The sequence below is a fragment of the Heptranchias perlo genome, chromosome 6 (assembly GCF_035084215.1).
Source record: "Heptranchias perlo isolate sHepPer1 chromosome 6, sHepPer1.hap1, whole genome shotgun sequence".
Classification (NCBI taxonomy): domain Eukaryota; kingdom Metazoa; phylum Chordata; class Chondrichthyes; order Hexanchiformes; family Hexanchidae; genus Heptranchias; species Heptranchias perlo.
This window is the reverse complement of record NC_090330.1, coordinates 66,148,339-66,436,696: the sequence shown is the minus strand read 5'-3', so window position 1 is coordinate 66,436,696 and position 288,358 is coordinate 66,148,339. Positions and strand designations below refer to the sequence as shown.

The window sequence follows — 288,358 nt, the reverse complement described above, 5'->3', positions numbered from 1 at the left end:
TTAGACCTGGATCACACTCTCCTCCCCCCATTAGACCTGGATCACACTCTCCTCCCCGCCATTAGACCAGGATCACACTCTCCTCCCCCCCCATTAGACCTGGATCACACTCTCCTCCCCTCATTAGACCTGGATCACACTCTCCTCCCCCCCGTTAGACCAGGATCACACTCTCCTCCCCCGCCATTAGACCAGGATCACACTCTCCTCCCCCCCCATTAGACCAGGATCACACTCTCCTCCCCCCATTAGACCTGGATCACACGCTCCTCCCCCCCATTAGACCTAGATCACACTCTCCTCCCCCCATTAGACCTGGATCACACTCTCCTCCCCCCATTAGACCTGGATCACACTCTCCTCCCCCCCATTAGACCTGGATCACACTCTCCTCACCCCATTAGACCTGGATCACACTCTCCTCCCCCCATTAGACCAGGATCACACTCTCCTCCCCCCATTAGACCTGGATCACACTCTCCTCCCCCCATTAGACCTGGATCACACTCTCCTCCCCCCATTAGACCTGGATCGCACTGTCCTCCCCCCATTAGACCTGGATCACACTCCTCCCCCCCATTAGACCTGGATCACACTCTCCTCCCCCCATTAGACCTGGATCACACTCTCCTCCCCCCGTTAGACCAGGATCACACTCTCCTCCCCACCGTTAGACCAGGATCACACTCTCCTCCCCACCGTTAGACCAGGATCACACTCTCCTCCCCACCGTTAGACCAGGATCACACTCTCTTCCCCCCGTTAGACCAGGATCACACTCTCCTCCCCCCGTTAGACCCGGATCACACTCTCCTCCCCCCGTTAGACCTGGATCACACTCTCCTCCCCCCGTTAGACCTGGATCACTCTCTCCCGCCCCGTTAGACCAGGATCACACTCTCCTCCCCACCGTTGGACCTGGATCACACTCTCCTCCCCCCATTAGACCTGAATCACACTCTCCTCCCCCCCGTTAGACCAGGATCACACTCTCCTCCCCCCATTAGACCAGGATCACACTCTCCTCCCCCCGATAGACCTGGATCACACTCTCCTCCCCCCCGTTAGACCTGGATCACACTCTCCTCCCCCCCGTTAGACCTGGATCACACTCTCCTCCCCCCCCCTTAGACCTGGATCACACTCTCCTCCCCCCCCCATTAGACCAGGATAACACTCTCCTCCCCTCATTAGACCTGGATCACACTCTCCTCCCCCCGTTACACCTGGATCACACTCTCCTCCCCCCATTAGACCTGGATCACTCTCTCATCCCCCCATTAGACCTGGATCACACTCTCCTCCCCCCATTAGACCTGGATCACACTCTCCTCCCCCCCATTAGACCAGGATCACACTCTCCTCCCCCCCCATTAGACCTGGATCACACTCTCCTCCCCTCATTAGACCTGGATCACACTCTCCTCCCCCCCGTTAGACCAGGATCACACTCTCCTCCCCCCCTTTAGACCAGGATCATACTCTCCTCCCCCCCCCATTAGACCAGGATCACACTCTCCTCCCCTCATTAGACCTGGATCACACTCTCCTCCCCCCGTTAGACCTGGATCACACTCTCCTCCCCCCATTAGACCAGGATCACACTCTCCTCCCCCCGTTAGACCTGGATCACACTCTCCTCCCCCCATTAGACCTGGATCACACTCTCCTCCCCCCATTAGACCTGGATCACACTCTCCTCCCCACCGTTAGACCAGGATCACACTCTCCTCCCCACCGTTAGACCAGGATCACACTCTCCTCCCCCTCGTTAGACCAGGATCACACTCTCCTCCCCCCATTAGACCTGGATCACACTCTCCTCCCCCCATTAGACCTGGATCACACTCTCCTCCCCCCATTAGACCTGGATCACACTCTCCTCCCCCCATTAGACCTGGATCACACTCTCCTCCCCCCATTAGACCTGGATCACACTCTCCTCCCCCTCGTTAGACCAGGATCACACTCTCCTCCCCCCCATTAGACCTGGATCACACTCTCCTCCCCCCATTAGACCTGGATCACACTCTCCTCCCCCCATTAGACCTGGATCACACTCTCCTCCCCCCATTAGACCTGGATCACACTCTCCTCCCCACCGTTAGACCAGGATCACACTCTCCTCCCCCCCGTTAGACCAGGATCACTCTCTCCTCCCCCCGTTAGACCTGGATCACACTCTCCTCCCCCCATTAGACCTGGATCACTCTCTCCTCCCCCTGGATCACAGTCTTGAGCATGAACTGCGGTGAGTTGATTTATCGGAAAGACCGGCACATGCACGGCAAGTGACGTCATTGGACGCCGTGTCACTATTCACTTTGTAGTGTAAAAGGTGACCCTGCCACCCCAATCCCACCCCCTCTTTCTACCCAAGAAACCTGAAAACAATCCATGGCCCACACACAATGCCCCATCAGTCACCACAGCTTTCTCCCAGTGTTTCGTTGACAGAGTGATTAGTGATAGTGTGGATACTATCGGTTTTCGATTGACCCGGGACTCCTCCTGTGCATGCGCAGGGCCACCCGATGACATCACTCTCAGCGCATGCTAAAAAGCCACGGCTCCACTCGTGATGTCACTTCCAATGACGTCACCCTCACCTGTCCTCGTTGAATGAAATGCGTCTCACTAAACCAAGCTTGCAGCTGAAATTATATAAAATATTCAGTGCTGTGGATTTGTCAAACTCAGCCACGCAGAGAAATGGCTACAGCCCCCATCCCCCTGCCCCGCATGATCTTGCAGTGTCCATTCATGGGGGTCACATATTTGAAGGGGCCCACAAGTCAATTGCTGGGTTGACCTGGCATGCAGTGTTATCAGAGTCAAAGCGAGGTGGGAGACTGCCCGATGTGGAGGCCTCAATCCTCCAGCAGACAGGAGGGTTTGGTTGGAATTTTTATAAGATCGTGCTGATAGCATTCGACATGGTTCCACACTGTTAACAAAAACGAGAGCACATGGAATTAAAGGCAACCTATTGGCTTGCCCTCCACACCTGTCTCCGAATCTGGACATCAGTCCGTCGATGTTCCAAGCAGACTCCACCCTCATTACGTCAACTTTATCCCTCCACGGGACCTCTGACTTTAACTTTGGACTCCCTCCTATTGTCTCCTCCCTATTCTCTGTTTATTACCAGAATATATCTCTCCTAATCTTATTATGTAACCACGCCTATGTAATTTGAGTTTCCCTGTGTCCATTCGTGTGTGTTTTGGACGCTACTCCAGACCCGAGCCCATCGCTTCTATTTCCCCTTTTTTCTTCTTTTTCTTTACCCCTCCAAGGTCCCTCTTTCCTGTCCTCATGCCTCCTTTCATTTTACCCCTCTCGAGTACACTGCCCCCCCAAATCCCTACCCCACCCCTACAGCATTCCTCGACCTTTCTACTCTCCTGCCGCAGTTCCAGGCTTGACCCCCTTAGATAAGCCTACAGCTTCCTTCTGTGCCTCTCTTGGCATCCTCCGAAGGGCCCATCGAGGCACTTGTCACTGCCTCCTTACGAGCAGCAACCTCAACTGCCCGATTCTATTCTCTCACCGGCTTTCCTGCCCACTGCACCCGATGGGGACTAATCTTGCCAATCTCCTTTTCCTCCCACTCACCCTCCCAGCACTGACCCTGTGGAGTCTGCCACCGCCCCTCTCCGCATCTCTCTCCAGAATGTCTGTTCACTTGTGAACAAGGCCCTGGGCAACCATGAGCTTATTGTGGATGATTGCATCAATATCATGGCCTTGGCAGAAACCTGGCTGACAGGTTATGACAGCTTCTCCCTTAATGAAGCCTTCCCGCCTGGCTATATCTTCCACCACTTGCCCCGCCCTGACCGCCGCGGTGGCGGTGTGGCCCTTATCACTAAATCATACCTTGGTCTGTCCCCCTATTCCTCTGGCATCTTTTCCTCCTTTGAGCATCACACCTTGCTCCAGCCCTCTCCTTTCTCCTTTAAATTCCTCGTTCTCTACCACCCACCCAAGTACCACACCAAGATATCGTCACTGCTTTCCTCCCTCAGCCTCTGCACCGAGTGACTTCTCATCCTCGGTGACTTCAAACTCCATCTCAACTCATCGTGCTCTCTCTCCTCTGAGTTCACTGCCTTTCTATCCTCCCTTCATCTCTCCCTCCATATAAACTCCTCTACCCCTATTCACAGCTACCTCCTCGACCTTGCCATCTCAGGCGGCCTCTCTACACCCATCATGCCAATTGTGGATAAGGCCATCTCTGATCACTTCTTTGAATCCCTCTCCACCCACATCTCTCAACCCCCTCCCAACCCCACTTCCTTCTGTGTTCGCCCCTGGGAAAATTCTCCCCCAAGTCACTTATAACGGCACTTTCAAATTACCAACTGTCTCACCTTTGGTCCTCCATTCACCACAACATTTCTGCAGCTACCGATCTGCACAATCACATTATTAAAACATTACGCTCTCTCACCCTGGTCGTTCCCCCTGGTACGGCCCTCATCTCCGCTCCTTTAAGTTCCAGGGATGCAGACTTGAACGTTTATGGTAGACAACGAGTTTAGCCATTCATCGCCAGATCTGGCTGCACCACATAAAGCACTATTGGGTCCTGCTCTCCTCTGCCAAAATTGCTCAATATTCCATCATCCTATAATGTAAAGATAACCCCTGATTTCTCTCCACTACAAACCGTCTTCTTAACCCCCTCTCCCCTGCCTCATCCACCTCAACTTCAACAACAAATGTGAGGAGCTCATGGACTACTTTGTCACTAAGATTGAGACCATCCATTCAGCTGCCTTTGCCGCTTCCCTCCCTTCCCCTAGCCCACCAAACCAAACTTCCTCTAAGGCTCCACCCTGCCCTAGTCCTGAACTTGCACCTTTCTCTAGTTTCTCTCCTATCTCTCCTCATGCCCTCTCCAAGCTCATCTTGACCATGATACCCACCTCCTGCTCCCTCGACTCTATTCCCACCAAACTGCTGACCACCCAACTTCCCTTCCTGGCTCTCATGTTAGCTGATATTGTTTAAGGTTCCTTCTTCTCAGATGCTATCACTCTCCCCTTTAAATCTACCATCTTCAGCCCCCTCCTCAAAAAACCCACCCTTGACCCCTCTGCCCTAGCAAACTACCGCCCCATCTCCAACCTCTCTTTCCTCTCCAAAGTCCTTGAATGTGTTGCCGCCTCCCAAATTGGCGCCCATCTTTCCCGCATGTTTGAATCCCTCCAATCATGTTTCCGCCCTGCCACAGTACTGAAATGGCCCTTATCAAAGTCACAAATGGCATCCTATGTGACTGTGACCATGGTAAACTATCCTGTCTCATCTTTCTCGACCTGTCTGCAGCCTTTGACACAGTTGACCACACCATACTCCTCTAGGGCCTCTCTATCGTCCAGCTGGGTCAGACTGCCCTCGCCTAGTTCCATTCTTATCTATCCCGTCGTAGCCAGAGAATTACCTGCAATGGCTTCTCTTCCTGTTACCCCTGGAGTCCCCCAAGGATCTATGCTTGGCCCCCTCCTATTTCTCATCCACGTGTCGCCCTTCGGCAGCATCATCCGAAAACACAACATCAGATTCCACATGTATGCTGACAACACCCTGCACAACCTCACCATCACCTCCCTCGACCCCTCCACTGCCTCTATTTTGTCAAACCACCTGTCCGACTGGATGAGAAAAAATTGCCTCCAACCACAAATTGAGAAGACCGAAGCCACAAACTCCGTTCCCTAGCCACCGACTCCATCCCTCCCCCGGCCACTGTCTGAGGCTGAACCAGGCCGTTCACAACCTTAGTGTCCAAATGACCCTGAGATGAGCTTCTGATCACATATCCACTCCATCACCAAGACCGCCTAATTCTACCTCAGTAACATCTCTGTAACGTCTCCGCCCCTGCCTCAGTTCATCTGCTGCTGAAACCCTCATCCATGTCGTTGTTACCTCTGGACTTGACTATTCCAGTGCTCTCCTGGCCAGCCTCCCATCTTCCACCCTCAATATGCTTGAGCTCATCCAAAACTCTGCTGCACGTATCCTAACTCGCAGCAAATCTTGTTCACCCATTACACCTGTGCTCGCTGATCTACATTGGCTCCTGGTCCACCAACAGCTTGATTTTAAAATTCTCATCCTCATGTTGAAATCCTTCCAAGGCCTCAAACGTTCCAATCTGAACACTGTAATGTCAGCGCTGTGCATTCTCTGAAATCGGTAGTGTCAGCACTGTGCATTCTCTGAACACAGTAGTGTTAGCGCTGTGCGTTCTCTGAAATCGCTAGTGTTAGTCCTGTGCGTTCTCTGAACTCAGTAGTGTCAGCACTGTGCGTGCTCCGAACTGAGTAGTGTCAGTGCTGTGCGTTCTCTGAACTCAGTAGTGTCAGCACTGTGCGGTCTCTGAACTCAGTAGTGTCAGTGCTGTGCGGTCTCTGAACTCAGTAGTGTCAGCACTGTGCGGTCTCTGAACTCAGTAGTGTCAGCACTGTGCGGTCTCTGAACTGAGTAGTGTCAGTGCTGTGCGGTCTCTGAACTCAGTAGTGTCAGTGCTGTGCATTCTATGAACTCAGGAGTGTCAGCACTGTGCGTTCTCCGAACTTAGTAGTGTCAGTGCTGTGCGTTCTCTGAACGCAGTAGTGTTAGCACTGTGCGTTCCCTGAACTCAGTAGTGTTAGTGCTGTGCGTTCTCTGAAATCGGTAGTGTCAGCACTGTGCGTTCTCTGAACTTAGTAGTGTCAGTGCTGTGCGTTCTCTGAACGCAGTAGTGGTAGCGCTGTGCGTTCTCTGAAATCGGTAGTGTCAGCACTGTGCGTTCTCTGAACTCAGTAGTGTTAGTGCTGTGCGTTCCCTGAACTCAGTAGTGTCAGCGCTGTGAGCTCTCTGAAATCGGTATTGTCAGCGCTGTGCGTTCTCTGAAATCAGTAGTGTTAACGCTGTGTGTTCTCTGAAATCAGTAGTGTTAACGCTGTGCATTCTCTGAACTCAGTAGTGTCAGCACTGTGCAATCTCTGAAATCAGTAGTGTTAGCACTGTGCATTCTCTGAAATCGGTTGTGTCAGCGCTGTGCGTTCTCTGAAATCGGTAGTGTTAGCACTATGCATTCTCTGAAATCGGTAGTGTTAGTGCTGTGCATTCTCTGAAATCAGTTGTGTGAGCACTGTGCGTTCTCTGAAATCGGTAGTGTTAGTCCTGTGCGTTCTCTGAAATCGGTAGTGTCAGCACCGTGTGTTCTCTGAACTCAGTAGTGTTAGCACTGTGCATTCTCTGAACTCAGTAGTGTCAGTGCTGTGCGTTCTCTGAACTCAGTAGTGTTAGCACTGTGCATTCTCTGAACTCAGTAGTGTCAGCACTGTGCGTTCTCTGAACTTAGTAGTGTCAGTGCTGTGCGTTCTCTGAACTCAGTAGTGTTAGCACTGTGCGTTCCCTGAACTCAGTAGTGTCAGCGCTGTGCGCTTTCTGAAATCAGTATTGTCAGCACTCTGCGTTCTCTGAAAGTGGTAGTGTTACTGCTGTGCGTTCTCTGAAATCAGTAGTGTCAGCACTGTGCGTTCTCTGAAAGTGGTAGTGTTACTGCTGTGCGTTCTCTGAAATCGGTAGTGTCAGCACTGTGCGTTCTCTGAACTCAGTAGTGTCAGTGCTGTGCGTTCTCTGAAATCGGTAGTGTTAGTGCTGTGCATTCTCTGAAGTCGGTAGTGTTAGTGCTGTGCATTCTCTGAAATCAGTAGCGTCAGCACTGTGCGTTCTCTGAAATCAGTAGTGTCAGCACCGTGCGTTCTCTGAAATCGGTAGTGTCAGCACCGTGCGTTCTCTGAACTCAGTAGTGTTAGCGCTGTGCGTTCTCTGAACTCAGTAGTGTTAGCGCTGTGCGTTCTCTGAAATCAGTAGTGTTATTGCTGTGCATTCTCTGAAATCAGTAGTGTCAGTGCTGTGCGTTGTCTGAAATCAGTAGTGTCAGCACTGTGCATTCTCTGAAATCGGTAGTGTTATTGCTGTGTATTCTCTGAATTCAGTAGTGTTATTGCTGTGCGTTGTCTGAAATCAGTAGTGTCAGTGCTGTGCGTTGTCTGAAATCAGTAGTGTTAGCACCGTGCGTTCTCTGAAATCGGTAGTGTTATTGCTGTGTATTCTCTGAATTCAGTAGTGTCAGTGCTGTGCGTTGTCTGAAATTGGTATTGTCAGCACTGTGCTTGCTCTGAAATCGGTAGTGTTATTGCTGTGTATTCTCTGAATTCAGTAGTGTCAGTGCTGTGCGTTGTCTGAAATCGGTAGTGTTAGTGCTGTGTGTTCTCTGAACTCAGTAGTGTCAGCGCTGTGCGTTCTCTGAACTCAGTAGTGTTAGCACTGTGCGTTCTCTGAACTCAGTAGTGTCAGCGCTGTGCGCTTTCTGAAATCAGTATTGTCAGCGCTGTGCGTTCTCTGAAATCAGTAGTGTTATTGCTGTGCATTCTCTGAATTCAGTAGTGTCAGTGCTGTGCGTTGTCTGAAATCTGTAGTGTCAGTGCTGGGCATTCTCTGAAATCAGTCGTGTCAGTGCTGTGCATTCTCTGAAATCAGTAGTGTCAGAACTGTGCGTTCTCTGAAATCAGTAGTGTTAGTGCTGTGCTTTCTCTGAAATCAGTAGTGTTAGTGCTGTGCGATCTCTGAAATCAGTAGTGTCAGCACTGTGCGTTCTCTGAAATCGGTAGTGTTAGTGCTGATCTTTCTCTGAAATCGGTAGTGTTAGTGCTGATCTTTCTCTGAAATCGGTAGTGTCAGCAATGTGCGTTCTCTGAACTCAGTAGTGTCAGTGCTGTGCGTTCTCTGAAATCGGTAGTGTCAGCACTGTGCGTTCTCTGAACTCAGTAGTGTTAGCGCTGTGCATTCTCTGAAATCGGTAGTGTCAGCACTGTGCGTTCTCTGAACTCAGTAGTGTTAGCGCTGTGCATTCTCTGAAATCAGTAGTGTCAGCGCTGTGCGTTCTCTGAAATCAGTAGTGTTATTGCTGTGCATTCTCTGAATTCAGTAGTGTCAGTGCTGTGCGTTGTCTGAAATCTGTAGTGTCAGTGCTGGGCGTTCTCTGAAATCAGTCGTGTCAGTGCTGTGCATTCTCTGAAATCAGTAGTGTCAGAACTGTGCGTTCTCTGAAATCAGTAGTGTTAGTGCTGTGCTTTCTCTGAAATCAGTAGTGTTAGTGCTGTGCGATCTCTGAAATCAGTAGTGTCAGCACTGTGCGTTCTCTGAAATCGGTAGTGTTAGTGCTGATCTTTCTCTGAAATCGGTAGTGTTAGTGCTGATCTTTCTCTGAAATCGGTAGTGTCAGCAATGTGCGTTCTCTGAACTCAGTAGTGTCAGTGCTGTGCGTTCTCTGAAATCGGTAGTGTCAGCACTGTGCGTTCTCTGAACTCAGTAGTGTTAGCGCTGTGCATTCTCTGAAATCGGTAGTGTCAGCACTGTGCGTTCTCTGAACTCAGTAGTGTTAGCGCTGTGCATTCTCTGAAATCAGTAGTGTCAGCGCTGTGCGTTCTCTGAAATCAGTAGTGTTATTGCTGTGCATTCTCTGAATTCAGTAGTGTCAGTGCTGTGCGTTGTCTGAAATCTGTAGTGTCAGTGCTGGGCGTTCTCTGAAATCAGTCATGTCAGTGCTGTGCATTCTCTGAAATCAGTAGTGTCAGAACTGTGCGTTCTCTGAAATCAGTAGTGTTAGTGCTGTGCTTTCTCTGAAATCAGTAGTGTTAGTGCTGTGCGATCTCTGAAATCAGTAGTGTCAGCACTGTGCGTTCTCTGAACTCAGTAGTGTCAGTGCTGTGCGTTCTCTGAAATCGGTAGTGTTAGTGCTGTGCATTCTCTGAAGTCGGTAGTGTTAGTGCTGTGCATTCTCTGAAGTCGGTAGTGTTAGTGCTGTGCATTCTCTGAAGTCGGTAGTGTGAGCACTGTGCACTCTCTGAAGTCGGTAGTGTTAGTGCTGTGCATTCTCTGAAATCAGTAGCGTCAGCACTGTGCGATCTCTGAAATCAGTAGTGTCAGCACCGTGCGTTCTCTGAAATCGGTAGTGTCAGCACCGTGCGTTCTCTGAACTCAGTAGTGTTAGCGCTGTGCGTTCTCTGAACTCAGTAGTGTTAGCGCTGTGCGTTCTCTGAAATCAGTAGTGTTATAGCTGTGCATTCTCTGAAATCAGTAGTGTCAGTGCTGTGCGTTGTCTGAAATCAGTAGTGTCAGCACTGTGCATTCTCTGAAATCGGTAGTGTTATTGCTGTGTATTCTCTGAATTCAGTAGTGTTATTGCTGTGCGTTGTCTGAAATCAGTAGTGTCAGTGCTGTGCGTTGTCTGAAATCAGTAGTGTTAGCACCGTGCGTTCTCTGAAATCGGTAGTGTTATTGCTGTGTATTCTCTGAATTCAGTAGTGTCAGTGCTGTGCGTTGTCTGAAATCTGTAGTGTCAGTGCTGGGCGTTCTCTGAAATCAGTAGTGTCAGTGCTGTGCGTTGTCTGAAATTGGTATTGTCAGCACTGTGCATTCTCTGAAATCAGCAGTGTTAGTGCTGTGCATTCTCTGAAATCAGTAGTGTTAGCTCTGTGCATTCTCTGAACTCAGTAGTGTCAGCACTGTGCGTTCTCTGAACTTAGTAGTGTCAGTGCTGTGCGTTCTCTGAACTCAGTAGTGTTAGCACTGTGCGTTCCCTGAACTCAGTAGTGTCAGCGCTGTGCGCTTTCTGAAATCAGTATTGTCAGCACTGTGCGTTCTCTGAAAGTGGTAGTGTTACTGCTGTGCGTTCTCTGAAATCAGTAGTGTCAGCACTGTGCGTTCTCTGAAAGTGGTAGTGTTACTGCTGTGCGTTCTCTGAAATCGGTAGTGTCAGCACTGTGCGTTCTCTGAACTCAGTAGTGTCAGTGCTGTGCGTTCTCTGAAATCGGTAGTGTTAGTGCTGTGCATTCTCTGAAGTCGGTAGTGTTAGTGCTGTGCATTCTCTGAAGTCGGTAGTGTTAGTGCTGTGCATTCTCTGAAGTCGGTAGTGTGAGCACTGTGCACTCTCTGAAGTCGGTAGTGTTAGTGCTGTGCATTCTCTGAAATCAGTAGCGTCAGCACTGTGCGATCTCTGAAATCAGTAGTGTCAGCACCGTGCGTTCTCTGAAATCGGTAGTGTCAGCACCGTGCGTTCTCTGAACTCAGTAGTGTTAGCGCTGTGCGTTCTCTGAACTCAGTAGTGTTAGCGCTGTGCGTTCTCTGAAATCAGTAGTGTTATTGCTGTGCATTCTCTGAAATCAGTAGTGTCAGTGCTGTGCGTTGTCTGAAATCAGTAGTGTCAGCACTGTGCATTCTCTGAAATCGGTAGTGTTATTGCTGTGTATTCTCTGAATTCAGTAGTGTTATTGCTGTGCGTTGTCTGAAATCAGTAGTGTCAGTGCTGTGCGTTGTCTGAAATCAGTAGTGTTAGCACCGTGCGTTCTCTGAAATCGGTAGTGTTATTGCTGTGTATTCTCTGAATTCAGTAGTGTCAGTGCTGTGCGTTGTCTGAAATTGGTATTGTCAGCACTGTGCTTGCTCTGAAATCGGTAGTGTTATTGCTGTGTATTCTCTGAATTCAGTAGTGTCAGTACTGTGCGTTGTCTGAAATCGGTAGTGTTAGTGCTGTGTGTTCTCTGAACTCAGTAGTGTCAGCGCTGTGCGTTCTCTGAACTCAGTAGTGTTAGCACTGTGCGTTCTCTGAACTCAGTAGTGTCAGCGCTGTGCGCTTTCTGAAATCAGTATTGTCAGCGCTGTGCGTTCTCTGAAATCAGTAGTGTTATTGCTGTGCATTCTCTGAATTCAGTAGTGTCAGTGCTGTGCGTTGTCTGAAATCTGTAGTGTCAGTGCTGGGCATTCTCTGAAATCAGTCGTGTCAGTGCTGTGCATTCTCTGAAATCAGTAGTGTCAGAACTGTGCGTTCTCTGAAATCAGTAGTGTTAGTGCTGTGCTTTCTCTGAAATCAGTAGTGTTAGTGCTGTGCGATCTCTGAAATCAGTAGTGTCAGCACTGTGCGTTCTCTGAAATCGGTAGTGTTAGTGCTGATCTTTCTCTGAAATCGGTAGTGTTAGTGCTGATCTTTCTCTGAAATCGGTAGTGTCAGCAATGTGCGTTCTCTGAACTCAGTAGTGTCAGTGCTGTGCGTTCTCTGAAATCGGTAGTGTCAGCACTGTGCGTTCTCTGAACTCAGTAGTGTTAGCGCTGTGCATTCTCTGAAATCGGTAGTGTCAGCACTGTGCGTTCTCTGAACTCAGTAGTGTTAGCGCTGTGCATTCTCTGAAATCAGTAGTGTCAGCGCTGTGCGTTCTCTGAAATCAGTAGTGTTATTGCTGTGCATTCTCTGAATTCAGTAGTGTCAGTGCTGTGCGTTGTCTGAAATCTGTAGTGTCAGTGCTGGGCGTTCTCTGAAATCAGTCGTGTCAGTGCTGTGCATTCTCTGAAATCAGTAGTGTCAGAACTGTGCGTTCTCTGAAATCAGTAGTGTTAGTGCTGTGCTTTCTCTGAAATCAGTAGTGTTAGTGCTGTGCGATCTCTGAAATCAGTAGTGTCAGCACTGTGCGTTCTCTGAAATCGGTAGTGTTAGTGCTGATCTTTCTCTGAAATCGGTAGTGTTAGTGCTGATCTTTCTCTGAAATCGGTAGTGTCAGCAATGTGCGTTCTCTGAACTCAGTAGTGTCAGTGCTGTGCGTTCTCTGAAATCGGTAGTGTCAGCACTGTGCGTTCTCTGAACTCAGTAGTGTTAGCGCTGTGCATTCTCTGAAATCGGTAGTGTCAGCACTGTGCGTTCTCTGAACTCAGTAGTGTTAGCGCTGTGCATTCTCTGAAATCAGTAGTGTCAGCGCTGTGCGTTCTCTGAAATCAGTAGTGTTATTGCTGTGCATTCTCTGAATTCAGTAGTGTCAGTGCTGTGCGTTGTCTGAAATCTGTAGTGTCAGTGCTGGGCGTTCTCTGAAATCAGTCGTGTCAGTGCTGTGCATTCTCTGAAATCAGTAGTGTCAGAACTGTGCGTTCTCTGAAATCAGTAGTGTTAGTGCTGTGCTTTCTCTGAAATCAGTAGTGTTAGTGCTGTGCGATCTCTGAAATCAGTAGTGTCAGCACTGTGCGTTCTCTGAAATCGGTAGTGTTAGTGCTGATCTTTCTCTGAAATCGGTAGTGTTAGTGCTGATCTTTCTCTGAAATCGGTAGTGTCAGCAATGTGCGTTCTCTGAACTCAGTAGTGTCAGTGCTGTGCGTTCTCTGAAATCGGTAGTGTCAGCACTGTGCGTTCTCTGAACTCAGTAGTGTTAGCGCTGTGCATTCTCTGAAATCGGTAGTGTCAGCACTGTGCGTTCTCTGAACTCAGTAGTGTTAGCGCTGTGCATTCTCTGAAATCAGTAGTGTCAGCACTGTGCGTTCTCTGAACTCAGTAGTGTTAGCGCTGTGCATTCTCTGAAATCGGTAGTGTCAGCACTGTGCGTTCTCTGAACTCAGTAGTGTTAGCGCTGTGCATTCTCTGAAATCGGTAGTGTCAGCATTGTGCGGTCTCTGAAATCGGTAGTGTCAGTGCTATGCGCTCTCTGAAATCGGTAGTGTCAGCACTGTGCATTCTCTGAACTCAGCAGTGTTAGTCCTGTGCGTTCTCCGAACACAGTAGTGTGTGCACAGTGCATTCTCCGAACTCAATAGTGTTAGTCCTGTGCATTCTCTGAACTCGGTAATGCTAGCGCTGTGCGTTCTCTGAAATTGGTAGTATCAGCACTGTGCCTTCTCTGAACTGAGTAGTGTCAACACTGTGCGTTCTCTGAACTGAGTAGTGTCAACACTGTGCGTTCTCTGAACTCAGTAATGTCAGTGCTGTGCATTCTCTGAACATAAGAACATAAGAACGTAAGAAATAGGAGCAGGAGTAGGCCAATCGGCCCCTCGAGCCTGCTCCGCCATCCAATAAGATCATGGCTGATCTGATCTTAACCTCAAATCTAAATTCATGTCCAATTTCCTGCCCGCTCCCCGTAACCCCTAATTCCCTTTACTTCTAGGAAACTGTCTATTTCTGTTTTAAATTTATTTAATGATGTAGCTTCCACAGCTTCCTGGGGCAGCAAATTCCACAGACCTACTACCCTCTGAGTGAAGAAGTTTCTCCTCATCTCAGTTTTGAAAGAGCAGCCCCTTATTCTAAGATTATGCCCCCTAGTTCTAGTTTCACCCATCCTTGGGAACATCCTTACCGCATCCACCCGATCAAGCCCCTTCACAATCTTATATGTTTCAATAAGATCGCCTCTCATTCTTCTGAACTCCAATGAGTAGAGTCCCAATCTACTCAACCTCTCCTCATATGTCCGCCCCCTCATCCCCAGGATTAGCCGAGTGAACCTTCTTTGTACTGCCTCGAGAGCAAGTATGTCTTTTCTTAAGTATGGACACCAAAACTGTATGCAGTGTTCCAGGTGCTGCCTCACCAATACCTTATATAACTGCAGCAATACCTCCCTGTTTTTATATTCACTGAACTGAGTAGTGTCAGTGCTGTGCGTTCTCTGAACGCAGTAGTGTTAGCACTGTGCATTCTCTGAACTCAGTAGTGTTAGCACTGTGCGTTCTCTGAACTGTGTAGTGTCAGTGCTGTGCGTTCTCTGAACTCAGTAGTGTTAGCACTGTGCTTTCTCTGAAATCGGTAGTGTCAGCACTGTGCGTTCTCTGAAATCAGTAGTGTTAGCGCCGTGCGTTCTCTGAAATCGGCAGTGTCAGCACATTTCCAGCGTGACGTGCGCCGGACGCCATCTTGGTATAGGAGTTAGCGCATGCACAAATACCGAAGGCTGGAAGCATGTAAAGTGATAGACACCATTTTGGACCCTAACACTCAACTCAACGCACAGTCTTAACCCTGACCATCTGAACATGTCTTGCAGTGCCTGGAGGACCCTCCGCCTGCGCTATTTAAAGGGGCATGCAGGTGTTGCAGGTTAGTTGCTGGATTATTGCATCTGGCTGCTGGAGGAGTAGGAAGTGGTTTTTGAAGTTCCTTATTCTTACTGAGAGTTCCTAGACTACTTTTGAAAGTGCTTTGGCAGGTACTGCCTTACGGGTCAGAAAGTTACAACCATGGTTGAACAACATTCCTGCCAACCATGGGCGGTCTGCTCGGGTTCCCGCTGGGCATTGAGCATGACTGGGAGCATGCAGAGAGGCCACACCCAGCAGGTCAAGCTGTGAGGAGACGGAGGGCGAGGTTGCGCAGGGCATTGAGCAGGAGGCCCTATCCAATGAGGGCCTTCAGGGATCAATTCTCTTACCTCAAAATGACTGAGGAGGATTGCATCCGACGGCTGAGGTTCACCAAGGAAGCCATGACCGAGATCTGTCAACTGGTGCGGCCACAACTGCAGCCTCAGAGCAGGGCGAGGACAGCATTGCCTGTGGCTGTGAAGGTCAACGTGGTGCTGAATTTCTGCGGCTCAGGAGCATTTCAGGCCTCTGCTGGTGACCTGCAACATCTCGCAGTACGCAGTGCACTGCTGCATAAGGGAGGTCACAGACGCACTGCACCAGATGAGGAACAGGTTCATCACCTTCCTTCTTGACAGAGACAAGCTGAACGAGCGAGCACGGGGGGTTCACTCGCATTGCTGGCTTCCCCATGGCGCAGGGTGCCATTGACTGCACACACCTTGCCCTGCGTGCCCTGCACATCAATTCAGCGGTCTTCGTCAACCGAAAGGGCTTCCACTCCCTCAACGTGCAGCTGGTGTGCGACCACACGCATCGAATCATGGAGGTCGATGCCCGCTATCCTAGGAGCAGTCACTTAGCCTTCATCATGCGGCAGTCCAACGTGCCAGCTATCTTTCACCCAACTCAGCAAGTCAAAGGCTGGTTACTGGGCGACAAGGGCTATCCCCTCACGCCATGGATCATGACACAGGTCAGGAACCTGCGCACATGTTCACAGCAGGCCTATAATGAGAGCCATGTTGTCACACGCAACATCATCAAGCACACCATGGGCCTCCTCAATCAACGCTTCCGCTGCCTAGACGGTCTGGCGGAGTCCTGCAGTACTCCCTTGAGCGGGTGGGCAGATTCGTGATGGTCTGCTGCATGATGCACAACCTCGCCGTCATGAGGGACCAGCCTTTGCCACCAGTGATTGGAGAAGACCCTGAACCAGAGGCGGAGGAGGAGGAGGCTGAGGAGGAGGAGACAGATGAGGAGGAGGAGGAGGGGGTGGAGATGGAAGAGGAAGTGGAGGAAGACGCAAAGGTGCAACAGGAACCACACGCCTTGTCTGCAAGGGCTCTGCGTGCTCGCCTGATCCGTGCCCGCTCTCAATAATTTGAACTACATCCCCCAACTCACCAACAGTCCTACACCACCCAACTTTCTGTTCCCACAAGACACTCAAATCGCCCTCCATCTGATTACACATTGGTTTCCCTCTCAGCTCATTGCATAAATAAAAACCACCATCAAATGCAAAATCAAAGACTCATTTATCAGTGAATAAATGAAATTATGCAAACATAACAGAACTATTCACCCTTGTGCATTCCCTTAGTGCCTGTTGTTTGTGTGCCTTTACCTATCCTAGTGCTCCTACAAGGTGCTTCCCCAGTGGTTGGAGCATGGTGGAAGGCTGCTGGCCTTCAATGGAGGAGCATGCAGATGGCCTTGGAGGACGACCTCGAGCAGCTCTGGGCCGGGAGGGCCCAGCTTCAGACTGCACCATCTCAGCATGGGCTGCAGCAGTTTGGCCTGGCTGGCCAAGAGGCAATAACAGGGGCACTGTCAGAGTGGCAGGGGTGGGAGCAGGAAGTCTGTTGTCCTGAGAGAGGACAACAGGTCCGACTGCCATGGTGCCACTGCCACTCTTGCGGGGCGGCACCTCAGCAATCTTGGTGATCAGCTGGAGAACGGATTACTGGAGTGCTGTGACACCCTGGAAGCCCCGTTCCACAGTGGTCCCCAGACCCACGATAGCAGCAGTCTGAGCTTCCAAGGCAGCAGTCAGACCTTGGATGGCAGATGTTTGTGCTGCAATGGATGCTGTGACATCAGTCATCAGACGTTACTTCATGATGGGTTCCTCAGATGTGCTGATGGAGGTGACCACCCGTTCCATGTTGGAAAGGATGGGCTCCATGCTCTGCACAAAGCCCTGTGCCAAGTTGGAGCTGGACTCCTCTGTGCCCCTTCTCATTGTCCGCAGGCTTTCTGGCAGGCTTTCCAGTGCCCCATACATTTGTTGGTGTACGCCCAGCAGCCGTCTTCTGTAGCCTGGCCCATTAAAGTCCTCATCTGACTCCTCTGCAGCAGAACTAGTGAGTGACCTCGCCCTCCAGTGTTCTGGCACCTGTGGTATCGTTGCCCGCCGCGGCTCCTGCGCACTTGTGCTCGGTGTCTCACCACGTGCAGATCCCTCCTCTAACCTAGCCTCTGAAGGACGTGCAGTGTCAGTCTCTGAGCTGGTGGAAGCAAGTGTCAGATCGAGTGACGGTATGGCTTCAGTGTTCCCCCCCCCCCCCCACTCCTCCTCCTCCTCCTCCTCGGACGGTGCCACCTCGTGTTCTTGGGTATCTGCAATGACAAAGGGAAACAGGTTGAATTGTGGAGTGGGGAGAGGAGCAGGTAAGATGTGTGTGCTGACAGCATGTGCAGCACGTGAGTCAGAAAAGTTTATGGGAGGAGGGAGATGTGGGAAAGAAGAAGGAGCATTAGCTATGCAGAGACCCCCTTCATCGGGACCTCCAGCGCGGCATGTTGTGACGGCTGCAGCGATGGCCCGCCCAATGATTCTGAGCACTGTCTCGTCTAGGGGGGTGAGGATGTGTAGGCGCCCCCGTCCACCCTCAGGTCCCTCCTGCTGCCGGCTGTTATGCACCACCTTCTCCTGCAAGATGTGCCTGTCTTGGTTGAATAGCTGCCAATTTGTGTGACCTGTGAGTGGTGGTTATGTGGCCTGCAAGTACGGTACTATATGCGGGTGAGATGCAGCATGCCGAGTGCAGCATTGCGTATGTATGGGCAGTTTTGTTGGTGGGTGGGTGACGGGGAGTGTGATGCATAGAGCATTGGTGCAGTCGTGTCAAATCATTGAACTTCTTTCAGCACTGCACCCACTTGCATGGTGCAATGCTCCTGGCGTTGACTTCCTGCGCCATAGCCTGCCAATGCCTGCGGAGCTGCAGTCTGGAGCGTCTCCGGCCATCCTGCAGGTACATGTTGGCCCTCCTTTCGTCCACGCCTTCCACCAGAGCCTCCACAGCATCATCAGAAGAGGGTGGAGCCCTCTCTCACGCCGGTCCTGCTATTCTCGTGGCCCTCTTTCCCTCCTCCAAGTAAGCTGTGTACCTGCCATTTGAAATGTGTACCTGCACCTTTAAGAGGTGCAGGCTGCTGATGACGTGCGCTGTGCACGTCCCATTTCCAACTTCCTCATTCTCCGAGCAGCCTCTCAGCAGTGCGGGTTGCGCTGGCTGCAGGGAGATATCATGGTAAGTAGCAGGCAGCACGAAGTTCACGTGGGAGCAGGAAGTCTGTTGTCCTGAGAGAGGACCCTTATTGAATCTTTCCCCCTGGTCTCCTTACCTAAAGAAGAATATACTTGCCTTGGAGACGGTGCAACAAAGGTTCACTAGATTGATTCTTGGGGATGAGGAGAGATTGAGTAGAATGGGCCTATACTCTCTGGAGTTTAGAAGAATGAGAGGTGATCTCATTGAAACATATAGGATTCTAAGAGGGCTTGACAGGGTAGATCTGAGAGGATGTTTCCCTTGGCTGGAGAGTCTAGAACTAGGGGACATAGTCTCAGGACATATAGGACTGAGGTGAGGAGGAATTCCTTCACTCAGAGGGTGGGAAATCTTTGGAATTCTCTACCCCAGAGGGCTATCAATGCTCAGTCGTTGAGTATATTCAAGACTGAGATTAATAGATTTTTGGATTCTAAGGGAATCAACGGATATGGGGATCGGGTGGGAAAGTGGAGTTGAGGTCGAAGATCAGCCATAATCTTATTGAATGGTGGAGCAGGCTCGAGGGGCCGTATGGCCTACTCATGGTCCTATTTCTTATGTTCTTATGTTCTTTTGTGACTACACTTAAAAAGGATGCCCTGAGGTCTTGAAAGGCGCTATATAAATGCAAGTCTCTCTTTCTTTCAAAGCATCTCCAGGCTACAGGCTGCAAAATAAAGTCTTTCCACCAGAGTCACCTGATGTTGGCAACAGTTAACACCTCTTTTCATCTGTTCTACGTTCCCGTGGTGCACTAGGGGCACAAGTCAACAGGCTTTAGCCATTCCTACGCTGGTCATCCTCATTTACTTATGTTGCAATGATCTCCCAGCAGCATCAGAGTAAGTCCACATGGAAGGTTCCAGACCCGAACGGAAATGCCAGAGCAGCCATAATGGGGTACAAACCTAGCAGAAAAGGACATTGCTCAAAAATACACTTAAAAAAAAATGCTGGTGCACTGTACTTATGTCCCCAAATCACTGTAAAATGCAAGTAAATTCAGAGCTATAATATAATAATAATTTAGCTAGTTCAATCCAATTTCCCTGATAGTGCTTCCAGCATGCTCTTTTCTGTTACTGATGACCAAATTCTGAGAATATAATCAGAATTTTGCTGCAATAATGCACCGTCATTAGTGAAATAATGTAGCGCTCTTTTGGTATCTAATGAGCATTCTGTTCCAGAATGGAAAATGCTAAGCAACAGCACAAAGCATGCTGTACAGATGAAACCCTCAAGACTCCTGTAGCAGCAGTCATAGAGCATCGAGTGGGCATATTCGATATGCTGATCATATAAGAAAACACCCCAGTGAAGACAACAAACCTTGGAGGCGATGGCAGACAGTATCAATGTAGTCCTTATCATGGTGCATTTCTTTTAAGTCAGAGGACCTGTCACAAGTGTTGGAAGTTCACAAAGGCTTAAAGAATTCAATGAAATGAGCAGTCGTAATGCACAATTGTATAATTGCAATCGGAATGTATAATTGCAGTAAGACATCTACAGGAGGTAAAGATGTCTTACTGCAATTATATAGGGGCTTGGTGAGACCGCACCTGGAGTATTGTGTATAGTTTTGGTCTCCTTACCTAAGAAAGGATATACTGGCCATAGAGGGAGTGCAACGAAGGTTCACCAGACTGATTCCTGGGATGGCGGGATTGTCGTGTGAGGATAGATTGAGTGGACTAGGCCTGTATTTTCTAGAATTTAGAAGAATGAGAGGTGATCTCATTGAAAGATACAAAATGCTTACAGGGCTCGACAGGGTAGATGCAGGGAGGAAGTTTCCCTTGGCTGGGGAGTCTAGAACCAGGGGTCACAGTCTCAGAATTAGGAATGGGCCATTTAGGACTGAGATGAGGAGAAATTTCTTCACTCAGAGGGTGGTGACTCTTTGGAATTCTCTACCCCAGAGGGCTGTGGAGGCTCAGTCATTGAGTACATTCAAAACAGAGATCAATAGATTTCTAGATATTAAAGGCATCAAGGGATATGGGGATAGTGCAGGAAAATGGCATTGAGGTAGAAGATCAGCCATGATCTTGTTGAATGGCGGAGCAGGCTCGAGGGGCTGGATGGCCTACTCCTGGTCCTATTTCTTATGTTCTTACAAGTATAATAGCAAGATTTATCATATGTGGCATCAATGGCCAATGCCAACTGCCTGAGGATCATGGGTGATTTCCTAAACTCACAGGTTGATTTTGACTGCCCTCACCTGGCATCAACGGGGCAGGAACAGCCTCAAAATGGGTTCTGACCTTACCGCCCTGATAATGCTTCCAGTTCCATTTTGAAAGGGGCCTACCGCCCAGAGTCCAAAGCACATGCCTGTTTCAGGCAATAGCCCCTTTTAAAAGGGAAATTACAGTCCTATGACGTAAATAGGACCCTGATTGCCATTTTAGGTAGGAACTAGTTGGAGCCTGTGAAGTGCTGGGTCTGACCAGTTCCATGGGCGATGGAACTGAAAGGGCCTGCAAAAGGTATGTCTTGAATTAGCGTTGTGAGCCCCGGAGGAGCAGCAGTGTACCTCCGGGCCCCACAAAAATAATCTGGGCCGCTGCCGCCCCAGGACCCCATCACCCGTGATCGCAAACCCCTCCCCCCAACTTACCTTGCTAGCAGCAGCTCTGGCCCGATTCGGGACGTTTGTAGGCGCCCTGCAGCTCGGCTGCCAAATTTAAATGAGGCCGGGGTCTCAAAATCTTCGCCGCCGGAATTGGCGGCCGACCAATGGCTCCGACAGTCAGTTGCCCAAAAGTCAAAATAGATCCCCGCAGGGAGTATCTATCACAAGAAACTGTTAATGAGCCATAGTCAGGTCAGGGTGTAAAGATCGTTACGTGTCCAGCTGCAGATAGAATGTAAAGGAAACCATTTCCTATGAGACCTACTGGCATGCAGAACCTTTGAAGAAAACTGCAAGCTCCATTGTCCAGGGGAGGGTGTCAAACTGTACGCATGGCTGTCAGAATGCAGAGGATCTACTTAGCAGAGGAAACTGGCCAGGATCTTGGTGCTAATGAGAGTAGCAACATGAGGATAAGCACAGAGCAGCAGCCATGCAAGCACAGGCCCCCTGCCTTCCACACCTGCATTCCCGATATATACTCCCAGTGCAGAGTTTCACCTTGGGAGCTTAAAATCTACCCTCATATTTTGAGAACTATCTCTGAGAGCTGACTTGTTCCATTTAAATTTTGCTTACTGCAAAAATGCAATCTGGCTGATGACACAACAGCACCAGGACACTCACAATGAGTGAAGAAGGCATTAAAGTTTTAATTTTAACACTGTTTACTTGGTTTGTTCTATGGATGGTCCGTTGACTGCAATAGGGTTGTTATAATTAAGCAAAAAATGGATGGGTATCTAATAGGTTTGAGGTGGACTGCAGTCTGATGTGGGGTTTTTGCAAATATCTCCTGTTAGCTGCCTACATAATTCTCAGTCCATGGAATCAGGCAGTTCACTTGGTTGTCATGTTGAAGACAGCTTCTGAGAGGTACAACTTACAAAACCTCCAGTGGGTGACAGCTGTATGACCTGGGCACTGTTGGCATCCTGCTTGGGCCTCAGCTATTTACAATCTATATTAATGACTTGGATGAAGGGACCGAGTGTAATGTATCCAAGTTTGCTGACGATACAAAACTAGGTGGGAAAGTAAGCGGTGAGGAGGATGCAAAGAGTCTGCAAAGGGATATAGACAGGCTAAGTGATTGGGTGAGAAGGTGGCAGATGGAGAATGATGTAGGGCAATGTGAGATTATTCACTTCGGTAGGAAGAATAGAAAAACAGAATATTTTTTCAATGGTGAGAAACTATTAAATGTTGGTGTCCAAAGAGACTTGGGTGTCCTGGTACAAGAAACACAAAAAGTCAACATGCAGGTACACCAAGCAATTAGGAAGGCAAATGGCATGTTGGCCTTTATTGCAAGGGGGTTGGATTGCAAGAGTAAGGAACTCTTACTACAATTGTACAAGGCTTTGGTGAGATCTCACCTGGAGTACTGCGTACAATTTTGGTCTCCTTATCTGAGGAAGGATATACTTGCCTTAGAAGCGGTGCAACAAAGGTTCACTAGATTAATTCCTGGGATGAGAGGGTCTTCCTATGAGGAGAGGTTAAGTAGAATGGGCCTATACTCTCTGGAGTTTAGAAGAATGAGAGGTGATCCCATTGAAACATATAAGATTCTGAGGGAGCTTGACAGGGTAGATGTTGAGAGTTTGTTTCCCCTGGCTGGAGAGTCTAGAACTAGAAGGCATAGTTGCAGGATAAGAGGTCGGCCATTTAAGACTGAGATGAAGAGGCATTTCTTCACTCAGAGGGTTGTGAATCATTGGAATTCTCTACCAGAGGGATGTGGATGCTCAGTTGTTGAGGATATTCAAGGCTGAGAAAGATACATTTTGGGAATCTAGGGGAATCGAGGCATATGGGGATTGGGCAGGAAAGTGGAGTTGAGATAGATCAGCCACGATCTGATTGAATGGTGGAGCAGGCTCGAGGGGTCGTATGGCCTACTCCTGCTCCTATTTCTTATGTTCTTATGCATCTCAGATCTGAACTTCAAAGGATATCAAGAGTATATCTCAGGAAGCATGCTCCCAGTTCAGCTCTTCTTCTGAGACTATTATGATAGGAGCGGGAGACTTGGTGGGTCAGATGAAGCCCCACATATAAGTTATTCTATGGACATTGATCCAGGTTAAATATTACTGGGAGAATTATCAAAGAGTCACATCCTTTGTTATTTTCATATTGAGAAGATGTGGGTAAAGTTTTGTGCTCTACCGTAACCTGTTGTAATGTCTATTGTCTCTCTTTATCTGTTACTTTTAATAAATCTGTCCTGTTGCTTATAGTCTAAACCACAGTCTGATAGAAAGTTTATTCTGCTGCTTTCTGAAGGCTTGGAGATCACAAGAGGGTTCGTGGCAAATCCCGTAAATTAAATGCAGTAACCTATGCTTCCTTTCCACACCTGGACTCGCTAAATACCTAATACTGTACACATGAGGAACATTCCAGTTTGTAGGGAACATGCGCACTCTTAGGGAAATTGACCTTGAGGCTGAGCATGAGAAAAATATCTGAATGAAACCTCAAAACGTAACACTTTCAAAGGGAAAATGTTGTATGCTCATGAACAGCATAGAAGAGCCATCTCTTATAGATGCCCTGCTTGTTAGGTTTTGAGAGAAAGAAAAGAACTTGCATTTATACAGGGCCTTTGATAACCCCCGGTGCTTTACGGCCAATGAAGTACTTTTGAAATGTAGTCACTGTTGTAATGTAGGAAATGAGGCAGCCAATTTACTCACAGCAAACTCTCACAAAAAGCAATGAGATAATGACCAGATAATCTGTTTTAATGAAGTTGATTGAGGGATAAATATTGGCCCCGAAACTTGGGGGGGAACTCAAAAGCAAAATACTGCAGATGCGGGAAATCTGAAATAAAAACAGAAAATGCTGGAAAAGCTCAGCAAATGAGGCAGCATCTGTGGAGAAAGAAACAGAGTTAACGTTTCAGATCGAAGACCTTTCGTCAAAACTGGAAGATGGTAAAAGGGGGGGAGGGGAGGAAAGAACAAAATGGAAGGTCTGTGATAGGGTGGAGGGCACAAATGATTAAATGACAAAGGGGATGATGGTGCAAGGCAAGGAAGGTGGTAATGGGACAAGTTAAGAAACAAAAGATCGGTCTAGAGTAGCTGTAAATGGCAACAGCAGAACCACAACCAGCAGCTGCTGTCCAATAAATTTTAAAAAATTAAAAATGGGAGCAGTGGTTATGATCTGAAGTTATTGAAATCAATGTTGAGTTCAGAAGGTTGTAAAGTGCCTAATCGAAAGATGAGGTGCTGTTCCTCGAGCTTACGTTGAGCTTCTTTGGAACAGTGTAAGAGGCCGAGGACACAGAGGTCTGAGTGGGAGTGGGAAGGGGAATTAAAATGACAAGCGACCGGCAGATCAGGGTCACGTTTGCGGACAGAGTGGAGGTGTAATGCAAAGCGATCACCTAATCTGCATTTGGTCTCCCCAGTGTAGAGGAGACCACATTGAGCAGCGAATACAGTATACTAAATTGAAAGAAGTACAAGTAAACCGCTGTTTCACCTGGAAGAGTTTGAGGACTCCACTGTTCTCCTTCTAAATAATGCCATCGGATCTTTTACGTCCACATGAGAGGGCCCTTGGTTTACTGTCTCATCTAAGTGACAGCACCTCCAACACTCCCTCAATACTGTCAGCCTATATTTTATGCTCAAGTCTCTAAAGTGGGGTTTGAACCCACAATCTTCTAAGTCGGAGGCAAGAATGCAACCACTAATCCACGGCTGACACCTCAGACTGGGAGTCAAAATCCAAGACAGTTAAAGCCAACTGCAGTCAACTAACAGCCAGAGATTCAGAGCCCTTGTGCAAGTGCAGTGTGCTACGCTCCCAATGAACACTGAGTAATATGCAGTCTTGGCCTCGATCAGTGCTGCACACAGGAACAGGCTTCAGCCGAGGCCCTTGCCAGCACCAAGCTCTGCACACGTGACACAGGTTGCTTTTGAAAGCAGCATTCACCCTGGGCGAGCACCACAGGACATTCCTGGCATATCAATTGAGCATTGAGCAACAGAAGTAGATTGAGGTGCCATCAAAATGCCATAGTTATACACAGGACACTGCATGGTTAGCCCATGTACAAATGCCTTTGATTAGAAGGGCACCTAGTAGTGGTTCACGAGGTGGAAGCTAGAGAAGCTAACGTCACAGCGGCCTATGACATTACACATCCCATCAATAGACTCACTATTACTACCAAAAATACCTATTACTTTACTGAATCCTTGCAGTACCTGGTTTAATTAATGCTTATAGGTACAGTACGAATGTCTGCACTGGGAAAAAAAATCTCTGTATTAGAAGATATACAGTCAAAGACAGAACAGTCAATACAAGAATATTGTGGAAGTTGCACTAACTCCAATGATAGTCCACTGGTGAAGCCCTGTGCTGGGTTCCAATGAAAATGTCATCCGTCGGTGCCTGAAGCATCAGTCTTCCTTGGAACTCTACTTGCTGAGCTGCTGGTGGATCAAACTCACTTTCCTCTCCCTCATCTTCTTGTTATTACTGTTCCTAATCGAAATCAAGTGCGATGTCTCTATTCAGGACAATATTGGGGAGCAGACTATGATTATTTTGCCAGCTCTTTCAGAGACATACAGCAGAGCTCCTCCCCAGAATGCTCCACATACTAAAATATTGTTTTAACGCATACAATACTGAGAAATTCCTCGGATCTGCTCCCGCTCTGCCGGCATTACTTTGCTGGAAGTGCGGCGGAAAACCCGGAGAAGTAACACCAGCAGAGTGGGAGCAGCTCCAAGGACTTTATCGACCCAAATATCCACTATTGTTTCTTCTAGTCCCTCACACGTGCTTTGTAGTAGCTGAGTACCTCAGCTGAGAATTGGGGATTGTACAGGAGTGTCAGTAACAAGTACTGTAGAAAATATACCAGATATCCTAGAGGCCACTTTTCTGCCCTTTGTTCTCCCTCTAAGAATCCTGGCAGACATTATTGTGTCAGCCTGATTAAGTCACATGAAACTCCCAGATACTTCCCATTCACTTGCATGGTTCTCATATGAACATCATATACAAGTTTAAAAGTACTAGAAAAGTAAATGAGGGCAATGCAGTTGATGTGGTGTATATGGACTTTCAAAAGTTGTTTGATAAAGTGCCACACAGTAAGTGTATCATCAAGATTGCGGCCAATGGAATAAAGGGGGCAGTAGCAACATGGATACAGAATTAGCTAAGGGACAGGAAACAGAGAGTAGTGGTGAACGGTTGTTTTTTGGACTGGAGGGACATGTACAGTGGTGTTCCCCAGGGATTGGTGTTGTGACCACTGCTTTTCTTGATATATATTAATGATTTTTGACTTGGGTGTACAGGGCACAATTTCAAAATTTGCAGATGGCACAAAACTTGGAAGTGTAGTGAACAGTGAGGAGGATAGTGATAGATTTCAAAAGGATATAGATAGGCTGGTGGCATAGGCGGACACGTGGAAGATGAAATTTAACACAGAAAATGTAAAGTGATACATTTCGGTAGGAAGAACGAGGAGAGGCAATATAAACTAGAGGGCATAATTCTAAAAGGGGTACAGGAACAGAGATCTAGGGGTTTATGTGCATAAATTGTTGAAGGTGGCAGGGCAGGTTGAGAAAGCGGTTAAAAAAGCATACAGGATCCTGGGCTTTATAAATAGAGGCATAGAGTACAAAAGTATGGAAGTCATGATGAATCTTTATAAAACACTGGTTCGGCCACAACTGGAGCATTGTGTCCAGTTCTGGGCACCGCACTTTAGGAAAGACGTGAAGGCCTTAGAGAGGGTGCAGAAGAGATTTACTAGAACGATTCCAGGGATGAGGGACTCTAGTTGCGTGGATAGACTGGAGAAGCTGGGATTGTTCTCCTTGGAACAGAGACGGTTGCGAGGAGATTTGATAGAGGTATTCAAACTCATGAAGAGTCTAGACAGAGTAGATAGAGAGAAACTGTTCCCATTGGCAGAAGGATCAAGCACCAGAGGACATAGATTTAAGGTGATTGGCAAAAGAATCAAAGGTGACATAAGGAAAAACCTTTTTACATAGCAAGTGGTTAGGATCTGGAATGCACTGCCCGAGGGGGTGGTGGAGGCAGATTCAATCTTGGCCTTCAAAAGGGAACTGGACAAGCACTTGAAATGAAAAATGTGCAGGGCTACGGGGATAGGGCGGGGGAGTAGGACCAGCTAGATTGCTCGTGCAAAGAGCCGGCATGGATTCAATGGGCCGAATGGCCTCCTTCCATGCTGTAACCTTTCTATGATTCTATCATTCTATGATTCTGCTCATGTATGCCAGTGTCGTCCACAGGTGCACTGAGAGTTATTCTCCCCCATTGCCTCTCCTCTTGTCCAATTCGGTACAACTGCTGTTGCTTGGTTTCCAATATTACCTATCTGATTGTAGCCAGTACATTACTAGCAATGGCTCCTCTTCCCATCATCGCACTATCCAGAGTTACTCAAAAATCAATTGTTAGGCCTTCGTCTTCCTTATCTCCACGTTGCCCCTTAGCGTCATCATTTACAGACATGGGGTCAGCTTCCACATGTACACTGATGACACCCAGCTCTACCTCCTCACCACTTCCCTCAACTCCTCCTCTGCCGCGGTATTGTCAGACTCCTTGTCTGACATCCAGTCTTGAATGAGCTGCAATTTCCTCCAGCTAAACACTGGGAAAACTGAAGCCATCATCTGGTGAAGCCCTGTGCTCGGTTCCACTGAAAAAGTCATCAATCGGTACCTGACACATCAGTCTTCCTTGGAACACTACCTGCTGAGCTGCTGGTGGATCATGCTCACCAAGCTCCATACCCTTGCATTGACTCCAGCCTTTTCCCCAGCCACTGTCTCAGGCTGAATCCGACTGTTTGCAACCCTGGTATCCTATTTGACCTCAGGCTGAGCTTCTGATCCCATATCCCCTCCATCACAAAGACCACTTACTTCCACCTTCGTAACATTGTATAATATATTGTAGGTTAATATCTACATCACACTTTGTTACGAATGCAAAACAATTGTGAAATGGCGTGCATTTCTGAGCTGGAGCCTGAAATTGACAAACACTTTCCAATTTGTAAAGTGCCTGACCAAACATCAACTAAACTCGGAATAACCTGAGTCTCCGTTTATTTAGTATATGGATGGACATTGCTCCACCTTGACAGCAGAATAATGTATTAAGCATTATATGATGCAACACCCCTGTCCTTCATTGGCTCCCGGTCCACCAACGCCTCAATTTTAAAATTCCCATCCTCGTGTTCAAATCCCTCCATGACCTTGTCCCTCCTAATCTCCATAACCTCCTCCAGCCCTACAATCTTCCGAGAACTCTGCGTTCCTTCAACTCTGGCCTCTTGTACATCCCACATTTCCTTTGCCCGACCATCGGCTGCCGTGCCCTCAGCTGCCTTAAACTCTGGAATTCCCTCCCTAAACCTTTCCGCCTCTCTTTCCTCCTTTAAGACGTTCCTTAAAACCCACCTCTCACCTATTCTAATGTATCCTTCTTTAGGTCGGTGTCAATTTTTGTCTGATTACGCTCCAGTAAAGCGCCTTGGGGCATTTTACTACTTAAAGGCACTATATAAATGTAAATTATTGTTGTTGTTCTGAAAGAGCATATCATCCAACTTACCATAAGCAACTGTAGGGGGGATCTGCAAGTGATGTATTAAAAATGGTGAGTGGGATCTTCCTCTTCGGTGCAGAGTAGTGGCAGGGTATAACTTCCGCTTGCCCTTCCAACTCTGCCCCAACCCCGACCCATTTTTTTGGGTCAGAGGTCATTGATTGTGCTTGGCAGTAGGATTCCCACCAGTAAATGGAAGCCTGACCGCAAAAGCATTGGCAAAATTACCAAAGCCCAGAAACTCACCCATTTTGAACTTCACGAAACCTCCTTTTTTTATTGATATTTGCTTTCCTGAAAAATTGCCCTTTTTGGTCAAAACAGAAGTAGTAAGAGGGTCATAGTCTATCATAGAATCATAGAATCATAGAATCATAGAAGTTTACAACATGGAAACAGGCCCTTCGGCCCAACATGTCCATGTCGCCCAGATTACCACTAAACTAGTCCCAATTGCCTGCACTTGGCCCATATCCCTCTATACCCATCTTACCCATGTAACGGTCCAAATGCTTTTTAAAAGACAAAATTGTACCCGCCTCTACTACTGCCTCTGGCAGCTCGTTCCAGACACTCACCACCCTTTGAGTGAAAAAATTGCCCCTCTGGACCCTTTTGTATCTCTCCCCTCTCACCTTAAATCTATGCCCCCTCGTTATAGACTCCCCTACCTTTGGGAAAAGATTTTGACTATCTACCTTATCTATGCCCCTCATTATTTTATAGACTTCTATAAGATCACCCCTTAACCTCCTACTCTCCAGGGAAAAAAGTCTCAGTCTATCCAGCCTCTCCCTATAAGTCAAACCATCAAGTCCCGGTAGCATCCTAGTAAATCTTTTCTGCACTCTTTCTAGTTTAATAATATCCTTTCTATAATAGGGTGACCAGAACTGTACACAGTATTCCAAGTGTGGCCGAACTAATTATTTTTTTCAGTGTTAATAATAGCTCCACCATAGCCCCCACCAATGGGAGATGTCTGTGTCCACAGCTAAAATAGATTACAGGCTACTGGTGTGTGTACAGTAAAAAATGGCAGTTTTTAAAAAGTAAAGTATAAAATCTACAAGTTGACAGCGTCACAGACCAAGGTTTCTATACACAACTATTAGAGCATCTGTAATCCTGGAATTAGAGGATTAAGGCTGTCATAATATTGGCAGTGTAGTTTCTGACTTTATTGTAAATCCATCAGTCACTAACAACATAAAAGTTAACAAGATGAGGGAGCACTTTAATTACAAGGTTATTATGAGGTTACGTCCTTCCTGGCTTAATAATTCAGAAGTAAATCTTTACCCTGGAGACTATCTCCGATAACTAAAATTCTAAAAGATATTCCATTAGCATCTCCAAAACATTTTATAATTTCTCAGGCAGAAATGCATTGCTGGCATTATGCCTTCCATACCCATATCTCAGCTAGTTAAGGTCTAGCAATCAGCTGCTACCCACAGTGGATTTATCTTCCCTGTATTAATAAATATTCTATTGAATACGTATCCATCTGGCCATGAATGCTTGGGCTAAAAAAAATCCACACGACTTGTAGTCAGGGCTGTATGTTAGGTCTTCCAAATTAGGTTATAAATGAACTATGTATCTGATGCAACTGGGGACTACAAGGTGCACATAAAATCTGTGTATAATTTAGAAAAATGTGATCATTATATTTGTTTGTATTATTAAGCTATAATGACTTATTGCCAAAATTGCATGTAAGCATTTTTCTGCCATTGAATAACTAACAAACTCTAGTCATTAATATTCTCTGAATTAATGGTCAAACTACTGCACAAGATGACATCTGTATTAACAAAAGGCTGCTAACTACAAAAAAACAAGGACAGACAATATAGAAATATAAAATTAAATGCACTAATGTCAAAATCACAAAAGTAAGAAGTCTTGCTGGTGTATTCACCCGAATGCCATTGCAGCAGTAACCAGACAGGTATAATGGCAGTGGTAAAGATTACTGACTTCAAGAAAGTCCAAACGATGGGCTTTATTTTTTTCCTTTCCTAATGTTAGCAGTAATATTGTTTCAAACTCAGGAGCATCATCAGAGCTCGTGCCATGACACAGCTTTGGTATTTTCCCTCTCCGTTTAGCACACATTCCACAACCAACGGATCAGATCAAAGCTCTGCAGTCTTGCCACATCCAGTCGTGAATGGTGGTGGACAATTAAACAACAAACAGGAGGAGGAGGCTCTGTAAACATCCCCATCCTCAATGATGACAGAGTCCAGCACGTGAGTGCAAAAGACAAGGCTGAAGCATTTGCAACCATCTTCAGCCAGAAGTGCCGAGTGGATGATCCATCTTGGCCTCCTCCCGATATCCCCACCCTCTCAGAAGCCAGTCTTCAGCCAATTCGATTCACTCCACGTGATATCAAGAAACGACTGGGTGCACTGGATACAGCAAAGGCTATGGGCCCTGACAACATCCCGGCTGTAGTGCTGAAGGCTTGTGCTCCAGAACTAGCCGCGCCTCTAGCCAAGCTGTTCCAGTACAGCTACAACACTGGCATCTACCTGACAATGTGGAAAATTGGCCAGGTATGTCCTGTCCACAAAAAGCAGGACAAATCCAATCCGGCCAATTACCGCCCCATCAGTCTGCTCTCAATCATCAGCAAAGTGATGGAAGGTGTCGTCGACAGTACTATCAAGCGGCACTTACTCACCAATAACCTGCTCACTGATGCTCAGTTTGGGTTCCGCCAGGACCACTCGGCTCCATACCTCATTACAGCCTTGGTCCAAACATGGACAAAAGAGCTGAATTCCAGAGGTGAGGTGAGAGTGACTGCCCTTGACATCAAGGCAGCATTTGACCGAGTGTGGCACCAAGGAGCCCTAGTAAAATTGAAGTCAATGGGAATTAGGGGGAAATTTCTCCAGTGGCTGGAGTCATACCTAGCAGAAAGGAAGATGGTAGTGGTTGTTGGAGGCCAATCATCTCAGCACCAGGACATTGCTGCAGGAGTTCCTCAGGGCAGTGTCCTAGGCCCAACCATCTTCAGCTGCTTCATCAATGAACTTCCCTCCATCATAAGGTCAGAAATGGGAATGTTTGTTGATGATTGCACAGTGTTCAGTTCCATTCAAAACCCCTCAGATAATGAAGCAATCCGTGCCCGCATGCAGCAAGGCCTGGACAACATCCAGGCTTGGGCTGATAAGTGGCAAGTAACATTTGCGCCAGACAAGTGCCAGGCAATTACCATCTCCAACAAGATAGAGTCTAACCACCTCCCCTTGACATTCAACGGCATTACCATCGCCGAATCCCCCACCATCAATATCCTGGGGGTCACCATTGACCAGAAACTTAACTGGACCAGCCATATAAATACTGTGGCTACGAGAGCAGGTCAGAGGCTGGGTATTCTGCAGCGAGTGACTCACCTCCGGACTCCCCAAAGCCTTTCCACCATCTACAAGGCACAAGACAGGAGTGTGATGGAATACTCTCCACTTGCCTGGATGAGTACAGCTCCAACAACACTTTAGAAGCTCGACACCATCCAGGACAAAGCAGCCCGCTTGATTGCCACCCTATCCACCACCCTAAACATTCACTCCTTTCACCACCAGCGCACAGTGGCTGCAGTGTGTACCATCCACAGGATGCACTGCAACAACTCACCAATGCTTCTTCGACAGCACCTCCCAAACCTGCGACCTCTACCACCTAGAGGGACAAGAGCAGCAGGCACATGGGAACAACACCACCTGCACATTCCCCTCCAAGTCACACACCATCCCGACTTGGAAATATATCGCCGTTCCTTCATCTTCGCTGGGTCAAAATCCTGGAACTCCCCTCCTAACAGCACTGTGGGAGAACCTTCACCACACGGACTGCAGCGGTTCAAGAAGGCGGCTCACCACCACCTTCTCAAGGGCAATTAGGGATGGGCAATAAATGCTGGCCTCGCCAGCGACGCCCACATCCCATGAACGAATTTAAAAAAAATTGGCCCCCAACTTTAACTCCCCTCACCTGGAGTGGGGGTCTTATCCACTCCTTTCCCGTCCGATCTGACCGCCTGCAATTTAAAGTTGCAGACGGCAAGGACACCTGCCCCAAATCAGCGGGGTTCTTTCTAAATATGCGGATCGAGCTCCAATGACGTCATCAAGCTATTTTAACTGGCAGCCTAAGCGTTGGGGCAGTGACAGCTTCCCTGCCAGGCCAAACCTGCCGGAAATTGGATCGTGGGCCAGAAGAGGTCCAGGCAGGTAAGTTATTAAAATTTCTTTAGGTTTCTTTGAGGGCCAGGAGGAGCAAGAGTACTCGTAAAGATCCCGCCCCACAATAAAATTGGGGTCATTGTCCCGGCCGTGTATGTGCACATATACTGCAAACACAATGAAAATCCCTCCCCGTTGTTCAATGAATAAAAGCATTGCTCGCATGTCAGTGATTTTAAACCAGGAAGTTCCCAGCTTTCATTCTATAGTCTGTGCTGAGCTCGCTGGGGGCTGGAATTAGTCTCAGTGCCCAGCCTAGGGAAGGGAGCAATCGACTGGGATTCCTCTACCTGATTATTGTCTTAGAAGGGCTTTGAGAGGACAGGTTGCATAAACTTGGCTTGTATTCCCTTGACTATAGGAGATTGAAGGATGATCTGATCGAGGTGATTAAAATGTTGAAAGGATTCAATAGAGTAGATACAGAGAAACTTTTTCCTCTGATGGGGGAATCAAGAACGAGGAGACATAATCTTAAAATTAGAGCTGGGCCATTTAGGAGGGAAATCAGGAAGCACTTTTTCATACAAAGGGTAGTAGAAATCTGGAATTCTCTCCCCCAAAAGGCTGTGGATGCTGAAACACGAGAAATTTTCAAGACTGAGATCGATAGATTTTTGTTAGGTATGGGTATCAAAGTATATGGATCGAGGGGGATAAATGGGGTTGAGGTACAGATTAGCCATGATCTAATTGAATGGCGTGGTGGGCTCGACAGGTCTGAATGGTCTACTCCTGTTCCTAAGAACCTCTGCTGAAAATGTACATGTGTGAATAATGCATGTGGGTAAATAGCCTACTAACATTAAATTACCAGTGTCAGATATTCGGCATCTGGTGAAGCTATGGGAGCCCATAGACCTGTAATCCACTATCTACCATGACAGTCAGGAGCAAATGGAATAAAGGGAGACAATTGAAAAGAAAATAGAAATAAAAATGAGCCATAAACCGAGGATGAGGAGTAGCTCATAGCAGAGGCTGAGGGAGGAAAGGAGGGAAGATATTTTGGGGAGAAACTCGGGATGGAGCTTGGGGTGGGTAGTGGACAATGAGGATTTTAAAGGTGAGGGTGAGGTGTTTGAAGGAGGAGAAGGTGTCAGAGGAGTAGGGGGTGAGACCAAGGAGTGATTTGGAACTAAAGGCTACACTGCCACCATGAAAATTTGGGTGGAGCAGGTTCTGGAAAGCATAGCCAGGTGGAGAGGCTTCAGTGATGGGTGAGATAGCAACATCCACGAGCCCAGTCAGTCAAAGCCAGGATGTCAATGCAATCATTCTCAATAAAGTTGTGGAACGTGAGGACCTTGATCGTGAGTGAATGGACTTTCTGGAGGGAAATGCAAAGGGTGCCGATATAGTTTATCTGCTGGTGGAGTCCAAGGTGACAGTGGTGGGTGGGGTGACAGGGACAGGAATGGGTTTGGCAAAGTTAGCCCCCAACTGGGCGATGTGGCTGCTGGGATTCCTGCTCATAAGGAAACAGTGATGGGTGCCTCAATGGGCCCTTCGGAGAATGCCGAGAGAGAGTAGCTGTGGGCTTATCCAAGGGGGAGTCAAGCCTGGCACAACAGCAGGAGAGGAGAAAAAGCAGAGGAGTAGTAATAGGTTGGGGTAGGGATTGGAAGGGCAAAGTACCTGACAGGAGAGAAATGAAAAGTGGTGTGGCTGGGTAACAGGAAGGGGAGGAAAAGGCAAACAAGGCCCAAAAGAGGAAAAAAAAGGAATGTAGAAATATTGGGCTTGGGTCCAGAGTGGCAGTCAAAATGTGCTTGCAAATGGGGGTGCTCTTCTTTTTTATTTGTTCATGGGATGTGGGGATCACGGGCAAGGCCGGCATTTATTGCCCATTCCTAATTGCCCTTGAGCTGCCATCTTGAACCGCTGCAGTCCGTGCGGTGAAGGTTCTCCCACAGTGCTGTTAGGAAGGGAGTTCCAGGGTTTTGACTCAGTGACGATGAAGGAACAGCGATATATTTCCAAGTCGGGATGGTGTGTGACTTGGAGGGAAACGTGCAGTTGGTGTTGTTCCCATGTGCCTGCTGCTCTTGTCCTTCCAGGTGGTAGAGGTCACGGTTTTGGGAAGTGCTGTCGAAAAAGCCTTGGTGAGTTGCTGCAGTGCATCTGCAGCTCCGGTGCGCCTGTGGTGAAGGGAGTGAATGTTTAGGGTGGTGGATGGGTGCCATTCATCGGTCTGCTTTATCCTGGATGGTGTCGAGCTTCTTGAGTGTTGTTGGAGCTGCACTCATCCAGGCAAGTGGAGAGTATTCCATCACACTCCTGACGTGTGCCTTGTAAATGGTGGAAAGACTTTGGGGAGTCAGGAGGTGAGTCACTCACCACAGCCTCTGACCTGCTCTTGTAGCCACATTATTTATATGGCTGGTCCTGTTAAGTTTCTGGTCAATGGTGACCCCCAGGATGTTGATGGTGGGGGGATTTGGCGATGGTAATGCCATTGAATGTCAAGGGGAGGTGGTTAGACTTTCTCTTGTTGGAGATGGTAATTGCCTGGCACTTGTCTGGCATGAATGTTACTTGCCACTTATCAACCCAAGCCTGGATGTTGTCCAGGTCTTGCTGCATGCTTCATTATCTGAGGGGTTGCGAATGGAATTGAACACTGTGCAATCATCAGCGAACATCCCCATTTCTGACCTTATGATGGAGGGAAGGTCATTGATGAAGCAGCTGAAGATGTTTAGGCCTAGGACATTGCCCTGAGGAACTCCTGCAGCAATGTCCTGGGACTGAGATGCTTGGCCTCCAACAACCACTACCATTTTCCTTTGTGCTAGATATGACTCCAGTCACTGGAGAATTTTCCCCCTGATTCCCATTGACTTCAATTTTATTAGGGCTCCTTGGTGCCACACTCGGTCAAATGCTGCTTTGATGTCAAGAGCAGTCACTCTGACCTCACCTCTGGAATTCAGCTCTTTTGTCCATGTTTGGACCAAGTCTGTAATGAGGTCTGGAGCTGAGTGGTGCTGGCAGAACCCAAATTGAGCATTGGTGAGCAGGTTATTGGTGAGTAAGTGCCGCTTGATAGCACTGTGGATGAAATCTTCCATCACTTTGCTGATGATTGAGAGTAGACTGATGGAGCGATAATTGGCCGGATTGGATTTGTCCTGCTTTTTGTGAACAGGACATACCTGGGCAATTTTCCACATTGTTGGGTAGATGCCAGTGTTGTAGCTGTACTAAAACAGTTTTGGCTAGAGGCGCGCCTAGTTCTGGAGCACAAGCCTTCAGCACTACAGCCAGGATGTTGTCGGGGCCCATAGCCTTTGCTGTATCCAGTGCACTCAGCTGTTTCTTGATGTCACGTGGAAGGAATTGAATTGGCTGAAGACTGGTTTCTGTGATGGTGGGGATCTCGGGAGGGGGCTGAGATGGATCATCCACTCGGCACCTCTGGCTAAAGATGGTTGCAAATGCTTCAGCCTTGCCTTTTGCACTCACATGCTGGATCCTGCCATCATTGAGGATGGGAATGTTTACAGAGCCTCCTCCTCCCATGAGTTGGTTTATTGTCCACCACCATTCACAACTGGACGTGGCAGGACTGCAAGCTTTGATCTGATCTGTTGATGGTGGAATCACTTAGCTCTGTCGCTAGCATGTGGCTTCTTCTGTTTAGCATGCATGTAGTCCTGTGTTGTAGCTTCACCAGATTGGCACCTCATTTTTAGGTATGCCTGGTGCTGCTCCTGCCATGCTCTTCTACACTCCTCATTGAACCAGGGTTGATCCCCTGGCTTGTTGGTAATGGTAGAGTGAGGAATATGCCGGGCCATGAGGTTACAGATTGTGATGGAATACAAATCTGCTGCTGATGGCCCACAGCGCCTCATGGATGCTCAGTTTTGAGCTGCTAGATCTGTTCTGAATCTATCCCATTTAGCATGGTGGTGGTGCCACACAACACATAGGATGGTGTCCTCAGTGTGAAGATGGGACTTCGTCTCCACGAGGACTGTGCGGTGGTCAATCCTACCAATACTGTCATGGAAAGATGTATCTGCAATAGGTAGATTGGTGAGGATGAGTTCAAGTAGGTTTCTCCCTCATGTTGGTTCCCACACCACCTGTCGAGTCAGGCGCAGATCAGGCAGCTATGTCCTTCAGGACTCGGCCAGCTTGATCAGTAGTGGTGCTACCAAGCCGCTCTTGGTGATGGACATTGAAGTCCCCCACCCAGAAGTACATTCTTTGCTCTTGCTGCCCTCAACATGGAGGAAGACTGATTCATCAGCTGAGGGACGGGCGATAGGTGGTAACCAGCAGAAGGTTTCACTTGCCCATGTTTGACCTGATACCATGAGATTTCATGGGATCCAGAGTCAATGTTGAGGACTCCCAGGGCCACTCCCTCCTGACTGTATACCACTGTACCGCCACCTCTGGTGGGTCTGTCCTGCCAGTGGGACAGGACATACCCAGGGATGGTGATGGAAGAGTCTGGAAAGTTGGATGAAAGGTATGATTCTGTGAGTATGGCTATGTCAGGCTGTTGCTTGACTAGTCTGTGGGACAGCTCTCCCAATTTTGGCACAAGTCCCCAGCTGTTAGTGAGGAGGACCTTTCAGGGTCAACTGGGCTTGGTTTGCCTGTGTCATGTCCTGTGCCTAGTGGTCCATCTGGTTTTATTTTTATTGTGACAAGGCTATTTCAGAGGGCAATTAAGAATCAACCACATTGCTGTGGGTCTGGAGTCACATATAGGCCTAGACCAGGTAAGGACAGCAGGTTTCCTTCCCTGAAGGATATTAGTGAACTAGATGGGTTTTTACGACAATCTGGTTGTTTTATAGCCACCATTACTGAAACTAGTTTTTTTTTAGTGTTCCAGATTTTTATTTAATTAATTGAATTTAACTTCCCCAGCTGCCGTGGCAGGATTTGACATCTTGACTCCAGATTATCAGTCCAGGCCTCTGGATTACTAGTCTAGTAACATAACCATTATGCTACTGTACCCGGTACAGGTCGTCCAATGGAATCAGAGGCTAAGGAAAAGTGGAGTGTCAACCATGAGCCAGAAGATGTTCATCGTAGGGTCCCAAGGTGATACCTGATGGTCTCAGGTTTTAGTAGTGTGCACCAATGGATTTGGTGGACCAGCAGAGGAGCAAGGAGCAATGGGAGTGAAACCCAAGAGCAATGAAGACTAGTGAGCCAGGGGAGGGTGAAGGGTAAATCTGTGGGTGAGGAAGCTGGTTGAAGGAACAGCTTCAAAGCAGAGACTCTTCTCAGAACTTCCTTACAGCAATTCTACTGGAATCTGGAGATCAGTATTGTGAGGGGTCATGGGCAAGATTCCACATCTCACAATCCCATTGAGTAACACATTGGTGCAGATAACCCATAAAGACATCTGCTGGTAGACTAAGTTGGAGCTGTATGTCATCAATCCTCCATAAAGACACTGAAGGGATCATGTCCAGTGCTTCTGTGCCAAGAGCAACATCGTCAGCACCTGAATGTTTAGAATATTAGAATGGTGATCTTCACATTTCACTTCTGCTTTCTATTTCAAAGCCAATTTTCAATCCACCTTTGCTAATTTGCCATTGACCACAAGAGTTTTAATACACTTTATAACCTCACATGTAAAACTTTATCAAATGCTTTATGAAAATCCAAATGGATTATATACATTGGATACCCCATGCCCTCTAATTAATTTGCCCGGATTCCAGGGAATTTATGTGACATTGTCAATTGCTTCTAAAACCACAATGACTGCTCCGTAAAGCCTCTATGTTCTTTAACATTAATAGGATCCTGTAAAATATTCTTGAACATTTTCCACTACCAGTTTTAGACTAATTGGTCTGTGATTGCTTGATTTATGGAGCTCCCAAAATATTAATTTTAATATTGCTTCACTTGTTCAAGAGCAGGGGTTTGGTGAGCATGTCACAGAATTGCTGGGAGACATCAAAACTGAAATGGAGACCATTCAAGTCACCATAAAGGCTGAAATTGAACTTTTGTTGTTTGCCATCTGGACAACTGGCTCGGGCCTAAATCCAGATTGGTTTGGGTGCCAACCACTGAAGCTTGTAGCATCTGTAGTGCTTAATTATGGCTGGGTTCATGGGCCTGAACTAGAGTTGCCAACCCTCCAGGATTGTCCTGGAGTCTCCAGGAATTAAAGATTAATCTCCTGGACACTGCTGCGAGCATCCTTGGAGAAAAATCATTGGGAGTAGTTTTTTTTTTCATTTTCTTTGAACACTTTTGTTTATTAGTTCTAAAAATTTTGGAGATTGGAAGGGTGGGGGGAGGTTGTTTGACAGTCAAGAATCATCCAGTTGGCTCACTAAGAGTCTGTTCACTCTTCAATTGGCATGGAAAGGTGGTGTAACCATGTGGATGGATGTTTTAGGCAACAATGACGGAAGCATGGGGGGGCGGAGCGGTTGGAAGCAGGAGGTCATGCGATGAAACCTCCAGGAATACATCCAACCAGAGCTGGCAACCCTAGTCTCAACAGTTCTGTAGCAGGCTTTCATCGCCATTATGACTAGATCCATACTCTCAAAACCGACAATTTCAAACTTCTCCTGAGAAGAGTACTCAGACTTTCTTGTGGGGGCAGATCTCCTGGGAGACTGTCAGCACATCAGTCTGTATAAACATCGGCTGAATCTCTATACCATCGTCCCTGCCGGCACCAACATTTCTGCTGTTCAGACACCACAAGAAAAACTGCCCGAAGGCAACTCAGGGAAAAAAACAATTGGTGACCATGTAAAATTATACCCATCTTGTTTCTGTCTAGTTTCTTTATTTTGACTGTGAGGTTAGCTCCTTAAGCAGGCCCTAGAAATAATTCTATAAATTGAGCATTTGCAGGATGCAAAAAGCGGGTCCATTTGTGGGAACCAGCTGCTTTTAAGCAAGCTCAAAGAGCAGAGACTGGGAATTGAGGAGAAATGTTGCTCATTAAGATCAGCCCTAATTTTCTTGGCTCTGACACAAGCTTCCACAGCCACATGCAGTTCTGCGGCTTGATTTTGAACGTAAATTAATCTCTTCTTCTCAAGGTCAACCCTGACTTCATAATCAATGGCAGTGTTTTGGATGACACAACAGGGGAATACAGCAGATTTTAAGGACTAAAATTTCTCCAATGATATATATTTTTAAAAATTCTATCCCTCTTTTAGAAGCTTCTTTGCATCATTCTATTTTTGTCTTTGCTGAAAGATCATATTCTCATTTAAAGTGATGCTTTCTTCATTAAAATCAGCAACAATTTGATATAATTGAGCCCAGGGTAGAAGACTGAGTGGGTAAGGGGAAGATAGTTCACATGCTAATAACAATGTGACACTTGATTAATGTATTCTTTGGCTTAAATAAAGCTATTTGTTATGGTCTAATGTTGGTTCAAAATATTAAGAGGTAACTCTGGAACAGAAGCAAACATGATATAAATGCAATGTGTGGCAAATGTCCAAGTTGAACAGTCAAGCTCTGGCACTTTGGCATGGGGAGAATTCCCCTTTCCATTGTGTTCTTCATGCACTTGAAGCCAATAAATTATACTGCTGCCTCCTATCTCCCCGCCCCTGGCCTCCTTATACTTATCTGAGGGCCACTGCGATGCTAGCAGCGGCCCAATCTTTGTTCGCTCATCGCCATCTGATCATGCCACACTGGCTTGGCGTTAATGAGGCCCGAGGCCCAATTTGGGGTGCCTCGGGCCTCACCATTTAGGTGCAGGGATCTTACTCTATGCCCAAAAATGTGTGTTCCTGAATTTCTACCACACCATGACCATTTTTGTGATTTTTTGATACGTGCAGCCAAATAGAAGCTAATAATGCAGTTTGTAGCGCCAGAAGTGCTGCTGCTGCACTTCAGGTAGCAGGGACCCTACATTAATGGAGGCACAGGCCTCAGGCCTAATCTGTGCCCAATTGTACACTGTGCACAGCAATGCAACCCAGAAGTCCTTTGAGCCATTCAGGCCTGCCACATGCTGTGCACAAGGGTCATCAAGGCCCATAATCATATGTTAATTGGGGCAAGTCCCACAATGCACCTGGAGAGCTTCAGCAGCACTCAAAATACTCAGGGCCTGTTTGAAATGTGCACTTCAAGGGAAACCAGGCAATAAAATTGCAAGGTATTAGAAGGGTCTACACCTGAAATGGTAAATTATCTATTCTCTCCACAGAAGCTGACTGACATGCTGAGTGTCTCTGGCATTTTCTGTTTTTTTGTTTCAGATTTCCTGCATCAGCAGTTTTTTTTTGCTTTTCTTGTTTAAAAATAAAATTGAAAGACCGGCTCGCTGGGCCCCTTCCTCTTTATATAGAATCGCTCTTCCTTGCAGGATCTCCTACATCATGATCTCCAAATCCCGATCTGTGAATTGGGCCAACTTCCCAACCCACATTTATTGGAAATAAAATAGGCACAGCTTTAAGCGTTCTCCCAACATCTCCTGCCATGCACCAGGAGCACCATCTAACTATTTAAATTAGTTGATGTCGCATTATTGGGCCCAGGTCAACTTGTAGACAAACTTAAGAGGGAAGTCCACTGTGCCAGGAACATGCAATCTACCCCTTGATTCTTTTGGTAATTCCTCATGGACTGGTGGCGTCAACATGGAATGCCAAACAGCCTTCGGAAATAAAACGTACCTAACAAATATTATATGTTTGCTATTGCTCGCCTCACCAGTTAAAATAAGTGCAATGAGAATTGTTGCTGAATAGTTCACCGTGTAAGAACATTCTGCCAGTTTTAGAAGTTAGCTACAGCACCTGCTGATAACATGCAGCTATTATTGCAACTTAATTAGCCTTTCCGATCCCAAGTCCTGAATGGACTACAGCAAGCTACCTGAGCGTTTTACTTGGGTAAAACAGATGACTTAAAGGAGGCGGCCTGGAGAGTATTTTCAATGCAAAGTATTCCCCCATCTAAATGAGTAACAATAAATAAATGACCCTTAGGCTATTCAGCTCCAAGGGATTCCTCAGGCTCTGAACTGCCTAGTTATTAAAGTTTCCAGTCATGTACTGTGACACAAAAACAAACCCTAATGTTCCAGTAACAAAGATACCAAGGTGGTCGAAAGAACCTCGTTATTGTAATATTAACACTATGTTACGAAAATAATGAATGAATTAACAAAAAAAGGGTCCTGAAAATCTGCAGGCCACAACAAAATAGGCAGTTACACCAGGATCACACCCACCAGTGCCCTCTGTCGCTTACCCTGCCAGAGTTAGCAGGTTCAGTAGGGCAGCACCTAATTTGCACAGAGTAGGTGTGCACCCATGCCAATGCAGGTGCATCTCCGGCGGCCGCTTGTTGCGTGTGGCAGGGAAAATCCGGTGACTGCTTGAAATCCCAGATCCCAGAAATGTCCCCCTCAGCCCCCATGTAAGACGGAATGACAATCATTTCTCTTAATTGCCCATTCTTCAGTAGTCTGAGCCTTTTGCTTTACTTGGACCTCTCCTCCCCTGTAGGGCTCACCTCAAGTCCCCGCCCCCAGCTCCACCCCTCTCTTAGCTATTAATATTTTCCTTGTTATTTGCCCTGTGAGAATAATAAGTTGCATTTATATAGCATCTTTTACAACTTGAGAATGTTCCAAAGTGCTTCACAGCCAATGAAGTACTTTTGAAATGTAGTCACTGTTGTAATGTAGGAAACGCAGCAGCCAAATTGCTCCTAGCAAGATCCCACAAACAGCAATGTGATAATGATCAGATAATCTTATTTAGCGATGTTGATTGAGGGATAAATTTTGGTCTGGCCACCGGGGAGATCTTTTATGTTCACTTTATCAGCTTTTCCGCTAATTTATAGTTTAGTTCAACACCTTCAATGAAGCACTCCAGACACCTTAGGTCAGGCTTTATTTTTAATATGCAGATTCCACAATATTACAACTCATACACGAAATGAGTGCAAATTATTCAAAATATAAGAGATTCTACAAAGCAATACTTATTGTAATATTCATATATTATAGTTATATAGCAAGATTCATAATCTAACAAGCTGTGTCCATAAACCAGCAGACTTAATAATTACCAAGTCTGGGAGCCACTATGAGATATTTTAACCTGGCTATAACTGTCAGCTTTCTTCTTCTGGAGTGCTCTCTAACTTAAGCTGCAAACTGTTCTCTTATATAAAGCCCAAAAAGGTACTTTGTGCCTAAATGTGACTTTGGTTACATCTGTCAATCAAATCATTCAGCAGAAAAGCATTTATTAAACAAAACATTCCATTTGATGGCTGTTTAGGTTTCATCAATGTATCTCTTCTTCTCTAACAGGCATCTTACAGTCACAACAATGTAACAGTTTGCTTCCACTGGTGCACTTAAAGAAAGGAATAGTATTCTTCGGTGCCACTCAGTCTACCCACAGACAGCGTTCCAAACCGTGTCAGTTCTGCTGGCACAAAGTTTGTTTATATAACTAGTACCTGCTCTGTCTGAGGTGACCACAAGTCCACGGTTCATCGGACACAACCCTCCGAAACCAAATATAAATATATATAAAACAAAGCAAAATTCTAAATCTAGTTCACTTTACTCAGAGGGTTGGAATCTTTGGAATTCTCTACCCCAGAGGGCTGTGGATGCTCAGTCGTTGAATATGTTCAAGACTGAGATTGATGGATATTTGGACACTAAGGGAATCAAGGGATATGGCGGGAAAGTGGAGTTGAGGTCGAAGATCAACCATGATCTTGTTGAATGGGGGAGCAGGCTTGAGGGGCTGTATGGCCTACTCCTATTTCGTATGTTTTATAACTACTGTTTCGTATTAAATCTGACCTAACAACCAGGTCAGATGGGGAGGGTAGTCAGATCTGGAAGATAGCACCTCTAGCAGTGCAGCACTCCTTCAGTATTGCCCTGAAGTGTCCACCTAGATTATGTGTTCAAGTCTCTGGAGTGAGTCTTGAACCCATGACCTTCTGACTTAGGCGAGAGTTCTACAGCCTTACTCCTTAGCCTGGAGGTTCTACCCCTCACAAGGCAGGTCAGAAAATCCTGCAAATGATGGAAACCTGGTGCAAGCTGATCCCTGCTGTTTTCCTGCAGGTTATGCTAGTCACCGATTCGGGTTACAGCCGGAGATCGGAGGAACCTCCACTGAAATTCAAGGCCAAAATATGTCATACACTTTACTTGTTCCCTTTTTTCTGCATTGTCTCCCCTTCCTCTTTCTCTCCCATTTTAAATGTTTTAACTTTACATTTATTTTTGTTTGGAATTTTTTTGTCATTTTATAATGGAAATCGGGCTGGAAAGTGGAGTTGAGGTTGAAGATCAGCCATGATCTGATTGAATGGCAGAGCAGGCTCGTGGGGCCATATGTCCTACTCCTGCTCCTATTCCTTATGTTCTATGTTCTTATCATCCAGTGCCTCCAGGACCCCAATGTGCTTTCTTGATGCTGGACCCCACATCGTTCCAAGTTGGCCTCTGGTTGGCTGAAAATCAATCCCAGCGGCCAGTTTTCTAGCCAATTGAGGCTGAGGGCTGAAAGTATTGACAAGGTTAAAACTTCTCATGTGCTTTCTAAAATTCAAAATAAGAACATAAGAAATAGGAGCAGGAGTAGGCCATACGACCCCTCGAGCCTGCTCCGCTATTTAATAAGATCATGGCTGATCTTCGACCTCAACTCCACTTTCCCGCCTGATCCCCATATCCCTTGATTCCCTTAGAGTCCAAAAATCTCAGTCTTGAATATACTCAACGACTGAGCATCCACACCCCTCTGGGATTGAGAATTCCAAAGATTCACTACCCTCTGAGTGAAGAAATTCCTCCTCATCTCAGTCCTAAATCGCCCACCCCTTATCCTGCGACTATACCGCTAGTTCTAGACTATCCAACCAGGGGAAATTGCCTCTCAGCATCTACCCTATAAGAATGTTATACTTTTCAATGAGAACACCTCACATTCTTATAAACTCCAGATGATATAGGCCCATTCTTCTCAATCTTGAAAGGGAAATCATTTTTGACAAACCTATTGGAGTTCTTTGAGGATGTAACTAGTAGAATAGATAAGGGGGAACCAGTAGATGTGGTGTATATGGATTTTCAGAAGGCTTTCAATAAGGTCCCACGCAGGAGGTTGGTGAACAAAGTTAGAGCACATGGAATTGGGGGTAATATACTGGCATGGATTGAGAACTGGTTAACAGGCAGAAAACAGAGAGTAGGAATAAACGGATCTTTTTCAGGTTGGCAGACTGTGACTAGTGGGGTACCGCAGGGATCAGTGCTTTGGCCACAGATATTCACAATCTATATCAATGATTTGGATGAGGAGACCAAATGTAATATTTACAAGTTTGCTGATGACACAAAACTAGGTGGGAATGTGAGTTGTGAGGAGGAGCAAAGAGGCTTCAAGGGGATATAGGCAGGCTAAGTGAGTGGGCAAGAACATGGCAGATGGAATATAATGTGGAAAAATGTGAAGTTATCCACTTTGGTAGGAAAAACAGAAATGCAGAGTATTTTTTAAATGGTGAGAGATTGGGAAATGTTGATGTTTAATGGGACCTGGGTGTCCTTATACATGAGTCACTGAAAGCTAACATGCAGGTGCAGCAAGCAATTAGGAAGGCAAATGGTATGTTAGCCTTTATTACAAGAGGAGTAGATGGCTCCTCGACAGGGTAGATGCAGGGAGGATGTTTCCCTTGGCTGGGAGTCTAGAACCAGGGGTCACAGTCTCAGAATAAGGGGTAGACCATTTAGGACTGAGATGAGGAGAAATTTCTTCACTCAGAGGGTGGTGAATCTTTGGAATTCTCTACCACAGAAAGCTGTGGAGGCTCAGTCATCGAATACATTCAAAACAGAGATCGATAGATATTAAAGGCATCAAGGGATATGGGGATAGTGCAGGGAAATGGCATTGAGTAGAAGATTAGCCATGATCTTGTTGAATGGCGGAGCAGGCTCGAGGGGCCGGATGGCCTACTCCTGATCTTATTTCTTATGTTCTTAAGAGTCGGCACAGGCAACTGTACCTGATATATGATATGATAATATCTCCTTATAGGACAAACGTCTCATGCCAGGAATCAATCCAGTGAAGCTTAATTGCATCGCCTCTAAGACAAGTATATCTTTCCTTAGGTAAGGAGACCAAAACTGTACACAGTACTCCAGGTATGGTCTCACCAAAGCCTTGTACAATTGTAGCAAGATTTCCTTATTCTTGTACTCCAACCCTCTTGTAATAAAGGCTAACATACCAATTGCCTTCCTAATTGCTTGCTGTACCTGCATCTCAACTTTCTATGTTTTATTGGATAAGGACACCCAAATCTCTCTGAACACCAACATTTAATAGTTTCTCACCATTTAAAAAATATTCTGTTTTTCTATTCTTCCAACTAAAGTGAATAACCTCACATTTCCCCACATTATACTCTATCTGCCACTTTCTTGCCCATTCACTTAACCTGCCTATATCCCTTTGCAGACTCTTTGTGTCCTCCTCACAGCTTACTTTCCCACCTAGCTTTGTATCGCCAGCAAACTTGGATACATTACACTCGGTCCCTTCATCAAAGTCATTAATATAGATTGTAAATAGCTGAGGCCCAAGCACTGATCCTTGCGACACCCCACTAGTTACAGGCTGCCAACCTGAAAATGACCTGTTTATTCCTACTCTCTGTTTTCTGTCCGTGAACCAATCCTGTATCCATGCTAATATATTACCCCAAACCCCATGAGCCCTTATCTTGTGTAATAACCTTTTGTGTGGCACCTTATCGAATACCTTTTGAATATCCAAATATACTACATCCAATGGTTCCCTTTTATCTACCCTGCTAGTTACATCCTCAAAAAACTCTAATAGATTTGTCATACACCATTTCCCTTTCATAAAACCAGATTGACTCTGCCTAATCATATTATGATTTTCTAATGCCCTGTTACTTCGAAAATCATAATATGAGCACATGATATTATGATTTTCGAAAGTTGGAATCCATTAAACGCTTCCAAAGTGTCCCAGCTATGGATGCCTAACCATCGTCATCCAGGACTACATTTTAGGATGCATTCATGCTGCAACTTTAGCATCACTGCAAAGCATTTTCCACTTTGCAGTAACACTAACTAAAGTTGTAGTATAAATGCAGAGACAGAGTCCAAAGAGTGAGAAGAGGCTGGAGAGAAATGGTGTGAGACTCCTTGGAGGGGGCAGTCATTCTGGGTTTGACACTGCATGGAGTGCACGTTCAGTACAATGTCAGGGCAGGTTTAAAAAATGCCCGGGGGGATCTCTGAGGAACCAGTTACTAGCCAAAAAAAGTGTCTATGTTATATCCACGCTCTCTCAACTTTTAAATTTTAACTGCTGGGAGAGAAACATGTTATACCTGCTAGAAAGAAAGAAAGAATTTGCATTAATATACGGCTTTCACAATCTCAGGACATCCCAAAGCGCTTTACAGCCAATGAAGTATTTTTGAAGTATAGTCACTGTTATAATGTAGGTGATGTGGTGGCCAATTTGCATACAGCAAGAGCCCACAAACAGCAATGGCCAGATAATGTGTTTTAGTGATGTTAGTTGAGGGATAAATATTGGCCAGAATACCGGGAAGAAGCCCCCAGCTCTTTTTCAAATAGTGCCAAGGGATCTTTTATGTCCACCTGAGAGGGCAGACGAGTCGGTTTAATGTCGCATCCAAAAGACAGCACCTCCAACAGTGCAGCACTCCCTCAGTACTGCACTGGAGTGTCAGCCTGGATATTGTAATCACACGAGGAAACATTTTTTTACGCAGCGAGTTGTTATGATCTGGAATGCACTGCTTGAAAGTGTGGAGGAAACAGTTTTAATAGCAACCTTCAAAAGGGAATTGGATAAATACTTGATGGGAAAACATTTACAAGGCTGTGGAGAAAGAGCATGGGAGTGGAACTAATTGGATAGCTCTTTCAAAGAGCCAGCACAGGCACGATGGGCCAAATGGCCTTCTTTTTGCTGTACCATATTTTATACATGTCGGGGAGGGGGCCAGTCAGCCTAATGTCAGTGGTGGGGAAACTTTTAGAGAGAGTAATCCAGGACAAAATTAATTGGCACTTGGAAAAGTATGGGCTAATAAATAAAAGTCAGCATGGATTTGTTAAAGGAAAATCATGTTTGACTAACTTGATTGAGTTCTTTGATCAAGTAATGGAGAAGGTTGATGAGGGTAGTGCGGTTGATATTGTGAATATGGACTTTCTAAAGGCATTTGTTAAAGTACCACATTACAGACTTTTGCAAAATTAAAGCCCATAGGATTAAAGAGACAGTGGCAGCGTGGATACAAAATTGGCAAAGGACAGAAAGCAGAGAGTAGTGGTGAACGGTTGTTTTTCAAGCTGGAAGTATACCGTGGTGATCCTCAGGGGTCTGTATTCGGACCACTGCTCTTTTTGATATATATTAATGACCTGGACTTGGGTATAGAGGGTATAATTTCAAAGTTTGCACATGACACGAAACTCGATAATGTAGTAAAGAATGTGGAGGATAGTAACAGACTTCAGGAGGACATAGACAGAATGGTGAAATGGGCAGACACATGGCAGATGAAATTTAACACAGAGAAAAGTGTGAAGTGATGCATTTTGGTAGGAAGAATGAGGAGAGGCAATATAAACTAAATGGTACAATTTTAAAGGGGGTGCAGGAATAGAGAGACCTGGGGGCGCACATACACAAATCATTGAAGGCTGTTAAAAAGCATATGGGATCCTGGGCTTTATTAATAGAGACACAGGGGGTTAAATTGGACAGGGCCAATAATTGGGTGTAGGTAGCGTGATCCGCAACTAACCTGCGCTCGGTGATTCCTGTGCAGGCAGCACGTGAAATTCATGCTGCCTGCTAATTAGAATGATTCCTTCGTGCAACCAGCGCTATCCGCGCTGCTGAGAGGCTGTTCAGATAATGAGGAAGGCCGAAATGGGGCGTAGCCAGCACACATCACAGCCTGCATCTCTTAAAGGTGCAGGTGCACATTTTAAATAGTCCACTGGGAGGAGGGAAAGATGGCAGGAAGGATCGTGGGACTGGTGCAAGGGCAGGTCCCACTGATGATGCACCGGAGGCCCTGGTGGAGGGCGTGGACGAAAGGAGGGCCAACCTGTACCCGTAGGGTGGCAGGACACCCTCCAGTCTCCAGTTTCGCAGGCATTGGGAGGCTGTGGCCCAAGAAGTGAATGCCAGGAGCATGGCACCATGCACATGGGTGCAGTGACGAAAGAAGTTCAACGATTTGACACGAGTGGTCAAGCTGAGTGAATGCAAGTCAAGTGGCACATCCAACCAACTGCACCACTGCTCCATGCATGACACCCCCCCATCACCCACTCACCAACAAACGCTGCTCATCCATACGCAATGCTGCACTTGGCATGCTGCATCTCACCCGCACATAGTACCACACTTGCAGGCTAAATAACCACCACTCACAGGTCACACACACTGGCAGCTATTCAATCATGACAGGCACATCACCCAGGCACCTTGCAGGAGACTCACTGACACACTGTCCTCTGTGTTGCAGGAGAAGGTGGCGCATAACAACCTACATATCCGCATCCCCTTGGAGCAGACTGTGCTTTGGATCATTGGGCGGGCTGTCGGTGCAGCCGTGACCACATGCCGCGCTGAAGGTCCCGATGAAGGGGGTCTCTGCATATCTAATGCTCCTTCTCGTTTCCCACATCTTCCTCCTCCCATAATCTTTTCTGACTCACGTGCTGCAGATGCTGTTAGCACACACGTCTTACTTGCTCCTCTCCCCACTCCACAACTCAACCCGTTTCCCTTTGTCATTGCAGATACCCAAGAACACGTGGCGGCACTGTAAGAGGAGGAGGACATTGAAGTCACACTGTCACTCGATCTGACACTCGCTTCCACCAGCTCAGAGACTGACACTGCGCATCCTTTAGAGGCTAGGATACAGGAGGGATCTGCATGTGGTGAGACACTGAGCACAAGTGCGCAGGAGCCGGGGCAGAGGGAACGGATACTACAGGTGCCAGCTCGCCGGAGGGCAAGGTCGTTCACTGGTTCTGCTGCAGAGGAGTCAGATGAGGACTTCGATGGGCCAGGATACAGAAGACAGCTGATGGGCGTACACCACCAAATACTTGGGGCACTGGAAAGCCTGCCAGAAAGCCTGCGCACCATGTCAAGGGGCATGGAGGAGTCCAGCTCCAACTTGGCACAAGGCTTTGCGCAGAGCTTGGAGCCCATCCTTTCTCACATGGAACGGGTGGTCACCTCCATCAGCACACCTGCGGAACCCACCATGATGCAGCGTCTGATGGCCGATGTCGCAGCTTCCATTGCAGCACAAAACCTATGTGATCAAAGGTCTGCAAGCTACGGTTGAAACTCAGACTGCTGCAATGGAAGCTCAGACTGCTGCTTTCGTGGTTCTGGGTATCACTGTGGAACAAGGCTCCCAGGGCATCACAGGACTCCAGCAATCCATTCTCCAGCTTATCACTAGGAGTGCTAAGGCCCCGGGAGAGTGGCAGTGGCACCATGGCATATGGACCTGTTGTCCCCTCTCCAGACGGCAGCATTGTTGCTCCCACCCCTGCCACTCCACCAGTTGTTGCCTTTCAGCCAGCCAGGCCAGATTGCTGTAGCCCAGGCCAAGATACTGCAGTCTGAAGTTGGGCCTTCCCGGCCCAGAGCTGTTTGAGATTGTCCTCCAAGGCCATCTGCACGCTCCTCCATTGAAGGCCAGCAGCCTCCCACCACCCATGCTCCAGCCACTAGGGATGCACCGGGTAGGAGCACTAGGATAGGTAAAGGCAGACAAACAACAGGCACTAAGGGAATGCACAAGGGTGAATAGTCCTGTTTTATTTGCATAATTTAATTTGTCAATTGATAAATTGATAAAATTTGAATTTGCATTTGGTGATGGTTTTTATTTGTGCGATAAGCTGAGGGGGGAAGCAGGACAAAGCAGCCCGCTTGATTGGCACCCCATTCACCACCCTAAACATTCACTCCCTCCACCACCGGCGCACAGTGGCTACATTGTGTACCATCTACAAGATGCACTGCAGCAACTCGCCAAGGCTTCTTCGACAGCACCTCCCACCTAGAAGGGCAAGGACAGCAGGCACATGGGAACAACACCACCACCTGCACGTTCCCCTCTAAGTCACACACCATCCCGACTTGGAAATATATTGCCGTTCCTTCATCGTCACTGGGTCAAAATTCTGGAACTCAGCACTGTGGGAGAACCTTCACCACACGGACTGCATCGGCTCAAGAAGGCAGCTCACCACCACCTTCTCAAGGGCAATTAGGGACGGGCAATAAATGCTGGCCTTGCCAGCGACGCCCACATCCCATGTACGAATAAAAATAAAGCAATGTGTAATCAGATGGAGGGCGATTTGTTGGTCATGTGGGAGCGGACAGGTGGGGAGTGTAGGACTGATGGTGAGTTGGGGGATGTCGTTCACATTATTGATAGCGTCTTCCTCCACTTTCTCCTCCAGCTTCCTCCACTTTCTACTCCGGCTTCACCCCTTCCTCCTCTGCCTCCTTCTCTTCCTCCTCCTCCACCTCTGGCTCAGGATCTTGTCCGATCATCGGTGGCAAGGGCTGGTCCCTCATGGTGGCGAGGTTGTGCAGCATGCAGCATATCACCCTGAGTTTTCCAATCCACTCAGCGGAGTACTGCAGGGCTCCTCCAGAACAGTCCTGGCAGCGGAAGCGTTGCTTCAGGAGGCCTATGGTGTGCTCCACAACGTTGCATGTGGGCAGTATGGCTCTCACTGTAGGCCTGCTCTGCATGTGTGCGTGGGTTCCTGAAAAGAACCTCTCTGTTTAGGGCACAGGGGAGAAGGCTGGCAAAGGGAACAGTGCAAGCACCACAGGAAAGAATTGGCCTTGGCAGGAAGTGCCAACCTCACGAGTATTCAGTGCCACAAGATGTTTAATGATCTTGTCAGGAGTCAGACACACCAATTGCAGCACTAAACATTTTTGCCACTTGCAACCACCTTCACTTCATCATGTTGAAGAGCTTACTATTAATGTCCAGGAGCATCCATGGGACCCTTTACACCCTAGCCTTCACCTACAAGTGCGCCTTCACTCTCAGCCTGACCTGCATATACCCCACTAAAAGCCTCACAAGGTATGCAATCCCTTGCTTCATGCACCTGTCATCACTTCCATTATGGTCTGTTTCCTGACATCTGGGTTAAACTGCTTCTCATGGCAATCAGGTGGCATTTACACCGACCAAATCCATCTTACAGGAGAGGATAGCCCATAGCTCCCCTCCCTGGCCTCGGGCCCATCACTGCCTATGAGGAGGAAGCCTTGGAGACTGTGAGGTGGGGCGGAGGCACACCGAAGAGGAAGGCACCAACATGAAAGACCATACATTTATTTCCGCCTTTCCTTGCATCTAGCAACACTAGACGTCTTTTTTATACAGACGTTAGTTACATCCAAACTCAACGAGGCTCTAATGACAGAAAATGGGATATACAGTGTCATCACCTCATTACTGATGCGTCCACCTGTATTGGGACAGGTACTTCTGATGTCTAGCAAGTGATGTCAGAAAATACAGCAGGTACAGAAATGGGTGAGAATCTGGCTAAATGGGTTCTTATCCAATTTTCCATTCACGACCCCTGGAATTTCTCCCAAGATTGAGTGGTAAAACAGAGAAAAAACTAGGCTTCTAGCTATATTCCCAGCTCACTGGTTGCATGTGTACTCAACTGAAAAGCCAAGTTTCTAGGTGACTTTAACTCTTGGATGCCTCTTAACTGCATATGGTTCCAGAGTGCAAATTCCATGTAAACATGGGAATCAACACTGAGAGTTTAAAAGTATATAACAGACCCTCAAGAAGTGGTTTTATTCTGTACTGAAGCCAGAGTTCTGAAGTTAATCCCTCTCTGAAGACTGTATTCTGGAAATAGTATCATGGTTTGGTTCCCTTCCTATGTGCATGACTGCTGCAGTGTTAACAAGAGGAGCTTGTATCTAAAAGGTACAAAGTATTGCTACTGAAGGAAAGGAGTGCAACGAGTCGTTGAAAGCCCAAACGATGAATTACATCATAAGTTACAGACACAATGCACAATTTTTAATATGATTTAGAAATTAATACATTTATTGCAATCAAAGCAAAAATGTAGTATAATGTGAAACCACCATTTTCGTGCTCGTGTGATTCTTCTCACAGCTGCAACAAATGCATTTCATAATTGTATTAAATACCAGTTTTAATACTGTCCGACAGCTAATTCATGTGGGAACTCTTTACATTAATTTTCATACAACTTATTCAGCTAGTCTTAATCTTACACTTTTGTCCAGATTTGAGTTCAAGCACAACTGGAGCTAGAGAAAAATCATGAAATAGGGCCCGACAGCCCCACATTTGATCATTGAAAGCCATTCCCTCGTGTACCTAGCAGTACCAAATGGCTCATTTCCAAGGTTGGTTTGTTATTTATGCCCAGAAATAACTGACGTACAGAATCTGTTCCCAATGTAAATTGCTTATGTGGTCGTAATCTAGTTATTCAGATCAATCTTTCTATATAATATTTCCAACAGGATATATTCCATTACTGGCCATGAAATTCTGAGCAAGTAGTCACAACAGAGCTGCAACAATGCTCTGTAACTATCTGTTAATCTAATAATGAGGTACTTTACCGGTATTTAAAGCTAGAAATTTAGTTACAATGGCTGAGCGGAGCAATACCTCCCTGCAATGCAAGACTAGGCAACAGCATATATCACACTTCTGTGATGAATGCACTTGTAACCCCACTTATAGAGCACAGAATAGATTTACTCAGGGCATCTGGCAATATAACAGCTGCAGCAAAGATGATATACCTGAAAGGCTGAGACAAAATGAATGTGGTTAGCTGGAACCATTACAACTGGTTGGAAATCAAGGTTCTTTGACTGAAAAATGTATGAAAGCAAGTCATTCGCATCAGTGTAAAGGCGTGAGGTCTATCATAAATAGTATGGGGATTAAATTGGTTAATGCCCAAAAACAAGCGCGGGGATCGCGCTGCATGATGCAGGTAGCATATAGCATTCATGCTGCCGTCTGTTTTACATGATTGCTGTGTGCAGTTAGCATTACCTGCACTGTTGAGTGGCTGCTCGCCAGCAGGGGGCCCAGATATTGTGACTTGCACCACTTAAAGGCAGCCTGCACCTCTTAAAGGGGAGGTGCAGTGTGGCTGCAGGAAGTAGTAGAAGTCAATGGTGAAGTGAATCTGTGCTGCAATATAGTGAAGCATGGTGATGATGGGAACTCTGGAATTTTTAATGAGCAACAACCTGGGTGCTCAAAGTTTGCAGAACTCAAATATTTTCAAAATATAAGATACGGGCCTGAACGGAGATCAGATCAGTAAAACACAGATGCAGATCTCGTCCTTATGTTTACAAATTGTTGAGTTCTTTCAAAACATTGAATAAAGGTTGCTCACAACTACATCCTACAATCTGACGATCTGAGTTTGTACCGGGCCTGCGAGAGAACGTGCACCAAGGCTCTCTGATGATGCGCTAGAGGCCTTGGTGCAAGAGATGGACAGCAGGAGCGGCATCCTATATCCCCAGGGGGGGCAAGAGGCCCTCCAGACATATGCTCCCGAGGCAGTGGGAGGCAGTAGGGGACAAAGTCAATGCCAGGAGCATAGCATCACGGCCATGGATGCAGTGCAGGAAGAAGTTCAATGCTTTGACATGAGTGGTTAAGGTGAGTGAGGTTAACTGTCAAGTGGCATCTCCTACCAACTGCACCACTAGCCACATCCACTGCTCCACACACTACACCCCCCATCACCCATCTACCAACAAACTCTTTCAATCAGTACTCAACTCTTCCAATCAGATGCTTCCTCTCACCCTCACACATTACCACTGTTTCATACTGCACACCCACAACTCACAGGTCACACACAATGGCAGCTATTCAACCATGACAGCCACATCACCCAAACATCTCGCAGGATACTCACCAACCTACTTTCTACTTTCTTGCAGGAGAAGGTGGCATATAACCGGAGGCAGCAAGTGGCAGTGGCTCCATGGAACATGAACCTGTTGTCCTCTCTCAGAATGACAGAATTCTTGTCTCACTCCTGCCACTCTGCCAGTCCCCTTGCCTAGCCAGCCCATTCCCTGGAGAGTATTGAAACTTTATTATAGGAACATAGGAACAGTAGGCCATTTAGCCCCTCGAGCCTGTTCCGCCATTCAATGAGATCATGGCTGATCTGTGACCTAACTCCATATACCCACCGTAGCCCCATATCCCTTAGTACCTTTGGTTAACAAAAATCTATAAATCTCAGATTTAAAATTAAAAATTGAGCTAGCATCAACTGCCGTTTGAGAAAGGGAGTTCCAAACTTCTACCACCCTTTGCGTGTAGAAGTCTTTCCTGACTTCACTCCTGAAAGTTCTGGCTCTGATTTTTAGGCTATGCCTCCTCGTCCTAGTATTCAAATATAGGAGACCTCCAAAAACAGGTACAAATGCATCAGCTGCCAGAAGCAATAATCCAGCAATAAACCTGTAACTCCTGCATAATCCCTTTAAATAGCACTGGTAGGGCCTCCTCAATGCCGTTTAAGACCTGTCCAGCTATGCAAGGTTAAGATCGTGCATTGGCTGGAACGTGGAGTTCCAAAATCGCATCTGTCCCTTTAAATCAGCGTTGAACATAGTTCTACCGCATAACTTCCCTACTTTACATGCTGCCGGCGTTCGTTAAGTGCCCATGCGCAAATGCCTTTACCCACATGGTGTCCTGCACACGTCATGCCGGAAGTGTGCGCTGGCATCTCAGACGCCATTTTCAGTCCTTAGGAGTCCGCATAGCGTCCACACAACAGGCGCTAGACAGCCCAATTTAGCCCCCTATATATTGGAAGGTCTAGTTTTTAGGGGCTTATGAATCAGTTGTTTAGCTCAGTGCAAGTATCCAGCACATGAAACAGTTAAGGAACCGTGGACAGGTCAGGGGTGACTACGGTCACCTGGCTTAGAATGGGTATAATTGATCAAAGTTGCAGGTAATACGAGAAGAAACCATGGTGATAATTTCAGGTGCCTCCGCCCACTTTAAATAGTAGTGGTGTGAAAGTGGCGCCAGGTCACTTTCTACCCCATTTATGTTGGTGGTCCGGCGACTGCCATCTTGGGTAGGGTTCTGAAAAGAGCGGCTGGATTTCAAGGGTCCCCAGTTGTGGCCTCCTGTGGCCAAGTTCCCACTCCAGCCTGTCGGCCAGGTCGTGATTCTGGTCGGGTGTCGGGCAAGAGTCTGGGAAGTTTTATTTAAATGAGGCCCTGACGTTAAGATTGGCAGGGCCTCCATGCCCCCGACCTGGCTGAGTGGGCTGCACGCTTCGGATCTCATGTGCAACCTTCCCACTCTCCCCGGAAAAATCAAGGCCATTGTTTCACTGCATAGAACATGAGGTAGCTACCATGCCACGGAGGCTAATGTCACAATTCACACAATACAGGCATTCACTATTAACCCCTCCATGAAGGGCGGGAGAATGCCAGGGCTGGGATTTAAAAAGTGAAAAGCACGGAATGTGACCACAAACAGCTGAATGCACACCCGCCGCCATTTTTACGGCGGTGGATATCGGAACGTCAGAGTGTCCCACCGTGGACAGGTGGAATGCTTAATTAACATACTTGAATCGGGCCCCCACAGAGCAATTGGGAGTCCAGTTTGAAATTTACTGCTGCTGCACGGATTTCCCTGGGGTCAGGAAACTCGGCTGTGAAATGAAGGCGGGAGCTGCTAGCTCCCCAAGGTAAATGGCTGTTTCAGCACTCCTTGTGGGCCAGGAGGAGCAGGAGTGCTCCCCCCAGGCCCCTCAAGGAATCCTTCGGCCTTCCCCAGGCCTCCCGATCGCCGGTCTCCCCCACCCCCCCAACGCAAGCCCTGATCACAGGCCTCCTTCCAGCCCTCCCGATTACCAGGAACTGTCCCCAAGGGTCCCCAGCTGCGGCCTCCTGCCAGTAGTGTTCCCTCCCACCTACCAGCCAGGCTGTCCATTTGGCTGGCTGTCGGGCGGGAGACGGAGCTGCGTCCCCGGGTTCTTCAGCTGTTTTCGGCCTCACCCACACCCTCCTTGCCTCCTGGTAAATATCAGGGCCAAATACTAATTTCTTTACCAAATCCTTTGTTTTATTTCATGTTGATGTGTACAATGCATGGGGGATAGTCCCTCTGTTAGAAGGTGCCAGGGCAGGAGTAGTAAGTCAGTACAAGATGATTGCAGAAGTTACATTAGTTCTAGTGCTGGTCCACTGGCAGAGGTCTGTGTTAGTCTCCATTGAAAAAGCCATCAATCAGTGCCTGATGCACCGATATCCCCTGGAACAGTGCCTGCTGAGCAGCAAGTGAATTATGCGCTCCCTCCTTCTCTTCATTTTCCTGGTGCTGGTGCTGCTGCTGTAATGATTCTTTCAGTGGCAATATTCAAAAGCATATAGCAAACCGGAATTATTTTACAAACTTCTCCGAGGCCCAGCGTTGAAAATATATTTTAATACAGCAAAAGACCGCTCAGTTGGGTCAATTTTGAGTGGCCTTCGTCTGGTATTAATGGACGATAACAGCCTCAAAATGGGGTCGACATCCTTACTGCCCCATAAACACTGGCGATGCGGCCGGCTCCATTCTGAAAGTAGCCTACTGCTGGGTGTCCTAAGCTTCCGCCTGTTTCAGACAATAGGCCGCTACTACTCCTGCTCCTCCGGGGCCCACAAAAATAATCTGGGCCACTGCTGCCCCGGGACACCCACCCTCTGTGATTGTGACCACCCCCCAAGCAACTTACCCTTCTGGTGGTCACCTCCACCCGATCTTGAGGTCTCAGTCTGGAAAGCTATCTCGGGCTGCCTGTTAAGAACCCCGCAGCTCACCTATCAAACTCAGAATCATGGGAACCTCTTCTCCGCCGGTAACAAGCGGCCAACCAACGCGCTCTGTTGGTTGGTCAGTCGTCCAAATGTCAAAATCGAGCCCAATGAGCCCTGGTTTTTACATGTGATTCGTTGTAGCTTGTCTTGACTGGGATCCGAGGGTCATACAGAGGTCGGAATAGCCACAAGTAAGGCAGATCTCCCAGGATCTCCTCGAAACCTTGGTTCTTCCTGGAAGACATAAGTGTCTCAGCATGATCACGTCGTGTGAAATCCCCAGGAACTTAAAGTGCACAGTTCTCGTGTGAAGATTACATACAATTTGTAAACTATCCCTTTCTGCTCATGTCTGCTACAGAGTGGTCAACAGGTGCACAGAGAGCTACATGGACACAGTCAAATGCACCTTTGGAAATCCACCATTGAGGAAAACATTGCCTTTGCCTTTCTTGTTGTAAGAGGAACTGGAATTAGGTGATCCTGTAATACTGACCTGGGGGAAAAGTGCTGCGGAGTGGCACAGAGGTAAACTCTCCTTGCAAGCACCTCATGCAACATTACTTTCACTTCAGCAGCCATCAAACAGGAGAGGACAGGTACTGGACTGCTCTCTCCCTCGGCTGCAGACTCAAGCCTGCACTTAAGGTTCCCTTTCCCTTCATGTCAGCCTACCACATCTAAATCCCCTACCCATCAACATTGTCTCAGGTCATTGATGAGTTTGGGTGCCTTTCAATGCTCTCCAAAAGCTTACTGAATTTTTGTCTCAGTGTTGTGACATTCCCCTTTAATTTCCCCCGTCCTTTTACATTTCATTTACAAAGTTCCCCTCTCCTATCATTTGTGTCCTCCCTGGACTTGTCTGTGTTTGCACCTGTTGTGAGTAACTATGGCTCAAAATTTCCATGGTGCAGTTCCGGCCTACCGCCATAACTTCAGCGGAAGTGTGGAGCAAAGACTGTTTCCCATAAGGATACTGAAAAAAATTAATGCACTCACCTTTCTGGGCCTCTGCCACTTGCCACCAGGTTGATTTGGCGGGTAAGTCACAACAGATTCGCCGCATAGGTCTCCAGTTAAACTTACAGTCGGCCCCCGACAACGTCATCGGAGCCCGATCTGCCTACTTAAAGAAGAATTCTGCTACCTTCTCGCCTACTAACATTGCAACCCACGGGAAGGCAATGGGATTGGTGCGGATAAATGGTATGGGCCATTTTAACTGCCTGCCAGCCCAATTTCCACCCGGAATCATCCCTCTTGTGCTTGGCATAAGCTTATCTAGACACCAGGGAGGTAAAGACAGACTCTGGACTATAGGAAGTCAGGATTCATCTGTGGGAATGGTCGGAGCCTGAGAACACTATCTAAAAACCCAGAAACAAAGCACTCCTCTTAATCGTCTTTTCACAGACGATTAGCAAGGGAAATAGGGCTTGTAGTGGAACAAAACATTACTTTAGACAAGTACAGGAAAACAACTTCAGCAGTTTCAATAAATTCTCTACAGATGAGCAGACAAAATTTCCTATCATTACTAACTGGTAATGTCTTGTACACAATGACCAAAGTAATCTCCAGGTCCTAGAGTTACAACTTCAGGTTTTTATAAAACCTTTTTGTCCCAATCCTTTTACAGCACTTTCCATTAGCTTTGTCCCCTAGATTCTGATGCTGCACCTTTTCAGTGAGCAGAATTCTGTGACCCCCTTGGATTAATAATGGCCCTATTTGTAGTAATCTGTGTGTAAGTTTAATTATTGTCTTGTTCTACAATACCAAATTGTATATTCTGAAGTAACTAAAAGTTTTTTTTTCAATTTAGTGGAAATATGAAGGACAATCCACAAATACTATTGAACATAAAATACAAAGTGTAGATTTAAGTGTTAGCCTCGGCTCAGTGATAACACTCTTGCCTCTGAGTCAGAAGGTTCCCTGGACTGAGACTTCAGTGCAGTACTGAGGGAGTGCTGTACTGTCGGAGGTGCCGTATTTTGGATGAGCTGTTAAACCGAGGCCTTATCTTCCCTCTCAGGTGGATATAAAAGATCCCACGGCACTATTTGAAGAAGACCAGAAAAGTTCTTACCGGGGTCCTGGCCAACATTTATCCTCAACCAACACCACCAAAAACAGATTATTTGGTCATTTATTTTGTTGTTCTTTGTGGGACCTTGCTGTGCACAAATTAGCTATTGCTTTTCCTACATTACAACAGTGACTAAACTTCAAACAGTACTTCATCGGTTATAAAGCACTTTGGGATGTCCTGAGGTCATGGAAGGTGCTATATAAATGCAAGTTATTTCTTTCTTTACAACACTTAGCATAATAAGAACTTCGGCTGAAGCACATTTCTTAATTATTTCCAACTCATCTGACTGCTCTGCATTAGGCTGCTGTGTTACATGCAATTCACATATTCAAAAACAGGGAAAATGGTACTTGTACAGGTGCTGAAGATGTCAGGGAAAGGATGACTGATTATTTAAGGGTTACTAAAAATACATTAATTCAGATATCTTTGTAATCATCCTGTCTAGATCCTCTGCCCCATTCCATTTTGTTATTAAGATTAATCCCTGAAAAGTGTACACTAGGTAGACTTTAATTTCTTGAAGTATATGGACTTCAACCTTTCTGAAGAAAATAGAGTGTCAATATCAGAGTAAGAATGAACATGCACTCTTGATGACCAGTATGGTCTGTTTATCTAGCATGTGACATATTGGTACCATTAATAAGCGATGCTCAGGGAACTTCTGAATAAAAGAATTAATCATGATGACAAAGAGCCATTCATAGAATCATAGAATCATAGAATAGGTGCAGCACAGAAAGAAGCCATTTGGCCCATCGAGCCCGTGCCAGCTCTTTGTAAGAGCAATCCAGTTAGTCCCATTCCCCCGTTCTTTCCCTGTAGCCTTGCAAATTTTTTCCCTTCAAGTATTTATCCAATTCCTTTTTGAAAGCCACGATTGAATTTGCTTCCACTATCCTTTCAGGCAGAGCATTCTAGATCAACCGTTCACCACTACTTTCTGTTTCCTGTCACTCAGCCAATTTTGTATCCATGCTGCCATTGCCTATTTTATTCCATGGGCTTCAATTTTGCTATTATTTGGCACTTTATCAAACACCTTTTGAAAGTCCATATACATAACATCAACCGCATTGCCCTCATCAACCCTCTCTGTTGCCTCATCAAAAAACTCAATCAAGTTAGTTAAACATGATTTGCCTTTAACAAACCTGTGCTGGCTTTCCTTTATTAATCCACACTTGTCCAAGTGACTATTAATTCTGTCCCAGATTATCATTTCTAAAAGCTTCCCCATCACCGAGCTTAAACTGACTGGCGTAGAGTTGTTGGGTTTATCCTTACACCCTTTTTTGAACAAGGTTGTAACATTTGCAATTCTCCAGTCCTCTGGCACCAAACCCGTATCTAAGGAGGATTGGAAGATTACGGCCAGTACCTCTAAAATTTCCACCCTTACTTCCGTCAGCAACCTAGGATGTATCCCATCCGGACCGGGTGACTTATCTACTTTAAGTACAGCCAGCATTTCTAGTACCTCCTCTTTATCAATTTTTAGTCCATCCAGTATGCCAACTATCTCCTCTTTTACTGTGACTTTGGCAGCATCTTCTTCCTTGGTAAAGACAGATGCAAAGGACTCATTTGGTATCTCAGCCATGCCCTCTGCCTCCATGCATCGATCTCCTTTTTGGTCCCTAATCGGCCCCACCCCTCCTCTTACTACCCATTTACTATTTATATGCCTATAGAAGGCTTTTGGATTCCCTTTTATGTTAGCCGCCAGTCTATTCTCATACTCTCTCTTCCCCGTCTTATTTCCTTTTTCACTTCTCCTCTGTACTTTCTATATTTAGCCTGGTTCTCACTTGTATTATCAACCTGACATCTGTCATACGCCCCCATTTTCTGCTTCATCTTACTCTCTATCTCTTTCATTATCCAGGGAGCTCTGGCTTTGGTTGCCCTACCTTTCCCCTCGTGGGAATGTATCTAGACTGTACCCGAACCATAAGAACATAAGAACATAAGAAATAGAAGCAGGAATAGGCCATCCGGCCCCTTGAGTCTGCTCCTCCATTCAACAAGATCATGGCTGATCTTCTCAATGCCATTTTCCTGCACTATCCCCATATCCCTTGATGCCTTTAATATCGAGAAATCTATCGATCTCTGTTTTGAATGTACTCAATGACTGAGCCTCCACAGCCCTCTGGGGGTAGAGAATTCCAAAGATTCATCACCCTCTGAGTGAAGAAATTTCTCCTCATCAGTCCTAAATGGCCTACTCCTTATTCTGAGATTGTGACCCCTGGTTCTAGACTCCCCAGCCAGGGGAAACGTCCTCCCTGCATCTACCCTGTCGAGCCCAGAAAGAATGTTGTATGTTTCAATGAGATCATCTCTCATTCTTCTAAACTCTAGAGAATACTCAATCTCTCATCATACGACAATCCTGCCATCCCAGGAATCAGTCTGGTGAACCTTCGTTGCACTCCCCCTATGGCAAGTATATCTTTTCTTAGGTAAGGAGACCAAAATTGTACATAATACTTCAGGTGCGGTCTCACCAAGGCCCATAGAATCATAGAATCATAGAAGTTACAACATGGAAACAGGCCCTTCGGCCCAACATGTCCATGTCGCCCAGTTTATACCACTAAGCTAGTCCCAATTGCCTGCACTTGGCCCATATCCCTCGATACCCATCTTACCCATGTAACTGTCCAAATGCTTTTTAAAAGACAAAATTGTACCCGCCTCTACGACTGCCTCTGGCAGCTCGTTCCAGACACTCACCACCCTTTGAGTGAAAAAATTGCCCCTCTGGATCCTTTTGTATCTCTCCCCTCTCACCTTAAATCTGTGCCCCCTCGTTATAGACTCCCCTACCTTTGGGAAAAGATTTTGACTATCGACCTTATCTATGCCCCTCATTATTTTATAGACTTCTATAAGATCACCCCTTAACCTCCTACTCTCCAGGGAAAAAAGTCCCAGTCTGTCTAACCTCTCCCTGTAAGTCAAACCATCAAGTCCCGGTAGCATCCTAGTAAATCTTTTCTGCACTCTTTCTAGTTTAATAATATCCTTTCTATAATAGGGTGACCAGAACTGTACACAGTACTCCAAGTGTGGCCTCACCAATGCCCTGTACAACTTCAACAAGACATCCCAACTCCTGCATTCAATGTTCTGACCAATGAAACCAAGCATGCTGAATGCCTTCTTCACCACCCTATTCACCTGTGACTCCACTTTCAAGGAGCTATGAATCTGTACTCCCAGATCTCTTTGTTCTATAACTCTCCCCAACGCCCTACCATTAACGGAATAGGTCCTGGCCCGATTCGATCTACCAAAATGCATCACCTCACATTTATCTAAATTAAACTCCATCTGCCATTCATCGGCCCACTGGCCCAATTGATCAAGATCCCGTTGCAATCCCAGATAACCTTCTTCACTGTCCACAATGCCACCAATCTTGGTGTCATCTGCAAACTTACTAACCATGCCTCCTAAATTCTCATCCAAATCATTAATATAAATAACAAATAACAGCGGACCCAGCACCGATCCCTGAGGCACACCGCTGGACACAGGCATCCAGTTTGAAAAACAACCCTCTACAACCACCCTCTGTCTTCTGTCGTCAAGCCAATTTTGTATCCAATTGGCTACCTCACCTTGGATCCCATGAGATTTAACCTTATGTAACAACCTACCATGCGGTACCTTGTCAAATGCTTTGCTGAAGTCCATGTAGACCACGTCTACTGCACAGCCCTCATCTATCTTCTTGGTTACCCCTTCAAAAAACTCAATCAAATTCGTGAGACATGATTTTCCTCTCACAAAACCATGCTGACTGTTCCTAATTAGTCCCTGCCTCTCCAAATGCCTGTAGATCCTGTCCCTCAGAATACCCTCTAACAACTTACCCACTACAGATGTCAGGCTCACTGGTCTGTAGTTCCCAGGCTTTTCCCTGCCGGCCTTCTTAAACAAAGGCACAACATTTGCTACCCTCCAATCTTCAGGCACCTCACCTGTAGCGGTGGATGATTCAAATATCTCTGCTAGGGGACCCGCAATTTCCTCCCTAACCTCCCATAACGTCCTGGGATACATTTCATCAGGTCCCGGAGATTTATCTACCTTGATGCGCGTTAAGACTTCCAGCACCTCCCTCTCTGTAATATGTACACTCCTCAAGACATCACTATTTATTTCCCCAAGTTCCCTAACATCCATGCCTTTCTCAACCGTAAATACCGATGTGAAATATTCATTCAGGATCTCACCCATCTCTTGTGGTTCCGCACATAGATGACCTTGTTGATCCTTAAGAGGCCCTACTCTCTCCCTAGTTACCCTTTTGCCCTTTATGTATTTGTAGAAGCTCTTTGGATTCACCTTTGCCTGATCTGCCAAAGCAATCTCATATCCCCTTTTTGCCCTCCTGATTTCTCTCTTAACTCTACTCCGGCAATCTCTATACTCTTCAAGGGATCCACTTGATCCCAGCTGCCTATGCATGTCATATGCCTCCTTCTTCTTTTTGACTAGTGCCTCAATCTCCCGAGTCATCCAAGGTTCCCTACTTCTACCAGCCTTGCCCTTCACTTTATAAGGAATGTGCTTACCCTGAACCCTGGTTAACACACTTTTGAAAGCCTCCCACTTACCAGACGTCCCTTTGCCTGCCAACAGACTCTCCCAATCAACTTCTGAAAGTTCCTGTCTAATACCATCAAAATTGGCCTTTCCCCAATTTAGAATTTTAACTTTTGGGCCAGACCTATCCTTCTCCATAGCTATCTTAAAACTAATGGAATTATGATCACTGGTCCCAAAGTGATCCCTCACTAACACTTCTGTCACCTGCCCTTCCTTATTTCCCAAGAGGAGGTCAAGTTTTGCCCCCTCTCTAGTCGGGCCATCCACATACTGAATGAGAAATTCCTCCTGAATACACTCAACAAATTTCTCTCCATCCAAGCCCCTAATGCTATGGCTATCCCAGTCAATGTTGGGAAAGTTAAAGTCCCCTACTATTACCACCCTATTTTTCTTGCAGCTCCTCTTTAAAGGCCGCCTATTGTTCGATTACAGTTTTGCCTGCCAATCTTTGATTCCAATTTACCCGGGCCAGATCCATTCTCAACCGACTGAAATTGGCCCTCTTCCGATTAAGTATTTTTACTCTAGATTGCTCCTTGTCCTTTTCCATAACTAATCTAAACTTTATGATATTATGATCACTGTTCCCCAAATGTTCCTCCACTGACACTTGCTCCACTTGACCCACTTCATTCTCTAGAACCAGATTCAACAATGCCTCCTTCCTCACTGGGCCAGAAACATACTGATCAAGAAAGTTCTCCTGAACACACTTCAGAAATTCCTCCCCTTCTTTGCCCTTTTCACTATTACTATCCTGGTCTATATTCAGATAGTTGAAGTTCCCCATTATCACTACTCTATAGTTCTTGCACCTCTCTGTAATTTCCATGTAAATTTGCTCCTCTATATCCTTCCCACTAATTGATGGCTATTAGAATACATCCAGTAGTGTAATGGCACCTCTTGGTTCATTGAAGCACACTAATATGATCTCTTATTCATTGAGGAAGTTCTCTTTAATAACTTCACACTTTGTTACCTGGTAATAATCATACTGCTTTTCTTTATACTTGCCAGTTTTGTTCCTTCCCCTCCTGAAGACAGTGGGATAGATCTTGACTTTGTGCGATAGTGTAAAACGGGTGATAGCGAGTCAACAGTCCGTTTTAAATCTCTCTCGATTTTTATTTCCATTGAAGTCAATCATTGACTGTATTGAGTCATGCTCCAATACTGTGAGTGTCAGCAGGCTATTTTACCACAGGAGGCTTCATCGTCGAGTCCGATTCTATCCTTCTGGGCACTTTCAGCAGCGGCCATTGGGTAATAATCGGTAACCTTGGAAACATTTTCCCTTTCCTAATCCAGGAGCATTGAGGCCAACTGTGGTCCCATCACAACAGCTGAGAAAAGCTAAAACAGATCAGACCAGGAATTGTACCTGGTCAGTATGGCTCAGCTACTCCCTAGATAAACTCGCTGAACCATTAGGCAAGCATTGGCTTATTAGGATGAATTCTAACAGGCACTCTTGCCTAATGGGTCAGCGACTTTAATCCAGGGAATAGCTGAGCTATCAGGCAAGCTAGCCTGTTAGAATTCATATAAATAGGCCAATTAATCACTCTCGCAGGAATATCACGCTGTAACACATTGGTCGTGGAGCCCGACGCGATCGCACGTTGATTGTTAGTGGTCAATGTCCTGTCCGGGTTTCGCGCCCGGCAGCTAACCTGATTGACAGGCTGGCTGCCAACAGGAGCTGCAACGCGAGGGAGGGGCGGGGAAGGGAGAGAGCCAGATGACCGGGTGGGGGGAAGAATGGAAGATCCAGCGCTGGACTGGAAGATCGGGGTGGGGGGAAAGGGGAAGATCGGGAGGGAGAGGGGAAGATTGGGGGGGGAGAGGGGAAGATTGGGGGGACATCGGGGGAAGATCGGGGGGAGAGGGGAAGATCGGAGGGGGAGAGGGGAAGATCGGAGGGGGAGAGGGGAAGATTGGGGGGACATCGGGAGAAGATCGGGGAGAGAGGGGAAGATTGGGGGAGAGGGAAAGATTGGGGGGACATCGGGGGAAGATCGGGGGGAGAGGGGAAGATCGGGGGGGAGAGGGGACGATTGGGGGAACATCAGGAGAAGATTGGGGGAAAGGGGAAGATCGGGGGAGAGGGGAAGATTGGGGGGACATCGGGGAAGATCAGGGGGGGAAGGGAAGATCGGGGGGGGAGACGGGAAGATTGGGGGGACATCGGTGGAAGATCGGGAGGGAGAGGGGAAGATCGGGAGAGGGGAAGATCAGGGGGGAGAGGGGAAGGTCGAGGGGAGAGGGGAAGATCGGGAGGGTGAGATTGGGGGGACGTCGGGAGGGTGAAGAGGGGGACATCAGAACGGGAGACATTGGACATCGGAGCAGGTTTCAAAGATAGGTGCATTTAGTGTTTTCACTTCCATGCATGGTTTTTTATTTAATTTATTTAGTTTCTTTTTCCCTGATCCGGCCCTTCACGTCTGGTTTCACCAGGTGTGAATCAGAAGCGGTGGCCAAGCCATCCAGGTAAGTTAAAAATCTTTCTAATCCCTTCATCTGTCACAGGTAAAGTGCCTTAAGTACCTCAATGAGGTACATTTGGCTCTTTAACTGTCATCCCACCGGCTTTAATTGCCGGCGAGACTTCCGTTTTCGGGTCGCCCGCCCGCACACAGGTGGGTCCCTGGGAAACTCGGAAACCGGCGGGTTGGAGCCAGCTTCCAAACCTGAACGGGATTTGCGCGATTTTCAGAGCCCCCCCACCCCCAACGCACCCACATTTGCCTCCTAAAAACACCCACTTTGTCCCAAAAGATCCATGAGGCCATTTATCCTGCTGTTATGTCCAGTAGGTGGCTTTTCTACCTGCTGATCCTCCTCAGCACTGAACCTGCCATGATTCCTGGGGTCAGCTCATTTACATATCCATTAGCTGAGTGCGACTCCCATGTACGCAGGAGTACTGGGCGGGGGGAATGGAAATTTCAGGTACATGCCTTTAAAAAGCTTAAATGGCTGAAGCTTTCTGAAGCAGGCTGGAGGAGCGGCGTGTCAGTAGTGAACAACTATACATATTTGAACAGTGTCAAATATGTATAGTTGAGGGCACATGTGAGATTTTGTGGCATGTCTTCAGGTGGAGGACCTAGTAAAGGCACCCAGAGAAGGGAGCAGGGCATTGGCGAGGAGGCTGAGAAGAAGAGCACACAATTTCAGTGAGATGATCTACAAAGCCTTCCTGGAGAAGATGCGGCAAAGGAGAGAAAGATGGCTGGGTGTCCATGGGAGAAAGCCAAAGAAAGTGTTTCACATGCCATGTGGAAGGAGGTGATAATGGCACTGAGTACTCCCTCCCTCACCCCAGAACTGTAGACCAGTGCTGGAAGAAGTTCAATGATCTGGTGATGGCAGGCAAGGTAATATACTGGCTACAGTGCCTTTTCTTTCTTGAGCACCATGGCCACCAATACAGTAAATCCCTTGCAAAATCAGCTTCACACTGCACTGTAGTTAAGGGTTCACTAATTCTGGATCTAACAATATTATGTGAAACCAACTGAACACAGAGCAGTTTCTTGGATGCAGAACCTTACATTAATTAATGGTGGGAAACATGGAGATGGCAAAAATGCTGAACAAATATTTTGTTTCAGTCTTCACAGTAGAGGACACTAAGAATATCCCAACACTGGACAAACAGGGGACTCTCGGGGGGGAGGAGCTAAATACGATTAAAATCACTCAGGAGATGGTACTCAGTAAAATAATGGGACTCAAGGCGGATAAATCCCCTGGACCTGATGGCTTCCATCCTAGGGTCTTGAGGGAAGTGGCAGTAGGGATTGTGGATGCTTTGGTGATAGTTTTCCAAAATTCCCTGGACTCAGGAGAGGTCCCGGCAGATTGGAAAACTGCTAATGTAACACCGTTATTTAAAAAGGGTAGTAGGCAGAAGGCTGGAAATTATAGGCCAGTTAGCTTAACATCTGTGGTGGGTAAAATTTTGGAGTCTATTATTAAGGAGACAGTAACGGAACATTTAGATAAGCATAATTTAATAGGACAAAGTCAGCATGGCTTTATGAAGGGGAAGTCATGTCTGACAAATTTGCTTGAGTTCTTCGAGGATATAACGTATAGGGTGGATAAAGGGGAACCAGTGGACATAGTGTATTTAGACTTCCAGAAGGCATTCGACAAGGTGCCACATAAAAGATTATTACTTAAGATAAAAAATCACGGGATTGGGGGTAATATTCTGGCATGGGTGGAGGATTGGTTATCGAACAGGAAGCAAAGAGTTGGGATAAATGGTTCATTTTCGGACTGGCAACCAGTAACCAGTGGTGTTCCACAGGGGTCGGTGCTGGGTCCCCAACTCTTTACAATCTATATTAACGATTTGGAGGAGGGGACCGAGTGCAACATATCAAAATTTGCAGATGATACAAAGATGGGAGGGAAAGTAGAGAGTGAGGAGGACATAAAAAACCTGCAAGGGGATATAGACAGGCTGGGTGAGTGGGCGGAGATTTGGCAGATGCAATATAATATTGGAAAATGTGAGGTTATGCACTTTGGCAGGAAAAATCAGAGAGCAAGTTATTTTCTTAATGGTGAGAGACTGGAAAGTACTGCAGTACAAAGGGATCTGGGGGTCCTGGTGCAAGAAAATCAAAAAGTTGGTATGCAGGTGCAGCAGGTGATCAAGAAAGCCAACGGAATGTTGGCTTTTATTGCTAGGGGGATAGAATATAAAAACAAGGAGGTATTGCTGCAGTTATATAAGGTATTGGTGAGACCGCACCTGGAATACTGCATACAGTTTTGGTCTCCATACTTAAGAAAAGACATACTTGCTCTCGAGGCAGTACAAAGAAGGTTCACTCGGTTAATCCCGGGGATGAGGGGGCGGACATATGAGGAAAGGTTGAGTAGATTGGGACTCTACTCATTGGAGTTCAGAAGAATGAGAGGCGATCTTATTGAAACATATAAGATTGTGAAGGGTCTTGATCGGGTGGATGTAGTAAGGATGTTCCCAAAGATGGGTGAAACTAGAACTAGGGGGCATAATCTTAGAATAAGGGGCTGCTCTTTCAAAACTGAGATGAGGAGAAATTTCTTCACTCAGAGGGTGGTAGGTCCGTGGAATTTGCTGCCCCAGGAAGCTGTGGAAGCTACATCATTAGATAAATTTAAAACAGAAATAGACAGTTTCCTTGAAGTAAAGGGAATTAGGGGTTATGGGGAGCGGGCAGGAAATTGGACATGAAGCTGAGTTCGGATCGGTCAATGCCCTGTGGGTGGCGGAGAGGGCCCAGGGGCTATGTGGCCGGGTCCTGCTCCGACTTCTTGTGTTCTTTAGATTTGTGGTTGGGATCAGATCAGCCATGATCTTATTGAATGGCGGAGCAGGCTCGAGGGGCCGATTGGCCTACTCCTGCTCCAATTTCTTATGTTCTTATGTTCTTACATGCCACCATCTGCCCTGCCCAAACCGCTGCAGTGGCGGTGTGGCCCTTATCACCAAATCTCACCTTGGTCTGTCCCCCTTCTCATCTGACACCTTGTTCTTTGAGCACCTCACTTTGTTCCACCCCTCTTGACTCTCCTTCAAAATCCTCATTCTCTACCGCCCACCCAAGTGCCACGCCAAGTTTCTTACCAAGATATTTTCACTGCTTTCCTCCCTCAACCTCTGCACCAAGTGACTTCTCATCCTTGGTGATTTCAACCCCCATCTCAACTCATCATGCTCTCTCTCCTTCGAATTCACTGCCCTCCTGTCCTCCCTTAACCTCTTCCTCCATATAAACTCTCCTACCTATAATCACAGCCACCCTCTCAACCATGCCATTTCACGTGGCCTCTCTATTCCCATTATCTCATTCACAGACAAGGCCATGTCTGATCACTTTCTAGTATCCCTCACCATTCACATCCCCCTTCCGCCTTTCGATTTCACTTTCTTCTGTGTCCAACCCTGGAAAAAACTCTTCACCCAAGCCACTTACAACAGCACTTTCAAATTCCCAACCGTCTAGCCTTTGGTCCTCCATTCATCACTTCTGCAGCTACTGATCCATTCAATCACATCCTCTCCTCCACCTTTGATGCCTTTGTCCTCAGTAACACCCTTACTCTCTCCCACCCTGGTTGTTCCCCCTGGTACGGCCCCCATCTTCGCTCCCTTAAGTCCAAAGGAGGTATACTTGAATGGTTATGGCGCACACCTGGTTTAGCTATTCATCGCCAGATCTGTCTGGACCACATCAAGGAGTCAGGAGCGCACTTTGGGCCCTACTCTCCTCTGCCAAAACTGCTCTCTATTTCAGGATCGTCTTGGAATGCAAAGATAACCCCCAGCTTCATTTCTCTGCTACCAACCATCTCCATAAACCTATCTCTCCTGCCCTCTCCAAATTCACCTCGAACAACAAGTGTAAGGAACTCATGGACTTCTTTGTCAATAAGATTGATACACCTGTTCAGCTGCCTCTGCCTCGTTCCTCCCTTCCTCTTGCCCATCAAGCCAAGCTTCCACCAAGGTTCCCTCCTGCATTAGCCCTGAACTCAACTCTCTCTAGTTTCTCTCCTATCTCCCCATATGCTCTCTCCAAGCTTATCTTGACAATGAGATCCACCTCCTGCTCTCTCAACCCTATTCCCACTAAATTGCTGTCCACCCAACTTCTCTTCCTGGCCCCCATACTAGCTGATAATGTAAATAGTTCCCTCTTCTCAGGTACTGTCCCACTGCCTTTTAAATTACATCCTCTGTGAATGTGACCGAGGTGCACTATCCCTCCTCATCCTTCTCGACCTGTCTGCAACTTTTGACATGGTTGATCAAGCCATCCTCCTCCAATGCTTCTCCTCCATTATCCAGCTGAGTGGGACTGCTCTCATCTGGTTCCGCTCTTCACTATCCAGTCATAGCCAGAGAATCTCCTGCAATAGCTTCTCTTTCTGCCCCCATGCATTACCTCTGGAGTCCCCCTCAGGCCATCAGTGGATTTGGACCCCAGCATTAGGAAGACACCTGTGGAAATTGTAACTCATTGATGGTATCTCATGGGCTGAATAATATTTTCCATGAAATAACCTTCTCGAGGGCAATTAGGGATGGGCAATAAATGCTGGCCTCGCCAGTGATGCCCACATCCCGTGAACGAATAAAAAAAAAACTGCAGTTGATTTTGTTCAACAGTGGTTCTTAGAAACTGTGTATTTCTGCTAATATTGAAAATGTCATTACCCTACACAATTGTGCCTGTCTCCCCTTCCCTGTTCTCCAATGATCCTAAGTCACCCTCCATGTGATTTTACTGACTTATGTTGATTGTACGGTATGACAAGTTTCATTCATAAATTTGGGATTGATTTTTGTGATCATTTAATCAGAATAAATCAGTACTGCCCCTTTGTTCTTCATGTGTGGTCTGATCTTGTCCTTTTCTGACCCTTGCTGCTATCTCTATGGTCTCTGAAATGATGGTTAATTGCATCGTATTGATGTTAGGTTCCTATTATATCCGACACCTGCCTTATGAGCTCATGGATTCTCTTATAATATCCTCCATAAATTCTCTTAGTGAGAGTGACAGAAAGTTGAGACATAAACATCGGGGAATGGTACACTGATTATTTTCAAATATCTACTATATTATCAGTCACTTACTGGTAAAACATTCACACTCAGTGCATGCTCATCACCAAAGACCTGCAAGCTTCGTGATATTTAATCTTGTATCAAATTTCTCTTGATGTATTATAATGTCACATATATGTCACATTTATTCCAAACATTAAATAAGGTGATTTAGCTGAATTTCCATTAGAACTAAAGATTGCTTTGGAAGATGACACCAGAATAGCTCCTGATTTATTAAAGACAAGCAATATATTAAAATCAGCAAAATTATATTTTACATTAAGTGTAAATTAAAGCCATAAATTTAGTGTGAACATAGATAAGATAGGTCTTAGCAAACAATAAGCATTTGGTGTTTAATTTCCCTTTGGTAGATTGTTTCATCATGACCTAGAGAAACATTACAGCTATCCTTAATACCAACAACTGGTTGACATTTTGTTCATTAGGGGCCGGGATTTTTGATTGTCACAACACAAGATAAATTGTTTTATTAAGAGGAAATGATAGCATTGGTTCTTCCATAATTGAATCTGGGAGATGAATCTACTTTTCTTTGGAATGACAGTTTCTGGAAACTACATAATCAACCTTCGGGGAGTGAAATGTGTTCCTTCATACTGCATTTTTCTTTCATGCTAAATCATGTGTTTCCAGAGGAAAAGACTGAACCTTTGTCACAGGAATACCCCATAAATAACTGTATCATAGAGGGTTTAAATGTTCATGGGTACATTACATTTAGAAAAGACAGGCAGAATTGAAAAGGAGGGGGTGTAACCCTAATAATAAAGGATGACATAAGGACAGTAGTGAGAAAGGATCTCGGTTCGGAGGATCAGGAAGTAGAATCAGTATGGGTGGAAATAAGAAATAACAAGGGACAGAAAATATTGGTGGGTGTAGTATATAGGCCCCCTAATAGTAGCTATACCGTTGGACAGAGTATTAATCATGAAATAATAGGACCTTGTAACAAAAGGAATGCTGTAATCATGGGGGACTTTAATCTGCTTATAGACTGAGCAAATCAAATTGGCAAAGGTAGTTTAGAAGACGAGTTCATGGAATGTATTCAAGATGGTTTCCTCGAGCAATACATAATGGAACCAAACAGGGAACAAGATATTTTAGATCTTGTATTGCATAATGAGATTGGGTTAATTAGTAATCTCACAGTAAAAGAACCTCTGGGGAAGAGCGATCATAATATGATAGAATTTCACATTGAGTTTGAAAGTAATGTACTTAAGTCAGAAACTAGTGTCTTAAACTTAAATAAAGCCAATTAAATAGGTATGAGGGGCGAGTTGTCAAAGGTAGATTGGGGAATTAAATTAAAGGGTTTGACAGTTGAAAAGTAATGGCAAGCACTTAAAGAAATATTTCAATATTCTCAACAAATATACATTCCATTGAGAAATAATAATTCCATGGGAAGAATGATCCACCCGTGGCTAACTAAAGAAGTTAAGGAGAGTATTAGATTGAAAGAAGAGGGCTATAATGTTGCCAAGAAGAGTAATAAGCCTGGGGATTGGGAGAAATTAAGAAACCAACAAAGGACGACCAAAAAATTGATTAAAAGGGAGAAAATAGAATATGAAAGTAAACTAGCAAGAAATATAAAAACGGATTGTAAGAGCTTCTACAAGTATGTAAAAAGGAAGAGAGTAGCAAAAGTAAACGTTGGTTCCTTAGAGGCTGAGACAGGAGAAATTATAATGGGGAATCAGGAAATGGCAGATGCATTAAACAAATATTTTGTATCTGTCTTCACAGTAGAAGACACAAAAAGCATACCAGAAATAATGGGGAACCAAGGGGTAAATGACAGTGAGGAACTTAAAACAATTAATATCACTAGAGAAAAAGTACTAGACAAACTAATGGGACTAAAAACCAACAAATCCCCTGGACCTGATGGCCTACACTCAAGGGTTCTAAAAGAGGTGGCTGCAGAGATAGTGGATGCATTGGTTATGATCTTCCAAAATTCTCTAGATTCTGGAACAATCACAGTGGATTGGAAAGTAGCAAATGTAACCCCGCTATTCAAGAAAGGAGGGAGAGAGAAAACAGGGAACTACCAGCCAGTTAGCCTGACATCGGTCATCGGGAAAATGCTGGAATCCATTATTAAGGGAGTGATAACAGGGCACTTAAAAAATCATAATATGATTAGGCAGAATCAACATGGTTTTATGAAAGGGAAATTGTGTTTGACAAATTTATTAGAGTTTTTTGAGGAGGTAACTAGCAGGGTAGATAAAGGAGATCCAGTGGATATAGTATATTTGGATTGTCAGAAAGCATTCAATAAGGTGCCACAGAAAAGGCTGTTACACTAGGTAAGGGCTTATGGGATTGGGTGTAATATATTAGCATGGATAGAGGATTGGTTAATGGACAGAAAACAGAGAGTAGAAGTAAATATGTCTTTCTCAGGTTGGCAGGCTGTAACTAATGGGGTGCCTCAAGGATCAGTGGTAGGGCCTCAGCTACTTACAATCTATAGTAATGACTTAGATGACGGGACCGAGTGTAATGTATCCAAGTTTGCTGACAATACAAAGCTAGATGGGAAAGTAAGCTGTGAGGAGGACAAAAAGAGTCTGCATAGGGATATAGACAGGTTAAGTGAGTGGGCAAGAACATGGCAGATAGGGTATAATGTGGGGAAATGTGAGATTATTCACTTTGGTAGGAAGAATAGAAAAACAGAATATTTTTTAAATGGTGAGAAACTATTAAATGTCGGTGTTCAGAGAGACTTGAATGTCCTCGTAGAAGAAACATAAAAAGTTAGCATGCAGGTACAGCAAGCAATTAGGGAGGCAAATGGCATGTTGGTCTTTATTGCAAGGGGGTTGGAGTACAAGAGTAAGGAAGTCTTACTACAGTTGTACAGGGCATTGGTGAGACCTCACCTGGAGTACTAAGAGATTGTTTCCCCTGGCTAAAGAAACTGGAATTAGGGGGCATAATCCCAGGATACGGGGTCGGCCATTCAGGACTGAAAAGAGGAGGAATTTCATCATGCAGAAGGTTGTGAACCTTTGGAATTCTTTTCCCCAGAAGACTGTGGATGCTGAGTCATTGAATATATTCAAGGCTGAGATGGATAAATTTTTGGACTCTAGGGGAATCAAGGGATATGGGGATCGGGCGGGAAAGTGGAGTTGAGGTTGAAGTTCAGTCTAGATCTGTTTGAATGGTGGAGCAGGCTCGAGGGGCTGTATGGCCTACTCCTGCTCCTATTTCTTATGTTCTTAGCAAACAGAAATTGAAAAGAGAGTTGGAAGTAAGTAATTGGATGGAATACATTTATATAATGTATTATCCATCACAATATTGACCTGAGGTGAACTATTAAGATTAGGAGCAATGTGTTATTAAAATTATTATTGAAGTCAACAAAACTAAACCAAACAGTTGATGAACAAAATTTCTCTTGCCTAATAACAGCTGATATGAAAAGAAAACAATTTAGTTGAAAGGTTCAGCTGTTCATTTTAGTGGTTTGTTCTGTATTCAGTGTAAGTAGACAGACTATGAATTTTGCATGGTGTGACTGGCTAGCCAGTGGGCACTAATCCCCGATAGGGTCCTGCATTCTAAGAGCTCTATTCAATGAATGCTCATTGAATTTGAAAGCAGCACAATGAGCAATCGCGCTGTCTAAAGGGTTACAGCGAAGTCTTCAGCAGGTTCTATTCTGAAATCAGAGGGCTCAACCAGATTGAAACCTGTGGCTATCTTCCGTTGTTTAATTATTTCGCTGTCCCCTGTTCCAGCACAGGAAATAGATAACAACATTTATTGTTCTCTGATAGAATGTGATATAATCATAAAATAAACTCACCACAGGAATGGTGGTCACATAATGCATTACTATTCTGTGTTGTTCCACGCCTATGCAGCATGCTTTTATATCAAATAATTATCAACTGCACGCATTCTGAATACAGCAACCTATCCTACATGGATGACACAATGAAAATACCTTCATGTCAAACCTATTGTTTTCTAGGCATCATCCACTGGAATACTTTAGATAACAAAGAAAAGTAAGAGGCCCATCCTCTGAAAAGGAAGAAAGACTTGCATTTATATAATGCCTTTCATGACCTCAGGATGTCCCAAAACGCTTTACAGTCATTGAAGTACTTTTTGAAGTGTAGTCACTGTTGTGATGATTGAGTAACCCATAATGAACCAAACCTACTGATTTATTACTAAAATTACATAAATAAATCACATCACCAACATCAAAACTAGAATGGATAGCACACAGGCTTTGGACCAGTAAAAAGAAAAACAAAATGGCTGTGATGCCCTTTATAGTCAGGCATCATAACCAAGCTATGTGTAACCACAAGGACTTGGGTCACATTGTCCATCTGCCAGCTCCTGGATTTGTCTGCCCATTGTCACTTTTCTAGTCAAACCTTACATAGTCAAACCATCTCAATTTTGTGTTTTGTCCCAGTCGGGCCTCATTCCATTACCTGCCCAACCACATGCGAAGTTAAAGATCTTCAGCATCATGGTCCACATGCCCTGCTTATTTCAATCCTCTTGCTATTTCCAGCCATTATTTTTGGATTGATTGCTCTGTCCTCCCAGCTAATACCCAACGTTCATTTTCCGCAGCACATTCCAAAATATCCAGGCTTGGATTTTCTGCCTTCATCATTGTCCAACTCTCTGGATCATCCAGAAATGGTAAACAGGACACTAACTTCACAAACTGCCCTTTACACATTTCCTAATATAACTCTCATCCCCAGAGTGGTTTCTAGCAATATATTAAAAGTCTTGCATCAAGCACGCATCCAAGGTTTCACATCTCTCAAAGGGTTAATACTTGAAAGTGTCACACCTCAAAAGCATTGGACATGCATAAGGCAAAGATTCATGATTGGCTCACATGACTAATATCTGTTGTTAATTATGCTGATTGGCTCAAATATCCTAGTGACTAAATGTGAAGCAATCAAAAACGAGTTCCATTCATGAAACAGATAGGAAAGTTTTGAGTGAGCAATGAACAAGCATCATGAAACCACCCAATCAAATTTCTCAATATTTTTTCAAAATTAACAATCTGGAACCAACAACTGCCACAAACCAAATCAATCAAACTTCTCAACTAATTTCTTCACACTGTATTCAGCTGACATTTTCCTTCTTCAATCAGGTCACAGTGTACAAGTAATAGTAACACTCATAACATAACAGACACATAACAAATGACACAGTTGTAAAAAAAATCATTAACCTTACCCATAACATTTGTAATTTGATTTTAGAAATGACTGGAAGAAGTTTTCTCCAACAACGGCCTGCCCTGATATCTGGGATCTGAAACTTCAGTCTGAAATTTCATTTGGGCCTTCAGCTTGGCGATTTATCGCTGCTGGCACAAATTCTTTGGGGTCAAAATTGGTCTTTGATGGTAGGGCAAAATGGGTGATAATACATCTGGTCCGATTTTCCTTTCCATTAACTTCATTGATTTTCTACTGCCCATGGCCAATTTCACCCACTTTGTGTTTTCACCCTACTCCTGCAGAATTACAACACCTCGAGTGCAGCAGGGCAACCCAGGTCACATGACAACCAGGCAGCAAAGGATCAGGGAGTGTGGGAAGGAGGTGCAGTTTCGGGGTTGTTATTTTCCTGCTGAACAACAGCAGTGCACCATGACAACCTGTGTTACAAGGCAACCAGACAGAAAACATTTCAATTAACAGCTGTGATGTTCTAGGGATAGGAAAAATAATCCAAAATAAGAAGGTTTTATTATTTCAGGTTTTTTTAAGCCATTAAAGAAAAATTCTGAGCTAACTGTGTTATTTTGGTATGTGTGTCTTTGAGAAGGACTAAATATGGCCAGAGGAAACCATTTATGAAGTACTTTGATGCTGAAGTACAAATCCACTGCTTCGTATTCCTGGGAAGGTGTTGAATAGTGCTTAATATTTTATATGCTAGTATTTTATGCTATGTTTCTAAATTTATTTTTATGTTTGGCTAGATCTTGTGGTAGCTTGAGTGGCTCACAAAGTATGATGGGATAGTTAGCATATAGTGAGAAGAAGTGAGTACATGCAACAGGCCTGCTGAAAAGGGAGGAAACATCCTCGGGCAAACCAGACAGTAAACAGAAGTAAATGCAGCTGTGGCAGTTTTTGTTTAGCCATAATATAAACCTACAGTAGTAATGAACATTAGAATAGATAAGACTAGTTTTTAGTAATGTAAGAATTAAAACAATTAACAGGAGGTAAGCTAGTTTAGGGTTAATGGAAAAGTACTGAGAAAGAAGAGATGAGCCATTGAATAATGTAAGGAATAGAATGTAACAACCTTGAGGATAGATAAGAGTGGGGTCTCATTGTAATTCACTGGCTTGAATTAAAGTCTGTTAGGAGTTGTTTACTTATGGATATAAATGTGGCAAATCTGGTTGTGCTCTGGCATTTTGGGAGTATGGCTCATTTCATCTTGATTGCTTTACCCAGCTGAGTGTCCCGGATCGTGAGTACGACTTCAGTCTTTATGATCTGTTACGAGGGGGTTGTCTAGCTTTAAGATCTAGTTGTATACGATACTTTACTGTAGCTTATGCGGACTTAATAAAGTTGTACATAAAGCTATTATGCGTTGCGATTCCTTGAGCATGAACCTAGGCCAACAGGAAGTGTTTGAATTCTCTTCAATACGATGCAGGGACACCTAAATGCAACATAGTTGAACAGTCAGTGTAGCTTCAGAAGCAATTGGACGCGCTGCCCAGATTTTCAGAGTGTTACAGAGAACTGAAGAGTGCTGAGGTTAATGAAAAAATTTCTGGGTTTGTTCCGTTAAGCAGGCATATGACTCATTGCTGAGGAATTATAATGAATGCCCTACCTGTCGCGAATTTGAATTTCTTTGCAGAAAGTCTTAGTGGATGGGACTGGGTAATTTGCATTTCCTGATGTAGGTTTAAAATGGTGGTAACATTTTTGTGCCAATGAGTTGAAACCTGTAATTAAGTCAGTTACTGGGTGACAAAAATTAAGCAGTTCTGCCTTGTTTTAGCATTGTAGAGGTCCCTTTAATCCAGTCATTCGTCATTATAAGGTTAAAAAAAATCTAGCTACCATCAGAATCTTGTGCCAAGCTTCACTTGATACAAATGTCTCAAGTTCTGTCAATTGTTTGCAAAGCTACTGCAAAGCAGGAGCCAATCTACTTTCGAACAAACACTGTGATTTGTTCCGCCAAAGTGAATGCGAGTCTGTTGTTTTTAAATGTGACTAATATTTACTCAAATCTAGGAAGTCCCACTACTGTAGTTGTTTGAATCATGGAGGCTCCTTTACCATAGAACTGTAGAACCATAGACGTTTATGGAACAGAAGGAGGTAATTCAGCTCACCTTGTCTGTGCCAGCTTTTTGCTACAGCAATCCAAAACTAGTGCACTGCCCTGCTCTCCCCCCTTAGCCCTGTACCTTCCCCTGCAATTTTCCATTAAAAGTTGCAATGGTCTCTGCCTCAACCATTCCCTGTGGTAAAGCATTCCATGCTCCAACAATTCCTTTTCTCTTAGTGAACATTTTAAATTGATGACCCCCTTGTCACTGACTCCCCAACCAGAGGAAATAGTCATTCCCTATTCACTCTATCAAAAGACTTCATAGTTTTAAAAAGACTTCATCAAATCTCCTCTTAGCCTTCTCTGTTCCAGTGAAAATAGTCCCAGTATCTCAAGAATCTTCTCATAACGATAGTTTTCTATATCTAGCATCATCCTGGTGAATCTACACTGTACGCTGTCTATGGCTTTAATATCCTTTTTATAATAGGGTACCCAAAACGGCATACAGTTTGGAACTGCTAAGAGATATAGGGGTTGATTTTTATATGGAGTGTAAGTTGGGTGGGAAGTGGGCAGGACATCAACAGGAGGTCTGGTCAATTTTCTAGTCAAGCCTTATTTAAATACAACGGGCGAGTTGCCAGCATTAATTGTGCTCCTTATAGGCAACTCACTGACAGGGAGGGCTGAAAATTTGATGGGGTACTGACCACTTAAAGGCAGACTGCAGCACTTAAAGGGGAGGTGCACTTTTCCAAAGTGATCAGTGGGCTATTAAAGCAACAGGCCGCATGGCATTGTTCAGGCCCTCCTGATTCTCTGAAGCTGTGGAGGTTCTCTTTCCCACTGATGAGCGATAGGTGCCCCATTAAATTAGCCAGAGAGAGGTGGTTGAGCAGGTCAATGCCAGCAACATAGTTCCAAGGACATGTCTGTAGTGCGCGAATAAATTTAACGACCTCATCAGGACTGCCAAGATAAAACTCCCCTTCACATCTCATAGTTTCTGTACAACTCTGTACCACCCTACTTTAGACTCAAATTAACTTATTCTGGTTCAGAATTCTCTCCCCATGGCTTTAAAAAACACAGCAGTATTGAATTTGTTCGCTGCAGGGACATTCCAATCAATGCAGGAGGACAAAGGGAGCTTTTTGGGTATTAGGCAAGGCAAGATATTCACCTGCATTCAGACGGTGACTGATGCACCGACCTGAGAAAATGTGGAAATAAACAGCTGGAAAAACAGCTACAATTTAGTGCCGTTGCAGGTTTCCCCAGAGCCTGGGATGTGATTGATTGAATTTAAAGGGAGATTAGAATGGCAACAGTCAATCTGATAACATACATCAATCACAAATACTTCTATTCCCTCACTGCAATGCCCAAAGAAGAATCTTATATATGAATCCCCAATACCCAGGATCGTTAACACATGACTCCTATATCCTCAGCCAGTTGTCTTTGCCTCTGGCATTTGAAAATGATAACTGACTGTAATGATGGTTGTAGAAAAATTTTGACTTCAGCACAAAATGATGGCTCGTGATCTCATTGCACAATTCGCAGATGCTAACAGAACATAGTACAAGGTGATACAATCTACTAAGGAGAAAATATTTGGGCCTAGAAATTTGGATGTGCAGCACCTGTTTTTCAGGCGCTAAGTGGCCGACTAAGGCCCCAATATGACGGGCAGGAAGCTCGCTCATTTCCCGCCGAAAGTGCACAGCCCGCCATATTGGGGAAGGACACAAAATCATCGCAGAATGCTCACTGTGCCCCCTGAAACAGGCATTAGACCATTGGCATGTGTAAATAAGGGGCCTCACATCAGTTTGAGATCCCTGCTGCAAGATTGGTTTGTCCTGAGGCCGCCAGCGTCAGCTGCACTCTGTAAAACCAGACCTTGGGACTGCCTGCTACCAACAAGGTAAATTTTTGAAATATACTTAACTATATTTGGTGCCAGCAGCAGCAGGAGTGCTAATCCCACCCCACATTTAAAGAATGCAGACCACAACCCCCTCCCCCTCCCGCCCCATCCCTGATTATTGCCACTCCCCCCAACCAGGCCTCCAATCATACCCCTCCAGCCTTTCATCTGTCCTGGCTTCTGATTTCTGATCGTCCCGACCTCCAATCCCCCTCACTTACCTGAGGGCCGCTGCATCACTAGAAATGGCCCGATCTTCATTCGCAATTCGTGGGCTCATCATGCTTCGCCATCTTGATGGAAATGATGCCCAATATCAGGTGCACCTTGGGCTTTACTATTCAGGCACAGGGATTCCCTGTACCCACTGTGTGCTTGAACATAGGTGTGCCAGAATTTCTACACCTTGGTGTCCTTTATCTGTGATATTAATGCTACAATTAAGAGGGTGGATTACAGTAAGACGCAGCCGAATTGTGCAGCATGCTGAGGCATGCACTCATGCCAGATGATGAAGGACGAAGAACAGTTTGCCCGATTAAAGCACGGGGTTGAATTCACATGGGAGGTTAGAGACCATCTGATTATCATCCATTTCAGTTAAGGGAATCTCTTGTGCCAAGATGAGAAACTTCATACATCAGTATGGTGATAACAGGTCACACATACTGACTCATTCAAACAACTGCTCGGAAGAAAAATAAGGCAAAGCTATATATAAAAATGCAAGATAAAATAAATTACCTGCCAGAGGATAGGTCGCTTTTCTCCAATTTTGAAACTTACATCCATTCATATTACCTGAGCCTACTGCTGCTTCTATGCCCAATGTGCAAGTAACAGAGAGGAGAAAGGCAAAGATGGTGATTTATCTCATTGCACTGAGTTTGCAGACTGAGTGCTGAATGTGCCACAACATGTGTGTTATTGTTATCCTCATTAAACGCTGTGGCTCTGAATCTATGGAGGTGTTTTCTGTACTGACCTTCCAGTAACAGCATTGCTGGTGGAAGGTGGCTAGCCTAACTGAGGAGTTTCATTTAGTTGTGAGGGATTGTTGGAGGGATTGAGTATCTCTGGCAGCTCCTGATGATGGAGTATGAGGGTGATAAGTGCCCCATAAAAAACAATGAAGGACTCAATGCCTGAGAATGGAGCATATGAAAATATGTCACAAGGACTTCAAGGACAAGCTGCAGGCGTGTTCCAACATCCTACTGCTGAGGAATTCTGCTTAGTCCGTGCTTGATTAACGTCTGATCATGGATACCAGCAATCTGTCTGAGGTCAAGGAAATCATCCTTTATGCTTGAATAGAACCAGTGATGGTAATTTATAAGTGGGCATATTGCATTTGTTGGGCAAGAGTTTCTTTCTAGGGAGGTCTACAGACATGTTCTCCCAAGAAAATATTGATTTTTGACCTGGTGCCTACAATTTATTCTAAGTCCTTAAGAATCTTTGGTTGTCCTGCCCAGTGCTGAACACTACCTTTTCTTTATTTGTCTTCTTGGTATTAATAAGACGTCTTACCAAGTCTTTCTGTTGGTCAAGATAGCATTCTTGATGATTGATATTTATTCCCAGACTTGTTTTCTGGAGTGTGGTTAGGAGGGGTGCCCTCCCTTAACAAAGATTGCTGTCAGCCTTGACAGCACTTTGTCTACAATGAGGGCCACTTCTGCATCAGTATACTGCACCTTTCTTGTTTTCTGTGTCATTAGATTTTAATGTTTTCATCAGCACATCTCAATTATTGCCTGCCTCGTGCCTTATAGGGGTCAAGTCACTCTTTCTTCTGCTGTTAAAGTTGTCAAACATGATTATCACGGCTGAGGACTGATTGGGTGTCTTAATTTATTGAGGACAGTAAACTAAGGCACTAACAAAGCCTAAAGGACCTTTGTGCCTATTCATGTGGAAAATCGCCTCCAGATGTCTAGAGATTGGTAGAAAGATTACCGTACTATTAAAGGTGTGTTCGGGAACAAAGACTTGTGCGAGTGTTGAAGAAAAGATGTCAGAATGGTTCAAAGTGAAGACAGGTGTCCAACAGGGCTGCATCATCTCACTCACCTTCTTCAATACAGTCTATGAACAAATCATGAATTAGAGTGCCAGACAGTGTTAAGAGTATGCTGAGATCTGGTAAAGTAGTTGAAATATTCAGATGATATTGCTAAACTCACTGGACCTTTCAGGGCCAGCATTATGATGACTATGGATACCACAAGTAGCAATGAGATTAAAGACCAATGAATATATTTTTTTCAGTGCAAGCTACTGACGAGGAAAACTCCCTGTTCTTGTTTGAATCGTACCATGGGAGCTTAAACTCCCACCTGAATTGGCAGATTGGGCTTAGGTGTAATATCTCATCCCAAAGGGAGTCATAAGAGTGTCAGCCTAGGTTATATATTTAGATTATGGGGCTTGAACCTATAACCTTCTAAGCTAAAGTCAAGAGTGCTACCAACAGAGCCAAACTAAAATTTAACTATTCTGATGCTGTTTTCTTTGCTGGTCTTGAGTATGAGTTGAAATGTTGATTGTCCTGCAATATTCACAGTCCAATTTCATCAAAACTTTGAAAAGTTAACTTATATATAAATTCTATCATGAAAGTCATTAAGAGGATTTAACTACAGTAACATTTTCTACTTAACTTTACATGCAAACTATTGAACTGCATATTAAATTCACATTTCAATCCATTAACTAGTGATATCATTGCTTCATTATAAGATAGGAATAAATTCTTTTATTATCACATTTGATTTGATTAATTAGTTGTATAGTTTCCTTAAATAAGAACCTATTACTTTTTCAATTAAGTAAAATAATTAACGTGGTTTCCCATTGAAGATGATTTTTTAAAATCTGTTTCCTTATTAGTTGCTTTTGTTATTTGTATTAAATGTGTTCTTTTAGTGCTTCATTATGTTGCTATTTCTTACTGGACTGTGTTTTATGTTGTTAGGCTGTTCCTCTTTACTTCTTCAGTTAAATTCTTGTGATCCTATTTTAATAGCCTAGCAGTTTTCACTTGTTATTCCTTTAATAAAATTTAACCAGTTTATCCTCTATTCTACTTATTTTGTACTCGTTGTCCACTTTTCATCTCTCCCTCTCTACTTACTAAATATATTTTGGACCTTTTTTGTTCAGCCTCTTAACTGTTCCCATGATTCCACTATACCCCCTCTCTTTGTCAGCCTTCAATGATCTTCCCTCAGCTCCTCCAACTGCTGCTTTATATGCCCCTTTTATATTTATTTTAGTCATCAATACTATAAACTACACTTTTTTTCTTCCCTTCAATATTCTGCTTTCCTTTCCTGAGGTGCTAACTAATTCTGCGATAAACAGGAACGTAGGAATTGCTAGACGAAAAAGACCAAAATCCATCCAGTTCGCCTTCTACCATCCTGGTAGTCACACAGATCCAACGATAATCATAGCAATCAACCTCTATCAATTAGTCTACAACAGACCCAGACATGGCACAAAGAAACCCCAGTGGTGGAGAGCTTTGGGAACCATAGGTCCAAAGTCACCTGTTCCTCCCAAGCATGCAACACTTACCACATGTCATGTCTCAAATTACTCATATGCTGTATCCCAAAATGTTATTTTCTGAAAGAAATCTATTTAATTTGTATTTGAATGAATCAATACTAACTGCTTCCACCATCTCCGCAGGGATCCTGTTCCATAGATTGACCACTCCTCACTGAAATATTGGCCCTGATATTTACGGGAAGGTGGGGAAGGTGTGGGGAGGGCGGTAGCGCGGGGAAACCTCGTCAAGGTCGGGGCGCTAAGGTCCTACAGAATTTAACGGGAGGACCACGTTATAACTTTTTCTTCCATTTCCTGCCTGGCAGCTGGCCAAATTGACAGGCTGGCCGGCTACAGGGCAGGAAAACCATCGGTACAAGGCCACAATTGCCGGGGACACTTGGAGACGGTCCCTGGCAATTGTGATTTTGGGACAGGCTGCAAATCGGGAGTTGCGGGGGAGGTCGCCGATTGCGGGGCAGGCTCCAGATCGGGAGTTGCGGGGGAGGTCGCCAATCGCGGGGCAGGCTGCAGATCGGGAGTCGCGGGGGAGGTCGCCGATTGGGGGGCAGGCTGCAGATCGGGAGTTGCGGGGGAGGTCGCCAATCGCGGGGCAGGCTGCAGATCGGGAGTCGCGGAGGAGGTCGCCAATCGCGGCAGGAGCTAGTGAGAGGCAGCGATCGGCAGAAGGAAGGCCGAAGGTTTCCTTGAGAGACCAGGGGGAGCATTTCTGCTCCTCCTGGCCCACAAGGAGTGCTATAAAAAGTACTTACCTTCTGGAGCCGGCTACTCGGGCCTCCCTTTCACTGCCGGGTTTCCCAAGCCCTGGGAAACCCAGCCAGCAGCAGTTAAATTTAAATCAGGCTCCCAATTGCACTGTGGGAGCCTGATTTAAATAAGATAATGAAGCGTCCTGCCTCTCCAAGACGGGACACTTTCACGGATTGAAATCCATCCCCGAAAAACAGCAAAGGGCACATAAGCATCAGGTTGGGGACGCGTTTATTGTTTTTAAGGGATAAATACCCCAACTTCCTCCCACCCGTCGTTGGGGGTGGGGGAGGAGGTTAATATCGAGGCCATTGTTTCCGCAGATTAGTTTTGAATTTACCCTGCTTCCAGTGCAGGCCATGTCCTCTGGTTCTACTGTTCTGGACAAGGTAAACGAGTTTGACCTGTCTACATTCTCTACTTAGAATCTTAAAACCGGCAGTAGAATTCCATGATCACCAGTCACCCTCTCTTATCTCACCCAAGTGACCGTTCTTCGTGTATTAGTCCAGACACTATAAGCCCCAATTTTAACTCGGGGTGAGCGACAAGTGTGGGGTCAATGGGTCAAGTGTCAAGCTCGCCCCGGCTCGTCAATGTGAGGCCCAGCCCGTTTTAACTTACGCGCCTCATTTAAATAAACCTGCCCAAACCCGACATCAATGACATCAGGCCGGTGGGCAGGGGTTCGGAATGAGTGCAGAACCGTCCCCGGCAAGGTGGGTGAAGGGGGTCTCCGGTGACTGTGGGAAGGCCGGGGCAGGGGACGCTCAAGAACACCGAAGAAACCAGTAAAAACACTTTTGGCCCTCTCCTGGGCCTGCTGATCCTCCGTGCCGGGTTTCCCCGGTAAGGCCGGCACCAGGCACGAACCTCGCTATTGCCAGTTAAGATGGCGTCGGGATCTGAATGGCATCATGAGACCACAACTTTTGAATGTCAATGAGATCCTCGCCTACAAATGCACTTCTTAAAATGTTGCGGGACACGTGCAGCGAGGCTGCGGTGAGTGCCATGCTGTTGATATTTTAACCCCACCCCGACGCAGTCTGCGTTTTTGTTGGGCGGGAAGGATTAAAATCAAGGCTTAAGCGCCGTCAACCATTCAACCATGGGGGCAGCTTAGTTGAACCCAATGACGTCCTCACTAAACATCCACACACGTACTTTCCAGCAGGAATTACTGGATATCAATCAAGAATGTGGCCTTAGCTGATTATTTTGCACCATAACCCAGGGGCATTGAAACCAACTGTAGTCTCTATCAGCAGCTTTGCTGAAAACAGCTAACACAGCAAAGTCCAGGAATATACCAGGATACTTAAGTTGTACTCTTTAAATTTGTATTAATGAGCTCCACTATTCCCCCGCTCACAACTGATTTACTTAAGTTTGCATCTTGAAAAGACATAATAACAGCAAACACCACATGATCCTCAGCCATCAGTTGATCATATACCACAGCTCACAGCTGGTTTGTTTATTGGGTAACTTATAAAGACAGCATGAGCAGCCTGGTCGGACGTGTCAAAACTTTTATTTATGGATAATCAATGATTTAAAAGACCAACACAACTTTTATTTATCAGCTGCCATTTTATATTCATTTCGCTTCAACATATCATCTGAATTTTTTACTACCTTCTCTCTGACGATAACTCTTTTCTTTGATTTTAGAGCACGGAATTTTTATCTAATTTACTTTGATTATATTTTATTTATCATTCCATTATATTTTGACAGCTGCCCTCCATTGCTTTGAAAATTTCCTTAATCGACTTCAACTAACCAGAATCAGTTCGACAACATCAACCAATGCTATTCAATACTTTTGTTCAATTCTGCTGCATCTCTATTTTTTATTCAAAGCTGATTAAATTTTTATGATCAATATAGAAAAAATAATATGATATCATAGCAAAATAGTAATAAGATGGACAACAAAATAGTTAGAGGCAATTCAAGAACAAGGAAAGTTACAGATATTGGAGGGCACACGGCAACTGGTAAAAGCTCGATTGAATTTGGTGAAGAAAATTTGCACCTTTTTCCTTTCCACCCTGCGCACCGTGGAGTTAATTTTCACTGCCTTCACCTGGCATTAACCGAGTGGTTACAGCCTCAAAATGGGGTCGATAGACTTACAGCCCCATTGACACTGGGGCCGGCTCCATTTTGAAAGGAGCCTACCGCCGAGTGTTTGCAGCGCCTGCCTGTTTCAGGCGATAGGCCCCTTTTAATATGGAAATCAAGTTTCTATGACATAAATAGGACCCCAATTGCAAATTTAGATCAGAACTGGTCAGAGCCTGCATCGTGCATAATGGAACTAAAATCATCACAATCATAACTTGGATAAAGTCAGGATAGAACTAGGTTCATCGCAACTGGAATTATGCCAATCCCACCCACACTAGAAGCAGTGTAAACATCACACTGAAGATGCCTTTCATCTGTACTATGAAATTGCTACTGCCCCTGGTAGAGTACTACTCACAGCCCACTTGAATGTTGTGGAAATAGTTCAGTGTTGGCTTTGCTGTGAAGAGATTTTCTTCAGTGTTTGAGCTCTGCGATCTTCCATACAAAATTGGTGTCTGCAATTATACCTCATGCACCTGGACCCAAGTGCAAAGTATACGAGGCAGAAATTGTATGGGGGTTTTCCTAAAGACATTTGATGAAATACCACATTTGTAGACTTGTTAGCAAAATTGAAGCCCATGGGATTAAAGGGGCAGTGGCTATGTGGATATGAAATTGGCTAAGGGACAGAAAGCAGAGAGCAATGGTGAACGGCTGTTTTTCAGACTGGAGGGAAGTATACAGTGGTGTCCCCCAGGGGTCAGTGTAGGGACCACTGCTATTTTTGATGTATATTAATGACCTGGATTTGGGTATACAGGGCATAATTTAAAAGTTTGCAGATGACACAAAACTCAAGAATGTAGTAAACAATGTGGAGGATGGTAACAAACTTCAGGGAGACATAGAAAGACTGGTGAAATGGACAGACACATGGCAGATGAAATTGAATGCACAGAAGTGTGAAGTGATTCATTTTGGTAGGAAGATTGAGGAGAGGCAATATAAATTAAATGATACAATTTTAGACGGGGTGCAGGAACAGAGAGACCTGGGGGTGTATGTAAACAAGGTGGCAGGACAAGTTGACAATACTGTTAAAAAGGCATATGGGTACCTTGGATTTATAAATAGAGGCATAGAGTACAAAAGCAAGAAAGTTATGCCAAACCTTTATAAAACACTGGTTAGGCCCCAATTGGAGTATTGTGGCCAATTCTGGGACCACACTTTAGGAAGGATGTCAAGGCCTTAGAGATGCTGCAGAGGAGATTTATTAGAATGGTATCAGGGATGAAAGACTTCAGTTAAGTGGAGAAACTAGAGAAACTGGAATTGTTCTCCTTAGAGCAGAGAAGGTTAAGAGGAAATTTGATAGAGGTATTCAAAATCATTTTGATAGAGTAAATGGGGAGAAACTGTTTCCAGTGGCAGAAGGGTCAGTAACCAGAGGACACAGATTTAAGGTAGTTGGCGAAAGAACCTGCACTGCCTGAATGGGTGGTGGAAGCAGCTTCAATGATAATCTTCAAAAGGAAATTGGATAAATACTTGAAGGGGAAAAAATTGCAGGGCTATGGGGAAAAAGCAGGGGAATGGGACAAATTGGATAGCTCTTTCAAAGAGCCGGCACAAGCACGATGGGCTGAATGGCCTCCTTCTGCGTTGTATCATTCTATGATTCCATGATTCTATAACCGTCCACAGTAGCTTAAGTGGAAAAGCCACAGAGCAGAGTTGGGTAGGTGTGGCTGTGTTCCCTTTATTAACTCAACATAAGCTGGCAGCCCTGACCCGACTCCATACTGATGCCCACTGACAACCCCAACTTGACTTGAACAAGCAGCCATGATCTACCTAACTTCTGCTGATAGCACCGACTCAATTGCCACTTGCAATGCTGACTCAAGCTGGGAATTCCAACGTTACTCCTGGTATTACGTAGAATTGCATATAGACTACAGCACAGAAACAGGCCATTCAGCCCAACTAGTCTATGCCGGCGTTTATGCTCCACGCAAACCTCCTCCCTGCCGCCTTCACCTAAATCTATTAGCATATTGTTCTATTCCTTTCCCCCTCATGTGCTTATCTAGCTTCCCCTTAAATGGTAGTGGTGCCAAGCGAACTCCTGCTGGCGACCCTGTTCCAACCCAACCCACGTGTGTGGCAACTCACACAGACGATTGAATGATCCTACAGCTGACAAGTCAGCCGCAAGTTTATTCATTTTAGTGTATATTTTTTCTAATTTCATTCATAGATTTGAAGAAAATTAACACTTATAATTTCATTATAAATGGCCTACATCTGAGGGTCCTAAAAGAGGTGGCTGCAGAGATACTGGATGTATTGGTTATGATCTTCCAAAATTCCCTCGATTCTAGAACGGTCCCAGTGGATTGGAAGGTAGCAAATGTAACCCTGCTATTCAACAAAGGAGGGAGAGAGAAAATAGGGAACCACGGGCCAGTTGGCCTGACATCAGTAGTCGGGAAAATGGTGGAATCTATTATTAAGGAAGTGGTAGCAGGGCACTTAGAAAATCATAATATGATTAGGCAGAGTCAACATGGTTTTATGAAAGGGAAATAGTGTTTGACAAATTTATTAGAGTTTTTTGAGGCTGTAACAAGCAGGGTAGATAAAGGAGAATCAGTGAATGTAGCACATTTGGATTTTCAAAAGGCATTGGATAAGGTGCCACATAAAAAGTTGTTACGCAAGTTAAGGGCTCATGGGGTTTGGGGTAACATATTAACATGGATAGAGGATCGGTTAATGGACAGAAAACAGACAGTAGGAATAAACGGGACATTTTCAGGTTGGCAGGTTGTAACTAGTGGGGTGCTGCAAGGATCAGTGCTGTGGCCTCAGCTATTTACAATATTTATTAATGACTCGGATGAAGGGACCGAGTGTGGTGTATCCGAGTTTGCTGACGATACAAAGCTAGGTGGGAAAGTAAGCTGTGAGGAGGACACAAAGAGTCTGCAAAGGGATACAGACAGGTTAAGTGAGTGGGCATGACAGTGGCAGATAGAGTATAATGTGGGGAAATGTGAGCTTATTCACTTTGGTAGGAAGAATAGAAAAACAGAATATTTTTTAAATGGTGTGAAACTATTAAATGTTGGTGTCCAGAGAGACTTGGGTATCCTGGTACAAGAAACACACTTGGCACTACTACCAAAAGTTAGCATGCAGGTACAGCAAGTGATTAGGAAGGCAAATGGCATGTTGGCCTTTATTGCAAGGGGGTTGGAGTACAAGAGTAACAAAGTCTTACTACAATTGTACAGGGCTTTGGTGAGACCTCACCTGGAGTACTGTGTACAGTTTTGGTCTCCTTATCTAAGGAAGGGTATACTTGTCTTAGAGGCGGTGCAATGAAGGTTCACTAGATTGATTCCTGGGATCAGAGAGTTGTCCTATGGGGAGAGGCTGAGTAGAATAGATCCATACTCTCTGGAGTTTAGACGAATGAGAGGTGATCTCATTGGAAAATATAAGATTCTGAGGGGGCTTGACAGAGTAGAGGTTGAGAGATTGTTTCACCTGGCTGGAGAGACTAGAACTAGGGGGCATAGTCGCAGGATAGGGAGTTGGCCATTTAAGACTGAGGTGAGGAGGCATTTCTTCACTCAGAGGGTTGTGAATCTTTGGAATTCTCTACCCCAGAGGGCTGAGGATGCTGAGTCATTGAATATATTCAAGGCTGAGATAGATACATTTTTGGACTCTAAGGGAATCAAGGGGTATGGGGATCGGGCAGGAAAGTGGAGTTGAAGTAGAAGATCAGCCATGGTCTGATTGAATGGCACAGCAGGCTCGAGAGGCCACACGGTCTACTCCTTCTCCTATTTCTTATGTTCTTATGTTCTTCATCCTTCTTAAGTGTCCATTCTCTCCATACTGAGATTTGTATCTTTTGAGATTTTTTGGTGATTTGTATATTCTGTGAGACCTGGCAGGTAACACCTGTCTGTCTGCACACTGATTGCCTTGGCAACGGGCAGTTGAAAAAACTGTCTGTACTCACCAAGCATTGTTCTGTGAATTATAAATGCGATTTCATCTCGAGGATTTCATTTTCACATCGTTCACCTGACGAAGGAGGTAGCCTCCGAAAGCTTGTGAATTTAAAATAAAATTGCTGGACTATAACTTGGTGTTGTAAAATTGTTTACATACTGAGATTGGCAGTCTTGCTTTGAACGTGCGGGTATCCAATAGGACAAAGCTCAGGTGGGATTGCCTCTGTGAGACAGGTCAGGTTACAATTGCTGGAAGGATTAGAAGCTGAGCCAGCTCAGGGATGCTGGCGGGAGTCAGGCTAATGAGAGACATCCAGCCCTGTTTCCCTTAAATCTACCACAGCTTGATGCCACCTTATAAATGCTTGTCAGTCAGATCATCAAGCCAAAAAGTTCACAATGCATTTTGATTACACTATCTAATAGGTTCTCTGCATCACAGTCTACGTTGGGCCATTTCAATTAAGTTTGATGCACTCTACAGATACATAAACAAAACATTTGCCACTTGTGCTGGCTAAATGCCATTTATGCGATTAGGAAGTGTGAAAGCAGCATTATTACAGATGGGTTCTGATTTGCCAATTTTCAGTTGTTAACATTAATGGATTGAGACAGAATAGAAACATAATGACACATACCCAACATTTTGATTTGAGTTTGTAATTTTCTACAATACACTGGCAATTAACCCTTTATTCATAAGATGAGCAACACTTACCCCCAGCTCTGTGTTTCAAGTGCTCAATGCAAGAGAAGCCCACTGATTCAGGACTTTGATTTATTTGTTTAGTCCGTTGGTTACATTTCAGTTTGAGGCATCTTGAAGGGCAAAATCTACTAAACAGAAGAAGGATTTTCAACTAGAAATGTTAAGGTCATAGAAATCCATATACTTCAATGACTGTAAGTAAACTAGGCTTGTATTCTCTTGAGTAAAGAAGATTGAGGGGTGATCTGATCAAAGTGTTTAAAATGTTAAAAGGATTTGATAAGGTAGGGACTGAGAAACTATTTCCTCTGGTTGTGGAATCAAGAATGAGGGGACATAATCTTAAAATTAAAGCTAGGCCATTCAGGAGCGAAATCAGGAAGCACTTTTTCACACAAAGGGTACTAGAAATCTGGAATGCTTTTGCCCAAAAGATTGTGGATACTGGGACAATTGGAGCTTTCAAGACTGAGATCGATAGATTTTTGTTAGACAAGAGCATCAAGGAATATGGAGCAAAGGCAGGTAAATGGAGTCAAGGTGCAGATCAGCCATGATCTAATTGAATGGCTCGAGGGGCTGAATGGCCTACTCCTGTTCCTATGTTCCTATACTCTTCTAATACGCAATTCAAATTTCTGTGGATCATTTCCTGCTAACACGCTTCTAAACTGCTATCATTGTGGTCATATTGCTTAAATTCATAACTAGTTCTCAGTCCATGAATTAATCACTACATTCCTACAGAATGATACATTTTATAAACTGCATGCAACCTGAGCACACTTGGTCTTGCAAAAGAATTATTATATGTAGATTTGTGCAGCCAGCTGAGCGTAAAGTATTAACAATAGAACTGGTTGCCTTAAAATTCTGTCTGAAAAAATTCATGTATTTCTAACCAGGCACAGAATGCATTTTGAGAGCTGAAGAAAAATTTATGCATTTAATGCTAAATATAATCGACCTTATTAGCACTATTTGTCAAACAACAATCCATGCATAAAGGATGCTACATGCTCCATCTTTATATTCTTCTCATTCAGTAATTCACATTGGTCAACCTTATGAATTAGAATCATCCAGCGCAGATGGAGGCTATTTGGCCCATTGTGCCTGTGCTGACTCTTTGAAAGAGCTGTCCTATTAATCTCACTCCCCTGCTCTTTCCCCATAGCCCAGCAAATTTTTCCTTTTCAAGCATATATTCAGTTCCCTTTTTAAAGTTATTATTGAATCTGCTTCCACCACCCTTTCAGGCAGTGCATTCCAGATCGTAACAACTCGCTGCATATAAAAAAAAATCTCCTCATCTCCCCTCTGATTCTTTTGACAATTACCTTAAATCCGTATCCTCTGGTTGTCGACCCTCCCACCAGTTTCACCTTATTTACTCTGTCGAAACCCCTCATAATTTTAAATTCCTCTATTAAATCTCCCCTTAACCTTCTCTGCTCGACGGAAAACAATCCCAGCTTCTCCAGTCTCCCCACATAACTAAAGACCCTCATCCCTGGTACCATTCTAGCAAATCTCCTCTGCACCCTCTCCAATAAAAATGATAGTGAATGATGAAACAAGCAGTGCTCAGTTAGTATGTTGAGTTAGATCAGATTTTAGACACTTTCCAGAATTCGTGTTTATAGTAATCTTTGTGTTGGTGAATGGGGTGGGTGTTCATGATATTTGTGAAATGGTTTCTTTAATATTTTATAAGGACGTGGTGATTTTGTTGGTGGTTGCTGAGGAAACAGCCTGAAAGGTTTGTACCTCTAACAATGCTTTAAACCCTGCTGAAAAATTAGAGCTGCAGAAGATTTTTTTTTCTCTGTTGCCATTTGTGTAAAGATTGAAACTGTGTAAATTTATCTAACTACATTACATTAGGGTAAATTTTGAGATTGAATATGGGGGTTCCAAAAACCCAAGAACAGATCTTACACCTGGGATTGAGCAGGCAGGTTTGTTTTTTTCTGACTGCATAATGCCAGGCGATGTTCTTAATGACGTTTGGTCAAGTGGCTTCTTAGTAGTGTATCAGGAAGTGGTGATTTTGTGCACGGTTGTTTGTGCAAGCCCATTAGAGGCTAAATAATTTTGTAGATGAGGATGGGGCTTCCCTACCCCTCATTTCACATGAAGTGATGTTATCGCTCTAAGCGTGCAAATGCCTGGAACATTTTGATCCTTGCTTCCTGGCCTTCAAGAGTGAACTTTCTTAAGGACACATTGACTTGTTTTGTGAGCAACTGGGATTTATGTTTTTGTTTGTTTTTTGGGGTGGGGTTGCTTTTTTGTTGCATTTGATTTTGTTTAATGTAGTTTTTTGTTTGATCTTTTTCATTTCTTTCCTTTTTCACCTCCTCCTGTTGTCGGAAGCTTCAATCTATTTAAGTATCCTGCATTGGCAGGATGGGCTTTCCGCTGGGGACTCTTCTTGCCCTCAGGCAGCTGGAGAACAACATGGTGTCCCATAGAAATATGCAGAGGCAGCACTGCATCCAAGTGAGGCAATTGGGTATAGTAGTTTATTGGTTATGTTACTGGTCTAGTAATCCAGAGGCCTGGATTAGTAATCCAGAGAATGCAAATTCAAATCCCACCATGCCATAGATGCATTTAAGGGGAAGTTAGATAAGTACATGAGGGAGAAAGGAATAGAAGGATATATTGATAGGGTGAGATGAAGTAAATAGAGTGAGAAGAGGCTCGTGTGGAGCATGAACACCAAAAGACAGCACCTCTGACAATGCAGTGCTCCCTCAGTACTGCACTGAAGTGTCAGCCTAGATTTTATGCCAAGTCTCTGGAGTTGGAGTTGAACCCGCAACCTTCTGACGCAGAGATGAGAGTGCTACCATTGAGCCACAGCTAATGCCATTATCAATAGCAAAATTGCACAGCATGTGGTACACCAGTATCATTTGGGGGAGCTGTACAATATTATCTAAACAGCAGAATCTCAGCTTCTGCATTCCTACAGTATTAAATCAATGTGCAGATTGTATGTGATCACATCATGCAGGTGGATACCAGGTACTCTAGAAGCTGCCACAATGCATTAATCCTGCAGGAGTCTAAAGTGCCACCATTATTTAATGGATTATCTAGACTCTACAGATCCTGGGGGGGACCAGGGGCTGCATGAGTCCCAGGTGACATAGGTTTGAACAGTTACAACCTATTCTTAATAGATGTGAAGTCATAGAACATAATAAAAGAGAAAGAACTTGCATTTATATCATTCTTTATCACATCTGCAGGATTTTTACAACCATTGGAATAATTTACTAACATACAAAAATGACAGGTAGGAAAAGACTAGCTGGTCCATCAAGCCTGCCCCACACTCATGCCTGGAACATCATGACTAGCCACTTCCTACCCACCACCCGTGCCCCCCCCCCCCCCACCCGCTGGACTGTCATGAAATCTCCTGGGAGTGGCACAAAACAGGGAAAAACCCACATTCAATAAGAGAAAAAAATACTCTAGAAAATTCCTCTTTGACTCCCACAGGCGATCGAAACCAGTCCAGGACAATGTGTTATCTGTAAAGCCACTTACCTTCTATATGATGTGATCTCTGCCCCAGCTAAGAACCGGTTCAGCACCCTCTTGAAGGCACGCAGGGAGTCAGCACACAATCCAAGCCAACAACACATTCCAGAGGCTCACTACTCTCTGGGAAAAGAAGAAACGCTTAACATCCAGTCTTCTCCTATTCTTGCATGGTGGTCCCCTGGTCCACCCCAGTCTGTTAAACTGGAATAATCTATCAATAGGCACACTATCCAGCCCTTTCATTATTTTATAGACCTCTAATTCACACCACTCTAAAGTAAATAGACTCAGCTCCTTAAGCCTATCCGAGTAGCTAAGATTCTTTAAGCTAGGAATCATTCTCGTAGCTCTCCGCTGGACCTTTTCCAAGGCCACTATATCACTGACCATGTGAGGGGACAAAAACTGGACGCAGTACTCCAGATGCGGTCTAACCAGCGTCCTATATAATGTCAGAATGGTGTCCTTTGATTTATACTGAATGGTTCTATTACTATAACCTAGTACCATGTTAGGTTTAGCTGCAGCTTCTCTGCATTGTTCTACATTCTCTACAAGTGTTAACTAGCTTCATTGCAGTTGCTGTGAGGAAGGCAAATCCACCGAAAACTTTAATTAAGTGCCAAAGTTGTCCCAGCAAAAGCATTGTAAAACATTCATTCCTAATGAACTGGCCCACCAAGCACCATGATCACTCAGGACTATCCTCTGCTTGACTTCAGCCACCATACACGGCCATTCATTTATCTACTGCTGCAGAAATCCGTCCCATTACAAATGACTTCTCTGCACAAAGTGGAAGTTCAGTTAAAATAATTTATTACCCTGACGGTACTTTGTGTGCTTTAAATTAGTGTTTTTTTCCCTGGTGCTTCCCCTTTTTTGACAGCGTATGGTGAGTGTGTCCTAACATAATGCTTCATCTAGGTTGTTGCTCATGTTACATCCAATGATATTGTGACTATTTTAGCCGCCTCTCTCTCTGGCTCAGCATGGATCAATTGTGTGGGACAGTGGGTAGCATAGATGTTAAATCACCCTGAGATACAGTTCCCTCATCCATACCTACTCCTGTCATGCTCCTGCTGCTGGGCACTCCCTCAGCATGTACCGTGATCTACATTGGAGCAGACTACAGGGCTGCAATGAAGCCTTGCCTTAGGATACTGTTGATCTGATTCCACAGAACAAGGACAAACTCAACGACTATACACCCCCAAGGCCTCTAAAGCACGAGTTACAGCATTTCTAAAAGCACCCACCATTGTGCTTAAAACCTTTATTAAAGGGGTTCTGCTGCAGAAGACTGCTGAAGTGGCACGCATTCCCAGTGAACTGCTAAGCAGTCAAACACATTGCACAGATGTAATGAACGAACTCCACCACAGCAGCCAGCATATTAAAAACTGTCAGCCTTGGCTCAGTGGATGCATTCTCGCCTCTGAGTCAGAAGGTTGTGGGTTCAAAGCCCCATTCCAGAGGTTTAAGCACATGATCTAAGCTGACACTTCAGTGCAGTACTGACGGAATGCTACACTGTCGGAGGTGCCGTCTGTCGGATGAGACTTTGAACTGAGATCCCATCTGCCTTCTCAGGTGGATGTAAAGTATCCCACGACACTATTCAAAGAAAAGATTCAAAAGGTGTTCTCCCCAGGGGCCTGGCCAACATTTATTCCTCAACCAACACCACCAAGAGCAGATTATCTGGTCATTTATTTCATTGCTGTTTGTGGGATTTTGCTGTGTTCAAATTGGCTACTGCTTTTCCCACATTACAATAGTGACGACACTTCAATAGTACTTCAATGGCTGTAAAGTGCTTTGGGATGTCCTGAGGTCATGAAAGGTGCTATATAAATGCAAGCTCTTTCTTTCTTTTACTTTGCAAAGTGCTTTGCATGTCCATGAATGACTCCACAAATGGACAACGTTCAGCGAGAAAGATTATTTAGTACACAGTCTCTAAATGGCATCAATCACAGAACTTGGCATCTGAGGGTAACCCTGAACAGGCTCTCCAGCCAGCTCCTGTTTCGTTCCTCCACTTCCAGCTCGACTTGCTCCTCCTGACTCATGCTTTGTGTTTCACTCAGTGCTTCCACCTCCAAATCTAACCCAAATTCCCCTGGATTGGATGTGCGGATGCCTTCCACAGGTGGAGTCCTTTTTTGGTGCACTTACCGTGCAAATGAGTGTGGTCACAGGTTTTCATATAGCAGCTGATACTGCCTCTTTGATGAACATAGGAATTTCTAGGCGAAGGAAAACTAGGTTCCATTGAGTTCAACTTCTACCATTCTGGTAGTCGCATGATACAATTATAATGGAGTTGTTGACTAATTATAGCAATCAATCTCTGTCCATTAGTCTACAACAGACCCTGACATGACGCAAGGAAAACCCCAGAGGCGGAGAGCTTTGGGAACCATAGGTCCAAGATCATCTGTTCCTCCCAAGCATGCTACACTTACCACATGTCATGTCTCCAATTACTCATCTAGGGTGTTCCTAATACATGTCACAGGTCATGTGATGAGCCATGTTGGAGAAGCGTGTTGGAGTACAGTTTGTTGATTGAGCGAAAGTACATGTGAGTAGCTAAGTCGAAATTGAAATGGTGAATTTTTGTGCCTTTAAAGGCTGTAGTAATAGAAGGGATAGAGATAAGGGTAAGTCCTTCCTTCATCTTCCTGCTATTATTATTCATCAAGGGATTGAACCTGAGGAATTGTCAAAGAAGAGACAAGAATCGTGGCTGGCAAGGATCACTAGGTCCAACTTGAAGGTATCTAACCTTCCGTATGTTCGAGTCTGTTCAGATATTTTGTATAAAGTTAGTTTATTGTCAAATATCTTTCTAAGTCATATTCATACTGAATAATTGTATTAACAAAGACAAAAACATCAGTATTTTTATGTTTGCAGTTATGGAACCATTCAAAACTTAAATTGGGGCTGTCGATTTCTTGAACAGTTACATTCGGTAACGAGCATGTGTGGCCCACCATACACAATGCGAAATTTTATGTACACTTTTGGTTATTGTTCAATTTTACTTTTAGGACCCATCTGGTATTTGGTGACTGGCCTATACTATACTGTAATGGACCCGAGCAATTACAAAGGCTGGACGGATTAATCTTCGAAAGGTCGAATAAAATCGGAGATACACATGTGGCTTACTTTATGTTTCTGTGTTTTTTAACAATGTTAAAATTCAAAGATTGCTTTAATTTCAGTGGTCACGTATCATTGCAGCTATGGTCAGGTGCAAGGCTTGCAGATAGCAATTTTTATCACATTGTAATTTGAATTGATGGAATGGAAGTGCTTTTTCTCTCTGATTTGTTTCCTGTCTTATTGTTTTTTTTCTGTTAATGGTTTCAGGCAAGAGTGTAAAGCTTTATGAGTCAACTGACCCAGACTGGGCACCTTCCTTAAAGCTCAGGCACGAGAAGTTGAAGGAAACTTCAGCTGCTGTATCTCACTACAAGAGGAAAGTGAAAAGAAAGAAGAAGCAGGTGGATCTAAAAGCTGCATCAGCACTTTTGACCCTCGGAGAAGACCAGCCAATAGAGGAGGATGGACAACTGTACCAAGCAGGCCCAGGTGATTTGGCATCTCTGACAGAGTAAACTGGAGGCATGATCAGTGGTATGGGATCTGAGGTCAATCTCCTGCTTCAGGATAACTCAAAGTTGAAAGAAAATATATCCAAGTCCACCATAGCTGAGGATTTTTTTCAAATGATGAAAATATAGTAAAGTTTTATACAGGACTTCCGAACTTCATGGTGCTTACAACTGTGTTTAATTTTCTTGAACCTTTCATTAATGAAACTGCTAGAAATTCCCTGACCAAGTTTCAGCAACTAGTAATGACAATGATGAGATTAGACCCCACTTAAGTGTGCAAGACTTGGCTTATCGCTTTGGTGTCTCAAGCGCTACAGTGTCTCGCATCTTTTCAACAGTTACAAATATCATGTATGTAAGGTTACATTTTTTGATAAGATGGCCTGCCAGAGAAGAGCTAATTAAAACCATGCCAATGGTCTTCTGAGTGAATTTTGGAACCAAAGTTGCTGTTCTAATAGACTGTTTTGAGGTTTTCATTGAGAGGCTTTCAAATTTAGTAGCCCGTGCACAAACGTGGTCTAATTACAAGCAGCATAATACAATTACATTTTTGATAGGGATTACTCCACAGGGTGTAATAAGTTTTGTTTCCAAAGCTTGGGGTGGTAGAGTTAGTGATAAACATCTCACAGAAAACTGTGGATTTTTAAAATAATATTCTACCTGGAGATCTGATTCTGGTTGACTTCTTGTGTGATTGAGATCTGAATGTTCTGGCACTCATTGCAAAGTTCATTCCATTCCATTCTGATATACCTTTCATCTCTGAGTTCCTCAATGGCTTGGGGAAATGAGGCTGCACATGTTTAGGTACAAAATCGGCATTGTATGGTTCCATTCTGATGAGAATGGTGTTCTTTGTTCCAGACTGACAAAGATACTCAAAATATCATGCAATATCAACTTCATTCGGTGGTGGGATATTGTGAGTTTGCTGTCTTCTCTGTGCAATTGATATGGTATAATTGGTAGGCAAAGTTGCGTTTGAGCTCTGCATAGCTTTCACTGCAGCATCAAACTTCTTTTTACCTTTGGCAGAAATCAATGTCAGCAACTGGAGAATATATAACCCCTTTCACAGGAGTTGGCGATATGCCTTCTCTTGTGTCACTGTCTTGCTTTCTCGAATTCGGATGGCTGCTTCTACATTAAACAATGAGCCAGACACATGTTTGCAAGTCCCGCCAACATCCACCTTGCAATTTTTTTTATTCGTTCATGGGATGTGGGCGCGTTGGCAAAACCAGCATTTATTGCCCATCCCTAATTGCCCTTGAGAAGGTGGTGGTGAGCCGCCTTCTTGAACTGCTGCAGTCCGTGCGGTGAAGGTTCTCCCACAGTGCTGTTAGGAAGGGAGTTCCAGGATTTTGACCCAGCGACGATGAAGGAACAGCGATATATTTCCAAGCCGGGATGGTGTGTGACTTGGAGGGGAACGTGCAGGTGGTGTTGTTCCCATGTGCCTGCTGCTCTTATCCTTCCAGGTGGTAGAGGTTGTGGGTTTGGGAGGTGCTGTCGAAGAAGCCTTGGCGAGTTGCTGCAGTGCATCCTGTGGATGGTACACACTGCAGCCACAGTGCTCCAGTGGTGAAGGGAATGAATGTTCAGGTTGGTGGATGGGGTGCCAATCAAGCAGGTTGCTTTGTCCTGGATGGTGTTGAGATTCTTGAGTGTTGTTGGAGCTGCACTCATCCAGGCAAGTGGAGAATATTCCATCACACTCCTGACTTGTGCCTTGTAGATGGTGGAAAGGCTTTGGGGAGTCAGGAGGTGAGTCACTCGCCGCTGAATACCCAGCCACTGACCTGCTCTTGTAGCCATAGTATTTATGTGGCCGGTCCAGTTAATCTTCTGGCCAATGGTGACCCTCAGGATGTTGATGGTGGGGATTCGGCAATGGTAATACCGTTGAATGTCAAGGGGAGGTGGTTAGACTCTCTCTTGTTGGAGATGGTCATTGCCTGGCACATGTCTGGCGCGAACGTTACTTGCCACTTATCAGCCCAAGCCTCGATTTTGTCCAGGTCGTGCTGCATGCGGGCACGGACTGCTTCATTATCTGACCTTATGATGGAGGGAAGGTCATTGATGAAGTAGCTGAAGATGGTTGGGCCTAGGACACTGCCCTGAGGAACTCCTGCAGCAATGTCCTGGGACTGAGATGATTGGCCTCCAACAACCACTACCATCTTCCTTTGTGCTAGTTATGACTCCAGCCACTGGAGAGTTTTCCCCCTGATTCCCATTGACTTCAATTTTACGAGGGCTCCTTGGTGCCACATTCGGTCAAATGCTGCCTTGATGTCAAGGACATGCACTCTCACCTCACCTCTGGAATTCAGTTCTCTTGTCCATGTTTGGACCAAGGCTGTAATGAGGTCTGGAGCCGAGTGGTCCTGGCGGAGCCCAAACTGAGCATCGGTGAGCAGGTTATTGGTGAGTAAGTGCACTTGACAGCACTGTCAACGACACCTTCCATTACTTTGCTGATTATTGAGAGCAGACTAATGGGGCGGCAATTGGCCGGATTGGATTTGTCCTGCTTTTTGTGGACAGGACATACCTGGGCAATTTTCCACGTTGTCAGGTGCATGCCACTGTTGTAGCTGTAATAGAACAGTTTGGCTAGAGGCGCGGCTAGATCTGGAGCATAAGTCTTCAGCACTAAAGCCGGGATGTTGTCAGGACCCATAGCCTTTGTTGTATCCACCTGGCTTGGACCACTAGGCACCGGACATGACAAAGGCAAACCCAGCCCAGTCGACCCTGCAAAGTCCTCCGAACTAACATCTGGGGACTTCAGCCAAAATTGGGAGAGCTGTCCCACAGACTAGTCAAGCAACAGCCTGACAGAGCCATACTCACAGAATCATACCTTTCAGCCAACGTCCCAGACTCTTCCATCACCATCCCTGGGTATGTCCTGTCCCACCGGCAGGACAGACCGACCAGAGGTGGCGGTACAGTGATATGCAGTCATGAGGGAGTGGCCCTGGGAGTCCTCAACATTGATTCTGGACCCCATGAAATTTCATGGCATCAGGTCAAACATGGGCAAGGAAACCTCCTGCTGATTACCACCTACCACCCTCCCTCAGCTGATGAATCAGTCCTCCTCCATGTTGAGCACCACTTGGAGGAAGCACTGAGGGTAGCAAGGGCACAGAATGTACTCTGGGTGGGGGACTTCAATGTCCATCACCAAGAGTGGCAGCACCACTACTGACCGAGCTGGCTGAGTCCTGAAGGACATAGCTGCCAGACTGGGCCTGCAGCAGGTGGTGAGCGAACCAACATGAGGGAAAAACTTACTTGACCTCGTCCTCACCAATCTACCTGTCGCAAATGCACCGGTCCATGACAGTATTGGTAGGAGTGACCACCGCACAGTCCTCGTGGAGACGAAGTCCCATCTTCGCACTGAGGACACCATCCAACATGTTGCGTGGCACTACCACCATTCTAAATGGGATAGATTCAGAACAGATCTACCAGCTCAAAACTGGGCATCCATGAGGTGCTGTGGGCCATCAGCAGCAGCAGAATTGTATTCCATCACAATCTGTAACCTCATGGCCCGGCATATTCCTCACTCTACCATTACCAACAAGCCAGGGGATCAACCCTGGTTCAATGAGGAATGTAGGAGAGCATGGCAGGAGCAGCACCAGGTGTACCTAAAAATGAGGTGCAAACCTGGTGAAACTACAACTCAGGACTATATGCATGCTAAACAGCGGAAGCAAGATTCTGTAGACAGAGCTAAGTGATTCCACAACCAACGGATCAGATCAAAGCTCTGCAGTCCTGTCACATCCAATCATGAATGGTGGCTTGGTAGCACCACTACTGATCGAGCTGGCCGAGTCCTGAAAGACATAGCTGCCGGACTGGGCCTGACTCGACAGGTGGTGTGGGAATCAACAAGAGGGAAAAACCTACTTGAACTCGTCCTCACCAATCTACCTATCGCAGATACATCTTTGCATAACAGTATTGGTAGGAGTGACCACTGCACAGTCCTTGTGGAGATGAAGTCCCATCTTCACACTGAGGACACCATCCTATGTGTTGTGTGGCACTACCACCATGCTAAATGGGATAGATTCAGAACAGATCTAGCAGCTCAAAACTGGGCATCTAATGAGGCGCTGTGGACCATCAGCAGCAGCAGATTTGTATTCCAGCACAATCTGTAACCTCATAGCCTGGCATATTCCTCACTCCACCATTACCAACAAGCCAGATCAACCCTGGTTCAAAGAGGAGTGCAGAAGAGCATGCCAGGAGCAGCACCAGGTATACCGAAAAATGAGGTACCAATCTGATGAAGCTACAACACAGGACTACATGCATGCTAAACAGAAGAAGCCACATGCTATCGACAGAGCTAAGCGATTCCACCATCAACAGATCAGATCAAAGTTTGCAGTCCTGCCATGTCCAGTCGTGAATGGTGGTGGACAATTGAACAACTAATGGGAGGAGGAGGCTCTGTAAACATCCCCATCCTCAATGATGGCAGAGCCCAGCACGTGAGTGCAAACGACAAGGCTGAAGCGTTTGCAATCTTCAGCCAGAAGTGCCGAGCGGATGATCCATCTCGGCCTCCTCCTGATATCCCCACCATCACAGAAGCCAGTCTTCAGCCAATTCGATTCACTCCACGTGATAATCAAGAAACGGATGAGTGCACTGGATACAGCAAAGGCTTTGGGCCCCGACAACATCCCGGCTGTAGTGCTGAAGTCTTGTGCTCCAGAACTAGCTGCGCCTCTAGCCAAGCTGTTCCAGTACAGCTACAACACTGGCATCTACCCGACAATGTGGAAAATTGCATAGGTATGTCCTGTCCACAAAAAGCAGGAAAAATCCAATCCGGCCAATTACCGCCCCATCTGCCTACACTCAATCATCAGCAAAGTGATGGAAGGTGTCATTGACAGTGCTATCAAGCGGCACTTACTCACCAATAACCTGCTCACCGATGCTCAGTTTGGGTTCCGCCAGGACCACTCGGCTCCAGACCTCATTACAGCCATGGTCCAAACATGGACAAAAGAGCTGAATTCCAGAGGTGAGGTGAAAGTGACTGCCCTTGACATCAAGGCAACATTTGACCGAGTGTGGCACCAAGGAGCCCTTGTAAAATTGAAGTCAATGGGAATCAGTGGGAAAACTCTGCAGTGGCTGGAGTCATAACTAGCACAAAGGAAGGTGGTAGTGGTTGTTGGAGGCCAATCATCTCAGCCCCAGGACATTGCTGCAGGAGTTCCTCAGGGCAGTGTCCTAGGCCCAACCATCTTCAGCTGCTTCATCAATGACCTTCCCTCCATCATAAGGTCAGAAATGGGGATGTTCGCGATGATTGCACAGTGTTCAGTTCCATTTGCAACCCCTCAGATAATGAAGCAGTCCGAGCCCACATGCAGCACGACCTGGACAACATCCAGGCTTGGGCTGATATGTGGCAAGTAACATTCACGCCAGACAAGTGCCAGGCAATGACCATCTCCAACAAGAGAGAGTCTAACCACCTCCCCTTGACATTCAACGGCATTACCATTGCCGAATCCCCACCATCAATATCCTGGGGGTCACCATTGACCAGAAACTTAACTGGACCAGCCACATAAATACTGTGGCTACAAGAGCAGGTCAGTGGCTGGGTATTCTGCGGCGAGTGACTCACCTCCTGACTCCCCAAAGCCTTTCCACCATCTACAAGGCACAAGTCATGAGTGTGATGGAATACTCTCCACTTGCCTGGATGAGTGCAGCTCCAACAATACTCAAGAAGCTGAACACCATCCAGGACAAAGCAACCTGCTTGATTGGCACCCCATCCACCATCCTAAACATTCATTCCTTTCACCACTGGAGCATTGTGGCTGCAGTGTGTACCATCCACAGGATGCATTGCAGCAACTCGCCAAGGCTTCTTCGACAGCACCTCCTAAACCCACGACCACCTAGAAGGACCACAGCAGCAGGCACATGGGAACAACACCACCTGCACGTTCCTCTCCAAGTCACACACCATCCCAACCTGGAAATATATTGCCGTTCCTTCATTAGGTCCAGGTCAAAATCCTGGAACTCCCTTCCTAACAGCACTGTGGGAGAACCTTCACTGCACTGTCTGCAGTGGTTCAAGAATGTGGCTCACCACCACCTTCTCAAGGGCAATTAGGGATGGGCAATAAATGCTGGCCTCACCAGCGACACCCATATCCCATGAACAAATAAAAAAAAAATCCAGTGCACTCAGCAGTTTCTTGATATCATGTGGAGTGAATCGAATTTGGCTGAATATTGGCTTCTGTGATGGTGGAGATATCGGGAGGAGGCCGAGATGGTCATCTACTCTGCACTTCTGGCTGAAGATGTTTGCAAATGCTTCAGCCTTGTCTTTTGCACTTACGCGCTGGACTCTGCCATCTTTGAGGATGGGAATGTTTACAGAGCCTCCTTCTCTGTTTAATTGTCCACCACCATTCACGACTGGATGTGGCAGGACTGCAGAGCTTTGATCTGATCCGTTGGTTGTGGAATTGCTTAGTTCTGTCTCTAGTATGTTGCTTCTGCTGTTTAGCATGCGTCCTGTATTGTAGCTTCACCAGGTTGGCACCTCATTTTTAGGTACGCCTGGTGCTGCTTCTGGCATGCTCTTCTCCATTCCTCATTGAACCAGGATTGATCCCTTGGCTTGTTGATAATGGTAGAATAATGAATATACCGGGCCGTGGGGTTACAGATTGTGCTAGAATACAGATCTGCTGCTGCTGATGACCCACAGCACCTCATGGATGCCCAGTTTTGAGCTGCTGGATCTGTTCTGAATCTATCCCATTTAGCACACTGGTAGTGCCACACAACACGTTGGATGGTGTCCTCAGTGTGAAGACCGGACTTCGTCTCCACAAATGGTCACTCCTCCCAATACTGTCATGGACAGATGCATGTGCGACAGGTAGATTGATGAGGACGAGGTCAAGTTGGTTTTTCCCTCGTGTTCGTTCGCTCACCACCTGCCGCAGGCCCAGTCTGGCAGCTATGTCCTTCAGAACTCGGCCAGCTCGGTCAGTAGTGGTGCTACTGAGCCACTCTTGGTGATGGACATTGAAGTCCCCCACCCAGAATACATTCTGTGCCCTTGCTACCCTCAATGCTTCCTCCAAATGGTGTTCAACATGGAAGAGGACTGATTCATCAGCTGAGGGAGGGCGGTAGGTGGTAATCAGCAGGAGGTTTCCTTGCCCATGTTTGACCTGATGCCATGAGATTTTACTGGGCCCGGAGTCAATGTTGAGGACTTCAAGGGCCACTACCTCCGGACTGTATATCACTGTACCGCCACCTCTGGTGGTTCTGTCCTTCCGGTGGGACAGGACATACCCAGGGATGGTGATAAAAGAGTCTGGGATGTTGGCTGAAAGTTATGATTCTGTGAGTATGGCTATGTCAGGCAGTTGCTTGACTAGTCTGTGGGACAGCTCTCCCAATTTTGGCACAAGTCCCCAGATGTTAGTGTGGAGGACTTTGCAATTGGCGATTATAATGGTGCCTTTTTTCTTTATGACAACCCACGGCCTTTTGGAAGCCTGACTTAAACTCTGTGAATGAACGACCTGAAAAGAAAAGAAAAGAAAAAAGTATAAAGAAAAATTACATTCCATGTGCAATAATTTGTTTTGGACTCGAGTTTAGAAACCTGCAGATATACCACGGGAATGGGACTGAAAATTTAAAAATATCACAGGACCTGGCAGAAATAGGAATGATTTCTTGGGGATTAAATGGAACAGGGAACAGGGCTGATTTGTCATGTACAAGAGAAAAATATGATTGACATTTATGAATTTACATATGATCTGGAATGGTCGGAACAGGTCTTGGCATAATGGGAAGGGATGGGAATGACATTGTGGAGCCATGCAGGTCTCTATCTTCATATAGCTACCTAGACATTGCTCTTGACTTCATGCAATATATGAGCTTTATCTGGCCTCACAAAGTCATCTGCATTTGTAGTTAGACACATCATATACACTAATATTAATTTTTAAAAAATTTTGTGTAAATTTGCACTAAATTCAGCTAATCGATAGGGCAGGGAATGCCTACTCAGGTCCACATAAACATCTAAAATGCATATGTACCCAACTGGGCCTGTTGAAGTTTTATTCATTTTTAAATATTCATAACAAATACAAGTTATAAAGTAGAGATTGTGAGTGACATGCACACAAAAAAGAAATGGCTGTATGATATACACAACTAAGGTATAAGGAGGCATTATAACGCGGAACTACTTACTCATCCTGCAATCACAGCAATATTTTCTTTGGGATAGGCCACCGCAATGTCTCTCATCCATGCTGAGGTGAATTGGTTATGAGCCTTGAGGCCCTTGTGGGCTCGCATCTTCTCCATTGCGTGCGCTGGATTTGGTGAGAAGACGAAGTAGTTAACCATGTCGAGGTACGGAATTTCAGGCCAAACTGACACATCTCCGCTTAATTCTTTTTTAGAAATCTTGTGGGGGTTCATACTATCAATTACGGACAGTTTCTGTAGATATAATGATCTATCTGCTGGTGATAAATGCTCACAATACTTATCCTTATCTTTGTCGTGGCCATCGCACATTGCTATCCACCTCGCATTTAACGCTTGAAATTCAACATGGCCGCCAGAAGTTATCGAGTGACGTCATTAGGAAAACCCAATACTGTATCCCAAAATGTTATCTTTTAGCGAGGAAACTTTGGGGGAAGCCGCTCCTGTTGCCAAAATGCCTTTAAAACGCACCCCCGTACGGAGTTTCGTTACACTTCTTGAGCCTTCCTGTGATCCATCTGCCGAGTCACCACTGATCTCATTTGCAGATATCAGGGTATAAGCCAGTGGTGTAGCATCTCCGAATTTCCTGGATTTCCACTGATGTTGCACTTAGGATAAGTTGCATTGAGATACATGAGGCTGAGCAACTGCTAGGATCACCCGAACAAGGTGGAAGTGAGGAGTTTGTGATTGCAGTATCTAGAAACTTTATGCAGTGATTTCTGTAACCTGGAAATGTTTTTTGAACTTTCTCTTCTTTCATTTTTTTTACAGAGACCTGCATTTGATTCTAACCACCACTCAGGGTCAACCCACCGGTAGGTTTTTGAACCCCACCTTGGGTAATCTGCAGTCTGAGCATCTCCGGAGCAGGTATGGCTTTCCCTATGGGCATTCCACTCTGTGCCATTATCATGGGGGAGGAAGAGCAGCAAAGGATGGAGATAATGGGAGTCAGGCACCATTAAAGGAGGATGCATCCCATCAAATGTTAGCCTCCCCCAAGAATATACAGGTAGCACAAGTCATACCAGGACCTCCAAGGAGTTCAGCATAAGAAGAGTGTGCTCCACCAATGAGGCAATAAGACTTTTCTGTGTCCTGCTGTGTGAAGGTCTGTGGCAACACTCAACTATCTAGCACTTCTCTCTCAGTGGCTATGGAGATGACATTGCCCTTAACTTTCTATGGCACAGGGTTATTTCAGTCAGCCAAAGGGAATCTTTGCAATATCGGTCAGGGAGAAGTACGGGTGAGCATTTGTCAAGTCATTAGCTCCCTTTACAGCAGAGCAGACTAATTCTTATATTTTAACATCATAGTAAAGCAACAGAGAAATAAGGTCATACAGTTCTCCGGGGTTGTTGTTTTTGGCGGACAATTTTTCGTGCAAGAAGATAGTGAAAGAGGGTAAGACTTGTAGTTGAGGAGTGTGTGGCAAGTGGCATGGGAGAGGGGAAGTAAATGACATGTGGAGGGATGTCTGAGGCTATTAAAGTGGAGGAAGGAGGTTTAAGGGTTGTGCATATAAGTAATTGCTATGGGGGATGCTGGATAGCCACAATACAAGATGCTGAGTTAGAGCCACCCTTAACTAGAGTTCAGTGTGATGGGTTAGTTGTGGAAGTGTTGCTTTAAGAGGGTGAAGAGTTTGGTGGTGCCCAAGGTGGGTGAGGAAGAAAAGGAGAGATTGTCCAGTGTGTTACCGTGCCAGCCCTGGTTCTGCAGTCCTGAGGTGAGAGAATTGGCATAGAATGCCAGTGCCAACTCCCTCCGGACAGCATGAGTGACATTTCTGGGTGACTTGGTGGTACCTACACCCAGGAGTCTGTGCCTCCTGCCTTCAATTTGCTCAAGGAAGGCTTGGAGGTCTGAATGAGTGAAGTTTTGTGTTCTCCTTCTCTGGCTTGGTTCCAGGCCCTACTGCTTTCCGATCCAGATGGTGTCTGCGAAGTCGTAATTCTGTACAAGTGTAATAAAAAATATTGTTAAAACATTAGAGTGAAGTGGAAGAGTCAAGCACTGATCCTCTCTTAACTGCTTGTCCCCCAGTCTGCTGCTGAAGACTGCTGAAAACTGTCTTTTTAAAGGCTGCACAGAAATTTCCAGATAGCTCAGCTGCTTACACCGATTTTACACCATTGATTACACCAATGGCAATGCCAATGAGCAGACCCAGAAAATGTTTGTGCCACTCTCTCTGCAGGTCACCGGTGGGTGCAATTTATTTTTAGAAGGGGCAATAGCAGTGTTACTCACTTCAAGGAAACTCTAGGCTGAAGTGTTTTGATAGAACAAATAGAGAAAGACGATTTTCCCTAGTTGGGGAGAAATCAATTTAAAATTGTCACTTTAGTGAAGAGAAGGGTTAGGAGAAATTTCTTTGTGCTGAAAGTTGCTATAGTGTGTAATGCTTTGTCACAGGGAGTAGTTGAGGCAGAGACCATTGCATCTATTAAGAGAAGAATAGGTAAAGATTTGAAGCAGTGGAATATACTGGACTATGGAAAGCAGGCATTGGGATTTGTTTTTCGATTGCTCTGGCAAATGGCCTCCTGTGCTGTAAACCTTTATGGTTGTAATAGTGAAGGGTCAATTCTATAATCCACATTAGTGAGGCTCCTTGATGGGAACCTCAGCTCAGGAGATTGTCTCTATATAGTATTTGTTTTACATATTGCAGGTTTAGGCTGGTGTAAGCTGATGCCTAGAAGCCAAGGTCATCAGGTACAAGAACCACTAGCTCTAAGGCTCTGGGTGCTGTACAGTTTTTCCAATACAACTGAGTCTTTGTGAAGATTATCCACCATAGAAAATGTTTTGATTTGTGCTTGATCTCAAGATTTTCACCAGACCTGATCTATTTCTGGCACTGTCTTAATTTGTAGATGTGAGGTGTCATCAGAATCTGCTATTAATTGTCTCCCCATTTCAAGGTGCACTTTTCTAAAATGCTGCTTGCTCTGAATTGCAGATCATTTACTAAGCCATTGGATAATTTATTGCAGATTGTTTATTAGCCAATGGGAATTTATTAACAACTAGGGAGAATGTGAACAAAATTGCTTTGCCTCAGGAAGCCATTCAATTATTACATCTGTGAGGTCGTCAGCTGCATTTATTTTTGTTCCTTGGCCTTGTTGTTGTAAGTGTTGCTACTTGGCTTTCAGCAAACTCTTGTTTTGCTGAATTCTGAATGAGTGATTGTAGATGTTGAGCAGACTTTAGCCCCAAGATATCTGTCAATGGATTGCTACAAAGACTTGAAGCTAATTGATTCATATTTCTCTCCTGATAATACTTTTAGATGAGAGTATAAATGCCCTCTTGGTAAGTAAGGAATATTATTTATTTCTAATGAAGAACTCTGACTCAATCACTAACCTATCCTTCTCCGATGTTGATAAACCTGTTTTCCAACATTTTATGCTTTTATTTCAAATTACTGTTTTTTTCTCTTTTGTCTTGTTTCATGCAACGTATATTTTGAGCAAAGTCTACTACTAACTCTCCGTTTGTGTCTTTATTCTCCATGGGTACGGTAATGTAATGGCTCTGTTACTAGACTGGTAACCCAGTGGTCTGGACCAATAATCCAGAGATTGGGAGTTCAAATCCCACCATTGCAGTTTAAGAATTTGAATTCTTCTTTTTTAAAAAAAGCTGGTATCTGTAAACATAGGAATTGCTAGATGAAAAAAGGCCAAGTTCCATCTAGTTCACCTTCTACCATCTTAGTCATCACATGATACAATGATAATGGAGTTACTGTATCCCAAAATGTCACCTTCTGAAAGAAATCTATCTAATTTGCATTTGAATGAATCAATACTAACTGTTTCCATTGTCTTCCGAGGGAATCTGTTCTATAGTTTGATCACTCACTCACTGAAATAAGTAAAAAAATGACCATGAATCTGTTAAATTGTTGTAAAAACCTAACTAATTCACTAATGTCCTTTGGGGAAAGAAACCTGCTGCTTATACGTGACTCCAATCCCACACTTATGTGGTTGACTCTTAGCTGAAAAGAAACTCAGTTGTATCAAACCAGGGCAACTATGCATGGACAATAAATGATGGCCTTTCCAGCAATACACACATCCCGAGAATGAATAATAATTCGAAAAAATGATTTGTGGAAAGTTTTAAATTTCTTGGTCTGCTATCACTGCATGGGCAGATAGACCATGATGTTGTGAAACTAATCTTTAGACAACTGTTTGTGCTGCTGTAAGTGCAGACAATGTCATTACTATTGGTGTGACCACCATACAATGTCATTACTAATGCATAATTAAATCACCACCGATGGTATTAATAGCACCAAGGAGCCCATTGAGTTTATCAATTATGAGGCACTAATTGGTTTTCGACAGCAATGTTAATAAAACCACATTTTCAATAGCACAGCAGATATGTAAAGCTCCTTTGTGCATGGATATAGCAACCTTGGCAACATGGCTGCAAGCTTTGTCCTAACTTGCCACAAGAGACTGAAGAGCAGAAGGACACTGGCCCACTGCATATGTATACGACAGATTAGCTTTCTGAATTTGTCTGACTCAAATGTTGCTGTTGCTTCCATCTTGCCAAATAATTACCCGAGCAATGCAGCAATTTAAAGATGACTGGAATCTGAGGTTCCCAGGAGTCATGCATCAACTAACAGTTTACAGGAAAGGGATGGAGTGCCACTCTGTGATTGGTCAGATGTAAACCAATGGTAGAAGTGGCATCAAGGATCTTTGTGTGAAATTATCTGACTCCTGACATATGTCTTTCACCCTTCCCCAATAATCCTCCACTGAAATCAGTGTTGATTAATAAACATAAATGTAGACATATATGGACTTGCATCCTTCTCATCTAACCAGTGTTGTACGGAATGCAAAACTGCTGATATTTTGCCAATCTCTTGCAGACGAGTAATATTATATGGACTAAGGCTAGTACCTTCAGTGCCAAAGCTGAAGGTTTTCTGCCAAGCAGCAACACAGTGAGGCAATCAAGCAAACCAGATGGTGATTAAATGCACACTTGGCATTATCAAAATGTGATACCATTACACAAATCGCTCAAAAGACTCATTACCATGTTACCCTAAGAGGGTCTGCTGGATCTGACTAGGGTACTGTGTGTTACACAACTATGCAGCCAACCGTGAGATATGAGCAGACCTGTAAATGGGCGACTGTGAGTATGGAGAAGATGGAATGAGAGTCTAATGCCCTTCACTAGTTAATGCTAAAATGGTTGCCACTCTCATTCAGAACTACTTCACATTCCCACTAGGATTTGTGTCTACAGGAAGAGCTGTCACTCATATTTTCCCTTGTGTGTCAATCACTGCCTATCCTATTACTTATAAACAAATTGATGCCTATTTAGAAATGGGAGCAGAGATGTGTCTCAGTTAGACCAGTTCATGCAAGCAGTCACCACCTCCAAACCAGTTTTGTATCCAGAGGGCAATATTTAATGCTTGAGAAGCAATGTATATGTGCACATATACATTACATAGGAATTAGATTAGGAACTTTGAAGTTAAAATAAGAAGTGAAACCTGAATTATTTAATGGTATTATATATATGCATCATGAAAAAGAAAATTGTATATAGCAAGAACACATTTTTTTTAAAATACGTGGGTCCCAGTTAACAATGCAAGTGATAGTGTGTATTTAAATCAGAAGGAATTGCTTTACTTTAAAGGAATCAAAAAGGGTAATGGAATATTGGCCTTTATCTCAAGGGGGCTGAATTACAAAGGGGAGGAAGTTATGCTTTCAGTTGTATAGAGCCTTGGTCAGACCCCATCTGGAGTACTGCATTCATATTTTGGGCACCGCACCTCAGGAAGCATGTATTGGCCTTGGAGGGGTGCAGCACAGATTCACCAGAATGATACCAGTGTTTAGAGGGTTAAATTATGAAGACAGGTTGCATAAACTTGGCTTGTATTCCCTTCAGTATAAAAGGTTGAGGAGTGATGTGATCGAGGTGTTTAAAATGTTACAAGCATTCAATAGGGTAAATACAGAGAAACTATTTTTTCTGGTGGGGGAATCAAAAACGAGGGGACATAATCTTAAAATTAGAGCTAGGACTTTTAAGAGGGAAATCAGGAACCACTTTTTCACAGAAAGGATAGTGGAAACCTAGAATTCTCTCCCCCAAAAGGCTGTGGATGCTGGGACAATTGGAGCTTTCAAAACTGAGATTGATAGATTTTTGTTAGGTAAGGCTGTTAAGGGATAGGAAGCTAAGGCAGGTAAATGAAGTTGAAGTACAGATCAGCCATGATCTAATTGAATGGGTTGAATGGCCTACTCCTGCTCCAAATGTTCCTATGTTCCTATGAATGCAAGTTCTATTTAAATTGGAAGAAATGTATGTCCTGCACAAGTCAGATATCAGTTGTACTACATGCACAAATATTATGTACTATCTGTTGTTATTTTTATCTATTCCCCCCTCCCCCTTCATTGGACTCATGGTTGAACTGAAATGCACAGTTCTTTGTGTACAATGAATAGCCCCAGGAGTATAGCATTATATAACCTTTGTTCGGGGATTAAGATTAGCACATAAATGGCATGTAAATATTCTAAACTCATATCATTATTGGCACTGTATAGCCTTTCTTGATCTGTATTATAAAATCATTCATAGGAAAACCTCACAACCTGTCCATATACCCACATTAGCCGAAAGGCAGACACTGTTGCCAAGGATACAGGTATAATCATTTTTTACAGTAGACAATGATCATGGAGCCAATGACATGAATTTATAATTAGTGTTTATTGTAGAGTTATATAAATTTATTGTTTTAATCTGGAAAATTTGAATAAAGCATTACACAATTTTTAAAAATGCAGATTTTAGTTAATTTGTGGCAGCTGTATTTATGAAGCATGTAGCTATGCCAATATTTATTACATTTTATTTAAATATATTGCAAGAGACTTAAAAAGAGAACAGCAACCTATCTGAAGTACAATGGAACATTTCTGTAGCATATGAGGAAAGGTATGGGAGTCAGACTGGGTGGATCACTCTTTGAGGTATCCGGTAGAGGTGCTGTAGGCTGAATGATTCTGTAAAATATGTCCAAAACATAGACCTGCATAAACAAGAAATATCAGTAGAGAGAAAATAACTTGCCTTCTTTTAGGCCCTTATCACATCCCAAAGTGCCTCACAAACAATTACTTTTGAAGTTCAGTCACTGTTGTGTAGGTAAATGTGGCAGCCATTTTGTGCACATCAAGATCCCACAAACAGCAAATGTGATGAATGACCAGTTAAACTGCTTTTGGGGTGTTTGTTGAAGAAGGAATGTAGGCCAGTACACATCGGCAAGAGGAAAAAGATTAAATCCGCTCTAAAACTTCAGCACATAATTCACTCCTTCGCAATATTAAAGGAGTGCTACCTTGTTGGAGGTGCAAACCTGTTGATGACATGTTAAACCGAGGTCCTATCTGCCAGTTCAGATGAATGTTAAAGATTCCATGGAACTATTGAGCAAAGGCAAAGAGTTCACCTGAAATTCAGTTGTACTACATGCACAAATATTATGTACTATCTGTTGTTATTTTTATCTATTCCCCCCTCCCCCTTCATTGGACTCATGGTTGAACAGTTCTTTGTGTACAATGAATAGCCCCAGGAGTATAGCATTATATAACCTTTGTTCGGGGATTAAGATTAGCACATAAATGACATGTAAATATTCTAAACTCATATCATTATTGGCACTGTATAGCTATGTCCCAGCATCCACAGCCTTTTGGGGAAGAGAATTCTAGGTTTCCACTATCCTTTCTGTGAAAAAGTGGTTCCTGATTTCCCTCTTAAAAGGCCTAGCTCTAATTTTAAGATTATGTCCCCTCGTTTTTGATTCCCCCACCAGAAAAAATAGTTTCTCTGTATTTACCTTATTGAATCCTTGTAACATTTTAAACACCTTGATCACATCACTCCTCAACCTTTTATACTGCAGGGAATACAAGCCAAGTTTATGCAACCTGTCGTCATAATTTAGAGCGGATTTAATATTTTTCCTCTTGCCGATGTGTACTGGCCGACATTCCTTCTTCAACAAACACCCCAAAAGCAGTTTAACTGGTCATTCATCACATTTGCTGTTTGCGGGATCTTGATGTGCACAAAATGGCTGCCACATTTACCTACACAACAGTGACTGAACTTCAAAAGTAATTGTTTTGATGCAGGAACATTTTTGATACAATCAGAGGGAGATAGAGGAGCAAATATGTAGGCAAATTTCTGAGAAGTGCAAAAACAATAGGGCAGTAATAGTAGGGGATTTCAACTATCCTAATATTAACTGGGATACAAACAGTGTGAATGGCATAGAGGGCACAGAATTCTTAAATTGCATACAGGAGAATTTTTTATCCAGAATATAGCAAGCCCAACGAGACGGGGGGCAGTTCTGGATTTAGTTCTAGGAAATGAAGAGGAGCAGGTGGAAGAAGTAGCAGTGGAAGAGCATTTTGGTGGTAGTGAACATATTGGGCCCGATGTTAGCAGGGCTGCGGGTTCTTGGCGGGGGGGCTATCGGGCGCGTGGGTAACGCGCCTGGTGAAATTAGTCAGTTTCCCGCGCGATTGTAGGATCCAATCCACTAATTGGAGCCACTTACCTGTTGTTCTGGGTTCCCCACTGCTGATCTGCGCGTCGGGCGGGCTGCGCATGCGCAGTAAGATCTGTCAGCTGGAGGCGCTCTATTTAAAGGGGCAGTCCTCCACTGACAGATGCTGCAACAAATAGAAAAAATTACAGCATGGAGCAGCCCAGGGGGAAGGCTGCTTCCAGTTTAATGATGCCTCACTCCAGGTATCAATACATGGGGTGAGGAGGAGGGGGAGGACAGAGATCTTCCACCCGGCGGGCGGGAGGAAGCGGCCTGCCTCTGCCACCAGGAAGGCCTGGCTCAAGGTGGCAGAGGAGGTCACCAGCGCCACCAACATATCGCCCACCTGCATACAGTGCAGGAGGCGCTCCAATGACCTCAGTAGGTCAGCCAAAGTGAGTACACATAGTCTTTCCCCTACACTCCGTCTGCCACATCACTGCCCCCACCCCACATCTCCTTCAGCACTGCCAACACAACTCTGTCACATCACCCCTCACACCCACTCAAACCTCATCCTCATCTTACCTGCACTTACTCACCTCGCCAGTACTCATCCCGCCACTACCACTCAACCCAATCCATGAGCCAATCTCATGGCTCTCTCTCATACTCACCCTCTCGTGCATCTCTTTCACGGCCAGCCTCACTCAACCTGCCACTACCTGTGCTGCAGCCACAGGGCATGCATCACATATGTGCAGTAGGCAGCGTAAGGCAAACGTGTCATGAGCATGAAGGGGATGCACAAGGGTGTTTGAGGGTTTGTCATGGGTGTTACTTATATTGAATTTCTGACCAACTCATATTACATATTATATTGACACCACTACTGCCATGTCTTCGCGAATCCTGTCTGGTTTGTGCAATAATGCCCTCTCCTGAGGATCACAATGAAGACCCACAACTGATGCCACCCATTGTGTCACTGCAGAGTGGGTGTAGGTGTATTTGCAGGGCTCTTTTGCGCAGACGACTGAGAGACATCGGCGATGTCCCCGGTTGCACCCTGGAAGGATGCGGAGGAGAAGTTGTTGAGGGCAGTGGTGACTTTGACAGCGACAGGTAAGAGGATGGTGCTCGGGCCAGCCGGGAGCAGCTCGGCATGAAGGAGGCTGCAGATGTCCACGACTACATGTCGAGTGACTCTGAGCCTCCGTGTGCACTGCTGCTCAGAGAGGTCCAGGAAGCTGAGCCTCGGTCTGTGGACCCTGTGGCGAGGGTAGTGCCCTCTGCGACGCATCTCTCTCTGCGGTTGCCCTCCCTCCTGCTGTGCAGGTGGATGTGTCACAGCACTCTGTTGTGGAGCTCCACGTGTCAGAGGTGGACGGCGTGGATGGCGAGGCTGGTGATGCTGTTCGCCCTCCGAGGAGGTCATGACTGCAGCTACGGCGGCCCCCATCCGCAAGATGTACATCTGAGGGGGTCCGCAAGGTAGGTACATGTCTCTGGACCCCGGGGTAAATGTGAAGGTTGGTGACTTTGACTCTCAGGAGGAGGGTGGTGGAGGCCAAACTTTGTCCCAAGTGACAGAGTGGCCTCCTGCAATGGGTGAGGGTCTCCCCCCCCCCCCACCTGTCAAATGGACCTTTGCAGCTGCCACAGGCTGATGGCTGCAATAGGTCCATTTGACCTGGGAGTGTTTCCCCCAGTACAGGAAACAGTCCCACTTTGTTCTAAAATCCCACATAATCCATTAATCAGGTCAGTTAATGACCTGAAATACCTAAATAAATACTGTCAAGTGGCATCCCGCTGGCTTTAATTGCCTGCGGGATTCCCACCAGCGGGGGCTGCGCGCGCACGCCGGCGCGTCAGCGGGGAACCTGGAAGTGCGCGGGTTCGGGGCGGGCTCCGGTACCACGCCGGGATTCTCCGATTTTCGGAGCCCCCCCCACCAGGAACGCACCCAATAGCGGGTGCTAAAATAGAGCCCAATACAGTTAGTTTTAGCACAGTTATGGAAAAGGACAAAGACAGAGCAGGAGTTAAAGTTTTCAACTGGGGAAAAGCCAATTTTACTGAACTGAGAAGTGATTTAGCAGAAGTAAACTGGAAACAGCTACTTGAAGGTAAATCAGTGTCAGAGCAGTGGGAGACATTCAAAGGGGTGATTCAAGGGGTTCAGGGTAATCATGTTCCCACAAAGAAAAAGGGAGGGGCTGCCAAATCTAGAGCCCCCTGGATGTCAAGAAGCATTCAGGGTAAGATAAGGCAGAAAAAGAAAGCCGATGATAGACACCAGGGGCTCGATTTTAGGGTCGTGTTTCCTGCGGGTTTCCAGCGGGGGGGCCCCGAAAATCCCGATATTTGGTCACGTGACCGGATCGCGCCGCGATCCCGACCACTTCCGGGTTCCCCGATGACTTGCGGGGCTGCGTGCGTGGCCCCCGCTGGTGGGAATCCCGCAGGCAATTAAAGCCAGCGGGGTTCCACTTGAGAGTACTTACCTTGCTTGTTGAGGTCAATTGAATGAGCTGAATCAGCTGTCAAAAGAGGAAGTGTGGGATTTTACCTGCATCGCAGTGTGGGGAAACAGTCTCTCTCCAACCAGGCGTGTTGCAGCCAGCAGCCTGTGGCAGGTGACAAGGTGCGCTCCACGGGGGAGAGCCCTCAACCACGCAGGAGGCCACCGCGTCACATAGGGCAACCCCTGCCCCCCACCACCCCCCGCCAAGCCAGAGGACAGACCGACACAAAACCGCAGCCCCAGTCCGGGGAACCACCCACCTACCCTGCACAACCCCTCAGACCAACACCTGCCAGATGGGTGGTGCGTGGACACCCTCGGAGGACGAACAGCATGACCAGCCCCAGCAGCCTCGCAGTCCACGCCGTCCGCCGCAGAGACGTGGAGCCCCCCAACACGATGTTGTTGCACGCCCACCTGCACAGCAGGAGGGAGGGCTACCGCAGAGAGAGAGACGCATCGCAGAGGGCACTACCCTCGCCACAGGGTCCACAGACCGAGGCGCAGCTCCCCGGACCTCTCCGAGCAGCAGTGCACACGGAGGCGCAGATTCGCTCGACATGTAGTCGTGGAGATCTGCAGGCTCTTTCATGCCGAGCTGCTCCTGGCTGGCCCCAGCACCAACTGCCTACCTGTCGCTGTCAAAGTCACCACTGCCCTCCACACCTTCTCCTCCGCATCCTTCCAGGGTGCAGCCGGGTACACCGCCGATGTCTCTCAGTCGTCTGCGCGGATGAGCCCTGCAAATACACCTGCACCTACTCTGCAGTAACACGATGGGTGGCATCAGTGGTGGGTCCTCATAGTGATACCCAGGAGCGGGCATTATTGGACACAACGGACAGGATTCGCGGAGACATGGCAGTGGTGGTGCCAATATAATGTGTGATGTTTGTTGCTCTGAAATTCAATATAAGTAACACCCATGGCAAACCCTCAGACACCCTTGTGCACCCTCTTCATGCTCACGACACGTTTGCCTTACGCTGCCTACTGCACATATGTGATGCATGCCCTGTGGCTGCAGCACAGGTGGTGGCAGGTTGAGTGAGGCTGGCCGTGAGGGAGATGCACGAGAGGGTGAGTATGGGATGGAGCCATGAGATTGTATGAGGATTGGGTTGCGTGTTAGTGGCAGGTTGAGTACTGGCGAGGTGAGTAGGTGGAGGTAAGATGAGGATGGGGTGTGAGTGGGTATGAAGGGTGATGTGACAGAGTAGTGTTGGCGGTGCCGAAGGAGATGTGGGGTGGGGGCAGTGTTGTGGCAGACGGAGTGTAGGGGAAAGACTACGTGTTCTCACTGTGGCTGACCTACTGAGGTCATTGGAGCGCCTCCTGCACTGTATGTAGGTGGGCGATATGTTGGTGGTGCAGGTGACCCCCTCTGCCACCTCGAGCCAGGCCTTCTTGGTGGCAGAGGCAGGCCGCTTCCTCCCGCCCGCCGGGAGGAAGATCTCTGTCCTCCCCCTCCTCCTCACCCCATCTGATGATACCTGGGGTGAGGCATCATTAAACTGGGAGCAGCCTTCCCCCTGGGCTGCTCCATGCTGTAATTTGTTCCATTGGTTGCAGCATCTGTCAGTGGAGGATTGCCCCTTTAACGTTGGGCGGGCTGCGCATGCGCAGTACGATCTGTCAGCTGGAGGCTTTCTAGTTAAAGGGGCAGTCCTCCACTGACAGATGCTGCAACCAATAGAACACATTACAGCATAGAGCAGCCCAGGGGGAAGGCTGCTCCCAGTTTAATGATGCCTCACCCCAGGTATCACCAGATGGGGTGAGGAGGAGGGGGAGGACAGAGCTCTTCCACCTGGCGGGTGGGAGGAAGCGGCCTGCCTCTGCCACCAAGAAGGCCTGGCTCGAGGTGGCAGAGGAGGTCACCTGCACCACCAACATATCGCCCACCTGCATACAGTGCAGGAGGCGCTCCAATGACCGCAGTAGGTCAGCCAAAGTGAGTACACGTAGTCTTTCCCCTACACTCCGTCTGCCACAACACTGCCCCCACCCCACATCTCCTTCGGCACCGCCAACACCACTCTGTCACATCACCCCTCATACCCACTCAAACCCCATCCTCATCTTACCTGCACCTACTCACCTCGCCAGTACTCACCCCGCCACTAACACGCAACCCAATCCTCATACAACCTCATGGCTCTATCCCATACTCACCCTCTCGTGCATCTCCCTCACGGCCAGCCTCACTCAACCTGCCACCACCTGTGCTGCAGCCACAGGGCATGCATCACATATGTGCAGTAGGCAGCGTAAGGCAAACGTGTCGTGAGCATGAAGGGGATGCACAAGGGTGTCTGAGGGTTTGTCATGGGTGTTACCCATATTGAATTTCAGAACAACTCACATCACACATTATATTGGCCCCACTACTGCCATGTCTCCGCGAATCCTGTCTGTTTTGTGCAATAATGCCCGCTCCTGGGTATCACTATGAGGACCCACCACTGATGCCACCCATTGTGTCACTGCAGAGTAGGTGCAGGTGTATTTGCAGGGCTCTTCCGCGCAGACGACTGAGAGACATCGGCGGTGTAGCCGGCTGCACCCTGGAAGGATGCGGAGGAGAAGTTGTGGAGGGCAGTGGTGACTTTGGCAGCGACAGGTAAGCAGATGGTGCTGGGGCCAGCCAGGAGCAGCTCGGCATGAAAGAGGCTGCAGATGTCCACGACTACATGTCGAGTGAATCTGCGCCTCCGTGTGCACTGCTGCTCGGAGAGGTCCGGGGAGCTGCGCCTCGGTCTGTGGACCCTGTGGCGAGGGTAGTGCCCTCTGCGACGCGTCTCTCTCTGCGGTAGCCCTCCCTCCTGCTGTACAGGTGGATGTGTCACAGCACTCTGTTGTGGAGCTCCATGTGTCAGAGGTGGACGGCGTGGATGGCGAGGCTGGTGATGCTGTTCGCCCTCCGAGGGGGTCATGACTGCAGCTACGACGGCCCCCATCCGCAATATGTACATCTGAGGGGGTCCGCAAGGTAGGCACATGTCTCCGGACCCCGGGGTGAGTGTGCAGGTTGGTGACTTTGACCGTCCGGAGTGGGGTGGTGGAGGCCAAACTTTGTCCCAAGTGACAGAGTGGCCTCCTGCAATGGGTGAGGGTCTCCCCCCGCCCCCCACCTGTCAAATGGACCTTTGCAGCTGCCACAGGCTGACAGCTGCAACACGTCCAGTTCAACTGGGAGTGTTTCCCCCAGTGTGTGAAACAGTCCCATGTTTCTCCAAAATCACACACAGTCCCTTAATCAGGTCAGTTAATGACCTGAACAAGCAAAATAAATACACTCAAGTGGCATCCCGCTGGCTTTAATTGCCTGCGGGATTCCCACCAGCGGGGGCTACGCATGCACCCCCGCACGTCATCGGGGAACCCGGAAGTGGGCGGGATCGTGGCGTGATCCGGTCACGTGCCTGGATATCGGGATTTTCGGGGCCCCCCCATTGGAAACGCACACGAAACCCGCCGGTAAAATCGAGCCCCAGGAACTCAATACTATGGAAAGCTTAGAGGAGTATACAAAGTGCAGGGGTGAAGTTAAAAAGGAAATTAGGAAAGCAAAGAGAGGGCATGAAAAAATATTAGCAGGTAAAATCAAAGAAAACCCAAAGATGTTTTATAAATACATTAAGAGCAAGATGATAACTAAGGAAAGAGTAGGGCCTATTAGAGACCAAAAAGGTAAATTATGTGGGTGTGGTTCTTAATGAATACTTTGCATCTGTCTACACAAAGGAGAGGGATGATACAGGGATTGAAGTTAAGGAGGAAGTGTGTTAAATATTGGATGGGATAAACATAGTGAGAGGGGAAATATTAAGGGGATTAGCATCTTTGAAAGTGGATAAATCACCAGGGCCGGATGAAATGTATCCCAGGCTTTTAAAAGAAACCATGGAGGAAATAGCGGAGGCTTTAACAATCATTTTCCAAACTTCACTGGATACAGGCGCAGTGCCGGAGGGTTGGAGGACTGCTAACGTCGTACCTTTGTTTAAAAAGGGAGCGAAGGATAGACCAAGTAATTACAGACCAGTCAGCTAACCTCGGTGATGGGCAAATTATTGGAGTCAATTCTGAGGGGCAGGATAAACTGTCACTTAGAAAGGCACGGACTAATCAAGGACAGTCAGGGGAGGACGTGTCTGACTAACTTGATTGAATTTTTCGAGGAGGTGACAAGGAGGATCGATGAGGGTAGCATAATTGTTGTAGTCTACATGGATTTTAGCAAGGCTTTTGACAAGGTCCCACATGGCAAATTGGTCAAAAAAGTAAAGGCCCATGGAATCCAAGGAAATGTGGCAAATTGGATCCAAAATTGGCTCAGTGGCAGGAAGCAAAGGGTAATGGTTGACGGGTGTTTTGCGACTGGAATGCTGTTTCCAGTGGGGTGCCGCAGGGCTCGGTACTCGGTCCTTTGATTTTTGTGGTATACATTAATGATTTGGACTTAAACGTGGGGGGCATGATTAAGAAATTTGCGGATGACATAAAGATAGGCCGTGTGGTTGATAGTGAGGAGGAAAACTGTAAACTGCAGGAAGATATCAATGGACTGGTCAGGTGGGCAGAAAAGTGGCAAATGGAATTCAATCTGGAGAAGTGTGAGGTAATGCATTTGGGGAGAGCAAACAAGGCAAGGGGATACATAATAAATCGGAGGTTACTGAGAGGTGTAGAGGAAGTGAGGGATCTTGGAGTACATGTCCACATTTCCCTGAAGGTAGCAGGACAGGTAGATAGGGTGGTTAAGAAGGCAAATGGAATGGTTTCCTTTATTAGCCAAGGCATAGAATATAAAAGCAGGAATGCTATGCTGGAACTGTATAAAACACTAGTTAGGCCACAGCTTGAGTACTGTGCACAGTTCTGGTCACCACATTACAGGAAGGATGTAATTGCACTAGAGAGGGTACAGAGGAGATTTACGAGGATGTTGCCAGGACTGGAGAATTTTAGCTATGATGACAGATTGGATAGGCTGGGGTTGTTTTCCTTTGAACAGAGGATGCTGAGAGGTGATTTGATTCAGGTGTACAAAATTATGAGGGGCCTAGTTAGAGTGGATAGGAAAGACCTATTTCCCTTAGCGGAGGGGTCAATAACCAAGGGGCATAGATTTAAAGTGATTTGCAGAAGGATTACAGCGAAAATTAGGAAAAGATTTTTCACCCAGAGGCTGGTAGGGGTCTGGAACTCACTGCCTGAGAGGGTGGTAGAGGCAGAAACCCTCAACTCATTTAAAAAATACCTGGATGTGCACCTGAAGAGCAGTGACCTGCAGGGCTACGGACCAAATGCGGGAAAGTGGGATTAGGCAGGGTGGCTCGTTTCTCAGCCGGCACGGACACGGTGGGCCGAATGGCCTCCTTCTCTGCCGTATATTTTCTATGATTCTATGATTCTAGGAACGATCCGTGCACCAGAATGATGAGACCTGAGACGGCCCTGATATTGGACCTCGGGTCTCATTTCCATGGAGCCAGAGAGCTGCAGAGAGCAATAGGCAGTTCGCTGGAGAAGCGCGATGGATGATTGGGCTGCTGCTAATGCCTCAAGCAACTGAGGAAGAGGGCGACTGGGAAGGGGGCATTCGGATCAGGAGGTAGTGATGGAAGGGGCTGGAGTGGCGGCAATTGGGGGGCGATCGGTGTCCATCGGGGTGGGGTGGGGGGGGGGGCATTGATATCCAGCGGGGGAGAGCGGTGACAACTGGAGGGGGAGCGGCAACGATCGGAGGGAGAAATTGGTATCCGACAGCGGCCCAAATTCTTTGATTGTAGGGTTGGAGGAGCACTCCTGCGCCATATTCAGGTAAGTATATTATGAAAGCTTACCTTATTAGTTGCGGCCTGCAACAGTCCCTTTAAGTACTGCCTGTTAGGTCGCAGGTAGAACCGGTTTTCCTGAGTGCAGCTGGAGCCGACTGTCTCAGGGCAAACCAATCTTGCAGTGGGGTCCTCAAACAGGTGTTAGGTTTTTTATTTGCAAATGCAAAGGGTCTAACGCCCGTTTTAGGCGTGAGCACTGCACGCCGATTTTTTTTGGCCTTTACCAATATGGCGGGCGGTGCATTCCTGCTTCGTAATGAGTGTGCACTTCCTGCCTGATGTATTGGAGACTTAGGAGGCCATTTAGTGCCCGGAAAACGGTTGTTGCTGTTTATGGTCTGTTTCGCTGATACAAATTAGCTGCCATGTTTATAAAGGTAATAACACCAACTAGGGTTAATTTTAACTTTTATTGCTGGGTGTAAAACCAGTGATAGCAAATCGGCAACCTGTTTTACAGCCAAAATTATTTTCTTTTCCACTGAAGTCAATAGAAGAGAAAATCAGGCGAGGTGTAAAACGGGCAGGCGATCCGCTGTCACTGTTTGTTCACCCAGCAATAAAAGTTAAAATTATCCCCACTATTTCTGAAAGTAATCTATTGTGTGAGGAGCTTTAAATCATTGAGATCTGTCAAAGTGATAAGCGGCTGTATAAATATAAATATAGTTTTCTTTCTTTTGGTGTTTTATATTTACATCAAGTTACTTCGGGCTCAATTTTCAAACGGAGCTGGGAAAGGGGGTTGGGGGGTCAATTTGAGGTCTGGAAACCCATTAGTACGAGTTTCCCGGGCGTCTTTACGATTTCGACGTAAGGACATCTTTTGTTTGTTGGTTTCCCGTCCAACTGATCGGCTTTTTTTTTATTCGTTCACGGGATGTGGGCGTCGCTGGCAAGGCCGGCATTTATTGCCCATCCCTAATTGCCCTTGAGAAGGTGGTGGTGAGCCGCCTTCTTGAACCGCTGCAGTCCGTGTGGTGACGGTTCTCCCACAGTGCTGTTAGGAAGGGAGTTCCAGGATTTTGACCCAGCGATGATGAAGGAACGGCGATATATTTCCAAGTCGGGATGGTGTGTGACTTGGAGGGGAACGTGCAGGTGGTGTTGTTCCCATGCGCCTGCTGCCCTTGTCCTTCTAGGTGGTAGAGTTCGCGGGTTTGGGAGGTGCTGTCGAAGAAACCTTGGCGAGTTCCTTCAGTGCATCCTGTGGATGGTGCACACTGCAGCCACAGTGCGCCGGTGGTGAAGGGAGTGAATGTTTAGGGTGGTGGATGGGGTGCCAATCAAGCGGGCTGCTTTATCTTGGATGGTGTCGAGCTTCTTGAGTGTTGTTGGAGCTGCACTCATCCAGGCAAGTGGAGAGTATTCCATCACACTCCTGACTTGTGCCTTGTAGATGGTGGAAAGGCTTTGGGGAGTCAGGAGGTGAGTCACTCGCCGCAGAATACCCAGCCTCTGACCTGCTCTCGTAGCCACAGTATTTATATGGCTGGTCCAGTTAAGTTTCTGGTCAATGGTGACCCCCAGGATGTTGATGGTGGGGGATTCGGCGATGGTAATGCCGTTGAATGTCAAGGGGAGGTGGTTAGACTCTCTCTTGTTGGAGATGGTCATTGCCTGGCACTTATCTGGCGCGAATGTTACTTGCCACTTATCAGCCCAAGCCTGGATGTTGTCCAGGTCTTGCTGCATGCGGGCTCGGACTGCTTCATTATCTGAGGGGTTGCGAATGGAACTGAACACTGTGCAGTCATCAGCGAACATCCCCATTTCTGACCTTATGATGGAGGGAAGGTCATTGATGAAGCAGCTGAAGATGGTTGGGCCTAGGACACTGCCCTGAGGAACTCCTGCAGCATGCCCTGGGGCTGAGATGCTTGGCCTCCAACAACCACTACCATCTTCCTTTGTGCTAGGTATGACTCCAGCCACTGGAGAGTTTTCCCCCTGATTCCCATTGACTTCAATTTTACAAGGGCTCCTTGGTGCCACACTCGGTCAAATGCTGCCTTGATGTCAAGGGCAGTCACTCTCACCTCACCTCTGGAATTCAGCTCTTTTCTCCATGTTTGGACCAAGGCTGTAATGAGGTCTGGAGCCGAGTGGTCCTGGCGGAACCCAAACTGAGCATCGGTGAGCAGGTTATTGGTGAGTAAGTGCCGCTTGATAGCACTGTCGACGACACCTTCCATCACTTTGCTGATGATTGAGAGTAGACTGATGGGGCGGTAATTGGCCGGATTGGATTTGTCCTGCTTTTTGTGGACAGGACATACCTGGGCAATTTTCCACATTGTCGGGTGGATGCCAGTGTTGTAGCTGTACTGGAACAGCTTGGCTAGAGGCGCAGCTAGTTCTGGAGCACAAGGCTTCAGCACTACAGCTGGGATGTTGTCGGGGCCCATAGCCTTTGCTGTATCCAGCGCACTCAGCCGTTTCTTGATATCACGTGGAGTGAATCGAATTGGCCGAAGACTGGCTTCCGTGATGGTGGGGATATCGGGAGGAGGCTGAGATGGATTATCCACTCGGCACTTCTGGCTGAAGATGGTTGCAAACGCTTCAGCCTTGTCTTTTGCACTCACGTGCTGGACTCCGCCATCATTGAGAATGGGGATGTTTGCAGAGCCTCCTCCTCCCATTAGTTGTTTAATTGTCCACCACCATTCACGACTGGATGTGGCAGGACTGCAGAGCTTTGATCTGATCCGTTGGTTGTGGAATCGCTTAGCTCTGCCTATAGCATGTTGCTTCCGCTGTTTAGCATGCATGTAGTCCTGAGTTGTAGCTTCACCAGGTTGGCACCTCATTTTTCGGTACGCCTGGTGCTGCTCCTGGCATGCTCTTCTACACTCCTCATTGAACCAGGGTTGATCCCCTGGCTTGTTGGTAATGGTAGAGTGAGGAATATGCCGGGCCATGAGGTTACAGATTGTGTTGGAATACAATTCTGCTGCTGCTGATGGCCCACAGCGCCTCTTGCATGCCCAGTTTTGAGCTGCTGGATCTGTTCTGAATCTATCCCATTTAGCACGGTGGTAGTGCCACACAACACGTTGGATGGTGTCCTCAGTGCAAAGATGGGATTTCATCTCCACGAGGACTGTGCGGTGGTCACTCCTACCAATACTGTCATGGACAGATGCATTTGCGACAGGTCGATTGGTGAGGACGAGGTCAAGTAAGTTTTTCCCTCGTGTTGGTTCGCTCACCACCTGCCGCAGGCCCAGTCTGGCAGCTGTGTCCTTCAGGACTCCGCCAGCAGTGGTGCTACCGAGCCACTCTTGGTGATGGACATTGAAGTCCCCCACCCAGAGTACATTTTGTGCCCTTGCTACCCTCAGTGCTTCCTCCAAGTGGTGTTCAACATGGAGGAGGACTGATTCATCAGCTGAGGGAGGACGGTCGGTGGTAATCAGCAGGAGGTTTCCTTGCCCATGTTTGACCTGATGTCATGAGATTTCATGGGGTCCAGAGTCAATGTTGAGGACTCCCAGGGCCACTCCCTCCTGACTGTATATCACTGTACCGCCACCTCTGGTGGGTCTGTCCTGCCGGTGGGACAGGACATACCCAGGGATGGTGATGGAAGAGTCTGGGACGTTGGCTGAAAGGTATGATTCTGTGAGTATGGCTCTGTCAGGCGGTTGCTTGACTCGTCTGTGGGACAGCTCTCCCAATTTTGGCACAAGTACCCAGATGTTAGTAAGGAGGACCTTGCAGGGTTGACTGGGCTTGGTGTTTTGCCGTTGTCGTGTCCGGTGCCTAGTGGTCCGATGCCAGGTGGTCCGTCCGGTTTTATTCTTATTGTGACTTTTCGTAGCGAGATTTTACAACTGAGTGGCTTGCTGGGCCATTTCAGAGGGCAATTAAGAATCAACCACATTGCTGTGAGTCTGGAGTCACATATAGGCCAGACCGGGTAAGGGCGGCAGGCTTCCTTCCCTAAAGGACATTAGTGAACCAGATGGGTTTTTACGACAATCCGGTAGTTTCATGGCCATCATTACTGATACTAGTATTTTAATTCCAGATTTTTATTTTAATTAATTGAATTTAATTAATTAATTTAATTTAAATTCGCTAGCTGCCGTGGCGGGATTTGAACTCATAACTCTGGATTTTAGTCCAGGCCTCTGGATTACTAGCCCAGTAACATAACCACTATGCTACCGTACCCATATTGACAGGCTGGTCTCAGTCGGACAGGAGACCAGCCAGGGAAAGGACGTTTGCAGGTAAGTCTTTGTTTGCATCGATAGGGGGGGGAAACAGGGATGGGGGGGGCATGGGTGAGCACGGGGGCATGGTGGGCAAGGGGCATGGATGGGCATAGGTGGGCACAGGGGTCACGAGTCATGGGGGATGGGATCAGGGGTCAGTCACGGGGGGGGGGATTGGGGGTCATCGTGGGTGTCCGCGATCATTGAGGGGGAGGGTCGGGGGCAGAGAATTGGGGTCGGGGTTGGAGGATCGGGGTCGGAGGGTCGGAGGGTCGTAGTCGGAAGATTGGGGTTGGGGTCAGAGGGGGAGGATCAGGGTTGGGGGTCAGGGGATCGGGGTAGGGTGATCGGGGTTGGAGGATTGGGGGTCTGCAATCGGGGGTGGGGGTCTGCAATCGGGGGGGGGGGGTCAGTGCAAGTAGGCTTGTTGGGCCTGGGGGAAGCACTCCTGCACCTCCGGGCCCACAAGCTGTGCCTTTCCAGGTACTTACCTGTTAGCCTCGGGCCTTCTCGCCTCCTCGCATGAGGCGTAAAACAGAAGGCCTGGAGTTATGGCCCCCCGGGATTGAAATGGGGAATTAGTTAAAAATGGAGACCTGAAGCCTCCTTGAAAGGTTTTAAGGCCCGACCCGCCTCCTGGGAGCAGGTTGGCTGCCCGCCCCTCGTCCCGCCCTGGTGAAAAACGGAAATGGGCGGGTTGGAGGAGGGTTGGGGGACGTGTCTGAAATGGTGGCAATTTTCAATGCTCCTCCGCCCCCAACCCACCCGTTTTTTACTTTGAAAATCGAGCCCATCGAATCTACAGCACAGAAAGAGGCCATTCGGCCCCACTGGTCTATACCGGCATTTATGCTCCACACGAGCCTCCTCCTTCCCTACTTTATCTAACCCTATCAGCATACCCTTCTGTTCCTTTCTCCCTCGTGTGCTTATCTTGCTTCCCCTTAAATGCATACTTACCACTCATTGGATAAAGAAGTTTCTCCTGAATTCCCTATTGGATTTATTAGTGACTATCTTATATTTATGACCCCTAGTTTTGGACTCCCCCACAAGTGGAAACATTTTTTCTACATCTACCCTATCAAACCCTTTCATTATCTTAAAGACTTCTATCAGGTCATCCCTCAGCCTTCTCTTTTCTAGAGAAAAGAGCCCCAGCCTGTTCAGCCTTTTCTGATACGTACATCCTCTCAGTTCTGATATCATCCTTGTGAATCTTTTTTGCACCTTCTCCAAAGCCTGTATATCCTTTTTATAATATGGAGACCAGAACTGTTCACAGTATTCCAAGTGTGGTCTAACCAAGGTTCTATACAAGTTTAACATAACTTCTTTGCTTTTCAATTCTATCCCTCTAGAAGTGAACCCCAGTGCTTGGTTTGCCTTTTTTATGGCCTTATTAACCTGTGTTGCTACTTTTAGTGATCTGTGTATCTGTAGCCTGAGATCCTTTTGCTCTTCTACCCCATTTACACTCTTATTATCCAAGCAGTATGTGGCCTCATTATTTTTCCTACAAAATGCAGCACCTCACACTTATCTACATTGAAATTCATTTACCAATTACACGCCCATTCTGCAAGTTTATTAATGTCCTCTAGCATTTTGACGTATTCTTCCTTTGTATTAACTACACCCCTGAATTTGGTATCATCAGCAAATTTTGAAATTGTACTTCTGATTCCTGAGTCTAAATCGATAACGTAAATTGTGAACAACAGTGGTCCCAGCACTGATCCCTGTGGAACATCACTTCCCACCTTTTGCCATTCTGAGTAACTACCCTTAACCCCTACTTTCTGTTTTCTGTTTTATAGCCAGCTTGCTATCTATTCTGCTACCTGACCCCTGACTCCACATGCTCTGACCTTAGTCATGAGTTTACAATGCAGTATCTTATCGAAGGTCTTTTGAAAATCCACATATATTACATCTACTACATTATTCTTGTCTACTCTTTCTGTTACTTCTTCAAAGAATTCAGTAAAGTTGATCAAGCATGACTTTCCCTTCTGTAATCCGTGCTGACTACGCTTTATTATATTTTCGTATTCTAGATGTTTTTCTATTACATCTTTGAGTAAAGTTTCCATTATCTTTCCTACCACTGACATTAAGCTATTTGGTTTATAGTTCCCTGGACTTGTTCTATCTCCCTTTTTAAATATAGGAATAACATTAGCTGTCCACCAATCCTCTGGCACTATTCCCTCTACTAATGAATTTTATATATATGTAATAGTGCCTCTGCTATCTCTTCCCTAACTTCTTTTAATATGCGCAGATGCAATCCATCCGAACCAGGGGTTTTATCCTCTCTAAGTTTGATTAGTTTAACATATATCTACCCCTTTTCTTAAATATCTTTATCTCTTTTTGATATCCTCTTCTAATGCCACGCCCATCTTGTTAGTCTCCCTGGTAAACACTGAGGCAAAGTAACTATTCAATATTTCTGTCATTTTGCTGTCATTACCTGAGTTTATTTTGTGCATCCCTTAGTGGCCCTATCCCTATCCTGATTTTTCTTTTGTTATTTCTGTGTTAGTAGAATACTTTACTATTTCTTTTTATATTCCTTGATAATTTAATTTTGTAATTCCTCTTTGCTTTCCTAATTGTTGTTTTTACTTTTTTCCTAACCTCTTCTTATTCCCTTTTGTCATCCTCTCCTTTATTGTCTATATACTTAGAGTATGCCTTTTTTTAGTTTCAACTTTACCCTCATCTCTTTATTCATCCATGGTGTTTCATTATTGACTAGTTTGTTCTTGTTTTTTAGAGGAATATATTTCTCCTGAACTCTATTGATCACCATTTTAAGTATTACCCACTGCTGTTCTATCTCTTTGTCTGTTAACATTTTTTACCTCCCTAGTTCCATTCTCATCCCCTAAAATTAACTTTTTTCCAATCTATTACTTTGGTCTTTGTCTTACTTATGTCTTTCTCAATCATTATTTTGAACCTTATTATCCTATTGCCTAGATGTTTCCCAATGCTTACATCTCTTATCTGCTCTGATTCATTTCCCATTACTAGATCTATCAGTGATTCCTCTCTTGTTGGGTTTCTCACATATTGGGTAAGAATGGAGTCATGTACAAATTGTAAAAACTCCATTCCCCTTTCCCTACCTCTACTTGCCAGTTTATTTGTGGGTAGTTGAAATCTCCCATGATTATTATTCGATGTTTATTACTCATTTCATAGATTTGTCTACATATTTCTTCCTCCACTTCCCTTCCACTATTAGGTGGTCTGTAGAATATACCTATTAATGTGATCGATCCCTTCTTATCCTTTGTCTCAATCCATATGGATTCTGTTTCTACTTTAATATTACTTATGTCCATTTTTTCTCTTGCCATTATCTTGTCTCTAATTAGTACAGCAACCAGCTATGAGTCAGGAGCAGATTAGCTTAGAAAAAGATAGTCACTCCTGTGCGCCTTAGGTGTAAATAATCTATAAAATCCACTATTTGTAACAGTGCCAACCTCACAAAAAGTCCAGACATAATTTTCTTGTGAGCATTGGTAAGTTAGCATCTGGAGTTTGTATTTCTTTTGCACGACCTTACAATACATGTAAACCAATCACCTCATGATTTTTCGTATTGTGTAAGAAATAATGCTTTTTGAAATGTGTAGAAATTCTATCGCAGTTGGTACAATTAACCCACTGCTAAAACTCTTATTTCTGCATTTGATTATTAATGTGACACATTGGTGCAATTAAATAATTTCCAAATTTCCTTGGAACAAATTATAATTGAACTTTTCCGAAATATTGGGCGCATTATAAACTGGTTTGCATGCATATTAAAAAGTATTTTTTCTAAATTCCATCTGGATTGTCTATAGCAGTGATGTAATGTTATTGGACAGTGCTGGAGTTATATGTTGCTAGAATTCCCATGGGGCTTTTCCCGATTTCCCTCTGTAACTTCAGTGAAGGATAGGTGGAAATCCCAAAGAAATGGACTGCTAGGACAGGAGCATTCTACAATGTAATAGGTGTCAGCTGCAGCTCAGTGATAGCATTCTTGACTCTGAACCTAGAAGGTTGTCTGTTCAAGTCCCACTCCAGAGACTTGAAGTATATAATCCTGGCTGTCACTTCACTCAGTGAGTGAATACTACACTATTAGAGGTTCTATCTTTCAGATGAGATGTTAAACTGAGACCTCCATCTATCCTCTTGGGTGGATGTAAAAGGGATTCTACCTGCCTTCCATTACATAGGAACAGGAGTAGGCCATTCAGCCCCTCATGCCTGCTCCACCATTTGATAAGATCATGGCTGATCTGTGATCTAGCTCCATATACCTGCCTTTGGCCCATATCCCTTAATACCTTTGGTTGCCAAAAAGCTATCTATCTCACATTTAAATTTAGCAATTGAGCTAGTATCAATTGCCATTTGCGGAAGAGAGTTCCAAACTTCTACCACCCTTTGTGTTTAGAAATGTTTTCTAATCTCACTCCTGAAAGGTCTGGCTCTAACTTTTAGACTGTGCCCCCTACTCCTAGAATCCCCAACCAGCGGAAATAGTTTCTCTCTATCCACCCTATCCGTTCCCCTTAATATCTTATAAACTTCGATCAGATCACCCCTTAACTTTCTAAACTCTAGAGAATACAACCCCAATTGGTGTAATCTCTCCTCGTAACTTAATCTTTGAAGTCCGGGTATCATTCTAGTAAACCTACGCTGCACTCCCTCCAAGGCCAATATGTCCTTCCGAAGGTGCAGTGCCCAGAACTGCTCACAGTACTCCAGGTGCGGTCTAACCAGGGTTTTGTATAGCTGCAGCATAACTTCTGCCCCCTTGTACTCCAGTCCTCGAGATATAAAGGCCTGCATTCCATTAGCCTTATTGATTATTTTCTGCACCTGTTCATGACACTTCATTGATCTATGTACCTGAACCCCTAAGTCCCTTTGGACATCCATTGTTTTTAACTTTTTACCATTTAGAAAGTACCCTGTTCTATCCTTTTTTGATCCAACGTGGATGACCTCACATTTGTCTGCATTGAATTCCATTTGCCACAGTTTTGCCCATTCGCCTAATCTATCAATATCGCTTTGTAATTTTATGTTTTCATCTACACTGCTTACAATGCCACCAATCTTTGTGTCATCGGCAAACTTAGATATGAGACTTTCTATGCCTTCATCTAAGTCGTTAATAAATATTGTGAATAATTGAGGCCCCAAGACAGATCCCTGTGGGACTCCACTAGTCACATCCTGCCAATGTGAGTACCTACCCATTATCCCTACTCTCTGTCGCCTTTCACTCAGCCAACTTCCTAACCAAGCCCCTTTCATAAAACCATGTTGATTCTGCCTAATCATGTTATGATTTTCTGAGTGCCCTGTTACCAAATCTTTCATAATAGATTCTAACATTTTCCCTACTACTGATGTCAGGCTAATTGGCCTATAGTTTCCTGATTTCTCTCTCCCTCCATTCTTGAATAGCGGGGTTACATTTGCTACCTTCCAATCTAATAGAGCAGTTACTTGCGTGCCTGATGACTAACGCACGCCTACAGTAAAGGGTGGAATTTTAACCCTGCCCTCCCGGCGGAAACCGGGGTGGGGGGGGGGGTTTAACCCCCCACCCCCCATGATGGGTGGGAGAGGGTTATGAGAGGGGTTAAATCGGCAAACATGCGAAACCCGACCCCAATTGTCCTCATAATTTAACCCTCCAAGTCCCAGTACATTCTGGTGAATCTGTGCTGTGCTCCCTCCAAGGCCAATATATCCTTCCTGAGGTGCGGTGCCCAAAACTGAATGCAGTACTCCAGGTGAGATCTGACCAAGGTTCTATACAGTTGGAGTTGGAGTTTATGTAGGGTGGAGATCACAAAGCCAGTTAGGAGAGCATTGGATATGATTGAGCCTAGACAAAGGCGTGGATGAGGGCTTCAATGGCTTGAGGTAAAGACGGAAGTATGCAATATTTCAGAGATGGAAAGAAGAAGTCTTGCTGATGGACTAGATATGGGGGCTGAGGCACAAATCACGATAAAACAGGGCACTGAGGTTGCACAGTATCGGATGGGTGAATCTCTTTTCATAATTTATTTAGTGGAGGAGGAGTTTTCTTTCTGGTCTTGTTGGATCCTTCATTTCCAGTGGTAGGATGTGCTGCAGAGAGTTACAGGAGATGAAATTGGACTTCAGCAATCGCGCATAATGTGTGATAGTGAATCGACAGCCTGTTTTATAACCCGCTTGATTTCCTGCTCCACAATGGGCAGGGTGTAAATGGGCTGTGGATTTGTTAACTCCTGTTTTTGCACTCCCATCGAAGATCAGTTTCACCACCACAGATTACATAGCAACAGACCACTAAAAAGCACTCAATAATATTCTTTACACATGTTAATTTAAGGATGTTTACTCCCATTTACTGATAACACTTAGTGAGTATCTGGTAACAGTGCCCTCTATTGGACAGTGACCCTGCTCTTTTCATGGTTTACAATAACTTTGAAACCGTACAACCCACATTACCAAGTCACGTCCTTTAATCTACCTTCTAATGTTAACTTAGAAATTCCAGATGGTGTATATTTAATATACTGATCAAAATAACATTACTATTTAACAGCAAATCATCAAATTTATATATATATATATATATATATATACGGTAGTGTAGTGGTTATGTTACTGGACTACTAATCCAGAGGCCTGGACTAATAATCCAGGTAAAACGTGAGTTCAAATCCCACCATAGCAATTTGAGATTTGAATTCAGTTTAAATCTGGAATTAAAAAGCTTGTGCTCGTAAAAGTGGCCACAAAGATTGTTGCAAAAACCCAACTGGTTCACTAATGTCCTTTAGGGAAGGATATCTCGTCTGGTCTATATGTGGCATCAAAGTGGTTGACTCTTAACTGTCCTCTGAAATGGCTGAGCAAACCATTCAGTTGTACAGGGCAACTATGGATGGCAATAAATGCCAGCCTTGCCCACATCCCAAGAATGAATTTTTAAAAATATGTGTAAGACAAATTAATGGATGTTGAGTGAGAATGGAATAGAGCTCAGCTGTGATGCACACAGTGGTTGAACACTCACTGTCTGCCAACACTGTCTTGGCTCACACTGAAACAGGCACGATGGGCTGAATGGCATCCTCCTGTGCTGTAAGATTCTATGATGGATGAAGAATGGACATTTGGACAGCAGTGGATGACCAGGCTGTGACACCAATACCCCAGCATGAGCCGGCAGCTTTAAGAGAGAAGAGGAGAGAATGAAGACGAGAACTATATATATTTTTTAAGCCTGACTGTCTTAATTCTTATCAAACATATGCAAAACATTTAATACGGGATTTTACATTTTAATATGTAAATATCCTATTGGAAATAATTTAAATTCAAAAGATCATCAAAAGTGCACAAAGCTGTAGCTCTGTATTGGCCCTTGCCTCACCTACCAGCTCATCCTTATGTTATGTCCACTGAACAGTTTGACAAGGATTATCAACAACCCAGGAAGAGAGAAAGTAATAATTTGAGAAATCTGTGACTATAGACAATTAGAAGTCTCTGACAGTATTTCTCCAGCTATTGACGTTTGGAAATATTTCTTGATTTTTTTTCCTTTTCCCCTGCAAAGTTTCTAAAGTAACGCTCCAGACATGATTCTACCTCAGCATTACTTGGTGATGGGCAGCGGGAATCTGTGAACCATTAAATTCCATTATGTCAGAAATGTTTCTCTCCATATTATGGTTGAAGCTAGCTTTCCTTCAGCCCCTTTATAAAATACTGGTAGGAAAAGTAACACTTATCACAGAATATAGAAAGGAAGAACTTGCATTTATATATCATCTTTCACTTCCTCAGGCTGTCCCAAAGTGCTTCACAACACTTTGAGACGTAGTCACTGCTGTTCATCAACAACAACTTGCATTTATATAGCACCTTTAATTTAGTAAAACATCCCAAGGCGCTTCACAGGAGCATAATCAGACAAAAATTTATACCCAGCCAAAGAAGGAGACATTAGGACAGGTGGCCAAAAGCTTGGTCAAAGAGGTAGGTTTAAAGGAGCGTCTTAAAGGAGGAGAGAGAGTTGGCGATGCAGTGAGGTTTAAGGAGGGAATTCCAGAGCTTAGGGTCTAGATGGCTGAAGGCACGACCGCCAATGGTAGGATGAAGGAAGTGGGGAATTCACAAGTTGCCAGAGTTGGAGGAATGCAGAGATTGTAGGGGTTGTAGGGCTGGAGGAGGTTACAGAGATAAGGAAGAGCGAGGCCATGGAGGAATTTGAACACGAGGATGGGAATTGTAAAATTGAAGAATTGCTGGACCAGGAGCCAATGTAGGTGGTGGATGAACAGGACTTGGTGCGAGTTAGTTCAATACAAATAGAGCAATTTATCTTTACTTTGAGTGTCATGTAACACACACTGTCGGGGGAAACACTATCTTATCCAAAACTAATGTTATCATACAATATGCAGAAATAGGTGTCACTTAATTCATATAGACTATGCTGTTAGGTTTTGTATGATGTGCAGATGTTGCTGACTGTCCAACAACACCCTATATCTGTACAAACATAGCAAGATAATTTTACAGTCTATAATGTCTTTATAAATCTGATCTGTCCCCATAATTATCCAAAACAGTAGGAGTATTTTATGAGCCTTAGGCAACCAGTTTCTCTGATGTGATGGTGGGTGTTGGTTTCTTGTATTCTCAGGTGTTTTAGGTGAAAGGCAGGCTGGAAGAATGTGAAAATAGAGTGCTTCCCTCTGTATAATGTGATCGTTATTTCTGCTACATTAGAAATTAATTGAAGTCCTTCACACAGGTATACAGTCAAGTGAAATTTCAGCTTTGATAATGTATTGTGCTTTGTAGACCTAGCTGGGGACTGTAGCAGTTAGGTTCATGTTGCAGACTTCCATCTGGTTTAAGGAAATTAAATTGGAGATTCTAATAGTTTCACGCGGAGAATGTGAAGCTCAAGGAAAGTAGTCTTTCATCTCTGTCGGAATGTATTAAGCACTCATTGTACCCAAGATCGTGAAAGCCTTTTTGTTATATGAGTCATTTTTCTGCAAAGGGAGGTATTGCACATCATACTTGGAACAAGCTTTGTGCTGCTTAATGGCAGCCAACATTGAAGTGTACACTACATACTGCGCTGCCCGGTCCCATAACACCAATGATTTTCTGGTTGATGTGGTTGTGATTATTTTGAGTGATGCTTATTAACAGTAGTGTGAATTCCTTTCTTCCCCCTCCACCACCACCCCCCACCCCCCCCACCCAACAATTTGACATTGGAATACGAGACATTAGATTAAAAGCAATACTGACACTCAGCAGCATGGTAAAAAGCCTAGTGATCTCTCAGGTGAAGAATTCTGATCAAAACTTTCTTTCTGGTGACAATCTAGGGATTAGTGAAAGTGTATGGTAATGGCAAGCCATGGGAAAACAAACCAGATTTAGCTGTGATTAAGGAGAAACATCAGGTTGAGGCACACTAGTAAACTGATACAATGTAAGGAGATTAAGAAAGCTTAGCATCTTTGCAAGAGCAAATTCGAACAAAGGCTTTGTGCTGATAAAACAGAGCAAGCATGGGAGAGCTTAACGAAAATGGCATGACATTCTTCAGAAATCTTCTTGCTTCTTTTGGGAGAATCAGCAGATTCTAGCTGATGACAAATTAGTTTTATGCCTAGTTCAAAAAAACAGGGACAGTGGCATCCATCTGTTATCTTAGATGGGATGGAGTGAAGGATTCACATCCCTAGCGTGAAACTATTACAGTCTCCAATTTAATACCCATCTATAAAAGCTAGTGGTCCAGATGGGGCATCTCTGTGTATTCCCAGGCTATGTGCAGCAAAGTTTAGAACAAGTTTACACTGCACTGTTTAACAAATCATTGGCACACAGCCAAGTCCTTAGACTATAGAAAATTGACCCAGTGCCAAAACTTACTAGATCAGCAGCCATGAACAAACTCAGGTCTATTACTTTCTGCTATGAAGTGTTTTGAATGCCGAGCGCTTCAATGTATTAAAGTGAATCATTAAGAGATGAACATCAGATAAGATGTCCAGAAAGAAGAACAAAAAGCATCTTTGTGACTGATGTAGTATTTGCTTACACATGTCCTCTGAGTTTTTGCTTCTAACCCCATTGTACACAGGAACAGGAGTAGACCATTCAGCCCTCGAGCCTGTTCCACCATTCAATCAGATCATTGCTGATCTGTAGCTCAACTCCATTTATCTGCCTTTGATCCATATCTCTTGATATTTGGTTATGTTTTTTTCAAAAACTCACAAGTAAAGATCCAATATTTCTGTTGCAATTAATGGGCTACATTTTTAAAGAAGGTATACAATAATAAAAATCTATTTGACATATCAAACCTGCCACAGACCATGTATAATCTGTTCTATTGTATGCTCTACTCAATCTATATAATCTTCTGAAGGTAAGAGCTGTATAAATGCTCCCTAATCACCAAAAATAATAAAGCAAAATACCAGAATATTTATGCATTCATAATAATCAATCCTACTGCCCTCCCCCAATCTCACCAGCATTGGAACCTCGTACTCTGTGGAGTACTTGATCATCTCATTCTACACTTACTCCTGTCAGCATGAATTCCATTCCCAGCCAGATATTTATCCAGCTCCCTTTTGAAGAGATTAATTGACACATTGGTGCTGCGTTGAGGCTGTTTTATAATAATGTATAACCATTTAACACATTAGTTTGAAACTTGTTGCTCTGCTATTTTAATAGAGACATTAATCCATTTATTTTAAATGTGTTGATGTTGCTCAAAAAAAGTGGAGAGAGGAATCTCAGATGAAAGCACCAAGCATTTGTGTTGCTTCTTTCTCAGCACCCATATCAAGAGGTAACAGATTATAGGAAACAATGAGGGTTATTTTTCACTTTAGGTGATAGTAAAATGGGCGATTTTCAATTCAGTCGCTTGTTATATGTTTCTCCTGATTTTCATTTTTATTGACTTTAATCAGCTGAATGAAAATCGCCCATTTTACTATCACCTAAAGTTAAAATTACCCTCAATGGCTTTTTTGAGCCTATCAGAGCTAATCAGGTGTATGTTCCTTTTATTTAGTTTGTTACACTTCCTTTACTTTTTCCCTCCATTTTAAAATGTCCTCATGCACATACAATTGCCTGACAGAGGTGCTCAGGCAACCTGCTCCTATATTTCTGCCAATGCCGTTCAGGATTCAAGTAGTCCACAAGTAGCTTCAATTGACTCATTGTTTGATCTTTATTTTCTTCTGCCTCCCTTAAAGAAGTGTCTCACCTGTGCTCAGTATCTCCCGCTGCAATCTAGCCACAATTAAGAACATCCCAAGTGGGAACTCAGATGCAAACCTTGACACAGCATGTTGGTGAACCAATGCACTGCACCTTCCACTTCTGTTTTATTAATTGTACAAGTGAATGATTACTCTGCTTTCCAGCCACAGTGTCATGTCATTAAGCATGCTGATGATAGTGTTGTCCTGGGATTCATTAGTGAGAACAGTGGAAGGCCAAATAGGCACAAGATTGATAACTTGGTATCTGCCTATGATAAATGCAATTTAAGATTAAATGCAAAGAAATGATGCTTGACTTTTGCAGGTGATGATATAACTTAGATTTTGTTATGATGATCCAGGAAAATGTCAATTTCCTTACGTACTTAGGTATGGTTCCCAGTTTGGACTTAAAATGATGTGTCAAAGTGTGCATGAAGGTACTAAATCAAAGTAACAACTACATTTCCTGAGGACATTGAGACAGGATCAAGCTGACAGAAATGTCCCACTTAATGGTATATTCTACACTGATCATATGTCTTTCAGTTATAAGGGTAGTGTGTCTTGGGTCCCAACTTTGTATTATATTAAGGATCCAAAGTAAAATAAGTTCAAACTGTCAGGACATTAGTGTGCATGAGTCTAGAGTACATAATGTAGTCAATCTCAGTCGCTGAGGCCACAAGGATGTCCATGTCAGATGGTGTGGGAAATGGGAAATTGAAACGAGTGCCACAGGGGTTGTTCTTCTGAGGTTGGAGTTGAGCAATATTAGTCTTCATGTAGCCTAAATTATAGGTGACTTGGGAATGCTTGAGGCTGGCACTGGGTGTGAAAAGTGGAAATATTTAATTCCTCAGCAATGTCATTCTCCTTGATGAGCAGATAATATTTACTAAACTTAAAATACACAAGCAATAGTGTTTTTCCTAACACCCATTCAACTATTTCTTTTATCCTGGGCACATCAGAGTGTTAAAGAAATATGTTCAATGGGCAGCATGTCTACATATATTATTAGAGCTTAGCATAATAAAAAAAACATTGTCATTGGTGACCCTATTTGCATTCCTTGATGAAGTATGTTTGACTTTGTTGACTATTAAATACGTGCAAACAGCAAAAAAGGAAAACTAACTACGAACAGAGTATGAAGCATGGATGTCAATTAACAATTGGTATCACTAGCCAACCATGCTAATTAAAAGGCAAAAGTGTTAGGAAATATGGTTTTGTTCCAACTTAAGACAATCTGACAAATGATAGTAAAACATGATTAGAGAGAATAAGCTGGAAAGCCAAACATTTCTGTCAGTGCTTTTCCACATTATTTCAAGAAGATATAAATGAAAAGGGCACAAAGAAAAACCTCACACATGATGAAGTGTAGGCTCTATTCTTTGAATAACGTACTCAAACCACTGTCTTCGGGAAGATGTCGACCAGCCTTGCCCTCTACTGCCAGAGACTGGCAGTCTTGGTCAAACAACGTGATCATGAATACTTGAATATGAGATCTTAGTATGACATAATTAAGATCATGATTCATGGGTTTCTGTATGAAAGAAAGAAAGAAAGACTTGCATTTATGTAATGCCTTTCACTACCTCAGAATGTCCCAAAGTGCTTTACAGCCAATTAAGTACTTTTGAAATGTTGTAGGAAACGAAGCAGCCAATTTGTGCACAGCAAGGTCCCACAAACAGCAATTTAATAATGATCAGGTAACGACCACTGTTTTTAGTGATGTTGGTTGTTGGATAAATATTGGCTAGGACACTGGGGAGAACTCCTTTGCTCTTCTTCAAAATAGTTTTCATGGGATCTTTTACATCCACCTGAGACGGCAGATGTTAGCTACACTATAGCCACTGTTAGCTCCAGGCCAGAATCAGTCTGGAATGCAATTGTCTTACTGATAATTTCAAATTTTTTATGTTCTGTTACTGTAAACTTCCTGTATGCTTGGTATAACTATGTTGTGTACTTCAGTTTTATGTTCAAATTTAGTGTAAACATAGTGTGCATCCAATTGATGTTTGGTGCTAGAATTCCTGTACTTATTGATCTGGCCAATTCATATGCATTAACAATAATAATTATATAATAGCTGAGAAAGCCAATGATTTTATAAATGTATAAATTCTTTAAGCAGATCTCTATTAGTTGACACAAATGAGAGTTGTCCAAACATGTCTATGATCTTTGATCGTGGATATATTTTAAAATTAAGCTTTTGATGATTTAAATCACAAATGGATGATTGTTATTCTTTATCTAGTTGGAAATTTGCAAAACTGTGATTGCACTCCATAATATATGTAGTTTGCAAAAATTGGCGGTTGTGTTTAATGAAATTGGGACAAGTTTACTACTGCTAGCCAACATATGTTCAGGGCTAAACAAGGCAGAAAGCCAAGATAATAGAGATTGCCCTGTGAAAATTGTCTGTATTAGCACTAACATTCTGGTATTAGTTTATCATCTACTGCTAATTAATGCCAATTAAAGGCTTGTTCAGGGCTTACAACGATCGGAACTGTATTCCACTGGGTGAAATCAATTCTCCAATGGCACTCCTTGTTCTGCAGCTGAGTTGGATTATTTTTATCTCCAGCAAAGGTAAAGGTGCTTCTGGTGAGTGTGGCTGCTGTGATTACTGCCCCTCTAAGTCTCAATAGAAATCGTTACAAAGAAGCTTATTTTGATATCGCTACCAGCAGAAATCGTTTCAATTTATGGCAACATTTATTGTGTAATGAGGTTGAGTTTGAGTTGCTCTCTCCTTGTGTTAACAGGGTAGTAATGGCTCTCGCCTTGTGTTAACGGGGTAGTAATGGCTCTCGCCTTGTGTTAACGGGGTAGTAATGGCTCTCGCCTTGTGTTAACGGGGTAGTAATGGCTCTCGCCTTGTGTTAACGGGGTAGTAATGGCTCTCGCCTTGTGTTAACGGGGTAGTAATGGCTCTCGCCTTGTGTTAACGGGGTAGTAATGGCTCTCGCCTTGTGTTAACGGGGTAGTAATGGCTCTCGCCTTGTGTTAACGGGGTAGTAATGGCTCTCGCCTTGTGTTAACGGGGTAGTAATGGCTCTCGCCTTGTGTTAACGGGGTAGTAATGGCTCTCGCCTGGTGTTAACGGGGTAGTAATGGCTCTCGCCTTGTGTTAACGGGGTAGTAATGGCTCTCGCCTGGTGTTAACGGGGTAGTAATGGCTCTCGCCTTGTGTTAACGGGGTAGTAATGGCTCTCGCCTGGTGTTAACGGGGTAGTAATGGCTCTCGCCTTGTGTTAACGGGGTAGTAATGGCTCTCGCCTTGTGTTAACGGGGTAGTAATGGCTCTCGCCTTGTGTTAACGGGGTAGTAATGGCTCTCGCCTTGTGTTAACGGGGTAGTAATGGCTCTCGCCTTGTGTTAACGGGGTAGTAATGGCTCTCGTCTTGTGTTAACGGGGTAGTAATGGCTCTCGCCTGGTGTTAACGGGGTAGTAATGGCTCTCGCCTGGTGTTAACGGGGTAGTAATGGCTCTCGCCTTGTGTTAACGGGGTAGTAATGGCTCTCGCCTTGTGTTAACGGGGTAGTAATGGCTCTCGCCTGGTGTTAACGGGGTAGTAATGGCTCTCGCCTTGTGTTAACGGGGTAGTAATGGCTCTCGCCTTGTGTTAACGGGGTAGTAATGGCCTCAAAATCGGGTCGGTAGCCTTACCGCCCCATTAATGCCAGGTGATGCGGCCAATGCCATTTTTAAAGGGCCAACCACTGGACGTCCAAAGTGCCCACCTGATTCAGGTGATAGGTCGTTTTTAGTATAGAAATCGGGGCCCTGTGACGTAAATAGGGCACTGATTGCCATTTTAGGTCTGAACTGGTCGGAGCCTGCGCAGTGCAATGGATGAGAAAAGGCCCTCTAAAGGTAGAGTCATAGAGTCATAGAGTCATAGAGTTATACAGCACGGATAGAGGCCCTTCGGCCCATCGTGTCCACGCCGGCCATCAAGCCCTGTCTACTCTAATCCCATATTCCAGCATTTGGTCCGTAGCCTTGTATGCTATGGCATTTCAAGTGCTCATCCAAATGCTTCTTGAATGTTGTGAGGGTTCCTGCCTCCACAACCCTTTCAGGCAGTGAGTTCCAGACTCCAACCACCCTCTGGGTGAAAAAGTTCTTTCTCAAATCCCCTCTAAACCTCCCGCCTTTCACATTGAATCTATGTCCCCTTGTTATAGAACCCTCAACGAAGGGAAAAAGCTCCTTAGTATCCATCCTATCTGTGCCCCTCATAATTTTGTACACCTCAATCATGTCCCCCCTCAGCCTCCTCTGCTCCAAGGAAAAAAAACCCACTCTTCCCAGTCTCTCTTCATAGCTGAAGCGCTCCAGCCCTGGTAACATCCTGGTGAATCTCCTCTGCACCCTCTCCAAAGCGATCACATCCTTCCTGTAGTGTGGCGACCAGAACTGCACACAGTACTCCAGCTGTGGCCTAACCAGTGTTTTATACAGCTCCATCATAACCTCCTTGCTCTTATATTCTATGCCTCGGCTAATAAAGGCAAGTATCCCATATGCCTTCTTTACCACCTTATCTACCTGTTCCGCTGCCTTCAGGGATCTGTGAACTTGCACACCAAGATCCCTCTGACCCTCTGTCTTGCCTAGGGTCCTCCCATTCATTGTGTATTCCCTTGCCTTGTTAGTCCCTCCAAAGTGCATCACCTCGCACTTTTCCGGGTTAAATTCCATTTGCCACTGTTCCGCCCATCTGACCAACCCATCTATATCGTCCTGCAGACTGAGGCTATCCTCCTCGCTATTTACCACCCTACCAATTTTTGTATCATCAGCGAACTTACTGATCATACCTTTTACATTCATATCCAAGTCATTAATGTAGACCACAAACAGCAAGGGACCCAGCACAGCTCCCTGTGGTACCCCACTGGCCACAGGCTTCCAGTCACAAGTCTTGAATTACTTGTTTGGGCCCTGACAGAGCAGGAGTGCACCTCCACGGCCCAAAAAAAAAATCCAGGCCATTGCAGCCTCAAGACCCCAGCTCTTCACAATTGCAGCCCCCTCCCCCAAGACTTGCCTTGCAGACGGCAGCTCTGGCCTGTTTTCCTGGGCTAAATCTGGCACCCTGAAGCTTGTCTGGTGAATGTAAATGAGGCCAGAGCCTCAAAATCACAGGTGGGGAGGGGCACTTCACCTCCGGAATGGGCAGCCCACCAGCGCACTCATCTGGTCTACCGCCCAAAAGTCAAAATTGACCCCAATATGTGCTTTACTGTGCAGAATTCTGATGTTTCTTGCTTGCTGTGTCGGTTACTATAATGGAATGCACATGCAGAGCTGCGTTGATGTGAAAAGGTCTATTTTGTGTAAAGGATTATGGATATGGACGAAAAGAACTCACTGAACCTCGATCTTCTCAAACCTGTGTATTCTAAGCAACCTCAAGTCGCTGTGCTCCTGAGGTGAATCAGAGGTCGGTGACTAGGAAGTGCCCCTTATTTACTTCTAGAGAAACAGAAGGCCCTCAACCCTGATGCAGCAGAAGTAAAAACAGAAGATGCTGGAAATACACAACAGGTCAGTTAACATCTGACAAGGGAAAAGGCATGTGGCCATTTTGGGTGTGGTCTTCTTCATTTGAACCCAGCATTAGTCCCAAGAGCTTCCTGAGATAATGTCACCCCAACTTCTAAGGGATCGGGGTGTGTTCCATTAACACTTGTGCCTAGTTTGCTGTTTGCACAGGGCTGCCACATGAAAACAAGTGGGCAGATCCTGAGCACTGCCATGTAGACACTGCTACAGGCAGATCTCACAGAACAAAGCGAGCTGTATGAGCTCCTGTTGTCTCTCCTGCAGGTGGTTTACAATGTAACTTCTTAAAGAAAGAAAGATTTGCATTCATATAGTGCCTTTCATGACTTTAGGATGTATCAAAGTGCTTTACAATAAATGAAATACTTCTTGAAATGTAGTCACTGTTGTAATGTAGGAAACGCGGCAGCTAATGTGCGCAAAGCAAGATCCCACAAACAGCAATGAAATAAATGGCCAGATAATCTGTTTTAATTGAAGGATAAACATTAGCCAAGACACTGGGAAGAACTTTAAATAGTGCCATGGGATCTTTTACATCCACTTGAGAGGCCAGACAGGGCCTCGGTTTAATGTCTCAGCTGAAAGATGGCACCTTTGACAGTGCAGCACTCCCTCAGTACTGCACTGGAGTGTCAGCCTGGATTTTGTGCTCAAGTTTCTGAAGTGGGACTTGAACTCACAACCTTCAACTTAGAGGCAAGAGCACCACCACTGAGCCACGGCTGATACCCAATCAGTTAATGGGCTCGATATTAGCAGGGCGGCGGGTTCTCAGCGGGGGGTCGACTGGGTGCGTGGGTAACACGCCCGGTGAAATCAGTGTGCTCCACACGGAATTACAGGCTAATTGGGGCCACTTACCTGGTCTTCCGGGTTCCCCGCTGCTAAGCTGCGCGTCGGGCGGACTGCGCATGCGCAGCAAGGTCTGTCAGCTGGAGGAGCTCTATTTAAAGGGGCAGTCCTCCACTGACTGATGCTGCAGAAAATAGGAAAAATTACAGCATGGAGCAGCCCAGGGGGAAGGCTGCTCCCAGGTTTAATGATGCCTCACTCCAGGTATCATTGGATGGGGTGAGGAGGAGGGGGAGGACAGAGATCTTCCCCCCGGCGGGTGGGAGGATGCGGCCTGCCTCTGCCACCAAGAAGGCCTGGCTCGAGGTGGCAGAGGAGGTCACCAGCACCACCAACATATCGCGCACCTGAATACAGTGCAGGAGGCGCTGCAATTACCTAAGTAGGTCAGCCAAAGTGAGTACACTTACTCATTCCCCTACACTCTGTCTGCCACATCACCACCCCCACTCCAAATCTCTTTCTGCACTGCCAACACTATTCTATCACATCACCCCTCACACCCAATCAAAGCTCATCCTCATCTTACCTGCACTTACTCACCTCGCCAGTACTCATCCCACCGCTACCACTCAACCCAATCCTGATACAATCTCATGGCTGTATCTCATACTCACCCTCTCATGCATCTCTTTCACGGTCAGCCTCACTCAACCTGTGCTGCAGCTACAGGGTATGCATCACATATGTGCAGTAGGAAGCGTAAGGCAAACGTGTCATGAGCATGAAGGGTGTTTGAGGGTTTGTCATGGTGTTTAACTATATTTAATTTCTGATCAACTCACATAAGATATTATATTGCCACCACTACTGCCACGTCTTTGCGAATCTTGTCTGGTTTGTGCAATAATGCTCTTTCCTGAGGTTCACTATGAAGACCCATAACTCATGCCACCCATTGTGTCATTGCACAGTGGGTGCAGTTGTATTTGCAGGGCTCTTTTGTGCAGACGACTGGCAACCATCTTCAGCCAGAAGTGCCGAGTGGATGATCCATCTCGGCCGCCTCCCGATATCCCCACCATCACAGAAGCCAGTCTTCAGCCAATTCGATTCACTCCACGTGATATCAAGAAGCTGCTGAGTGCACTGGATACAGCAAAGACTATGGGCCCCAACAACATCCCAGCTGTGGTGCTGAAGACTTGTGCTCCAGAACTAGCTGCGCCTCTAGCCAAGCTGTTCCAGTACAGCTACAACACTGGCATCTACCCGACAATGTGGAAAATTGCCCAGGTATGTCCTGTCCACAAAAAGCAGGACAAATCCAATCCGGCCAATTACCGTCCCATCAGTCTACTCTCAATCATCAGCAAAGTGATGGAAGGTGTCATCGACAGTGCTATCAAGTGGCACTTACTCACCTATAACCTGCTCACCGATGCTCAGTTTGGGTTCAGCCACGACCACTCGGCTCCAGACCTCATTACAGACTTGGTCCAAACATGGACAAAAGAGCTGAATTCCGGAGGTGAGGTGAAAGTGACTGCCCTTGACATCAAGGCAGCATTTCACCGAGTGTGGCACCAAGGAGCCCTTGTAAAATTGAAGTCAATGGGAGTCAGGGGGAAAACTCTCCAGTGGCTGGACTCATACCTAGCACAAAGGAAGATGGTAGTGGTTGTTGGAGGCCAATCATCTCAGCCCCAGGGCATTGCAGCAGGAGTTCCTCAGGGCAGTGTCCTAGGCCCAACCATCTTCAGCTGCTTCATCAATGACCTTCCCTCCATCATAAGGTCAGAAATGGGGATGTTCGCTGATGATTGCACAGTGTTCAGTTCCATTCGCAACCCCTCAGATAATGAAGCAGTCCAAGCCCGCATGCAGCAAGACCTGGACAACATCCAGGCTTGGGCTGATAAGTGGCAAGTAACATTCACGCCAGATAAGTGCCAGGCAATGACCATCTCCAACAAGAGAGAATCTAACCACCTCCCCTTGACATTCAACGGTATTACCATCGCCGATTGCCCCCCCCATCAACATCCTGGGGGTCACCATTGACCAGAAACTTAACTGGACCAGCCATATAAATACTGTGGCTACGAGAGCAGGTCAGAGGCTGGGTATTCTGCGGCGAGTAACTCACCTCCTGACCTCCCAAAGCCTTTCCACCATCTACAAGGCACAAGTCAGGAGTGTGATCCACTTGCTTGGATGAGTGCAGCTCCAACTCAAGAAGCTCGACACCATCCAAGATAAAGCAGCCCGCTTGATTGGCACCCCATCCACCACCCTAGACATTCACTCCCTTCACCATCGGTGCACAGTGGCTGCAGTGTGTACCATCCACAGGATGCACTGCAGCAACTCGCCGAGGCTTCTTCGACAGCACCTCCCAAACCCACGACCTCTATCACCTAGAAGGACAAGAGCAGCAGGCACATGGGATCACCAGCACCTCCACGTTCCCCTCCAAGTCACACACCATCCTGACTTGGAAATATATCGCCGTTCCTTCATCGTCGCTCGGTCAAAATCCTGGAACTCCCTTCCTAACAGCACAGTGGGAGAACCGTCACCACACGGACTGCAGCGGTTCAAGACGGCAGCTCACCACCACCTTCACAAGGGCAATTAGGCATGGGCAATAAATGCCGGTCTCGCTAGCGACGCCCGCATCCCATGAACGAATTAAAAAAAAGAGACGACTGAGAGACGTCGGCGATGTCCCCGGTGGCACCCTGGAAGGATGCAGTGGAGAAGTTGTTGAGGGCAGTGGTGACTTTGACAGTGACAGGTAAAAAGATAGTGCTTGGGCCAGCCGGGAGCAGCTCGGCATGAAGGAGGCTGCAGATGTCCACAACTACATGTCCATGGAATTTGAACCTCGGTCTGTAGACCCTGTGGCGAGGGTAGTGCCCTCTGCGAAGCATCTCTCGCTGCGGTTGCCCTCGCTCCTGCTGTGCAGGTGGATGTGTCACAGCACTGTGTTGTGGAGCTCCACGTATCAGAGGTGGACGGCGTGGCCGGCGAGGCTGGTGATGCTGTTCGCCCTCTGAGGAGGTCATGACTGCAGCTACGGCGGCCCCCATCCAGAAGATGTACATTTGAGGGGGTCCGCAAGGTAGGTAAATGTGTCTAGACACCGGGGTAAGTGTGCAAGTTTATGCATTTGATTGTTAGGAGGGGGGTGGTGGAGGCCAAACTTTGTCCAAAGTGACAGAGTGGCCTCCTGCAATGAGTGAGGGTCTCCCCCCGCCCCCCCCCACCTTTCAAATGGACCTTTGCAGCTGCCACAGGCTGGTGGCTGCAACATGTCCATTTGAACTGGGAGTGTTTCCCCCAGTATGGGAAACAGTCTCAGTTAATTGCAAAATCCGATCCCTCCTAAAATATCAGGTCAATCAGGTCTGTAAACAACCTGAAGTACCTGTTTAAGTACTTTAAGTGGCACCCAGCCGGCTTTAATTGCCGGCGGGAGTCCCACATGCGGGGGCTGCGTGCGCATGTGAGCACGTCACTGGGGAACCCGGAAATGGGGCGGGTTGGAGCCGGGCTCCGGACCCGCCCCGAGAATCCCGGATTTTCGCAGCCCCCCCGCCATGAACGCACCTGATCACGGGTGCGAAAATAGAGCCCAATGTCTCCTTTGAAATAGAATATTGTGAGAACTCTGAAGTGCCGATGTTAACTCTCATCAAGAACCCAGTGGCAGTGGATGGCAATCCAGTATGGGAGTGTGAGTCAGAGGCCCAGAGGATTTTAATTGCTGCCACCTCATTTGACTCCCACTGGTTAGCTGCTCGGCAGTTTCAACAACAACAGCTTGCATTTATATCGGGCTTTTAATGGAGTAAAACATCTCAAGACACTTCACAGGAGTGCTATCAAACAAAGCCACATAAGGAGATATTAGGACAGGTGACCAAAAGTTTGGTCAACGAGGTAGGTTTTAAGGAGCATCTTAAAGGAGGAGAGAGAGGTAGCGAGGCGGAGAGGTAAAGGGAGTTCACTCCAGAGCTTAGGGCCTAGGCAGCTGAAGGCATGGCCGCCAAAGGTAAAACAATTAAAATCGGGGTTGCACATGAGGCAAGAATTGGAGGAGTGCAGAGATTTCGGAGGGTTGTAGGGCTGGAGAAGGTTACAGAGATAGGGAGGGGCGAGGCCATGGAGGGATTTGAAAACAAGGATGAGATTTTTTAAATCGCAGTGTTGCCGGACTGGGAGTCAATGTAGGTCAGCGTGCACAGGAGCACTTCCGATGGGAAGCGGCAGCTGGCCAGCAAGGAAGGAAGAAAGTAGGGCAACCCGGAGGCACCAGACAGCAAGGCAAGTTGGGGAGATTTGTTCCGGGGTTCTCTTGTCGGGGGGAGCCAGGGCAGCAGAAGCCCGGACATTCCTTGTGGAGCCCAAAGGAATATTCCTACTCGTCTGGGACCCACTAAGGAAAGTTTCTTTAAACGTCCCCTGGCGTTTCTCGCCGGCTTCCTGACAGGTTCACTCGACCGCTCAGGCGCCGGTTAAAATTTCATCACAGTCCCATGTGCCAGACCATAACAACACGCTGTGTAAAAAAAATTCTCCTCATCTCCCCTCTGGTTCTTTTGCGAATCATTTTAAATATTCTGTCAGAAACATCTTCAAACCACTAGCAGGTTATTTCTGACTCATTTTGAAATCCTTTTTGCTCAATTTTCTTCAACATTATCATGAAAGATGTAATAAGTAATTAAATTTCCATTAGTTTACATTAACAAGCATTTATCACATTTCACTCCAGTTCTCAATAATGCTAATACGGTTCCCATAAAAATCGATGAGTGAATTGTTTGAGTAAATGGTCATTATTTCTTTCAGCTTAATTGTTTTTTAATTGAGCTCACCAGAGTTGACCTGGGCTATCAGGCTTCATGTACGATAAACAGTAGTGACCGGGATGCACATTTGAACTGATTTCCTAAATGAAATTCTGCAGTTGACCAACACTCAAAAAAATGCATAGTGGGGAGAAACAGCTAGTGACAAGAGATGAACGAATCAACATTCCCCAGAGGTATATGCATGATTGGTTGTAGATACTCGTGGCGAGACGTAATGCAAAAGGTGATTGGCTAGAACCACAGGGTAAAGCACCAGCAACAGTATCAGTCGTTGTTCGTTGAGGTGCAGTAATTTTGTGTCAAGCAGCCATTAACTTTAACCCACATTTCAAACATTGCTATTTGGAGTAAATTCATGTAATGAATCCTAATGCAGTGACCCTGCTTGCTCCCGAGCAATTGATGGGTTTCTCGCTAAATTCAGTCTCAACTTTTAACAGAAAAGGCCTTGTGCACACCTGCTCCAAGCTGGCAATACAGCAGCAGAAGGTACTGGAGGGTGAGTACATTGACCCGAAAAAGACAAAACCAGGATACTGGGAAATAAATGCATAGGGGAGAAATTGGTTGCACACCAGTTCCCACCGTGAAGTGGGTAGCACATCTAAACACGCACCCGAAGACGGAGGCCCAAGGCTCGCTCCAAAGTGGGCCTTTGGCCTTATCTTCGTAATAGGAGTGAGTCGCAGGTCAATTTCCCATAGTCCTGCTACCAGCATCTTTAGACACGTGCAGCATGCACTACATCCAGATTGCGACCTAACTCGGGCGAGATCCAATTTCTAGGCCATTGACTACAATAGAAAATCAGGACATAGTAATAGTAACTGAAACATGGCTACAGGTGGGTCAGGATTGGCAATTAAATATTCTTATTTATAAATCTATTGGGACAGACTGAACAAGCAGGGGCTCTTTTCTCTAGAAAAGAGAAGGCTGAGGGGTGACCGGATAGAGGTCTTTAAAATTAGAATGGATTTGATAGGAACATAGGAACAGGAGTAGACCATTCAGCCCTTCAAGCATGTTCCGCCCTTTGCGTGGAGAAGTGTTTCCTAACTTCTCTCCTCAGTGGCCTGGTTCTGATTCTAAGGTTATGTCCCCTTGTCCTAGAATCCCCCATGAACGGAAAAAGTTTCTCTTTACCCTATCAATTCCTTTCAAAATCCTAAAAATCTCAATCAAATCACCCCTTAAACTTCTATATTCCAGGGAATACAAGCCTAGTTTTATGTAGTCTCTCCTCATGATATGGTAGATGTAGAGAATATGTTTCCACTTGTGGGGAAATCCAAAACTAAAAGCCATAAATATAAGATAGTCACCAATAAATCCAATATGGAATTCAGGAGAAATTGCTTTACTCAGAGTGGTGAGAATGCGGAACTTGCTACTACATGGCGAATTGCATAAATGTATTTAAGGGGAAGCTAGATAAGTACATAAAGGAGAGAAGAATAGAAGGATATGTTGATAGGTGAGATAAAGTAAGATGGGAGGAGGCTTGTGTGGAGCATAAACACCGACGTAGACCTATTGGGCCGAATGGCCTGTTACTGTGCTGTAAATATTGTGTAATATTATGTAAACTTTCACAAGGGGAAGAACGAAATGGAAGACGGGTAACGGTATTAACTATTAACAATATAATAGCATTAGAATATAAAGATATTAAGTAGAGCGGTGATTCAGACGGGGTCCCTTCGGATTGAGCTGAAGAATAGCAGGGGATCGATCACATTACTGTGAATATATTATAATCCACCAGTTAATGGAAAGGAAATTGAGGATGAAATTTGGAGACCAATTAGAGAGGTGTATATTTACAATAGAGACATAATTGCAGAAGAATTGAATTATCCAAAAATAGACTGAAGTAGGAAAAATGTTTATGATGAAAACGGGAAAGTTTTGTTTGCAATGTGTTTAGTGCTGTTTTCTCAGTCACTATGTCGCTGCTGCAACAAGAAAGTAAGTGTTACATTTTTAAGCCTTTAGTCTGGAAGTTTTTCAGGGTTTAATGTCTCAGACCACTCTCATAGATGAGCACACACTCCCTATCGCCTAGACTGTGCCTTTACCTCCAATATCGAGGTAACTTATAGCAAGCCAAGGCATTGAAAATGGAACTCTCTACACTGTATTTTGGCTTCATCATTATATAATGTACCTTTAACATTGTCTTCAGAAAGTGGTAGAAAAAAACACTTCACTGGACCAAACTCAAACGCTCAGAACTGATGAATAGATTTAATAAACAGTAAATGAATAAGTGAACAGAGACTTATGGAAAAGAATGGGCACATGGAATTAAGGGGAATGCAGTCTCATGGATAGTGAGATGGTTGGAAGGTGAAAAACAATGGGTTGATGTAAAAATGAGCTTCTCGGAGTGCAAAGATGTTGAATGGTGCAGGAGTTTGTGTTGGGGCTAATCTTAGTAAATACACAAATAAACGATCTGGACTGAGAGGTTTAGCGAACAGTTTTGAAATTTGTCGATGACACCAAATTGATGGGTGTGGCAAATAGTAATTAGAATGATTAAATAATGTAGGAAGACATAGCTAGGATCACAGGATAGGCAATAGATGGCAGATGCACTTCAATGTAGAAAAACATAAATCGTTTTGGAAGGAAAAATAGGGAAAGGAAATACACTTCCAAATGGTAAGATTTTAAATGCTATAGAGGAGCCTTAGGACCTTGCTGTACAGATATACAGGTCATTGAAGGTGAAAGCACAAGAGGAAAAGGCCACAAAATAGACTTACTGAAGCAGTCTGTGCCCGAATGCAGCAAGACCTGGACAACATCCAGGCTTGTGATGTTAAGTGGCAAGAATCATTCGCACCAGACAAGTGCCAGGCAATGACCATCTCCAACAAGAGAGAGCCTAACCACCTCCCCTTAACATTCAATGGCATTACCATCCCCGAATCCCCCACCATCAACATCCTGGGGGTCACCATTGACCAGAAACTTAACTCGACCAGCCATATAAATAGTGTAGCTACAAGAGCAGGTCAGAGGCTGGGTATTCTGCAGCGAGTGTCTCACCTCCTGACTCCCCAAAGCCTTTCCACCATCTGCAAGGCACAAGTCAGGAGTGTGATGGAATACTCTCCACTTGCCTGGATGAGTGCAGCTCCAATAACACTCAAGAAGCTCGACACCACCCAGGACAAAGCAGCCCACTTGATCGGCACCCCATCCACCACCTTAAACATTCACTCCCTTCACCACCGGCGCACCGTGGCTGTAGTGTGTACCATCTACAAGATGCACTGCAGCAACTTGCCAAGGCTTCTTTGACAGCACCTCTCAAACCCCTGACCTCTACCATCTAGAAGGACAAGGGCAGCAGGCACATGGGAACAACACCACCTGCATGTTCCCCTCCAAGTCACACACCGTCCTAACTTGGAAATATATCGCCGTTCCTTCATTGTTGCTGGATCAAAATCCTGGAACTCCCTACCTAACAGCACTGTGGGAGAACCTTCACCACACGGACTGCAGCGGTTCAAGAAGGCGGCTCACCACCACCTTTTCAAGGGAAATTAGGGATGGGCAATAAATGCTGGCCTTGCCAGCGACGCCCACATCCCATGAATGAATAAAAAAAAGTTATGAAGAGAGACTGGAGAAGTTGGAGCTAAGAAGATTCAGAGATGAACCTGATTTGAAGTCTTCAAGATTATGAAGGGTTATGATAAGGTCATGATAGATTGTTTACACTGGTGGATGAGATGATGATAATGATATGCAAATTTTAGATAATCACAAAAAGAATTACAGGATGGGCAGAGAAACTTCTTTGTATAGAGGGTGCTCAGAGTGTGGATTTTTTTATCAGAAACCTTTGTTGTAGCCGAGACCATGACTTATTTTTGAAACGGAATTGGTGCATTGAAAAGGGTAATATTAAAGGTTATGGAGAGTGATGAGGATACTGGGCTCATGTAGACAAAAACCCCAGCATAGATCTGATGGTTGGAAGGGCCCCTTTCTGTGCTGTAGCATTCTGTGATTCAATGAGTGAAGTTGTGGACCATCCACTATGCTTAAAAAAGGAAGAAAAATTAACTCTCACTTAATACACAATCAGTGCACTTAGAGGAAATTAAACCTGTAATCATTCATAGCCGTCTGTATAAGAGGGAAGTAGGTCAAGGAGAATTAAAAATAAGTAGGCACATTTCACTTTATATTTGCAAGTATTTTTCCTAAAAGCAAGGGTGTAATTTCTACAATGGTCAGGATGCCTGATTGCAGCAGAAACAATAAGTGATCAGACACTGCGCCCACAGTGACTGTTTCCATGTCCAGTGCAAGTTATAGCACTGGAATCCATCTCACTACACACTGGGGTCGATTTTGATTTTTGGGCAGCCGTCTGGTCCCAGCCTCATTTCAATCTGACAGAAAGAAAGAAACAACTTGCATTTATACAGCACCTTTCACAACCTCAGCACATCCTAAAGCATTTACAGCCTATTAGGTACTTTTGAAATGTAGTCACTGTTGTAATGTAGGAAACGCGGCAGCTAATTTGCACACAGCAAGGTCCCACAAACAGCAATGAGATAAATGATCAGATCATCTGTTTTTTAGTGATGTTGGTTGAGGGATAAATATCAGCCAGGATACCATGAGAACTCCCCTACTCTTCTTTGAATAATGCCATCTACCTGATAGATGGAGCATCCGTTTAGCATCTCATCTGAAAGACGGCACCTCTGACAGTGCAGCACTCCCTCAGTACTGCACTGAAGTGTCAGCCTAGATTATGTGCACAAGTTTATACAGAAATCTTTGAAGGTGGCAGGACAAGTTGATAAAGCTGTTAAAAAGCATATGGAATCCTTGGCTTTATAAATAGAGGTATAGAGTACAAATGGTAAACCTTTATAAATCACTGGTTAGACCTCAGCCAGAGTATTGTGACCAATTCTGCGCACCACACATTAGAAAGAATGTCAAGGCCTTGACATTTACCAGAATGATACCAGGGATGGGGACTTCAGTTAGGTGGAGAGACTAGACAAGCTGGAATTGTTCTCCTTCGAGCAAAGAAAGTTAAGGGGAGATTTAATACATGTGTTCAAAATTATAATGAGTTTTGATAGTGTAGATCAGGAGAAACTGTTTCCACTGGCGGGAGGGTCAGTAACCAAAGGACGCAGATTTAAGATAATTGGAAAAAGAACCAGAGGGGAGATGAGGAGAAATTGTTTTACTCAGCGAGTTATGGTCTGGAATGCTTGGCCTGAAAGGATGGTGGAAGCAGATTCAGTAGTAACTTTTGAAAGGGAATTGGATATATATTTAAAAAGGAAAAATTTGCAGGACTATGGGGAAAGAGCAGGGGAGTGGGACTAATTGGACAGCTCTTTCAAAGAGTCAGCATAGACACAATGGAGCCAAATGGCTTCCTTCTGTGTGAGATTATGATTCTATAAGTCTCTAGAGTGGGGCTTGAACCCATGACCTTTATGATTCAGAGGTAAGAGTGTTGCCCAGTGAGCCAACAGGCATTCCAATGCAGCTTGCCGGTCCTTGGCCTCAAGAATGCCGGCCGGCTGGGACACTGGCAAAGGCTGGCAGGTAGGTTTTCAAGTTGGGGGGGAGTGACTCCGAGGCGTGGGGGGTAGGGGGGTGCTGGGCTGGCAGTGGCCCACGGTAATTTTGTGGAGCCGGGGGCAGGGACACTCCTGCCCCTTCTGGCTGCCAAGAAAACAATTTTAAAAATATTTCTGGCCATTTCCTGATCGGAACGGCAGTGCACATGGGCGGAGCATTCATGTCGTAAACTCCACCCATGTGTCCCTTACAATTGCAGTCGAAGTCCTAACTACATCATTAAAACACGGTTTTGTGCGAGAATGGGGCTGACCGCTTGTTTCAGGCAGGCACTTTGGCCGCCTAGTGGTAGGCCCCTGCGAAAGTTGCAATGGGCTGATTGTCAGGATTAACCGGTTAGTAAGGTTACTGACCCCATTCTTAGGCCCTTGCCACCCTGCCCCAGTATCACCAATTTTCTCAAGTTAAAATCGGCCCTAGCAGCTAGAAGCAATGTAGGGGGTGGTGGTGTGTGTCAGCTTCGCCTTTGACTTCTGAGCGGTTCAAATCGCTCCCACTCCCTGGGTTCCAGATCTTGGACTTATTTGGACAAAGTGCAGCAGACAACTGGTTTTGGTGCAAGAAACTTTGATCTTTATTCAAGAGAGAAAATACAACACAACAATCTTAACACTCTAATAAAATGGGGAACACTTCGGTACACACGAGGGAAATTACAGTAGAAAGATACCTCACCCCTCCCAATCCCACTATACCAGCTAAGTTGGACTCTAAAGGACCAGAGATAATGCTCACCAAACGAATCCTTGACAGTAATTCACCCAGAGGTAAGTCAGGAATAGATTGTAGAGTGGAAACTTTGCGGATCTTCGGTTTTCTCCTGAGTTGGTTTTCTTTGGTCGCGGTGGCCCAATATTACCCGGTTGGTTGGTGGCAATATTCGGTTGGTTGTTTCGTAAGGGCCTTGTTGCTGTGAGGTGTCTGATGGTCACTGGGGCTGTTGCTCTGGTTTTTTCTTGTGTGTCGACCTGCTTCTAGAGCTGCTGACCTTCTCTCTGTTGCCCCCTCGCCTTGTTGATCTGTCGCCTCCCGAGCTGTTGAACAATCCTTTGCCCTTGCAGGTCTGCTGACCGGTTCTCTCACGTAGGGTTCGTTGGTTTCGCCGGAAGCTGCTCTCCTTCCAGAGACAGGCAGAACAAGAGAAGCAGCACACAAGAGCCAGCAAGAACCAGAGAGAGAGAGAGAGAGAGAGGTTTCGAGTTCCCACTTCTATATCCCTCTCTTACAATGGTCATCGTCACTTAAAAAAAAAAGCACTTCATGTCTGTTTAAACAGTTCTTACAAAGTCCTTAAGAATCTTTGATGGATTTTTGATGGTCCCTCATCATGTTGCAATTGCTTCTCCCGAAGGGTCATTGTTTTAATTCCGATTTGCTGATCACCTGGTATACAGGCTTCCTTTTGTATCCAACATCCTAGGTGTTGATCAGTTTTGCTTTAAAACAAAGACATGGCCCCACCATGTCTGGAGCAGTTGCCTCTTTCAATGGCCTACTGCCTTTCGAATTAGTGCTGAGTGTTGACCACCTGCTGTAGGTTTTGCATTAAAACAGAGACATGTCTGAAGCAGTAATTCTCCCACATTCCACTGTGTGTGTTGTTGATTCGTCTGGTGACCTCTCACCTATCCTTCCACCTTAGGATTTTAGTCAATGACCATATTCAGGGAAAAGGTGAATTCCCAGAATTCTTACAGTCGCCCCTACGAGGAAGCGAGTCCCTTAAAGGATGTGGATTCCTCGAAAAGTACTTTTCCCTGGTTGATGCTTCCTGGTGCCGTGCGTGTGTGAGTCGGCCCAATATTTCATCACCCTAAAATGGTTAGAAAAGAGTCCAAAGTCCTTTTCTTTAGGTTTCTTTTTCCGAGTTTTTTGGGGATCTGTGAATTTTGAGAATCTTACAGCAATAATCCAACATCTGACCTGCAACACCTGCATGGCCCCTTTAAATAGCATTGGTCAGGGGAGGGGGTCCTTCAGGCACTGTAAGAAACGTTTAGATGGTTGGGGATAAGATTGTGCGTTGAGTTGAGTGTTAAGGTCGAAATTGGTGTGTATCACTTTAAATCAGCTTTGCACACTGATTGCAGCCATTTTCTCCCTACTTTACATGCTTCCAGCATCTGGTATTAGCGCATGCACTAACTCCTATACCAAGATGGTGTCTGGCGCACATCACGCAGGAAACATGAGTGCACATGCAAGACGCCATCTTGGATGTTGGAGAGGCCTTGTAGCGCTGAAACAACGGGCGCTACACGGCCCAATTTTGCGCCCAATGGGTGTAAAATGGCTGCAGATTTGTTATTGCCCGTTATGCACTACTACCGAAGACCAATTTCATCCCCAGTGTTTGATTACAGGAAAGGGGTGAGAACCAGTTGGTGATTCAACCAGTGATTGTCTCAAGTACCTCCCTAACATTGCTAGGGCTGACAGATTTCCTGTCTGCTTTCAAAATGCCTGCCAAGAATCCATGTGGCCACTTTGAACAGTCATCACATTTTTACATCTCCTCCACTGATATGGATGCCAGGACCATGGGGGCTGACTGGGAGAAAGAGACCACCAAGGCAAATGAGAAAATACTGAACTGGAGAAAAAAGCACAGAAAAGAAACACAATTAAAAAATGGGTACACCAGAAAATAGAGGTGAAATGCAGGACAAAGGAACGAAAAGCAAAGATCCTGAAAGACACAGAAAAAAAAATTCCAAATGTAGGAGACGCAAATTAGTTTCTCTGGCTGTTCTGGGGCATGATTTTAGCTGGGAGCCAGGAACCCAGCCTGTCTTTAGATGTTCGCTTGGGGAACCTGGAAGCCAAAAGAGTGCGATCACAACTCAACTGAAGGTAAGTATTTGTGCTTCCGGGTTTCCCACGCGCCAGACAGCCAGATTGCCAGGCTTGCAATCCTGTTGGAAGGGAAAGGAGCCATGAATCGGAGAGTGGGGAGGGAGAGAGAGAGATCTTGAGCCCTGTAAGAAATTGGAGGGGTGAGGGTAGATGGGGGAATGTGGACGACATTGGATAAGATTGAGGGGTCCAGCATCTGAAGATTCGGGGTCCAACAACGGTGGGGGGGGGGTCCAACATTGGAAGATCGGGGGTCCAACAAAGGGGGGCTCCAGCATCGGAGGATTGGGGGCCCAACAATGGGGGGGGGGCAGCATTGGGAGATTAGGAGGTCCAGCATCGGGGGAGGAGGGGGTCCAGCATCGGGGGGGTGGGGGGGTGTCGGCTGATTGTAGGGTCATGTCGCACCAGGTGAGCTTGTTGGGCCTGGACGAAGCACTCCTGCTCCTCGTGGCCCACAAGCAGTGCAATGAAGGTACTCATGGATCTGGCCCTTCCCGCCTGCTTTCGCCTGACCTGATTCGGAAGGGATGGGAAACCTGAACAAGTAAGGTTAAATTTGTTTTACTTTTGTAATACACAAAAAACTAAGCACCTCAACTATTTGCCCTTTTAAGTATCGGTTCACTGGCTTTAAGTGGGGACGGGACTTCCGGGTGTCCGTTGTGCTCACACATCCAAACGCGCCTGGGTCAAACCCGGAAGTGGGTGCATTGGAGCCGGGATGCGGTCCCGCTCCAAAAATCCAACATTTTTACTGTCCACCCTCACCCAACCTTAGGGGTTAAAATAACCCACCTGGTGCTTTCTAAATTGTATGTATGCAAGAATACAGACACAGGAGAAAAGTATATTCTACAAAATTAAATCCTAATCGTAATTTGGTAATATTAGTGTGATTATTTCATCTGAATTTTAAAAGGTATGAAAGATGACAGAAGTTTTCTATTCTTCAAACTTACTCTGTCATTAACTTTCAAACATGAGGTACAGATAACTTGTATCTACTGTGAGCAGACTTCAATTACTTTGCGAAAAGGTCCATAATGCTGTTGCAAAACAGATACACAAGGTAGAGAAGGGAATGGATCAGAGCCATGGTCAGCTAAAAATAGTTTAATCTGATCATTTCATGAACAATATGCTCAATTTGGACTAGGATGTGCTCATTTTCCTATAAAGTAGCAATTATTTGTGCTGTTTTCAGCTGGGAACTTGTGGAGTTTAGATAATATATATCACTGGGTAGTGAGACAGCAATGTTCGTGGCTCAATTCAGGCTCAGGATTTGATTTGAGTTGGGTATCCAAAACGAGGTCTGTTTGCTCATCACTAATGAAAAAATCAGAGCTAAGAGCTTATAATATAATGTGCACTATGTAATAAATAATAGAGCGAGTTAAACTTACTCCATAAATTATGAGGTAATGTAACAAATTTGTATCTTATAGGTTGATCACATGAAAAATCGATCTGCATGTTTACATAAATTGTAAAGAGATTCCATTTCATTGGATATATGCACCGGCTTACTTGAATAGGTTTATAATACGTAACTTGCCCAATCTGTATGAGCATGGAGGGCTTCAGTCTTTCATTCTTCAGAATGACATACTTGGTCTGCAGTGCAAGGCCAATGGAGGCTTATGCTTCACCTCTACAGAGCAATTTACATTTAAGTGGTGTATCTATAATACTTGTGTTCATTGATTTCCCTTTATAGAGTACAGTTATCTTGCATAGGGCCACCTTTCCTCTCGAGGCTCTAGCTGGGTGCAGTGTACGGGAGGTGAGAGGAGAGTTGCACTCAAAATTCCTAGCTTGGGCCATTTGCATCGATTGAACACCATCCTGGCACAGGCCGACTCCTGGTAGGGCTGTGCATTGGATCAGAAGCTAGGGAAGCAGCTGCATGGGTACACCATCACGTTCACATTCCCCAACAAGTCACACAACATCCTGACTTGGACATATATCACCGTTCCTTCATTGTCACTGGTCAAAATCCTGCAACTCCCTACCTAACAGCACTGTGGGAGCACCTTCACCACACGGACTGCAGTGGTTCAAGAAGAGGGCCCACTACCACCTTCTCAAGGTAACTAGGGATGGGCAATAAATGCCGGCGACACCCACATCCCGAGAATGGATTTTTAAAAAGAAGCAGGAGTGTAGATGCTGCAGCTGGGCTCCTGGCTGCCAACATTAGGGTCTTCTGGCAGCTGCTGGATAGGCCAGTCAGCCTAAAGGTCATTCAAGGTTGGGGGGGAGGGGAGGGGGTGAAGGGCAAATCAAGGGATATGGAGAAAAGGCAGGTAAATTAAATTGAGATACAGATCAGCCATGATCTAATAGAATTGCGGAACAGGCTTGAGGGGCTGAATGACCTACTTCTGTTCCTATGTTAATGACAGAATACTTTCTTACCCCCTTGTTTCCAGAAATCTTTCTGAGACCACCACAGATCTTCCATTTTATGCAGGTTCCCGGTACAAGCACCACTACCAGGTTACGTGGGGCGTCCTGCAGGCAAAGCCAAAGGAAATTAAGGTGGGAGAGAGGGACTGCTCCTTCTTCCACTTAATTTGCATCCATACACTGGCCCTGTACTTAATGTAGGTGAAGGCCCAATTACACTAAATTAGCAAAGCTTTAGAAACCCCAGGGCAACGTGAAGCAATGGGTGTCTGCCCCAATCTCCTCTTTACTTCACCTGGGAACTGAATGTTCCCCCAAGCACAACAAAGAGGAAAATCTGTCCTCATATACATTGTTCTTTCTTTCACGTTTCATGCAGTTGTTTTTTTGTCTGCACTGTAATCCAAGAATCATCTTGAATGAGTCCAATATCATTTCAGCCTCTTCCACCTCCTGTCATATATAATTCTCACCATTCATGTTATATTTGACGGGGTAAAGTAACTCCTCCAATTAGTGCACAGCAAGCTCCCACAAACAGCAATGAGATAATGACTGGATCAGCTGTTTTAGTGATATTGGTTGAGTGATAAATATTAGCTAGGACACCGGGAGAACTCCCATGCCTTTCTTCAAATAGTGCCATGGGATCTTTTACATCCACATGAGAAGACAGACAGATCCTTGGTTTAACACCTCATCCATTAGATGGCACCTCCAACAGTGCAGCACTCCCTCAGTACTGGACTGAAGTGCCAACTGATTTTTGAAGTGGGACTTGAAAACACAACTTTTTGGCCTCCAAGGTAAGAGTGCTACCAACTGAGCCACAGCTGAACATGGAGGTTACTGCCATGATGTGCCAAGTAAATCGTTTTTTAGCACTGATCTAACATGATTGTAGTGCTTTAAAAGGTTTTTCTATATCCAAATGTACAATTGTAAAATTTTAATGATGGGCAGGAAGAAGAGCCAGAAATGATTTGCATCATTGTCGTCATGGTGATGTAATGCCTAGTTGATGTGATGCTGAAGGCGATTTTCCAAGGACACCTGCCCATTTAATGATGATAATAAGGACGTTAGGACCCCAAAAGTTGGGTTGCAGTCTCGCCGGCCGATTCCTCCCTGGCAGTGTGCCCGACAACATTTTGGGTCAGGCCTCTTCTTTGGTGTCTAATGCACCTACCTGAAATCGGTGGACGCCTATTTACTATATGCAAATGAGGGCCCTGCAACTGTTTCAGGAACATTTTGAACAATAGACCCGCAAATCATGGGTGAGATAGTCGGGAGGGCAACATTTCTATCGTTATTTAAAGGGATCAGCCGCTGTTCTCAGGCTGGTTTGTTCATTTTGATTCCTTTTGTACTGCTGTGTATATATATATATATATATATATATATATATAAGTGTATAACGTTGACAAAAAATAATGATCGAGCACAGTATGGTTAAAGACGTTCAGTAAAGATTGATCCAATGCATCTTAGGACCTTCCATTAAATCCCATCAAATCTTTCTCAAAGTCCACGGAAAATACATTAAAGCAGGCTCCAAATGTCAAGCTCTGTCGATCAGGTTTCTATATCCATGAACATTATCAAAGGCTCGTTGTCCTTTCAAAAACAGTGCATCAATTTTCAAGATGATATGAGTTGCCTTTTTTTAAAAGTAAGTGGGTTTTAAAAATTTAGATATCAGTAAGCATTTGATCAGACATAAAAAAAGATAATTACTATGATATATTTCAATAACACTGTTCCAGTCAGGATCATCCGTATAGATTCTGACATCAATTCATGTTGTATCAGGCAAATGAAGGCATTCAGTATATTATCCTGATAAGGCTTGGTAAAAGACCACAATGACCCATAAATATGTTATGTCCATAGTAGTGGCATTAATTAGGATTAATCTGCATCATGTATATGTTGCAGGGATAAATAATTCATTTTGGAAACTCATTATAGTCAGACCATTTTTCCTTGTGGGGCTGCCTGATTTGATGCTGTTTGGATCCCATTTGAATATCTAACCTGAAGTTTAAATGTCAACAGCAGACACTTTTTATATTTAATTATATTCTTATCTCTGGTATTATACAATGAAGTGAGTGGATTTTAAGTTACAATGACAGCGAGGGCAGAGATGACAATTTGCAATTTCTTTGCAGAGATTATAAACTCTTGGAGTTCAGTGGTGATAAGGCGCCAACATCACAGGGTAGACAGATGAAATCCTTTTAGTCTTGCACACTACTGCTGAGGCTCCAACCAGACAGCCGTGGCCTGCCAATGGTGCAATGTGTTGGTATGCCAACATGTCGTGACGCAGAGCAGTGATGAGTTTACAATTCAACACACTGCAACTCACTGCAGTGCTCCTCCACAGAGATGGTATGATTTTGCTTGGAGAAGGGAACTCAGCGGATGGGTAGGTTTTCGTGTGGGAAACTTGGAAGTCAAGTGAGTGCGTTGGAATCTGAGATCTCAACTCAGTTGAAGGCAATTATTTTTGCTTCCGGGTTTCCCGGAGGACAGCCAGCCAGATGGACAGGCTGGCTGCCTGTCGGGAGGGAAAGCCGCCGGGGAGCACATGCCATGTAAGTCTGAGATTGGTGGAGGGTGGAGACATTGCAGACGGTGGGGTCAGAGACATCGTGGGGGGAGTGCCTCGGCTATCATGGTGGGGGGTCTCAGCCATCTGGGGGGGTCTTGGCCATCGGGGGGTTCTCAGGGTAAATGTTGGTTTAAATCCTAACCAGGAATTTCTGAGATGAGGGTGGTTGGGTGTGAATGAGAATTTGTGATCCTATGCCAGGATATTTGCTCAGAGGTAGGGAGGAGAAGGTTTGTTGTCCTAGCCTGGAATTTCTGCTATGTGTTTGTGGTCATATACCATGGGGATGCATTTGGGCTTATGGTCATTTTTTGGGGGGTTAAGAACATAAGAACATAAGAAATAGGAACAGGAGTAAACCATACAGCCCCTTGAGCCTGCTCCGCCATTCAATAAGATAATGGCTGATCTTCGACCTCAAGTCCACTTTCCCGCCCAATCCCCATATCCCTTAATTCCCTTAGAGTCAAAAAATCTATTGATCTCAGTCTTGAATATACTCAACAACTGAGCATCGACAGCCCTCTGGGGTAGAGAATTCCAAAGATTCACAATTGAAGAAATTCTTGCTCATCTCAGTCCTAAATGTACGACCCCTTATGCTGAGACTATGTCCCCTAGTTCTAGACCCTCCAGCCAGGGGAAACATCCTCTCAGCATCTACCCTGTCAAGCCATCCTAGAATCTTATGTTTCAGTGAGATCACCTCTCAATCTTCTAAACTCCAGAGAGTATAGGCTCATTCTACTCAATCTTTCCTCATAGGACAACCCTCTCATCCCAGGAAATAATCTAGGTTACCTTTGTTGCACCCCCTCTAAGGCAAGTATATTCTTCCTTAGGTAAGGAGACTAAAACTGTACACAATACTGCAGGTGTGGTCTCACCAAAGCCCTGTACAATTACAGCAGGACTTCCTTACTCTTGTACTGCAACCCCCTTGCAATAAAGGTCAACATACCATTTGCCTTCCTAATTGATTGCTGTACCTTATTATTATATTTGCTACCTTCCAATCCATGGGGACCGTTCTAGAATCTAGGGAATTCTGGAAGATCAAAACCAATGCATCCACTATCTCTGCAGCCATCTCTTTTAAAACCCTAGGATGTAGGCCATGAGGTCCAGGGGATTTGTTGGCTTTGAGTCCCATTAACTTTTCTAAAACTTTTTCAGTATTAATCTTAATTACTTTAAGTTCCTCACTTTCATTAGACCCTTTGTTCCCTATTATTTCCGGTATGTTTTTTGTGTCTTCTACTGTGAAGACAGGTACAAAATATTTGTTTAATGTCTCTGCCATTTCCTTATTCCCCATTATAATTTCTCCTGTCTCTGCCTCTAAGGGACCCTCGTTTACATTCGCTAATCTCTTCCTTTTTATATACTTGTAGAAGCTCTTACAATCTGTTTTTATATTTCTTGCTGGTTTACCCTCATATTCTATTTTCTCCCTCTTTATCAATTTCTTGGGCATCCTTTGCTGATTTCTAAAACCCTCCCAATCCTCAGGCTGACTACTCTTTTTGTCAACATTGTGAGCCTCTTCTTTTAACTTAACTTCTGTGGTTATCCACGGTTGGATCACTTTTCCTGTGGAGTTTTCTTCCTCAAGTGTATGTATATTCGCTGAGAATTATGAAATATTTCTTTAAATGTTCGCCATTGCTTATCTACCGTCATATCTTTTAATCTAATTTCCCAATTTACCTTAGCCAACTCGCCCCTCATACCTACATAATTGGTCTTGTTTAAATTTAAGACTCTAGTTTCTGACTTAACTACATCACTCTCAAACTCAATATGAAATTCTATCATATTATGATCACTCTTCGGATATATACTCATTGGCTTGGTTCCCAATTTTTGCTTGGTGGGTGGGGTTTGATTTGTGTTTCTTTTGCTCATTTGAGTGGGGGCCACGGGGGATGTAGAAAGTGATACAATGGTGGTGCTGCAGAGGAGAGATTTATTTTCATTGGTTGCAATTTTTGCTGCTTGATCACCCATGGCGTTGCACATGGGGAGTCAAAACCAATGAAACTTTTCAGGTCCACCAACGGAGATAATTGAACCAAGACAGGGAGGGAAGGGGCGAGAGAAAGGAAAAGGGTGAGAACAGTGAAGGCAGACTGAGTGAGAGGGAGAGGAAGGGTAGGGAAGGGAAAGGCAGCGAGGGGGAGGAATAGGAAGGGGAGAGAGGGAAGATAGAGGGTGAGGACAGTGGAGGGGTGGGATGAGGGAGAGATGAGGAGAGAGGAGGATAGTAAGTGAGAGGAGAGAGGGAAAATGGAAGAGGAAGGAAAGGATAGAGAGGGGACGGGAGGAGGGGAGAGTGAGAGAAGAAGGTGAGGTGCAGGAGGAGAGACCAGAGGAGAGAGGGACGAGTGGGGGAAGGGGCAATGAGGCAGAAGCATGAGGTTTACCTGATTGCTGGATTGGGTGCTTGGTGCTTCTCAAGAACTCAGCAACAAGTCCGATAGGTAGTTTCCTCGGCAGGTTGGAAGTTTGCTGGGCTATTTGCAGGGCACGTACACCCACCATCAGCCACAAGTGTAATTCAGGTAGATTTCTTAACAAACGTTTTCAATTATTTTTGGTTGGCTTTTGTATTTCATGTTATTTGGGATTCATTCCTTGGGGTTGCCTATTGCTGTGAGGATTTTACTGTTGATTCTGTGTGTTTCCACCATCCTGTATTTCCACAGATGTTTACTCTTTGCAGATTACACACCTTACTGTATTTTTAAGGAACTCTATTGTCCTTATGTTTACAAACAACTTTAGGTTTTTTATTACTGACCGTACATTGGTGGGGAGAAGCCAGCAGACAACATATACCAATATTAAACAAGGAAAGCCCTGCAGCCAATGTACTGAAGTTGAGCAGGGAGTCAATGGGAGCCACCAGCATCTTGCACCCACTGCAGTACATGATGGTCTGCATTGAGGCTGCACGGAGAGGAGGGCATGAAGAGCCAGATTCAGGCCAGGAATAAGGAGCATATACCAGGATGAGCAGGAGAGAAGAGATTTGATGATCTGTGCAATATAAGTAACATTTATATTTTGAACTTCCTAACAGTACCAGCACTAGCATTAGCATTAAAAGATGAAAAGCATAATGGATGTCCCTGGCAGTTATTTTCTGCTGTGTGTGGGAAATGTGGTGGATTCAATCAAAGGGCCTGTCAACTACTGCTGAGGAAAGACTCAGCTGAGGAAAAATAAGGACCTTTAGGAACTCTGATGCGGAAAATAGATTTATTAGAGTAGATAGGACAGAGAAGGAGAAAATTAGAGAAAGGGATGAAGTATTTACTGGAAGTGGGGTGGGAAGAAACGCAATTCAAATAGCTGTGGGAGTCCGAGCTTGTAATAAATATCTATGGAAAGCCTATTGCCAAAGATGGAGAGAGAGAGAAAGCCAGAAAAAGAAGGGAAGAGATGGACCACACAAAGGTAAAGAATGGATGAGGATTGGAAAAATATTTGGAGTGCTATAATTTATATTGTGGAGATGCCGGTGATGGACTGGGGTGGACAAATGTAAGGAATCTTACAACACCAGGTTATAGTCCAACAAATTTATTTTAAAATCACAAGCTTTCGGAGATTATCTCCTTCGTCAGATGATTGAATGAAAAGGTTCTCAAATCGCATATCTTATATGATGTTGGGACAGCATCACACCAATCAAAAGGTGTCGTTGTTATTCAAACAGGCCAGTCACGGAGAACAGAACGTCCCAGTACACTCGATATACATTGTGTCTTTTACACAGGCAAGCAGAAAGAAACTTAAAATGGCAGAGAGAGAGAGAGAATTTTAAAAAACATATAAATTTTTTTCCCCCTTTTTGCTGGTGGGGTTACGTGTAGCGTGACATGAACCCAAGATCCCGGTTGAGGCCGTCCTCATGGGTGCGGAACTTGGCTATCAACTTCTGCTCGACGATTTTGCGTTGTCGTGTGTCTCGAAGGCCGCCTTGGAGAACGCTTACCCGAAGATCGGTGGCTGAATGTCCTTGACTGCTAAAGTGTTCCCCGACTGGGAGGGAACCCTCCTGTTTGGCGATTGTTGCGCGGTGTCCGTTCATCCGTTGTCGCAGCGTCTGCATGGTCTCGCCAATGTACCATGCTCCGGGGCATCCTTTCCTGCAACGTATGAGGTAAACAACGTTGGCCGAGTCACAGGAGTATGAACCATGTACCTGGTGGGTGGTGTCCTCTCGTGTGATGGTGGTATCCGTGTCGATGATCTGGCATGTCTTGCAGAGGTTGCCGTGGCAGGGTTGTGTGGTGTCGTGGACGCTGTTCTCATGAAAACTGGGTAACTTGCTGCGAACGATGGTCTGTTTGAGGTTGGGTGGCTGTTTAAAGGCGAGCAGTGGAGGCGTGGGGATGGCCTTAGCGAGGTGTTCGTCGTCATCGATGACATGTTGAAGGCTGCGGAGAACATGGTGTAGTTTCTCCGCTCCAGGGAAGTACTGGACGACGAAGGGTACTCTGTTGGTTGCGTCCCGTGTTTGTCTTCTGAGGAGGTCTATGCGATTCTTCGCTGTGGCCCGTCGGAACTGTCGATCGACAAGTCGAGCGTCATATCCCGTTCTTACGAGGGCGTCTTTCAGCGTCTGTAGGTGTCCATCGCGTTCCTCCTCGTCTGAGCAGATCCTGTGTATTCGTAGGGCCTGTCCATAGGGGATGGCCTCTTTGACGTGGTTGGGGTGGAAGCTGGAAAAGTGGAGCATCGTGAGGTTGTCCGTGGGCTTGCGGTAGAGTGAGGTGCTGAGGTGCCCGTCTTTGATGGAGATTTGTGTGTCCAAGAAAGAAACCGATTCTGAGGAGTAGTCCATGGTGAGTTTGATGGTGGGATGGAACTTGTTGATGTTATCGTGTAGTCTCTTCAGTGATTCTTCGCCGTGGGTCCATAGGAAGAAAATGTCGTCGATGTATCTGGTGTATAGTGTTGGTTGGAGGTCCTGTGCAGTGAAGAAGTCGTGCTCGAACTTGTGCATGAAAATGTTGGCGTATTGGGGTGCGAATTTGGTCCCCATGGCTGTTCCGTGTGTTTGGGTAAAGAACTGGTTATTGAAGGTGAAGACATTGTGATCCAGGATGAAGCGGATGAGTTGTAGGATGGCGTCTGGAGATTGGCTGTTGTTGGTGTTGAGTACTGAGGCTGTTGCAGCGATGCCGTCATCGTGGGGGATACTGGTGTATAGTGCCGAGACGTCCATCGTGGTGAGAAGTGTTCCTGGTTCAACTGGTCCGTGGGTGCTGAGTTTTTGTAGGAAGTCTGTAGTGTCGCGACAGAAGCTGGGGGTTCCCTGTACAATGGGTTTCAGGATGCCCTCGACGTATCCAGAGAGGTTCTCACACAGGGTTCCATTGCCTGATACGATAGGACGTCCGGGTGTGTTGGCTTTGTGTATCTTTGGGAGGCAGTAGAAGTCTCCCACGCGGGGAGTACGTGGGATGAGAGTGCGTAGGATGCTTTGAAGGTCTGGATCGAAGGTCTTGATCAGTTTGTTGAGCTGGTGGGTGTGTTCTTTGGTCGGATCTGCGGGTAACCGTCTGTAGTGTTCCTGGTTGTCCAGTTGTCGGTATGCTTCTTTGCAATAGTCCGTTCTGTTCTGTATGACAATGGCTCCTCCTTTGTCCGCTGGTTTGATGACGATGTTTCGGTTGGTCTTGAGAGCGTTGATGGCGTTGCGTTGTGCTCGGGTGACATTCTGGACTGTCTTCTGAGTGCGCCTGATGAATCTGGCATTGACGCATTTCCTGACAGCTTGGGCATACATGTCAAGCTGAGGGTAGCGACCCTCCGGAGGAGTCCAGTTTGACTCTTTCCTCTTCGGTTGCTGTACCGTGGATCCCTCTGTCTGCTGTTCTGGATCATTGATTGTCTCATTGGGTTCACTGTTGAAATCTTGGGGTTTGTGGTAAAATTCCCGGAGCCTCATTCTCCTGATGAATTCCTCTGTGTCCGCCGCGAGACCGATGCGGTCCATTTTGGTGGTGGGGCAGAAATTGAGCCCTCGGCTGAGAACCTCGATTTCGTCTGGTTGAAGGGTGTGGTCGGACAAATTGATGATAGACTTCCCTGTGGTTGTAACCGTGGTACCGGGGGAGGCTTGGTCGTTGCTGGTGGTGATGCCGAGTTTCTCAAGCTTCCTGCTCTTGGTTTTCATGTAGGCAGTGTAGTTCCGTTGCCTCGTCTGTTTGGCGGTATATCGTAGCTGGTCTGCTGTGTCCTGAGTACAGGTTGAGAGTATGGACTCTATCTTGGTTTCGAGGTTGTGGCGTCTGCTGTAGAGTTGGTGTATGAGATGGTTGCAGAGTGTGCGAGAGGTACGGCGGCAGAGTCTCTCAGCGTAATCCGAGTTGTATGTGGACTTGAGTGGGTTCTTGATCTGTAGTCCTTTCGGGATCTTGTCTGCTTTCTTGCAGCTCTGTAAAAACTTGATGTCTGTGTCGATATGCGCAATCTTCATGGAGATCCTTAACACTGTGAGCCGGCAGTTTGTGGTGTCGATAGTAGCCATGATGTGGAGATGCCGGTGATGGACTGGGGTGGACAAATGTAAGGAATCTTACAACACCAGGTTATAGTCCAACAAATTTATTTTAAAATCACAAGCTTTCGGAGATTATCTCCTTCGTCAGATGATTGAATGAAAAGGTTCTCAAATCGCATATCTTATATGATGTTGGGACAGCATCACACCAATCAAAAGGTGTCGTTGTTATTCAAACAGGCCAGTCACGGAGAACAGAACGTCCCAGTACACTCGATATACATTGTGTCTTTTACACAGGCAAGCAGAAAGAAACTTAAAATGGCAGAGAGAGAGAGAGAATTTTAAAAAACATATAAATTTTTTTCCCCCTTTTTGCTGGTGGGGTTACGTGTAGCGTGACATGAACCCAAGATCCCGGTTGAGGCCGTCCTCATGGGTGCGGAACTTGGCTATCAACTTCTGCTCGACGATTTTGCGTTGTCGTGTGTCTCGAAGGCCGCCTTGGAGAACGCTTACCCGAAGATCGGTGGCTGAATGTCCTTGACTGCTAAAGTGTTCCCCGACTGGGAGGGAACCCTCCTGTTTGGCGATTGTTGCGCGGTGTCCGTTCATCCGTTGTCGCAGCGTCTGCATGGTCTCGCCAATGTACCATGCTCCGGGGCATCCTTTCCTGCAACGTATGAGGTAAACAACGTTGGCCGAGTCACAGGAGTATGAACCATGTACCTGGTGGGTGGTGTCCTCTCGTGTGATGGTGGTATCCGTGTCGATGATCTGGCATGTCTTGCAGAGGTTGCCGTGGCAGGGTTGTGTGGTGTCGTGGACGCTGTTCTCATGAAAACTGGGTAACTTGCTGCGAACGATGGTCTGTTTGAGGTTGGGTGGCTGTTTAAAGGCGAGCAGTGGAGGCGTGGGGATGGCCTTAGCGAGGTGTTCGTCGTCATCGATGACATGTTGAAGGCTGCGGAGAACATGGTGTAGTTTCTCCGCTCCAGGGAAGTACTGGACGACGAAGGGTACTCTGTTGGTTGCGTCCCGTGTTTGTCTTCTGAGGAGGTCTATGCGATTCTTCGCTGTGGCCCGTCGGAACTGTCGATCGACAAGTCGAGCGTCATATCCCGTTCTTACGAGGGCGTCTTTCAGCGTCTGTAGGTGTCCATCGCGTTCCTCCTCGTCTGAGCAGATCCTGTGTATTCGTAGGGCCTGTCCATAGGGGATGGCCTCTTTGACGTGGTTGGGGTGGAAGCTGGAAAAGTGGAGCATCGTGAGGTTGTCCGTGGGCTTGCGGTAGAGTGAGGTGCTGAGGTGCCCGTCTTTGATGGAGATTTGTGTGTCCAAGAAAGAAACCGATTCTGAGGAGTAGTCCATGGTGAGTTTGATGGTGGGATGGAACTTGTTGATGTTATCGTGTAGTCTCTTCAGTGATTCTTCGCCGTGGGTCCATAGGAAGAAAATGTCGTCGATGTATCTGGTGTATAGTGTTGGTTGGAGGTCCTGTGCAGTGAAGAAGTCGTGCTCGAACTTGTGCATGAAAATGTTGGCGTATTGGGGTGCGAATTTGGTCCCCATGGCTGTTCCGTGTGTTTGGGTAAAGAACTGGTTATTGAAGGTGAAGACATTGTGATCCAGGATGAAGCGGATGAGTTGTAGGATGGCGTCTGGAGATTGGCTGTTGTTGGTGTTGAGTACTGAGGCTGTTGCAGCGATGCCGTCATCGTGGGGGATACTGGTGTATAGTGCCGAGACGTCCATCGTGGTGAGAAGTGTTCCTGGTTCAACTGGTCCGTGGGTGCTGAGTTTTTGTAGGAAGTCTGTAGTGTCGCGACAGAAGCTGGGGGTTCCCTGTACAATGGGTTTCAGGATGCCCTCGACGTATCCAGAGAGGTTCTCACACAGGGTTCCATTGCCTGATACGATAGGACGTCCGGGTGTGTTGGCTTTGTGTATCTTTGGGAGGCAGTAGAAGTCTCCCACGCGGGGAGTACGTGGGATGAGAGTGCGTAGGATGCTTTGAAGGTCTGGATCGAAGGTCTTGATCAGTTTGTTGAGCTGGTGGGTGTGTTCTTTGGTCGGATCTGCGGGTAACCGTCTGTAGTGTTCCTGGTTGTCCAGTTGTCGGTATGCTTCTTTGCAATAGTCCGTTCTGTTCTGTATGACAATGGCTCCTCCTTTGTCCGCTGGTTTGATGACGATGTTTCGGTTGGTCTTGAGAGCGTTGATGGCGTTGCGTTGTGCTCGGGTGACATTCTGGACTGTCTTCTGAGTGCGCCTGATGAATCTGGCATTGACGCATTTCCTGACAGCTTGGGCATACATGTCAAGCTGAGGGTAGCGACCCTCCGGAGGAGTCCAGTTTGACTCTTTCCTCTTCGGTTGCTGTACCGTGGATCCCTCTGTCTGCTGTTCTGGATCATTGATTGTCTCATTGGGTTCACTGTTGAAATCTTGGGGTTTGTGGTAAAATTCCCGGAGCCTCATTCTCCTGATGAATTCCTCTGTGTCCGCCGCGAGACCGATGCGATCCATTTTGGTGGTGGGGCAGAAATTGAGCCCTCGGCTGAGAACCTCGATTTCGTCTGGTTGAAGGGTGTGGTCGGACAAATTGATGATAGACTTCCCTGTGGTTGTAACCGTGGTACCGGGGGAGGCTTGGTCGTTGCTGGTGGTGATGCCGAGTTTCTCAAGCTTCCTGCTCTTGGTTTTCATGTAGGCAGTGTAGTTCCGTTGCCTCGTCTGTTTGGCGGTATATCGTAGCTGGTCTGCTGTGTCCTGAGTACAGGTTGAGAGTATGGACTCTATCTTGGTTTCGAGGTTGTGGCGTCTGCTGTAGAGTTGGTGTATGAGATGGTTGCAGAGTGTGCGAGAGGTACGGCGGCAGAGTCTCTCAGCGTAATCCGAGTTGTATGTGGACTTGAGTGGGTTCTTGATCTGTAGTCCTTTCGGGATCTTGTCTGCTTTCTTGCAGCTCTGTAAAAACTTGATGTCTGTGTCGATATGCGCAATCTTCATGGAGATCCTTAACACTGTGAGCCGGCAGTTTGTGGTGTCGATAGTAGCCATGATGTGGAGATGCCGGTGATGGACTGGGGTGGACAAATGTAAGGAATCTTACAACACCAGGTTATAGTCCAACAAATTTATTTTAAAATCACAAGCTTTCGGAGATTATCTCCTTCGTCAGATGATTGAATGAAAAGGTTCTCAAATCGCATATCTTATATGATGTTGGGACAGCATCACACCAATCAAAAGGTGTCGTTGTTATTCAAACAGGCCAGTCACGGAGAACAGAACGTCCCAGTACACTCGATATACATTGTGTCTTTTACACAGGCAAGCAGAAAGAAACTTAAAATGGCAGAGAGAGAGAGAGAATTTTAAAAAACATATAAATTTTTTTCCCCCTTTTTGCTGGTGGGGTTACGTGTAGCGTGACATGAACCCAAGATCCCGGTTGAGGCCGTCCTCATGGGTGCGGAACTTGGCTATCAACTTCTGCTCGACGATTTTGCGTTGTCGTGTGTCTCGAAGGCCGCCTTGGAGAACGCTTACCCGAAGATCGGTGGCTGAATGTCCTTGACTGCTAAAGTGTTCCCCGACTGGGAGGGAACCCTCCTGTTTGGCGATTGTTGCGCGGTGTCCGTTCATCCGTTGTCGCAGCGTCTGCATGGTCTCGCCAATGTACCATGCTCCGGGGCATCCTTTCCTGCAACGTATGAGGTAAACAACGTTGGCCGAGTCACAGGAGTATGAACCATGTACCTGGTGGGTGGTGTCCTCTCGTGTGATGGTGGTATCCGTGTCGATGATCTGGCATGTCTTGCAGAGGTTGCCGTGGCAGGGTTGTGTGGTGTCGTGGACGCTGTTCTCATGAAAACTGGGTAACTTGCTGCGAACGATGGTCTGTTTGAGGTTGGGTGGCTGTTTAAAGGCGAGCAGTGGAGGCGTGGGGATGGCCTTAGCGAGGTGTTCGTCGTCATCGATGACATGTTGAAGGCTGCGGAGAACATGGTGTAGTTTCTCCGCTCCAGGGAAGTACTGGACGACGAAGGGTACTCTGTTGGTTGCGTCCCGTGTTTGTCTTCTGAGGAGGTCTATGCGATTCTTCGCTGTGGCCCGTCGGAACTGTCGATCGACAAGTCGAGCGTCATATCCCGTTCTTACGAGGGCGTCTTTCAGCGTCTGTAGGTGTCCATCGCGTTCCTCCTCGTCTGAGCAGATCCTGTGTATTCGTAGGGCCTGTCCATAGGGGATGGCCTCTTTGACGTGGTTGGGGTGGAAGCTGGAAAAGTGGAGCATCGTGAGGTTGTCCGTGGGCTTGCGGTAGAGTGAGGTGCTGAGGTGCCCGTCTTTGATGGAGATTTGTGTGTCCAAGAAAGAAACCGATTCTGAGGAGTAGTCCATGGTGAGTTTGATGGTGGGATGGAACTTGTTGATGTTATCGTGTAGTCTCTTCAGTGATTCTTCGCCGTGGGTCCATAGGAAGAAAATGTCGTCGATGTATCTGGTGTATAGTGTTGGTTGGAGGTCCTGTGCAGTGAAGAAGTCGTGCTCGAACTTGTGCATGAAAATGTTGGCGTATTGGGGTGCGAATTTGGTCCCCATGGCTGTTCCGTGTGTTTGGGTAAAGAACTGGTTATTGAAGGTGAAGACATTGTGATCCAGGATGAAGCGGATGAGTTGTAGGATGGCGTCTGGAGATTGGCTGTTGTTGGTGTTGAGTACTGAGGCTGTTGCAGCGATGCCGTCATCGTGGGGGATACTGGTGTATAGTGCCGAGACGTCCATCGTGGTGAGAAGTGTTCCTGGTTCAACTGGTCCGTGGGTGCTGAGTTTTTGTAGGAAGTCTGTAGTGTCGCGACAGAAGCTGGGGGTTCCCTGTACAATGGGTTTCAGGATGCCCTCGACGTATCCAGAGAGGTTCTCACACAGGGTTCCATTGCCTGATACGATAGGACGTCCGGGTGTGTTGGCTTTGTGTATCTTTGGGAGGCAGTAGAAGTCTCCCACGCGGGGAGTACGTGGGATGAGAGTGCGTAGGATGCTTTGAAGGTCTGGATCGAAGGTCTTGATCAGTTTGTTGAGCTGGTGGGTGTGTTCTTTGGTCGGATCTGCGGGTAACCGTCTGTAGTGTTCCTGGTTGTCCAGTTGTCGGTATGCTTCTTTGCAATAGTCCAAACAACCGCGCAACAATCGCCAAACAGGAGGGTTCCCTCCCAGTCGGGGAACACTTTAGCAGTCAAGGACATTCAGCCACCGATCTTCGGGTAAGCGTTCTCCAAGGCGGCCTTCGAGACACACGACAACGCAAAATCGTCGAGCAGAAGTTGATAGCCAAGTTCCGCACCCATGAGGACGGCCTCAACCGGGATCTTGGGTTCATGTCACGCTACACGTAACCCCACCAGCAAAAAGGGGGAAAAAAATTTATATGTTTTTTAAAATTCTCTCTCTCTCTCTGCCATTTTAAGTTTCTTTCTGCTTGCCTGTGTAAAAGACACAATGTATATCGAGTGTACTGGGACGTTCTGTTCTCCGTGACTGGCCTGTTTGAATAACAACGACACCTTTTGATTGGTGTGATGCTGTCCCAACATCATATAAGATATGCGATTTGAGAACCTTTTCATTCAATCATCTGACGAAGGAGATAATCTCCGAAAGCTTGTGATTTTAAAATAAATTTGTTGGACTATAACCTGGTGTTGTAAGATTCCTTACATTTGTCCACCCCAGTCCATCACCGGCATCTCCACATCATGGCTACTATCGACACCACAAACTGCCGGCTCACAGTGTTAAGGATCTCCATGAAGATTGCGCATATCGACACAGACATCAAGTTTTTACAGAGCTGCAAGAAAGCAGACAAGATCCCGAAAGGACTACAGATCAAGAACCCACTCAAGTCCACATACAACTCGGATTACGCTGAGAGACTCTGCCGCCGTACCTCTCGCACACTCTGCAACCATCTCATACACCAACTCTACAGCAGACGCCACAACCTCGAAACCAAGATAGAGTCCATACTCTCAACCTGTACTCAGGACACAGCAGACCAGCTACGATATACCGCCAAACAGACGAGGCAACGGAACTACACTGCCTACATGAAAACCAAGAGCAGGAAGCTTGAGAAACTCGGCATCACCACCAGCAACGACCAAGCCTCCCCCGGTACCACGGTTACAACCACAGGGAAGTCTATCATCAATTTGTCCGACCACACCCTTCAACCAGACGAAATCGAGGTTCTCAGCCGAGGGCTCAATTTCTGCCCCACCACCAAAATGGACCGCATCGGTCTCGCGGCGGACACAGAGGAATTCATCAGGAGAATGAGGCTCCGGGAATTTTACCACAAACCCCAAGATTTCAACAGTGAACCCAATGAGACAATCAATGATCCAGAACAGCAGACAGAGGGATCCACGGTACAGCAACCGAAGAGGAAAGAGTCAAACTGGACTCCTCCGGAGGGTCGCTACCCTCAGCTTGACATGTATGCCCAAGCTGTCAGGAAATGCGTCAATGCCAGATTCATCAGGCGCACTCAGAAGACAGTCCAGAATGTCACCCGAGCACAACGCAACGCCATCAACGCTCTCAAGACCAACCGAAACATCGTCATCAAACCAGCGGACAAAGGAGGAGCCATTGTCATACAGAACAGAACGGACTATTGCAAAGAAGCATACCGACAACTGGACAACCAGGAACACTACAGACGGTTACCCGCAGATCCGACCAAAGAACACACCCACCAGCTCAACAAACTGATCAAGACCTTCGATCCAGACCTTCAAAGCATCCTACGCACTCTCATCCCACGTACTCCCCGCGTGGGAGACTTCTACTGCCTCCCAAAGATACACAAAGCCAACACACCCGGACGTCCTATCGTATCAGGCAATGGAACCCTGTGTGAGAACCTCTCTGGATACGTCGAGGGCATCCTGAAACCCATTGTACAGGGAACCCCCAGCTTCTGTCGCGACACTACAGACTTCCTACAAAAACTCAGCACCCACGGACCAGTTGAACCAGGAACACTTCTCACCACGATGGACGTCTCGGCACTATACACCAGTATCCCCCACGATGACGGCATCGCTGCAACAGCCTCAGTACTCAACACCAACAACAGCCAATCTCCAGACGCCATCCTACAACTCATCCGCTTCATCCTGGATCACAATGTCTTCACCTTCAATAACCAGTTCTTTACCCAAACACACGGAACAGCCATGGGGACCAAATTCGCACCCCAATACGCCAACATTTTCATGCACAAGTTCGAGCACGACTTCTTCACTGCACAGGACCTCCAACCAACACTATACACCAGATACATCGACGACATTTTCTTCCTATGGACCCACGGCGAAGAATCACTGAAGAGACTACACGATAACATCAACAAGTTCCATCCCACCATCAAACTCACCATGGACTACTCCTCAGAATCGGTTTCTTTCTTGGACACACAAATCTCCATCAAAGACGGGCACCTCAGCACCTCACTCTACCGCAAGCCCACGGACAACCTCACGATGCTCCACTTTTCCAGCTTCCACCCCAACCACGTCAAAGAGGCCATCCCCTATGGACAGGCCCTACGAATACACAGGATCTGCTCAGACGAGGAGGAACGCGATGGACACCTACAGACGCTGAAAGACGCCCTCGTAAGAACGGGATATGACGCTCGACTTGTCGATCGACAGTTCCGACGGGCCACAGCGAAGAATCGCATAGACCTCCTCAGAAGACAAACACGGGACGCAACCAACAGAGTACCCTTCGTCGTCCAGTACTTCCCTGGAGCGGAGAAACTACACCATGTTCTCCGCAGCCTTCAACATGTCATCGATGACGACGAACACCTCGCTAAGGCCATCCCCACGCCTCCACTGCTCGCCTTTAAACAGCCACCCAACCTCAAACAGACCATCGTTCGCAGCAAGTTACCCAGTTTTCATGAGAACAGCGTCCACGACACCACACAACCCTGCCACGGCAACCTCTGCAAGACATGCCAGATCATCGACACGGATACCACCATCACACGAGAGGACACCACCCACCAGGTACATGGTTCATACTCCTGTGACTCGGCCAACGTTGTTTACCTCATACGTTGCAGGAAAGGATGCCCCGGAGCATGGTACATTGGCGAGACCATGCAGACGCTGCGACAACGGATGAACGGACACCGCGCAACAATCGCCAAACAGGAGGGTTCCCTCCCAGTCGGGGAACACTTTAGCAGTCAAGGACATTCAGCCACCGATCTTCGGGTAAGCGTTCTCCAAGGCGGCCTTCGAGACACACGACAACGCAAAATCGTCGAGCAGAAGTTGATAGCCAAGTTCCGCACCCATGAGGACGGCCTCAACCGGGATCTTGGGTTCATGTCACGCTACACGTAACCCCACCAGCAAAAAGGGGGAAAAAAATTTATATGTTTTTTAAAATTCTCTCTCTCTCTCTGCCATTTTAAGTTTCTTTCTGCTTGCCTGTGTAAAAGACACAATGTATATCGAGTGTACTGGGACGTTCTGTTCTCCGTGACTGGCCTGTTTGAATAACAACGACACCTTTTGATTGGTGTGATGCTGTCCCAACATCATATAAGATATGCGATTTGAGAACCTTTTCATTCAATCATCTGACGAAGGAGATAATCTCCGAAAGCTTGTGATTTTAAAATAAATTTGTTGGACTATAACCTGGTGTTGTAAGATTCCTATAATTTATATTAGCAATATAGCTACGTTCTTATAAAATGTTATGAATCTTTCAAGTAATTTGACGGCAGAAAATTCCAATATTTCATATTTTGTCATCATTCTTAAAAATATAAGCTTGTGCACATACTCAAGATTGATTCAGGACATTAACAATTGATTATTTTCTGAATCTTTAATTTAGTTGAGTGATGGCTGGAAGAGTGAATAGAGACCCAATACAAAGAACCCTCAGCCAAACGTTTGCCTAAGATAACTGAGAGACCTGATACAATACCTGAGCTGTTATTTATGTGTGTCAATCACAGGTTTAAAGGGCCAAATCAATGTCGGCTGCATCTCACCTCTGTTTCAATGGCGAGATTCAGAAGCCATGGGAAACCCACGCAGGTGAAGTAAAAATCATTTCAGGTTCAGAATCAACAAAAAATTACCTACCTCAAGTATTTCAAGCAGGTAAATTGCCCCTTTAATGATTTGCCCACCATCATTTATTGGGGGATGCAACTCCCAGGTTTCAGCTGCGCACGCGCATCCAAACGCACCCACGTTAAACCCAAAATGGACGCATTGGAGCCGGGTTATGGTCACGCTTCAAAAAGCTGTTACTTTAACCTCCCACCCGCCCCTGACCCACCCATTCTTTGGGGTTAAAATTACCCCCCAGTCAATCATCACGGCCCTTATAGATCTTCATGTGACTTGTCACAGAGTGGAGCTGAGTATAGAGGACTTAAAGAGGAGGAGAAAAATAGTTTTAAAATGGAGAAAAACATCTTTTAAAATAAAAGGTCACCTAATTAAAAGATTTTTGTAAAGGTAGCGATGGCGACTCCTGATCACTACCCAGTGTCCCCTTGATGGAGGCTCCTGATCACTACCCAGTGTCCCCTTGATGGAGGCTCCTGATCACTACCCAGTGTCCCCTTGATGGAGGCTCCTGATCACTACCCAGTGTCCCCTTGATGGAGGCTCCTGATCACTACCCAGTGTCCCCTTGATGGAGGCTCCTGATCACTACCCAGTGTCCCCTTGATGGAGGTTCCTGATCACTACCCAGTGTCCACTTGATGGAGGCTCCTGATCACTACCCAGTGTCCCCTTGATGGAGGTTCCTGATCACTACCCAGTGTCCCCTTGATGGCGGCTCCTGATCACTACCCAGTGTTCCCTTGATGGAGGCTTCTGATCACTACCCAATGTCCCCTTGATGGAGGCTCCTGATTACTATCCAGTGATCTTGATGGAGGCTCCTGATCACTACCCAGTGACCCCTTGATGGAGGCTCCTGATTACTATCCAGTGATCTTGATGGAGGCTCCTGATCACTATCCAGTGATCTTGAGGAAGGCTCCTGTCACTATCCAGTGATCTTGATGGAGGCTCCTGATTGCTAGCCAGCGACCACTGTTGCAAAGTTTATGTGTAAAGCTACTGAGTGAAAGCAGGCTCAGTTCAGCTGTAAAACCTTCCAAGGTCAAATAGTTCACTGACATTCATTGTCTTGGCTCACCTATAAAGAGTTGACACCGAGGGGTGCTTGTGCCCATGGGCCCTTGCCTGGCATGAGTCACTACGAATTGAAGAGAAGAAAGTAAAAGGGTAGAAAATAAAAGAATGAAAAACTCCCAGGGGGAGCAGTGCCTTGGGGTGTTTTACTACATGAAAGGTGCTATATAAATGTAAGTTGTTGCTGATGATGTGCTGCGCAACATAGCCATGGAAACAGTCATGTGAATGGCTGCAAATATGGATCTGCAGCAACCCATAACATGGGAGAAAGAAGACGATGATGATCAGATAGCAGAGCAGTTTTGCATAGCTGCACTGCACTCTGTCTGAGGAGTTCTTGTCTAGAGGTCTGCCCAGTAAGTAACAGGTACATTTTTAAATTCATTCTTGGTATGTGGGCATCGCTGACAAGGCCAGCATTTTAATGCCCATCACCAGTTGCCCTTGAGAAGTGGGTGAGCCTTCTTCTTGAACCACTGCAGTCCATGTGGTGAAGGTGCTCCCACAATACTGTTAGATAGGGAGTTCCAGGATTTTGACCCAGCAACGATGAAAGAATGGCAATATAACAACAACAATTGCATTTATATAGCAACTTTAATGTAGTAAAACCTCCCAAGGTGCTCCACAGGAGCGTCTTAAGGAGGAGAGAGAGGTAGAGAGACAGAGAAATTTAGGGAGGGAATTCCAGAACTTAAGGCCTAGGCAGCTGAAGGCACGGCTGCCAATGGTGGAGTGAAGAAAGTTGGGGATGCACAAGTCGGGATGGTGTGTGACGTGGAGGGGAACTTGGAGGTAATGGTGATGGTGTTCCCATGTCGGTCTAGATGGTGGAGGTCGCGGATTTGGAAGGCGCTGCCGAAGGAGCTTTGGCAAGTTACTGCACTGCATCCTGGAGATAGAACACACTGCAGCCACGGTACGCTGATGGTAGAGGGAGTGGATGTTTAAGCCAGTGGATGGGGTGCCGATCAAGCAGAATGCTTTGTCCTGGATTGTGTGAAGCTTTTTGAGTGTTGTTGGAGCTGCACCCACCCAGGCAAATGGAGAGTATTCCATCACACTCCTGACTTGTGCCTTGTAGATGGTAGAGAGGCTTAGGGGAGTCAGGGGGTAAGCCAATTGCCGCAGATACTCAGCCTCTGACCTGCTCTGCCACCTGCTCAGAGGTAATGAGGCCTAAATTCATTAGCGCCCGAAACCGGGCATGATCAGTGCGGCTCGCAACCAAGATGTGCCAGAACAGTGAGGCCCGAGATCATCCTAAATTTGTCCTCGGACCTCATCATCAAAATTGCGGCGAGCTGCGGGCTCTAAACTGTTTGGGCCCTCCAAATTTTGTGGTTAAAATGATGGCTGATTGGAACATCTGGTGGGAATAAAGCGACTGCAAGTACTCTGCAGCGATGTTAACTGGCCGTCCTCCCCCGCCTGGCCGGGTTAAAATCGCCCCTTATATCATGAGTAACTAAGGCTGAAGCAAATTGTTGATGGCCTGATGCATAGTACAAAATAATTTGAAGTGCCTTATCAGAAGAAGTGTTAAACGCTGACTGAGTCCATTTGGATTTGTCATTTGCATGTGTAACAGAATGACACTGGGTCTTAAATCTCTGTCTCTCTACCTCTCTCTCCTCCTTAAGACGCTCCTGTGGAGCACGTTGGGAGGTTTTACTACATTAAAGTTGCTATATAAATGCAATTGTTGTTGTTATATTGCCATTCTTTCATCGTTGCTGGGTCAAAATCCTGGAACTCCCGATCTAACAGCATTGTGGGAGCACCTTCACCACATGGACTTAGAGCAATTTGCTCCTTATTTGGCCTGCTTGAATACTTTGCAAAAATCTTTATTCGTTTCTTTGTGTTACACTTCAGTCAAGCCATTGGATAAAGTTGGTTCACCTATACTATTAGTAAAGCAACTCAATCAAACATACCTGACACCTATTACTTAGTTTGACACCCAGCCTCAGGCTATTCGCTTATTTCCTCACTGCTCATCTTTGCACTTTTTTAGACACTGTCTCACATCCATCCATCCATATGTTGCAATTGGAGACAAAATATTGCCAACCCATGCAATTGCCTCCTGTATCCTTTGCTTATCAACCAGTTGCCCTTCTGTCCCAAAAAAACCATGTCACTGACCCATCCCACCGTCCAACCCTCTTCAACTTTGCTTGGTCTGTTTGCCTTCCATCATCACTCAAAATTCTGCAACCAACTGAACTTTTCCTATTCAGCACCTACCAGGTAAATGGCTATTTGGCTAGTTATCGAATCACATGGTACCTTGATTACAAGGGCAAACTGGCTGTGTAATAGTGTTGCTTATAGCACATCCAATCTCACTGAAAACGCACAAAATTATGTACTCCTGAGCGTTATAAGAAAAACAGGAGAAATTAACTTTCATTTTGTTTCACTTAACTTTTAATTAAAATTAAAATGAATTAAATTAGAATTAAAATTAATTCTTGATCTATGACAAAGAATCTACACCGCAAATGTTAACTTGTTCTTTCTCCCCATTGATGCTGACAGACCAGCTGTGTAATTCCAACATTTTCTGTTTTTATGTCATGTTTGTAGCATTTACATATTTTTCTTGCCTTAATTTTTATCTAACACACTGTCTGTACTTAGAGCAATTTGCCCCTCGCTAAGATCCTGCTGCTAACTGGCTGACTGCATTTATGCTGAATACAAATAGTAGTTTGCACTGGCATGAACTTGTGGCACTGCTTCAAGATAAAGTGCTGCATATAAATCAGAAAATAAAATAAGCTGGGCATGACATTTTCAATTAAAGCAGCCAATTTTTGCATGTGTACTGAACTGAACTGATTTGATGGGCCCGATGTTAGCAGGGCTGCGGGTTCTCGGCGGGGGGGCTATCGGGCGCGTGGGTAACGCGCCCGGTGAAATTAGTGGGTTTCCCGCGCGATCGTAGCAGACAAACCACTAATTGGAGCCACTTACCTGCTCCTCCGGGTTCCCCACTGCTGATCTGCGCGTCGGGCAGGCTGCGCATGCGCAGTAAGATCTGTCAGCTGGAGGCGCTCTATTTAAAGGGGCAGTCCTCCACTGACAGATGCTGCAACAAATAGAAAAAATTACAGCATGGAGCAGCCCAGGGGGAAGGCTGCTCCCAGTTTAATGATGCCTCACTCCAGGTATCAATACATGGGGTGAGGAGGAGGGGGATGACAGAGATCTTCCACCCGGCGGGCGGGAGGAAGCGGCCCGCCTCTGCCACCAGGAAGGCCTGGCTCGAGGTGGCAGAGGAGGCCACCAGCGCCACCAACATATCGCCCACCTGCATACAGTGCAGGAGGCGCTCCAATGACCTCAGTAGGTCAGCCAAAGTGAGTACACGTAGTCTTTCCCCTACACTCCGTCTGCCACAGCACTGCCCCCACCCCACATCTCCTTCGGCACTGCCAACACTACTCTGTCACATCACCCCTCATACCCACTCAAACCTCATCCTCATCTTACCTGCACCTACTCACCTCGCCAGTACTCATCCCGCCATTACCACTCAACCCAATCCTCATACAATCTCATGGCTCTATCTCATACTCACCCTCTCATGCATCTCTTTCACGGTCAGCCTCACTCAACCTGCCACTACCTGTGCTGCAGCCACAGGGCATGCATCACATATGTGCAGTAGGCAGCGTAAGGCAAACGTGTCGTGAGCATGAAGGAGATGCACAAGGGTGTTTGAGGGTTTGTCATGGGTGTTACTTATATTGAATTTCAGAACAACTCACATTACACATTATATTGGCACCACTACTGCCATGTCTTCGCGAATCCTGTCTGGTTTGTGCAATAATTGCCCTTTCCTGAGGATCACAATGAAGACCCACAACTGATGCCACCCATTGTGTCACTGCAGAGTGGGTATAGGTGTATTTGCAGGGCTCTTCTGCGCAGACGACTGAGAGACATCGGCGATGTCCCCGGTTGCACCCTGGATGGATGCGGAGGAGAAGTTGTGGAGGGCAGTGGTGACTGTGACAGCGACAGGTAAGAAGATAATGCTCGGGCCAGCCAGGAGCAGCTCGGCATGAAAGAGGCTGCAGATGTCCACGGCTACATGTCGAGTGACTCTGAGCCTCCGTGTGCACTGCTGCTCAGAGAGGTCCAGGAGGCTGAGCCTCGGTCTGTGGACCCTGTGGCGAGGGTAGTGCCCTCTGCGACGCATCTCTCTCTGCGGTAGCCCTCCCTCCTGCTGTACAGGTGGATGTGTCACAGCACTCTGTTGTGGAGCTCCACGTGTCAGAGGTGGATGGCGTGGATGGCGAGGCTGGTGAGGCTGGTGATGCTGTTCGCCCTCCGAGGAGGTCATGACTGCAGCGACGGCGGCCCCCATCCGCAAGATGTACATCTGAGGGGGTCCGCAAGGTAGGTACATGTCTCCGGACCCCGGGGTAAGCGTGCAGGTTGGTGACTTTCACTGTCGGGAGGAGGGTGGTGGAGGCCAAACTTTGTCCCAAGTGACGGAGTGGCCTCCTGCAATGGGTGAGGGTCTCCCCCACAGGCTGACAGCTGCAACACGTCCATTCGACCTGGGATTTTTTCCCCCAGTGTGGGAAACAGTCCCATTTTGTTCTAAAATCCCACATAGTCCCTTAATCAGGTCAGTTAATGACCTGAAATACCTAAATAAATACTGTCAAGTGGCATCCCGCTGGCTTTAATTGCCTGCGGGATTCCCACCAGCAGGGGCTGCGCGCGCACGCCGGTGCGTCAGCGGGGAACCCGGAAGTGCGCGGGTTTGAGGCGGGCTCCAGTACTGCGCCGGGATTCTCCGATTTTCGGAGCCCCTCCGCGGGGAACGCACCCGATAGCGGGTGCTAAAATAGAGCCCTATATTCGGATAATTCAGTTCAGTTTACTTTAAACAATGGCAAGCGAACACTGTTGTATACAATGTCATATTAAATTTAACCAACTTAGAGTTACACAAATACCCTTTGCAGTGTTATGTTATGCGCATAATTTTATTAAACCAAAGGTATGGTCACACTTTTTTATCCAGTTTTAATTCATATGCAATTTGTGAAGTCATTATTCTGCAGATTGATAGTGCAATCTTTGTGAAAGGATCTATTGGTACCTTGAGGTTGGTGGCACCCTTTGTTTATGGGGAAGGTGTGGGTTTAAGAGTAAGGGCAATATCGTCAAGGTTGGACTTGGAGTGGACTACACTTCATAAGAACATAGGGACATAAGGAATAGCTTTGTATCATCTGCAAACCTGGATACATTACACTTGGACCCCTCATCTAAGTCATTGATACAGTCTGTAAATAGCTGAGGCCCAAAAACTGATCACTGTGGCATCCCACTAGTTACAAACTGCCAATCCGAAAATGACCCGTTTATTTCTACTCACTGTTCTCTGTCTATCAACCAATCCTCAATCCATGGTAATATATTACCCCCAATCCCAGAAGCCCTAGTCTTGTGTAACAACCTCTTGTATAGCACCTTATCAAATGCCTTTTGAAAATCTAAATATACTACATCCACTGGTTCTGCCTTATCTACCTGCTAGTTACACCCTCAAAAAACTCTAACAGATTTGTCAAACATAGGAACATAGGAACAGGAGTAGGCCATTCAGCCCCTCGTGCCTGCTCTGCCATTTGATAAGATCATGGCTGATCTGTGATCTAGCTCCATATACCCGCCTTTGGCCCATATCCCTTAATACCTTTGATTGCCAAAAAGCTATCTATCTCACATTTAAATTTAGCAATTGAGCTAATATCAATTGCCGTTTGCGAAAGAGAGTTCCAAACTTCTACCACCCTTTGTGTGTAGAAATGTTTTCTAATCTCGCTCCTGAAAGGTCTGGCTCTAATTTTTAGACTGTGCCCCCTACTCCTAGAATCCCCAACCAGCGGAAATAGTTTCTCTCTATCTACCCTATCTGTTCCCCTTAATATCTTATAAATTTCGATCAGATCACCCCTTAACCTTCGAAACTCCAGAGAATACAACCCCAATTTGTGTAATCTCTCCTCGTAATTTAACCCTTGAAGTCCGGGTATCATTCTAGTAAACCTGCACTGCACTCCCTCCAAGGCCAATTTGTGCTTCCAAAGGTGCGGTGCCCAGAACTGCTCACAGTACTCCAGGTGCGGTCTAACCAGGGTTTTGTATAGCTGCAGCATAACTTCTGCCCCCTTGTACTCCAGTCCTCTAGATATAAAGGCCTGCATTCCATTAGCCTTATTGATTATTTTCTGCACCTGTTCATGACACTTCAATGATCTATGTACCTGAACTCCTAGGTCCCTTTGGACATCCACTGTTTTTAACTTTTTACCATTTAGAAAGTACCCTGTTCTATCCTTTTTTGATCCAACGTGGATGACCTCACATTTGTCTACATTGAATTCCATTTGCCACAGTTTTGCCCATTCGCCTAATCTATCAATATCGCTTTGTAATTTTATGTTTTCATCTACACTGCTTACAATGCCACCAATCTTTGTGTCATCGGCAAACTTAGATATGAGACTTTCTATGCCTTCATCTAAGTCGTTAATAAATATTGTGAATAATTGAGGCCCCAAAACAGATCCCTGTGGGACTCCACTAGTCACATCCTGCCAATGTGAGTACCTACCCATTATCCCTACTCTCTGTCGCCTTTCACTCAGCCAACTTCCTAACCAAGCCCCTTTCATAAAACCATGTTGATTCTGCCTAATCATGTTATGATTTTCTGAGTGCCCTGTTACCAAATCTTTCATAATAGATTCTAACATTTTCCCTACTACTGATGTCAGGCTAATTGGCCTATAGTTTCCTGATTTCTCTCTCCCTCCATTCTTGAATAACGGGGTTACATTTGCTACCTTCCAATCCACTGGGACCGTTCTAGAATCTAGGGAATTCTGGAAGATCAAAACCGATGCATCCACTATCTCTGCAGCCACCTCTTTTAAAACCCTAGGATGTAGGTCATTTGGTCCAGGGGATTTGTTAGCTTTTAGACCCATTAATTTCTCCTGCACTTTTTCTTTACTAATCTTAATTACTTTAAGTTCCTCACTCTTTTTACCCCATTGGTTCCCCACTATTTCTGGTGGTTTTTTGTGTCTTCTTCTGTGAAGACAGATACAAAATATTTGTTGAACATTTCTGCCATTTCCTTATTCCCTATTATAATTTCTCCTGTCTCTGCCTCTAAGGGATCCTCGTTTACATTCGCTAATCTCATTCTTTTTATATACTTGTAGAAGCTCTTACCATGTGTTTTTATATTTCTTGCTGGTTTACCCTCATATTCTATTTTCTCCCTCTTTATCAATTTCTTGGTCATCCTTTGCTGATTTCTAAAACCCTCCCAATCCTCATGCTTACTACTCTTCTTGTCAACATTGTAAGCCTCTTCTTTTAATCTAATACTACCCTTAATTTCTCTAGTTAGCCACAGTTGGACCACATTGCCAGTGGAGTTTTTATTCCTCAAGGGAATGTATACTTGTCGAGAATTATGATTTATTTCTTTAAACGTTCGCCATTCCTTATCCACTGTCATATCTTTTAATCTAATTTCCCAATCTACCTTAGCCAACTCACCCCTCATACTAAATAATTGGCTTTGTTTAAATTTAAGACCCTAGTTTCGGACTCAACTACATCAATCTCAAACTCAATATGAAATTCTATCATATGATCTGCTCCAGAGGATCCTTAACTATAAGATTACTAATTAACCCTGTCTCATTACACAATACTAGATCTAAAATAACCTGTTCCCTGGTTGGTTCCTCAACATATTGTTCTAGAAAACTGTCTCGAATGCATTCCATGAACTCGTCCTCCAAACTACCTTTGCCAATTTGGTTTGCCCAGTCTATATGAAGATTAAAGTCCCCATGATTATTGCATTACCCGTGTTGCATGCTCCTCTAACTTCCTGTTTCATACTCTGTCCAACACTATAACTACTGTTCGGGGCCCTATAAACTACTCCCACCTGTCTTTTCTGCCCCTTGCTATTTCTTAGCTCCACCCATACTGATTCTACATCCTGATTTTCTGAACTAAGATTCCTTCTCACTACTGTCTTTATCCCCTCCTTTATTATAAGGGATAACCCCTCCCACCCCCATCACCACCTCCTTTTCCATTTTGCCTATCTTTTCTAAAAGTCAAATACCCTGGAATATTTAGTTCCCAACCTTGGTCACCCTGCAACCATGTTTCAGTAATGGCTACTAGATCAAACCCATTTATCTCTATTTGTGTCATTAATTAATTTATCTTGTTATGAATGCTTCGTGCATTCAGATATAGCGCCTTTAATTTTCTGCCATTTAACTTTATACCATTTGAGTAAGATTTTATTGCTGCTAGTTGCAGGAGTTCATTGGTACTATAAATGCTGCTGTTATATTTATGCTTGTTTAATACTGACTCCTCTAATTTGCAGAAGCCAAATCTTTAGGAAACATGCCAATTGTAATGTCCGCTTGGACATGTATGAGCAGAGTACCAATGAAGCTCTGCACTTGCATACTCACTGCCTCTTCACTCCTGGGTACAAGTTACAACTTTTGAGCAATGTTCCCGTTACAAAGTGACTCTGCGATTAAAAATATTTCCAAAAAAAATCAAAGATCAACTCGATGATCTCAAAAACAAAGCAAGACTCTGCAGTTTGAACTTATTCACTACAGCCAAGCTCTCCTCCAAAGTGTGAAACTGAATTGGAAGGAAGCACAAAGCATGAACGTAGAAAAAAAAGTTAAACCATATGAAGAGAACTAAAATTAAGATCATCACAAAGTTGGAAAACTCCACTGGTACCCTACTGATACAAGTCCAAGGATGTACTATGACTGATCTACTCCCTAAAGACCTGATTTTGTCAAGCCAGAGTCAGGAGCAGGCATTAAACTGGCATCATAAATATAACAGCAGCACTGACCTAAGAAATGAGATGACAACCAACGGAGAAGGATTATGTTCACCAACCCCTCCCCAATCAGAAAAAACATCTTGTACATTTCTCCGTAATGTCAAGTGAACGGCTTAGATAGGATAGACAACTGCAGCTTAGATCTTACCAACAATAGAGAGTGAAGGGCTATCCCAAGATGCTCAGCAGAAAATAAATGCAAGTTAAAAAGGAAGTGTACTAAGTCCAGAATGCAATGGAAGTTCTATTTTGCTTGGAATTTCCTAAGAGATGCTCCTGTTCCACTAATGTAATTTCACCGGATGTGTGGCAGAAACCCCGTTTATGCGTATCGACAAGGTTTCAACCACATTTCCGACAGTGGAACGGGAGCGTGTCCAAGGAAATTCCCGGCCACACATGTTTCAAGTCAATGGGCATCCACTTGACATGGGTAAAGTAGGACAGTACCTGGAATTAAAGGACTCAGAATCAACCCTTCATCTCACAAGATATCAGAGACAGCTCCTCAAGCATGGTGCTCACAGGGAAGAGCTTTCAAGTCTACAAAAAGAGACGTTCAAACAGTTTGTTAGGAAGGTAAAATATCTGGGAGATGGATGGAATGAAGGACATTATGTACAACATACCAGAGTTTGTTATGTCCTATCAAGACATACAACAAGCCACCCAAGCAACCCAGACATATGTACACCTCGCACCACAGTCATACAGTATGTTGTTTGTGCTTAATGTGAATCAAAAGGCCATGACAATTCTTCCTATTGATAATTTTTTGTTGTGTATTCAATGACTTTTTCAGTAAGATCATCAGGAGACATTACACCCTCAGAATAGTTTGAGCCATGGTTCACGTACATGCCACCGATTTCTCTTTCCATTGGGTTTGGAAGTTGCCTGTAACAAGCAACCCAATTGGTCATATGGTGGAACTAAAGGCCTTTAGAAGCGATGAACCAGACATTACTTTCTCCCACAGAAATGTTTCCAGATCAGCTGATGGGTTCTGACAGTTGCAATCACAGGTGTATTTATTTTGTTTTTGTCTGTGATGAAATTATATAACAAGTAAGCTGTTAAATACAGCTTCTTGAAAACAAAATGGATTTTTCTCCAAGGAACTTTCTGGAGCATGTCAGGCAGTAGTCACACTAAGGTTTATTAAGTTGCGGATGCTTTTTTTTAAGATGAGGAGGTTGTTCTGCTGTGAATCCATTATTTGGCTTTATTTGAGTTTTCTTGTCACTTGCAGAATTGCCACGGTTTGGAAATAAAATGGGGAATGGAGTTGGACTGGCAATGAGTTTTGTTACCATGCAGCAAACAGAGAGTGAATCCACACCATCCATATTGGAGCAGTCAACATTCACTGAGGGGGAGTGAGGTATGGCAATAATCAATGAGTATAATAGATTGCAAACCCCAGACTGGCGCAGTCAGTCTGCACACCCGAGAGACAGAATTAAGCCCCCATCCCCATTGCTGCAAACAGTCCAATTTACCCTCTTTTTTAATGATTGCTGTTTGCAGTGATTTTTATTTCCAGTACAAGAAAGTAAACTTTTCTGGCCGAGTCAAAAGATCAAAATAGGCCAGAAATTACTATTGGTGATAAGATCAGATAAATCCTTAACCAATTACACTAACTCTCCTCTGTATGCTATTTTAATGGAATACATTAATCCATTTATTTTAAACAGGTTAAACCCTCTGTTAAAATAGTGGATGGAAGAATATCATTCGAGCATGTTAAACATTTATCTGCTCAAACAGTCATTTCTAGTCTTGTGTTAGAAAACGTTTGAAATGCTGAATAGGTTGATGATCATCTAAATGTTTGGGTGCGACTCTTCATCAGAACTTAGTTCTAAGATTTTGTTTTACTGATATTGACTTACCCCTATCCCACCTGCAGCTATTTAAAAGGATTTCAAGGCCTTGGAGAGGGTGCAGAAGAGATTTACTAGAATGGTACCAGGGATGAGGGACTTCAGTTATGTGGAGAGACTGGAGAAGTTGGGGTTGTTCTCCTTAGAGCAGAGAAGGTTAAGGGGAGATTTAATAGAGGTGTTCAAAATTATGAAGCGTTTTGATAAGGTAAATATGGAGAAACTGTATCAACTGGCTGGAGGATTATCAACCAGAGGACACAGATTTAAGATAATCGCCAAAAGAACCAGCGGGGTGATGAGTCATTTTTTTACACAGTGAGTTGTTATGATCTGGAATGCACTGTCTGAAAGTGTGGTGGAGGCAGATTCAATAGTAACTTTCAAAAGGGAATTGGGTATAGACTTGAAAAGGAGAAATTTGCCGGACTATGGGGAAAGAGCAGGGGAGTGGGACTAATTGGATAGCTCTTTCAAAGAGCCCGCACAGGCATGATGGGCTGAATGGCCTCCTTCTGTGCTGGATCGTTCTATGATTCTATAAAAGTAAATGTAGTTCATTTAAAATACTTAAGTCAGCACACCATCAATTTATGTAATCCCGTGCCTGCCTCTGGACTGTCATGGGGTCGGGGGCAGGGTTAGTGGGTACAGTAACCTAATGGTTATGGTACCTCTAGCAATCCAGAGGTTTTGTGTTCAAATCCCACTATGGCAAATGGGAAATTGAATTCAGTAAAAACTGGCAATTTGAGGGCTGGCACCAAATCAAATAACGACAAAAGCTGCCGGATTGTGGTAAAAATCACTAATGTCCTTGAGGGAAGGGAACCTGCCACCCCTACCCAGTGTCCTTAGGGCAACTAGGGATGGGAAGCTAATGCGGCCTCGCCAGCGACGCCTACATCCTGAGAACAAATCTTAAAAAAAGGTGAGACAGTTTTGATTTGTGCATGTAGAATGCCCTGTGCATTGTAAATTAGATTTCATGGTGTATCTGTTGTTAGATTTACTGGACCCTATAGAGCTGTACCAAAGTCACTTTTATTTTCATTTTTACAACATCTGCAATCCTTCCAGGAAAAATTAATTTAGGCTTTGAAGGCAGAATCACAGTAAGCTTCAAAATGTCAGAAGATGCATCAGTTAAATTGGAAAAATCACCATTTTGTGTGGACTTCTCCAGGCCCCATAGAAAATAATTCTCCTGCCTTCAGCATTGACATCTGCCTTCAGCATTGACATCTGCCTTCAGCATTGACATCTGCCTTCAGCGTTGACATCTGCCTTCAGCGTTGACATCTGCCTTCAGCATTGACATCTGCCTTCAGCATTGACATCTGCCTTCAGCGTTGACATCTGCCTTCAGCATTGACATCTGCCTTCAGCGTTGACATCTGCCTTCAGCGTTGACATCTGCCTTCAGCGTTGACATCTGCCTTCAGCGTTGACATCTGCCTTCAGCATTGACATCTGCCTTCAGCGTTGACATCTGCCTTCAGCGTTGACATCTGCCTTCAGCATTGACATCTGCCTTCAGCGTTGACATCTGCCTTCAGCATTGACATCTGCCTTCAGCGTTGACATCTGCCTTCAGCATTGACATCTGCCTTCAGCATTGACATCTGCCTTCAGCGTTGACATCTGCCTTCAGCGTTGACATCTGCGTTGACATCTGCCTTCAGCGTTGACATCTGCCTTCAGCGTTGACATCTGCCTTCAGCATGACATCTGCCTTCAGTAAGTTCTGAATCCACCACTGCTGCAAACTGAATTTATGCGAACTTAGTTTTTATTTTCCTCCAATAAAAATGTTGGGATGTTGGGTACACTTGCAGGTTGCGTTATTACAAGCTCATATCCCACTGCACTTTCCTCATTTTCACGCATCATAAGGCCTATTTTTTGGACGGTTTGTCATCGGTCAGCTATTGATCGATTGACATACGTGGATTCGGTATAAAGACATTTCAGATGACACCAACAGCCATGTGATCTGCCTTAAGTTCTTTCCCAGGGTCATCTGCTTTCATCTCATTTCTGCCATCATCACCTTTGACAGCACAGTCAAAGCTTTATGCCATCTTGCGATAACTGCAATTATTTAGCAGTTCTTCTTTGGCCTATGTCATGATTGAACTCTTGTGAAATTTACCCATTGAAAATGCCACCTTTAAAGTCCCAAGTTTTCATTTGATGTGATTCTGAATGCCTCATTATATTGTGCATATATTCAGGTTAAAGGATTAGGCCCCTATTGATGACAGAGCTTCAGATCAGAACATCGGTCGACTGTAAATAAGAAAATGACATTTAACATACTAACACAACTAATCCAATATAAACACACCATGAAGTGTATCCCTAGCAAGCATTCATCTATCAGAAAATTCCTTATTGTCAAATTTCTTTTCTGAGCCCCCTTTATAAAAGAATTAGGAAATCGTGGTTGATGAAAACAAAATGCCCTCTGCTTGTAAAGGCATGCTCACCCAGTGGAGAGCCACGAATAAACGTACAGTTAATACCTCATAGAAAGCTGAGAAGGTAATGAAAGAAAGAACTTGCCTTATATAGCGGCTTTCATGACCTCACGATGTTCCAAAACGCTTTACATCCAATGAAGTATAGTCACTGTTGTAATGTAGGAAACTCGGCAGCAATGAGATAATGACCAGATCAAATGTTGGTTGAGGGATAAATATTGGCCAGGACACTGAGGAAAACTTCCCTTCTCAATAGTCCTGTGGAATCTTTTACATCCACCTGAGAGGGAAGATGTGGTCTCGGTTTAATGTCTCCTCCGAGACATTAAACGGCACGTCCAGTAGTGCAGCACTCCCTCAGTAAGGCACTGAAGTGTCAGCCTAGATGTTGTGCTTAAGCCCCTGGAGTGGGACATGAACCCACAACCTTTCTACTTCAGAGGCAAGAGTATTACCACAGAGGTACAGAAGACCATTTTTGCTATTGGAGTGATATCCATGATTGCACCATCTAGGAAGTGAGAGGTTCCAGTGACAGGAAAGGTAACTATTCTAATCACCGACACTAGCACCAATTCGGAGCTGAGAGGTTCCAGTGACAGAGAAGGTACCTATTCTAATCACCGACACTAGCACCAATTCGGAGCTGAGAGGTTCCAGTGACAGAGAAGGTACCTATTCTAATCACCGACACTAGCACCAATTCAGAGCTGAGAGGTTCCAGTGACAGAGAAGGTACCTATTCTAATCACCGACACTAGCACCAATTCGGAGCTGAGAGGTTCCAGTGACAGAGAAGGTAACTATTCTAATCACTCACTGGCACCAATTCGGAGCTGAGAGATTCCAGTGACAGAGAAGATAAGTATTTTAATCACCTACACTGGCACCAATTCAGAGCTGAGAGGTTCCAGTGACAGAGAAGATAAGTATTTTAATCACCTACACTGGCACCAATTCAGAGCTGAGAGGTTCCAGTGACAGAGAAGGTACCTATTCTAACCACTGACACTGGCACCAATTCGGAGCTGAGAGGTTCCAGTGACAGAGAAGGTAACTATTCTAACCACCTACACTGGCACCAATTCAGAGCTGAGAGGTTCCAGTGACAGAGAAGGTAACTATTCTAATCACTCACTGGCACCAATTCGGAGCTGAGAGGTTCCAGTGACAGAGAAGATAAGTATGTTAATCACATTCACTGGCACCAACAAGAGACAATTCACTGGTACATGACACTCCAAATTTCTTTTATTTCCTCACGCAGGTTACACAGCATCTGCTTGTCAAATTTAAACGTACAATAACAATATGCGTCCTACCAGTCTAAGAAACTAATTAGTTGTCTACAGATCCTTGGGGATGATGCCCTGCTTTTGTACTTTCTGTGACATGCTAGACAGAAGCATTCAGCCATTTTGGGTTTTTTAAATACTTGTTATGACAGTTGGGCTTTAAATTCTACACTGTTGATTAAGACTGCTAAAAAAATGTGTCCTTAATAATAGCTCAGAAGATAGATTGTAACGATATCTTAATTGGTTCATAAAAATATTGTGCGCTCAACACACCACCAAAATCTCAGCAGCATCAGTACAGACATAACAGGAAACTGCACTTCGTGTGATATTTTGCAGCAGATTCAGCAAGGCATTACAGAGTTCTTACAACTGAAACCAATCCAGCTGCTCCACACAGCAAGTAGCATGATCATGCTGTGACACTGGTAAGCTATCCTTGCAGATTCCTTCCCACTTTCCAGGTCTGTGAAATATTAGCTGACCTGCTTTATACCACTGACCTGAGAGGAAACATCAGATGTTATTTTTTTGCTTTGAACCTTGCTGCAAACAAGTCATATCATCGTTTCATGATTTTTAACACTAAATAGAACTTGTTCTCAGATGGTACGGAGAGAGTGTATTGATTAAACCGAGGCCGAATCCATGCACAGATGTTTGAATTTCTCCAGTCGCGACACTGCAGCATGACATCTGGAGGTAAGTTCTTTACCACCTGGGCAGCAATTAATGGAATGAAAATCAGGCGGGCTCTGCAATGGGCGGGCGATCAGCTCCTCCCGATTACCGGCCACCGAAGATAAAAATTTATCCCTTGGTTTTCACTTGGCTACAAAAAGATGGATTTCCTGATTGGATAAGCAGCTGTCAATCATACAATGACACACACAATCTAAGCGTGAATTTAAAGCTATACGCAGCTAGGAATTTGCAGCAACTTATTGACTAAATTTGTGCTTGTGCAATATACATTGACAGTCATTATTGAGGACTGACATTCCTTTGTTCGATAAATTTAATGAAAAAGGGTACATGTGAGTAAAGGTCGGTGTACTGTTGGGGGAAAAAGTGGCCACTAAAGAATCTTTTCCTGTTTATCAGTGCTTTGAGCAATATTACTCCTCCAAAATCGGTTAATGAACATGAGAGAAACATTTTGCAACAACCAGTTTAACTTGTTCAAGCCTTGTTAAAGACTAATCATGAAACTCTCATGCGGAATTACAAACTGTGGAGGATCATTTGAAAAACGAGTATTTTGCAATGTGTCAGTCCTGACATTAGTATGTTTAACAAGGGAGAACAGTAGAACAGTTCCACTTATCAGCACAGAAAAGTTTTGGACCCGGGAGCACGGGTGTAGTGGCTATTGGTGTGTATATTGTGGTGAAGGAGGAGAGGCCACTGGGTAGGTAGAGGGCATAGGAAGTGTACAACTTGCAGCAAGTGCTAGCCCAAGTGGTGGCTTTACCACCACAGAGTCAGCTACCCGAACATATCAACAGAGCAGGAACAAAGGAGGCTTACAGTCAGCAAGGAGGCTGTGACTGAGTTATGTTACCTGTCCAAGAAAACCAACAGGGTCAGGAAACCACTTATATTGCACTACTAGTGGCAGTTAAAATCACCACTGGCTTCAACTTTAATGATGTGGAGATGCCGGTGATGGACTGGGGTGGACAAATGTAAGGAGTCGTACAACACCAGGTTATAGTCCAACAGCTTTATTTGAAATCAGGGAAACATTACATCCAAGAATACTAAATACACAATAATGTTTCCCTGACTAACCTGTCTGAACACCATCCACTCCTTTGATTGCTGTGATTATCTCTCTGCCGAGGTGTGATAAAGGACAGTTAGAATGATTATCTGTAATCACCAGGCATTGTTCTCTGACTATATATGCTGTGCCTTTATGGAACCCTTCACTCACCTGACGAAGGAGCAAAGCTCCGAAAGCTTGTGATTTCAAATAAAGCTGTTGGACTATAACCTGGTGTTGTACGACTCCTTCAACTTTAATAGCTGTTATAGGGAACGTCGCAGGAGTTAGGCTCTTGCTGTGCACTGCTCCATTTAAGGAGTTAATTGAGGTCCGATACTAACACACACCCTGCTACATAGCCTTCAACTGTGATCATCAGAAGCAGTTTCTCTTAATCGTTGTCTTCCCTAAGGTCCTGAGCATCATTGATGTCTTTAGCCATTTGTACGGCCAACAGCATCTATATGATTCACTTGAACAGGAAGGGGTACGATTTTAGTGATTGTGGTCGGGTAAATTTTAGAGTCTTTAATTAAGAATGAAATGACCACATTTAGATTAGGAGAAAGTAGTTGCAAGAAGCCAGTGCAGATTTCAAAAGGGACAATTGTGCTTGACAAATCTCACAGAATACTTTGAGGAGGTAACAGGCATGGTAGATGGGGGAAATGCAGTGGACATAGTGTACATGGACATTAGGAAAGCCTTTGATAAGGTACCACATGAGAAATTACTAGAGAAGATTAAGGGGTTTGAATTTAGCGGGAGGATAGCAAACTAGATTATTAGAAGGGAGAAAACAGGGGGTAGGAATGAAGGGCAGTTTTTCAGAGTGGTTGGAAGTGGATAGTGCTGTCCCACTGGGTTCAGTTCTAGGGTCACTTCTGTTCACTGTGTATATCAATGATTTGGATATAGGCCTTGAGAGAGTGGTGTCAAAATTTGCAAATGATACCGCTATAGGAGGTATAGTCAATTCTGTGGAAGGGCAAAGGAATCTGCAAAGGTTTATTGATAAGTTGGAGAAATGGGCTAAAAAGTGGCAGATGGAATTTAATGTCAGTAAGTGTGAGGTGATGCATTTTGGTAAAAAAATGAGCAATAATTATACTCTGAATGGAAGTAGGCTCAGCGCTGTGGAAGAGCAGAGGGATTCGAGGGTATAGGTTTACAGGACATTAAAGGCAGCACCTCATGTTGATAAGGCTGTAAAAAAACAAATAGAATTCTAGATTTTATCATGAGGTATAGAGGTGAAATTGGTCTTCAGCAGTAGCACAAAACCTGTTCATATTGAATCGGCAGCTGGTTTTACCACACACCTCATTTTCATTTCCGTGGGTAATCAATTTCAGCCCCATAGAATATAAAAATCAAGAGGTAATAAGCCTAAATGAAACCTTAATAAGACTTCAGTTAGAGTATTGGGTTCAGTATTGGGCTGCACGCTATCGGAAGGATATTGAGGCTTTAGAAAGGGTACAACACAGATTCACTAGGATACTGCCTGGTATGAGGACATAGAAACACGAAGAAAGACTTGGAAAAATTGTTTCTATTTATGTTAGAACAACACAGATTACAGGGCTTTATGATAGAAGTGTTTACATTTATGAATGATGTGGAGATGCCGGTGGTGGACTCGGGTGGACAAATGTAAGGAGTCACACAACACCAGGTTATAGTCCAACAGCTTTATTTGAAATCACAAGCTTTCGGAGCTTTGCTCCTTCGTCAGGTGAAGTGACTTCACCTGATGAAGGAGCAAAGCTCCGAAAGCTTGTGATTTCAAATAAAGCTGTTGGACTATAACCTGGTGTTGTGCGACTCCTTACATACATTTACGAAAGAATGGGACAGTGTAGAGAGAAGCAGATTGTTTTCAGTAGTTGAGGGGTATGGAATGAGGGGCCATAGATACAAGAATAAATTTAAGAGATTTAGAACAGAAAGGAAGGGAAACTTTTTCACACAGAGAGTTGTGAATTTGTAGAATTCAATTCCAGGGTTAGTGGTTGAAGCAGAAACTACGTCAACATTCAAGATTAGATTGGATAGGTGGATGAAGGAAAGGGGAATAAAAGGATATGAGAACAGGGCGAGTAAATGTGATTGGAACTATTTCCTTGCATGAAGGGTAAACACCGACACGGACTCTTTGGGCTGAATGGCCTTTTTCCATGTTATGACTTCTATGTGCTTCTATGTTGAAATGGCATACAGCCTCTACAAGGAAATACTGCACCTCGCTTCACAGTTCCCTGGGGGTTCATGTGGTGCTTTCGTTCTTAGACAATCAAACATGATGCCCTTATGGAACCAGCCCTCCATCAGTCTCCTTCAGAGATATGGCTAAATGGTGCAACTATGGGCTGATGCCATCTCTGCACAATCTCTGTATCCAAACAGAGAGCTGATGCAACAACAACTTGCATTTATATAGCGCCTTTAATGTAGTAAAACATCCCAAGGCACTTCACAGGAGTGATTATGAAACAAAATTTGACACCGAGCCACATAAGGAGACATTAGGACAGGTGACCAAAAGCTTGGTCAAAGAGGTAGGTTTTCAGGAGTGTCTTCTAGGAGGAGAGAGAGATATAGATGCGAAGAGGTTTAAAGAGGGAATTCCGGAGTTTTGGGCCTAGGCAGCTGAAGGCACGGCCGTCAATGGTGGAGTGAAGAAAATCGGGGATGTGCAAGAGGCCAGAACTGGAAGAGCGCAGAGATCTCGAAGAGTTGTAGGGCTGGAGGAGGTTACAGAGATAGGGAGGGGCAAGGCTATGGAGGGATTTGAAAACAAGGATGAGAATTTTAAAATCGAGGCGTTGCCAGACTGGGAGTCAATGTAGTTCAGCAAGCACAAGGGTGATGGGTGAACGGGACTTGGGGTGCGAGTTAGGATATAGGCAGCAGAATTTTGGATGAGCTCAAGTTTACGGAGGGTGCAAAGTGGGAGGCCAGCCAGAAGAACATTGCAATCGTCGAGTCTAGAGGTAACAAAAGCATGGATGAGGGTTTCAGCAGCAGATGAGCTGAGTCAAGGGTAGAGACGGGCGTGTTACACAGGTGGAAGTAGGCGGTCTTGATGATGGAGAGGATTATAGGGTCGGAAGCTTAGCTCAGAGTCAAATAGGACGACAAGACTGCAAACAGTCTGGTTCAGCCTCAGCCAGTGACCAGGGAACGGGATGGCTAGGGAACGGAGTTTGTAGCAGGGACTGAAGACAGTGGTTTTGGTCTTCCCAGTATTTAATTGGAGGAAATTTCTGCTCTTTCAATACTGGATGTCAGGCAAGCAATGTGACAAATCAGAGGCGGTGGAGGGGTAGAGTTGGGTGCAATAGAAGTGGGGTGGGGGGATAACAAGCCAACCCTGGGTCCTCACACTAAAGAAATGTATCAGATGCTTGGTCTGGTTGGGAGAGACCTTGCAATATTCCAAAGAGCAAGCCTAAAAATTGCCTCATCCTTCTGGTGAATTCTATACTTGGGCACTGTTACTTTCTGTTAGTCATATTTATATTCATGGAACTGCTATTTGTGAATTATTTAGTTTTTGTAGAGAACTGCATGTTCTCTGTTAGGTTTGCCTACATAGCAATGGTGAATGCATTTCAAAGTAATTTATTCTGTATGAAGCACTTTGGTTTGATAAGGTGCTATATAAATGTAACTGACATTTTATTTTATACACGAAACGAATGCCAGGCTGTAAATTATACTAAAAGTGAACTCAATTCATTCAGTTATATAATACTGATGTTCATTTTCAACGTGCTTTGCTCCCTCATTTCTCCATGTTAGTTGTACATATGCCCTACTACTAAGTATCCTCTTAGAGAGAGAGGAGCAGCAATAATGGATGGCTATGTAGCTGATTGTGGAACTGCAAGGGATACAGAAGAACCATTACTTGTATCTGGAAACTAAGCTTGATAGACCTGCAACAGTGCTAGGATCACTGTTGCTGTAATCACTGTGTGCTCATCCTCTTGCACTTCCTCTGAGCCTAGGATACTGCACTGACTCTCTCGTTGGGCCACAACCTGTGATATCACTGCAGGCCTCCCTCTTCTCTCCTTCCCCCTCTTCCCCTGCAGAGAAAATCACCATGTTTCTCCATTATAGTATCAAACAGGACATCAGGGGCATGATTTTTACTCAGAGCCGGGTACCCCACCCATCCGCAGATACTCGTGTGGGGTACCCGGAAGCGAATTGAGTACGTCGCAATCTGTGATCGTAACTCAATTGAAGGTGAGTATTTGCGATTCCGGGTTTCCTACACACCAGGCAGCCAGATTGACAGGCTGGCTGCCTGTCAGCAGTGAAAGGAGCTGCAAATCAGAGAGGGAGGCGGGAAGGAGAAAGAGATCATCGGCACTGCAAAAAAATCAGAGGGGGTGTGGAGTTGGGGGGACATGGAGGACATTGGGGGGTCCAGTCAGCATCGGGGATCGGGGGTGGGGGGAGGGGGTGTCAGCCAGCTTCAGAGATCAGGGGGTGGGGGGTCAGCCAGCATTGGAGATCGGAGGGGTCAGCCAGCATTGGAGATCGGAGGGGTCAGCCAGCATTGGAGATCGAGGAGGTCAGCCAGCAACGACATCGGCAGAGGGGGGTGCTCAGCCAGCATTGGAGATCGGAGTGGGGTAAGGTCCAACATCGGGGGGAATCCACCATCGATGCCTTTGGGGGGGGTGGTTATCGGTCCAACTCGGGGGTCCTGTCGGCCAGGTGAGCTTGTTGGGCCTGGATGAAGCACTCCTCCTCCTCCTGGCCCACAGGCAGTGCAATAAAGGCACTCACCTCATGGATCCGGCCCTTCTCGCCTGCTTTCACCTGATGTGAATCGGAAGCGATGGGAAGCCCGAACAGGTAAGGTTAAATTCATTTAAGTCATTTAAGTTTTTCAATACACAAAATATTAAGTACTTCACGTATTTCAATGAAGTACATTGCTCCTTTAAATATCGGCCCGCCGGCTTCAAGTGGAGGCAGGACTTCCTGGTGTCTGCTGTGCACACACATACAAACCTGCCTGGGTTAAACCCACAAATGGGCAAGTTGAAGCCGGGATGCAGTCCCGCTCCAAATATCTACTATTTTGACTGCTCACCCGCCCCTGGGGGTTAAAATTAGTCCCCAGGTATCAGTTATTGAAATGTGCTCCACGAATCTTCTCTGCCATTTTTGTCACCATTTATGCAGCTGCCTTCTCAAACTTTTCAAATTTTAAAGGGATGAATTGGCCTGCTAACTGCGTCAAAAGTGTAAAATGATCATGATTGTGCAGGGATCGTGATTGGCTAATACTTTTTAGTTGCTGCTAATAAAATTGCACTCTCAATTTGCACTTTTAATTGTCGTTCATTGCCACAATCTTGTTATTTTGTTGTAAAAGCTGGTTGCTCAGGAGTGGTGCAATGACTTGGAAGTGCCATTACATATAAAGACAAAGCGGTTGATTTTGAGTGGCCCTCCCTTGACCTGAATGGAGCTGTAACAGCCCCAAAATGGGGTCAGTAGGCTTATAGCCCCATTAACACCAGCGATGCGGCCGGCTCCATTTTCAAAGAGACCTACTTCCGAGAGTCCAACGCACCCACTTGATTCAGGAGCTAGGCTATTTTAATATGGAAATTGGGGTCCTATGACGTATATAGGGTCCCCATTGCCATTTTAGGTAGGAACTGGTCAAAGCCTTTGATCAGTTCCATGGGCCATGGAACCGAAGAGGTCCAGCAAAGGTAAGTGTCAAATTCTTTTTGTGGGCCCCGGAGGAGTAGGAGTGCAGTGATTTTGTTCCCAGGTTCATTTGTGCCAAGTTAATTATTTGAACATTAACATTTTAAACATTTTTTTAAAATGTTAACAGTTTGCATAAAAACAGATCCCCATCACATGCACACGCACGGTACTAATCTCAATATCTGACTTTCATTATTTCTGATAGATTAACACATTGGGTAATAACTTGTACAGTCTGCTTAAGTGACTTCCATTAACATTTTGTGATATTGCACAAATCTCTAACTTTAATTGTCAAAATGATTGCAAATGAATGAAAGCTTTAAGTAATATTAAATTGCCTGGATGGTTAACTGAGTCATGTGAAAGCTTGAATTATGGTGCCTCTTCACATTGTTTGTATGACCAACATTTCAAAAGAAACTGCATGTCCAAATATGTTTAATAACAGGAACCTCATGCAGTGTCTCAGTTCTCAGTTGTTTCTCAAATTGCTCTCGAGACATCATTAACGGGATCTTGATGATGTTGCAGTGCCAGATACCACTAGTTGAGATAGATGGGACAGAAGAAATACCAACATCGGAGGCCTTCTCTTCACTGACATTTTACTTTAAAAAAATCTTTCCTAACTCATTACACAGAAGAATTTTCTGCCAGTTTATGGTCATCCTGCAGTCGCTTGAGAGAGAGAGAGAAAAAAAGATGAGTTTGAAGGTGGAGCAGTGGGTTAGAAGATTTTACTTTTATCTATGAAACCAAAGTTCATCTGCTCAGATGGGATAAGGGATTCTGACTCCAGGCTGCAGGAGACCCAGGTGAAATAGATTTCGGCAGTTTTAAACCACTCTTAACAGATGTGAGGTCATTATACAAAATAAAAGAGCAAGAACTTGCATTTTTATCATTCTTTATCACATTTGCAGAATGTGCCAAAGCATTTTACAACCATTGGAATACTTTATGAAGATATGAAAATGATGTGCAGGAAAATCTGAAAGAAAAGCAGAAAATGCTGGAAACACTCAGCAGGTCAGGCAGCATCTGTGGAGAGAGAAACAGAGTTAACGGTTTTGATCTGAAGTTGTTGAACTCAATGTTGAGGCTGAAAAGCTGTAAAATGCCTAATCGAAAGATGAGGTGCTGTTTATATTGAAAAATACATTTTGAAGAAGCAAGTTGCTGTGCTAAAGGCTCATCAAGTTTAGTAAGTGATTAACTGAGCCTTATAGATCAAACAGTCCCAGATTCAATTTCTGGTTTATGCTGAGTCAGCCAATCTCAACCAAAGTGGAGGCAAGAGCATCATAATTAGCCTCAGTACCTTGGATCGGGGAAGAGAAAATCTCCTACAATTCCCACTATAATCTCATGACCCCTGCTGAGAGTACACCTCTGTGAGCATCAGATTAGGACAGGCTCTGATGTTGTCTATGACGCCGCTCAGGTTTGAATGACTCAGTAACACCTACTGTCAAGGGTCACGCATGAATATTGGCCAATTGAGTGAAGTACTGGAGTGTGATTGGCTCTTTACCAGAATAGGGTTCCACTGGTGCTAAGGCCTTGGAGACGATGGCAGGAAATTGGTGAAAGGGGAAAAAAAACCTGTGCCTATACATACATAAAATGAACAAAGGCAAAGTGCTATGCTTTTGGCGCTCTATGAATTTAAGCCTGTATCTGCATGCATGAGGAGTAGGATAGTGTGTTATGGTACGAACAATTAACTGTTAACTTCTTTAGAATATATTTCTTACACAGTCTGATAATCTACATGGCTTTGAAGGAAACAGTCTTTTGTAGACCTTCCAACACAATATTTGTATATGTTCCTGCCTAACATATGGAGCTCAGCTGCTAATTGGACTGAACTGAAACTGAACTAAAGTTGAATGGCTAGTGAAGTATCTTTATGCTATAAGAAATCTTTCATGTCATAGGTGTTAATGTTGACATATTAACTATCTTCCTCTAAAGCATATCCACTGATGGGTCAATCATTAGAGACAATGGGGTAGATTTTTGTTTACACCACTGGGGCTGTAATCTGGCAGAGCGGTCCGCCTGCCCTTTATAGAACCCACATGAATTTTATCAGATGTATTCTTTAAGGGTGAGTGATTCACTCCATCAGAATACTGTCCTGGCAGTGATGACGAAAATCTATCCCAACGAATTTCATCTGTTTTTCTTCAATCTATGGACTCAGGCACATTAGTATTTCAAAGTCACCAAGTTCACTTCAGTTTCTGAGTATAGGCAATGGTACCGACAAAATGGCTGGTTACTTCTCATTGAAACTGTGGAAATATGTGGACAGTTTTGTGTATGGACCACTCCATTGCTAGAGTCAAGGGTAGCGACTTTCAGCTGTAACTAGCTGAAACAACCTTTCAAGTCACATTTATCCTGTCCAAGTAAAGTCATGTCAAACAAATATAGTCCAGAACTTTTTCCTATTTGTAGGATGAAAATTCTGTTTTAATCATATGGCTTTTCCTCAGGGAAGACAGTTGCTGCTACTCTTACGCAGCAGATGTGAGAACCTGACCAGTATCTTGCTCGAGTGAACTGCCTGGAGCAATGTCTTTCCAGTTAAAACGCTCCACAGGGCACATGGAAATTTTTCTGACAGGCATGTTTCCCCCGCAACTATCTTCTGCACTTTATCCCTGTCACAGTCTTGTGCACTGTATGCCTGGGATGTGTATATTCTCTTGCTTGCATCTCCATACCCATGTTTGCCCTTCAGGGAAACTACCTGGCATAGTTAGGCCTGCCAGGCAACAGTGGCTGAATGATTTATGAGGACTCTCTGTAGCTATACTGCTCTGTGATGTAGAATCATAAAATCGTAGAACGGTTACAGCATGGAAGGAGGCCATTCGGCCCATTGAGTCCGCGCCAGCTCTATGCAAGAGCAATCCAGCTAGTCCCACTCCCCCGCCCTTTCCCTGTAGCCCTGCAATTTTTTTTCCTTTTAAGTACTTATCCAGTTCCCATTTGAAGGTCATGATTGATTCTGGCTCCATCACTCCCTCTGGCAGTGCATTCCAGATCCTAACCACTCACTGTGTAAAGAAGTTTTTCCTCATGTCGCCTTTGGTTCTTTGGCTAATCGCCTTAAATCTCTGTCCTCTGGTTCTTGACCCTTCCGCCAATGGGAACAGTTTCCCTCTATCTACTCTGTCTCGACCCATCATGATTTTGAATACCTCTATCAAATCTCCTCGCAACTATCTCTGTTCCAAGGAGAACAACCCCAGCTTCTCCAGTCTATCTACGTAACTAAAGTCCCTCATCCCTGGAATCAATCTAGTAAATCTCTTCTGCATCCTCTCTAAGGCCTTCGCATATTTCCTGAAGTGTGGTGCCCAGAACCAGTTGTGGCTGAACCAGTGTTTTATAAAGGTTCATCATGACTTCCATACTTTTGTACTCTATGCCTCTATTTATAAAGCCCAGGATGCTGTATGCTTTTTTAACCACTTTCTCAACCTGCCCTGCCACCTTCAACAATTTGTGCACATATACCCTCATATCTCTCTGTTCCTGTACCCCTTTTAGAGTTGTGCCCTCTAGTTTCTATTGCCTCTCCTCGTTCTTCCTACCGAAATGTATCACTTTGCATTTTTCTGCGTTGAATTTCATCTGCCACGTGTCTGCCCATGCCACCATCCTGTCTATATCCTCTCGAAGTTTATCACTATCCTCCTCACTGTTCACTACCCTTCCAAGTTTTGTGTCATCTGCAAATTTGGAAATTGTGCCCTGTACACCCAAGTCCAAGTCATTAATATATATCACGAAAAGAAGTGGTCCCAGCACTGACCACTGGGGAACACCACTGTACACCTCCCTCCAGTCCGAAAAACAACCGTTCACCACTACTCTCTGTTTCCTGTCCCTTAGCCAATTCTGTATCCATGTTGCTACTGACCCCTTTATTCCATGGGCCACAATCTTGATGATAAGCCTACCGTGTGGCACTCTAGCGAACGCCTTTTGAAAGTCCATAAACACCACGTCAACTGCATTGCCCTCATCTACCCTCTCTGTTACCTCATCAAAAAACTCTATCAGGTTAGTTCAACACGATTTGCCTTTAACAAATCCATGCTGGCTTTCCCTAATCAATCCACCCTTGTCCAAGTGACTGTTAAATCTGTTCCGGATTATTGTTTCTAAAAGTTTTCCCACCACTGAGGTTAAACTGACTGGCCTATAGAAACAAATGGGTATGATCTCATGACCATTACAGAGGCGTGGTTGCAAGGTGACCAAGGTTGGGAGCTAAATAGTCAGGGTTATTTAACATTTTGGAAGGATAGGAAAAAAGGTAAAGTTGGCGGGGAGCCCTGTTAATAAAGGATGAAATTGGTATAATAGTGAGAAATGATCCTGGCTCAGACGATCAAGATGTCGAATCAATTTGGGTGGAGGTAAGAAATAGCGAGGGAAAGAAATCTGTATTAAACTTAAATATGGGCAATTACAAAGGAATGAGGGCAGAATTGGCTAAAGTGGACTGGGTAAACAGATTAGATGGTATGATGGTGGATAAACAGTGGCAAACATTTAAAAAGATATTTTATGACTAGCAACAAAACTATATCCCTGTTAGGAGGAAAGACTCCACAAAAAGGGTGAACCAACCATGACTAACTAAGGAAGTCAAGGATGGTATCGGGTTAAAAGAAAAAGCATATAACATGACAAAGATTACTGGTAAGCCCGAAGATCGGGAAAACTTTAAAAACCAGCAAAAGATGACTAAAAGAATAATAAAGAGGGAGAAAATAAATTATGAGAGTAAACTAGCAAGAAATATAAAAACTGACAGTAAAAGCTTCTACAAGTATATAAAAAGGAAGAGGGTAGCTAAATTAAACATTGGTCCCTTTGAGGATGAGACTGGGGAAATAATAATGGAAAACAAGGAAATGGCAGAGGAATTGAACAGATATTTTGTATCTGTCTTCACAGTAGAAGATATTAATAACATACCAATAATAGTAGAAAATCAAGGGGCAAAGAGGAGGGAGGAACTAAAAACAATCACTATCACTAGAGAAAAAGTACGAGGTAAACTAATGGGTCTAAAGGCTGACAAGTCCCCTGGACCTGATGGCTTGCATCCGAAGGTCTTAAAGGAAGTGGCTACAGAGATAGTGGATGCATTGGTTGTAATCTTCCAGAATTCACTACATTCTGGAAAGGTCCCAGCGGATTGGAAAACCGCAAACGCAACACCCCTATTCAAGAAGGGAGTGAGACAGAAAGCAGGTAACTATAGACCAGTTAGCCTAACATCTGTCATTGGGAAAATGCTAGAATCCATTATTAAGGAAGCAGTCGCAGGACATTTGGAGACTCATAATACAATCAAGGAGAGTCAACATGGTTTTATGAAAGAGAAATCATGTCTGACAAATTTATTAGAGTCCTTTGAGGAAGTAACAGGCAGGGTGAATAAAGGGGAACCAATGGATGCAGTATATTTGGATTTCCAAAAGGCATTCGATAAGGTGCCACATAAAAGATTACTGCACAAGATAAGAGCTCATGGTGTTGGGGTAATATACTGGCATGGATAGAGGATTGGCTAACCAACAGAAAACGAAGAGTCGGGATAAAAGGGTCATTTTCAAAATGGCAATCTGTAACTAGTGGGGTGCCGCAGGAATCAGTGCTGGGGCCTCAACTATTTACAATATATATCAATGACTTGGATGAAGGAACAGAGTGTCTTGTGGCCAAATTTGCTGATCGTACAAAGATAGGTGGAAAAGCAAGTTGCGATGAGGACACAAAGTGTCTGCAAAGGGATATTGACAGGTTAAGCGAATGGGCAAAAATTTGGCAGATGTAATATAATGTGGGAAAATGTGAAGTCATCCACTTTGGGAGGAAAAACAAAAAAGCAAAATATTATTTGAATGGAGAAATGCTACAAAATGGTGAGGTATAGGGGGATCTGGGTGTCCTCGTACATGAAACACAAAAAGTCAACATACAGGTGCAGCAGGTAATCCGGAAGGCAAACGGAATATTGGCCTTTATTTCTAGGGGGATGGAGTATAAAAGCAGGGAAGTCATGCTGCAACTGTACAGGGTGCTGGTGAGACCACACCTGGAGTACTGCATACAGTTCTGGTGCCCTTATTTAAGGAAGGACATACTTGCATTGGAGGCAGTTCAAAGAAGGCTCACTAGGTTGATTCCGGGATTGGAAGGGTTGTCTCATGAGGAAAGATTGAACAGGTTGGGTCTATACTCATTGGAGTTTAGAAGAATGAGAGGAGACCTTATTGAAACATATAAGATTCTGAGGGGACTCGATAGGGTAGATGCTGAGAGGATGTTACCCCTCATGGGGGAATCTAAAACTAGGGGGCATAGTCTCAGAATAAGGGGTTGCCCGTTTAAGACGGAAATGAGGAGGAATTTCTTCTTGCAGAGGTTCGTGATTCTTTGGAATTCTTTACCCCAAAAAGCTGTGGAGGCTGAGTCATTGAATACATTCAAGGCTGAGTTCGACAAATTTTTGATCAGCAAGGGAGTCAAAGGATTTGGGGAAAAGGCAGGAAAGTGGAGTTGAGGTAAAAATCAGATCAGCCATGATCTCATTGAATGGCAGAGCAGGCTCGAGGGGCCGAATGGCCTACTCCTGCTCCTATCTCTTATGGTCCTATGGTCTTCGGCTTTTTGGCCCATCAAAAACAAACTCTTTAGCCTTGCTTTGGCCAAAAATACTTCTTACACCTCGAAAATCCCAAGAATGCAGGCACTCATGCTCTCTAAAAACTGATCGTTTTGTACCAGATATGAGCATACCAGCAACAGTTAACACCCGTGTCACCCAACCCTTCGGCTGCAAATATTGTGAATTTAGAGCCACTACACGGCTCACAGCAAATGTCAGCCCTCATGAGTAGCACTTGGCCTGCCCTGGTTTCCCTTCGTATCTAATCTTATTGCATCTGTAACATTTGATTTCCCTGGAATCCTCCCTCTATGGTCTGCCGGGCTACACCATCACAAGCTCACAGAGCGCTTGCTGATAACACGGGTAGATGAATCACCCAAAGGTCAATTGGTTTAACACCCCCACACACTCATTCGATCCCCGGCACTTTGGGTTCTGGGCCCTTGGTCAAACAACTATACCCTTAAAATGGTCTCAATATTACTTTAAGTGTTTCATCATATGAGGAAACAGGGTGGATGTTAGAGCGACATTTTAGAAAGTATCCGGTTAGATCAAACGTAGGATTAATGAGTTTCGGGTGATGCAACAGTAAGTTAGCATTGCTAAGCTAAAACCTATTTGACCACATTGTGTGGGTTACTGACCATTTGATCGCAGTGAGTGGCCACACGACATGGCCAGAAGGAGACAGGATATAAAGTGGGAGAAAGAGAGAGCTTGTGGCAGAGGATAGATGGAAGAACACCAAGAAGAGGCAGGGGTTACAACTCTACCCAGAAGAGTGGGTAATGCCATTTTGCTTATTCCTCTGTACTATTGCTAAAATGATTGTATTTACTTTATCTATTCCATATCAATAAAGTCAATGCTTACACATTTCTATCACTAGTTCTCTGTAAGTAATGTTTCTGGCTTTCCATAATATTTTAAAATTATGCCTGTATGTTTCTGGCATTAGGTCAAAAGCAGCAAGAGTTGCTCATTTAAAGCATTATGGTCTGTACTGTACACTTGGTCTGCTCACAGAAATGCACTAAGGGGTTGAATTTCCAGGGGGGAGGGGGGGCTCTCCCTAACATCTGCCATAACTTCATCAGAAGATCATCAGAAACCCTGAAGAAACAGCATAACTTCAAGCCCTAAGCGCTTTACCAACCCGACTACTTAAAACCCATTCAAACGTATAACCCAGAAATATTATCTATTTTATACAGATTGAAAACTCTGTTATCACCTCATTCATAATATCTGCGTGCAAATCAGGCAGATTTCTTATTGTTTTTGTGCATTATTTGTTTTAGTAGACTGTAGGAGTTGACATGATTTGCAACAGTAGTTGATAGAAAAGCCACTGAGCAGGAGTGTACACTGCTGAGTGGGGACAGTAGAATTGGAGTGAAGAGGCATCTGGAACCATTAATGCTGTCACTTCATCCCATGCCTCCAGATCAACTCTCAGATGAGAAGTACTCAGGAGGCTTTGCCTGGTTTCACAATCTGGAGTTACCGGCCCATAAATTCAGCCCGTTTCCTGGGGGCTAAATGGCCTACTAAGCCTGCAATATGGTAGGCAGGAAGCGTGCACACATTTCCAGCCAGAAGTGCGCTGCCTGCCTTATTGGGAAAGGGAAAAAAATGTCGTACAGTACCCACGCCTGAAACAGGCATTAGTCCCTTTGCGTGTGTAAATAAAGGGCCTAATGCCTGTTTGAGGCTCCCACCGCAAGATTAATTTGTCCTGAGGCAGCCAGCACCAGTGCCAGCACTGGCTGCACTCAGAGAAACCAGACCTTAGGACTGCCTGTTCATAAAATCATAGAATGGTTACAGCACAGAAGGAGGCCATTAGGCCCATTGAGCCCATGTTGGCTCTTTGTAAGAGCAATCTAGTTAGTCCCATTCCCCCGCTCTATCCCCGTAGCGAGGCAATTTTTTTCCCTTCAAGTATTTATCCAATTCCTTTTTGAAAGCCACGATTGAACCTGCTTCCACCACCCTTTCAGGCAGCGCATTCCAGATCATAACCACTCACTGCATAAAAACATTTTTCATCACGTTGCCTTTGGTTCTTTTGCCAATCTCCTTAAATCTGTGTCCTCTGATTCTCGACCTTTCCGCCAATAGGAACAGCTTCTCGTTATTTACTTTATCTAAATCCTTCATGATTTGAACACATTTATCAAATCTCCTCTCAACCTTCTCTGTTCTAAGGAGAACAACCCCAGCTTCTCCAGTCCATCCACATAACTAAAGTCCCTCATCCCTGGAACCATTCTAGTAAATCTTTTCTGTACCCTCTCTAAGGCCTTCACATCCTTCCTAAAGTGCGGCGCCCAGAATTGGACACAATGGGGTGATTTTAAACCGCAAGAATGGGTGGGTTGGGGGCAGGTGGGAGTTGAGAATAGTTGTTTTTTGGGTCGCGACTGCAACCTGGCTTTATTTCTGGGTTTAACTCGGCGCGGAAAAGTACAGGAATGCAAAGTCCGAAAATGTTGCGGTTGAGATCCAAAAAAACAACTATTTTCGACTCCCACCCCCAACTCACTCATTCTTGGGGTTTAAAATCATCCCCAAAACGCCAGTTGTGGCCGAACCAGTGTTTTATAAAGGTTCAACATAACTTCCTTGCTTTTGTCCTCTATGCCTATATTTATAAAGCCCAGCATCCAGTATGCTTTTTTAACTGCTTTCTCAACCTGTCCTACCACCTTCAAAGATTTGTGCACTTATACCCCCAGGTCTCTCTGTTCCTGCACCCCCTTTAGAATTGTACCATTTAGTTTATATTGTCTCTCCTCATTCTTCCTGCCAAAATGTATCGCTTCGCATTTCTTTGTGTTAAATTTCATCTGCCATTTGTCTGCCCATTCCACCAGCCTGCCTAAGTCCTCTTGAATTCTATTGCAATCCCCCTCACTGCTTACTACACTTCCAAGTGTTGAGTCATCTGCAAATTTTGAAATTGTGCCCTGTATACCCTGTTACTCATCAAGGTAAGTTTTTGAAATTTACTTAGCTGAATGTGGAGCTGGGAGGAGAAGGAGTGCTCCTCCTGACTCCACATTTAAAGAACGCTGGCCGCCATTCCCCCGCGATCACGACTGCTCCCCCCGACACAGCTTCCAATCTCCAACCTCCGGTTCCCAGGTGCAGGGAATGTACCCTGCACTCTCCACGCACCCAAAGATGGGCACGCCCGAATTTCCACCCCACCAAGTTTGGATCATTTACAATAGTAGAATTGTAGATGAATCCAGAGTCCTTTTATGTCTAAAATTGTCAGATCAGAGGGGGCCATAGGATGGCTCATGTGAAAACTGAAAAAGTCACATTGGTACAGTAAAGGGTCCTCATCTAGAGCTGAGGTGTTGGCACGCTTCTGGGCACAGTAGAATGAATTTAATCCTTGGTCTAAACAATGTTATGCCTGAACTATAAGAGTGTATGACCAAACAAAAAATGGAAAAGTGTTCCATTCGCCAGCACGGATGTACCTCATCTTGCTGAGCACAGCGCTCACCAAAAAACTTTGTGTATTTAAAAAAATGGATTTTAATATTTTATAGAATTCCGAGTATCCCATGCGTTTCTCCCAGCACTAACTGGTCTGCTGGTTTTCACATGAGCCATCCTATACTCTCGATAAAGTCCCTTAAAAGAAACTGCTGGGAAATTGCTAGAGTCTATAATTAAGGATAGAGTGACTGAAAGTTTGAAAATTTTCAGCTGATCAGAGAGAGCCAGCATGGATTTGTAAAGGGTAGGTCATGCCTGACGAACCTGATTCAATTTTTTGAAGAGGTGACTAAAGTAGTTGACAGGGGAATGTCTACGGATATTGTATATATGGACTTCCAGAAGGCATTCGTTAAAGTCCCTCATAAGAGACTGCTAGCTAAAGTTGAAGCTCATGGAATTGAAGGCAAATTATTGACCTGGTTAGGAAATTGGCTGAGCAGCAGGAGGTGGAGAGTAGGGATAATGGGCAGGTACTCAAATTGGCAGGATGTGACTAGAGATATCCCACAGGGATCTGTGTTAGAGCCTCAACTATTCACCGTATTTATTAACAACTTAGATGACGGGATAGAGAGCCGCATATCCAAGTTTGCCGATGACACAAAGACAGGCAGCATTGTAAGCAGTGTAGATGGAAGCATAAAATTACAGAGAGATATTAATAGATTAAATGAATGGGCAAAACTGTGGCAAGTGGATTTCAATGTAAGCAAGTGTGAGGTCATCCACTTTGGACATTAAAAGGATAGATCAGTGTACTTTCTAAATGGTGAAAAGCTCGAAACAGTGGAGGTCCAAAGAGACTGAGGGGTCCATGTACATAGATCATTAAAATGTCATGGACAGGTACAGAAAATAATCAAAAAGACTAATGAAATGCTGGCCTTTATATCTAGTGGACTAGAATACAAGGGGGTAGAAGTTATGCTACAACTATACAAAGCCCTAGTTAAACCACACCTGGAGTACAGTGTTCAGTTCTGGGCACTGCACCTTAGGAAGGATATTTTGGCCTTGGAGGGAATGCAGCGTGGATTTACTATAATGATACCTGGACTCAAGGGGTTAAATTAAGAGGACCGATTACACAAACTAGCATTGTATTCCCTGGAATTTAGAAAATTAAGTAGTGAATTGATTGAAGTTTTCAAGATATTAAGGGGAACTGATAGGGTGGATAGAGAGAAACTATTTACGCTGGTTGGGGAGTCTAGGACTAGGGGACATAGTCTAAAAATTAGAGCCAGGACTTTCAGGAGTGAAGTTAAGTAACACTTCTACACACAAAGAGTGTAGAAGTTTGGAACTCTCTTCCACAAACGGCAATTGATGCTAGCTCAATTGTTAATTTTAAATCTGAGATTGATAGATTTTTGTAAACCAAAGGTATTAAGGGATATGGGGCTAAGGTGGGTATATGGAGATAGGACACAGATCAACCATGATCTCATTGAATGGCGGAACAGGCTCGAGGGGATAAATGGCCTACTCCTGTTCCTATGTTCCTATAAATGGGCCTAACTGGATAACTCTTTCTAAGAGCCAGCACAGCCACGATGGGCTGAATGGCCTCCTCCTATGCTGTACCTACTATGATTATCAAATTCTGCTAATGATCTTCTCCAAAGAGCTGAATGGTTGTAATCAGTTTGGTGCGAAGATGGTGTAAAAAAAAATTTTTTTGTTTCGCGTATGACTGGCATGACAAAAGATGAATCAGCAATAGGAGTTACATATTGAAAGATTGTCCTATTCTTAAATATGAATTGTGCTGGAGCCTGGAGTTTTCCTATCATGCATCAATTGTAGTTAAAACAAGAGAGTACCTGAAGTATACTTGATAAGATGTGTTACTAATGCATCAAGGACATCTCAAGGTATAGCATCAGCGAATGAAATGTTGTGCATTAGTGAATCATTTACTCTGAACTTGATCTAGCATTAGTCCAACTGAAGTCCTACATCAGGACTGAGCTGCTCTCAAGTAAGATTATGGTCTTCAGATCAGTTTCTAGAAAAGGAAGTGTATCTGCGCTAAGGCTTGAGATGTTACTTTGTTTAATAATATCAAAATATAAAGGTGCCAATCAGGTAATGTTTGAAGCAGAATCCACAACTTTCTGCCCAAAGAAGTCTGTCGCTTTCACTGCACACTTTAACGACAGTTTATAGAATTCCTAGTTTCCCATATATTTTTCCCAGCACCAACTGGTCTGCTGATCTATTACCTGATTATTAAATCGTGCTAATGATCTTCTCCAAAGAGCTAAGTGGCTGTGATCAGTTTGGTGCAAAGATGGTGCAAAAAAAAATATTTTTTGTTTAGCGTATAACTGGCATGACAAAAGATGACTTACACGAAGACCTGCAGGTGTACCTTTACATTAATGTATCCCCTGAGGAAGTACAATCTCACTATGTAATTAATTATCCATTTTTTCCTTCTTTTTTAGATCAAATTTTTATGGCATTAATTATATTAGTGACCTAAAATGCATTTTCAGTTCATATCAACCGCAGCACAAAAACCTTAGGAGTGCACCATTTGTTCTACGGTATGTTACAGCTTCCATGACTGTTAGAACTTGGAGAGTGTACAATTACTGTGGAATTTTTTTTTAACAGGTGAAACTGACATTAAATTCTAAACTCCTGAGGTACTGGGAAAAAAATGACTCCTCAAACCATGCAAGGTAACCGAGTTATCGCTTAATTGGGACTTTGTATAGTTATTAAGCTCTGAGGAATGCCATTGTTTTCTGCTACATCTGTGTGGAATCTATTTTCAATTCATTGTCAGCATCAAACCCTTTATATATAGATAAAAAAGAGACTAAGCATCAAATAAGAAAAGACATGCAATTCCTCTCTTTACTACTGGGTAGGATTGTAATCAGGCATCAATTCAGGTGAGTTTCTTTCAATTTTTAGATTCTGCTACATAAGCACATTTCACAGACTATAGGAGATTTTAAAGGCAACTAAAACAATATAGCAATATAGTGATTTCATCCATGTTAGGATAGATAAAACATTTGCCCTGTGCCTCCAGCACAAGCAAACAGATTATTATTACTGTAATTTCACATGTATGCCCTCAGGTGGTGTTTTGCTGGTTTTTATTGTAAAAAATATTTATATTGCTCACACAGCTGCACAAATCCATGAAAATACACATCAAACATGATGATCTGAGAATAAGTGGCAGATTGTAAAAGGAAATAGTCATACAAATGTTGTTTATATATTTGTATTCATTACAGTGATTAATGAGAGGTGAAGAAAATTGATCATTTCTATTTTTGCATCCAGTGACATGTTTAGGGCTTTCACGTTACATATGGGGCAAATTACGTTGTCATCCATGGCTCAGTAGTAGCACTCTTACCTCTGAGTCAGATAGTTGTGGGTCCACGTCCCAAACCAGAGATTTGAGCACATAATCCAGGCTGACACATTAGTACAGTACTGAGGACGTGCTACAGTGTCGGAGGTGTTGTCTTTGAGATGAGACATTAAACCAGGGCTCTGTCTGCCTTCTCAGGTGGACGTAAAAGATCCCACAGCACTAATCTGAAGAAAAGCAGGGGTGTTCTGCCTGGTGTCCTGGCCAATATTTATCTATCATCCAACATCACTATAAAACGGATTATTTGGTGATTATCAAATTGCTGTTTGTGGGACCTTGCTGTGTGCAAATTGGCTGTCATATTTCTTACATTACAACAATGACTACACTTCAAAAGTACTTCATTGGCTTTAAAGTGCTTTGGGACATCCAGAGGTTGTGAAAAGCACTATATAAATGCAAGTTCTTTCTCTTTTTTTCTTTTCATTATCTACGCTGGCTTCCAAACACCAGCAATAAGAAAATGATCCTGTTTCACATCATGTTTTCATTATCCACACTAAATCTAGAACACCTCAAATTTGAGACTGCTACACTGGGCACTGAATCTGAGGCGGTTATATGGACTTGCATGAAAAGACGGGACAGAAGGGGCAGATTGACATTCCCAGAAGTGCTGCCTGTTGACCTGTGATAACTGTCAGTGTAAGTATTCTGGGGATGAACCTGGATCTTTAGGTTTCAGTAATGGATACTTGAGGTGATGGAGAGAAAATAAATCTTTAGAAATAATGTGAGTGGTGCTGTGGTGCAGTAGACTGGAATTCCAATGTGTTGTTTTACTCTGTGCTAGGAATGCGTTCATATCTGCATTTCCCCAAATGATGAGTTTCTAATTTCAACTGTGCCGTCAAGAGGGGACCTAGAGTAAAAATCAATTGCATCTATGTAGGAAGTGTGCTAATCGTAATAAATATATCATCATCATCAGGACAAAATCCAACTCGGCCAATTACCGCCCCATCAGTCTACTCCCAATCATCACCAAAATGCTATCAAGCGGCACTTACTCACCAATAACCTGCTCACCGATGCTCAGTTTGGGAACCGCCAGATCCGCTCAGCTCCAGACTTCATTACAACCTTGGTCCAAACATGCACACAGGAGCTGAATTCCAAAGGGGAGGTGAGAGTGACTGCCCTTGACACCAAGGCAGCATTTGACTGAATGTGGCACCAAGGAGCCCGAGTATAATTGAAGTCAATGGGAATCAGGGGGAAAACTCTCCAGTGGCTGGAGTCATACCTAGCACAAAGGAAGATGGTAGTGGTCGTTGGAGGCCAATCATCTCAGCCCCAGGACATTGCTGCAGGAATTCCTCAGGGCAGCATCCAAGGCCCAACCATCTTCAGCTGCTTCATCAATGAATTTCCCTCCATCTTAAGGTTAGAAGTGGGGCTGTTTGCTGATGATGTTGTTTGCTGATGATGGTGTTCAGATCCATTTGCAATTCCTCAGATAACAAAGCAGTCCGTGCCCGCATGCAGCAAAACCTGGACAACATCCAGGCTTGGGCTGATAAGTGGTAAGTAACAGGTGTCAGACAACGACCATCGCCAACAAGAGAAAGCATAACCACCACCCCATGACATTCAATGGCATTACCATTGCCGTCCCACACCATCAAAATCCTAGGGATCACCATTGACAAGAAACTGAACTGGACAAGCCACATAAATGCTATCGGTACTAAAGCAGATCAGAGGCTTGATATTCTGTGGCGAGCAGTTCACCTACTGATTCCCAAAGCCTCTCTACCACCTTCAAGGCACAAGTTAGGAGTGTGATGGAATACTTTTCACTTGCCTGGTGCAGCTCCAACACTCTTTCCACCATCAGTGCACTGTGGCTGCAGAGTGTACCATCCACAGGATGCATGGCAGCAACTCACCAAGGCTTCTTCGGCAGCACCTCCAAACCCACGACCTCCACCAACTAGAAGGACAAGGGCAGCTTGTGCCTGGGAACACCTTCACCTCCAAGTTCCCCTCCAAGTCACACACCATCCTGACTTGGAAATATATCGCCATTCCTTCTTCATCATTCGGTCAAAATCCTGGAACTCCCTACCTAACAGCATTGTGGGAGCTCCTTCACCACAAAGACTACAGTAGTTCAAGATGAAGGCTCACCACCACTTTCTCAAGGGCAACTAGGGATGGGTAATAAATGCTGGCCTTGCCATGCGATGGCCACATCCTGAGAATGAACTTTAAAAACATTTATTTCCCAGCATGCTCTCGCACATTTCATGGCAACACCGTGGGATCTTGCAGATCTTCCAGTCAACCCTCAGGCAATGCATTGAGAGCTGGAAAAGAAAAAAGTAGTTTTATGTAATTTTTACTGTGGAGTTCACTGCTGGATCTTATTCAAATTTGTAGTCAGTGTTTCTTTGTTCCTTTTGCCAGTGGTGGTTTTCACAACACAAATATATTTGAGCTGTGTAAGGTGTACAGAGCGGACTACTTGACGTGTATTTTACACAGAGAGCAGTCTGGGAATGGTTACAAGATGGTTATCTCACCAAACACTTCAGATGACATCAGGGACTGTGGCCACAGGTTCATGCCACTATCCCGTCCTACAGCACTAACATCACGAGAGTTTGAGGGGTCAGTGATGTTCGCTGATAATTGCACAGTGTACAGTTCCATTTGCAACCCCTCAGATAATGAAGCAGTTCGTGCCCACATGCAGCAAGACCTGGACAACATCCACTTGCCTGGATGAGTACCATTCCAACAACACTGAAGAAGCTCGACACCATCGAGGACAAAACAGCCCATTTGATTATCACCCCATCCACCACCCTAAATATTCACTCCCTTCACCACCGCGCACCGTGGCTGCAGTGTGTACCATCCACAGGATGCACTGCAACAACTCACCAAGGCTTCTTCGACAGCACCTCCCAAACCCGCGACCTCTACAACATAGAAGGACAAGGGCAGCAGGCACATGGGAACACCACCACCTACACGTTCCCCTCCAAGTCACACACTATCCTGACTTGGAAATATATTGCCGTTCCTTCATCGTCACTGGGTCAAAATCCTGGAACTCCCTTCCTAACAGCACTGTGGGAGAACCTTCACCACACGGACTGCAGTGATTCAAGAAGGCGGCTCTCCAGCATCTTCTCAAGGGCAATTAGGGATGGGCAAGAAATGCTGGCCTTGCCAGTAATACCCACATCTCATGAATTAATTAAAAAAATAGTCAGAGGGCACCTTATTTGCATTGAGCAGGAGGATGCAAGTACCCTCCGGGCACATCTCTGATGCCCAGCCGCCCCATGCTGCAGGAAACTCTGGCACTCGCTCACCCATGGGAAGGGGTTGCTCAGGCCCGCCCCCCCCCAACCCTGGCACTGCTCTGATCAGCCCAAGCAAGGAGGCTGATCCGTAAAATTGGTTCCTCTTTGGGGCCCACGTGCATCCTTGTGATGCGGATACACCTCCCCTCACTGGGTATATCAGCTGCCACACAAACACTGGGTGCCAACTGAGGAGCAGTGGAAATTCTTGACATGGGGGTTCATGCCCTAGGCCCCCTCCCATCGCTTTGTTTGCCTTGCAAGCAGTAGATGGAAGCACAAATCAATGGAGAAATGGCAGAGACCCAACATAACCAGGTCTCCACTGTTCACCTGGAGGAGAGTGGTGGAACCCCCAAAGAATTTTCGAACTGTCCTGGCATGAGTTTTCAGATTCGAGGGTTGCTGTCATTTTGCGTTACTGGTCGGACGCCAACAGCTGCAGTGAGTGGTTCACGGTCAGAAGCACTGCATTTATATTACGGCCCTCTCCCAGCATGACATTTGTGGAGCTCACACTTACACTGATAGTAATGTTAAATGTTTTGAGAGCATAGGCAGGAGCACCTACGCTTTCAAAACATATTAAAAAAAATTGTGCTTCAATTAATAAAGTGCCCGGGAGATTCCTGAGCACATTTTAAACCTCTATGAGTATATGATGTGAGACAAGAGGCCTTACACACTGTTCCATTCTGGAGTGGGATCGGTACCTGCCTCTGGAGTCATACGGTCATTTTTTGCAAAGCTGAAACCGCTTCACAGTGATACAAAAGTGACAGTATAAATGCAGCCAAAATCACTCTATTCTTTCCATTTAATTTATACTGTAGAGTTCATGGAGGAATCTTATTCTGTTCTGAGTCTGGGTTTCTTTGTTCTTTTCACCAACAGTGGCTGTGATGACATGTCAGGAGCCAATACTTATTCATGTGTGATGACGTCCACACTGAAGGATTAATGATTGCACATGATCACTGCAAGTTTATCAAAAGTTGATTGACAGATTATTATTGGGAACTAATACGGTCACTTGTAAATTATACAATAATTATTAACTGAAAGAGTACAGTTACTGCCCACTGTGAAATCTTTAACATATAATTTTATAAATGGCTTCTTTTGTCTAATATCAACCGTCCCCTTGAACACCTACCCCATGCCCCTTCCACCCCTACCCCATGCCCCTTCCACCCTCATAGAATAGAATCATAGAAGTTACAACATGGAAACAGGCCCTTCGGCCCAACATGTCCATGTCGCCCAGTTTATACCACTAAGCTAGTCCCAATTGCCTGCACTTGGCCCATATCCCTCTATACCCATCTTACCCATGTAACTGTCCAAATGCTTTTTAAAAGACAAAATTGTACCCGCCTCTACTACTGCCTCTGGCAGCTCGTTCCAGACACTCACCACCCTTTGAGTGAAAAAATTGCCCCTCTGGACCCTTTTGTATCTCTCCCCTCTCACCTTAAATATATGCCCCCTCATTATAGACTCCCCTACCTTTGGGAAAAGATTTTGACTATCTACCTTATCTATGCCCCTCATTATTTTATAGACTTCTATAAGATCACCCCTAAACCTTCTACTCTCCAGGGAAAAAAGTCTCAGTCTATCCAACCTCTCCCTATAAGTCAAACCATCAAGTCCTGGTAGCATCCTAGTAAATCTTTTCTGCACTCTTTCTAGTTTAACAATATCCTTTCTATAATAGGGTGACCAGAACTGTACACAGTATTCCAAGTGTGGCCTTACTAATGTCTTGTACAACTTCAACAAGACATCCCAACTCCTGTATTCAATGTTCTGACCAATGAAACCAAGCATGCTGAATGCCTTCTTCACCACCCATCTCCAACAACCGGTGCAAGGAGCTCATAGACTTCCTTGTCAATAAGATTGAGACAACCCATTCAGCTGCCTCTGCCGTGTCCCTCTCTTTCCCTTACTCACCTAGCCAAGGTTCGCCCCCTGCCCTAGCCCAGAACTTTCTCCAGTTTCTTTCCTTTCTCCCCTCATGCCCTCTCTGAGCTCACCTTGTCCATGAGACCCACCTCCTGCTCTCTTGACCCTATTCCCACTAAACTGCTGACCATCCAACTTTCCTTCCTGATACCTGATATTGTAAATGGTTCCCTCTCCTCTGGTACTGTCCCCTCTCATTTTCAAAGCTGCTGTCGCCCTCCCCATCCTCAAAAACCCATCCTCAACCCTTCTGTCCTTGCAAACTATCGACTCGTCTCTACCCTCCTTTCCTCTCCAAAGTCCTTGAACATGTTCATCACCTCCCAAATCCATACCCACCTTTCCTGCAGCTCCATGTTTGAACCTCCTCAATCAGGTTTCTGCTCCTGCCAAAGCACTAATCAAAGTCACTAATGACATCCTTTGTGACTGTGACCGTGGTAAACTATCCCTCCTCATTCTTCTCGACCTGTCTGCAGCCTTTGACACAGTTGACCACACCATCCTCCTCCAACACCTCTCCTCCATTGTCCAGCTGAGTGGGACTACCCTCGCCTGGTTCCATTCTTATCTATCCAGTGGTATCCAGAGAATCTCCTGCAATGGCTTCTCTTCCTCCTCTGCATCGTTATGTCTGGAGTCCCCCAAGAATCTATCCTTGGCCCTCACCTATTTCTCATCTAAATGATGCCCCACGGTAACTCGTTCCAAAGATATGACGTCAGATTCACTGGAGAAACTGGAAAGTACTGCAGTACAAAGGGATCTGGGGGTCCTAGTGCAAGAAAATCAAAAAGTTAGTATGCAGGTGCAGCAGGTGATCAAGAAGGCCAACGGAATGTTGGCTTTTATTGCTAGGGGGATAGAATATAAAAACAGGGAGGTATTGCTGCAGTTATATAAGATATTGGTGAGACCGCACCTGGAACACTGCATACAGTTTTGGTGTCCATACTTAAGAAAAGACATACTTGCTCTCGAGGCAGTACAAAGAAGGTTCACTCGGTTAATCCCGGGGATGAGGGGGCGGACATATGAGGAGAGGTTGAGTAGATTGGGACTCTACTCATTGGAGTTCAGAAGAATGAGAGGCGATCTTATTGAAACATATAAGATTGTGAAGGGGCTTGATCGGGTGGATGCAGTGAGGATGTTCCCAAGGATGGGTGAAACTAGAACTAGGGGGCATAATCTTAGAATAAGGGGCTGCTCTTTCAAAACTGAGATGAGGAGAAACTTCTTCACTCAGAGGGTAGTAGGTCTGTGGAATTTGCGGCCCCAGGAAGCTGTGGAAGCTACATCATTAAATAAATTTAAAACAGAAATAGACAGTTTCCTAGAAGTAAAGGGAATTAGGGGATACGGGGAGCGGGCAGGAAATTGGACATGAATTTAGATTTGAGGTTAGGATCAGATCAGCCATGATCTTATTGAATGGCGGAGCAGGCTCGAGGGGCCGACTGGCCTACTCCTGCTCCTATTTCTTATGTTCTTATGTTTCTGTAAACTCCTCCAGCCCTACAAACCCGTGCAATCTCTGCGCTCCTACAAATCTGGCCTCTTGCGCATCCTTGATTTTCACTGCTCCACCATTGGTGGCCGTGCCTTCAGCTGCTGAGGCCCCAAGCTCTGGAATTCCCTCCCTAAATCTCTCCACCTCTCCACCTCTTCCTCCTCCTTGGAGGTTTAGGTTCTTTCGTCGTTGCTGGGTCAAAATCCTGGAACTCCCTTCCTAACAGCACTGTGGGAGAACCTTCACCACACAGACTGCAGCGTTTCAAGAAGGCGGCTCACCACCACCTTCTCAAGGGCAATTAGGGATGGGCATTAAATGCTGGCCTTGCCAACGACGCCCACATCCCATGAATGAATTTTAAAAAAATCCTCCTTAAAACTTACCTCTTTGATTAAGTTTTTAGTCACCAGTCCTAATATCTCCTTCACTGGCTGGGTGTCAATTTGTTTTCTGATTGTGCTCCTGTGAAACGCCTTGTGATATTTTCCTACATTCGAGGCATTATATAAATGCAAGTTGTTGTAATTTCAAGGTTGTTTGTACGTAAAGTATGGCTTATTCTTATATCTTTTTATTCAGCATGGTTTTATCACAAGCTTATTTTTTCAATTTGCCAGCTCTTGCAGTATTTGCAATTATTATTAATTTTTTTGTGCATAACATAATTGTGCAGTTTATTCATTATTTCTTTTCTTTTTTTTTACAAGCAAACAAAACTCACATACTCATACATAGAAGCCATAAGTACAATATGACGCATTCAGCTTTTATTCGAGGAGAATGTTGATACCATGCTAAAAGGCCAGAGATTCATGCAAGGCATCAAAATATCAGTACAATGAGAATAGGAGATGGATTCAGCAAACAAAATGAAATAGGAGTACTTTCTAAAGACCCGGATACTCTCTAAAATACTGTGGAAGGTTTTACAAAAATGCAAGATGTATCCAGCACATTAAACAACGGGGCTTACATTCTGCTAAATCTCTTATAGCTCTTCTGCGTTTACAATATTGTTCATTTATAAAATAATATCTTGGGCCTGATTTTACCAGGCCTGCGGGTTTCCTGCGGGTTGGGTTTCGGGTGCGTGGCCTCCACGCCCGTTGAAATTAGTGGGTTGCCCGCGCGATCGTAGCAAGCAACACACTAATAGGAATCAATTACCTGCTCCTCCGGGCTCCGCGCTGCTGGTCTGCGCGTCGGGCAGGCTGCGCATGCGCAGTACGATCTGTCAGCTGGAGGCGCTCTAGTTAAAGGGGCAGTCCTCCACTGACAGATGCTGCAACCAATGGAACAAATTACAGCATGGAGCAGCCCAGGGGGAAGGCTGCTCCCAGTTTAATGATGCCTCATCACAGGTATCATCAGATGGGGTGCGGAGGAGGGGGAGGACAGAGATCTTCCACCCGGCGGGTGGGAGGAAGCGGCCTGCCTCTGCCACCAAGAAGGCCTGGCTCGAGGTGGCAGAGGGGGTCACCTGCGCCACCAACATATCGCCCACCTGCATACAGTGCAGGAGGCGCTGCAATGACCGCAGTAGGTCAGCCACAGTGAGAACACGAAGTCTTTCCCCTACACTCCGTCTGCCACAACACTGCCCCCACCCCACATCTCCTTCGGCACCGCCAACACTACTCTGTCACATCACCCTTCTTACCCACTCAAACCCCATCCTCATCTTACCTCCACCTACTCACCTCGCCAGTACTCATCCTGCCACTAATACGCAACCCAATCCTCATACAATCTCATGGCTCTATCCCATACTCACCCTCTCGTGCATCTCCCTCACGGCCAGCCTCACTCAACCTGCCACCACCTATGCTGCAGCCACAGGGCATGCATCACATATGTGCAGTAGGCAGCGTAAGGCAAACGTGTCGTGAGCATGAAGGGGGTGCACAAGGGTGTCTGAGGGTTTGTCCTGGGTGTTACCTATATTGAATTTCAGAGCAACAAACAGCACACATTATATTGGCACCACCACTGCCATGTCTCCGCGAATCCTGTCTGTTGTGTCCAATAATGCCCGCTCCTGGGTATCACTATGAGGACCCACCACTGATGCCACCCATCGTGTTACTGCAGAGTAGGTGCAGGTGTATTTGCAGGGCTCTTCCGCGCAGACGACTGAGAGACATCGGCGGTGTACCCGGCTGCACCCTGGAAGGATGCGGAGGAGAAGGTGTGGAGGGCAGTGGTGACTTTGACAGCGACAGGTAAGCAGTTGGTGCTGGGGCCAGCCAGGAGCAGCTCGGCATGAAAGAGCCTGCAGATCTCCACGACTACATGTCGAGCGAATCTGCGCCTCCGTGTGCACTGCTGCTCGGAGAGGTCCGGAGAGCTGCGCCTCGGTCTGTGGACCCTGTGGCGAGGGTAGTGCCCTCTGCGATGCGTCTCTCTTTGCGGTAGCCCTCCCTCCTGCTGTGCAGGTGGGCGTGCAACAACACCGTGTTGGGGGGCTCCACGTCTCTGCGGCGGACGGCGTGGACTGCGAGGCTGCTGGGGCTGGTCATGCTGTTCGTCCTCCGAGGGTGTCCACGCACCACCCATCTGGCAGGTGTTGGTCTGAGGGGTTGTGCAGGGTAGGTGGGTGGTTCCTCGGACTGGGGCTGCGGTTTCGTGTCGGTCTGTCCTCTGGCTTGGCGGGGGGTGGTGGGGGGCAGGGGTTGCCCTATGTGATGCGGTGGCCTCCTGCGTGGGTGAGGGCTCTCCCCCGTGGAGTGCACCTTGGCACCTGCCACAGGCTGCTGGCTGCAACACGCCTGGTTGGAGGGAGACTGTTTCCCCCAGTGTGTGAAACACTCTGCAATGAAGGTGAAATCCCACACTTCCTCTTTTGACAGCTGATTCAGCTCATTAAATGACCTCAACAAGCAAGGTAAGTACTCTCAAGTGGAACCACGCTGGCTTTAATTGCCTGCGGGATTCCCACCAGCGGGGGCCACGCACGCAGCCCCGCACGTCATCGGGGAACCCGGAAGTGGTCGGGATCGCGGCGCGATCCGGTCACGTGAACGGATATCGGGATTTTCAGGGCTCCCCCGCTGGAAACCCGCAGGAAACACGGCTCTAAAATCGAGCCCCTTGTCTCATTCCCAAATCTAAGAGCTGTTGTTGGACTTATTGACATTTCTCATTAGTGGAAACACAAAGTACTGCAGAAAAAAAAGCTTTGTTTGCTTTTTAATTTTTTCTATATTTTCAAGATCGTTAATCACCAGAAATTTGGGAGGATTAGGGTGCTGAGGTTCATGCTCGGTTCTTCGGTCCATGCTAGCAACAGAAACATTTCACCAAATCAAATTAGTGCAAAGAGAAATCTTTGGCTTCGAGATCATATGAAGGAGAGAAGTTGGCCTAGGTTTTCCAACTGGAGGGGCATCTCTGGTCAGGTGGACATCTATCCAATACAGAGATGCTCCCATGACCTTGGTTGACTCTCTGGCTCTGAGTTCATATGCATGCTGGAGGTGGGCTCTTTGGTCTCAGTCAGGGAGCTCCACCAAACTGGGGCCAGAAACATGCTGTCGTCGGCCTCAGAGCAGGCAGCCCCTCAACTGACTGAACAATTTTCACCAAGTATTCCCGCTCCTGGTGCTTGTGCATGGCAACACTCTGAGAATGATTGCCGTGGCCTTTCTTCACGTAAATCTTTCTGACCCCCCTCCACCAAGCCATCAACACTGAACGCCAAGAATGTCACAAGTAGCCCTGACATCTCGCATTCCAACAAAGCAAATGACGGAACACATGACGGAGGCTGTGTTTCTCGCATTGGAATATGGATCCCACATACCTGTACATGGGCAGACGCATTACCTGCCCTCTGGAAAAGGGACCCCTGAGCACATCTCTGGCCCGTCCACCCCGGATCCAATAACTACAACAACAACAGCTTGGAATTATATAGCACCTTTAACATAGAAAACTGTCCCGAGGTGCTTCTCAGAGGTTTACGGGGGGGAAAAATAGATGCTGAGCCAAAGAAGGAGATATTAGAAGGGATGACCAAAAGCTTGATCAAAGAGGTGGGTATTGAGGGTAGTAATGGAGGAAAGGGAGATGAAAGGGTGTAGGGAGAGAATTCCATATTGTAGTGTTAAAAATGCAAAGCCATGTGGTGAAGAATAGAATACTAGAGCCTGGTCTTTAGTTGTTTCCAAGCTTTTATTCATAAAGATTCCCCTTACACACACACCACACCCTGGATAAGCTCTCCTATAAAAAGGATGCTAGAGAGTCCCCAATTGATACTCATCTCCTGAATACAATTAACACTCATTATATAAATCGTACAATTAACATGTAGGACCTAGGTGGCTGAAGGCTTGACTGCCAATGGTGGGGCAAAGAAATGAGGAATACACAAGTGACAGGAGTCAGAGGAATGGAAGTTCGGGGAGGGTTGAAGAGCTGGAGGAAGTTATAGAGCTAGGGAAGAGAAGACCCTGAAGGATATAAACACATCCCCACCATCACAGCAGCCAGTCTTCAGCCAATTCAATTCACTCCACGTGATATCAAGAAACGGCTGAGTGCACTGGTTACAGCAAAGGCTATGGGCCCCGACAACATCCCGGCTGTAGTGCTGAAGACTTGTGCTCCAGAACTAGCCGCGCCTCTAGCCAAGCTGTTCCAGTACAGCTACAACACTGGCATCTACCTGACAATGTGGAAAATTGCCCAGCTATGCCCTGTCCACAAAAAGTGGGACAAATCCAATCCGGCCAATTACCGCCCCATCAGGCTACTCTCAATCATCAGCAAAGTGATGGAAAGTGTCGTCGACAGTGTTATCAAGCGGCACTTACTCACCAATAACCTCCTCACCGATGCTCAGTTTGGGTTCCGCCGGGACCACTCGGCTCCAGACCTCATTACAGACTTGGTCCAAACATGGACAAAAGAGCTGAATTCCAGAGGTGAGGTGAGAGTGACTGCCCTTGACATCAAGGCAGCATTTGACTGAGTGTGGCACCAAGGAGCCCCAGTAAAATTGAAGTCAATGGGAATCAGGGGGAAAACTCTCCAGTGGCTGGAGTCATACCTAGCACAAAGGAAGATGGTAGTAGTTGTTGGTGGCCAATCTTCTCAGCCCCAGGGCATTGCTGCAGGAGTTCCTCAAGGCAGTGTCCTAGGCCCAACCATCTTCAGCTGCTTCATCAATGACCTTCCCTCCATCATAAGGTCAGAAATGGGGATGTTCGCTGATGATTACACAGTGTTCAGTTCCATTCGCAACCCTTCAAATAATGAAGCAGTCCGAGCCCGTATGCAGCAAGACCTGGACAACATCCAGGCTTGGGCTGATAAGTGGCAAGTAACATTCGTGCCAGACAAGTGCCAGGCAATGACCATCTCCAACAAGAGAGAGTCTAACCACCTCCCCTTGACATTCAACGTCGTTACCATCGCCGAATCCCCCACCATCAACATCCTGGGGGTCACCATTGACCAGAAACTTAACTGGACCAGCCATATAAATACTGTGGCTACAAGAGCAGGTCAGAGGCTGGGTATTCTGTGGCGAGTGACTCACCTCCTGACTCCCCAAAGCCTTTCCACCATCTACAAGGTACAAGTCAGGAGTGTGATGGAATACTCTCCACTTGCCTGGATGAGTGCAGCTCCAACAACACTCAAGAATCTTGAGACCATCCAGGACAAAGCAGCCTGCTTGATTGGCACCTCATCCACCACCCTAAACATTCACTCCCTTCACCACCGGCGCACAGTGGCTGCAGTGTGTACCATCTACAGGATGCACTGCAGCAACTCGCCAAGGCTTCTTTGACAGCACCTCCCAAACCCGCGACCTCTACCACCTAGAAGGACACGAGCAGCAGGTACATGGGAACAACACCACCTGCATGTTCCCCTCCAAGTCACTTACCATCCCCACTTGGAAATATATCGCCGTTTCTTCATCGGTGCTGGGTCAAAATCCCTTCCTAACAGCACTGGGGGAAAACCTTCACCACACAGACTGCAGCTGTTCAAGAAGGTGGCACACCACCACCTTCTCAAGGGCAATTAAGGATGGACAATAAATGCTGGCCTCGCCAGCGACGCCCACATCCCGTGAACAAATAAAAAAAAGATGACAATTGTTCAGTCATCATTCAAGTCAATGGAAAATAAAATCAGACAGAGTGTAAAACAGGCTGACAATACAATATTGTTAGTTTTGCGCTACCGGTCAAAATGAATTTCACCCCTCGCGCACTGGGAACATGTATAGATCACTGAGGACAGGGGTGATGGGATGAGTGGGACATGGAGCAGGGTTAGATTCAGGTAGTAGAGCTTTGGATGAACTGAAGTTGATGGGAAGGTCAAGGTGGGAGACCAGCCAGGAGATCAATGGAGTAACTGATTCTGGAAGTGGCAGTGGCATTGATGAGGATTGCAGCAGCAGATGGATTGAGGTAAGGGCAATTTTATGGAGGTGACAGAGTATATTAAGAGCTCAGCTTGAGTTAGAATAGGATGCCAAGGTTGCGAGCAACATTTCCAGCCTGAGACAGTGGCCAGGGAGGAGGATGGAGTCAGAGGCGAGGGTATGAATTTTTAGGGGGGGATCCCTGAAGATGATAGCTTTGGTCTTCCCAATGTTAAGAAGGAGGAAACTGTGACTCATCCACTAGAAAACCTGTGGGAAGAGGCCAGAAATCTTAGGCTGCTATCTCTTTCAAAAATCCTCAAAGATAATGGCATTCCAGCAGTACATGTCCTAGAGTACCTCCATTTTCTTGAACATCTAAGGCATATTTCATTGGGTCAGATCTTCATTCTGTTGAGTTTATGTGAAGTATAATAATCACTTTCAGGAATCATCATTTTAATAAGTCTCAAGCAAATACTCACTCCACAAATGTTCTATCATCTTGAATGAGTCAGCTGGATGTTTAAATCCCTTTACCAACTGAGATTTTTCTGTATCTATAATGAAAATATTTTGCAACTAAGGAAAGAGAATTATTTCTGATGAAAGAACATTGACCTGAAACGTTTACTCGGTTTCTCTCTCCACAGCTGCTGCCTGACCTGCTGAGTGTTTTCCAGCATTTTCTGTTTTTATTTTAAAGAAAACGATGTTTGGATTTATACAAAAAGCAGCACAATAAGTCGGATGTATTTGCAAGGATTTACAGAGACCTAACATTTTGTAGAGCTGTTAACCCCAAAAAGATTCAATCAGATAAAGAACCTTTCTTTGTATACTGGTTATTAACAGCACAAGTTTGGAGTTTAATTTATTGGCAATGCTAAGCTAATTGCCCATTATTTGGATGGTGTTTGTATGTTTTAAGTAGCAACTTCAACTTTGATGAGTAACAGGTGGGTCAGATTGGCTGAAGTAATGTTTTAATCTTGATAGGCTGAGGTGCAGAACAGCGGAGGGCATCAACTTATATTTCAAAGTTTGATAAAAGGAAGTAAGGAGATTTTTGAAGGAGAATTATGTCAATTATTCAGAATATTAAAATGGCTTGAAACTCAGTTCAGGGAGGAGTGATAATTTCTATTATAGTGTAGCAGTATCAGAATGTGCAAGTTATAGTAAACTTAGAAGATGACAAGTCAGAAGACTACAGTGTCGTAAAAATATATCTGATAAACAAAAGTTTGTGATAAAATTGGCTCCAGCAGGCTGAAAGGAAAAATCTATTAAAAGGATTGTTAAATTACACGTCATTAAAGACCACACAGAGAAGGACAGATCACCATAGCAACTTGACCATAGCAACCAATACTCGACTCTGGGTGGATTGAAGATTGGCTGAGCACCTGCCGACTTAACTTGATTATCAGAGACACTGAAAGAAAACAAATAAAGTGTCAATTAATCTTGGAGTTATATTTGAAGAAGCCTATTGTTGACAAGCCACCCTCTCAGAGGTGTGGTTCAAAATTAAAAAGACTTTTAAAAGACTCAAGCAGAAGAAAGATGTGAATCACTGCTCCATCACTTCACTGTTCCACCTTGCCTTTTGTTTCCTGACGGTGCCACCTCCACCAGCTTCATGACTGCTCTCTACTTTACAGCTTTGTGGCTTAATGCAGACTTTATGGTTGCTTCTGAAGTCGCTGATCTGACTACGTGAGAAACAATGGGCCGGAACTTGCTCCCACCGGCGTGGCAAGGCTGTCCGCACATTCTGTGGACAAACACTACGAAGAAACTTGTCTCGTGGTCTCCGATGTCCACTTGCTCCCTCTTCAATTTTTTTTAAGTTCAGCGCTGTGAATTCAGAGCAGGTTCATTCGGATCCAATAGAGACGGTGGGAATGGAAGTCACGCCCACAGAATCTGTCAAGAAGAGAAGTCACACCCACAAGCAGGCAACTAGAAATCATTCCTTCACAGTTAACTTCTGTATGTTAGTTTAGATAAAAATTTAACATATCTTATAAAAAGCCAAGCAAATGATTTAATTTAATGAAACTTACAGAAGTTAAAAGTAAAAGAAAATGTAATTTTTAATTTTTAAAAAATGTTTTTAATGATCAAAAAATATTAAAATAAGAGTAATGTGACAGTCCACATTTTTTTAATTTAATTTTTTGTTGTTTCGCAGTCGTTAACTGTCATCGTGCTTTTAAAAAGTAGTGTAGAGCTGATATTTTCCAGTTGACCTTTTGGTGGCAAGAGTATCTTTGTTCCAGTCGGGCAGCTGGATAAGTTTACGAATGTTTAATGATTTTATTGATTGTAGCATAGTGTGGCCCTTTAATTTGGACCTCTCAAATCGCCGGCGAACCAATGGGAGCAAGTTCGCAATTTCCGGGGTTTTAGTGCACAGGTGCACATTTGTGAACTTGCTCCCTGTCTTCGGAGGGAGGACGCCATTGATGAATGGCTTCCTCGAATGAGCAATTTATGCCCGAACGTGTAATGCTTGGAATCTTCTCTACAAGCCTGAGCCAACCATGAGTATAAACTTTCGTTATGGGGTTAGTCTAAGATAGGCATTTGATTTCCAAAAGGTTATGCATATTGGCAACTCAGAAGGAGTTTTCTTGTTAAAGCAATTCTAAATTGTGCAGGAACCTAAGATGTTGTTTAATTCTAATGTTGATTTTTCTAGTGTATAATAAATAATTGTTTTCTTTATAAAGTCATGATTTGTGCCTGAAGTTTCTTTAGGAAAAAGAACCCATTAATTTAAACATAAAATGAAACCTTGTGGAGATAAAAAGGCATTTCTCCAAATTAAAGTGCAAAATCATTTTGAACATAGGAGTAGGCCATTTAGCCCTTCGAGCCTGTTCTGCCACTCGATGAGATCATAGCTGATTTGTGACCTAACTCCATGTACCCGTCTTAGCCCTATATCCTTTAATACCTTTGGTGAACAAAAATCTATCAATCTCAGATTTAAAATTAACAATTAAGCTAGCATCAACTGCTGTTTGTGGAAGACAGTTCCAAACTTCTACCACCCTTCGCATGTAGAAGTGTTTCCTAACTTCACTCCTGAAGGTCCTGGCTCTAATTTTTAGGCGATGGCCCCTTGTCCTAGACTCCCCAACCAACAGAAATGGTTTCTTTCTATCTACCTTATCAGTTCTCCTTAATCTTCTAAATTCCAGGGGATACAACCCTAATTTGTGTAATCTCTCCTCATAACTTAACCCTTGGAGTCCAGGTATCATTCTGGTAAATCTACGCTGCCCTCCCTCCAAGGCCATTAGATGCGGTGCCCAGAACTGAACATAGTACTCCAGGTGTGGTCTAACCAGGGATTTGTAAAGCTGTAGCATAACTTCTACCCCCTTGTATTCTAGTCCTCTAGATATAAAGGCCAGCATTCCATCAGCCTTTTTGATTATTTTCTGTACCTGTCTTTGACATTTTAAATGATCTGTGTACATGGACCCCCAAGTCTCTTTGGACCTCCACTGTTTCAAGCTTTTCACCATTTAGAAAGTACGTCTTAGGTCCAAAGTGGATGACCTCACACTTACCTACATTGAAATCAATTTGCCACAGTTTTGCCCATTTACTTAATCTATTAATATCTCTCTGTAATTTTATGCTTCCATCTACACTGTTTACAATTCTGCCTATCCTAATGTCATCGGTAAACTTGGATATGTGGCTCTCTATCCCGTCATCTAAGTCATTAATAAATACAGTGAATAGTTGAGGCCCCAACACAGATCCCTGTGAGATATTTCTAGTCACATCCTGCCAATTTGAGTACCTACCCATTATCCCTACTCTCTGTCTCCTGCTGCTCAGCCAATTTTCTAACCAGGTCAATAATTTGCCCTCAATTCCATGAGCTTCAACTTTAGTCAACAGTCTCTTATGAGGGACTTTTTTGAATGCCTTCTGGAAGTCCATATAAAAAACATCCATAGACATTCTCCTGTTCACTTTAGTCACCTCTTCAAAAAATTGAATCAGGTTCATCAGGCATGACCTACCCTTTGCAAATCCATGCTGGCTCTCTGTGATCAGCTGAAAATTTTCAAGGTGTTCAGTCACTCTATCCTTAATTATAGACTCTAGTAATTTCCTGACAAGAGATGTTAGGCTAACTGGTCTATAATGCCCTGGTTTCCCTCTCTCACCTTTCTTACATAGCAGAGTGATATGTGCAATTTTCCAATCTAAAGGTACAGCTCCCGAATCGAGATAACATTGGAAGATTATAGTTAGGGCATCTGCAATGATCTCACCTACTTCCTTTAAACCCTGGGAAGGAAACCATCTGGTCCTGGGGATTTGTCACTCTTTAGTGCCACAACTTTTTTCATTACTGTTAATTTGCTTACATTAATTATGGTGAGTCCCCGTCCCTGATTCAAAATCAGTTTCCCTTGGCTGTCCGACATGCAATTCATCTTCCTCTACTGTAAATACTGATGCAAAGTAATTATTTAACATGTCTGCCATTTCCTTATTTTCATTTACAATATCACCATTATCAGTTTTTAAGGGGCCCACATTGCTCTTGTCCACCCTTTTTTCCTAATAATATAATTGTAAAAATTGTTTGTGTTGATTTTGATATGATTTTGCACCTTTTTCATAGAATCATAGAATGATGCAGCACAGAAGGCGGCCCACCGCCACTTTTCAGGGCAACTAAGGATAGGGAACAAATGCCCTGTGACACCCACAACCCGAGACTGAATTTTAAAAAAATTAGTTCCAATTTTTGCCCTAGCATTATACAGCATTACACCCAAAGTAGGCTGTGCTGGTCCAGGCCCAGGACTAATGCTAGAAAAGTGGGGCTGAAAACTCCAACATAGCTATAAGCCTAGGAGGTGTATAGCTGCATTCTTGACCGCCAGCTTTGTGGGCTTCTGACTGATAGTGGAGAACATCAGCCAGAAGATCCAAACATTCAGTGGGTAACTTTTTTAAATGACCTCAGAGCTATTCTTCAGCTGGCTGCCAGGCCACATTAGACCTCCTGATCTGAAGAGGCTCCTGGCATAAGCCCCCCACGTCAGTTGCATGAAGCATCCTTGATCCTAAGTACCAAATGGCCAAAAGAACATGAAATTGAGATTGGATGGCCAGGAACGTACCCCCCAGTTCATTACAATGACAACAATGGGCCTATGCCTATTGCAGGTGCAGGCCCTGCTCTCTCCTACTGACCCCCCTCCCCCATCCCCACCCCAGAGGAAACGCAATAATCTTGAGGGAATGTAAAGCAGGCAGAGCCCTGACATAACTAGTCTCTTTCACCTTTACCCTGTCGTTTGCACTGGGGAAAATGACTATTTTCCAGAGGCAAAGGTCAGGAAAAATCAGTTCCTGCAGACTTAAATAGGAAGAGCATAAATACTTTGCTATATTAACTGAAAAGGACCAACTTTAACAACTGTAATCCTGGAAAGTGAATATACTGATGTGCTGAAACCAGCTAAGGCTGATACTATTATGCCATGTTCAACTGTAATTCCAAAAGCAAGTCATTATTCTGTTTATGATGATTAAGTTGACCATTATGTTGTTCTTGACTGTGTAGAAGTAGTTTAATAAAATAATGAGCCAAAAATTGCTGGAGTAGGGCATCTCGCAGCATGCCCGATCAGTTAGACTTTTTCCTGCAAGCTTCAGCTCAAACGTTTTTAGCCCTGGAAGTGTGAGCTGATAATGGCATAGCGAGGGCAACAGGACATCTGGGATCTTAGTGAACAATGGGACCAACTCCTTAACCTCCTTAACCAATGAGATTTAAAGATTGAGAAATAAACAGAGGAAGGACTGAGAAGGAGAGTGAATTAGAGGGGTGAATTCAATGTCAAATCAGAAACAGAAAGAGAAATAAAGAGAGGGAAAGAAAGGTTGGATTACAAGAGAGAGAAAAAAGAGGCAGAAAGGAAAAGAAAAAAAAAATCAATTTAAAATTTGACATTTTTAAAATCTTTAACAACAATTCATTAGCTGCAGAAATGAGACTCCACAGTTTAAATTGTTCACTTTCTGGGCCAGGGAGGTTGATTGGCAGCCATTAACAATTATCATGTCATTAAAAGGGTACTTACGCTATTAGTTACTAGGGTTAACTTTCTGTGGTGAGTTAATGGGCAATTAATGTGCAAATGCAGCAAAAACTCATGGGGAGGTTAAGGGTAAGATGCCGTTTTAATCAGGCTAATGACGGAGTGGCGCAAATCGGTCAGCAACGTGTGACGATTTACAATTTACGAAGTATCTCTTCCTTGCCACAAGTTGCGTTGTTCACACATTGTTATTTTTTCAGCAAATTCCGGCCCAATAAGTTATATATTAAACTGTGTCCTGTTCATGTCTTGATATCATTGAGGTGAAGCAAGAAATAGATGGGTCCTGGAATTGAGTAGGTTTCTGTATGTGAAAACCAGATTAGGTTTCATACACAACCAAATCCTGGAAGAAATGCAAAATCTCATCGAATCATATAGCACAGGAGGAGACCTTTAGGCCATCATGCCTGTGCCAGCTCTTTGATAGACCTATCCAATTAGTTCCACTCCCCCATTCTTTCCGCATAGCCCTGTAATTTTTTCCTTTTCAAGTATATATCCAAATCCCTTTTGAAAATTACTATTGAATTTGCTTCCACCACCCATTTCAGGTGCATATCAATTCATTATTTGTATCAATTGGGGATTCATCTGGGATTTTTTTGACAACAGAGGCAGGAATTTAATGATATCATTACCACATACACTAAGTAAGAGAGAAATAACTTGCATTCACATAGCACCTTTCATGGCCTCAGGACATCCCAAAGTGCCTTACAGCCAATGAAGTATTTTTGAAGTGTGGTCACCATTGTAATGTAAGAAACGTGGCAGACAATTAGCTCACACAAAGTCCCATAAACAACAATGAGATAATGACCAGAAAATCTGTTATAGTGATAAATATTGGCCAGGACATCAGGGAAAATTCCCCTGCTCTTCTTTGAATTGTGTTATGGGGCCTATACGTGCACCTGAGAGGGAAGACATCTAGGTTTAACGTCTCATCCGAAAGACGGCACCTCTAACAGTGCCACGCTCCCTCAATACCTCACTGAAGTGTCTGCCTAGTTTATGTGCTTGAGTCTCTGCAGTGGGACTTGATCCTACAACTTTCTGACTCAGAGGCAAGCGTGCTACCAGTAAGCCAAGGCTGACACTTAAGTATATTTAATCTGTAGAACTTTGCTGGGTACAACTATTGTTTAAATTTGACTGTTCAAGAAAAATCAAGAACTGTATTGTAAAGTGAAACATTCATGTTTGCATTGTGTATTTATGTTTATGACTATGAGTTGCTAATTAAACAGTTATTGACAAGCAATGGTTGTTGAGTAGTTATTGATCATAAGATAATTTATATCGCCGTTCCTTCATCGTCGTTGGGTCAAAATCCTGGAACTCCCTTCCTAATAGCACTGTGGGAGAACCGTCACCACACGGACTGCAGCGGTTCAAGAAGGCAGCTCACCACCACCTTCTCAAGGGCAATTAGGGATGGGCAATAAATGCCGGCCTCGCCAGCGACGCCCACATCCCATGAACGAATAAAAAAAAATTACAACAACTTACGTTTATGTATTACCTTTAACATAGAAAAATATCCCAAATTGCTTCTCAGAGGTGTTAACAGACAAAAATGGATACAGAGCCAGAGAAGGACATATTGGGAGGGGTGGCCAAAAGCTTGGTCAAAGAACTGGGTTTTAAGGAGGGTTGTAAAGGAAGGGTGGGAGCTGGAAAGATGGAGGAGACTTAGGAAGGGAATTCCAGAGCATGGGGCTTAGATGGCTGAATGCATGTCCTGAGGGGGAAGGATCTGGTGAAAATAACATAAGCCTGAAGATCAAATAAGAAAATGAGAGTAAAGGCCAGACCAAGGCAACGAGCAAGGGTAACAAATGGTCAGGGAACAAATACAGCTATAAAACATAAGTAGCCATGTTTCAGTTATCCCTATTACAAATGACTGTTAAAAATAAAGTGAGGGGAACAATTACTAACAGCAAATTAAATTGTCTTTGCAGTAAAGTGCACAACATCTGAAACAAAATGGGGGAACTGGAGACAATAATGCCTAATGAGGAGCCAGATGTAGTAGGGATAACTGAAACATAGCTACTTAAAGAATAGGACTGGCAATTAAATATTGCAAGATATAATATATTTAGAAAGGATAGGGAAGTAAGAGGGGGTGGAATAGCTGTGCTAATTAGAAACAACATAATGGCAATAGAAAAAGGGACATCAGTAACATAAAGATAGATGGATTGAGACAAAGGATAAGAAAGGATCGATCACGTTAATAGGCATATTCTACAGACCACCTAATAGTGGACGAGAAGCGGAGGAAGAAATATATAGGTGAATCTGTGAAATGAGTATAAGACATCAAATTATAATCATAGGAAATTTCAACTGCCCCAAATAAACTGGCATGAAAAGGAAGGGAAAGAGGAAAGGGAATGGAGTTATGACAGTGTGAACAGGACTCCTTTCTTACCCAGTATGTGAGAAGCCCAACAAGACAGGAATCACTGCTGAATCTAGTAATGGGAAATGAACCCAAACAGATAAGAGAAGTAAGTATAGAGGAACATCTAGGCAATAGTGATCATAACATAATAAGGTTTAAAATAATGATTGAGTAAGACAAAGACCAAAGTAATAGATTGGAACAAAACTAATTTTTGACAAAAGGGAATGCAAAGAGGTTAGGAAAGATGTCAAAAAATTAGGAAAGCAAAGAGGAACTAAGAAATTAAATTATCAAGGAATGTAAAAATAAATAGTAAAGTATTCGACAGACACATAAATAACAAAAAGAAAATCAGGATAGGGATAGGGCCATTAAGGGATGCACAAGATAAACTCACAGATAATGACAACAAAATGGCAGAAATATTAAATAATTACTTTGCCTCAGTACCAGGGGGACTAACAAGGCGGGTATGACGTTGGAAGAAGAGGTCAAAAAAGATATAAAGACATTTAGGATAGAAAACAGGGAGATAATTGATAAAATAATCAAACTTAGAGAGGATAAAACCCTTGGTCCAGATGGATTGCATCCGGGATATTAAAAAAAATGAGGGAAGAGATAGCAGAGGCACTATTGGATATGTAAAAAAATTCATTATAAAAGGGAATAGTGCCAGAGGACTGGGGGACAGTTAATGTTATTCCTATATTTAAAAAGGGAGATATAACAAGTTCAGGGAATTTTAGACCAATTAGCTTAATATGAATAGTAGGAAAGATAATGGAATCTTTACTCAAAGATGTAATAGAAAAACATCGAGAAACTGAAAATATAATCGAGTAATCAGCACGGATTTCAGAAGGGAAAGTTATGCTTGACCAACCTAATTGAATTCTTTGAAGAAGTAACAGAAAAAGAAGACAAGGGTAATGTAGGAGTTGTAATATATTTGGATTTCAAAAAGGCCTTTGATAAGGTACCACATTGTAGACTAATGACTAAGGTCAGAGCATGTGGAGTCAGGGGACAAGTAGCAGAATGGATAGCAAGCTGGCTACAAAACAGAAAACAGAGAGTAAGGGTTAAGGGTAGCTACTCAGACTGGCAAAAGGTGGGAAGTGGTGTTCCACAGAGATCAGTGTTGAAACACTGTTGTTCACAATTTACATCAATGATTTGGACTCAGGAATCGGAAGTACAATTTCAGAAATAGCGGACAACACCAAATTGGCGGTATAATTAATAAAAAGGAAGAATGCATCAAAGTGCAAGAAGACGTTAATAAACTTGCAGAATGGGCGTATAATTGGCAAATGAATTTCAATATAAATAAGTGTGAGGTGGTGCACTTTGTTAGGAAGAATAAGGAAGCTACATATTGCTTGGATAATAAAAGTCTAAATGAGGTAGATGAGCAAAGGGATCTTGGGGTACAGATACACAAATCACTAAAAGTAGCGCCACAGGTCAATAAGGCCATAAAAAATGCAAACCAAGCACTGGGGTTCATGTCTAGAGGGATAGGATTGAAAAGCAGAGAAGTTATGTTATACTCGTACTTGGAATACTGTGCACAGTTCTGGTCTCCATCTTATAAAAAGGATATAGAGGCATCGGAGAAGGTGCAAAAAAGATTGATAAGGATGATACTGACAGGATCTACTTATCAAGAAAGGCTAATCAGGCTGGGGCTCTTTTCTCGAGAAAAGAGAAGGCTGAGGGGTGACCTGATAGAGGTCTTTAAGATAATGAAAGGGTTTGATCAGGTAGATGTAGAGAAAATCTTTCCACTTGTGGGTGAGTCCAAAACTAGAGGTCATAAATGTAAGATAGTCACTAATAAATCCAATAGGGAATTCAGGAGAAACTTCTTTATCTAAAGAGTGATAAGAATGTGGAACTCGCTACCTCAAGGAGTAGTTGAGTCAAATAGTATAGATGCATTTAAGGGGAAGCTGGACAAGCACATGAGGGAGAAAGGAATAATAGGATATGTTGATAGGTTTAGATGAAGTAGGGAGGGAGGAGGCTCATGTGGAGCATAAATGCCGGAATGGACCTGTTGGGCCAAATGGCCTCTTTCTGTGCTGTAGGCTCGATGTAACTCGATGAAATTATAAAACACCAAAAGAAAGAAAACTATATTTATATTTATACAGTAGCTTATCACTTTGACAGGTCTCAATGATTTAAAGCTCCTCACACAATAGATTACTTTCAGAAATAGTGGGGATAATTTTAACTTTTATTGCTGGGTGAACAAACAGTGACAGCGGATCGCCCGCCCGTTTTACACCTCGCCTGATTTTCTCTTCTATTGACTTCAGTGGAAAAGAAAATCATTTTGGCTGTAAAACAGGTTGCCGATTTGCTATCACTGGTTTTACACCCAGCAATGAAAGTTAAAATTAACCCTAGTTGCTGTTACTACCTTTATAAACATGGCAGCTAATTTGCATCAGCAAAACAGACCATAAACAGCAACAACCGTTTTCCGGGCACTAAATGGCCTCCTAAGTCTCCAATACATCAGGCAGGAAGTGCACACTCATTACAAAGCAGGAATGCACCACCCGCCATATTGGTAAAGGCCAAGAAAATCGGCGTGCAGTGCTCACGCCTAAAACGGGCGTTAGACCCTTTGCATTTGCAAATAAAAAACCTAACACCTGTTTGAGGCCCCCACTGCAAGATTGGTTTGCCCTGAGACAGCCGGCTCCAGCTGCACTCAGGAAAACCGGTTCTACCTGCAATCTAACAGGCAGTACTTAAAGGGACCGCTGCAGGCCGCAACTAATAAGGTTAGCTTTTATAATATGCTTACCTGAATATGTCAAGGGGAGGAGAAGGAATGTAACACCAATGGTGAAGCAAAGGGATGGGAAGATACATAAGATGGCAGAGTTGAAGGAACTGAGAATTCTGAGGGGGTTTGAAGAAGCTTCAGGAGGTTACAGAGACAGGGAGGGGCAAGACTATGAATGGATTTAAATACAATGAGAAATTTTAATTGGAGGTGTTGGGGGAACGGGATTCAATGTCGGTCAGCAAGTACAGGAGTGATGGATGCATAGGACTTGGTGTAGGATGGGGTTCTGGCAGCAAAGTTTTGGATGAAGTTTACAGAACTGGGAGGATAGGAGGCTGGCCAGAAGAACATTAGAATAGTAACTACAGATGTTGAGAGTCATTTGGCCCATCTTAATTCATCTATCTGGAGAGATCCTAATGACCCCTTGTAGAATCCAATTGTTTCTTAAATAATTCCAGAGCTTTTCTCCTGCAATATTCTATCTAGAAGTATATTTTACACATTGATCACTCTTTGTGTGAAGAAGAATTTCCTAATTTCAGTCTTAAAATTATCTTTTACCAGTATGAACTTTAGTTCTACTCCCAGTTTAATTTAAAGTAATATTCCAGGTCGATGTTTTCTCTATCCTTAACAACCTATACACTAGATGCTTCCTTTCCAGGCTGAAAAGCCTGTGTTTCTCCAGTCTGTCCTCATAATCTAGACCCCTGACTAGGGATGAATCTCATGGCTCTTCTGGGCACCAGGGCTTGAATGTCTCTCTTGTTCCTTGGCAACTGGTAAGGGACGCAGTATTCAAGGTATTGTCTGACTATAAAGTTTGATCATTATCTCATCTGACTTATATTCTTCTGCTTTGGCTACATAATTCAACATCCTATTGGCTTTGTTGATTGCTGCTCTCCCTTGGTTGAATATGTTTAGCATTGAGTCTACTAATACTCCTAGGTCTCTTTCAACTTCATTCTTAGCTATTTCAACACCATTCATGGAATATGCATGTCATCTAGTTTTCCTTCCTATGTATAGCACTTTACACTTGTCTGCATTAAATTTAATTTGTCTTTGCTCTTCCCAATTGCATATTTTATTCACCTCATTCTGTAATTTCTGAGCTTCCTCCTCCAATTCCACTGCCCCTCCTAGTATGGTATCATCTACAAATTTGACCACTTTGCATTGAGTTTCTAAATCCATGTCATTTATATAAATTAGAAACAGTAGCAGTCCTGGCACTGAGCCCTGAGGTGCTCCACTCAGTGCTTTTCCCCCACTTCAATATAAGACCTGTAATGAGTATTCATTGGTTCGTACCCTTCATCCAGTTTCTTATTTATTCTCAGGGTTTACTTTGAATCCTCACAGCTTTGAGTTTAGTTAATGGCTTTTCATGTGGAACCTTATCAAAAGTCTTTTAGATGTCAAGATGCATTACATTCATAGGCTCACTTAACACATTCCACTTGGGTTGGCACTTCCTCAAAGAAGTTGAGAATTTTTAAAAAATTTTTTTTTTATTCGTTCACGGGATGTGGGCGTCGCTGGCAAGGCCGGCATTTATTGCCCATCCCTAATTGCCCTTGAGAAGGTGGTGGTGAGCCGCCTTCTTGAACCGCTGCAGTCCGTGTGGTGAAGGTTCTCCCACAGTGCTGTTAGGAAGGGAGTTCCAGGATTTTGACCCAGCGACAATGAAGGAACGGCGATATATTTCCAAGTCTGGATGGTGTGTGACTTGGAGGGGAACGTGCAGGTGGTGTTGTTCCCATGCGCCTGCTGCCCTTGTCCTTCTAGGTGGTAGAGGTCGCGGGTTTGGGAGGTGCTGTCGAAGAAGCCTTGGCGAGTTGCTGCAGTGCATCCTGTGGATGGTGCACACTGCAGCCACAGTGCGCCGGTGGTGAAGGGAGTGAATGTTTAGGGTGGTGGATGGGGTGCTAATCAAGCGGGCTGCTTTATCTTGGATGGTGTCGAACTTCTTGAGTGTTGTTGGAGCTGCACTCATCCAGGCAAGTGGAGAGTATTCCATCACACTCCTGACTTGTGCCTTGTAGATGGTGGAAAGGCTTTGGGGAGTCAGGAGGTGAGTCACTCGCCGCAGAATACCCAGCCTCTGACCTGCTCTCGTAGCCACAGTATTTATATGGCTGGTCCAGTTAAGTTTCTGGTCAATGGTGACCCCCAGGATGTTGATGGTGAGGGATTCGGTGATGGTAATGCCGTTGAATGTCAAGGGGAGGTGGTTAGACTCTCTCTTGTTGGAGATGGTCATTGCCTGGCACTTATCTGGCGCGAATGTTACTTGCCACTTATCAGCCCAAGCCTGGATGTTGTCCAGGTCTTGCTGCATGCGGGCTCGGACTGCTTCATTATCTGAGGGGTTGCGAATGGAACTGAATACTGTGCAATCATCAGCGAACATCCCCATTTCTGACCTTATGATGGAGGGAAGGTCATTGATGAAGCAGCTGAAGATGGTTGGGCCTAGGACACTGCCCTGAGGAACTCCTGCAGCATGCCCTGGGGCTGAGATGCTTGGCCTCCAACAACCACTACCATCTTCCTTTGTGCTAGGTATGACTCCAGCCACTGGAGAGTTTTCCCCCTGATTCCCATTGACTTCAATTTTACTAGGGCTCCTTGGTGCCACACTCGGTCAAATGCTGCCTTGATGTCAAGGGCAGTCACTCTCACCTCACCTCTGGAATTCAGCTCTTTTGTCCATGTTTGGACCAAGGCTGTAATGAGGTCTGGAGCCGAGTGGTCCTGGCGGAACCCAAACTGAGCATCGGTGAGCAGGTTATTGGTGAGTAAGTGCCGCTTGATAGCACTATCGACGACACCTTCCATCACTTTGCTGATGATTGAGAGTAGACTGATGGGGCGGTAATTGGCCGGATTGGATTTGTCCTGCTTTTTGTGGACAGGACATACCTGGGCAATTTTCCACATTGTCGGGTGGATGCCAGTGTTGTAGCTGTACTGGAACAGCTTGGCTAGAGGCGCAGCTAGTTCTGGAGCACAAGTCTTCAGCACTACAGCTGGGATGTTGTCGGGGCCCATAGCCTTTGCTGTATCCAGTGCACTCAGCCGTTTCTTGATATCACGTGGAGTGAATCGAATTGGCCGAAGACTGGCTTCCGTGATGGTGGGGATATCGGGAGGAGGCTGAGATGGATTATCCACTCGGCACTTCTGGCTGAAGATGGTTGCAAACGCTTCAGCCTTGTCTTTTGCACTCACGTGCTGGACTCCGCCATCATTGAGAATGGGGATGTTTGCAGAGCCTCCTCCTCCCGTTAGTTGTTTAATTGTCCACCACCATTCACGACTGGATGTGGCAGGACTGCAGAGCTTTGATCTGATCCGTTGGTTGTGGAATCGCTTAGCTCTGTCTATAGCATGTTGCTTCCGCTGTTTAGCATGCATGTAGTCCTGAGTTGTAGCTTCACCAGGTTGGCACCTCATTTTTCGGTACGCCTGGTGCTGCTCCTGGCATGCTCTTCTACACTCCTCATTGAACCAGGGTTGATCCCCTGGCTTGTTGGTAATGGTAGAGTGAGGAATATGCCGGGCCATGAGGTTACAGATTGTGCTGGAATACAATTCTGCTGCTGCTGATGGCCCACAGCGCCTCATGGATGCCCAGTTTTGAGCTGCTAGATCTGTTCTGAATCTATCCCATTTAGCACGGTGGTAGTGCCACACAACACGTTGGATGGTGTCCTCAGTGCGAAGACGGGATTTCATCTCCACGAGGACTGTGCGGTGGTCACTCCTACCAATACTGTCATGGACAGATGCATTTGCGACAGGTAAATTGGTGAGGACGAGGTCAAGTAAGTTTTTCCCTCGTGTTGGTTCACTCACCACCTGCCGCAGGCCCAGTCTAGCAGCTATGTCCTTCAGGACTCGGCCAGCTCGGTCAGTATTGGTGCTACCGAGCCACTCTTGGTGATGGACATTGAAGTCCCCCACTCAGAGTACATTTTGTGCCCTTGTACCCTCAGTGCTTCCTCCAAGTGGTGTTCAACATGGAGGAGGACTGATTCATCAGTTGAGGGAGGACGGTCGGTGGTAATCAGCAGGAGGTTTCCTTGCCCATGTTTGACCTGATGCCATGAGATTTCATGGGGTCCAGAGTCAATGTTGAGGACTCCCAGGGCCACTCCCTCCTGACTGTATATCACTGTACCGCCACCTCTGGTGGGTCTGTCCTGCCGGTGGGACAGGACATACCCAGGGATGGTGATGGAAGAGTCTGGGACGTTGGCTGAAAGATATGATTCTGTGAGTATGGGAATGTCAGGCTGTTGCTTGACTAGTCTGTGGGACAGCTCTCCCAATTTTGGCACAAGTCCCCAGATGTTCGTAAGGAGGACCTTGCAGGGTCGACTGGGCTTGGTGTTTTGCCGTTGTCGTGTCCGGTGCCTAGTGGTCCGATGCCGGGTGGTCCGTCTGGTTTTATTCTTATGACTTTTCGTAGTGAGATTTTACAACTGAGTGGCTTGCTAGGCCATTTCAGAGGGCAATATTGTCGTTCTGTATCCACGTTGACTGCTGTTAACTAGATTGTTGATGTATAGATGATCCTCAAGTTTACTCCTGATAATTGATTCCCTTATTTTACATGGAATAGAAGTGAGACAAATGGGTTTGTAATTGCCTATGACTGTTTTGTCCTCCTTTTTGAATATGGGCACCACATTAGCCTGTTTCCTATCTTGTGGTACCTCCCCAGTGTCCATTGGCTCTTTCAAAATGGTTGTCAATGCCTCAAGATCACCTCCCTAATCTCTCTCAGCACTGTTAGATAAATATCATCTGTCCCTGAGGATTTATTTGTTTAGAGCTTACTCAACCTGCCTAGGACTTCCATCTCAATTATGGTAAAGTCATTGATTTTACTTAGGATATTTTTGTTTGGACAGGGCTGTTGTTCATATCTTCCATATACTATATTACTATTTTGTTCTCTTCCTCAATTTCAAGCCTGTTTGCATATTTTATGGTTTTTACTTCTTCTTTGACTGTTGTGGCCCTGAGAGAATTTGTTTACTGTTTTGCTGAGTCTCAGTGATGTCCCTTTTTCCAGGTCTCTATTTGCCCCTCTGATCACACCTTTAGTGTGTTTCTGCATTTACTGATGTCCATCCTCAGGAGCCCCTTCTCCTTTTTTTCAAGCTGGAGTTGTACAGGCCATTTTTCCTCTTTATTTCATTTTTAATTTGTTTTTTAATCCATTTAGGGTTATGTTTGGTTGATCAGAGCTTGTTGGCTTTGGGAATGTATTTATCCTGCATGCTCAATGTTATAGCTTTACTGTTGTCTTCTACTGAAGTTTTGTTGAACAACCTTCCCCATTTTATTTGTTTTAGTTATTCCTTCATTTCACCAAATTTAGCCCTTTTAAAGTTATATACCTGGCTCCTGGTCTTGGCTATTTCTGGCTCCAAAATCTTGTTAAACTTTATTATACCGAGGTCGATGAAGTCAGAAACTTGTTAGAGGTGCAATATCTTTTTGGAAAGGTATGCATTTACAAAAGCTTTACAAATTTGCTGCTGTGAATGAGATTATAATTCTTTTACTATTATACTGCTGCACGTTAAAAGTAAGAAGTTTTGATAACAGGCAATGAGCGTTAAAAGTCTCTATGATCTTAAATCGTGCTGAACTATTGCTCATTGGGAGTTAATTAGCAGTTCTCCACTAACTTGTGATTTAAGGGTGGAGTCAAATAAGGCAAGGCTATACTTTTCACAGAGAATTAAAGGACGAGCCCACTGATCAATTTTTGTCTCAAAATTTAAATTTAATTCCCAACCATAAGTACAAAAGAAATAGGACCAGGAGTAGACCAGCTGGCCCCTCGAGTCTGCTCCACCATTCAACAAGATCACAGCTGATCTTCGACCTCAATGCCATTTTCCTGCACTATCCCCATATCCCTTGATGCCTTTAATGTCTAGAAATCTATCAATCTTTGTTTTGAATGTACTCAATGACTGAGCCTCCACAGCCCTCTGGGGTAGAGAATTCCAAAGATTCACCACCCTCTGAGTGATAAAAATTCTCCTCATCTCAGTCCTAAATGGACTGCCCTTTATTCTGAGACTGTGATCCCTGATTCTAGACTCTGCAGCCAGGGGAAACATCTTCCCTGCAGCTACCCTGTCGGGCCCTGTAAAAATTTTGTATGTTTCAATGAGATCACCTCTCATTCTTCTAAACTCTAGTGAATATAGGCCTGATCTACTCAATCTCACCTCATACGACAATCCCGCCATCCCAGGAATCAGTCTGGTGAACCTTCGTTGCACTCCCTCTGTGGCAAGTATATCCTTTCTTAGGTAATGAGACCAAAATTGTACACAATACTCCAGGTGCGGTCTCACCAAGGCCCTATGTAATTGCAGTAAGACATCTTTACTCCTGTACTCAAATCCTCTTGTAATAAAGGCCAACATACCATTTGCGTTTCAACCAGTGTTTCAACTTGGCTTAATTTAATACAGCTCATCATGGCTGAGGGACGTGCGCAACTGGAATTTGCTTCCTCTTTGAAATGTTTGGGAGGCTGCAAGTCGACTTTATAACGTAAAAACATTAATAGAGGAGTAGGCTAATAACTGGCAGAACTTAAGGACAAAGAGAAATCTATAAATGTGTTATTTGATGCTCTTGAAAATTGTGAAAGTAAAAAGAATAAGCAGTCAAAAATAGCCATTGCATTCTTCGGCCTTGAAATTGGGCCGGGGATCGTGGGGGTCAGTATCAAGGGTCAGGAATCGGGGGTCAGTGTCTGGGTCAGGGATAACGAGGGTTGGGGATGGTGATCACAGGGTTAGTGTCAGGGATCACAGGGTTGGTGTCGGGGAATTGCGGGGGTCAGAGAGTGGTGCCTGGGTCGGGGATCACGGGGTCCATGTCAGGAGCAACAATCAGGTCCTTTAATGTGGGGTGGGGAGGAGCAGGCTCCACATTCAGGTAAGTTGCTTACCTTCTTTGTTGCAGGCGATCCCTAGGGTTGGTTTCCCTGAGTGCAGCCGGCGCTGCAGGGCAAACCAATCTTATAGAAGAGGGCCTCAAACAGGCATTAGACCCCTTAGTTGCATATACAAAGGACCTAACACCTGCTTCAGCTGTGGGTAAAGGATGCCTCTTGTTTGTCCTTCCTTCCCACCATATTGGGGCCTTAGTAGTCCGAGCAGCACAACCAATTTCTAAACATTTATCCCTGTATTGATGCATTTCCAGAGCAAAAAGTTAAGCTTAGAGCTTGATCAAAAAGAGACATAATACAAAGTAGGATATCAGCAATTGGTACTGTTATAAATTTGGGACTACCGTAGATATCTTCTTGGGTTCAGTGGTGTCAGTTCCTTCCTAAGGTCATCAAATTGGCTGCTTTTTACAGAAGCTGACTCTCACTGTCCTATACCTACTGGTGTGATAGCGGAACCCGGGACTGTAAAAATGTCTCTCCCATGTGATGTGGACATGGTCTCTGCGTTTTGAGCATGTGTACTCTTTCAATCTCGCAGTTGGACTGAGTTAACACTAGCCGAGACGACGTTCAAAATGACTCGTAAACTGCTTTATTCTACAGTAATCAAAACATACAGCATACTGAGTATGATGGGAAACACTTGGTGCAATCAATATAATATCAATTTGTATATTATTACATAAATAAATGTTGTATTGATTAGAGACAACATAACGGCAATAGAAAAAAGGGACATTTCTTCACTCAGAGGGTTGTGAATCTTTGGAATTCTCTACCCCAGAGGGGATGCTGAGTCGTTAAGTATATTCAAGGCTGAGATAGATAGAATTTTGGACTGCAGGGGAATCAAGTGAAACGGGGATTGGGTAAGAAAGTGGAGTTGAGATTGAAATCAGCCATGATCTGATTGAATGGCGGAGCAGGCTCGAGAGGCCGTATCGCCTACTCCTGCTCCTATTTCTTATGTTCTTATAAGTAACATTAAGATAGAAACAGAATCCATATGGAATGACAAAGGATAAGAAGGGATCGATCACGTTAATAGGTATATTCGACAGACCACCACTACAGGGAAGTGGAGGAAAAAATCTATATAATGAGTAAACAACAGAATAATAATCATGGGAGATTTCAACTACCCCCAAATAAACTGGCAAGAAGAGGTAGGGAAAGGAGAAAAGGGAATGGAGTTTTTACAGTGTGTACAGGACTCCTTTCTTACCCAGTATATGAGAAGCCCAACCAGAGAGGAATCACTGCTGGATCTAGTTATTTCCTAGGCTAGGAAATGAACTGGAACAGATAAGAGAAGTAAGCATAGGGGAACATTTAGGCAATAGTGATCATAACATAATCAGGTTTAAAATAATGTTTGAGAAAGACATAAGTAAGACAAAGACCAAAGTATTAGATTGGAAAAAAGCTAATTTTAAGGGAATCAGAATGGAACTAGGGCAGGTAAACTGGGAAAAAAATTTTGGCAGACAAAGAAATAGAACAGCAGTGGATAATATGAGACATATATCCCCCTAAAAAGCAAGAACAAACTAGCCAATCATGACACACCATGGATGAATAAAGAAATGGGGCAAAATTGAAACTAAAGAAAAAGGCATACACTAAGTACATAGACAATAAAGGAAAGAATGACAAAAGGCAATGCAAAGAGGTTAGGAAAGAAGTGAAAAAAACAATTAGGAAAGCAAAGAGGAACAACGAGATTAAATTATCAAGGAATATAAAAAGAAATAGTAAAGAATTTTACATACGCATAAATAACAAAAGGAAAATCAGGATAGGGATAGGGCCATTAAGGGATGTACAAAATAAACTCACAGGTAATGACAGCGAAATGGCAGAAATATTGAATAGTTACTTAAGAACATAAATACATAGGTACATAAGAAATAGGAGCAGCTGTAGACCATACGGCCCCTCGAGGCTGCTCCGCTATTCAATAAGATCATGGCTAATCTTCGACCTCGTCTCCACTTACCCACCTGATTCCCATATCCCTTGATTCCCATAGAGTCAAAAAATCTGTCTAATCTCAGCCTTAAATATACTCAACGACTGAGCATCCACAGAACTCTGGGATAGAGAATTCCAAAGATTCACAACCCTCTGAGTGAAGAAATTCCTCCACAGTTTACTTTCCCATCTAGCTTTGTATCGTCAGCAATCTTGGATACATTACACTTGGTCCCTTCATCTAAGTCATTAATATAGATTGTAAATAGCTGAGGCCCAAGCGCCGATCCCTGCGCCACCCCATTAGTTACAACTTGCCAACCCATTTATTGCTACTCTCTATTTTCTGTCCATTAACCAATACTCTATCCATGATACTATATTACCCCCAACCCCATGAGCGCTTTTCTTGCCTAACATCCTTTTATGTGGCACCTTATCGAATGCCTTTTGAAAATCCAAATATACTACATCCACTGGATCTCCTTTATCTACCCTGCTAGTTACATCCTCAAAAAACTCTAAAAAATTTGTCAAACACGATTTCCCTTTCTTAAAATCATGTTGACTCTGCCTAGTCATATTATGATTTTTTAAGTGCCCTGTTACCACTTCCTTAATAATGGATTCCAGCATTTTCCCGACAACTGATGTCAGGCTAACTGGTCTGTAGTTCCCTGTTTTCTCTCTCCCTCCTTTCTTGAATAGCAGGGTTACATTTGCTACCTTCCAATCCACTGGGACCATTCTAGAATCTAAGGAGTTTTGAAAGGTCACAGCCAATGCATCCACTATCTCTGCAGTCACTTCTTTTAGAACCCTAGGATGTAGGCCGTCAGGTCCAGGGGATTTGTCGGCTTTTAGTCCCATTAGTTTCTCCAGCACTTTTTCTCTACTGATATTAATTACTTTATGTTATTCACTCTCATTAGCCCCTTGGTTCCCCATTATTTCAGATATGCTTTTTGTGTCTTCTGCTGTGAAGACAGATACAAAACATTTGTTTAACATCTCTGCCATTTCCTTATTTCCCATTATAATTTCTTCTGTCTCAGCCGCTAAGGGATCAATGTTTACTTTTGCTACTCTCTTCCTTTTTACATACTAGTAGAAGCTCTTACAATCTGTTGTTATATTTCTTGCTAGTTTACTCTCATATTCTATTTTCTCCCTATTTATCAATTTTTTGGTCATCCTTTGTTGGTTTCTAAAATTCTCCCAATCCTCAGGTTTATTACTCTTCTTTGCAACATTATAAGCCTCTTCTTTTAATCCAATACTAACCTTAAATTCTTTAGTTAGCCACGGATGGATCTCTTTTCCTGTGGAGTTTTTATTTCTCAATGGAATGTATATTTGTTGAGAATTTTGGAATATTTCTTTTAATGTTTGCCACTGCTTATCTACCGTCATACCTTTTAATCTAATTTCCCAACCTACCTTAGCCAACTCGCCCCTCATACCTATGTAATTGGTTTTATTTAAGTTTCAGTCTCTAGTTTCAGACTTATGTATGTCACTCTCAAAATCAATGTGAAATTCTACCATAATATGATCATTCTTCCCCAAAGGATCCTTTACTATGAGATTACTAATTGCCGAATTAATTCCAATATAGATAAGTGTGAGGTGACGCATTTTGGTAGGAAGAATAAGACGGCTACATACTGCTTGGATAACAAGAGTCTAATCAGGATAGAGGAGCATAGGGATCTAGGGGTACAGATACACAAATCACTAAAAGTAATGATACAGGTTAATAAGGCCATAAAAAAGGCAAATCAAGCACTAGGATTCATTTCTAGAGGGATAAAATTGAAAAGCAAAGAATATATGTTAAACTTGTATAGAATCTTGGTTAGACCACACTTGGAGTATTGTGCACAGTTCTGGTCTCCATATTATAGAAAGGATATAGAGGCATTGGAGAGCATGCAAAAATGCTTCACAAGGATGATACCAGAACTGAGAGGATATCCTTATCAGGAAAGGCTGAACAGGCTGGGGGTCTTCTCTCTAGAAAAATGAAGGCTGAGTGTTGACCTGATAGAGATCTTTAAGATAATGAAAGGGTTTGATAGGGTAGATGTAGAGAAAATGTTTCCATTTGTGGGGGTGTCCAAAACTAGAGGTCATAAATATAAAATTGTCATTAATAAATCCAAAAGGGAAGTCAGGAGAAACTTCTTTACCCAAAGGGTGGTAAGAATGTGGAACGCACTACCACATGGAGTAGTTGAGGCAAATAGCATAGATACATTTAAGGGGAATCTAGAAAACCACATGAGGGAGAAAGGAATAGAAGGGTACACTGATAACGTTAGATGAAGTAGGGAGGAAGGAGGCTCGTGACCATAAACACCGGCATGGACCAGTTGGGCCGAATGGCTTGTTTCTGTGCTTTAGTTTTGATGTAACTCAATGTAAAGAACATGTGAGCACCAGTCCACTCCGGTGAGTTGTCTAACTCTGCATGCTTTCCTACCACCCAGCTCAGCAGTTTGCTCCCTGAACAGCGTTCTGCTGCTTGACTAAGTCTTCGGGGGCTGGGGTACAATTCGACTTTGAAGTCAATGGAAAAAGAAATTCGGGTGGGGTGTGAAACAGGCTGCCGATACGCTATCGGCCATTTTGTGCCACCGCTGAAGTTGAATTTCACCTCCCTGGTGTCTGTATTCTGATTTTTAAAAGCCTCTCTCACAGCCCCCAGAGAGATCAAGAAATATTTTAAAACCAAGACATGAAGTGTCCTGCTGAATAACCAGACTTGGCTAACAAACTGTCCATTATTTGGGCCTCAGAGAACATTTTTGTTTAAAAAAAATCTTAACATAGCTCACGTCCAAGTCCTTTCTGGCCAAAATAGCCAAAGAATCCTGAACCATAATGAGCTCAAAATTAGGCAGAATTGAAACAAGAAGATGCAAATTTCGAACGAAGAAAAGCTAGAAGTGAAGATAGAGCTGCTGAGAAATATCTCTGGGCAGTGTTTAAAAACACTTGAAATACCATTTGTTACCAGTCTCCGTTATTAAGCTAATTGTATGGGGATCTACAGATTATAACAACAGCAGTATTCTATGATAAGATGTGTCCTTACAATTTACTCGTACACTTCATCTCTCATCAAAAGACATACACGTGGAATGAAGCAGAGGAATAAAATTATAATGGGCCAATATTTTCATTGTACTTCAAAATGTTTAGATTTACCCCTAAGTGTTTGTAGCAGCGGAGCTAAAGAGAATGCAATCTGTATAATTATGATGAAAGTCTTAATGATGCATCAGCTTAAAAAAATTGTAGCCAGATAAACGCTGAATTTGCAAATTGAATAATCATGATGCTATTATTTGCCTTCAATGGTGTCATTGCAAGAACTCATCAAGAAACTATTAAAACAATGGCTCAGACTCAGTGCAAATTTTTTGGGGGGATCATCAGAAAATGTTCACAGTGAAGAAAGTAAGAAAGAACTTGTATTTATATAATGTCTTTCACAACCTCAGGTCACCCCAAAACACTTTACAGCTAATTAATGATGTTGAAGTGTAGTCACTGTTATAATGTAGGGAAACGCGGCAGCCAATTTGCACACAGCAAGCTCCCACAAACAATAATAAAATAAATGACCAATCAAACTGTTGATTGAGGGACATATGTTGGCCAGGACACGGGGGAGAATTCCCCTTCTTTGAATAGTGCCATGGGATCTTTTACGTCCACCTGAGAGGGCAGACAGGGCCTCAGTTTAATGTCTCATCCAAAAGACGGTACCACCAACAGTACTGCACTCCCTCAGTACTGTACTGGAGTGTTAGCCTAGATTATATGTTCAAGTCCCTGGAGTGGGACTTGAACCCACAACCTTCTGACCCAGAGGCTACAGTGCTACCACTGAGCCAAGGCTGGCCACAGTGCAACCCACATGCAAGTGATCCAGCCTCCGAGTGGGGGAGAGGGGTGAGCGATCGGGACCTTGGGGAGGGAGAGATCAGGCTTCATGGAGGAGAGATCAGGCACTGGAGAAGGAGCGATCCTGCCTCTGGGAGGCAGTGATCGTGCCTGGGGGGGCGGGGGGAGCAATCGGGTCCTCGGGGATGGAGTGATCGGGCTTCAGGGGGAGAGATCAGGTGTTGGGGAGAGAATGATCGGGGGTCGGGGATCATAATCTTCGGTCGCGGGGAGGGAGATCGGGGGTCGGGGGTCACGATCGGTGGTCGGGGGTCATAATTGGTGGTTGGGGGAGGGAGATCGGAAGTCGGGGATGGAAATTGGGGGGCGAGGGAGGGAAATCGGGGATTGGGGTGGGGGGGGGACATCGGAGTCAGGGGCTATGGCCTGGAGGTCGGAGCTCGGGGATCTCAGTTCTGGCAGTGGCAGCGTGCGGGATGGTGATTGTGGTAATATTTTTTATATGGGCAATATTTTGGTTTGGCTTCCCCAAGTGCGGGGTTTCCCTCAGGGCAAACCAATGTTGGAGCGGGGACCTGAAGCAGGCAATAGGCCCCTTATTTGGATATCCAAATGGCCTAACTCCTGTTTCCAGCATGGGTAAAGGACGCCTCTTGTTTGTCCTTACCTAATATTGCAAGCAGTGTACTTCCGGTCCGAAGTGTGCGCTCTCTTCCTGTCCACCATTTTGGGGCCTTTAGGAAACGTGTAGCGCCTGAAAAATGGGCGCTACATGACCCAATTTAACCCCCATTGAGCTGGTACATTATCGGACAAGTGATATGCCACTGGCTGATACGTTGTGCAGCAAGCTTGGTTCAGCCAGTGATGGTTCACCATAGGTTTTTACTTCTGCATACAAGGGACATGTTACAAGGCAACCATGTTATCTGTAAGGCAGATCCACTGTCCGGGTGGGGAAATTGGTGGAACTTTAACATTAGTACTCTGGGAGGCTCTCTCAATTGACTTAGAATATAGAGATGCAGCTGCAGCAGACTCGTTGGGTGATTTTTATCTCTCTACTGCCCTGTTTTTCAGTGTCAGCAAGAAAATAAGAAAAAAACTTACCGCTGACTTGCCACCTGATGCGATTTTTGAGTGGACCTCGAATTAGCAAGCTAGTTGTCCCATTGCAAATGAGCAAGAACATCTGTATGCAAATTGGCAACAGCTTTCCCTACATTACCACAGTAAGCACACTTCAAAAGTACTTCATTAACTGTAATGCACTTTGGGACGTCCTGAGGTCGTGAAAGGCGCTATAAAAATGCAAGTTCTTTCTTTCTATTAATCGATGCGAATTGGGTCCTGTGAAGTACATAGGATCCCGATGCAATTTTACTGATCCAGTGGGCAGTGGGCAAACTGTGCAAGCCCTGCCCAGTGGAACTCAACGTAGAGCGGCTTAACCAAAACGCTCAATATAAGTTTTTTTTAAACTGTTTTTGTGGGCCACCAGAGCATGAATGTTTCGCCTGGCCCCACGAAAATCATCCCGCCTGTTGTCGGACCCTCTGCACCTCTCCTTTAATTGAATACTGCCAGCTTGGCTATGCGGAGGACCCACCGGATTTCTTGTCGCCCTCCGCCGCTCCCTCCCCCCACCCCCAATCGACTAGCTGCCTGTCAGCGTTCAAAACGCACTGACAGCTCACCACTCATTATTTAAATGAGGCCCCATCGCCACAATGAATCGGGACTCCTGCTGACATCATCAGGTGGGTGGATCGGGCACCCTGCCCGAACTGGCCCGCAAAAGAAGATCGACCCCTTTGGGTTTCTGGTCAAGGACTGAATCTATTTGGTTAGAGCTAATAAAAAATAGAGGTGCCATTACACTACTGGTTGTATTCTATAGGCCACCAACTAGTGGGAAGGATATAGAGGAGCAAATTTGCAGGGAAGTTACAGAGAGGTGCCAAAGCTATAGAGTAGTGATAACGGGAGACTTCAATTATCCTAATATAGACTGGGATAGTAAAAATATAAGGGGCAAAGAGGGGGAGGAATTTTTGAAGTGTGTTCAGGAGAACTTTCTTGACCTGCACGTTTCCAGCCCAACGAGGAAAGAGGCATTGCTGGATATGGTTCTGGGGAATGAGGCGAGCCAAGTGGAGCAAGTGTCAGTGGGGGAACATTTAGGGAATAGCAATCATAGTATCATAAGGTTTAGAATAGCAATGGAAAAGGACATGGACCATGCCAAAGTAAAAATACTCAATTGGAAGAGGGCCAATTTCAGTGGGATGAGAACAGATCTGGCCCAAGTAAATTAGAATCAAAGATTGTCAGGCAAAACTATAATTGAACAATGGGCGGCCTTTAAAGAGGAGATGGTTCGGGTACAGTTTAGGTACATTCCTATAAGGGAGAAAGGTAGGGCAACTAAAGCCAGAGCTCCTGGATGACAAAAGAAATAGAGAGTAAGATGAAGCAGAAAAAAGGAGCCTATGACAGATGTCAGGTTGATAATACAAGTGAGAACCAGGCTGAATATAGAAAGTTCAGAGGGGAAGTGAAAAAGGAAATAAGAGAGGCAAAGAGAGAGTATGAGAATAGACTGGCAGCCAACATAAAAGGGAATCCAAAAGTCTTCTATAGGCATTTAAACAGGTAGTAATTGGAGGGGTGGGGCTGATTAGGGACCAAAAAGGAGATCTACACTTGGAGGCAGAGGGCATGGCCAAGGTACTAAATGAGTACTTTGCATCTGTCTTTACCAAGGAAGAAGATGCTGCCAGAGTCTCAGTAAAGGAAGATGTAGTTGAGATACTGGATGGGCTAAAAATTGATAAAGAGGAGGTACAAGAAATGCTAGATGTATTTAAAGTAGATAAGTCACCCAGTCCAGATGGGACACACCCTAGGTTGCTGAGGGATGTAAGAGTGGAAATTGCGGAGGTACTGGCCATCATCTTCCAAACATCCTTAGATACGGGGGGTGGTGCCAGAGGACTGGAGAATTGCAAATGTTACACCCTTGTTCAAAAAAAGGTGTAAGGATAAACTCAGCAACTAGAGGCCAGTCAGTTTAACCTCGGTGGGGGGGGGGAGCTTTTAGAAACAATAATCCGGGACAGAATTAACAGTCACTTGGACAAGTGTAGATTGATTAGGGAAAGCCAGCACGGATTTGTTAAAGGCAAATCATGTTTAACTAACCCGATAGAGGTTTTTGATGTGGTAACAGAGAGGGTAGATGGGGACAATGAAGTTGATGGGATGTATATGGACTTCAAAAGGTGCTTAATAAAGTGTCGCGGCGCAGACTCAATAGGCCGAATGACCTCCTTCCATGCTGTAACCCTCTATGATTCAATGATTCCATAATAGGCTTGTCATCAAGATTGATGCCCAGGAATAAAAGGGGCAGTAGTAGCACGGATACAGAATTGACTAAATAACAGGAAGCAGAGAGTAATGGTGAACGGTTGTTTTTCGGACTGGAGGGAGGTGTACGGTGGTGTTCCCCAGGGGTCAGTACTAGCACTACTGCTTTTCTTGATATATATTAATGACTTGGATTTGGGTGTACAGGGCACGGTTTCCAAATTTGCAGATGACACAAAACTTGGAAGTGTAGTGAACAGTGAGGAGGATAGTGATAGACTTCAAGAGGATATGGACAGGCTGGTTGCATGGGTGGACAATTGGCAGATGAAATTTAAAGCAGAAAAATGCAAGGTAATACATTTTGGCAGGAAGAATAAGGAGAAGCAATATAAACTAAAGGGCACAATTTTAAAAGGGGTACAGGAACAGAGAGATCTGGGGTACATGTACACAAGTCATTGAAAGTGGCAAGGCAGTTTGAGAAAGCAGTTAGAAAAGCTTATGGGATCCTGGACTTTATAAATAGAGGCAAAAGTACAAAAGCAAGAAAGTCATGATGAACCTTTATAAAACGTTAGTTCGGCCACAGCTGGAGTATTGTGTCTAGTTCTGGGCACCGCACTTTAGGAAAGATATGAAGGCCTTAGAGAGGGTGCAGAGGAGATTTACTGGAATGATTCCAGGGATGAGCAACTTTAGTTACGTGGATAGACAGGGGTCGGTGCTGGGTCCCCAACTCTTTACAATCTATATTAACGATTTGGAGGAGGGGACCGAGTGCAACATATCAAAATTTGCAGATGATACAAAGATGGGAGGGAAAGTAGAGAGTGAGGAGGACATAAAAAACCTGCAAGGGGATATAGACAGGCTGGGTGAGTGGGCGGAGATTTGGCAGATGTAATATAATATTGGAAAATGTGAGGTTATGCACTTTGGCAGGAAAAATCAGAGAGCAAGTTATTTTCTTAATGGCGAGAGACTGGAAAGTACTGCAGTACAAAGGGATCTGGGGGTCCTAGTGCAAGAAAATCAAAAAGTTGGTATGCAGGTGCAGCAGGTGATCAAGAAAGCCAACGGAATGTTGGCTTTTATTGCTAGGGGGATAGAATATAAAAACAGGGAGGTATTGCTGCAGTTATATAAGGTATTGGTGAGACCGCACCTGGAATACTGCATACAGTTTTGGTGTCCATACTTAAGAAAAGACATACTTGCTCTCGAGGCAGTACAAAGAAGGTTCACTCGGTTAATCCCGGGGATGAGGGGGCGGAGATATGAGGAGAGGTTGAGTAGATTGGGACTCTACTCATTGGAGTTCAGAAGAATGAGAGGCGATCTTATTGAAACATATAAGATTGTGAAGGGTCTTGATCGGGTGGATGCAGTAAGGATGTTCCCAAAGATGGGTGAAACTAGAACTAGGGGGCATAATCTTAGAATAAGGGGCTGCTCTTTCAAAACTGAGATGAGGAGAAACTTCTTCACTCAGAGGGTGGTAGGTCTGTGGAATTTGCTGCCCCAGGAAGCTGTGGAAGCTACATCATTAGATAAATTTAAAACAGAAATAGACAGTTTCCTAGAAGTAAAGGGAATTAGGGGTTATGGGGAGCGGGCAGGAAATTGGACATGAAGCTGAGTTCGGATCGGTCAATGCCCTGTGGGTGGCGGAGAGGGCCCAGGGGCTATGTGGCTGGGTCCTGCTCCGACTTCTTGTGTTCTTTAGATTTGTGGTTGGGATCAGATCAGCCATGATCTTATTGAATGGCGGAGCAGGCTCGAGGGGCCGATTGGCCTACTCCTGCTCCAATTTCTTATGTTCTTATGTTCTTATGTAATCTGGGGTTGTTCTTCTTGGAGTAGAGAAGGTTGAGAGGAGATTTGATAGAGGTGTTCAAAATCATGAAGGGTCGAGAAAGAAACAATTCCCATTGGCAGAAGGGTCAAGAACCAAAGGACATAAATTTAAGGTGATTGGCAAAAGAACGAAAGGTGATATGAGGAAAAACTTTTTTACGCAGCGAGTGGTTAGGATCTGGAATGCACTGCCTCAGGGGGTAATGGAGGCCAATTCAATCATGGTCTTCAAAAGCGAACTGGATAAGTACTTGAAAGGAAAAAATTTGCAGGGCGATGGGGATAGGGCGGGGGAGTGGGACTAGCTGGATTGCTCTTGCATAGACCCGGCACAGACTCGATGGGCCGAATGGCCTCCTTCCGTGCTGTAACCGTCCTATGATTCTATGATTCTATCGTCTAAGAATAGAAATCTGGCTAAGGTACTAGCAACTGTTGTAGAGCTGCTCTAGTCACAAGAGGATTAGGAACCCAACCAAAGCATCCTAGTTTGGACGAGGGTGGGGTATGACATAGAGAAGGCATTCCACTGTTGTACATAATTCTCCATGGCACTGAATACAGGAGCAAGTTATGGGTTTTCTCCCTAGCCTGCCAAACAGTGCCACAATATATAGTTAGCGGGGTAAATGTTTTGAAGACTCTACCATCTCAGTCAACGGCAGCATGGCTCAGAGAACCAGGAGTGGAGGATAGCACACCCAATTTGCAGCTCTCCTGATTTTCTACTCATTAATGTAAATGGCAGGAAATGCAGGAGTGCTATGAATCAGGTCTTCACTCAATTCCCTGATGTGCTGTCCCATTGAACAAGACTCCAAAAAATCTACCCTATTGACATTGTGGAACATCTAGGTTGCCTTGGCAAGGACAGTCACTGAACCATCAGCTATTCCGACCATCTGTTGTCACGTTTTTGCTGCAGCTTAGATCGGGTATGATTACCAACCCAAATGACCGAAAGCTTTAACTGAAAAGAGTTATATGTGAATAATAACCTTATCCATTCTGTTACTTGGATTTAACCAGAGAAAATTAATTCTATAAAAGAATGGAAAGGATCTTTGGTATAGATGAGGAAGCTTATCAGTAGGGAAAGGAAAAGCTGCAAAAACCCACAATGGATCAAATATAGCAAGAAGGCAGATAATAAAACATTGATGGATTGGGGATGGAGTCAGAAGTACATTGATGTGACTTGCAAGTTTTTGAGTAGTTTTATTTTTCAACTCAGCAAAGTAACAAGTCCCAGGCTAATTGCTGAAGGGAATTATCCACCTCTTACAATACGTAAAGCTGAAAAAAAAACAATGCAGGCAGAAGAGAATTTATGACAGATTTTTCACTGGTTTTGAGATAAAAAGTTCTTTTCTGCCAAACCGACAGCTCCTACAGCACAAAATTTTCCACCACTCGAAAAAAGTTCCTGGCTGAATTTATTTGGCCAGTGCCCACTGCAGTGAGTGTCAAATCTGGTGGAGAACAGGAACAGCAGATTTTCAGCCACTCCAAAGTGAAGGTTAAAACTTTTCACACAGTTTTTTTTCATGCTTGCCAAGGCCTGTGAGCAGCATTTTGTTTTTTGCTCCACTGCCCCCCACCAATTCTTATTTAAATAGCCCACTCGTTGTTTGCTCTTCCTTTTATCAGGAGTTAAAATTCTGAGAGTGCGCACACATGCGTTTTCAGGCTCGATCAGGCCAAACAGTGCCCTACAAAAATAGGGATCGGCATCATTCAGTCAATGCACTGATAGCTTGTGAAGTCTCAGCATTCTTCACTTTTTAATACCAAGTGTCTGGGGAGTTTCTATGAATCTTACATCTTGCAGCAGCCCAACATTCAAGAATGCTTCCACAAAGGTGATGAGATGGAGAGATGGACGCTGGTTGATTCTAGTTTTTTTCTACCTTGGCCGACGACACCAATTGCTGTGACATCCAAAAGGGCTGAAGACCATGTCAACAAAAACCATGCCAAAATTAAGGTGCTCATTGAGCAGTCTTGATCACTCATGGGGTGCCTTCCAGCATTAACCAGAGAGGTTGTACAAGATAGTGATAGTGTGCTGTATGCTCCATAATATCACCAACAAGAGAAGCATCAGCTTGCAGGAGATTCATCGAAAGATGAGCAGGATGAAGAGGGGTCCAAGGATTTGGGTGCTGTGGACAAGGCATTAATGCCAGTGTCAGGATAACTACCAATTTTTTCAGCTGAACCCAGCACTGGCATTGTTGAAATTTCTGGAGGGGGACAATGATGACTGTTCATTTTGCAGTGCTGATGCTGTCCTGCAGATTGCAGCACAGGCATGGTCCTTCATTGCTGTTGGGGTTTTGAGACCATTTAAAGGTAGCATTCACTGTGGAATGGCACTGTGATCATTGTCTCCTGCTTGCTTGTAAGATGCCAACCATCTTGCTCTATGTAAGGGTCAAATGTGCCAGGTTCTGCCTCCCGGGCAAGGAAATCTTTGCTTCAAGACTGCCAAACTGTGTTCAGTGAGCACATTGGTTTTGGCATGGTCCTTGTTGACATGGTCTTCAGCCCTTTAGGATGTCACAACTGGTGTCGTCAACTAAGGTAGATGCAAACTGGAAACACTCAGTACTCATCTTTCCATCTTCTCATCTCTGTGGATGTGATCTTGAATGTTGGGCTGTTGCATCACAAGCAACCTGCACAATGACTGACCATATCCTTTTCCACATTTATAGAGCAATGCTTGGCCTGGTTGGGTCAAATATACCAGGTTCTGCTTCTCACTAAAGTAGTATATCATTTGATAACTATATAGAGAGTGTAGGCACTAGTGTACGCTAAGGGGGTAAATTTTCGTAGGGTTTCTCCCACTTGTTTGCTGTAACTTTAGCAGAAGAAGCATGGAGACTCCAGAAATATGCTGTTTATCTGGGGTTTCCACGGCCCTTCCACCAAAGTTATGCCGAGCGAGCGTGGGAATGCCCATGCAAATTCACCCCCAATAATTTTGAGGTGACAGATTTCCCGGTGGTCACGTGCTGTACTCTCCCTCTGTGGTGCCTATCAGGTGTCCCCCAGGCTAACTCTATCATCTTTGTATCCTTCTAGGCCTATATCCAGAGAGAGTTGCTGACCCAATGAATCCAAAAGCGTGCTCCTCCCAGGGGCACAGGACTTGCTCCCTGAAATGGGTGCCAGCTGTGCCAGAGCATGCCCTGATATTATTTGGCACCTTGGCCTGCAACACGCAGAGTGATGGTAAAGTCATTTCTACACATATTATGACACACATTAAACCTGCCTTATGTTTAATTACACGAGTGCTGCTCAACTTCTGACAAGGTTCAATTTTGCAACTTGTAATTCTGCAAAATCATATCCTCATTTACACTTCAACTGTCCTTGTCCAGTTTGATCGTAGCTTTCATTAGTACATCAGGTTTTTTCTCCCCAGCTGTGGCTACAACAACCTGACCTTTCTGAACTTATCGACTGTATATTAAAATGCTTGTACGTGATATAAAATAGTGGCGAGTACAAATTTAAATTAGATGTACATACATTGGTGGACTTCTTAGTGTCACAGAATTTCTTCTGTACCTCTGTGACTGTCCCCTTGACTTGTGACACAGTACTTTGTGTATCACCTCTTTCTAAGTTCTCAGTCGTTGGGCTCTGGTGGTCATGTAACCTGCTGACCTAGAGTTAAACTGTTGATGAGCCAGCACTCAATCCACAAGAATTTCTACGGTGCAGCCACCCAAATAGGTTTTACTCTCGCCAACTTCAGGCATAAATCTGCTCATTAAAATCTCCGCTTCCCACAGTTATTTTAGCCACTGTCCCCTGAATTGCAAATATAGCACTGTTAATGCATTCAATAGGTGCTCGATAGCCCTCCTCCTTTCCATTTGTAGTTTTTTTGAACCTAACACAAACAGCATGGACAGTTTATACTTGTCCCATTATCACCTCCTTTTGCCTTGCAACCATCATCCCTTTTATCATTTAATCACTCCTGCCTTCCATCCTATCACAGACCTTTCCCTTTTGTTCTTTCCCTGCCACCCTTTTCTCTGGCTCTGCACTTGCTTAAAAGTTGTACATTGCTAACATCTTCCAGTTCTGATGAAAGGTCATCGACCTGAAACATTAACTCTCTCTCCACAGATGCTGCCTGATGTGCTGAATGTTTCCAGCATTTTCTGTTTTTATTTTATATACAGATATGTGTGGGACCCCATTCCCCTGACAGTGGCAAAATTGTTTACTTAATAGTAGCACGGCCACTGCTGTCTCGAGAAGTGAAGAACTAGCCCTTGATCAGCATTCTTGGATAATTACCACCTTAACTAACATAAGTAAGTCATTTGACATTTTCCCCCACTCCACACAAAGAACACAAAATGGAATTGACAGTAGAAATCTAAACATTACACACTAGCTTTCCACATGCTTGCAAACCAATTTACAAAAGTACTGTGTGTATTTCTGCCACTGGGAGACACAGTTGGAATGTTATTGCCACAAAGGTCAACTGAGTTTCCAAAATAGCACATGCACCTTAAGGCTGTCAAAAACATACCAGTATAATCTTAAACTGTCTTACTGCAGTTTGTTTAAAGTTGTGTCTGCTGGAAAACTGCTGAAAAGAATCAGGGAGGAACAAAATGGAAACGTGGCCATATATGGGTTAAATGGGCTACAGAGTTGCTGAGGGTAGATGATGTTGTGGTCATGTGGATACATGAATGCTGTTGGGGGTATATAAAAAACTGCCTTAAAGGGGAAGGGCAGAACAGGAGCAAAGAACAAAGAGTTTCAACACATGATTGCCTGTTCGCTAAAGGATTGGGGGGAGGGGAGGAGGGGGAAGAATATCGTCTGTACTTACTGCCTTGTTACTGTGTGTAACTAGTTGTACTTGATCATTAGAATTACTGATTGCCACCAAATTGGGTGTCTTGTTGAACTGATCTATGCCAGTGCCAACCTAGTACTCAACAAGAAGAAATTACTTTGCAACGCTAAAAGAGAAGATTGTTATGTGGAGATAGCACAAGATGAATCCAACATTCTACCTTGTGAAACATGGACCTCACACTTCCTGTGACTGGTGAGTTTTGCATTGTTTTATCAAACCCATGTTCTATTACAGAATAATCAAAGCAAGACCTGGACAACATCCAGGCTTGGGCTGATAAGTGGCAAGTAACATTCACGCCAGATAAGTGCCAGGCAATGACCATCTCCAACAAGAGAGAGTCTAACCACCTCCCCTTGACATTCAACGGCATTACCATCGCCAAATCCCGCACCATCAACATCCTGGGGGTCACCATTGACCAGAAACTTAACTGGACCAGCCATATAAATACTGTGGCTGCAAGAGCAGGTCAGAGGCTGGGTATTCTGCGGCGAGTGACTCACCTCCTGACTCCCCAAAGCCTTTCCACCATCTACAAGGCACAAGTCAGGAGTGTGATGGAATACTCTCCACTTGCCTGGATGAGTGCAGCTCCAACAACACTCAAGAAGCTCGACACCATCCAAGATAAAGCAGCCCGCTTGATTGGCACCCCATCCACCACCCTAAACATTCACTCCCTTCACCACCGGCGCACTGTGGCTGCAGTGTGTACCATCCACAGGATGCACTGCATGGGAACAACACCACCTGCACGTTCCCCTCCAAGTCACACACCATCCCGACTTGGAAATATATCGCCGTTCCTTCATTGTCGCTGGGTCAAAATCCTGGAACTCCCTTCCTAACAGCACTGTGGGAGAACCGTCACCACACGGACTGCAGCGGTTCAAGAAGGCGGCTCACCACCACCTTCTCAAGGGCAATTAGGGATGGGCAATAAATGCCGGCCTTGCCAGCGACGCCCACATCCCGTGAACGAATAAAAAAAAACTTGATTCAAATGACCGGATAATTCAGTTTTTCAGCATAATAAATGTCTTTGAATGATCAGAAGTAGACTGTGTCTCAGACTTTACAGGCTCTGCTGTTTGTGTACATTGCAATGGTGTATATCTACGTGCTTTGAAGCTCATGAAATGTTTTTCACCATTTGCTTTTTACATAAGCTCTCTTAGTCAGCCTTCTGATGTTCAAAATTCTTGCAAAGCCTTATTAGGATCTAATCCTTCAATTTATGCAGAGTGTGTTGTCAACAAAGTAAACCCTTTGTCTTCTATTTCCACAGATGGTTATTCCATATCAACACCCTCGAGGAGAGAACAACAGAATGCCAACAGGAAATTTGAGGAAAAAGGATCTGCGCAGTAAGAAGAACTTGGTGTGACTGAGAAAGACATGAAAATTGAAGTTCATATGGGAAGCAGACCCTGGCATGTTTAGTCAAACAACAAGAGGCATTTTCTTGTGTCATGTTGTCCTCAACAAGACTAATACAGCTAAGAAGGACATCACTAACACAGTTAAGGACATCACAACCAGAATGTGCAGTTGCTGTGTCTTGTTCTCCCCAGCAAAGCCGCTGAGCACACAGAAGGAAAACCTAGCCCTGTATGTCAAATACATTTGTGCTCACTATCAAACGATGGTTCAACGATGTGCATCGGGATATGAGTGCAGTACAAAATGTTCAGCAATATTATGTGGCCCAGTTATCACACATCTGTAACACTCCGCCAGGCGTTACCATGTCAAAATGTCATCTTTCAGACTCTGTACTCAGCTGAAAGCCTTCTCAAGGAAAATGTTGGTGTGTCAGCCAGTAACGCTGTGGGTCATGAGAGTGACCCTGTGGAGATAAGGGCCACTGAAGATGTTTATCTTATTCTACAGATGATGTGTCAGCCATGGCTCAGTGGTAGCTCTCTTGCCTCTCAGTCAGAAGGTTGTGAGTTCAAGCCACACTCCAGAGACTTCAGCTCATAATCTAGGCTCATAATTCAGTGCAGCATTAAGGAAGTGCTGCACTGTCGGAGGTGCCATCTATCAGATGAGCTGTTAAACCGAGGCCTTGTCTGCCCTCTCAGGTGAATGTAAAATGACACTATTTTGAAGAAGAGCAGGAGAGTTCTCCCTGGTGTCCTGGCCAATATATAACCTTCAATCAACATCACTAAAAAACAGATGATATGGTCATTATTTCATTGCTGGTTGTGGGACCTTGCTGTGTGCAATTTGGCTGCATGTTTCCTACATTACAACAGTGACTACACTTTAAAAGTACTTCATTGGCTGTAAAGCACTTTGAGACATCCTGAGGTTTTGAAAGATGCTATATAAATGCAAGTTCTTTCTTGATATAAAACTTGTAAGCAGATAAAGAATGCATATCTGATATGTATGTTTTCTCCCAGCTATCTCAAAATTAATCTACAATTCCAACTTTCAACTTTGTTGAGCTAATTTACACAACGGCACTTCAACACTTTAGAATAACGCATGTTGTTGATGCAGATAAATACAACTAAAATATTTAAACATGTATCTGTGTGAACTTCCTGTCTAAAGGATTCTTACTTTCTGTTGCCATATTTTTGTCAACTTTTTCCATTATAAATTCCAATACCCACATTTATAATGGAAACTGCCGATGGAAACTTGTCATACTGTAATTACACCCCTCCCACCAATGGTGGCGCTACAGTGCGGTCAGTGTTGTTGCTCCAAGCTGCGTAGCCTGTGCTGTGGAGATACTTCTGTGCTCCAATCAGCTATACTTTGCTTCCCAAATTGCTCAAAGTTTTGCTCTTTTACTATGTGCAATAGTATAAAATCAACACATTTTTTAAAAATTTGGACAGAATCTATCTCTATCACCTCCTCTAGCCCTTTAATCCTCCTGGAACTCTGCATTCCTCCAACTCTAGCTTCTTATATATCGCCCACTTCCTTCATCCCCCGTCTATACTCTGAGCTCTGGAATTCCCTCCCTAAACCCCTCCACCTCGCTTTCCTCCTTTAAGTCGCTCCTTAAAACTTATTTCCCAAACTAATGTCCCCTTTTCTGGCTCGGTGTCAATTTTTGTCTGATTATGCTCTTGTGAAGTGCCTCGGGGCATTTTACTATGTTAAAGGTGCTATATCAATGCAAGTTGTTGCTGTTAACTCAACCAATCAGGTCCCAGAGTAAGAAGCAATCAGTTTGCCGAATTATCTAAGGAGTATCTTTTCTGATTGGTTCAGTCACAAAAATTACCAAACACCATCTACCAAGAAAAGATTCTGTGGAATACAGTTAAATGACAATTCCTCACCCTTCCTGAAAAATGCCCTTAAAATAACATATGGAACTGAATAAGGACAAAAATTAAATAATCCATAAAACAAATAAACATTTGCAGAAACTGCCCCTTCCCATGCAATGAACGGCATTGAACAGAGACATTACCGCACACGCCCATATCCCTTGGCTCAGTTCCTGGTCCGATTGAGGCTTGATGCACTAAGGCCTGCATTGAAGAATGCATACACAGCCGTTCTGTCTCTGGGCAGCACCTATGTTTCACATACTCAACACCACTCCCTGGGCCCCAAGCCAGCCTAACATCTCCTCAAACTTTGCCTGCCCAACGGCTCCTCTGCTCCGCTTTGAGCTTGGCCTGACAGAACTCATATACCTGGACGTAGCTCTGCAAGGTGTAAGGCTGCACAGCACAACACAGTCTTGGTCACTGGTTCAGTGATTCTCAGAAAACTAACTTTAAATTTTGGCCCAAGCTTTACTAACTGTAAAATGTGTCACTGAAATAAATGGCCTGGTAAGAATAATTTAAGTGCAGAGGCTCAAATGGCAGCAGAGTACTTTAAACATTTACAACCTTCAATACTGGCCAAGCAAATGAAGTACAAGAAACACTGTGGGGTAAATTTTAACATCCTGGCGGGACCACAGTTGGGGTGGGTGGGGGTGGGGTGGGGTGGTGAAAGCACATGTGGGAAACCCATAAAAAAATCTGTATCTTTTCGGAGTGATTGTGACTTAATTGAATGCCTTTAATGTGGCTTCCGGGTTTTGCATCTGCAGGCTATGCAGCAGGCACACTGCGCACCCGAATGATGTGCTGGGACCTGGATTATTTAAAGGGCCATTGCAACCAGGGGTTTTGAGGGAGAAAGGAGTAATTTAAGGAGATGGAGCAGCAGAGGAGGAGGCCAGAACCCAGGTTCAGTGACTCCTCGCTGGATGTGGATGCAGTGCAGGAAGCGCTTCAATGACCTAACCAGGTTAGGAAAAGTGAGTACAGTGACTGATTCACCTACATCCTGTGGTGCACATTACCCCACCTCACACTCTGCCCTGCGAAGCCTACTCCATCACATCATTCCTCACACCCACTTAAAGCTCAGAGTCAAGTTACCTTCACTTTCTGTGCTCTTCTTCACCTCCCCATTTGTGCACCCACCTCTCCCACACACGCCAATTCTGATGCGATGTGATCAATCTGTCTGATGCATCTCTTTCATTGTCAGCCTGACCCAGAGCAATGCATCTATCGAGTCACCCCATCACCCTCACTCACTCACACGTCTGTATTTTCTCCCCTTGTAGGAGAAGAGAGCACAAGAATGCAAAGAAGAGGAGTCGAACAGGAGGGGGGCCTCCACAAATCGTGGCCCTTACAGAGGCGGAGGAGGAGGCCTTGAACATCAGCCGAATGGTGGAGTGCCTGGCCGTGGGGGATACTGAGACTGACACCCAGCAAATATCTTGTGACAGAACTTTAAAATCTCACACACAACATGAATTGATGTTATTAATGATTGACCTGTTGCACAACTGAGTATGCTTATCGCAACATTACTTCTGTGACAATTCTTAATATTGCTATATGTTCTCTTCCAGGGCCTTCAAGGAGAGATGAAAAGGACGAGGGTGATTCCTCAGAGGAGCTCCATGCTTCTGAGGGTGCAGCATCACACTATATTGAGCCATGCACCAACGCAGATACTCACACATTGGTGAGCCCTATTAGAGAGGTAGTTGGGTTGTCACCTGGTGAGTCACCACACACAAGTGAGCACGAGCAGACACTGGTGGCAGGGGAAGCAATTGAGAGTCTATGTCAGTGGGTGCACTCCTCTCCAAGCTCTGCTCAGTTGGATACAGATGCTGAACCCCGGGGGCCATCCTTGAAAAGGAGAATGACTGAGGTACAGACGCACCTTTGCGATGTACTGGAAGAGTCGCCACACTCAGGAGTGATGTGGCCCTAGCCCAGGAGAGGGATGATGGTGAAAGGGGATATGGAAGAGGGGAATCCACTCAAAGCTCTTCCATGTCTCACCCATTGCCCCCCCCCCCTAACCAGTACCCGCATTGCTGCCTCCTCTCCAGTTGGCCGAGTCTGCCCCTGTACAGGTGCAGGTGGAGCAATCTTTGGTGGGACCCTCATGGGCTGCAGATGGTGATGTGCCTTCTCCTCATATGTACTGTTGAATAAATCCGTTGCGCCCTCCAGTCTGATGGTGTCAGTTTGAGGGGTTTCAAAATGTAGGTAAATATGTCTGAAAACAAGAATTCTGATTGTGAACAAAGAAATCTCAGTCTAAACACAAAGAATTCCCAGTCAAAGGTTTGCCTGAGAGGACTGATTGCCACGCTGCAAAAACTTACCTTTACTTCACATGTGTAAGGAATCTTACAACATCAGGTTATAGTCCAACAATTTTATTTTCAAATCACAAGCTTTCGGAGATTATCTCCTTCGTCAGGTGAGTAGTGAATGAGAGGTTCTCAAATCGCATATCTTATATTAGGCTGGGACACCATCACACCAATCAAAGGTGTCGTTGGTGTTCAGACAGGTTAGCCACGGAAAACAGTAGGTCCCAGTATGCTGAATACACAATGTGTCAAATTACACAGACAGAGAGAAAGAGACCCGAAAGGCAGAGAGAGAGAGAGAGAGAGAGAGAATTTCCAGTTGTATTAAAAACAGATAACTTTTTTTTCCTTGCTGGTGGGGTTACGTGTACCGTGACATGAACCCAAGATCCCGGTTGAGGCCGTCCTCATGGGTGCGGAACTTAGCTATTCACTGATTCACCTACATCCTGTGGTGCACATTACCCCACCTCACACTCTGCCCTGCGAAGCCTACTCCATCACATCATTCCTCACACCCACTTAAAGCTCAGAGTCAAGTTACCTTCACTTTCTGTGCTCTTCTTCACCTCCCCATTTGTGCACCCACCTCTCCCACACACGCCAATTCTGATGCGATGTGATCAATCTGTCTGATGCATCTCTTTCATTGTCAGCCTGACCCAGAGCAATGCATCTATCGAGTCACCCCATCACCCTCACTCACTCACATGTCTGTATTTTCTCCCCTTGTAGGAGAAGAGAGCACAAGAATGCAAAGAAGAGGAGTCGAACAGGAGGGGGGCCTCCACAAATCGTGGCCCTTACAGAGGCGGAGGAGGAGGCCTTGAACATCAGCCGAATGGTGGAGTGCCTGGCCGTCGGGGATACCGAGACTGACACCCAGCAAATATCTTGTGACAGAACTTTAAAATCTCTCACACACAACATGAATTGATGTTATTAATGATTGACCTGTTGCACAACTGAGTATGCTTATCGCAACATTACTTCTGTGACAATTCTTAATATTGCTATATGTTCTCTTCCAGGGCCTTCAAGGAGAGATGAAAAGGACGAGGGTGATTCCTCAGAGGAGCTCCATGCTTCTGAGGGTGCAGCATCACATTATAGTGAGCCATGCACCAACGCAGATACTCACACCTTGGTGAGCCCTATTAGAGAAGTAGTTGGGTTGTCACCTGGTGAGTCACCACACACAAGTGAGCACGAGCAGACACTGGTGGCAGGGGAAGCAATTGAGAGTCTATGTCAGTGGGTGCACTCCTCTCCAAGCTCTGCTCAGTTGGATACAGATGCTGAACCCCGGGGGCCATCCTTGAAAAGGAGAATGACTGAGGTACAGACGCACCTTTGCGATGTACTGGAAGAGTCGCCACACTCAGGAGTGATGTGGCCCTAGCCCAGGAGAGGGATGATGGTGAAAGGGGATATGGAAGAGGGGAATCCACTCAAAGCTCTTCCATGTCTCACCCATTGCCCCCCCCCCCTAACCAGTACCCGCATTGCTGCCTCCTCTCCAGTTGGCCGAGTCTGCCCCTGTACAGGTGCAGGTGGAGCAATCTTTGGTGGGACCCTCATGGGCTGCAGATGGTGATGTGCCTTCTCCTCATATGTACTGTTGAATAAATCCGTTGCGCCCTCCAGTCTGATGGTGTCAGTTTGAGGGGTTTCAAAATGTAGGTAAATATGTCTGAAAACAAGAATTCTGATTGTGAACAAAGAAATCTCAGTCTAAACACAAAGAATTCCCAGTCAAAGGTTTGCCTGAGAGGACTGATTGCCACACTGCAAAAACTCACCTTTACTTCACATGTGTAAGGAATCTTACAACATCAGGTTATAGTCCAACAATTTTATTTTCAAATCACAAGCTTTCGGAGATTATCTCCTTCGTCAGGTGAGTAGTGAATGAGAGGTTCTCAAATCGCATATCTTATATTAGGCTGGGACACCATCACACCAATCAAAGGTGTCGTTGGTGTTCAGACAGGTTAGCCACGGAAAACAGTAGGTCCCAGTATGCTGAATACACAATGTGTCAAATTACACAGACAGAGAGAAAGAGACCCGAAAGGCAGAGAGAGAGAGAGAGAGAGAGAATTTCCAGTTGTATTAAAAACAGCTAACTTTTTTTTCCTTGCTGGTGGGGTTACATGTACCGTGACATGAACCCAAGATCCCGGTTGAGGCCGTCCTCATTGGTGCGGAACTTGGCTATCAATTTCTGCTCGACTGGACAACCAGGAACACTACAGACGGTTACCCGCAGATCCGACCAAAGAACACACCCACCAGCTCAAAAAACTGATCAAGACCTTCGATCCAGACCTTCAAAGCATCCTACATGCTCTCATCCCACGTACTCCCCGCGTGGGAGACTTCTACTGCCTCCCAAAGATACACAAAGCCAACACACCTGGACGTCCTATTGTATCAGGCAACGGAACCCTATGTGAGAACCTCTCTGGATACGTCGAGGGCATCCTGAAACCCATCGTACAGGGAACCCCCAGCTTCTGACACGACACTACAGACTTCCTACAAAAACTCAGCACCCACGGACCAGTTGAACTAGGAACACTTCTCACCACAATGGACGTCTCGGCACTCTACACCAGTATCCCCCACGATGACGGCATCGCTGCAACAGCCTCAGTACTCAACACCAACAACAGCCAATCTCCAGACGCCATCCTACAACTCATCCGCTTCATCCTGGATCATAATGTCTTCACCTTCGATAACCAGTTCTTTACCCAAACACACGGAACAGCCATGGGGGCCAAATTCGCACCCCAATACGCCAACATGTTCATGCACAAGTTCGAGCACGACTTCTTCACTGCACAGGACCTCCAACCAACGCTATACACCAGATACATGGACGACATTATCTTCCTATGGACCCACGGCAAAGAATCACTGAAGAGACTACGCAATAACATCAACAAGTTCCATCCCACCATCAAACTCACCATGGACTACTCCTCAGAATTGGTTTCTTTCTTGGACACACAAATCTCCATGAAAGACGGGCACCTCAGCACCTCACTCTACCGCAAGCCCACGGACAACCTCACGATGCTCCACTTTTCCAGCTTCCACCCTAACCACGTCAAAGAGGCCATCCCCTATGGACAGGCCATACGAATACACAGGATCTGCTCAGACGAGGAGGAACACGATGGACACCTACAGACGCTGAAAGACGCCCTCGTAAGAACGGGATATGACGCTCGACTTGTCGATCGACAGTTCCGACGGGCCACAGCGAAGAATCGCATAGACCTCCTCAGAAGACAAACACGGGACGCAACCAACAGAGTACCCTTCGTCGTCCAGTACTTCCCCGGAGCGGAGAAACTACGCCATGTTCTCCGCAGCCTTCAACATGTCATCGATGACGACGAACACCTCGCTAAGGCCATCCCCACGCCTCCACTACTCGCCTTCAAACAGCCACCCAACCTCAAACAGACCATTGTTCGCAGCAAATTACCCAGCTTTCAGGAGAACAGCGTCCGCGACACCACACAACCCTGCCACGGCAACCTCTGCAAAACATGCCAGATCATCGACACAGATACCACCATCACACGAGAGGACACCACCCACCAGGTACATGGTTCTTACTCCTGTGGCTTGGCCAACGTTGTCTACCTCATACGTTGCAGGAAAGGATGCCCCGGAGCATAGTACATTGGCGAAACCATGCAGACACTGCGACAACGGATGAACAGACACCGCGCAACAATCGCCAGACAGGAGGGTTCCCTCCCAGTCGGGGAACACTTTAGCAGTCAAGGACATTCAGCCACCGATCTTCGGGTAAGCGTTCTCCAAGGCGACCTTCGAGACACACGACAACGCAAAATCGTCGAGCAGAAATTGATAGCCAAGTTCCGCACCCATGAGGATGGCCTCAACCGGGATCTTGGGTTCATGTCACGTTACACGTAACCCCACCAGCAAGGGAAATAAAAGTTATCTGTTTTTAATACAACTGGAAATTCTCTCTCTCTCTCTCTCTGCCTTTCGGGTCTCTTTCTCTCTGTCTGTGTAATTTGGCACATTGTGTATTCAGCATACTGGGACCTACTGTTTTCCGTGGCTCACCTGTCTGAACACCAATGACACCTTTGATTGGTGTGCTGGTGTCCCAGCCTAGTATAAGATATGCGATTTGAGAACCTCTCATTCACTACTCACCTGACGAAGGAGATAATCTCCGAAAGCTTGTGATTTGAAAATAAAATTGTTGGACTATAACCTGGTGTTGTAAGATTCCTTACATTTGTCCACCCCAGTCCATCACCAGCATCTCCACATCATGATTACTTCACATGTGTCAATCACTGGTTTAAAGGTCCAAATGGCTGCCGGCAGCATCCCGCCTCCGTTTCCATGGCGTCTTTCAGAGGCCATGGGAGACATGTTTATGTAATTTCTCTGCCTCAATACACTTAAATTTAATGCCCTTAACTACTTCAATGATCTTAATTGCACCTTTAAATATCGGCCCGCTGGCTTTAAGTGCCGGTGGGACTTTTGGTTTCCAGAAGTGCACACGCACTCAGATGTGTCTGGGTCAAACGCAGGAGTCGGCGGGTTGGAGCCGGGATTCGTTCCCTCACCCAAATTCTACAATTTTCACTGCCCCCCCCCACCCACCCCCAACCCACCCATTCTTCAGGGTTAAAATTTACCCCAGTGTGTCACATTTATTCCAAAAGTCATGATAACTTGGCAAATTCTAACCAACATATTGGAACTAGCTAAAAAGGGAAGAAATAAAATCAGCAAAATAACAGTGACCCTGCTATCCTCAAAGATTGAATGCAAAACTATACAAATGGGTTGCTCAAAGTATCGCAGGGATTAAACAGGTGACAAGAGGACGTGTGTGAGGCTTACAGAGAGAGAGAGAAAGGAATACCGGAAATATTTCAAGAAATTCAAGAGAAACAGAAAAGAGTTGAACATGATCTGAAATGCACTGCCTGAAAGCATGGTCGAAACAGATTCAATAGTAACTTTCAAAAGGGAATTGGATATATTCTTGAAATGGAAAAATTTGCAGGGCTATGGGGAAAGAACGGGGAGTGGGAATAATTGGACAGCTCTTTCAAAGAGCTGGCACAGGCACAATGGGCTCATTCTGCACTGTAAGAGTCGATGCCTCTAGGATTCTAATTTGGCAACACAGTGTGATTGTTGAAGCCTTTCTATAATGTAGAACCATAAGGCCACATCATAGCCTGTGGTTTTGATCTTTGTTTGGGTATTAATATAGCCCATGGTTTTGACTGCATCATTGCACAAATACATATAAATTATTTGCCGTGGCCATAAATTTTTCAAAGCACATCTCGTAATCACACTTTTTCCATGTAACGCAGTGACATAATAGTACTGGCAAGATCTAGCTTATAAAACGTTAGCACTTTGCCATGTATGCAAACATTTGCTGCTGTAGCTTATGATTCTCCCATGTTCCAAGTAACAGGAGAAAAATATTGCACAGCAGATAATAGTACAAATATAGCTTTATAGAACCTTTGTCAATGGTGTTTCTTTTAAATCTGGTCTGAGATGATCCAAATTCTGCCCATGGCAGAAGCCTTCAGTTATGGTGGTCAATCCAGCTGGTTCCTGATTAGATTAGAACAGCACTAGTAATCGCCTTAATTGGTGGATTTGAATGCTATTCAAACTGGTAAAGATGCAGCCAAAATCCAGTTTTCTGCTTAACTAGTGGAAATTGGGTCTAAATTATACTGACACCTGGAAGTTTCTTCCAAAGGTGTGACCCACTCAACTAGTGTCTTGCCATGTTCAAGTTCCTGAACCTTCTGAAAATGTTTCAAGCATTCCCCTCCTTCTCTTGCCAAAATGCACCAAGATTAAACACTACATGATATTTACCAAGCTCTGAAAAGGACCCTGATTCAAGATCTGCATTTTAAAGTGCTTAATTTAAAAAAAACACATTTGTCATAGCTTGCCTTAATTGATCAGTAGTTCATGATTCTCTCATGTTGCAAGTTTTCACTTCCCCTGTCACAGAATGAAAGTACCAAAGTGGCTAAAAGACAAACCTTCACATGTACTGGCAACTCCTGAAGTGTGTATATTATGCAAGGTACATGTATCATGCTGGTGTACTCAACATAGTACATGTGCTCGTGTGAATAGTACAATTGTTGATTAGTAGCTACGTGATTTTTGAATATTTTTGTTACATAAATGTAGCAGTTGTCACAATAAAAATGACACTGCATAATTATTCTTAAAATTCATTTCTAAATAATTTGTATCGCCATTTCAGTATCTGGGAGCCAATTTATAATGAAATGCTCATTTAAGTGGATTCTAATGATACACCAAAATCGACTGGAGTTGTACATGTGCTGGTTGAAAGTTAATTTTAATTGATTGCTTTAAACCACATATCTGATTTTCTTCATCGTGAAAAGCCTACAGTTGTCACAATCATGAGTTCTCTTGTGTGAATATCATCAGAAACTTGGAGTTACACTATCAGCTGCTGCTGTAAGCAAAAAACATAACTGAAAGCAGAATAAACCCCCAGGTGAATTTGAAACAGGATATATTCAAAACAAGGAGCGAAATCAGGAAGTTTTAGTGTCATCTCCTAGACCAGGTGAAGGGTTGAACCAAACAAGATTTGCTATCAAGGTTTAGGAGGTCATTAATAGGATTACTGCTTTATGATTAGCCTCACATATCCATTATCTAAGTACTTATAGAATCATAGAATTATAGAAAGGTTACAGCATGGAAGGAGGCCATTCAGCCCATCGAGTCCACCCCAGCTCTATGCAAAGCAATCCAGCTAGCCCCACTCCCCCGCCCTTTTCCCATAGCCCTGCAAATTTTTCCCTTTCAAGTACTTATCCAGTTCCCTTTTGAAGGCCATGATTGAATCTGCCTCCACCACCATCTCGGGCAGTGCATTCCAGATCCTGACCTCATGCCACCTTTGGTTCTTTTGCAAATCACCTTAAATCTCTGAGCTCTGGTCCTTGACCCTTCCGCCAACAGGGACAGTTTCTCTCCATCTACTCTGTCTAGACCCTTCATGATTTTGAATACCTCTATCAAATCTCCTTGCAATCATCTCTGTTCCAAGGAGATCAACCCCAGCTTCTCCAGTCTATCCACGTAACTAAAGTCGTTCATCCCTGGAATCATTCTAGTAAATCTCTTCTGCACCCTTCCTAAGGCCTTCACATCCTTCCTGAAGTGCGGTGCCCAGAACTGGACACAATACTGCAGTTGTGGCCAAACCAGTATTTTATAAAGGTTCATCATGACTGCCATACTTTTGTACTCTATGCCTCTATTTATAAATGTAAGGAATCTTACAACACCAGGTTATAGTCCAACAAATTTATTTTAAAATCACAAGCTTTCGGAGATTATCCCCTTCGTCAGATGAATGAGTGAAAAGGTTCTCAAATCGCATATCTTATACTAGGCTGGGACAGCATCACACCAATCAAAAGGTGTCGTTGTTATTCAAACAGGCCAGTCACGGAGAACAGCACGTCCCAGTACACTGGATATACATTGTGTCAATTACATAGACAGGCAGAAAGAAACCCAAATGGCAGAGAGAGGGAATATTAAAAACATAATTTTTTTTCTCCTTTTTGCTGGTGGGGTTACGTGTAGCGTGACATGAACCCAAGATCCCGGTTGAGGCCGTCCTCATGGGTGCGGAACTTGGCTATCAACTTCTGCTCGACGATTTTGCGTTGTCGTATGTCTCGAAGGCCACCTTGGAGAACGCTTACCCGAAGATCGGTGGCTGAATGTCCTTGACTGCTAAAGTGTTCCCCGACTGGGAGGGAACCCTCCTGTTTGGCGATTGTTGCGCGGTGTCCGTTCATCCGTTGTCGCAGTGTCTGCATGGTCTCGCCAATGTACCATGCTCCGGGGCATCCTTTCCTGCAACGTATGAGGTAGACAACATTGGCCGAGTCACAGGAGTATGAACCATGTACCTGGTGGGTGGTGTCCTCTCGTGTGATCATCGACACGGATACCACCATCACATATACTTAGAATTAAAGGTTTCACTTGTTAGAATAGCAATTGTATGTAATAAGAGCAAACTATTGATAAGGCAAAAAAGTAAGGGAGTTATACTGACCTCATTAGTCCAACCTAAAAGGAGGTCATTAAGTAAGAAAATCTGTTAATTTACTAAAGTTATTGATAGGGGACAAGTTCAATTAAATTCTCCTTATATGAAGTTATAGTTTAACTTTTATATAATTGTGTAATGCAGAAATGTGTGGATTGTCACACAGAGGGGGTGAGAGAAATGTATAAAAAGTAACAGTTTGTAATAAGTATATGGATTCATAAAGGCTCAGAACTGTAATACATTTGAATCCCCAACCAAACAACCATCGTCAGGTGCTTTGTAAGTACCTTCTTTTAAGTGTATGTTTAAGTGCTATTGCATGTACTGTATGCTTAATAAATCTATGACACTTAACCTTAAACTCACAAGTAATGACAGCGAAATGGCAGAAATATTTAATAGTTACTTTGCCTCAGTATTTTCCAGGAAGACTAACAAGGTGGACAAGAAGAGATCAAAAAAGATATAAAGACATTTAAGATGGAAAGGTGGGAGATAATTGATAAACTAATCAAACTTACAGAGGATAAAACTCCTAGTCTGGATGGATTGCATCTGCACATATTAAAAGAAGTTAGTGAAGAGATAGAAGAGGCACTATTACATATATATAAAATTCATTAGAAAAGGGAATAGTGCCAGAGCACTGGCGGACAGCTAATGTGATTCCTATATTTAAAAAGGGAGATAGAAAATGTCCAGGGAATTATAGACCAATTAGCTTAACATCGGTGGTCAGAAATATAATGGAATCTTTACTCAAAGATGTAATAGAAAAACATTTAGAAACTGAAAATATAATAAAGAGTAGTCAGCATGGATTTCAAAAGGCAGACATGCTTGACCAAAAATAGTGACGCAGGTTAATAAGGCCATAAAAAAGCAAACCAAGCACTGGAGTTCATTTCTAAAGGGATAGAATTGAAAATCAGAGAAGTTATGTAAAACTGGTATAGAACCTTGGTTAGACCACACTTGGAGTACTGTGCACAGTTGTGGTCTCCGTATTATAGAAAGGATACAGAGGCATTGGGGAAGGCACAGAAAGATTCACAAGGATGATACCAGAACTGAGAGGATATACTTATCAGGAATGGCTGAATAGGCTGGGGCTCTTTTCTCTAGAAAAAAGAAGGCTGAGGGATGACCATTTGGAGATCTTTAATATAATGAAAGGGTTTGATAGGGTAGATGTAGAGAAAATGTTTCCACTCTTGGGGGAGTCCAAAACTAGAGGTCATCAATATAAGATAGTCACTAATAAATCCAATTGAGAATTCAGGAAAAACTTCTTTACCCAAAGAATGGTAAGAATGTGGAACGCACTACCATAAGGAGTAGTTGAGATGAATAACATAGATGCATTTAAGGGGAAGCTAGATGAGCACATGACGGAGAAAGGAATAGAAGGGTATGCTGGTAGATTTAGATGAAGAGGTTTAGGAGGAGGCTCGTGTGGACCATTAAACGCTAGCATATACCAGTTGTGCTGAAAAGCCAGTTTCTGTACTGTTGACTCTATGTAATTCAGAGAATCATAGAATCACAGAATCTTACAGCGCAGATGGAGGCTATTTGGCCTGTCATGCCTGTGCCGGCTCTTTGAAAGAGCTGTCCAATTTAATCCCACACCCCAGCTTTTTCCCCACAACCCTGTAAATTAGTCTTCTTCAATTCTATGTAATTCAATGTTCAAGAATCTTATGATTTGAGGAATAGCTAGAACATCTAATCATAAATAAAACTATCCTCCAACATCCTGCTAGTCCTTGTTAGCAGCTTCGTAAGCCTGACCATACTGATTCTGTTGAAGGGTCACAGTGAAACATTAAAGCTATCTTTCTCTTTCAGATGCTACATCATCAAGTTACATTGAGTCCACAGCACAGAAACAAGCCATTTGGCCCAACTGGTCTATGCCGGCATTTATGCTCCACACAAGCCTCCTCCCTCCCCACTTCATCTCTCCCCTTCGGCATATCCTTCTATTCTTTTCTCCCTCATGTACTTATCTAGCTTCCCTTTAAATGCATCTATGCTATTTGTCATAACTACTCCTTGTGGTAGGGCATTCCACATTCCACACTCTTTGGGTAAGAAGTTTCTCCTGAAATCCCTATTGGATTTATTAGTGACTATCTTGTATTTATGACCTCTCGTTTTGGACTCCCCCATGAGTGGAATCATTTTCTCTATGTTTATCCTATCAAACCCTTTCAAAATCTTAAAGACCTCCATCAGGTCACCCCTCAGCCATCTCTTTTCTAGAGAAAATAGTTCCAGCCTGTTCAGCCTTTCCTGATAAGTATATCCTCTCAGTTCTGTATCATCTGTGTGAATCTTTTTTGCACCTTCTCCAATGCCTCTATATAACCTTTTTTTATAATATGGAGACCAGAACTGTGCACAATACTCCTAGTGTGTCTAACCAAGGTTCTATACAAGTTTAACACAACTTCTCTGCTTTCCAATTCTATCCCTCTAGAAATGAACCCCAGTGCTTGGTTTGCTTTTTTTATGGCTTTAGGAACCTGCGTCGCTGCTTTTAGTGATTTTGTGTATCTATTCCCTGAGATCCCTTTGCTCCTCTGCCCCATTTAGACTCTTATTACCCAAGCAATATGTGGCCTTCTTATTCCTCCTAACAAAATACACCACCTCACAATTATCTATATTGAAATTCACTTGCCAATTACATGCCCATTCTGCAAATTTATTAATGTCTTCTTGCATTTTGATGCATTCTTCTTTGTATTAACTACACCCCCCAATTTGGTGTCATCTGCAAAATTTGAAATTGTACTTCCGACTCCCGAGTCCAAATCGTTATTATAAATTGTGAACAACAGTGGTCCCAGCACCGATCTCTGTGGAACACCACTTCCCACCTTTTGCCAGTCTGAGTAGCTACCCTTAACCCCCACTCTCTGTTTTCTGTTTTGTAGCCAGCTTGCTACCCATTCTGCTACCTGTCCCGTGACATTAGTCATGAATTTACAATGCAGTACCTTATCAAAGGCCTTTTGAAAATTCAAACATATTACATTACATTAGCCTCGTCTATTCTTTCTGTTACTTCTTCAAAGAATTCAATAAGGTTGGTCTAGCATGATTTTCCCTTCTGAAATCTGTGCTGACTACTCTTTATTATATTTTTGTTTTCTCGATGTTTTTCTATTACATCTTTGAGTAAAGATTCCATTATCTTTCCTACCGCCGATATTAAGCTAACTGGACTATAGTTCCCTGGACTTGTTCTATCTCCCTTTTTAAAGATAGGAATAACATAAGCTGTCCACCAATCCTCTGGCACCATTCCCTTTTCTAATGAATTTTATATATATGTAATAGTGCCTTTGCTATCTTTTCCCTAACTTCTTTTAATATACGTTGATACAATCCATCCAGACCAGAAGTTTTATCTTCTCTAAATTTGATTAATTTATCAATTATCTCCCCCTTTCTATCTTAAATGTCTTTATATCTTTTTGATCTCTTCTTCTAATGTCATGTCCACACTCACCTGACGAAGGAGAAAGCCTCCGAAAGCTTGTGATTTTCAAATAGAACAGTTAGACTATAACCTGGTGTTGTAAGATTCCTTACATAGTATAATGATATTCTGTCACCTTTTGAAGACGAGGAAGATCTCAAGGAGACAGGTTCTTTGTTTGTATGTCGAGCGTGCTATGAAATTCATTTAGGTATTAAGGCAAACGAAGACACTCTTGTGGATGTCAGGACCTGGTCATTATCTCATTGCTGTTTGTGTGGCCTTGCTGTGAGCAAATTGGCTGCTGTGTTTCCTATATTACAGCGGTGACTACACTTCAAAAGTACTTCATTGTCTGTGAAGCACTTTGGGACGTCCTGAGGTTGTGAAGGTGCTATATAAATGCAAATCTTTCTTTTTTGCAACACACAAAGAGGAAGAAAAACATGTTGCAGTTTGTGACCCCTGAGACACTTGTGAACTGAACTCACTAGATTAAGCTAGAAATGCTCGAGAGGTGCAAATCCATAGTTATATCCTACACATAGTTAAAGCCCTGACAGGGAGGGTGCTCTGGGCAATTAATAACAGCTAAGGAAAGTTATTAGTGCTATTGCTGACATTACTACTTAGTTTACTGAAGTTGGCAGGACTACAGAGAGAGGAACTTCTGATATGAAAGATTGATTCACAGCCATAGCGAACAGACACATCAAAAATACACAAGTACAGCACCTTAGGAATAAAACAGATGATCTTGAACATCATGGTCAACTGAAAAAATCTGTGGATCATCAGTCTTCCCCAGGGTATGGAAGGTGGAAACAGCCCAAATTGAATTCAAACTTGGCTCCCTAAATCAATCAGTATTGATAAATCTCTCCTGACAGTTGAAGTGGAACTTGCACATTGCTTTCTGGCCTGAAGACTTAAAACCAGGAGAGCAGCCCTGTTACATGATTGTGAAATATCTCCACTCACAAGGGAGCTGGACCGATTCTTGACTGGGGGTGAAATCGCATCATAAAAAAGAAAAGTGATTTAACAGTTAACGTATACATGGTCAATGTGATCTCCTGGACTGGTTTGATCACCTGAGGGGGATCCTGAGGAATTTTCCACAGTTTTTTTCCCCTCATTGGCTCTGGGTTTTCCTTTGTTTTTTTGCCTCTTCCAAAAGATTACATGGCTGTGGGAAGCAGGGTGGGTGGGAGGGTTGGGCGTAAGTGTCTAGTCATGATGCTTCAGCCATCATGAGTGTGGGACAGGCTTGATGGACCAGCTGGTCTTTTCCTGCCCATCATTTTTGTATGTTCACATGTTCATAAGAAGGATTATTCTAATATTAGTTAGAAAAAGGAAAGCTGGTGTTCAAGTAGCAAGGCATTATTCCTCATCGTGATTTCTTGGAGCAAATGGTGGGGGAAAGAAGGAGCTATTTGGAGACGAAGGATGGTCTTTAACAAGTTAGTGTGCACTATGTGATGTGCTTTACTCTTGCCAAATTTTTGAAGTGTGCTAAGCAAAAGATTGAGAAAGAATAATGCCCTTTAGCATTGAACTGTTTAAATAATGAACAATGCTCTTGAATTTTTTCATTTAAATTATTACTTTTATTCTATACTAATGATCAGAAGAAGGGAATGGGATGGAAACATAAATGAAGGAAATGTAATAAAATAAATTTACTAGTTTGATTATTTAATAATGTCTATTACATAAGAAACTATAAAGCTGTAACTAAATGATCTTTATAATAACAAAATTGGTTAAAATTAGTGAGCAAGTTTCAGTAACATGGGCGCAACAGCATTAATTAGAAGATCATCAAGAACTCTTTCTTCTTTGGATCTCTGTCTACCTTGAAAGGGAGGATGATAACGTTGCAAAGTCTTACTGGATTTGCCTTTATACATTAACTTTTAATTGTGCACAGTAAGAGTTAGGGTCATAATTTGGTCTTTAAGATATAAGGTACATATTTTAATTCAGTTGCTGTAATGGTTTCCTAATTGGAACAAGAAAATATATTTCTCATTTTAAGGCCTCAGAGGTACTTTTTAACAGGTAGGGAAATTTGTAGCGGGCATTCAAATTTGAGACTGCTCAACGAACCACCCTATTTCAAAGATTGTATCTCCCTAGTGTATCCTGTTGAAATTGCAAGAGGAGATGATAACTTAAGATCTATGGTTGCAGCAATGCTGCCTGGAGTTAGCTCCTGGGGGAACAAATTGGGTGGTGTTGTGCTAGTCTCTCCTCTGATTTTTTGGGAATTTATTTTGTTAGGATACGAGAGACAGTACTGACCTATTTGGAGTCTCATCTCACATTGAGAGACAGCCAGGAAGGAGTGGGAGAGAATGAGAAACTAGATTAGCATAAATTTCAGGGCTAGAATGTAAATTAGTTCATGGCAATAAGCCAAGAGGAATATGTTATTTAAATGAAACATTTCTAAGTTCTGTGATGCTATTTGTAATGCGATGACAATACTTTGTTCTCGTAGTTTGGACTAATGGCCAGTTATTTCAGCTCTGCTACATTAATATTTGCTGCATAATTATGCATAGGAGCGGCTAATGCAGAGACTATTCATAGGTATAGATATGGTGATGTTTAAAATTGATTTATACAGGATTGAGTTGTTTAATATTAACCACAAAAAGGAAAATAAATAATAGAACAGCAAATCCGTTAGACACTGCTGCAAACAAACTGGGTCTAAAGCCCACTATATGGAACAGGAAATTAGAAATACAGTTTAAAGTTAGTCATATAGAAAGAAAGAACTCAGGACCTCCCAATGGACTTCACTTGTGAAATGCAGTCACTGTTATTATGTGGGCAAGCAGAGCAGCTAATTTGTGTGCTGCAAGGTGCCAATAAGATGAGTGATCAGATAATCTATTTTGGGTGTGATTGTTGGCTAGGACAATTGAGGAACTCCCTCCTCTTCTTCAATATAATACCATGGGATCTTCATATCTCCCTGAACAGGTAATTGGAACCTTGGTTTAACATCTCACCTGCAAGACAGCACCTCCGATAATGCAGCATTACTTCAGCACTATATAGAATTGTCAACATAGATTATGGGCATAAGTCCTGGGTGGGGCTTGAACCCACAATCTTCTGTCTCAGAGGCAAGAGTGCTACAGGTGAGCCAAGCAGATCCTTGCAAGTAGCTAGATGGCAGAGATATTTCTGATAGTATGTCCTATTCCATTTTAATTGAAGCTCATTGCAAAGGTGCCTAAAGGGAAACTGATAGTAGACCCTGTGTTCTGGTGTTATTTACTACCTTACCTCATCTGCAGCTTCTGACAAAGATACTTGTAACAATACATGAAAAACCCTGCATTGACCTTTCTCCAAGTTGTTCATTATTATTACATCTTTATACAAATGTTATGCAGTACTAATAGGGTAATATTAACACTGCATACAGTGCTGTTATGTTTTTATCATTATAGGGATTTTTAAAAATCGCAAATTACAAAAAAAATCAGCAAAACGTGAGAAAGTGGAAAGGGGCAAAAGGCTATTCCTTGTGACTAATTCACTCTCTTCTTTAGATCAGTGTCCAAGGATACAAAAATCTGTGCAAGAGATATTGATTGATTTCCAGAACATTTCAAGCCTAAAACGGTGAATGCACATAGGAATATAAGAATTGCTAGATGAAAAAAGGCCATCGTCCATTAAGTTCGCCTTCCACCATCCTGGTAGTCGCATGATACAATGATAATGGAGTTATTAACTATTCATAGCAATGAAATTATTTTTGGGTTGGTTTTTGGGTGGGCAATTAAAATCACCCCAGTTACTTACCCACCTTCCAGCCATCAAGATCCCTCTGGCCTGAGCGGGGAAGCCACTGTGGCTTTTCCACCTGGCAAAGTCAAACGAGAAGAGGATCCCAGATCAGAAGAGATCATTAAAGGTCAGGTTTTTTTTAGTTTCCCCGTAGGGCCAAGAGGAGCAGGAGTGCCGGCAGGCAGGCCACAGGCCACCCGATTTTCTACAGGCCGGAAACCGAGCTAGCCCGCTTTCCACCCAGAACAGGAGGGAAGTGGACCGCCAGCACGTTAATGAGATACGGACGTCAAAATAGCCCAGGCCTGTTTTCTGCTGTGGCGAGTGAGGTTCTAACTCACCTTGTCACCCACCCAAAACCTGCCCCAAAGTTAAAATCGGGACCTTTGTCTTGCTCAGTGCTACTGCAAACCTTGATGGTTGAATAAATATTGTATGGTCACATACTTGGAATATTGTGCACAGTTCTGGTCACCCTATTATAGAAAGGATATTATTAAACTAGAAAGAGTGCAGAAAAGATTTACTAGGATGCTACCGGGACTTGATGGTTTGACTTATAGGGAGAGGTTGGATAGACTGAGACTTTTTTCCCTGGAGAGTAGGAGGTTTAGGGGTGATCTTATAGAAGTCTATAAAATAATGAGGGGCATAGATAAGGTAGATAGTCAAAATCTTTTCCCAAAGGTAGGGGAGTCTATAACGAGGGGGCATAGATTTAAGGTGAGAGGGGAGAGATACAAAAGGGTCCAGAGGGGCAATTTTTTCACTCAAAGGGTGGTGAGTGTCTGGAACGAGCTGCCAGAGGCAGTCGTAGAGGCGGGTACAATTTTGTCTTTTAAAAAGCATTTGGACAGTTACATGGGTAAGATGGGTATAGAGGGATATGGGCCAAGTGCAGGCAACTGGGACTAGCTTAGTGGTATAAACTGGGCGACATGGACATGTTGGGCCGAAGGGCCTGTTTCCATGTTGTAAACTTCTATGATTCTATACATCATTTTGCACTAGCTTTGATCCCAAAAAAGTCAGCCTATTTCTTTCAATATCATTTAAATGTCAGTGTGACAAAATCTAATTCTTGCACATCTTTTAAAAGTTGTGGTAATCTA

The 288,358-nt window shown here is 44.8% G+C and overlaps 1 long non-coding RNA gene across 1 annotated transcript; it reads left to right on the top strand.

The window, feature by feature from the left end:
- The first annotated feature begins 78,937 nt into the window (after positions 1-78,937).
- On the top strand, positions 78,938-195,307 carry LOC137322549 (uncharacterized). The gene is made up of 6 exons (XR_010963168.1): positions 78,938-78,987; positions 99,872-100,093; positions 108,479-108,606; positions 109,243-109,341; positions 192,876-193,007; positions 194,593-195,307. It is a non-coding gene; the product is annotated as an uncharacterized lncRNA (long non-coding RNA).
- Positions 195,308-288,358: the final 93,051 nt, after the last annotated feature.